General features: G+C 40.4%; 4 protein-coding genes across 30 annotated transcripts; 2 read left to right on the top strand and 2 right to left on the bottom strand.

The window, feature by feature from the left end:
- Positions 1-250: 250 nt before the first annotated feature.
- C2H3orf49 (chromosome 2 C3orf49 homolog) lies at positions 251-13,808 on the top strand. Its single transcript, XM_031008946.3, has 5 exons — positions 251-1,150; positions 4,825-5,144; positions 9,185-9,309; positions 12,688-12,801; positions 13,258-13,808. The coding sequence occupies exons 1-5, from the start codon at positions 1,026-1,028 to the stop codon at positions 13,453-13,455; spliced, it is 882 nt and encodes a 293-aa protein (XP_030864806.2). The 5' UTR covers positions 251-1,025; the 3' UTR covers positions 13,456-13,808.
- A 1,638-nt stretch (positions 13,809-15,446) lies between these two features.
- THOC7 (THO complex subunit 7) lies at positions 15,447-45,839 on the bottom strand. Of its 3 annotated transcripts, none has more exons than XM_019024670.3 (8): positions 45,675-45,839; positions 21,244-21,361; positions 19,962-20,089; positions 19,566-19,652; positions 17,880-17,937; positions 16,903-16,969; positions 16,737-16,806; positions 15,447-15,776 (listed from the first exon to the last, which is right to left on the bottom strand). In XM_019024670.3, exons 3-8 carry the CDS (start codon positions 20,068-20,070, stop codon positions 15,709-15,711), a joined length of 459 nt encoding a protein of 152 aa, XP_018880215.1. In that variant the 5' UTR covers positions 20,071-20,089; positions 21,244-21,361; positions 45,675-45,839; the 3' UTR covers positions 15,447-15,708. The 3 variants fall into 3 exon arrangements, with proteins under 3 accessions (XP_018880215.1, XP_030864807.1, XP_030864808.1); XM_031008947.3 differs by lacking the exon at positions 45,675-45,839 and adding an exon at positions 45,089-45,228; XM_031008948.3 differs by lacking the exons at positions 21,244-21,361; positions 45,675-45,839 and adding an exon at positions 45,089-45,223.
- Positions 45,328-193,136, top strand: ATXN7 (ataxin 7). 22 transcript variants are annotated; one of them, XR_010132851.1, is made up of 19 exons: positions 45,328-45,455; positions 79,291-79,389; positions 93,526-93,852; positions 94,086-94,154; positions 102,197-102,250; positions 133,289-133,393; positions 160,775-161,027; positions 163,039-163,298; positions 163,798-163,880; positions 168,943-169,208; positions 171,059-171,257; positions 171,621-171,742; positions 176,392-177,370; positions 178,502-178,568; positions 180,332-180,533; positions 185,202-185,307; positions 186,747-186,941; positions 190,504-190,560; positions 192,706-193,136. XR_010132851.1 is itself a non-coding variant. In XM_063703882.1 (15 exons), the coding sequence occupies exons 3-15, from the start codon at positions 93,537-93,539 to the stop codon at positions 180,439-180,441; spliced, it is 2,883 nt and encodes a 960-aa protein (XP_063559952.1). In that variant the 5' UTR covers positions 45,328-45,455; positions 79,291-79,389; positions 93,526-93,536; the 3' UTR covers positions 180,442-184,436. The 22 variants fall into 22 exon arrangements, 17 of the variants coding, with proteins under 17 accessions (XP_063559952.1, XP_063559951.1, XP_063559957.1 ...); XR_010132853.1 differs by having other exon boundaries at positions 186,825-186,941; XR_010132852.1 differs by lacking the exon at positions 185,202-185,307.
- PSMD6 (proteasome 26S subunit, non-ATPase 6) lies at positions 191,466-204,910 on the bottom strand. 4 transcript variants are annotated; one of them, XM_019023906.4, is made up of 9 exons: positions 204,178-204,404; positions 203,546-203,704; positions 203,221-203,426; positions 200,189-200,334; positions 199,711-199,930; positions 199,491-199,599; positions 194,313-194,481; positions 191,789-191,866; positions 191,466-191,675 (listed from the first exon to the last, which is right to left on the bottom strand). In XM_019023906.4, the coding sequence occupies exons 1-9, from the start codon at positions 204,320-204,322 to the stop codon at positions 191,579-191,581; spliced, it is 1,329 nt and encodes a 442-aa protein (XP_018879451.1). In that variant the 5' UTR covers positions 204,323-204,404; the 3' UTR covers positions 191,466-191,578. The 4 variants fall into 4 exon arrangements, with proteins under 4 accessions (XP_018879451.1, XP_018879450.1, XP_004035897.1 ...); XM_019023905.3 differs by lacking the exons at positions 203,546-203,704; positions 204,178-204,404 and adding an exon at positions 204,708-204,910; XM_004035849.5 differs by lacking the exon at positions 203,546-203,704 and having other exon boundaries at positions 204,178-204,503.
- Positions 204,911-247,515: the final 42,605 nt, after the last annotated feature.

The following is a 247,515-nucleotide window of genomic DNA, read 5'->3' on the forward strand; positions in this document are numbered from 1 at the left end:
CGTCACCTGTGGGTTTGTTAGGAGTGCAAATTCTTGGATCCCACCCCAGATGTACTGTATCGAAATCTGCATCTTAAAAAAGACCTCCAGGAAGTTTGTGTGCACTTGAAAGCTTGAGAAGTATGCTCCAGATTATTGATTAATGCAAACACAGAAAGCAGAGTAATTCTTGTAACTCCCAGAACCTTTCTAGAGGAGTTTTTCTTGTTAAGCATCTAGTTATTTGACTGAACAACTCAAAGCGCGAGAGGATAACAGGAATAAATCCTAGTGTCTGCTGCCACCTTGTGGTGAGAAGTTCCATCACAGGCAGAATTCGCTCTTCACCACGAAATAAATGGGGCAATGTTGAAAGGGAGGGGTGGATCAGGTCCTGAATTTAGCAATGTACTTTGAGAGACCACTGCAAAATTCCAAGATGTAATGAAAACCACCCTTGGGGTACATTTTGAGATGTCCAAACAACAACTGGCCTTGTCATATGTGTCCCACAGGACATAGAGAACATTCACTAGCTGTAACTGAGAGATCTAACAGAAGCTCAACTTGTGTTAATCAACATATCGTTGGTATTCCTATAGGTCCCTACCACTTCAGAGTTCAAATACGCACTTCTGAATGTGGTGGTCAGTTAGTGCGTGGGTGTTATTTTTTTGTTGTTGTTGTTGTTTGATTTTTTTTTTCTATCCAAATGCCAGCGTTGAGGCAATCAGATCATCATTTCTGTATTTGCCTTGTTCAAGAATCTGTGAAGTGTTCCACAAAGGTCCGTGGAATTTCACACAGCTCTGTCAAATACATCACTGGTGACCTCTGTGAAGCTGTAAACAGGGCCAGTCCCACAAATAATGTCTCTTACACCTGGAAGGGAATAAGGGAAAGACTCTAAAAATTTCCTACATATTTTATTCCAAATAGCCCACACCTTGACAGTACATTCAGTCACTGGATGATTTTGTATTGAAGTCTGTAAGTTCAAGAACTAAAACAATCCAAAACGGCTACTACAGGTGAAGTTGAGAGCAATGGCCCGACCTCAGCTGTATCTACCAGAACCCTTTAAGATTGCCTACAGAAAAGTTGGACAGTGCCGAAGATTCCAGCAACTCAAGAAGAAAAATGGCTCATTCAAAAGGAAGGGGATAGAAAGGTAACAGAGATTCATTTCCTTTTCTGTCAAATGAGAGTCTTTGGGTTTGGCATAGTGGCATGTCCTTTTAAGCATTGCATTTAGGAATGAGGACTCTGGATGGATTGGCGGGGAGGGTACTGCGTTGGATCAAGAAATCTAGTGTGACAATGTAAGCTTCATTTTATGATCAGAAACATCTTAATTGTAACAGGGAAAACCTTTCCTTTCCACTCGAAATTAAGTTTCACTCGAAATTAAGTTTCAATGTGGCATAGGAGACTAAAATAAGTTCTGATCCTATGTTGATATTTCAGCATCAGAATTTTGGACATCTCACATCCGGTGAAAATACTATTATTTTGAAAAGTCATTAGTGCATTCTTCGAAATAGGTCCACGATCAGTGCTTTCTTTCTCCTATCCCAGCAATTTGGGCTGCTGAAATATGTACTAATCACATTTCACTATGGACACATTGTTTAATGTAACGTTAAAACTGCCTTAGACCTGCTATTTTTTGCCAATGACAAAACCATATAGACATGTATGAAACATCCAAAATATAATATATTTTAATTTGGAAAGTCAGTGTGGTGATTTATTTTCCAATTTCTTTGGGCTTCTCTCTTACCAGGTCCATGGGCTATATAGTTCAGACATGTAGAAGTGAGGTGTTTTAATGAGTCCTGGAAGCATCAAAGACCAAGCTTGTGAACTTCCATGGACAAAATAAAATACTGCAGAGATTTCCACTTTCAATGAAAAGTAGGCACTCCGGGGGAAGCAATACAACCAAATAAATTCAGTACCAACACAAAAATATTTAAAAACTTAAGAAGGGGAGGGTTCTGCTCATATCAGAAATTGCAGCAGTGTGTTCTTAGGCTCTGGAGCTAAATCACCTTTGTTAATTACGTTTTAGATAGATTGGGGATGAGAGTGGGGGGGATGGGAATGGGAAACACCTTCTAGAGATTCTGAGTCCACTTAGAACTGGGCTTTTAACATGGGTGGTCTTCAAAATTCCTGAATCTCCTGAAACTGTATTTGCGTTGTTCTGTGTCAGAGTATGTGTATGTGTGTACATGTTTATAGTAGTAGAATCACTTAAAAATTAAATTATTATTAAAGGAGTCTCAGAGGGGTCTACGGGAGATTAATCCTACTCATAAGTTATCTCTGGGCGAATTAGGAAATGGTGCTCCCTCCTCAGGACATTTTACTGCCATCTGCCAGAAAATCATTATAATAACTATACACAAGTCTAAGGATGAAATTGAATAGCACCCCCTAGAAGTCGTATATGTACAATTTGCAGAACCCTGCCCTTGGTCCCAGAAGGGAGGCTGCTAGCTTCTCCCTTATTTTGCCCTCTAGTGTGGGCTCCCTGCTTGCCTTTTAAGTTAATGGATTTTCCCTATAAATTAATGGCTTTTCCCCACTGTTCTGATCCACATGGTAATAAAAAGTATCATTTATTGAATGCTTTTTAAGGTTCCAAACACATGAATTATTTCCTTTTATTTTCATAATTCTGAAAAGATTATGCCCATTTTCAAATGAGAAGACCAAAGCTTATAGAGGTTACGTGACATGCCCAAGGTCACAGAGTTAGGAATTGTCCTGAGTTAAACCAATACCATTCAACTCCAGTGTCTAGGCTGTCACTGAACCACTTCCCATATATAATTACAGAAAAAGGCTGAATGATTTGGGTTCTGTTTAGAACAGTGTTTTCCTGGAGAGTAGTACATATGCTACTGATGGTACATGAGATATTTTAGGTAATATATGAAGAACATTGTTAATGGTTATAAATTTGTTTTAATCCATATTAGAAATATATGTTATATATTTAATACAACGTAATAGCATAATATAAAACCTGGGATTTCACCCAGAGAAATGAAAACTTATGTTCATACAAAACCTATACATAAATGTTTATAGCAGCTTTATTCATAATAGCCCCAAACTGGAAACAACCCAAATGTCCTTCAATCAGTGAATAGTTAAACAAAGTGTGGTACATTCACATCATGGACTATTACTCAGCAATAAAAAGATATGAACAATTAATACACAAAATCTGGATGAATGCCCAAAGAATTATGCTGAGTGAAAAAAAGCATATCTCAAAAAATTACATGATGTATATTTCCATTTACATAACATTCTTGAAAGGATGAGAATTATGCAAACAGAAGACAGATTCGTAGATGCCGGTTTAAGAAAGGGGGGACCAGTGGATAGTGGATGTGGCTATAAAACATGAAGGAGCCTGGTGTTACTGGAAATGTTCTGTATTCTGACTGTTTCAGTGTCAATATGCTGGTTGTGAAAATATAGTTTTGCAAGATGTCACCATTTGGGGAAACTAGGTAAAGAGCACACAGAATCTCCCTGTATTTCTTTCTCTTTTTTTTTCTGTTTTTTTGAGACAGAGTCTCGCTCTGTCGCCCAGGCTGGATTGCAGTGGCGCGATCTCGGCTCACTGCAAGCTCTGCCTCCCGGGTTCACAACATTCTCCTGCCTCAGCCTCCCAAGTAGCTGGGACTACAGGCGCCCGCCACCACGCCCGACTAATGTTTTGTGTTTTTAGTAGAGACAGGGTTTCACCGTGTTAGCCAGGATGGTCTCAATCTCCTGACCTCATGATCCGCCTGCTTCGGCCTCCCAAAGTGCTGGGATTACAGGCGTAAGCCACTGCGCCTGGCCCCCTCCCTGTATTTCTTACAATTGCATGTGAAACTATAATGATCTCAACATTAAAATTTTAATTTAAAAAACACCGAAATTTCATGGATATTATTACTTTGGGTGAAGCTAACAAAAAACAGTTAATTGAGGAAGAATATTAGGTAATAATTGTATCACCGTACAGGTGATACTCTAGCACAGTGGTGAACAACACAGACCTCAGGATCAGATAATCTGGACATAAATTATTTAATCTCTCCAAGCTTTAATTTCTTCATGTGTGAAGTAGAGATGAGAATATAAAGATTAAATTATGTTATACACATGAAAGCACTTGGAAGAGTGTTTAGCACACAGAAAGCTATCAGGAAATGTTGTCTATTGTTTAGTCTATTGTGTATAATAAAATATGCCAAAATTATGAAGATGGTACACGTAGTCGCTATATATGAGTTTACAGTATGTTATCTAAATGAGTGTTTTATGTAAATGCAGTATTTATGGGGCCTTGGAGGTTACTCCTTATCGACTACCCTAGCAGACTCTCTCATCTTTTATTACTTTCACTTTGAAACTGCCAAATCTAGCAAAAACTATGTCAAACTATCATTGAAATAAGATTGCCAATTTGCCAATATAAGTTAATGGATTCCAACAGTCAGACCTGGATTAAAGTCTGCATTCAGCCCTTGGTCAATTAATTTAAACTATGTCTCAGTTTACTCATAAGTAAAATGAAGATAATAATATAACCTACCTCTAACAGTACTGTGTTTAAATTAAATAGCAGCCAGATTACTATAATTTGGTAACAAAACACCAAGTAGTTGCTTTGGCTTTATTTTTCTGTGATTTGATTCTTGGTCTTCAATTTCATTTTTTTTTTCTGAATTGTATAATTGGTTCACATTTGAAGTTTGTGTTTTAATGATTTAAATTTTTCACTTTTAACTTTTCAGTTTCCCTAATATGAACCATTTTCATTTTGTTTAGATGGCATAGAGCTGTGTCTGCCAACTTACTAAAACAAAATGTATTGGTCCCTAAAGAGGAATCATCCAGTGATAGTGACACGGGATTTCATGAAAGCCAGCAAAATCAGAAAAGTAATTTGAAGACGAAAGTGAAGACTGTTTTTGGGAGGATGCTGTCCTACAAGTATAGAAGCAAGCCAGCATGTGCCAGCCAACAGGGCTCCACTGACCATAAGGAAGCCCTCCTGTCAAACACACAGAGCCTTCTCCCTAGGATTGTCAAGGAGTTTTCATCTCCCAAGTTATTTACAGCAAAAATGAGAAAGCTCTCAGAGAATGGTAATCAAATTTGGGCAATTTGTCTTTGGGTTGAGGCCAAGAGGAAGAGTGAAATTAGGATGGATTATCTTGCTACACCAGTATGGCATCCCTGAGGAGCTTGTCTGAAATGCAGAATCTCAGGCCCTACCTGGGACCTTCTGAGTGAGAAGCCACACTTTAGCAAGATCCTCAGTTGGCTTGTATGTTCATACCGTTTTATGTGTGTGTGTGTGTGTGTGTGTGTGTGTGTGTGTGTGTGTGTGTTTAGATGGAATCTCGCTCTATCACCCAGGCTGTAGTGCAGAGGCATGATCTCGGCTCACTGCAACCTCTGCCTTCCGGGTTCAAGCAATTTTCCTCCCTCAGCCTCCTGAGTAGCTGGAACTACAGGAGCGTGCCACCACACCCAGCTAAATTTTCTATTTTTACTAGAGATGGGGTTTTACCATATTGGCCAGGCTGGTCTTGAACTCCTGACTTCAGGTGATCCGTTGGCCTCGGCCTCCCAAAGTGCTGGGATTACAGGTGTGAGCCTTGCTCATACCTTTTGAGAAGCACTGAATTGGATTGCCTTGGAGGTTCCTCCCAGTTCAATTAAACAGTGTTCTAATCAGTTTAAAGTCACTTTTTATTTAAATATATATGTGTGTGTATATTCATATATACATCTGTATATTTATTGGAAAATCAAACTCAAGGGGGATTTTTGGTTTTGTTTCTGGAAAAAGTAGTGATGCAGACTTTCACATGGCTACTTCTAACAGTGGAGGGGGTAGTGAGAATTGAATAAAATGCACAACTGGTAAGTCATAAAGAATGTTCACTTTTATTGCATTTACTTTCTATGTACTGTGTGAAAGAATTAATATTTGAACTGTTAACTTTAAGTCATTTTTGCAACTAGTAATAATGCCATTTGGCATCCTATGAGTCATGACTAACAATACTACCAATGTTTGCATTCTCATCTGTAGCTTTTAAAAAAATAAATGGAGTCTAGGCCGGGAGCAGTGGCTCACGTATGTAATCCCAGCTCTTTGGAAGGCCAAAGCGGTTGGATCACTTGAGCCCAGGAGTTTGAGACAAGCCTGGGCAATATGGTGAAACCATCTCTACCAAAAATACAAAAAAGATTAGTCAGGCATGGTGGCATGTGCCTGTAGTCCCTACTAGGGAAGCTGAGGTGGGCGAATCGCTTGAATCTGGGAGTCAGAGATTGCAGTGAGCCAAGATTATGCCACTGCACTCCAGCCTGGGTGACAGAAAGAGACCCTGTCTCAAAAAAAAAAAGAAAAGAAAAGAAAAAAGAAAAAGAAAAAGTCTATTTTTATAGCACTTTTATATTTACAGAAAAATTGAACAGAAAATGTAGAGTTCCCATATATGCCCTCCCTTCCCTGATCCCCACAGCTCCTATTATTAACATCTTGCTTTAGAGCGGTACATTTACAATCGATGAACCAATATTGATATATTACTATTATTAACTGAAGTTATAGTTTACATTAGGGTTCCCCCTTTATATTGTGCAGTTCTGTGGGATTTGACAAATACCTACTTTTATGTCATACCCTGTCATAACATACATCCACCATTACAGTATCACACAGAATAATTTCACTGCTCTATATATCCTCTGTAGCTTTTTAATGTCCTTCACAGCACAGAATCAGGAAACACACAGCCCTTCTAGTATATGTAAATATACATACAACCTCACATTTTACACACCATGATCAGGCAACAAAACTGATGTGTGCTTTTTCCAGGAAAAAAAAAACAAAAAAAAAAAACTGATGGTTTCCAGCCGACTACTTTCAAACAAACTCTGTGTTCTGGAAAAAGCAGTCATTAATACAAGCATCCAAGCATCTAGCAATTACCTGCTATGGATTGAGCTGTATATTTCTATTGAAAATAGCAAAGAGGACATGCTTCTATATTGCTGGGGCTGGAATTAAAGAATCCAGCAGAAAACAGAGGATCAAATTTCTACTCTTAATCTGTGCACTGGTTTATTTTTATCTTAGTTGGAATAACAAGTATCAACTAAGATTTCTCCAGAAAACATGCTCATCCTTTAGGATGTAGCTCAAACATTAATACCCTTTGTTGTGGCCCAAGATCAGTTGCTCTTCCCTGCTGACCTTCAAAACATATTTTTATCTATTTAACAAATATCTGCTAAGTACTTATTATATGACAGCCACAGTATTTGGGATAGAGTAGCACATAGAACAGACATAGTCCCTCCCTCATGGAGAGGCTTTCAAACATGCAGAAAATTACATTTGTTCCAAAGGAGCACAGGATGCTATTGAAAGAAATCATAGGTGCCCTAACTTTAGGGGAGGGGTCTCAGGAAAGGCTTCCCCAAGGAAGGGACAACTAAATTGAGATCTGAAGGATGTCTAAGACATAAAGATGGCTTACACAAGGTGGAGGGGGGAGAACAGTTTCCCAGGAATAAGGGAGAGCATGTTCAAGTCACAATATCAAGAGATCACCAGGCACAATTAGGAAATGAAAGCAATCCAGTGGAGGTTGGAACACAGAGAGCTAAGGAGAGGCTGGTTGAATTAGGTAGTAAGGGTGTCTGTCATAGGACACATTGAGAATTTTTAACTTTCTTCTAAGGGTGATAAGAAACCATTGGATACTTTCAAGCTGGGGATTTATATAATCTGATTTGCATTCTTAAAAGATAGCTTTGGTTATCTTTTAGTGTAGACTGGATTGGATGAGGGTAAGCGCAAATGCAGGAAGAACAATAAGCACCCGTACATTCTTTCAGGCAAGGAATGACATTAGCTTGGATTAGTCATGGCAGTGGGAATGGAGAGATAAAGGGAGAAATAAGCATAGGTAGAAGTTACAAGAGTTGGGGAAGAGTTGGACAGTGAAGGGTTGGGGAGAGGGAAAAATTTCTGGATTGAGCACTTGCTTTGAAGGTGGAAGCATCATTCACTAAGATAAGGAGCAATGGACCTGGATTGAAAAATAAGTCATGAGTTCCGGCTAGACTTGCTGACATGAGGTCCTGCCAAATAGCCAAGTGGAAGTGTCAAGTAGGCTAATGTATTCATTGAGGTCTGAGGCTCCCAGAGAAGTCCTTATCAATGGACTTTAAGCAACAAGATGATTTTAGGTGTGCACACTGCATGAAGAACAGTGTAACACACAGCAAATTGCAAACACCCTTTCCCCAATGCTGTCATCCTTTTGAATACATCAAGGAAAATGTCTCATTTAGTGACCCCATTTTTTAAGAAAAAGAGAGTACCTGTAGTCCCAGCTGCTCGGGAGGCTGAGGCAGGAGAATGGCCTGAACCCGGGAGGTGGAGCTTGCAGTGAGCCTAGATCATGCCACTGCACTACAGCCTGGGCGACAGAGCGAGACTCCATCTCAGAAAAAAAAAGAAAAAGAGAGTAACCTCAGGTTTAGTGCCTTCTGCAAAAAATAACTAGTTTTGTTTTTAGCATAGTAATTTTAATGCCTGTTTACTATACCAGTCTTAAATTTATGGTAGTGTTTTACAGTTTCCTTTATAAATACATTTATGGAGTTAAGCACTGAGTTGATATGTTTTAAAATGTTAAGGAATCCAAAGTTCACCTGGCTCCTGGATATAGGAAAGACAAATCAATGGTATGTAAATGACTGAGCCTTGAGCCACATTTCTCGAAAATAGATAGAAAATTTGCTTTAATCCGCAATGAATACCGAAGGGAGGGCCTTGCATGTTAGAGGGTTACTTTTCTAATTCCACAGTGGTTCAGGGGAAAAACTTAAATCTCGAAGAGAGAGAGAGGTGGCTACCTTGTCAAAGACTGGGTTGATGTCCACTGAGGTCATGACCATAACAAAAGGCAAATGCGTGCAGGAGAAAGTGTAAGATTGGGAAGAGCAAATCAATTTTTTATTCTTAACTCTAAAGAAAAAAAAAAGCCACTGAAGCAGCAAGTGATGCTGTCTTCTAAGAATACTGTATTTTTAATAGGAAGAATCTGTTCCTCATTGTGATCCTTACAGATTCCTTTTTCCCCCTTTCTTGAAGCGACTATACAACTTGATGTTGTAGAGGCAGAGACAGAGGAGATAACCCAGGGAAACACACTCCTTCGGGCCAGGAGAACCACCAAGCGGCTATCTGTGACATCTCTTCCTTCAGGATTGCAAAAGGTAAAACGCTAAATGAATTTGCCTCTGAAGACTTACACATAACTCAATGTCTAGAGATTTTGCAAAAACCAAGTTCTGTCCTACCATGAGTCCTCCACAATAAGCCCTTTAAATCTGCTGCTTCTGTCTCCTCTCCAAGAATTTAGGGTACTCTCTGGGTCAGATTCTTCTACTTCTAAGCTCAAACTGTTCAGCTTTTACTACATCTGGGCAACAGTAGAGTTTGGATTTTTATAACTGACTTTCTCACTCTTCAAATGTTAGTATATTGGCATTCTGGCCTATCTGTGCATACTATGTGGAGTGGAACTCATTAGACCAGCACTGTCCAGTGGAACTTTCTGTGAAGATGTAAGTATACATTGTCCAATACAGTAGCCGTTAGCCACATGTGGCTTTGAGACTTTGAAATGTGGTCAGTGCAACTGAGGAACTGAATTTTTAATCTTAATTTTCATTGAAACTAAAATGTAAATAGCCATATGTACAACACAGAGAGTGCAGCGTAGATTATCTAGGACTCTCCAAACCAATGCTTTTACTTATCCATAGGTATGCATGGGTTTTGTTTGTGTGTTTGTTTGTTTTGAGACAGAGTCTCACTCTGTTGCCCAGGCTGGAGTGCAGTGGCACAATTTCAGCTCACTGCAACCTCCGTCTCCTGGGTTTAAGTGATTCTCTTACCTCAGCCTCCCATCTAGCTGGGACTACAGGCATGCACAACCATGCCTGGTTATTTTTTGTACTTTTAGTAGAGACAGCGTTTCGCCATGTTGGTCAGGCTGGTCTCGAACTCCTGGCCTCAAGTAATCCACCTGCCTTGGTCTCCCAAAGTGCTGGAATTACAGATGTAAGCCACTGTTACTGGCCATGTATGTATGTTTGATCCTAAATTGCCCAGACTATTTTTCAAAAATAGAACCATGAACTATTATTATTATTATTTTAGATACAAGACTTACCTTAAAGCTATGTTCCAAACTCTAAGTGCTTTAAAAATATCAACTCAGATAATCCTTACAATAGCCCTATAACGTAGGTAGCAATATTATTCTTATTTTAGGGATGGTACTGAGAGTTTAAGTAATTTGCCCACGTAAGTGACAGAGCCAAGTTTCAAACCCAGGAACACCTGGCTCTAGAGTCCTTAGTAGTAATTGCCATGCTATAGACTAACTGTACTGTCCAATATGCTAGTCAATAGCTACATGTCACCACCTATGTTAATTAAAATTAAATAAAATTAGAAGTGCAGTTCCCCAGTTGCACTAGCTACGTTTCAAATGGCCAACAATCGTACCTAGTTAGTGGCTGTACTATACAGCACAGATAGAGAACATTTCCATCTTCACAGAAAGTTCCACTGAACAGTGCTGTTCTTGAACACCACTGCCAGAGTGCACTGATACTAGTTTTGAAGTTTTGCCTTTTGTGTGCTAGGTTCATATTCATTTTGCCCCTATTATGTTTTAGGCAGTCTGTAGGTTTGGGGGGTATAGGGTGATCCAATGGACATGGTCTTGCTTCTGTGGAACTTACAGTCAAATAGAGGAGACAGACATTAAATCATAGCACCATACAGCAGTGGGGTAAGGATAATCTTTTGAACAAATGTTGCTGGAACAAGTGGGCATTCATACAGAAAAAAATGAAAATTGATCCCTATCTCACACCATATACAAAGATTAATTTCTGTTCAGTTATAGATTTAAGTGGAAAAGGCAAAAATCTTAAAACTCCTGGAGGACAATAAGAATATCTTCATGACTTCAGGATAGAGAAACACTTCTTGGGACACACATAACAATAATCATAAAGATAAAGATGGAGCAATTTGGCTATGATTAAGAAATTCTGTCCATCAAATGGTGTTAGATCAGAGGTTGTCAACTAGCGACAAAAATGTTTTGTTTAGCCCTCAGAATGTTCTCAAAAATATATTTGAATTGGCTGGGTGTGGTGGCTCATGTCTGTAATCCTGGCACTTTGGGAGTCTGGTGAGGGAGGATCACTTGAGCTCAGGAGGTTGATACCAGCCTGGGCAACATGGCAAAACCCCATCTCTACAAAAAAAATATAAAAATTAGCTGGGCATGGTGATGCACACTTTTAGTCCCAACTCCTCAGAAGGCTGAGGTGGGAGGATCACCGGAGCCCACAGAGGTCAAGGCTTTAGTGAGCCATGATCATGCCACTGCTCTCCAGCCTGGACAACAGAGTGAGACCTCATCTTAAAATATATATATGTATTTGAATTAATTGTCTACATTTAGAAATTAGGATATTTCTAATACAATTCTGGGTTTTCTACTTTCTCTTGAAAAATAAAAAGATTTGAAAATACTAGGCCAATTCCTTATGGCAACAAGCAGGAGCTGCGCCAGGGTACTGCAGGAGGTGTGGTCTCTTCAGTCCATACCAGCCCCAACTAGTCCTGCTTTACAAAACTTGCCTAGGCACTAGATTTTACCATAGTTGTATTCAATAAACACAGACATAACATAGTAACTGCCAAGTATGCTAGTATGCTAGTTGCTTAACAGGAAAAAGTACTGGGTTTTATGAAAGAGAAAAAAGAGGGGTCTTACTTTAGATAGATCAGGGAAGATTCTGCAAGTGACATTTGAGCTGGGCAAGCTGGCAGGGTAGCAGTGGTTCAGCAGACTCCATTTGTAAAGGCAAAGGGTAGGACCCAGATGTGGTCCCATATCCTACTTTGTGTAGGTCTCACAATAGTCCTAATGCTAATTATTAAGCACAAGGGGAAGGAAGAGTAAACTCAGTAAGACTAAAAAGGGCATATTAGCTTGGAGCCATGACCTGGGAATGATTTCCAATTGCATCACTGTTAGGACAGGTACTTGTAACCAGTAAGCCAGGGACAATGGGAAAAGTATCAGGCATGGGGTGAAAAGAACCCAGAGCTTTCTTTTTATGTTTGAAGACGTGACTGCCGTGAAAATAAGGAAACCTGCAGAAACGAGACCAAATTAACAACTAGATCCACTGATAATGAGCTTTCTGGGGCACTGGTCCACAACAGCCCCACACTCTTACTGTGCTCAGCAGCCGCAGAGGCAAATTCTTCTTCTTCCCCTTACGAATGACCTGCTTTTTTCCTGATGCTGTATATTCTTTCAGAGCCAGACAATCTCATTTCTCTGCACCCTATAGATCTCTTCAAAGAGAGCTCTGGTCACAAAGAAGATACTTGGGGTGTGGAGAATAATATGAATACAGTCTGCAATCCAATATTGTTATGTGGCAAATGTTCAGTTTATAAGATAATGTCCTAAGGGTGAGAACTCTTGTTTAAGCACCATCACATAAATAATGTTGGTAGCTCCTAATCTGATGTGTTTTGCATTTTTACCATAGGGGCCATATTCACCAAAAAAGAGATCACACTTTCCAGCACTTAAAAAAAAGAAGCGTGGCATGGAAAACATCCTTCGAAAATCAGATTTGACAGTAGGAAAGCTTCAAATGCAGGTAGTGGACAAAGGCTTTTAACTTTTGAGTCTCAGAAGCATCAGAGAGCCAGGCTTAAGTAAACGCACAGCCCTGCTAGAGAGCATGGGTGTGGGATGAAATTAATGATTAGCATTAAGAAATAATGTTAGCAGGGGGGCATTCTGAAAGTGGCTAAAGGATTGCTAAGGACACCTAGGATGATGCTGTGTACCTGATAAATATTAAATGAATTCAATTAAAATGAAGGCAAATACATAGGTTTCTTTTCAGAAGAACTGAGATTGTCTTTATCACTGTGTGGTAAATGTATGCTTTCAAGCTCCATTTGCTATGACTTGAATTAGAATAATATTTTAAGACTTGCAAAATGTCTGCCAGTTCCAGAACTCTTCTCTCAGGAAAAGCAACTATCCCTTTGATTTTGACAAGGCTTTCCAACACATGGCTTCATTTCTTTGTATTTATCTGTCATAGGTGGATGACCTCATAGAAACAGTGACTGATAAATCCATGAAGCTACTGGCCCAAAGACATGCTGAGCTTCAACAGTGTGAGTTTCTGGGGGATGAAATTCTTCAGTCTTCTAAACAGTTCCAGAGGATATCCAAGAGAACCATGAGGAAGTATAAATTTAAAAATGTGTGTTTCCCATGTACCTGCTGCTGCTTCTGACTTTGTTCCTGATTCTTTAAAAGTTATCTTCCCTAGGCTGGGCGTGGTGGCTCACGCCTGTAATCTCAGCACTTTGGGAGGCCGAGCAGGTGGATCCCTTGATGTCTGGAGTTCAAAACCAGCCTGGCCAACATGGTGAAACCCTGTCTCTACTAAAAATACAAAAATTATCCAGGAGTGGTGGCAGGCGCCTCTAATCCCAGCTACTCGGGAGGCTGAGGCAGGAGAATTGCTTGAACCTGGGAGGCAGAGGCTGCAGTGAGCCGAGATCGCACCACTGCACTCCAGCCTGGGCGACAGCACAAGACTCCATCTCGAAAACAAAAAAATAAATAAAAGTTGTCTTCCAAGAGATTCTTATCTTTTGTTACTTAATCCTGAATAAATCTCTCTAGTGAATTAATCAATGGGGGTGGGGATACGGAGGCAGCATTTTAAAAAAATTCTACCCAATAGTCCTTTAAAAATAAATACCTTTTTTGAAAAACTGGTATTTGTCTGGGGCACAGTGGCTCACATCTATACTCCCAGCACTTTGGGAGGCTAAGGTGGGTGGATCACGTGAACCCAGGAGTTTGAGACCAGCTTGGGCAATATAGTGAGAATCTGTCACTACGAAAAATTTTTAAAAATTAGCTGGGTATGGCGATGTGTTGCCTGTAGTCCCAGCTACTCGAGAGGCTGACATAGAAGAATTGCTTAAGCCTAGGAGGTCAAGGCTACAGTGAGCTGTGATCAAGCCACTGCACTCCAGCCTGGATGACAGGGCAAGACCCTGTCTCAGAAAAGAAAAAAAAAGAAAAATGGATTTTTAATTCTGAGTCAATATAGGCAATTTTTTGCTTCATAATTCTTACTAATAATGGAAAATAAAAACGATTGTCACAGCATAGCAATTCTGCAAAGAAATTTCTCCCATGACTTGCCAGATGAAATTAGAGGAAGCATTTATAGGTATTATGACACTTTTAATATGACTACAACTGAGCTAATTTTAAACTTTCATTTTTAAAGATAAAAATTATTATTAAAATTACAAAAATGTAACATCATTAAGGTATGATTCATGCAAAGTGTCATGTTTCTGAACTAAAATAAATGGATAAGGATGGAGCTGAACAAGTATTACACATATAATGAAATACTTAAGAAAATTACAAGTGATTCCGCCTTAGCTTAATTTTTAAAAAGATTATAAATTCTTTATGCAAGACAATCTTTTTTTTTTTTTTTTTTAGACAGAGTTTCACTCTTGTTGCCCAGGCTGGAGTGCAATGGTGCAATCTTGGCTCACCACAACCTTCACCTCCTGGGTTCAAGTGATTCTCCTGCCTCAGCCTCCTGAGTAGCTGGGATTATAGGCATGTGCCACCACACCTGGCTAATTTTGTATTTTTTTTAGTAGAGACGGGGTTTCTCCATGTTGGTCAGGCTGGTCTCGAACTCCTGACCTCAGATGATCTGCCCGCCGCGGCCTTCCAAAGTTCTGGGATTAAACGTGTGAGCCACCACGCCCGGCCTACGCAAAACAATCTTAACAAACTATTTACTTCAAACAACTCAACACTTTATCAATACATCTTTTTCTATTGAAAATGATTCCTAAAGAACAAAACAGTAGAGAAAACAGATCAACAAAACATTTGAGAACCATATTCCTCTCATATTAAGGAGAGATATATAAAGTAATGTGCACTATTTTACTTTGCATCTTATAATTACGTCCCATACCAGCAAATTTTAACAGCCTGGAACCTCTCTCCACAATAAGCATACACCACTAACATTTTGCATGTAATTTCACAGGTTCATGGTCCTCCTAAAGCCTCTTCATAGACTCCGTTTTCAGAAGTGTAACCATTTCCAGAAATTGGCTCAGTTTCCCATGTACATCCTAGAAATGCCAACTTCTAACAATTTTCAACTTATTTTGTAAGCCAATCAATGTTACCAGTTAAAAACTACCTAGAATATTAATGAGCACAAACATATGCAGCTTAAAAGCATTTTATTAAGCATTTTTGGATGTTGCTTCCTACCACTTAAGAATAAAAAATGCATTTTAATAAAAACAAATCTATACTGAAGTCATTTTCCTTTGTGTGAGGAAACATGAATGAAATACATTCATACTTAAAAACAGAGTATTTTACTGCCAAAACTTTAAATATCTCAAGAGCATACCACATTTTAAACACATTATGGTCATGTAGCTATTTCAATATTCCTGGGAGTGGTGGGCAATTAGCCTGTCTATGGCTTAGGATCTGTTTCCATGCTTGCTTCCTGAGCTTCTTCTACCTCTGAGAGTTTTTCATCATCTGTAATTGAGAAGGAAACATAAAACCTTAGTCAAGTTTGCCTATATTTTATATTCTATGAACACATGAAAACATGTTTATCCTTTATTAGCCAATACAATTAAAGCAAAGATGGCTACCAGTTGAATCAAACTTTAAAATTTATGTGATAGACTTCACTTAAAAAAAAAAAAAAAAAAATCCAGGCAGGGTCTGGTGGCTCATGCCTATAATCCCAGCACTTTGGGAGGCCGAGGCAGGTGGATCACCTGAGGTCAGGAATTCAAGACCAGCCTGGCCTACATGGTAAAACCCCGTCTCTACTAAAAATTCTAAAATTAGCTGGGTGTGGTGGCATGCACCTGTAATTCCAGCTACTCGGGAGTCTGAGGCAGGAGAATCACTTGAGCCTGCAAGGTGAGGATTGCAGTGAGCCAAGATTGTGCCACTGCACTCCAGCCTGGGTGACAGAGCAAGACTGTCTTAAAAAAAAGAAAGAAAAAAGAAAAAATGGGTCTTAGGCTATTCTTTAAAACAATCAGAAGATCAGGTAACACAAAAATTTCCACTTGTCTACAGTGAATATAAAGAACAAGTCTCCAGTTCCCCAAAGCACCCACTACTCAGTAGGTATGCAAATGTTCTTATGTACTGATTCCTTATTATTGCCTGCCTGGGTCCTGAGTTGTTATATTATAGTAGTCAACTACAGTGAACCAAGAAAGATTCCAAATCTATCATCCTTGAATTTTTCTTAATTTAAACCACTATGTATATGTTTAAATCCTATATTACTACAAATTCAGACTTTTCTACATATATTCAAGAAAGTTGAACATGAGTACCTTCTAACGTCATCCAGCTATACTGTTCAGAAATTGAAGGTATACTCTCTCTCCAAGATGTATATTTCAAAAGGTACATCCCTGGGTCATTTAAAAAATCTTCATAAACATTTATTTTGAGACTATTTCTACTTACTTTCCAATGTTTGCTGAAGTTCATGGATGGTACTAAGAAGAACGTGAAACTGTTTCCGTCTCAATTCCAGCTGTGTTAACAAGAAAAAAATTTATACAAATGACCTGTATATATAGATATATAGACAGACAGACAGATCATGAAGGCTAAATATATATGCAAATACCTTATCTTCAACACTTTCTTTAATGTGTGAAAGATGCTCTAATTCTTTTCCCAGAGCCTCTAGTTCCCTGGAAATAATAAAACAGTGTTACATTTTGCTGAATGGGGGAAAAGAGTTTACAATTAATACCTAACTTTTAAGTTACTAGATAGGATTTTTAAAATAAAAAAAGGGCTTATAAGGAGTTATAACACTCCATTATGGTGAAACTTTTAAAGCTGAGGATGATTTCTTCTTAACTTCTAAATATGGACTTACTTTCATTAAAATTACATTTTTGGATCCATTTTTAAAGTACAGAAAAATACAGATAATAGAATAACAAGACCCAAGAAATGATACATATTGTGAAGTTTAACTTCAAGGGTTTTTTTTTTGGTAAAAGAAAGAAACCATTGCCAATTAACTCGAAATACCCTTTGAATCTTACCCCTAGTCCTCTATCCTGGGCCTTTTTAATCTCCTCTACCTCCCACTCAGGCAACTACTATATCATTCTTATTCTTTTTTATGCATATACTTGTATCCCTGAATAATACACAGTATTGGTATATAATATTTGAAAGGGGGTTCTAACTTTTATAAATGGTTATTATTCTGTATGTGTTTCAGGAATTTAAATATAATTTAAAATTTATTATGTGTCTTTTCACTGATTATGTTTTGAGAGCTGTGTTTTAAAAGGGCATAACTAGTTTATTCTTTTTAACTGAAATTCAATATTTTAATATATGAAGACCATATTCTATTTATCCATTGTGCTATTGATGCATATTATATGCATTTATTTTAGACATATAGCTGGTAAGGTTAGAGGAAAATAAAATCTAACAGAGAAGTATGGGAAAATATAATATTGAATATCTGACCCCTCCTTTTGAAACATGTTTATTTCTGCAAAAATGAAATGCCTAGAGTAGTTTTTGAGCATTTATGTATAAAGGTTAGTTCCTTTCAAAGTAAAGCTCTACACTTACTTTAATGTCTCATGCCTGTCTGGATGGTGCTGAATCACTTTTGCCAAAGCATCATATTCTGTAAGACATAAAAATATTTATCAAACTAAGGATTTTTTGAATGTGAATTATCAAAACAAAATGTGTAATATCACAAACCTCTCCTAATCATTTTCCTAGTACATCAAGAAATGAAATCACTGAAAGATGAGTATTGCCAGTTTTAGTTAACTGAGTTATAATTATAATGATACATAACATCAAAAGTGTTCCAAACAGGGGTTTTAGCTCCCACTTTTTTTCCATTTATATGTCCTGGACAGAACGTAAGAGGTCAGCATAGCATAAGCAAATTTAAGTTATTATTGATTATCAAATAGACTGATTCTGAGAAGGATCTTACTCACTAGTTGTCCAAAAAGTAAAATAAAATAAAATAAAATCAGTGAATATATCCTACCATTAATCTGAGTTGTTAGTCAACAGCAAATTACACTTCTCACTCATTCCAAAAGTTAAGATTTCAGAAACTTGCAAATAACTTAAAATTCAGGTTCTATTTTCTGCTCCACTGAGACCTCCAAGGTAAGTCATGTAACTCCTGTTAAGCTTTCTTATGAAGTGATGAGTGGCAGGATTTACTTAAAAGCCTCATTAACCAACGAAAACACTGCAAAATATTTTTAGATGACTTTAGAACTGATACTAAGTTGGTATATGTTACTGTAAATAGGGCACCAAAACTTCACCATACACATTTTAAACTGAAAAAAAAACTTGTAAAAAGAGGAAATTAAGCTTCATCTTAATTAGTTCATTAAAAAGTGAAAATTCATTGTTTTAGAACTGAGCGTATTAATTCAAAGTATGATTCTTTTGAATACAAATTTTTTGAATTACAAAATAATACATGCCCTATGTAAAACAAAACAAAACAAAACAAAAAAAAACAAAAACAGAGAAAAGAACCTAAGCCATAAAAACCCACAACTTCAAAATAACCATTAACATTTTCTATTTTCTTCTAGTTTTTCATACCAATGTAACAGCTGTGATTACACATTATATTTTTTATTTTTACTTTTCTTCAATTTACATTATAAGAAGAGCAGTGCCTCTAACATTAAAAATTATCTTGAAATAGTACTTAGGAACTACATAAGGACATACTCTAACTTAAAAACAAGAGATTATAACAAAACTCAACTTTAACCTTCTTATTAGATATTCTAGGCAGTCTAGAAATGTTTGCTTGCTTTGTACTTAATGAAAACTCAGAGTTTAAATTCTTTTCCATTTCATTTTTTGGAAAGTAGCTCTATTAAACAAACAAACAAAAAACCCAAACCATAAATCTAGTATATTTATGTAAATTGCCTCTGCTGATTAACCATAACATTATTTAGGCAAAAGGGTCCAAGATGGTAAAAATTTAATACTTAAGAAATACTGGGATAAGAAAAAAAAAGAGAAAAACAGAAAAGAAATACTTGGATAATCAATGTAATCCAGCAAAAACATTCTTTTCAACACAGACTTCCTTCTCTATTTTAAAGAATAATATAGTTTTAAGGAATTAAAATTTAGATCTTTTTTTTTAATGCAGGTTGATTCGGCCTGCAGATTTTACCTCACAACATTAAAAATTGCATGAAAACTGTAGTCAGTAATAATGTATTTGCACATTAAATCCCTCAAAACCCTTACCTTGGCGATTTTTTCGTATTCGTTTTGCTTGAAGAATTTGCTTTTTGCACTCAGCAATTTTTTCATGTGCTCCAGCTATGCTACATTCTATATGAGAAGGTTTTTTAAAAGATAGTTGTAACAAAATCAATAATCCTTTTTTAATTTTAAAACGCATTTATAAACTAACCTCTATTGGTAACAAAATAGACACCAGTATTTTAAAAAAATAGCTGTAACCCAAAGTACTGTATCATCTTAGAATACACATTTTTTATAGCTAACATTTACTGTATTCTTTCCATTAATACAGTAATTGTTATTATTCTTTTACCACCAAAGAAAATTGTTAGCAGGTATTGTTTCCTTTAGACCATAAAAAATAAAATTACAGATAGAAACATTAAGATTCTTTACCTATTTCCTTGTAAATTTTTTCATAATTTTCCATTTCTCTGAGATTCATATCATATACAAGTAAAGTTTTGCCCATTGAAAATTCACATTGAGACAGCGTGCTCAGCATACGTTGGTACTGGCTATATCTAATGAAAAAGAAAGAAAACCAAAATAAAGATATTTGTGGATTGGCAAAAGTGAACCTGTTATAATGCAGACAAATATTTGCTAATTAAATTATAACAAGTTCTGAGAGAATCATTTGCTTATTTAAAATTTAGAATATCTGTCCCTTAAGTTTTCCTTTTATCAAATGTGGTATACTTGAATTTAACTACTTTAGTTACAAATGCAAAGGTGGGATTGTTGTTCTTATCAATGAACATTTTATTCAAACAATTATTTGAATTTTGTTTAAAAGACTTTAGAAATACTTTAAGGTTTTTTTTAACTTCACAATTCTGTTCCCACAATTTTTTCACTCTATAAAATTATTTATATGGAAAGCAAATTCAAATGAGAAAAAGTTTACTATGTTAAAAAATAAATAAATATAGTTAGACGTGGTAGCTCATGCCTGTAATTCTGGAATTTTGGGAAGCCAAGGTGGGCAGATCACTTAAGGCTAGAAGTTTGACACCAGCCTGGCCAACATGGTGAAACCCCATCTCTACTAAAATACAAAAATTAGTCAGTCATGGTGTTGCATGCCTATAATCCCAGCTACTCAGGAGGTTGAGGCACGAGTACTGCTTGAACCTGGGGGGCGGAGGTTGCAGTGAGCCAAGATTGTGCCATTGCACTCCAGCCTGAACAACAGAATGAGACTCTGTCTCACAAAAAAAAAGATTAGATATACGTGTGTGTGTGTGTATCAGGTTGGTACAAAAGTAATCGTGGTTTCTGCCATTTCTGCCATTAAAGTTAATGGCAGAAATCACGATTAATTTTGCACCAACTTAATATATACACACATAGCAGCAGGCTTTTATTAGCAAAGGAGAAAATTCCATTTAGATATTTTATCTTATTAAACACTTATGTCCTAAAAGTAACCAAACTAATGAGTCTGAATTTAATCTTCATTTCTCCTTACCAATCTGCCTTCTCCATGTTTTAATAAACATATGAGAGGCCTTTGAAGAGAAGAAAAGGCCAAGAAAATCTACTCTTGGTTAATTAAGAGTTGACTCCACTGTACATTTAAGGTGAGTGAAAATTTGATCTACTCACAGGACCTTAATATAGGGCCTAAAATCCATTAGGACACTGGTATGGAAACAACAGTGAAATGAAATACCCCTCTTCCTGGGACCCAGAGTTGCACCATTTAATGAAACTCTTCACTAGCAGATTAATTCTCCGATCATCTCCAGCACCATCTCCATCAATGAGGAGACGCTTCCGTATAACTTCGTCTGCAGGAAAGAAGGGCAATGTTACCATCTGGCTCTTGGTAACTTTCAAGTACAAATAACCAGTATCACTGTTCATTTGTTTATTCAAAAGAAAATTATTGAAATGTAAATGTATTTAATGCCACTGAACTGTACACTTAAAAATGGCTAGCTAAAATCGTAAATTTTATGTTATGCATAGTTTATGTTATTGTATATAATAAAAAATATTTATATACTAAAGAAAAAAGAAAGTTATTGCATGACTATTGTGTGTCAGGTACTATTCTAGGGGCTGGAGTAATAGCAGTGAAAAGACATCCTTACAGAGTTGGCAGTCTACTGGGTTGCTGAGTGGAAATAATTTTCAGGTACAATCAAGGAAATAAGCCAATAATTCATGAGAACCTTTTGTGAAATAACCTGCCCAGACAGACAGAACTCCAAATGTTCATGTCTCTGGCTGTTGAGAAGCACTGATAAAAGGAATAGACGGGAAATATTTAAAAGATGTAGTGGCAAACTAGGAAAAAAAATTGAGATGGGTAAGGGAAAAAGGAATGGATTTGTTAGATAAACATATAATTTAAGGCTGGGTGGGGTGGCTAAGGGAGTATCGCTTGAGCCCAGGAGTTTGAGACCAGCCTGACCAACACAGTGAGACTCTGACTCTACAAAAAATAAAAATTAGCTGGGTGTGGTGGCATGTGCCTGTTAGTCCCAGTAACTTGGGAGGCTGAGGTAGGAGGATCACTTGAGCCTCGGAGATCAAGGCTGCATTGAGCCATGATCTCACCACTGGACTCCAGCACCTATTGGCAACAAAGCGAGATGCTGCCTCCAAAGAAAAAAATAAAAAATAAAAAAATATAGATGACAATGATGGCCAACAAGTGGGGTCCAAATCTGTCTGCCTGGCAGTCCTGAGCTAGTGTTCTTTCCTGGACAAAATGATGCTGGATCATAACAAGAGCAAGGCAAATTAAAACCACAGTAAAACGTCATTTTCCATCTATCAGATTGGCAAAAGATCTGATAAAACTGTTGGCAAGGGTGTTAGAAAACTGCACTTTTATACACTAATAAAATGCAAACTGGTAATTCTTTGGAGGGCCACTGAACAATAACAAATAAAATTAAAAACACACTACCATTCTGACCCCATAATTCCAATTCTACAAGTTTGTCCTATAGACGTGCACTCATGCACAAAGACAGACATAAAGGGATGTTCTTAGTGGTACTGTTTATAGTAGAAAGATTGCAAACCTATTCATCAGTAAGAAACTGGTTAAATGATGAAACATTCACGTAATGTAATAGTATGAGCCAAAAGAATACTGCAGATATACTGATACCAAAAAACTCTCCTTAGATACATTAAGTAAAATGAAAACAAAACAGGTGTAGAAAAGCATATACAATATGTTGCCATATGTGCGGAAAAAGGAGGCTTTGCGTGTGTGCATGTGTATCACACATGCATGTGTGTATTCAGAGACTATCCTTGGACAGATCCACAAGAAACTTGTAATAGCGGTTATTTCTGGTAAGAGGGACTACAGATAGAGGTGGGAAAAGATAATTTTCCTGCATGTCTTTGTAGAATTTGGGGGGTTTTCTGTTTTGTTTTTTATAGTACGCAGTAATTATTTTTTAAAATAAATTTTAAAGTGTGAATAATTCCTGGAGAGCCTCCATGCTGAATCAACAGCAAAATCTTTAAACAATAGTTCCTGTGTGTAGGCAGAAGTATTTTTGAGCGCAGGTGCAGCGGAGATAAACTTTGGAAGGCAGATGGCTCCAGTTTTAAAATATATTCTGTGATAATATCAGATAAACATTTTTAGAATTGGGTTTGGTTCTCAGAGTCAAGGCTTTGACAGACTGCTCAAGCTACATATTCATCAAGTGTTTTAATTTTATATTTTAAAAATACAAACTAATGCTTTCAGTTTTTTAACCACCAACAATATTATCTGAAGAGACTGAGACAAATAAAACATAGTCCTTGAAGAGATTAAAATGCAGGAAATAAATACTAATAGAATTTTCTTACTACAAATGTTTTAAGTTTATTAAAAAGAAGCATCTAGTGGGTGCATCTGGTGGCACTGATGGTATTCAACAGTTCCTTTGCTAATCTTATCTGTGTTCTTCTCAAGTCTCCAAGAAATACCATTTTTTTTCCTACATGCCTGGATCTCCAAATGTATTGAGGACTGGGGATTTCAAATGTAAATACATTTAAGTAACAGGAAAACAACATCTAAGGCAACCTGGGGAGTGAGTGCCCTGATTGAGAGGAAAAAATATTAACAGATCTAAGAGAGATTAAAGTTTGATGCTGTGGTTTGAATGTCCCCTCCAAAACTCATGTTGAAATTTAACAGCCATTGAAATGACCTGAATAGACACTTCTCAAAAGAAGACATACAAATGGCCAACAGGTATATGAAAAAATTCTCAACATCACTAATCAGGGAAATGCAAATCAAAACCACAGTGAGATACTGGCTCACCCCACTGAGAGAGGCTATTACCAAAAAGACAAACAATAACAAGTGTTGGTGAGGATGTGGAGAAAGCAGAACCCTTATACACTATTGGTGGAATGTAAATTAGTACAGGTATTATGGAAAACAAAATGAAGAGTCCTCAAAAAACTGAAAATATGAGCTGGAGAATTCACAACCTAAGCGTCCATTGATCAATGAGTGAATAAAGAAAATGTGGTATCTATACACCATGGAATACTACTCAGCCATAAAAAGGAATGAAATAGTGTCTTCTGCAGCAACCTGGATGGAGCTGGAGGCCATTATTCTAAGTGAAGTAACTCAGGAATGGAAAATCAAATACCATATGTTCTCACTTATAAGTGGGAGCTAAGCTAAGAGGACACAAAAACATACAGAGTGACATAATGGACTCTGGAGATTAAGAAGATGGAGGCTGGGAGAGGGGTGAGGGAAAAAAATACTACACTGGGTACATAGGGTATAAGTACACACTTGTGTAGTATACTACCCGGGTGACAGGTGCACTAAAATATCAGAATTCACCACTGATCTGGCTGGAATGCAGTGGCATGATCTCGGCTCACTGCAACCTCCACCTACTGGGTTCAAGCCAGCCTCCTACCTCAGCCTCCCAAGTAGCTGTGACTACACATGCAGGCCATCATGCCTAGCTAATTTTTGTTTTTTTTTTTTTATAGAGACAGAGTTTCACCATGCTGCCCAGGCTGGTCTCAAACTACTGAACTCAAGTGATCCACATGCCTCAACCTCCCAAGTGCTGGAATTACAGGCATGAGCCTCTGTGCCTGCCCCAACCCCTCCAAAAACCGTATGTATATTTGTTTGTTTGTTTGGAGACAGAGTCTCACTCTTTCATCCAGGCTAGAGTACAGTGGCATGATCTCAGCTTACTGCAACCTCTATCTCCTGGGTTCATGCGATTCTCTTGCCTCAGCCTTCCGAGCAGCTGGGATTACAGGCATGTGCCACCATGCCCAGCTAATTTTGTATTTCCAGTAGAGATGGGGTTTAACCATCTTGGCCAGGCTGGTCTCAAACTTCTGACCTCAAATGATCCGCCTACCTCGGCCTCTCAAAGTGCTGGGATTACAGGCATGAGCCACTGTGCCAGACCTCAATAATTCTTTTAAAATTAAAAATGGAACTACCATACGATCCAGCAATCCCACTACTGGTTATGTGTCCAAAGGAAATAAAATCAGCAAGTCAAAGAGGTATCTGCACTCCAACGTTTATAGCAGCCTTATTCACAATAGCCAAGGTATGGAATCAATTTGGGTGTTTACCAACAGATGAATGAATTAAAAAAAATGTGGGCTGGGCGTGGTGGCTCACACCTGTAATCCCAGCACTTTGGGAGGCCAAGGTGGGCGCATCACGAGGTCAGGAGATCGAGACCATCCTGGCTAACACAGTGAAACTCTGTCTCTACTAAAAATACAAAAATATTAGCCAGGCATGGTGGCTGGTGCCTGTAGTCCCAGCTACTCAGGAGGCTGAGGCAGGAGAATGGCGTGAACCCGGGAGGCGGAGCTTGCAGTGAGCCGAGATCACGCCACTGCACTCCAGCCTGGGCGACAGAGTGAGACTCTGTCTCAGAAAAAAAAACAAAACAAAACTGTGGATGTGTGTGTATATATATATGTGTGTATGTGTTACACACACAAATATACACATACACATACATACATAAACAATCAAATACTATTCAACCATAAAAAGGAGGACATCCTGTCATTTGAACAACATGGATGAACCTGGAGAACATTATGCTAGGTGAAATAAGGCAGGCACAGAGAGATAAATAATGCATGATCACACTTACATATGGAATCTAAAAAAGGTGGTCTCACAGAAATAGAGAGTATAATGGTGGTTACCAAAGGCTGGGGTGGCTAGGGAGAAGGAGGTTGGGGAAATGTTAGTCAAAAGATACATACTTACAGTTAGGCAAGAGCAATAAATTTCAAGAGACCTAATTGTACAGCAAGGTGACTATAGTTAATGATGATATAGTATATTCTTGAAAAATGTAAAAAGAGTGAATGTGATATGCTCTCACCACAAAAATGATAACTCTGTGAGGTAATGCATTTGTTAATTAGCTAGTTAACCATTCCACAATGTATATATACTTCAACACATCATGCTGTACATGACAAAAACACACAATGTTATCTGTCATTTTAAAATAAATACATAAAAAAGAAGGAAGTTTAATTGCCATCGTGCCAGTATTAAGAGGGGGAACCTTGAAGAGGTGACTGAAGAAGTGATCAGGTCATTAGGACTCTGCCCTGATGAACAGGCTTATGCAGCTATTGTGGAAATAGGTTAGTAATCTCGGAGTGAGCTCCTGATAAAAGGGTGAGTTCAGCTCCATTTCTTTTCTCCATCTCACACTCTCCTTTGCCATGTGATACCTTTTGCCATGTTATGACACAGCAAGAAGACCCTCACCAGATTTGGCCCTTTGATCTTGAATTTCCCACCCTCTAGAACCATAAGTCAAATAAACTTTCATTGCTTATAAATTACCCATTCTCTGGTATTGTATTACAGCCTTGGAAAACAGAGTAAGACGGAAAATTGTACTGGCAGTGTGGCTGTTGCTACAATACCTGAAAATGTGGAAGCGGCAAGTGTTGCCCAAGTCTAGAATCATAAATAAAGACAACTGAGATCTTTAAATTTGTTGTAATTTTGTCTTTTGACAGATGACCACAAAAGGACCTGGAGACAGCTGACCTGAGACTCCTTGAGGAACACAGGAAAAGGTGATGCTAACCTTCTTTTCTGGGGGTGGGGGGTACTATCTCCTTCACGTAGCCCTGAGGGTTAAGTCCCTCTCAGATCTGAGCTCTGCTCTCTTTAAGTATTTAAGCTCGCTGATATCTTTGGCTTTGGGGGTATCAAGATTAGTTTGTGCTGTGAGAGGACATTTGACTTTGGGGTACCTAGGGTTTGTTTGTACTGTGGCAGGGCACATGACTTCTGGGTTCATAGTGGCTGACTAGTCACTGGCAATGACTACATTGTTTCGGCTCCCACTCTGGTGATATCTCATGCATGATGCCATAAAAGGCTTGGGTCAAGCCCTGAAGAATGTGGCTGGACAGAAATACGGGTTGCATCCCATTGGTGACCAGCATATGACCAGAGGGAAATGTGGGTTACACTCTCTCTGGCTATCATAAAGGGCTGCAGTAGTAAAGGTAACCAACGGCAGTCACAGTAAGTGGTTATTACCATGAGGTGGAGGGGGACATGAACTCTGGCTTTTGGAATTCATAGGTATGTGTGTTCTTTTTTTCTTACATGTTTAGATGAGGGAGGCCTCAGGCATCTGACTGGGTCAGACAAAAAAGAAACTGAAATGTCATTAGCTAAGTTGGTCAAGGCGATCTCAAAGCCAAAGCCATTTTGGCTTTGGAAGACCCAATATCCAACATAAAATGGTTTCTTTAATTTCTAAAGATCTGAGTACCCTCCCTTCTGGCCAGTCTGCCTTTTTTGTGCATAAGGTTTCTGGTTCTGGAAGCTACAAATATTTAAAAAGGGCAAAATCTTACAAAAGATAATTCAGAATTATGATGCCATTACACAGAATGTTCCACATGAAAAAGACTATTCATCTAAGAAGTGCACTCGAACCCCGAGCCTCCCAAATTATGCAGAGAGAACAAAATTCTTATTGGCATTCAGAAGCCTCAAAGAGACAGTCCTCTAAAATCACCTTTTAAAAAGACTCACTGTAAACAGCTAACGAAAAGCTGGAAATGGAAGATATTCCCTTACCAAGCATGGTAAAACTGATGTAACTCCTACTGCCTCTCTCTCTCTTTGCCTGAATATTTACAATCTACTACTAAATATTCAGTCTGCTTTGTCTGAATTGCCTTTCTTCCCTGAAAAAAGCAGTTAAACTGTTTCCTTATAAGAGAATCATCTGAAAAATCAGGAGATAATCCCCAAGCGACTTGCACTCCCTGGACAAAAATGGACTTCAGGGCCACAGTTCAAGATTTTCCTAAACCTAGAGAAAAATTTCACAAGTTTTCTGAAGAATTCAGGGTCTTACTAGTAACTTATTGTTTAAAAATTTTTATTTTTTTTAGACGGAGTTTCGCTCTTGTTGCCCAGGCTGGAGTGCAAGGGCACAATCTTGGCTCACCACAACCTTCGCCTCATGGGTTCAAGCTATTCTCCTGCCTCAGCTTCCCAAGTAGCTGGGATTACAGGCACCCACCACCACGCCCGGCTAATTTTTTTGTAGTTTTAGTAGAGACGCGGTTTCAGCATGTTGGCCAGGCTGGTTCTCAAACTCCTGACCTCAGGTGATCCACCCACCTCGGCCTCCTAAAGTGTGGGGATTATAGGCATGAGCCACCATGCCTGGCCTTACTGGTAATTTATAACCCCAGTATACTTGATCTGTACCAACTAGTATATGTGTTGGTGTACTCTAGGGAGCCCCACATGGATGAAAGAGGCAGAATGGTAGTCTCCTGAGAATTCTATCAAGTACCCAACAAGTCCCGTCCGATCTACTTATGGGTCAGGCAAAACCCAAAAGACTGCAAATTACCTTTTGAAAAGCCATTCCCCAAGTATTTCAGCTCCATGACAACCAGCAACCTAGAATGACATTTGGGCCTGTCCTAGGGTGCTTCCCCAAATAGGCAATCCCTAAAACAGCAGTTTCCAAAAATTCACTAGTAGGAGGGCTAGAACGCCTCCTAGTTTGTTGGGAATGGATCGAAGAATTGCGTAGGCGAATAGGAAGTACCACCATTTGTGCAAATAACCAGGACATTGGAAAAAGGACTGCTAAAAAAAATTTCTAGGAAAGCCCCTAAAATCAGGCTTCCCACCCACCCTGTGATAAAAAAAGTTCCTATAACTCTGGTATGTATTGGTATAAATGCTATCAGTCATAATTTTGGTTGAAAAATAACCAAATTTCCTTGTCAATTTCATCATTATTATAATGAACTCTCATCAGGTTTTAACCATGGCCATTTTAAGTCATGTTGTCCACAGTTAATTGTTTTGGTTCTAATGCCTTTTATGAAAGCTTTCTGCAAGCAATTATAATCCTGAAGTGCTGTGTCTCCAAAAAGCTATATCAGAAGAATGAAAAGAAGGCCGGGTGCAGTGGCTCACGCCTGTAATCCCAGCACTTTGGGAGGCAGAGGCGAGCGGATCACTTGAGGTTAGGAGTCAAGACCAGGCTGGCCAACAAGGCGAAACCCTGTTTCTACCAAAGATACAAAAATTAGCCGCGTGTGGGGTTGCATGCCTGGAACCCCAGCTACTCAGGAGGCTGAGGAAGGAGAATTGCTTGAACCCAGGAGTCAGAGGTTGCAGTGAGCCAAGATCGTGCAACTGCACTCCAGTCTGGGCAACAGAGTGAGACTCTGTCTCAAAAAACAGACAAAAAAAAAAAAACCAAACTCTGACATAACTTTTAGTTTATACCATTGGACAAAATTTCCAAAAGTTTAATGAAGAAACTGTAAACCAAAAATAAAATTCTAAGCCCTCCAGCGAATTGAATGGACACCCATTCAATAGGCCAAGGGCTTTCCAAAGTAAACCTGAAAAACTAGTTTAGGCCATGATGGGAATGGGGGTGGGGTCAGAATGCCTCATTACACCCTCCTTCTAGAATTCAGGCACAACTGATCAGCATGAACATTAAAACAGAGATCTTAAGACTGACCAAACAGACTCTTTGTACCAATAAGATACATCACATGACAGCAGACCTTGAAATAAATTGAAGTATTTTACTCTGAAATATATTTCTTTGATGTATTTAAAAATGGCCCTGCAAAGTTGTCTCATAAATCTACATTCTGTGGAGAATCCCCTTCCCTTTCCAGGTCTTTTCCTGATCCAGGAGAGATTAAGAGTCTGGCACCTTTTTAAGTCTGATAAGAAATATTTACCATCTATTATTCTCTGTGAAGCCTGCTAGCTGGAGGTTTCATCTGTGTCAGAACCTTGGCCTCCACAACCCCTTATTTCAACCCAGAAATTCCTTTCTATTGATTCCAGGTCTTCAGACAATAATAACCAATTACCAATCAGAAAATCGACTCCACCTATGAGCTGGAAGTCCTTCCCACCCCCCACCTTCAAGCTGTCCTGCCTTTCTGTACTGAACCAATATACATCTTACGTGTATTCATTGATGTCTGCCTGTAACTTCTGTCCCCCTAAAATGTATAAAATCAGCTGTAATTCAACCACCTTTGGCACATCTCAGGACCTCCCGATGCTGTGGCATGTCTTTAACCTTGGCAAAATAAACTCCTAAATTGATTAAGACTTGTCTCAGATACTTTTTGGTCGACAAATTTGATGGGTTTGTAAAACTGCTAACCAAGATCAAACAGAGCACGAATTAATTACATAAGACTGATTGAACTGATAAATAAAAACTATGGGTTTTCATGGCTTCTTTATTTGAAACATTGCTTTTTTTTTAATATTTTGTTTTACAGATTTAAGGAAACTTCTTTTTTTAAAAGCTATCTATAGCTTACAGCAATTTGGTAAAGCATACTTTTATGAATAAAAACAGAAACATTTGCTTTTTCTTTCTACCTGATGATACCTCCAGAATTTGGAAACTATTTGTTAGTACTGTTATTTTTACGGCAATTTGGTTGTCTGCGTAAGTTCAACAAAGAATCTGTGCTCTTTAACAGGATACAATTGGAAACACTGGTTATATTATCAAGGCTCTGACAGGAATACCATATTTGAAAATGTTCTTAGAATGCCTAGCTTCACCTGGGCATGGTGGCTCACGCCTGTAATCCCAGCACTTTGGAGGCCAAGGCGGGTGGATCATCTGAGGTCAGGAGTTCAAGACCAGCCTGGCCAACATGGTGAAACCCTGTCTCTACTAAAAATACAAAAAATTGGCCGGGTGTGGTGGCATGAGCCTGTAATCCCAACCACTCAGGAGGCTGAGGCAGGACAATTGCTTGAACCCAGGAGGCGGAGGTTGCAGTGGGCCAAGACTGCGTCACTGCCCTCTAGTCTGGGTGACAAGAGTAAGACACCATCTCAAAAAAACAAGAATGCCTAGCTTCAAGGATTCTCAGCTTTATAGTGAATGAGTAAAGGTTGTCACTTCCTGGCAGGCCCATGAACCTCAAGGTACTAGATACAGCAGGCAAAGTCTGATGTGTGCCTTCATTTGGCTTCCTAACATTGAGAGGTTTCTAAAATTCTAATCTGAGATTCCTTGTCAAAGTTTGCAGCAAAGCAAATTTGAAAGACGGCTATGTAGTTATTCTTGCTGCACTTTTATAAATAATCAGGCAAATTGGTCTGTGATTATCTTTTGTAGAAATGAGGGTGAATGTAGAGAAAAAAATTACGTTAAAAAAAAGTTACAGTGGCCTTGTTATTAGATTGTAGCCTGGCTCATTGTTTTTGCTTTTCTTTTTTCTTTTTCTCCTTTTTTCACTAGTACACTAGACTGGATTCTGAATTCTTCTAGTTTTCTCTAATATCTGGCTAAGACTCTCAAATAACAAAAACAGCTGTTTCTCAAGCCCTATAAGCGAAAGCTGGACAACTCGATGTAAATTTCAAGGGAGATATCTCATACCTGATACATGTGCCACATAGAGAATTCACCAGAATGCCTGATGTCACACCAGAGACAATCAAACTGCAAATCAGGATGAGAAGTTGTCGACTTCATGCTGGGGACAACTTTTCCCAAGACCATTGGAATAAGACTCCCCATCATAAGAAGACTCTTACTCCTCTTAATTATTCCTTATTTATGCCTACTTCTTTCCCTTGACCAGATAATGCTATACAGTTTCACAATCAGTAGTTCCTAGAAGTAATTTGGGACTGCCGGCTTTTATTTATTTATTTACTTAGAGATGGAGTTTCACTCCCATTGCCCAGGCTAGAGTGCGGTGGTGTGATCTCGGCTCACTGCAACCTCTGCCTCCCGGGTTCAAGCAATAACCCTGTCTCAGCCTCACAAGTAGCTGGGATTACAGGCACGTACCACCACACCCAGCTAATTTTTCTATTTTTAGGAGAGTCAGGGTTTCACCATTTTGGCCAGGTTGGTCTCAAACTCCTGACCTCAAATGATCCACCCACCTTGGCCTCCCAAAGTGCTGGGATTACAAGGGTGAGTCACCATGCCTGGCCTCTGCTTTAATTTAAGATAGTCATGGGATACTAGATTACCAACTAAACAAGGAGCAATCTGTGCAATTTATATTTCTTTTTTTTTTTTTTTTTTTTTTTTTGAGACGAGTCTCGCTCTGTCGCCCAGCCTGGAGTACAGTGGCACAATCTTGGCTCACTGCAGCCTCTGCCTCCTGGGTTCAAGGAATTCTCCTGCCTCAGCCTCTCTAGTAGCTGGGATTACAGGTGCCTACCACCACGCCCAGCTAAATTTTGTATTTTAATAGAGATGGAGTTTCACCATGTTGGTTAGGCTGGTCTCAAACTCGTGACCTCAGCAATTCACCTCCCTCAGACTCCCAAAGTGTTGGGATTACAGGCGTGAGCCACTGCACCTGACCTCTGCTTTAATTTAAGATAGTCATGGGAGGCTAGATATCAATTAATTAAACAGGGATCAATCTGTGCAACGGATATTTCTTGTTGCACATAAATACATTGGGTATTGTAGAGCAGATTACTTTGTTAAAACATGTAGACTCCTCATCTAGTTATTTGATTTTAGTTGGTTTGGCTCATGGGAATCCTGGCTAAGGAGAAAGCTCCAAACTCTTCATGTTTTCCACCTGCTAATCACAACAGTAGTCTCCCTGGTGTACTGTATCTTCTCAAAAAGTTTTAACTGTTTCCAGAGAGCCATCTGTCAAGCATCAAATGGTATGTCTCTAGCTGGAACAACAAAAACTCAAACAAACTTATAATAATGGGGAGGACACAATAAGCTATAAACACATGCTGAGACTAGAAACTCAGAATGATGGCAACTGATAGTACTGATGACCTAAGTTTTGGTTACACTCTCACCTACATAACAACCTGACCAAAAGGGGAAACTGTCAAATAAAAATTACAGGAGGCCATTGTTTTGGACTAAGTTCTTGTACTATGTCCCAATGGACCAGACTAAAAATCAAAATGGAGTCACCCATGCTAAAGTTCCATGTCACCAAACCTAGACTAAGTCGTTACCCAACCTTGTAAGAGATCAGAAGAGAATAACAGCTAATTTCCCAAAGAGGCCAGTTTAAATCTTCAGTGGGCATAATAATGAAGTTCCTTCTACTTTAGTCCTTGCTTCTCTACAAAAAAGGTAGGCTGAAATAACCTCATGTTAACTAATTAGTTATTTTTCTATTGTTGGCCTCTCTGTCCCCACCTTACAAGAAGAGTAGCTTTGAAATGACTAATATGCTGTCTGTTCTGTGCTTCTACTTTCTTTAGCCCTTCTCTGTATATAAAGCCAGCCTCTGCTCCTCGGCTCATTGGAACACTTATTCTATTTTATGGAATGATGTGTGGCCCAATTCTAGAATCGAGAATAAAGCCAATTGAGATCTTTAAACTAAAAAATAACCTTCAAGTCTGTCCCTCCCACCACAGACCCAGGCCCAGAACTCTAGGCGGGTAGAATGGTTTTGGAGGACTGACCTAGGGTGCCCTCCATAGGTTTGCTGCCCAGAGCTACCTTGGGTCTCTGCTCCCTGCATTCCAGCACAGTGCTCCTCGGCCACCCCAGTTGTGGTTCAAGAAGGCCCAAGTGCAGCTTGACTTACTACTTGGGAAGATATAGCCATAAAACTTGGTAGCATCTACATGACGCTAATTCTGCAGGCATGCAGAATGCAAGTTGTTCTCTGACCTTCCAAGAGATCCGCCTAGATTTCAAAGGATGTTGTGGACAGCCTAGAAGCCCAGACAGAGACCCGTCAAAGGGGCACAAGGAGTCCCTACTAGTGCAGTGCTGAGCAGTATAGATACCCTGGAAGGATATACAAAAAAACTAATAAAAGGGTTTACACCAAGAGAGAAGGCAGTATAAGTGGGGTGGATGGGGAACAGACTGGAAGATTGGAGATTATCTTTTTATAGTATTTGATTTTTGAACCATATGAGTACTCAAAACCTGTTAGCTGTTGTTAAAAAAGAAAGCTGAAGTCCTTTCCTTCTTCTCACCCCAGGCAGGGAGAAAGCTGTGCTCTAGCAGAGGCTGGGTGGGGAATGAAAGGCTGAATCTGGGGCCTGAGTGTATAGAACACTAGGGAGGCTGGATGAGTGAAGACAAATAGCAGGACCCAAAGATATACAAGCAGTTGGGGGTCAGATTTTGGGAGTCATGCCAGTAAATACTATAGTTGTACATCTTGCTGGTAGGAAACTGGGAGTTGCTAAAGATTCATGGGCCAGAATTTTTAGGAGGATGTACAAACTGGATTGTAACTGGGAAAAGCCCAGAGGCAGGGAGGCTAGTTAGGAGGCTACCAAAGCATACACAGTTAGGAGCTAACATGGCCTGAACTAAAAAGGAGAGATTAGAATCACAGGTCCTGGCTGGGCATGGTGGCTCATGCCTATAATCCCAGCATTTTGAGAGGCCAAGGTGGGCAGATCACTTGAGGTCAGGAGTTTTGAGACCAGGCTGGCCAAAATGTTGAAGGCCTGTCTCTCCTAAAAATACAAAAATTAGCTGGGCGTGGTGGCATGCACCTGTAATCCCAGCTACTCGGGAGGCTGAGACAGGAGAATTGCTTGAATCCAGGAGGTGGAGTTTGCAGTGAGCCTAGATCTCGCCACTGCACTCTAGCCCGGATGGCAGAATGAGACTCCGTCTCAAAACAGAAAAAAAAAAAAAAAAGAATCACAGGTCCTAGAAGGCAGGTTAGGACTGAGCAGATGACTTGGTTAGGAAAAAACAGGGGCCAATGCCAACATTGGGGTGGCACAAGTAGGAGTGTAGCACCCCTAGTTCTGGCAGCACAGGGAATTCCCTGTCCAGGCATTCACAGGCCCTCCTCCCACTCAGCCCTCTCCCTCTTTAGTCTAAGCACACCTCACAGCCAACTGCCTAGACCAGAAAAACAAAAGAAAACAAAAACTGGAGCCAATGTTTTGGTTGGTCCACCCAATGTTTACTGTGTGTGCATGTGTGTATATTCACGTAAGACCAACATCTGATTTCATCTGTAAAATAGGAATAAAACTATCTACTTTATAGAAATATTGGGAAACTTAAGGGAAATAAAAGTATACAAAGGAGCACAATGTCTGTCTATAGTACGAAAACAAAAAATATGTTATCCTTATGTTTATGTTAAATTTAATTCACGGCCGGGCACTATGGCTCATGCCTGTAATCCCAGCACTTTGGGAGGCCGAGGCGGGAGGATCACGAGGTCAGGAGATCGAGACCATCCTGGCTAACGCGGTGAAACCCTGTCTGTACTGAAAATACAAAAAATTAGCCGGGCATAGTGGCGGGCGCCTGTAGTCCCAGCTATTCGGGAAGCTGAGGCAGGAGAATGGCGTGAACCCGGGAGGTGGAGCTTGCAGTGAGCCAAGATTACGCCACTGCACTCCAGCCTAGGTGACAGAGCGAGACTCCGTCTCAAAAAAAAAAAAAAAAAAAAAAAAATTTAATCCACAACTTGTATCATCCTATAAAAGTTAGAGTAAATGTTGAAGATTTATCTATAGATATATCTATGTAGATACATATTAGGCATTTATGCATATCAAGTTTTGCCCAGTTAGGATTCCTTACAAATTTGCTTCTGTCTCAAATTTACTGGGAAGGTCATGGCGTTTCTAGCTTAAATTGTGCATAGAGAGTTGCTGCCTAGAAAACTCTGTGGACAAGAATTATTGAAATAACATGTATAAAGTACAGAGCACAGCTCCAACAGAAACAGAATAAAACAAAAAGGTAAGCTCTCAGTTTGAGAATAGCCTCTGTTCTTTTTAAATTTAAAGATGGACTGCTGCTGATAGTTCCCAACACAAATGCCATGAGCATTATTATTTTTAATGACATCTTATCAATTAGCTCCATAATGAACACACTTAAAACATGTTTTGTTTACTATACACATTGACTTCACAAATTATCATGCTTGAAACCCTCTGTAAGCAGTTTGAATGCTTATATTAGTAATTCTGCTGGGCTTTGGTCTATCCTGTAAAAACAGTAAAGATGGCTTAGCAGATTTTTTGTTATTTTTTTAATGTTATCAACATCACTCCTTGTCATAATTACTTTCTTTACTATGAGGATCAACATCATCTGGAAAGAGTTTCTAAACCAAAATACTTGACACCTGCTGTGAGGATGGTGGTTTTCCACCTGGCTTTTGGCTTGTAGGACGATGGCTGGATAATACCATCCATCTAGCTCCTGGAAAGACTGTGGAGTGTGAATCTGAGTCAAGAAAAGGAGGCAGCAATTAACTTCACGTATTAATTAGTGAGTAATATGACCACACATTGTCTAGAGTAAACTGTCTATGAGGCAGGGGCATGAGATACATATTTGCTCATCAAAATGCCTCATATCCAATATGCCTAAATGTTAACCACTGAAGACATAAAAAAACAGGATTGGTTTAACAGTAGACTATTATCACAATTCTAGAAGTTACGACTTCCTACTGGATTTCGTTATACCATAATTGCACATACAAAATATCTGTCTTTCAAAATCAGTTTAAAATCAATAATGACACATTTATGCTGAAATGTAAATATTTACTTGCAAAATGGGATACATATATGCCAACATATAGCCAGAAGAAATATAAAATTATTCAAGACACCAAAGAAGCCACAAAAAGTCCTTAGATCTTAAAACTCTATTTTTCATAAACATAGAGGCAGGAAGAAATGACTCTGTTACAGTTACTAGAGCAACTCTAGATTTCCAGGCCTCTGGTCAGATGACACAGCCATTTCAGCTGTGCTCTCATTTCAGCATAAAAGGGAGTTTCTCATAAATCCAGACTAACGTTTTCAAAATTCATAATTGTTCTTTCCCTATATTTGCCATTAAAACCTTGATTACAAAACAACTTCAGAGACAGGTCAAGGCTTGACAACCAGAGGCAATAGCATCATTGTTATGTAACTCCCTGCTAAGGCTAAATTGCAGGTCAAATGTGGCTCCCTTTGAGGGAAGGCTGCAATCTCACCTGCCTTTGTGAACTAGTAATCCTGTGATCTACCAGTGAGGATTAGCATTTCCTTTCTAAATGCAGTTTGGCAAAAAATTTGGTAGGTGCCAAACTGAAAGCCACAGGAAGGGATAACAATTTCAGACAGGATTATAGTGGGGAAAACAGCTAGCTACTAAGGCATTACAGCAAGATATACCAAAATTAAAGACACATATACCTTTTGACTTATCTTTTAGAAATTATTCCCACAAGTACGCGAATATATCTATGCAAACATCTCCATTGTAACACTGTTTGGAAGAGTAAAAAACTGAAAACAAACTAAATGCCAATAGAGGATCTGTCTAAAAAATTAATAGACTATACACACTGACATAAAAGAATAAGGTAGATTTATATTCAAAAGAGCTCCATGATAAGCTAAAAATTGAAACAACTGAACTCATGGAGGTAGAAAGTAGAGATGGTTACGAGAGGCTGGGAAGAGCTGTGGGGTGTGTGGCGGCAGGGGAGGGGCGGGGATGCTTAATTGGTACGAAAACAGTGAATAGGATCTAGTATTTGATAGCACAATAGGATGATTACAGTCAACAATAATTTATTGCACATTTTATACCAACTAAAAGAGCATAACTAGAATGTTTATAACAAATGATAAATGCTTGAAGACAATGGATATCCTATCTACCCTGCTGTGATTATTTTGCATTGTATGCATGTATCAAAATATCTCATGTATCCCATAAATATACACACCTACTATATCACTTAAAAAAATTTTTATGGGTACACAGAAGTTGAATACAGACCAGTGTGTAAATGACTGTATAAAATTTTCAAGCATATATACCCACTGGTATAATAGCCAACAGATACATAACACTTAAATATGCTAAGGACTGCTTTAGATGCTTTTCACATATAAACACACTTAATCTACACAACAGCATTACAGATTTTTTTTTTTTTTTTTGAGACAGAGTCTTGCACTGTTGCCCAGGCTGGAGTGCGTGGCACTATCTCGGCTCACTGCAAGCTCCGCCTCCCAGGTTCACGCCACTCTACTGCCTCAGCCTCCCAAGTAGCTGGGACTACAGGCGCCCGCTACCATGCCCAGCTAATTCTTTTGTATTTTTAGTAGAGACGGGGTTTCACCGTGTTAGCCAGGATGGTCTCGAACTCCTGACCTCGTGATCTACCCACCTCGGCCTCCCAAAGTGCTGGGATTACAGGCATGAGCCACCATGCCCGGCCTCATTATAGATATTCTTATCCCTATTTTACCAATGAAAAAGCATCTTGCCAAAAATTAAATGTCACAGGAAGTAAGGAATAGAAATGGAACTCAAACTCAGGAGTCAGGGTCCAGAGAAGATACTTTTACCTTTTAGAGGCATTAAAAATCATTCTGGGAGAGGAATTATTACGGAAGGTAAAGATGGGAAGGTTTTCATTTTTCATATTGTGCATTTCTTCTTGAATTTACTGACATGTAGTACTTTTTTTCTGAAGTAGTAACAGTGGTTAACTGGGTGGTAAACTTATTTATCATTCTCAGGTACTTCATTTTCTCTGTATTAAAAATTCTACTCTGTTACTGAATAAAGCTATGATGTGTTAACAACAACAAAGAAAACTGGCTTGATTTGACCTACTTTAAATGAACAAGAAGAGAGACTAAGGCCATGTAAAAACAATGTTCATGCAGATTCCTGTAAGATTTATCGTTAGACCACCACAGCTCATGTTATTAAGATGAATCACACATATTAGCCCATTGTGTTACATTCCTTACGGTAAAATAACACCTGGTCCCTCCCTTCAAAAAGCTCAAAACCATTAAAACAATTTTTAAGGTCAACAATATTAAGAAGACACTTAAAAGGTGGGTGGAAGGAACAATAAGATGGTTTGATTCCTCCATGTAGATATTAACCTCTCCTAAGATACTTCTGACTGGTCTACATAAATTGCTGATGCCAAGGTAAATTACGTGCACCAAAATTAAATTTAAAATTTTAAAAGGAAAAGAAATGCAAAACATCATGTTGAGGTCCTTTGTCTTTTCTCTCTGTTTAAATGTTTAGAGTAGTATAGTGCTAATAAAGTCAAGGTGAAATGTCCATCTTGCTTTGAAAAACCAATTATCTTGGCTAAAGAAACATCATTTCATAGTTGAACTGCAGCAGTTATCCCTGTGTTGGGGCCACAGAAGATGGAAGAAAGTGGGCAAATGCAATGGCACTAATGAAAAAAAACCCAAAAACAAATGAACCCTGTGCCCACAAATGTCTAATTAACATTGGATCAGCAATTGAAATAGGAATAACAGCAGCAGCCAACACTTGCACAGCATTTATACCATCCTAGTTGGTGACCACACATCCTATTTGTTTCTTTTCACTCTGAAAAGTGTCCTGGTTTACACAATAAATTAAATGGTCACTCAACTTCAAAGTGCTTTACATATATTATCATGTTTCATCCTTGAAACAACTCTACAAAGTGTGTACCATTATCTTCCTTTCACAGATGAGTTACTACTCACCTCTGCATTCACAGAAAAATATATACAATTACATTATTAGAAAGTCATAATGCAGCTCCATTATTCTGTCATATTATTCGTAGGCATATTAAAAGCCATTATTTCAAACTGCAACAAGTACATACTCATGCATTACATTTTTCTAAGTTAAAAAAAAAAGCTACCGTCAAAACCAGCAAGCTTTATTAAATAGAATGTAGAGCCACATTCCACCCCAACCCCTTTCTCCATCTCCTATCTGTTGCTCTGGCATATCAATATATCACCTAATGTTCTCTGTAGTGCAAAAAGTGCTTCTGAAATGATTTCTATCAGGGTACTAACAATATTTAGCATCCTTTAAATTAACACATACAAAATACAGTTAACATAGTTTAAATTAACAGTGACAACATCCACACTGTTTTTCAGTTAGCCAAACTGCTAGAGTTGGCAACAAGGGAAGGAGAGAAAATGGCTTTGTCACAAACTAGCTGTGTGACTGCAAGTCACTAACTTCCAAAGACCTCTACTTTTTCACTTATAACATGACAGTAGTGGTGAAAATATCCAGTCTAGTAGCTATAGCTACTCTAAAGCAGGGCAGTTCCTCAAACTGAGTGCTGGAAATAAAGGGCTGCTTCTTCAAGAGCTCCCAGTCCAACTGGATACGCAGACCCAGAGGAATGGACTACATGAAGGGACAGGGATACAGGCACCTCAAATTTGTAAAAGACATTGGCTCTCATGTAAGCTCCATGGACAGGTACTGGTACTCCTCCAAGAGCTTTCCAGGAGGATGAATGAGATATCAAGAGCATCCACTTCTATCTTCCACACTAACATCGCTCTAATCCAAGCCCATATTTCTCTCATCTGGAATACTTTGCATTGGACTCCCTGTTTCCATTCTTGCCTTCCTAGAATCCATTTTTTATGCAACTCAGAATGATCTAAAAGATGAATTGGATCACTAACTCTCCTGCTTACAATCCTCCAATCATTTCTAAATGCCCACAAAGGACAATTCAGTCTCCTTTCCAAAGCCTGCAAGGCTCCTCCTGAGCTCCCTTTTACCTCCTTTTGCATTGTAGTCCTCTTGGCCCACCTGGATGCAGTCCTGTCCCTAGATCCAGCCCAATGGCTTTCCTTATTTCCTCCAAAGGGTGCAGAGCTTGTTTTCACCTCGGGCCTTTGCACTAGTTTTGTCTCTATCTGGAATACTTTCCTGGGCTCTTCATGTGGTTGAACCTGTCAGGTATTACTGCCCTCCCCCATTACTCTCTGTCCTCATTTCATCAAGTTCATTCTCAGAACTTAATTACATTCCTTTTCAGAAATTATTTTATTTACTTATTTGATTGCACACTATGGCTTCTTTCCCCAAAGCAGGGGCCAGGGCCCTCCTCTGTCTAGTTCACTGCAAAGTAGCCAGGACCTTGCATTGTGCCTAGAAGGTATGCAATAAATACTTGTTGACGGATCACACATACCACTCATTTCAGCTTGATTTTTTCAAAAGCTCAGCTGACAAAAACCATGTTTATAGAGGATTGTCTGAAGAAGTTGTAGTTTGTCTTTCCTCTATGGTCTAGATATTCAATCAAAAAACCCTGATTTGAATCAAGCCAGATCAGCACAGCTACCCACTACCCACCTAAGCCACATTGTCCATTGGTTTTATTTATTTATTTTTAGACAGTGTCTAGCACTGTTGACAGGCTGGAGTGCAGTGGTGCAATCATGGCTCGTTGCAACCTCAAACTCCTGGGCTCAAGTGATCCTCCTGCCTCAGCCACCTGAGTAGCTGGGACTATCTACAGGTGTGTTCCACTCCACCTGGCTAATTTTAGAAAATTTTTAGTAGAGACGAGTAGCTGAGACTACAGGTGCACACCACCACACACGCCTGGCTAATTTGAAAAATTCTGTAGTATAGATCATGTCTCGCTGTGTTGCTTAGGCTGGTCGCAAACTCCTGGGCTCACGTGATCCCCCTGCCTTAGCCTCCCAAAGTGCTAAGATTGATTACAGGTGTGAGCTACCACACCCAGCCTCTACTGGCTTTAGAATGTCTTTCTAAATTGTGATTTAGCCTTCTTTTACCTAGCAATGGATGTGCTACAAAACAGCTCTATGATCTTCAGTGCTGAAAAGAGGTTAAGGATATGATACTGGCTTTCATTTATAAACACCTCAATGATAAACTTTTCCTCTAGTTCAAATTAGAAAAAAAAAGTGCTTTTCCTGGGCATCTAAGATTGCATTCTCTCATGAACACTAGATCACAGAGTAGACGAGGTCCTGCCTCTCAGAACGGCCTACTGGAGAAACAAGTCACTTACAGCTTGGTTAATTAATGTACTAGACTTTATCCTCCTGCATTTTGAGGATCACCTCACTTCTGACTTCCCTTTATTTTTCCTAATCTCAATGTTCTTTTTGTCTTGTTTTCTAATCAGTTTAATTTTTCTATTTTCTCATTACAGTGAACTGCCTTAAATGTTTTCTAGCATAAGGCATATAAATAACGTATTAAGGGTGACAGCAGCAATATGCATAAAATAATATGGCTAGTAGGCAGAAGGTCAACTACTTCTAGGAAAGAAAACAGGGGATTTTTGAGGTGGGTCTTGAGGAATAAGTGGAGTGCCACCTGATAGAAAAGGCAGGAAAACGCAACCTGTGCAGATTAAGAGAGAAGGCAAAGTCCACATCAAAGGAAAGTGGAAGACAGATTAGTAAAACAACTCTGATATTAATATTTACTGAATATTAATTATTATGTGTTGGACTCAATGCAAAGCCCTTTACAACTTTTTGTGTTTAATCCTCAAAACAATCCGCTGATGTGGATTTTATTATTATCTCCGTTCAGAGACTGAAGCTGAGACAGTCTGTAAGTGGCAGGGTAGAGATTCCTGTGGCTTTTAAGGATGTGGGGGGGCACTTGACTGCAGTCATTACTTTAGAACTCATCTTCTGTCCCTATCTCCCATCTGACAAAACCTGTTGCTCCTTTGGACATCTCTATCTCAATAAATAGAAAAGTAGCACTAACAGGCACACAGTGAAGTCAAAAACCTGGGATCATCCTAAATCCCTTCTCCCACCATCCATTCAATACCTGAAGTCCTGACATTCTACCTCACAAATTTCCCTATTTCCCTCCCACCTGTCCTCTTCTCTGCATTCCCTCTTGGTCACAGTCCTCATTGTCTCTCACCAGGGCCACTGCAGAAGTAGCAGACACAGGATGCATAATAGTGAAGAGCAGGAACTCTGCAGGTGGTCTCCCTGCCTTTGACCCTCTATAACTTACTATCTGTGCGACCTTAGGCAAGCTAACCTGTGTCTGTTTCATCTGTAAAATGGGGTAACAATTAGAATAATACCTAACAGCACTATGCAAACGTTAGTAAGTGGCGAGGAAACTTAGCTTCTCATTTTCTCTTCCTCTAATCATTCTGCACATAAAAGAGACAGTGTGTATGTGTGTGTGTGTGTGTGTGTTTTTTTTTTTAATGAGACAGGGTCTCACTCTGTCACCCAGACTGGAGTGCACTGGCGCGATCTTGGCTCACTGCAGCCTCAACCTCCCAGGCTCAAGTGATCCTTTCTCCTCAGACTCCCAAGTCCTGGGACTACAGGTGTGTGCCACTGTCCCAGACCAATTTTTTTGTATTTGTAGACATGGGGTCTCACTATGTTTTCCAGGCTGGTCTTGAACTTCTGAGCTCAAGAGGTCCGCCTGCCTTGGCCTCCCAAAGTGTTGCGATTACAGGCGTGAGCCACTGTGCCCGGCCATGTGTGTGTGTTTTAATGCCAATCTGATTAACACCACACCAGTGTTAAAACTTTTAATGGATTCCTATTGCCCTTAGAGATCTCTGGCTCATAACTTTCTAAATTCTAGCAATACCTGTCAGCTTTGAGTTCTTCCAACATCTTGGGGTCTTTATACAAGTGGCTACCAACCCAGAACACCAGTCCAATATCTATTTATTCTTCAAAAATGGGATTAACTTCTTTGGGAAGGCTTTCTCATTTCCATTGATTGGATAAATAATCTTTGTTACATGTTCCTACAGTTCCCAACCTTGTACTTCCTTGTGGTAATATTTGTCACTCTTAAAACTCATTAGTCAACGTTTCTTTCCCTTCAGACCAAAATTTTGGAGAGGGAAAAGTTCTTGCTTGTTAGTTCTGGGTTGTAATCCCAAAGCCTAGTCCAGGAAGGATAAATATCCACTAAATAAATGAAACTGGAATGAAGCAAAGCTGAAATTCCACATGAAGTTACTGGGTCTTTAGTAGCCTCCCACCTCCACTACTCTTTATCAGTCTGGAAATTTGGGCCTATCACTGTTCTTCCCATGGCCAGGCCCTTTAATGTGGAGACCCTGGTGGTCTTCAACTCTTAAGAAGTGGCCTCTCCACAGGCATTTACAGTTACTGGTCACCATCTCCTGAAAAACACCCAAGAGCCCTAGATATCCCCTTCCCAGATATCAAAGGACCTCCTTCCTCCCTAACCAGATACCTTGTAGGTTCTCCCTCCAGTTGCCAATCATGCCCCTTCCCCTTTCCCCAAAGTGTCACCTTATTTCTGCTCTCAGTCCATAGACCATCTCCCTTAGACTGTCCACAAACCCAGCCTTTGCCCCTCTAAATCCATCCCAGCTGACAATCACCCTTCCTAACACACACACATACATCTTTTATCGTCCTGATCTACCCTAGACGGTCTCATCACTATACTGGCTCCTCCTTACCCCCGTAAATCTCCCAGGTACACTTCCTGATCACCCTCCGGATACCTCATCCCTATCTATTCCTTTTATAAATAATTCCCTGCTCCTTCTTCTCACCCACAATCCACGCGCAGTTCAAGGCCTCATTGCCATCGACTCCATTGTCTGTGAGTCCTTCCCAATATGCCCCAGGACCCCTCCAGGTGTCACGCTGTGTATCCTGACACCCCTCGTAGACGAGTCCCGAAACTCCCGCCCCGTCCCTGGAGCTCCCACTCCCTCCCAGACCTCCACAAACCTTCCAGGCCCCCAGCCCTAAGCCCGGCACCACTGCCCACCCTTCGCGGCTCCTGGGTCCTCACCGCGCCCCTGGACAAACCCGGACTCCCTCTGGTCCCACCTGCCCTTGCACCGCTTCTAGACGTCTCGGCCACCCACGTGTGTTCCCAGCCCACCGACCACGCTCCCGGCACACCCTATAGCCCCGCGCTGCCTCCGGGAGAGCGGGCGGGGAAAGCCGAGGGTCTCCGAGGGGCGCTCGGGCTCTGGCGAGAGGAGGAAGGACTCAGGGAAGCAGCCGGGGAGGCCCGGGGCTCCGGGGAGAGGTCGGGAAGGCCGAAGCGCTCTGGCGAAGCGGCCGGGGAGGCCGAGGGGTTCCCGGAAGCGGGCTGGGAGGCCAGGGGTCTCGGGAGAGGCCCAGCGGGCCGTGCAGCGGGCGCGTGTGGCGGCGAGCGGGGCCTCACCGTCAGTCACGGCTCCCATGGCGTGCGCGGCGGCGGCGGCGGCGCAAGCTGAGGCGGCGGTTGGCGGCGGCGGAGGTCAAACTCCCACAATGCAGCCGGGTAAACAGCCATGGAGGAGGAGGCGGCGGCGCCCGCGGCCGCCTGCTCCGACGCCTGAGCCGCGCCGCGCCGCCGCCGCCGCCGCCGCGGGACCCACGCTCCCCGCGCTCCCGGTACTCCCCGGGGGCGGCCGCGGCCGGCGCGAGTTGGGGCGAGGCTTGGCGGCCGGCGGCGGCCCCGGCTGCAGCCCGGGCTCCCGCCGCCCCCCTTGCAGCCCCCGCCCGGCCCACGCCCAGAGGCCGCCCCGGAGGCCGCAGCCAGCCGCCAGGTGAGCTCGCCCGGACGCCGCCAGGGCTGTGGGGGTGCGGCGGGAGCTGCGGGCCGCCCGCAGTCGGGGCCCCGGTTTCTTCCCCGGGAAGGTGACTGCGGCCCCGCCGCCCCATCCAGGGTGACGCTGCTAGGGGTGGGCTCGTTTCCCTGGGGGGTGGGGAGGGTGACGGGGACGCCCGGACCCGGCGGAGCCCAGGAGAGGCGGGACTAGGGGTACCGAGGGGGGCGCGTCGCTGGGGGTCCCCGCGAAGTTGGCGCCCACGCGCGCTGGGGCGGGTCTCGAACGCCGGCACTTGCGCGGGGCGCGGCCGGCAATCAAAAAAGGCCCCGGGTTCCAGGTCGCGCGGTTCCGGCCCCTGCGGCCGCCCCCTTCCTTCCTGGGCTCGGCGGGTGCGGGAAAAAGGGTGAAAGAGAAACTTGGCGATCTCCCGGAGGAGTTCGCGAAGCGACCAGGAGCGTGTGCCCATCGTCCTCACCCGGCACCCAATTCCACCACAGAGTCGGGATCTCGTCGGTGATCGTGATGGGGTGCTTTTATTTATTTTTCTCTTTGATTTTCAAAAAATGTCTATGTGACTGTCCCTATCTTAAGGGGAAGTTGAAAGTGGGGGCGGGGGTGCTCAATGAGAAACGTTGCCTTGTGTGTAGTTGTTTGGAGCACACTGCAAATTATATTGGCATCTCTTTCCAAAAGTCACTTTGATTCAACTTCGATAGCTTTCTCGTAAATGGCACGTTTAGGTGGTGAGAGGTGGATGAGGAAACAGGCACCAGTGCAGCTGATTTGACCTCCAGTGGGATAGATACGATTAGCACCAGGATCATGTCTCAGTTTGAACCCAGGTTTGTTATTTTATTCAGCCATATCGTTGTTTTCCAATTTTCCTGTACCCCAAGTAGATCTTGCATCTTCATATCCGGGATGAAGAAGTTGTGTAGGATAAACTTGGTTGTTTCACTTTCCTTACTAAATTTAGGTACATTCTCCCTGTTTTCCCCCAGTTCTTTCAAAGAGGAGAAGTCGCAGATGCAAATGTATTAAAGTGAAGTGTGTTTAACCTCTAGCAAGAAATATGTACAATTTTAGTCATATTATGTGAGACCAGTGACTTCAATAATACCATTACAGTGCTCTCAAGAATTAGCGCTCAAGAACTTGACTTTTGTCACAAAGACAAAAATTACTTTACATGAAGATTCTGAGATGTGACTTGCTCTCCCCTAAGGTATGAAGTTTCCCTGACTTTGAAAAAATACTGACCTAAACGCTGGCTGTAGGTGGGCATCATCAGACCCTGTTCATTTCCTTGGTTTTAGGAGACAGGGCACTCTAAGAGAAGAGTTGTTTTAAATCTTAAGTACTACAGATTGTAAACTGAAATTGTCAATTGATTGGGGTTCACAATACCAAGTTGCATTTTGGTGGGGATAGTTATTGTTTAGAAAGTAATTGTCATGTGGTGAAAAGTTTAAGTGTTTCTTAATCTTATCATAATACTGATTTTGAAACAGTATCTAGTGATTTAAAATAATCTGTAATATTTTCATGGGAAAGTATCACTGCCCCCTGTAACTTAAATTTTCGTGAGGTACTCTCTCAGTTATTCATAAATGGAGTGCTATTCAAACATTTCTATAAGTTGGTTTGGTAACTTACAATTTTGTTGGATGATGCTAGAAATTTTCTAGAGTAATAAGACCAAGAGGAATTTGAAAGACTTTAAAGTTTGAGCTGTACCTGAAAATAAACATTCCTAAAAGTTATTTTATTTTTTTTTTTGAGACAGGACCTTCCTCTGTTGCCTAGGCTGGAGTGCAGTGGCACGATCATCAGGGCTCACTGCAGCCTGGAACTCCTGGGCTCAAGTGATTCTCCTATCTCAGCCTACCAACTAGTTGGGACTACAGGCATGTTCCATGATGCCTGGCTAAGTTTTTTATTTTTATTTTTGTAGAGACATGATCTTACTATGTTGCCCAGGCTGGTCTCAAACTGCTGGGCTCAAGCGATCCTCCCGCCTCAGCCTCCCAAAGTGCTGGGATTATGGGTTTGAGCCACTGTGTCCAGCCTGAAAGTTCTTGACTCAAGTGGTGGGAAACACATAATTTGAGCCTTTATGAACTCTAAAATCTATTTTGTCAGCTACATGATTTTACTTGCAATTGCATTGACACGGATCTATTCATTGAACATTTAAGAATTGTCTTTTCATCATATCGTATATCTCATATATATGAGAGAACATCTTTTAGTAAACTTTACAGGTGGTCTTGTTTTTACATATTAACCTGTTGATGAATGTTAAAGTAGCAAAGACTCAAGCCCTTACCATACTAATGTTTCTTCTTTTCAAGAGAGATCTTTATGGGCAGAAACACAGAAATGGAAGTAGCAGATTTTAAGAAAACTGATTCAGACTTTGAACTTGTATGACCTTATATTTATTGATTTATTTGAGTCATAAGATTTCTGGGTTTTTTTTTTTTTTGAGAATATGAAAGACTAGTTAAGAAAATTTGTGTGTTTATTTGATATTTGCTTTCTGAAAATATAAAAAATTATGAGAGAGCTAGCTATATATGGTCTTTATTCTGGGTCTGTGAAATAATGTAAGGAATTTTGTAATATGCTTTTAGAGCAAGAGTTATCCTGGGGGTCTGTGACCGTCCAAGGGTTGGTTTCAAGGGATTCCTGAACTCCCTGTAGTTGTGACCAAAACTTTTTGTGTATGTGTATTTTTCTGGAAGAGGGTCTGTAGTTGTTTTAGAAAAGAGATCCAGGACTTAAAAAAATTAGAGACACATCTTCTTATTGAATAAAATGGGAGTTAGAATTCTTTTCTTTTCTTTCTTCTTTTTTCCTTTTTCTTTTGAAACAGGGTCTCAGTTTGTTGCCCAGTCTGGGATGCAATTGCATGAAACTGGCTCACTCCGTCCTTGACCTCCTGGGCTCAAGTGATCCTCCTGCCACAGCCTCCCAAAGTGCTGGGATTACAGTCATGAGCCATCACAGAATGACCATTCTAAAGAGAAAAAAACATTTTTGAAAAGTAGATCTATGTGCTCGTTACTTGCCTTTTAAAGTTATCTTCAGGCTGGGCATAGTGGCTTATGCCTGTAATCCCAGCACTTTGAGAGGCCAAGGCGGGTGGATCATTTGAGGTAGGCCGAGGTGGGTGGATCATTTGAGGTCAGAAATTCAAGAGCAGCCTGGCCAACATGGTGAAACCCCATCTCTACCAAAAATACAAAAAAAATTATCCAGGCGTGGTGGTGTGTGCCTGTAATCCCAGCTACTCAGGAGGCTGAGGCAGGAGAATCACTTGAACCCAGGAGGCTGAGGTTGCAGTGAGCCGAGATCACTACACTCTAGCCTGGGCAACAGAGTAAGACACTGAAATAAATAAATAAACAAACAAACAAACAAATAAATAAATAAAGTTGTCTTCAGACTTAGAGGTGTAAAAGCACTTCCATTTTATTCCCACAACAAAGCATTGCCTATCAGTTGATAAGCCAAGCTGGTCTGATGTGCTAGTCCTGCATGCACTGTGGCTGTGTTTTTAAAAAATTATATCTAAAAATTCAGACCAGATAGTTTGATGGTAGATAAGCAAAGATTTGATCTTGACACCAGCCATTGGAGTAAATGGGTCTTTCAGCTCCACTCTCTTCTCTCCAGAAAATTTGAAATTTGACTCAAAGGGAATCATTGTAAGAAAATGTGTTTGTGCCTTGGCAGGACAGTAGAACATGATGGGAAAAACACAGTTTGAGTCAAAATAGACTTAAAATTCAAATTTGGTTTCCTTTATTCACTGTAGCTACTTACCCTGCTTGACTCTTCAGTTACTCATCTGGATATGGCTAACTAGTAGAGTTGTTGGGAGGCTGGCTAGAAGTTTCCCGTATAAAAGTCTTAGCTCCTCTGTGGCCCGCAAGAAGGACTTACAAGCCAGGTTTGGGGAACCATTAATAAACACCTGAGGAAACATGTATATTCATGGTATAGGATAATAAGTACATTATTTCTAAATTGGTGTGATGAAGATATTAACGCTTAAAACATTGTTTTTTAAGAAAAAGATTTTCAAAAATGAGTTAGGATTGAGTGGTCCCCAAATATAGATATTTAGAGGAAAGTGGAAAATGATGGTTTATTTGGCAGAGGGGAGGACATGGATGCTGCTGGGCAGGAAGAGACGATAGCCACCCACCAGCATTATATTTCTCTCTGTGGGCAAGATTCCATTTAACATTTTCTCTTCACTTATAATCTGAATTAAAAAATTAAAATACTGCACATGTACTTTATAGTCCATCACCCCTAAAAGTGCTTCACCACTCCTTTCGTTTTGAGACCTTCACAGGTAACCCAGGGACTTCATGGGTGGAAGTTACACTTATAACTTTAGTTGTCTAATTCTGCTGTCTTTAAAATGCCTTCACAGTTGGGTACCTGTGTTGATTTTTGTCAATAGGAAAGGGTCTGGCAGGACTGAATCATATTTTACTTTAAATGCTGAAGTAAGAGAGGGCATTATGAGTCAAAAGAAAGTGTGAGATATGTAAATAAAATACTGTATAATGCTTATGGCCATAAAAATAAACTTGCTTCTACTATTTCTATAGTCTTAACCTTTCCTGTCATTTATTCGTGGTGATCATTTATGCTTTCTGCCCTTGGGTTGGGAAATGGTTATGAACACAGGCTTTAGACTTTGAATATGGCCTTGATTCTCATTTCCTGAGCTCTCTGGTTGTGTTCAACTTGGTCCAGTCTCCTTCTTTGAGTCTAGAGGAGATGACCATTAAATGGGATTATAAATGCAAAAAAAATTTGCTTACTCCTAGGCTCCTAGTAAGTACTCAGAAAGTGGTAGCCATTTTGAAGACAGTTACGTTCTCATCTTTAGAAGGAGATATCATATATCTTTTTCTTTCTTTTCTTTTCTTTTTGTTTTTTTTGAGACAGAGGCTCATTGTTGCCAAGGCTGGAGTGCAGTGGCATGGTCTTGGCTCACTGCAACTCCTGCCTCCCAGGGTTCAAGCTATTCTCGTGCCTCAGCCTCCCTAGTAGCTGGGATTACAGGCATATGTCACTACGCCCAGCTCATTTTTATATTTTTAGTAGAGATGGGGTTTCGCCATGCTGGCCAGGCTGATCCCGAGCTCCTGACCTCAGGTGATCCACCTGCCTCGGCCTCCCAAAGTGCTGGGATTACAGCTGTGAGTGACCGCACCCTGCTAGAGATACTATACATCCTTTTAAAGAGAATACCTTTATTCATCCTTATTCCCACTTAGACCTTCTGGAACCATCTTACTTTCAACTCAGAAAAGCCTTTTACATTTTCTTGTTATCATAGGCAGGTATCCCAACATCTTGATGACCTATTGGACTTTTCCATTGTTCTTAGCCAATGGGGTTGCCTTCTCTATTTGCCTGGCAGGTTATATCAAAATCTTGGATATGTCAGGGGCCAAACCAACAAGCCTGCACAGGTTTGGAGCTGTGATCCGTCAAACAACTGTGTGATTTTATAGCCTGGAACAGAGGTCAGCAAATTTTCTGTAAAGGACCATATAGTAAATATTGTTTACTTTGCCAGCCATCCAGGTCTCTACACCTACTCAGCTCTGCCATGATAGCAGGAAAACAGTCATAGATATAAATGAATGGGTATGACTGTGTTCCAAGAAATGTTTATGAACACTGACATTTGAATTTCATGCAATTTTTATGTGTCACGTCATATTTTATTTTTTCAACCATTTAAAAATGTGAAAGTCATTCTTAGCTCCTGTTATATACAAATCTTAGCTAGATTTGGTCCATGGGCCATAATTTGCAGAATCCTTGCCTAGAATATTAGATGCATAGATTTGTGGCATTGCCAAGCGACCACCCCCAACATATGCACACACACGTACGTGTGTGTGTGCTCACACACTGCTGTTTTATTTAGCATACTCTGCTTTTGGTATGGCAGTTTGATCTAATGCCTCATCTCTTTGGATAGGATGAAACTTCAGTCAATAAGTTGTTATTAGTCATATTGTGTGGCCGCCTTAGCACATGCATGATTCTGTCACCAATTAATTTTATTTATTGTTAAGTGTTCTCACCTTGCCCATTTTTTTATAGAGCTTGATGATTGGACCCTCTCAGATGTGATGGTTTTTGAAGGGAATCAGTGCTTTTGGAGCTGTCTTTTGCTTAATGTTCCTATTAATCCTTCTTTGCCGTGAAAGGGAAGTAATTAATACTGGCCTCTCAAGCTGCTAACTAGACATTCTTTCCTAAAGGAAATCTGTATCCTGGCCTTCCCCATTCCCTTTCTGCATGATATGTTTGGCTCTATGAAGCACACAAAGATTCCTCTTGTGTTCTAACCCCTGGAGATTAGCTCTAGGATTGGTGTGTACAGAGCATGTAGATATATATGTCTGTGTGTAATTTCATCCGGCCATCACTGAAGCTCTGAGGGCTGCTTCTTTTAGTTTCACCTTTTCACTCCCTCTACCTTTCTCTCCTGGCCATTGTGTAAGGATGCAGATTTGGTGACCTGATAACTGCTCTAACTGATTGGTTTATTTTTTGCTTCCTTTCCTGCTTTTCAACATTCTCTCTGATTTGCTTATTTTGCAGCAAGTACACTGTTTTTGGAGTTTACCTTTTCAAAACAACATTGTGCTGAAAATAAAACCACTAGAAATTATTTGGGTATTGTAGGATTTTTCCCCCTCCAAATGTACAGTAAATACAGTGTAAGAGGCATGACTCAGTATTTTAGATATAGAATGCAATTTAAAAAATTGTTTGCCATTTTATATATAGATATTAGAGGTGTAAAATGTGTTCTTACTTTTAGCATTTAAGGGTTTCCTTCTTGTTAAAAAAAGTAAATTTGCTACATATCTTTTGGATGACAGTTTGGGCAATATGAACCCAAAGTCATTACAAAAAAAGAAAAAAGTAAATTCACATCTAGGAATTTAAAGAAACAGTTGGTGAAGTATGCACAGATGTATGTACCAGACTGCTCACCTCTCCTTTTTTTATAACAAAACATAGAAAGTGATCTAAATACCTATTGATAGGGGATTAAGTGAATTAGGGCCTATCCATGTAGCGGAATATGCTGCAATCTTTAAAAAGAATGATGCAGTCAATATTTATTCGTAGGAAAAAAAGGTATATAATGAGACTATGTATAAGATGGAACTTTTAGAATAGGGTTTTAGTCATCTTTGAAGTATGTGGAAGAAAATGCCAGGAGCAAGAATTGTTACAGGGGAGAATCTGTTTTAATTATTAAATTATAATCTAAAACTATAATTTTGATTATTAAACATTATTATAATCTGGTTTGATTTTTAATTTTTTAAAAAACAAAACAGATTATAATTTAATGCTTTAATTATCAATTAAATTGTTCCTTTTTTTTCCTTAGCCAGTTACCTTCAAATTCAACTCACCTTCATTTGCACCTGCATCTTTGTGGTTTAACTATGATAATTTTAGCAAATTTTCGCTTCAGTTATTTTGGCTTTGGAGTATGTTCTATCTCCTATGCCCCACATTCTGGTGGAGATACAGTTCATTGTTTATATGAAATTAGCAACATTGATCTATCCTTGACGAATGAGAAACGTAACCACATCTGGCTGTGACATAGTGACTCTTTGTGGACTTTGGGCCTTAGAGTTTGTTATAGGAAACTTTAGGACGTGAATACACTATAAAATATAGAAATATTATGATAATTCATGAAGCATGTCTGTCAGTTATCTGTTGTTAACAACCCATTCCAAAAGTTTGTGGCTTAAAACACATACCATTTTATTTGCTCATAATTAGGGCAGAGCAGTTCTCCATTGGTAGTGCCTGGCCTGAGGTCACTAATGTGGCTGCAGTCCTCTTAAGTCTTGAGTCAGAACTAGTTAGTCAAGCCGGGCTATCTCTCTGAGCTCCACATAATCTCATCTTCTAGCAGCCTAGATCAAATTTCCTCAGGTGGAGGCACTTTGTTCCAGGCGGGTGAGAACTGCAAGGTTTCTGGAGGCTTAAGCTTTAAGAGTCACACAGTACCACTCTGCCACATTCTGCTAGTCAAAGCAAGTCACAAGGCCAACTCAAATTTTAGGGGTTGGACAAAGATACCCCCTCTTGATGGCAAATGCTGCCAAGTCATATTGCACAGGATAGCCTACAGGGAATTGTTGCAGCCATCAACATATGTGCCAACCTGCTTTTGTTATAGTAACTAAACTCTGTTTGCCATGATTGATAAAACTCTGTTCTGAGGAACAGTGCTAAATGGTTTCCTGTGTTACCTCTTGGGATAACAGCTCTACATGTAGGTAGTATTATCCCATTTTAAAGGTATGAAAAGTGAGCCTTAGAAAGGTTAAGTAACCTGCCCTAGAGCTTTTATCTAGTTAGGGACAGATCTTAAAAGTTAAGGAAAATTGATCTCTATACCAGTGTTTCTTAATCCCATCACTAAAGAACTTGCATGGGGGAGGGAGAGAGGAAGGGTGGGAAGTGGGAGGAAGTGTATTTTTTAAAATCTCAAAATCCATTATCTTAAAATTTTACATGAATTTTGTATTCTACTCTATAATATATCCCTTTTCAATGTGAAATTAATGGTTTAATTACTTGCCAATCAAATTAAATTTTATCCCCCCAATTTTTAAGAAAATGCAATTCTTCTAGACACAGTATAACAGCTAATCAGCCAGAGATCTTTGGTTGTAAGCAGTAAGAACTAAATCTGACTACTTTGAACATAAAGAGATTACTGGAGGGATGTGGTGACAACAATGGCAAAGAATCAGGCTTCAGAGTGAACCAGATCTAGAGCAGCTTCAGGGATCCAGGTAGCAGGACTCAGTAGACAGTCTTCTCAGGATACAGGAGGGCCAACCTCTCCAGCAGTTTTTAATCCCACTTTCTACTGAGAGTATATCTTTCATGCCCATACTGGGTCCCAGCAGGTGCCTTGGTTATTGCCTCACTCAGACAGTACCCTTTAGGGGAGTTGTCATTCCCCAGAAGTGGGAATTGATGGAGGGCAGGTAAAACCAACAGATATTTACTATCTGAACATTTGTGGGCCACTATGAGTGGACTTGGTTTAGACACTGTATCACATATAAGCGACACCATAATGATCCCTGGTTCACCCGTCTCCTTCCCAACCCTACATCTAAGGGTTTTGTTTTGTTTTGTGTTTGAAACAAGCTGTCCTTCTGTCACCTAGGCTGGAGCGCAGTGGCACAATCGTGGCTTACTGCAGCGTTGACCTCCTGGCCTCAAGCAGTCCTCCCACTGCAGCTTCTCAAGAAGCCGGGGATACAGGTGTGTGCCACCAAACCTGGCTAATACATTTTTTTTTTTCTTTTTTGTAGAGACTGTGTTATCTAGACTGGTCTCCAATTTCTGGGCTCAAGCCATCCTCCCACCTTGGCCTCCCAAAGTGCTAGGATTATAGGCATCAGCCACCACACCTGGCCCCAAGGATTCTTAAACTCCCGTCTTTAAAAGCATTCTTGTGGCTCTACACTGTCTATTTCCATTTAACCTTACTGGTACTTACCACTCTAAATGCAATACTACATGTGTTTTTTACATGATAATCTTTCCTAAAATATGCATTTTCCTCATTTTTGAAGAAAAGCGTATAGACTCTAACCATTTGTTGGTAACAGAGTCACTATAAACATTTTTATCCAGTGCATAGTGATCCCCTTAGAACCCAGTGAGATAAAGTTTATGGTCTCTGCACTAAATTTTCTCAAATTTCTCTGCATTTATTTTTCGGTCTTCTTGTGTCTAAGTGCTTTCACTGTAACTTTGCTAATACTTTAAAATACGCATGTGAGACTTTGTAAAAGCTTATAGGCTGAAGGGGAAACCTACATTTATTTGGCCTTTGTACATATGAGTTAAACTACACTTCAAATTATAAAATGCTGTGCGTATACAGTGTGATTTTATACAGAGCATTTTCACGTATGTTCTCCTGTTTCATTGTATATTCCAATCCTTTGAAGTCAGGGAAGAGGAGATATTTTCTCTATTTTTCAGCTGAGGATAAGGTTTAGAAAGGGTGATTTCCCCTCCAACCTAAGACTACTGCAGAATTCAGGTGTTCTGATTGCCCATGCCTTATTGAGGGTGGTTCTAGAACAGTGGTTTACTAACTGCAGAAGCTCCTTTTCTGGATTCTGAAGTTTCCAGGCTGAACTGGAGATGGGTAAACTAATGTTTGGCCTCATTTGAGTAATGTTGCCTAATTGTAGTGACATTGGTGTGTGTCTTAGTCTGTTTAGGCTACTCTAACAAGATACCATAAACTGGGTAGTTTGTAAACAACATACCTTTGTTTGTTACAGTTCTGAAGGCCGAGAAGTCCATGATCAGGGTGCCAGCAGATTGTGTGTCTGATGAGGGCTTGTTTCCTGTTTCATAGAAGGTGTCACATGTTGGAAGGGGCAAACAAGCTCCTGGACCTCTTTCGTAATGGCACTAATCCTATTCATGAAGGTTCTGCCCTCATGACCTAATCACCCTGCAAAAGGTCCCACATCCTATTACCATCACTTGGAGGGTTAGGATTTTATTTTATTTATTTTATTTTTATTTTTTGTAGAGATAGGGTTTTGCCATGTTGTCCAGGCCGGTCTTGAACTCCTGAGTGGCAAGTGATTCTCCCACCTCAGCCTCCTGAGTAGCTGGGACTGCAGGTGCATGCCATTACACTTAGCTAATTTTTTGTGTTTTTTGAATAGACAGGGTCTTGCTATGTTGCCCTTGCTGGTCTTGAACTCCTGAGCTCAAGTAATCCTCCTGCCTCAGCCTCCCAAAGTGCTGGGATTACAGGTGTGAGCCACTATGCCCAGCGTAGGATTTCAACATGTGAATTTGGGAGGACATAAACATTCCGACCATGACAATATGTAATGGTGGTGTCTAGTAGTCACCTTGGTAATTAGTAGCTGCTGCTGTTTATTCTTGCCTTGGAGGCCCAGCATCTTTTTATTTCCCCACAGATAGCCAGGTGAGGAGCTGATTTACCCCATCTCTTCTTGCCACAATTAGCTGGGTTTGAAGTACCTCTTGGAGCCCTTCGATCTGGCCTTTTTTATTTCTTTTCCCTGTAATTACCACCTTGTGATGTAGTCACTCGTCCTCTCAGCCCCTGGACTCTTCTTTTATATGGTCCTGGCTGTTTTTTGCTGACAGGTCTATCACTACAAGAGGTTTTGAGAGGAGCACTTGACACTTTTGTTTAATTAAGGTCTCCAGACAGTTTTCTGTTAATAGCAGGGTTGTATGTTAGGCTCTTTCCCCCCATTACTTTTAAAGTTTCATTGTAGTCTGGATCATAAACTTGTCTGTGGTGGTAATATGGTGGTTCTTGTTTGGCCAGACCTTTTTGTAAATACACACATCCCAAGACTTCTGTAGCTTTTGGAACCTTGTTCTGACATTTAACACTAGTTTTAAAGTTGTCTTTTTCTAATTTGTTTCAGGCAGTGATTTCTACAGCTTCTAACCATGTTTTGATAAGCACTAGTCAAAAAACTATTTTTTCCTCTTGCATTTTTAGTTTGTTTGTTTGTTTTTTGTCTTATGGTTTTTGTAGATACTGTGAGCCTTTGGAATCCTTCAACTTAATTCTGAAAAGAATGCGAGTAAAGTTCTACATTGAAAAATAAATATTTTTCATTTCCTTATACTTTTTTCACTGGCATTTTTAAGTTTTAGCATACTGAACAGAAAGGCATTTTTAGTGTTCTGGCTCATAGCTCCTCTTAGCTGCTCTAAGAGGAGATATTTAAGGCTCAATTCTCTGTGTCCTCCACTCCGTACCTTGTTGATTATTATTATTGTGGTAGTTATAACTATAAATTATTTGCAGATCGAAGTTAGAAAAGAGACCATTTGTCATTACATTAAGACAGTTTAAAGGAATCGCTTGTTCAAATTTACTAGCTTCCTGAAGCTAGTAAAGATGTTTATGGTTTCCAAGATTCCCTGTTAATATATTTCAACACTACAAGACAGTGAATAACACATGTTCAGCTATTATAGATTATGAGGAAAGCTAGCTCCTAGAAAAGATTTTTCAGTACTATAAATGGCACTAAACTGAAAAATCAGTTGTCATAATAAACAGCGGTCCTGATCTGAGAGTAGGCAGGTTTCTTGGTGTGTCTGTGCTTTTAGCTAATGGCCAGCGATGAGTAGCTCTCTTTTCCATAAATCTGGTATCAAGTATTAATCAGCTGTAGACTGGAAAGTTTTTATTGGCTAGCATTTGTAGTGGAGGAAACACCAGTCTGTTTTATCTGTCTCTTAGCCATATAACTGCGTATGATATCATCTGCATGGCGTTCTTACAGAGAGAAATAGTTGTATTCTTTTTCATTTGTAGTCGGAGTACTTCAGAATATTAAAATAGTGAACTTTGACCTTGAAGCATCTAAATTGTCTCAGTTAAGATTGTGATGTATACCAGAAAAAATTTACACCTTAAATTCAATTTAGCATTCTTGTTTTGCACATTTTGAATGTTTTTTTTAATTTAAGAACAAAGTCCATAGAATGATTGTACTATTGAAAAATCTTAAATCTCAAAAGCTAAGAAAGGTAATTTAGATTTTAAGTTTCAAGAATTACATAAATTTGGGTCTTAAGGAAAAACTGAAATTCCTGAATGCTTACAGAGGTTTTTGTTTAATTTTTTTTTCGTGATTACAGAAATCATAAGTGTTTGTAGAAAACTCAGAAAATTCCACGGATAGAAGGAAATAAAAGTTACTCATACTTCTATCCAGAGATATCACTATTAACATTTTATGTATATCCCCCCAGCTGCTTACAGAGTTCTCCAATAAAATATACTTTGAAATGCATGCTTAGAAGTAAGGGTAGAAGAGTGGTAGAAATGGGTACATAGTGTGAACCAAATTCTGTTGAATCCTACTGCTTGTCAGACTGCCCGCCAGGTGTTGCCTTCAGGCTGATGAGAGCTGCCTGGCCCTTTGGCCAGCTTTGGCTGATTTGCAGCAGAGCATCTTTTCTTAGACAACTGTCTATATCTGTCTGTGTCTTTATCTTAGCAACTGTTTCTTGTCAGCTCCAAATGCCTGCTGGTTGCAGAGAGAGACATTTGGGGTCCTTGTTGGAGTGGCTTATTGATATGAGCCATAAGTTCTTATCAACCCCGTGGAAAAATTCTTTAAATCAGCTCTTATTCAAAAGAATGCCCGAATATTCACAAATATAGTATCCTTCAGATTACTTGCACCAAGTAACAGCAAGGTATTTAGAGACTCCCAGGTGATTTCAATTAACATCTAACCTCAAATCCGGTCTCCTTGGTAAGAGAAAAATCCAGAGAAGGAGCTCAAAGCAGATTATGGTATAAGCATATGCCAGTCCTCTCCTGTGGAAAAAGAAAAGTGCTAATCTGGTCAGAACTGTTAAAGAGACAGGCAAGGCTGAGCCCAGCAGAATTCTCTCATCCTGTTCATCTTTTGCATTAGTGCAGAAAAAAGATTTATCTCAGGATGAAAGAAAGAAGGAAGGATGGCAGGCAGGTGGCTAGTAATGGGAGATGGTTGGTTCTCTTCCTCTCTTCCTGGGCTAGTGGTAAGCAGGTCCTCAGGTCTGAAAAACTAGTAAAGTGAAGTGACACACAGGGCAGCTTCCCCAGGCAGTGATACAACTTGTTGGTATTCAGTGTGAAAATACAAAGCTGACTTTGATTCCTTGCCATCAGCCAGAGGAAACCCTGGAGAAGTAGGAGGCAGTGGCATCTCTTTGTAAACATTTTATTCTTGACAAGTAACAGACTCCTACCTAGAGAATTGTAAGCGTTGGCCCCTCCATTCTGCCAGCTGTCTTTCAAGAGCACTCTCAGTATTCTCCTGCACTGACCAGTTTAAAAGGTGTCGTTTCTGCTCCCATGCAGTGCTTGGTGTGAAGGAATTAATTTGCAAGATGAATAACCATTGTGATAACTGCTCACATGCAAAGGAGAGAGATTGCTGATTTTACAAGTGTGTGGTTTGCTTTCTTAGATCTGGCAGGAAACAGAGTCCAACTCAGATGGTTTAAGAGACTTTAAATGAAAGAATTATTTTCAGAAGGACGGGCAGAGTTCAGGGTGACATGGGTTTCTGTCACCTAGAAACTAATAGGAATGGCAAGCTGTTATCACTGCTAGATCTGAGGGAGCAAAGAGAAGAAATAGTGTTACTGGAGTCTAGTGAGAGCTGGTGCCATAGTGGTTGGGCTGTTAGACAGGAGCTATAGTACTAGAGGGATTCAGCCACTGCCAGAAAAGGGAGCCCAGAGCAGGGAGGGAACAAGGAGGGAATATTCTCCTCTCTGACTTTTTTCTTTGCTCTTTGATCTTTTTCCAGTGCTTTCGATTGGCCAGACTCACCTGGAAGCTGGCCAGCAGGTGAATCTATGATGCTGCCCATAGAGGTCAGCGTCTTGGGACTCAGCAGGGCCCAGAATGGTGGAAAGTTGGTCTGGGGGTGGAAAGTGGATCAGACAAAATTATACCATACCCTATAGCATATTCTTAATTTCACTTTCATTATTTTATCTCATCATCCTCATCTCCTGAAATCCCAAAATAAACCTTAAAGCATGTGAACTATTGATTATGACTCAGTTCTGTCTTCTAATATAAATAGCCCAAAGAGTTACTCTACTCTTATCAGAGAAATTAAATATTCAAAGAGAGAATCTGAACAGTTCTCAGAAGAATTGGAAAATCACTGAAAGACCTTCTGTTGGGGCATTTTGTTCTTGGTTAAAATTAAACTAACATTTAAAAAATATGCATATGAACTGTACAAGTGATTTATCTTGTACTTTTAATGACACATTGCTGAAATGTGTTTTTTATTATTAAGGTTAAGGTGCAAAAGGAAAGTACAACTTAAGTCCTTATGGATTATCTCTTCAGTTTTTTTTTTTTTTTTTTTTTTTTTTAGCTAGAGTCTTGCTCTGTCACCCAGGCTAAATGAAGTACAGTGGCGCGATCTCGGCTCAATGCAACCTCTGCCTCCTGGGTTCAAGCGATTCTCCTGCCTCAGCCTCCCGAGTAGCTGGGATTACAGGCGTGTACCACCATACCTAGCTAATTTTTGTATTTTTAGTAGAGACGGGGTTTCACTATGTTGGCCAAGCTAGTCTCGAACTCCGGACCTCAGGTGATCTTTATAAGGCAGAGTGAATTAGCAAAAAGATTCTTATTCCACCGATCTAGAAATACAAGAACAGATGTGGCCGGTCGCGGTGGCTCATGCCTGTAATCCTAGCACTTTGGGAGGCCAAGGCGGGTGGATCACGAGGTCAGGAGATCAAGACCATCCTGGATAACATGGTGAAACCCCATCTCTACTAAAAAAAATACAAAAAATTAGCCGGGTGTGGTGGCACATGCCTGTAATCCCTGCTACTCGGGAGGCTGAGGCAAGAGAATTGCTTGAACCCGGGAAGCAAAGGTTGCAGTGAGCCGAGATCGCGCCACTGCACTCTAGCCTGGGCGACAGAGCAAGACTCCGTCTCAAAAAAGAAAAAAAGAACAGATTTTTAGCTTATCAAAAGAGAGTCTGTTTTAGTCCATAACTTTATTGAGCTTTGAGGTTTGAGAAATGGGAAGATGAATATTTACTCTGTAAATATGAATGGTGAAAAGAGGTCCACACCTACCTATAATAATTGGTGCTTTAATAAAAGCATCAGCTGTGGGATTAAAAAAGAGGGAAAAGTGATGTAGTCTGTCTTTATCAGAGATTCTTTTAGACAGGTCACAAATATTTATCAAAAGTCTACAGTTGCCGTGTCCTAGAAGTACAGATGAAAAAAGTGCCAAATAGCCCTGACTTAAGGAGTTGGTGTCAGAGTCAGCCTTTCATTGCTGTTTCCTTAAGGGCAGCCAGTCTTTTGGTGCCTTTCCGTTGCCTAGAGGAAGGATGATATCCAAAACTTTGAACAGATCTTTCAGTGGTCCTCTAATCTGGCCCTGCGTGCATCTTCTGTCTCACCAAGTGCTCTGGCTTTTTAATTCCTTGAACTTGCCGTTCTTCCTCAATGTCTTTTCTACTGAGATTTCATTTGTCTGGGGTGCTTGCTGCCACCCTCATCTCCCTAATACCTTTTTGCCTCCTTTAAATGCCACCTCTTCACAGAAGCCTTCCCTGACCTTCTAGACAAAATTCACTGACTTTGTTACTTGCTTTAAAACCCTGTGTATTCAGACACGCCGCCCTTCTCATTCAAAGCACTCTTTCAATTTATTTGTGTAAAGGTTTTATGGCTTTCTTTCCTACTAGAAGTAAACACCATGAGAACAGCATTCATTGCTGTCTGTTTCACAGCTGTCTCCTCAGTGCTGAGCATGGCGCTCAATAGAGACTTGCAAAAAAGGGAAAAAGAACTGCTTTCAACCCAACCCCTACTACTCACCAGTTGTGTGACCTTTAGTGGTTCGCTTCTTGGAGTCGCAATTTGTTATCTGTAGAATGGGAATAATGATGATAATGGCTATCATTTATTGAGCAGTTAGTATGTGCCAGACTGTGCTTTACTTCCATTATGTTTTCAGTTAAACCCCATCAGAGAAGTGAAAAGATTTGCTTGAGGTCACATAGTTTGAAAATAGAAAACAGGATTTAAACTCTGGTCTGTTTAATTCAAAAAAATGGATTGCTCTTAGCCATGCCTTTTTGTGATTGAGTAGTACCAATGCTGAGAATGCTGAGGTTGAGGAGTGAGTAGGTTTGGAATCTCCAAAACCATTTTAGGGAATCGGTATGGAATTAACTCTGCCTATTTGAAGAGATAAGTGACCTCTAAACTGATTTCTGAAGAAGTTACTTGGGTCTAGAAGCAGCCAGAAGTGCAAATACTCTAAGAGAACTTTTCAGTGTGCTGGAAACTGGCCTTGTTCATTGTGGTTGGAGCATTTTTTTTTTTTTTTTTTTTTTGAGACAGAGTCTCGCTCTGTCGCCTGGGCTGGTGTGCAGTGGTGCAATCTCAGCTCACTGCGACCTCTGCCTCCTGGGTTCAAATGATTCTCCTGCCTCAGCCTCCTGAGAAGCTGGGATTATAGGTGCCCGCCACTATGCCCAGCTAATTTTTTGTATTTTTAGTAGAGACAGGGTTTCACCATGTTGGTCAGGCTGGTCTTGAACTCCTGACTTCGTGATTTGCCCACCTTGGCCTCCCAGAGTGTTGGGATTACAGGCGTGAGCCACTGCACCCAGCCGCTTGATTGGAGCATTCTACAGGGCTAAGAACTGTAAGGTTGGGCCAGAGAGTAAAGTAAAGGGACTTACTGGCTGCTGGGCCAGGCTAGGCCAGGGAGTTACTTTCTGCTAAACACTGTGGAGAGTCCTTGATGGATTTTATTTGTTGAAAATACTTTGGAAGCAGGAAGTCCCAATTTGGAGTCCATCGTGGGGGCAGAAGTATCCAAAGCCCTTCTCTCAGTTTGCATCTCTAGCAAAGAACACATTTTAACTAATAATTTCATTCTACTGCTGCACCCAGTGTGACAGTGTTTGAAAAGGAACAAGCATTGTGAGGTGAGGAATGGATTTTTATGTTTAGTTGCAGCAGTATAATTTTGCTGCTGCTGTTACGGTTTTCCTTTGGGGCAGATTCCCTAACCCAGATGGATGGCAACCTTACACAAGTTACTTCACCTCTCTAGCCTGTTTCTCATCTGGAAATTAGAAATAGTTAAAATATCTATCTTGTCAGCTTGTCGTGCAACATTTACACAGTGCATGGTATAAAATGAACTTTTAGGCAACATTAACGGTTATTGTTTTTAATATGACCTATCCATTCTGGCCTTTGACTCTTTTTTTTTTTTTTTTTTGGGTCGGAGTCTTCTCTGTCACCCAGGCTGGAGTGCAGTGGCACAATGTTGGCTCACTGCAACCTCCGCCTCACAGGTTCAAGCAATTCTCGTGCCTCAGTCTCGCAAGTAGTTGGGAATGTAGACATGTGCCACCATGCCCAGCTAATTTTTTTTTATTTTTAGTAGAGACGGATTTCACCATGTTGGCCGGGCTGATCTTGAACGGCTGTCTTAAGGTAATTCGCCTGCCTTGGCCTCCCAAAGTGCTGGGATTACAGGTGTGAGCCACCAAACTTGACCTCTGGCCTCTTAAATGAATATGTGTTGTTTATTTATCAGACTGGTTGATTGGGACATAGGTGCTGACATTTTTAAAGATCATGATTTTAGGATCTTAGAAAGTAAAACTGGGAATTAAAAAAGGCAACGAACACCTTAGTGAGGCGGTTTTGGTGTTTCCTAGATGTGTTTAGGATGAACACATAGATGAAATGCATAATATGAACATGAGCCAGTACTTAAAGAGCTCGTGGTGTGTGCCAGGACTGTGTTTTCCATGCTTCTTCCTGAGAAGTAGGTTTGATTATACAGTATCTATTTTACAGATAAAGGTTGAGGTCTCTTCTAAGGTGTTATTAGACAGCTATAGACATGGACACCAAAACTTGTTGAGCCTTCAGCATTGTAAAGGCTTGGCTTACCTTCCATCAACTTCAGCAGTTCTGCTGGAAGGGAAAAATGGAAACAGGGCCCTTAATTTTTTCTCATTATTGGATTAATTGGAAGCACTAGGCATGGTGTGCTGCCTGGTGCATAGTAGAGGCTCAGTAAATGTTTATTGAATATAAATCTGAATCAGACCAAGTGAAAAAAAGATAGAGAAAAGCAGTATTAGATCCTGGCCCCAGACTTTAAAAAAGTCTGAGGTCACCAGAGATTTTATTAGCATAGTCCATTTGTTAATATTGCAGGTTAATGGTTGGTTGAAGGCTGAGGTGAAGAATTGTCCAGTGTGTGTTGCATGGGATTAACTCCAGTCTGGGCAATTTAGTTATCTCTAGAAATCTGTTCACTTCCCACTAGGTACCCCTGCTGCTCAAGAAGCTCCAGGCTCTGTGTTTGTGTTCAGCTGATTCGTTTATTCCCAATTAAAAAAAAAACAAACTAGTTGTAACATTAAAATATGCAAATAAGATAGGTGTGACTATCCTAAATAATCTTATGTAACTATTTTATTTAAACATAAATAGGAAGGTATAACTGCCATAAGTCATCACGAGTGTATTTCAAAGCCAGATCTGATTGATATTTCTGTTTTCCCTTAGCTCAGGTAATTAAGAGTTGACACCAAAGAAGTATCATTTGGTATTAAGGGGAGAAAAGAGGGTACCTTATTGCATAGAATAGCAAACAAGTAGCATTTTATTCTAGATTTCTTCTTGTTTCCCCCAACAACAGAAAAAAAAGTATTTTTTTCTCCTGGGGGAACTTGATTAGGATATTTATTTACCCTGTCAAACCTGAAAGTCAGATGGTAGCCTGATTACCAAGCTTGATTGATTACCAAGCATCCTTTTTGTGATTTATTATTTTATGCCACAAAAAGAAGATACTTGAAGAGATAATTTTGTTCATTTACTATAGAAGTAGTTCATGTAGAAATTTTAAAGTGTCAAACATTAAGACCCAGTGTCCAGATCTTGGTTTCTAATACCATTCTCCATTAAAAGGAGATTCTGTGCCTGAGACAGGGAATAAACAATATGAGCCTGTAGTATCTTCTAGTTCCAGAAAGTAAGAAAATAACACGCACACACACACACACATTCTCACACACACACATTCACTCTCTCTCTCCCCACACACAATGATGGGGTGTGTCAAAGGGACCAAAGAGACAACTGAAAGAGCTCCCAAAGGTCAAACCTAGAACAATTTGAGCAGCTAAAAAACATAGTATTAGATTGTAACCCAATATATAAAATAAATGTAAATAAAATATACAGTATATATATTTTTAAAGGCTCATATAAACATATAAACAAATAATATGTGATATAAAATCATAAATATCCATGAGGCCATACTGGTATAAATAAATGATTGGATAAATAAGCAAATGGGAAAGAATAGATAAATCTTTAATATAAAAGAACTCCAAATGATTTATGCAGATAATCTTCTCTCAAGGAGATGGAACATCACTGCCAATCTTTTTTTTTTCTTTCTTATTTTTTTGGGGGGGATCAGGGTCTCCATCTGTCACCCAGGCTGGAGTGCAGTGGCACAGTCTTAGCTCACTGCAACCTCTGTCTCTTGGGCTCAAGGTGTCTTCCCACCTCAGCCTCCGAGTAGCTGGAACTACAGGTGTGTGCCACCATGCCCAGCTAATTTTTTTTTTTTTTTGTATTTTTTATAGAGATGGGATTTTGCCATGTTGCCCAGGCTGGTCTTGAACTCCTGGGCTCAAGCGATTCACCTGCCTCAGCCTCCCAAAATGCTGGGATTACAGTTGTAAGCTACCACGCCCAGCCCACTGCCCATCTTTTAAGTCTGAGCTGTGCCTAGTGACTTCCTTCCAAAGAGTGCAGTATGAAAAGGGAGGAAAGAGACAGCTTCCTGACATTGGCCTGGGCAGTGATTTTTTGGATATCACCCCAAAAGCACAGGTAACCAAAAAATAGAAAAATGGGGTTGCATCAAACTAAAACAGCTTCTGTATAACAAAGGAAATAGTCAGCAGAGTGAAAAGACAATCAACAGTATGGGAGAAAATATTTGCAAACCATATATCTGATAAGGGGTTGATATCTAAAATATATAAGGAACTCAACTTAATAACAAAACAGATAACCCAATTAAAAAAGGAGAAAGAACCTGAATTGACAAAGAAGACGTACAGATGGCCAACAGGTATATGAAAAGATGCTCAATATCCCTAATCATCAGGGACATGCAAGTTAAAACCACAGTGAGATATCACCTCACTCCTGTTAGAATGGCTATTCAAAAAGACAGGATAACAAGTATTGGTTAGTATGTGGAGAAAAGGGAATCTTTGTACATTGGTAGTGGGGATGTAAATTATAGTACAGCCATTATGAAAAACAGTATGGAGGTTTCTCAAAAAATTAAAAATAGAAAAGAACTATATGACCCATCAGTCCTACTTCTGCATATATATCCAAAGGAAATCAGTATGTCACAGAGGTATCTGCACTCCCATGTTCATTGCAGCATTATTCACAATAGCCAAGATATGGAGTCAATCTTGGTATCCATCAATGGATGAATGGATACAGAAAATGTGATATTTAGGCCAGGCACAGTGGCTCATGCCTGTAATCCCAGCACTTTGGGAGGCCAAGGTAGGTGAATCATTTGAGACCAGGAGTTCAACCTAGCCGGGCCAACATGGTGAAACCCCATTTCTACTAAAAATACAAAAAATTAGCAGGGCATGGTAGCATGCACCTGTAGTCCCAGCTACTTGAGAGGCTGAGCCAGGAGAATCGCTTCAACCTGGGAGGTGAAGTTTGCAGTGAGCTGGGATCGCGCCACTATACTCCAGAGCGAGACTGGGTCTCAAACAAAAAAAAAAGAAAAGAAAATGTGATATCCAGTGTATATATTCAAATAATGTAAGACTGTTCAGCTTTAAAAAAGAAGGAAATCCTCTCGTTTTCGACAACATGGGTGAACCTGGACGATATTAAGTGAAATAAGCCAGACACAGAAAGACAAATACTGCAGGAATCTCACTTACATGTGGAATCTAAAAACATTGAACCACAGAAGCAGAGAGTAGAATAATGGTTGCCAGAGGCTGGGAGTTGGGGGAGTGGTGAGGGAAATGGGGAGATGTTGATCAAAGAGTACAAGTTTCAGTTAGGATGAATGAGTTCTAGGAATCTGTTACGCAGTAATGGTGACTATAGTTAATAATACTAATACTGTATACTTGAAAATTGCTGAAAGTAGATCTTAAATGTTCTCACCCCCCCAAAAGATGAGGTGACAGATATGCTCATTAGCTTGATTTAATTATTTTATAATATATACATAAAAGATCATATTTACACTGTACAATTTTGTCACTCATGCCTTAAAGCTGGAGGAAAATAAATAATCACATGTTGGTATTGGTTCATTAGCTGTGACAAAGATACTATACTTACATAAGAGGTTAACAATAGGGAAAACCAGGTGTCGGGTTTACAGGAACTCTCTGTATAATCTTTGCAACTTTTCTGTAAATTTAAAGTCATCCCAAAATTGAAAGTTTATTTTTAAAAAAGACTATGGCAAGGACAATAGTCTGTAGTTCAAGTTTAATTTTCATCCCGTAGGGAGCCTGAGGTAAATAAAATAGTCCTTAGTGTTCTGGTCTTATTATGGTGTAAAGTGGGGCAGTTCTTCCTTGCTGTTGTCTTATAAAGCCATGACAGTTTGTTTGCAGAATCAGAGAATGCAGTATTTCTAAATGTCCTCCTGTGGAATTTCCTACTGGCATGACTTTTTTCCCCTTTGCTTCTGCCCAGTAGCAGTCCCTTGAGTGGCATTTGCTGTCCTAGTTAATCAGAGGGTAGGAGAAATGAAAAACTCTCCTCTTCCCCCTCCCATGAAGTTTCAATGGGCACTGGAAATGTAGGTCAAATTGCATCACCATAGAAAGGAGCGAACAGGAAGGTATTTATGAAGTGCTGCCAATGTCTCTTTAGATTCAGAGTCATGACGAACTGGTATTGAGCCCGTTAGGTGTGAGATACAGGGAATCGGGGCATGTTTGTGATGTAGTGCCAGAATGTTATATTTCAACCAGTGATAAAAGATCTCTGTCTGAAACCTAGTGGAAATGACTTACACTGGCTTTGTTTAATTTGCATCTCCCAGCTTCCGGAATTCTTTTTGTCTCTTATTTATTATTGGCACATTGCAAACATTTGTATTAATTTAGCCAGAGAGATGTTTGAATTGTAGAAACTATTGCCATGTGTACATTTTAAAAAGTCTTGTTTCATAGTCACATAAGTCTAATAATATATTTTGGAAATTAAGTATAAACATATGCACAGTGACATCTTGATTAGCACATAGAAACCTCAAAATATTTTTTCATTTTTAAATTATGTTTAAAGTATCTGTTAGATGGATCTCTGTTTTATTATTTATTTTATTTTATTATTTTTTCTAGACAGGGTCTCACTCTGCCACCCAGGCTGGAGTATGGTAGCACTATCTCAGCTCACTGCAGCCTCAACCTCCCAGGCTCAAGTGATCCTCCCACCTCAGTCTCCCAAGTAGCAGGGACTACAGGCATGTGTCACCACACCCAGCTAATTTTTGTATTTTTTTGTAGAGACAGAGTTTCACCATGTTGCCCAGGCAGGTCTCAAACGATCCACCTGCCTCAGCTTCCCAAAGTGCTGGGATTACAGATGTGTATCGCTGTCCTCAGCCTCTGTCTTCTTTTTTTTTTTTTTAATGGAAAAATCTTACAGATTTTAGGATATAAGGAAACTTTAAATACGTGTTTTTATTTTTTACGTATTGTGTGCTACCTACTCCTTGTAAGATACCCAGATATTGACTGCCAGAATATTCTGTTACTGACAGTGTTATGAACAGTAAGCATCCTGATAGCAAAACCAACTCTAAAACCTCTATTTTCACTCCCTTTTTCTCCCATCAAGATAATCAGTAGTTGCTTTATGTACAAAATGGAAAGTCAGGTGATAAGAGATTTTTACAGAGGCTTGGATATTATTTAATAATATGAATTGAATAGATTATTCTGTGTAATATGTTTATAATTCAACATGGTTTTGGCTATTTTTTAACTTTTTATTTTGAGATAATTATAAATTTATAGGAACTTGCAAAGATGGTCCAGAGAGGTCCCGGTTATTCTTCACCCAGTTTCTCCCATTTATTATGTCTTAACTATAGTGCAGTATTAAAACCAGGACGTTGACATTGGCTTAAAGTACATATATGGTTCTGTGTCATCTTATCATGTGTATTTTCATGTAATCACTACCACAATCAAGATATAGAACTATTCTGTCACTAAAAAGATCTTGGTCGGGCGTAGTGGCTCACGCCTATAATCCCAACACTTTGGAAGGCTGAGGCAGGTGGATCTTGAGGTCAAGAGATCGAGACCATCCTGGCCAACATGGTGAAACCCTGTCTCTACTAAAAATACAAAAATAGCTGGGGGTGGTGTCAAGTGCCTGTAATCCGAGTTACTCGGGAGGCTGAGGCAGGAGAATCGCTTGAACCTGGGAGGCAGAGGTTGCAGTGAGTCGAGATCGTGCCAGTGCGCTCCAGCCTGGCGACAGAGCGAGACTCCATATCAAAAATAAAAATAAAAAAAAAACAGATCTCCCCTGTGCTACCCCTTTATAGCCACATTCATTCCTATTATCCTCACAGTCCCTAACTCCTGGCAGCTGCTAATCAGTTCTCCAACTCTAAATTTGTCATTTTGGGAATGTTACATAAATATGATCTTTTAAAATTGGCTTTTTTCACTTAGCATTTTAAAAAGAATTTTATTTTTGAAAGAATATGATAAAATTTTTAAACGAATATTTATTTTTTTCAAGTTGTTACCCAGAGTTTGATTCACTAATTTTTAAGACCATATATTTCTAGCTTGGGTGTTCCATACTCTGTGTTGCTATATTTGAACAGCAGCTAAAGTCGAATATGCCGACGTAATAGCTGATTATAGCATTAACCTTATTGCCTGCTGTTAAGGATGATACCCTGATGTTAAAGGGAAAATTACCCTGGGAAAAGTCCATCCTATCAACAAAGTAGATACTACAATTGATGAAGAGCAGGAATAAGAAGTCCCAATGTTTATACCAAATAAAGTAACTGACCATATTTGTACTCCATTTCATCTTGAAATCTTCAAAGGAGAGAGACTTTTTGGAACATGATATTTAAATGAACAGCAGTTGAAATATTTACATTAATTAACTAATGTAAAGCTTATGTCACAGAATTGTGGAATGTCACCATACGAAATCAAGTGTCTGCATCATGTTAAGCTTCTTTGAATGTCTTAAGTAGGAAATGGAGTTCTATGGATAGGCAAGGGCTGGAAATAGCCTCAGAAAAATCAAATCTTCAGATGCTGGTATACTATTTTCTGACAAAATACGGAGAATATTCTAGGATCTATAGGAGGGCATGTTAGTGTTTGGCTGCAAATAATGATACCATGGCTCTAGAGAATGCCACATGGTCAAACCTATAGCACTGAGCAAATAGAAGGTGAATCCCAGGATACCATTCTGCAGCTCATGGCAGTGAATAAGCACTGGCTCCTCAGCTTCTCCAGAATTCATGTTCCTGAGGTTGTGTCAGGACAGATTTTTATGAATAGGGTAATCTTGCAACTAGCAAATGATTTTTGTTTGGCCCTAGCTCCTAACATTTTAGATAGTCTTCCTCCCAGTTGGGAAAATATTCCTGGTAATTAAAATCATCCTCTACTTACCAGCTTAACATTTTTCCCTTGATCACATTTGTTTTCTTTAAGCAGCATATGATTGTACTTAAAGTAGCTATTGGGATAGAGGAGAAGGGAAACAATCATTTATTGACCATCAGCTATATGCCAGCCACTTTGCTAAGTGTTTATGTTCATTCATGCATGTAACTGCAGTATTGAAAAATTTCATTAATGATACTCATTAAGTTATGGATCTGAAATAAACAGCATCCTAAGCAACTCTTTGTAGCAAGCCAATTTTCTTGGTCAGATTTACTCAACGGGTTTGTTGACCAAAACACAGTAGAGAAAGAGTGAGACATAGTGCATATATGCCTGTGAGAAATGGTTTAAAGAATATAATTATATCTATTAATTTGTATATTCATGAGACAGTGTGTAAAATGATACAGAATTTAGACATGTAAGACCCAGCCCCTCTCCTCTTAGCTGTTTATCCAAATGAGGGAAACAAGTTTTGAGTTAAAGGAAAATATCGACTAACTACAGGACTTAAACTGCTTAACCCATCAATGTAACATGTATAACAAGGCATTACATAATTATTTTTGAAATCTTTCAGATTGTAAATGCTTTAATATTCAGAAGAGGAAATGATTACTGATCTCTGACCCTTGATTTTGTTATCTGTATGATTTTGCTACCTCGTAGAAGTAAATAAAATAATGTATATAAAAGACTTAATATAATGCCTACTACTTAGTATACCTTCAATAAATTGTAGCGGTTGCTGTTGGTAATGAAAATTATGACGATAGTAAGAATACTTTATAAGAGTAGGTTATGCTATAATGACCCAAAACCCCAGTGCCTTAACACAATATAATGTTTATTTCTTGTTTAAGCTCAGAGTGTGTTGGCAAGGAGGCTCAGAGTGTGTTGATTCCCCCAGTCATTCAGGAGTGAAATTGTGTGGCTCTGCCCTCCTGTAAGTACTTGGAGCCCTTTCCATTTGACCAACAGAGGGTAGGAGAGACTGAAGCTCAAGCCAGAGAGGTTTGTATGGGCCTAGCCCAGAAGTGTGGCACCAACATTTCTTTTTTTATTTTATTTTATTTTATTTATTTATTTATTTTGAGACGGAGTCTTGCTCTGTCACCCAGGCTGGAGTGCAGTGGCACCATCTCGGCTCACTGCAACCTCCACCTCCCGGGTTCAAGTGATTCTTGTGCCTCAGCCTCCTGAGAAGCTGGGACTACAGGCACGCAGCACCACGCCTGGCTAATTTTTGTATTTTGAGTAGAGATGGGGTTTCACTTTGTTGGCCAGGCTGGTCTGGAACTCCTGATCTCAGTGATCTGCCCACTTCAGCCTCCCAAAGTGCTGGGATTACAGGCGTGAGCGACGAGCGACTGCGCCTGGCCCCAGCATTTTTTTTTTTTTTTAAGAGATGGGGTCTTGCTCTTTTGCACTAGCTGAAGTACAGTGGCACAGTCATAGCTCACTGCAGCCTTGAACTCCTGGGCTCAAGTGATCCTCCTGCCTCAGCCTCCCAAGTAGCTGGGACTACAGGTGTGAGACACCACACCTGGCTAATTATTTATTTTAATTTTCATAGAGATGGAGTCTCGCTGTGTTGCCTAGGCTGATCTCGAACTCCTGGCCTCAAGGGATCCTCCCTCAGCCTCCCAAGGTGCTGGGATTAAAGGCGTGAGCCATCACACCTGGCTTACGCAACATTTTTGTTCACATTTTGGATTCAGTCACATGTCTCTACCTTACTGCAATGAATATTGGGAAATTTAGGCAAACTATGTGCTCAGGCAGAGAATGTAAATATAGGTGACTATTGGCAATCTCTATCACAAATAATATTTACAAAGGCTTAGTAGAAGTGGAAGCATTTTCCCTGGATCTTTTAGAGAAGAGTGAAATTTGTTGTGTGCTGCTCAGCCTGTATTTAGGAGGTGATATTTAAAGAGGTGGGTAGAATAATTAAAAACTGTACGAGCATTATTAATGAAAACGACATTTATCCCACTAGCCACTGCCCTTACTGTCAGTCATTTGGTAAGTGACCTTTCGGAAGCCATTTATCTGTTAAAGACCTGCATTTCCTCACTTACAAGTATTCTTTGTAGGGCTGTGGTGAAGATTAAACAAGACAGTGCATGTACAGAGTTAAGCAGAGGGTCTGATCCAAGTTAAGCACTCAGCGAAAATTGTTCTTATTGGTAGTGTTGATAAGTATGGCCTCAGAGTAAAACGCGTGCTAGCTGTTCATTTATTTAACATCTATCCTAAGGGACCATGCTAGACTAGCAAAGAATGACTTGACTGAGGCCCCATATATGAATTTTAGAATTTTGGAACCCCAGGCCAGTCATAGGAGATTAACGTTCCCCTGGTAGACTATTGGGGAACAAACTCTCTCTGTTCCCCAGGCTTTCCTCCTCCCAGTCAACTTTAAAGACACCTCTACCACACACACACACACACACACACCCGCCAACTCCTGTCAACAGGAGTACTGGACTTTAATTTGCCTCTTATCGCTCCTTCACACACACACACCAACTCCTGTCAACAGGAGTACTGGACTTTAATTTGCCTCTTATCCCTCCTTCTCCCTTCCTTAGCATTGATGTCTATAGGTGAGTTTGCCTGGTGAGAGTGAAGGTAAATGCCAGAGCAGCTCTTTATTCCACTGGCCTAATTGCAAGTTCTTAGCAAGGCAATAGCATCCCACTCCAGGCACATATTAACCTGAGTGGCTGGGTAGCCGTCAGGACCTGTGGTTCCATTTTATCCAATTCAATTCATCAGGCATTTATTAACACTTAACAACATTGGGCCCTAGGGATACAAGAATGAAATGTTGCAGACCCAGCCTCCAGGAAGCCCACCTAGGGCAGTAGGCATGATGACCTGATGAGGTTTCATCTGAGCTGGGTTTTGAAGTCTAGATGTGAGTTACTTGGAAAGTAAGAAAGGAGTTCAAGGAGGCATGAACAGCAGGTGTGGAGAAACAGGTGGGAATTGTGGTGTATTGCAGTGGAGGGAATGGTTTTAAGCTCAACTCTAACATGCACTACCTCAGCTTTTATTGGCCTCATCTCACAAGCCTCGATTTTCTGATAAAGGAGCACAGAAAGAGTTCCTGTGTTATAGATGGGAGGACTAAGTGAAATGATGCATGTAAAAGGCTTACTTTTTATTACTGGGCGCATGGTAAGTGTTCAGTAAATGTCAGCTACTACTACTGTTATTATTGTCATGTGCTTTTATAAATTGACTTTCAAATCTACTGACTTGATCAGGGTTTTGCACAATGACAAATTGGAGAATTACTGGGAATTTTATATTTTACTTTTCTTTTAGCTAATGGTGAAATGGTGCCCTGTAGTCACAAATAATGGATAGAAAAATGCCTTGCTGACCTTTCTTTGCTAAAAGAAGAGGGAACCTAATTAACCTCAGTGAAGCCTGGGAGAGATAGGCTCAAGATGGGAGAACTGTGTGTCCTGAAATGGCAAAAGAGTGAAGGATGGCTATATTGAACATATTTGGAGAGAGCAGAGGGACTGAACATTGTGTAGGTATATACTAATAGAAGCTGTTAGAAAATGGAGGCTCCTTTAAAAATAAGACTCCACGTGAGGCGTTCTACGAAGTGTTGAGAAAGCCCTAGGACTGACTGCAGTGGCTGAAATGTACTCAAGAAACCCAGGCCAGAGTTACTGGAGCCCTTCCTCACAATTGGCCTTGGCTCCCTCTCCACTTGTGTGTTTTCACATTGACTTGATCTTCAGTGGAGTAACTCTGAGCAGTGGCTGTAGCTCAGTAGGTAGAAAAACTCTCTAACCCTTGAAGAGGGGAATACAGTAGCACCATTGAAAAAAGAGGTTGTGTATAGAGTTTCATTCTTAAATTTGCTTTGCCAAGGAGAAAGCCTGTGAGAGTGAAAGCAAGGTGGAACTGGGGTCCAAAGAGAGGGAGTAAACTAGATGCCATATTAATTTGTATTTCTGGAGGATATGTCTGCAGTTGATATATAACTTGGTTTAAACATTTTTGTAACCTGCTTAAAAAATTTGGGTTTGGGTGGTCGATTTTCATTTGGAAGAAAAGATTAGGAAGACAGTATAGTTTTGGGGACACAAGCATGGCTACCTACAGGAGACAGGTCTGAAAGGAAAATAAGTGATGCAGCCAGCTGAGTACTTTGGAAATTACATGCCAAATGACAAAGGGCAGCTCCCAACACAGCTTCATTCAGTTATCCCCCTCCAGGAAAGTTGGCCCCTGTGGCCAGATTTTTAGATTTTTCCCAGAGAAACCAGGAGTTTGGAATTTTATATGAATCTTCCAGCCTTTTAAATATTAACAACAAAGTCATATTGTTTTCCCCAAGATCACCATGGAAAACAAAAAAGTGGGCTATTTTAGGCCTGTGGACTTTTCCATTTGCAGTGAGTATCAAGATGGAGAGAAAAATGCACAGCCTAGGAGTTAGGTGGCTCAGCTGAATAACACTGCCAATTCTAGTGCCAGACACAGTACTTGGCATGGAGCACATTCTCAATGTGTTTTGTTTTGTTTTGTTTTTGAGGTAGAGTCTCGTTCTTTTGCCCCAGGCTGGAGTACAGTTGCATGATCATGGTTCACTGCAGCCTCAGCTTCCCAGGCTCAAGTGATCCTCCTGCCTAAGCCCCCTGAGGAACTGGGACTACAGGCATGCACCACCATGCCTGGCTAGTTTTTAAAAATTTTCTGTAGAGACGGCGTCTCACCCTTCCTCAAGCAGTCTTGAACTCCTGGACTTAAGCAGTCCTCCTGCTTTGGCCTCCCAAAGTGCTAGGATTACAAGCATGAGCCACTGTGCCCCAGCTTCAACATATTTTTATTGAATAAATAAACCAGCTGAGCTAAATCTCTCTTGGTTTTCAGTCTTTACATATCTAGAATGGAGAGATTGGAGTCAGCCTTCAAGGTTTCAGGTTGTTTTTTTTTTGTTGTTGTTGTTTTCTCTCCCTCCTCCTCCTCCCCCAACAAGCTCTGAATTTATAAGATCACAACTCTTTGTGCTTTCCTTGTAGGACTAATTTCTCTGGCTCCTTTTCTTCCCTCTTATGCCCTCTCCAAGAACCTAGGGTGGCAGTCTCACGTTAAAGCTTGGCGATTTTGCCTAGAAGTTAAGAATTTAAGTTTATACTGTTAAAAAGAAGACTGACTTGGTTTAGCCTTTTTTCTTTCCTTTATTGTGATTAGTAGGTTTGTGCTTAATTTTGACAGACTGGATGACATAACAAGAGGTGATTCAGATTATGCCTTAAATTGCAACAAAGTTCTGAATCTTAACAGAACACAGAAATGTTACTCGTAGAAAATAAGCCATTTTCCCTGTAAAAGCCAATATAACACTGCCCATGTAGCATTGTAGGCTTTTCTCTGTTTAAAATGAATGATGGGGTGTTTCTGAACCCTTCGGCCTTCTGCAGTATATTCTTTTATAACACATTCTGGTGATAGCTCTACTTTTAAAATACGTTTTTTTACTATCTTGGACAAGATCATTTTTTGTTGCAGTTATCACAAATCGGTTCAAAAAAATAAGCTCATTAAAAGGTGGGGGCGGGGGCACTTACCCTAGATGCCAGGGAATTCTTAGAACCCAGGGAACCTAGGGAAGGAAGTGCTTTGGGCCACTCGGGCTGTGGCGGTAACAGGAAAGCCCAAGAACACTCCCAGGCAGAGATTCTCTCTCTCTTTCTTTCTTTCTTCCTTCCTTTCTTCCTTTCTCCCTTTCTCTCTCTCTCTTTCTCTCTTTTCTGTCTCTCTCTTGTTTCTCTGTCTCTCTCTCTCTTTCTTGTTTTTTCTCCTGGGGGAAACGGGAGATAAGTGGCCTCTTGGGTCAGATTCACTCTGAGCAGCACATTCATTCTTTCATTCTCTCTTTGCTGACTGTCTTTTTCCTATAGACTGAGAGAGCACTTAGAGGTAGCTTGCAGCCTCCACCAAACTAGACCCTCTTCATCTCAATTTCTCGTTCTAAGAAGAACACATTGACTGTCTCAGTTTGTGTCGTGTGTCCAGCTTTGACAAAAATGGGAGTAAGTAGTTTGTAGCCCCATAGTACAAGTATGACTTGGCTGGCATGGAGTTGAGAATTACTTAGTGCTTAGGAAAAAGGGTCAACATAGGCTAGGGAGCTCCTGTAGGATAAAGATATCTTCTATAATCTCCCTCCCCCTTAAAAAAAAAAAGTAAATAAATTTATGCTTCAAGTTAGGTCTTCTTTCTTTCTCTCCCACTGCTACCTGGCCATCATTTAAATAAATCTTTTTTAAAATTATATTTATTGAATGCTTATTACAAAGTAGTTGTTGAATGAATAAAAGGTATCAAGTTTATTGATTCTAAGAAAATTTTCCAAGTCTATTTAAAATGATTTCTTTTTAACTATTTCTCTTTGCAAAACAAAATTAAGTTGCCATTGAGGCAGTTTGGTGTACTGGAAAGGGAACTAAATATCACCAAAGGCCCAGATTCTAGTTACAGTTTCACACCACTTGTTGGCTAGGTAATCTTGAGCAAATTATGACCTTCCTCAATCTGTTTCTTCAGTAGTAAAATGGAGATCATAGTAACAGCTCTTTTGAACACAGGGTTATTGGAAGATCAAATGAGAGAAAACATACAAGCATGTAATAGGTTTTTTCCCATACTAAAGAAAGGCTCTTGACCCCTATTCTAAGTAGAGAAGTTTCTGTTTTTAAATGTTTATTTTTAGTAACTGCAACTATCATTTTTCTCTAAGAATTGGATTTCCTATAAAGCATTTTTACAGTATGCGACTAGTAAGTGATGAATTCTTTTAAAACCAAAACTATCCTGAAGGAGATTTCATAGTATTCTGAATCTGATGACTTCCTTGGATACTTTGGAGAAATAGCAGCAGTGTCCAGATGGAAAATTGAAAAATGGCTTGACCTAGTGAAATAAGATCAAGTGCAGAGTCTAATCTGATGCTGGCGTTGTTCTGCCTTCACCTTCTGTCTACTCTGAAGGAATCACCATCAGGGTGGTGAATACTTATCATGAACATAACATCTTTATTGACTGTCTCTATCATGACAATTTGTAATTAGCTTTGAATGATTTTTGCATAGCTATAAAGTATTTAGGATTCAAAGAAATGCATTTTGGCTCAGGACAGACATGTTAAACAAGAAAACAGCTTTTATTGGAAGTAAGGCAGAAAAGGAGCACTAAAATGGAAATCAGAGAAATTTTTTAAAAGAAAGGAGACTGGGAAGGAATTAGAAATCTGAAGAGAAACATCTGGTTTATAAAGATTGTGGGAATGATTTTAAGCATTACTGAATAGCATTTTGAGTGAATAAAATTGACACTTTTAAAAAGGGAGAGGGAAGCAGTATGACCTGGGAATAACTTAAAACCTAATAAAGATAATTATGAGTAAATGTTCAAAACATGGCATATAATTTCAGCCACTGATTTTCAGAGATGCTTTATTTGTATCTTAGGATCTCAGGCCATAGGAATATTTGGTTACCATCTTAGAGTACATGAAAATAAATAAAAGTTGAGCAAAGCACTATTACCTCCTCCACATCTTGCTTTATAGTCAGTGAGAATTATAGGGAGAGAAGTATATGAGTAGTGAATTTTTCGTGTGAGCTCAGCCTGTCTTGTGCTTTATACCTTGACAACATCTGCCCGATAGCTGTGTCATTGCCCATATTTGTCGCTTTTTCTCTTCTGCTGCATGTGAGATTTGAAGACCAGCTTATTTTCTAACTTTGGTTTGTTAATCTGTAATTTATTGACTCCTTAACTCATTGCTCCTCCACAAATTAATTAAAAAGTTACCACATTTTACCTGAAATATATGCACACAACTATGAAGATAATGGAGCACATAGTTTCCTTGTGCTTTTTAATAAGATGGTTTAATTGAATTGTTACCTGTTGAAGTATTAAAAATTGCTTTTATAAACTGCTGAAATGATAAAGAACGACAGCGTAAGCTCTCCAAATAATAATCTCATTCAATCTGTGTTTTTAAAATCTGTGATTTGACAAGTTTCATAGGAGCAGGCTTTCTGAATCGCCATTTTAAAAATTAAGTGGAAACTCATTAGTGCAAATTATATACAATGATTTTAAGCCCCAGGAGGCTAACTCTGTGTACATATTGAATAGTCATTTGTTCTTGGTTTATTGTAACTATAGCCAATTAAGTTCATTGTTAAAAAAAAAAAATCACATTTGTAGTAAAATTGGTAAATGTCTTGAAATTTAACAGTTTGACATCTCAAAGCACATATAATTTTGGAATATCTGGCAACCAATGAGATTGTATGTTTCTGATTAGCTTTGTCCATCCACTGTTTCATCCATTTGCCTTTTTTCTGTTTTTGCAGATCTGAACAGAATTAAGACGAACGAGCTTTCACAATTGCAGCAGATGAAGATCCATTGGTAAATTGATCAGGATTTTTGGCCTACCCTCCAAAGAAAAGGTAACTGGCTGTTCTGATATCGCAAACACAGTTGAATAAATATAATGCTTCCAGTTATAAAAGAGTTTGAGTTTTACCAAAGGATGATAGTTTATTTTAAGGCGTCTGTGTAAGATCTCAAATGTTAAATGTAATCCTGAATATGATCTTAGAAAAATAAAATGACAATGAGTTTAGGAGTATGATATTATTAGGTGTTTGTTTCTCAACACAAAAACTGCTAAATAGCATCCCCTCCAAATTTGTTAAAATTGCAGGAAGACTTTAGTTATAGAATCCTCCTCCTTTCCCAGTCTATACCCACTTTTTTCTGGAAGTTATCCAAAAGTGTGCTCTTGTTTCTTTCCAGCACCATTCCCCCAGCTCCTGTTTTCTTGTCTTTCCATGTAATGTAGACCCAGCTGCTTAGGGCAGGGAAGATCCTCAGCAAGATTGTAAAACAGGCAAGCGTTCTTCAGGAACACTTTCTGGGCCCATTGCCTTTGCCCAGGCTGACAGACAGCTCTGTGGTAATGAGTAGTCTCTGATCATTACAAAAATAGCAGCCATCATTAATGGAGTGTCTTTTTTTTTTTTTTTCTTTTTTTTGAGACAGAGTCTCACTCTGTTACCCAGGCTGGAGTGTAGTGGCGTGATCGTGGCTCACTGCAACCTCCACCTCCTAGGTTCAAGTGATTCTTGTGCCTCAGCCTCCTGAGTAGTTGGGACTACAGGTGTGCACCACTACACCTGGCTAATTTTTGTATTTTAGTAGAGACGGAGTTTTGCTATGTTGGCCAGACTGGTCTCGAACTCCTGACCTCAAGTGATCCACCCGCCTTGACCTCCCAAAGTGGTGGGATTTCAGGCATGAGCTACCAACGCCTGGCACATTAATGTTGTTTCTCACTGCATGTCCACCATTGTACATTTACTGTTTTGGGAGGATAGTGGTGAAGTTTCACGTAATATGAAGCAGGAAATTCCTGGAGGAATTTTGATTTAAAAAAACAAAAAGGGCTGAGTACAGTGGCTCACACCTGTAATCCCAGTACTTTGGGAGGCTGAGGTGGAAGGATTGCTTGAGCTCTGGAGTTTGAGACCAGTCTGGCCAACATAGCTACACCCCCAACTCTACAAATTTTTTTTTCTTTTTTTTGAGACCTAGTCTTGCTCTGTCGCCCAGCCTGGAGTGCAGTGGCGTCATCTCGGCTCACTGCAAGCTCCGCCTCCTGGGTTCACGCCATTCTGCCGCCTCAGCCTCCCGACTAGCCGGGACTGCAGGCGCCTGCCGCCATGCCCGGCTAATTTTGTTTTTGTATTTTTAGTAGACACGGGGTTTCGCCGTGTTAGCCAAGATGGTCTCGATCTCCTGACCTCGCGATCTGCCCTCTTCGGCCTCCCATAGTGCTGGGATTACACGCGTGAGCCACTGCGCCCGGCCTAAAAAAATTTTTAAAAATTAGCCAAGCACAGTGCTGCATGTGTATAGTCCCAGCTACTCAGGAGGCTGCAGCAGGAGGATGGTTTGAGCTCAAGAGCTTGAGGCGGCAGTTAGCCATGATGATGCTGCTGCACACCAGCCCCAGCGACAGCAAGACCCTGTGTTAAAAAAGAAGCAACAACAACAACAACAAAATTATTCTCCTATTTCTGAAAGGAATGAGATAACCTTTAAGTTAAGGTGCAATTTAAGATGAGTCATTAAAGACTGAAACAACAGAATCGGAACAAGGAAGACGAAAGGAGTTTCAGCCTCTGGAATCAATTATTTTACATACTTAGGCAACAAATGTGATGCCAAAATCAGGTTTTAGGCAACTGTAGCAAAAATGGTAGCATTTCAGACAACACGTAAAAGATAATATTTTTACCATTACCAATCTGAAACAGCTTCACAAAAAGTGTTTTAGTACTGTTGAGATGTTTGAAAGAACAAGAGTTTGGGGAGCTCTGAAGTCTCCACCTTAAAAACAGTCTCTTAAAATGTTCTGGACTAAAGCTGAAGGGCCATAATGCAGAGATGTCGTTCAGTGATCGTTGAAGTCATCACGTTGAATGTTGTTCATTGTATCATGTCTGCAAGGTGCCAGAGAAGAGAGAAACAGGCTTTCCTGTATGGTGTCCAATCACTGACAATGGTGGGGTATGGGGAGAAGTTAAGAGGAAACATGTTTGGCAGAATGCCAGAGGAGCTCTTTAGTGCCTGTTTATGGAGTTTCTACTGTGTGCATGGGGATTGTCCCTGGGAGGAAAAGAAGAATAGGAGGTGATTTACATGGACTGCAGTGATGACTTAATGCTTTTTTGAATATTATACCAATGAAAAGATTAATATGATGCCAGGAAGTAAGTGACCAAGAAGCAGAGAAAGAAGAGGAGGCACAAGTTCAAAAGTCTGTAGAGGCCAGAGAGACCAGAAAGGGGAATAAAGTGAGCCAGGTGGAACTGTGAGAAACCATCCGGTCCATGATCCATCTAATGTGGCAATCCCTTCTCAGCAACAGATTGTAGGCCCAATATCTGTTCATTCAACAAACATTTATTGGGTGCCAACCTATGTGCTATGTTATCTTATGGTCACTGGGGATAAATTAGTAAATCGAAAGGACAAATATCCCTGCCATTGAATTGGCACTTACCTTTTTTTCTTAATTAACAAGTAAAAATTGGATATGTTTATCATGTACAATGTATTCTTTTAAAATATGTATTCATTGTGGAATGGCTTAAATTAACTAATTTAATAGCTAATTAACATAGGCATTACTTCTCATACTTATGTTTTGGTTGTGAGAACCTTTATCTAGTCTCTTTGCAATTTGCAAGAATACAATACATTGTTATTAACTATAGTAAGCATGTTTTGCAGCTGAGTTCTTGAACTCATTCTTCCTAACTGAAATTTCGTACCTTTTGACTAACTTTCCCTAAACCCCTCAACTCTATCCTCTGGTAACCACCATTCTATTCTCTACTTCTATGAATTCAACTTTTTAAGATTCCACATATAAGTGAGATTGTGTGCTGTTTGTCTTTCTGGGCCTGGCTGATTTCACTTAACGTAATATCCTCCAGGTTCATCTATGTTGCTGCAAATGACAGGAGTTCTCTTTAAAAAAAACAAAAATCGAGATGGGGGCCTCGCTGTGTGTCCTAGGCTAGTCTGGAACTCCTGAACCCTGGCCTCAAGTGTTTCTCCCACCTTGGCCTTCCCTCCAGAGTGCTTGGATTACAGTTGTGAGCTACCATATCTGGCTGGATTGCCTTCTTTTTAAAGATTGAATAGTATTCCATTGTGTGTGTGTATAACACAGTGGAATATTATTTAGCCATAAAAAAGAAGGAAGTATTGATAACATGTTCCAACATGGATAAACCTTGAAAACGTTTTATTAAATGAAGGAAACCAAACACAAAGACCACATATTATGTGGTTTCATTTAATATTCAGAATAGGCAAATCCATAGAGACAGAAAGCAGATGTGGTTTTCGGGGGTTGGGGAGGGAATGTGGGCAGTGATTGCTTGATGAATACAGGGTTTCCTTTTGGAGTGATAAAAATGTTCTGGAACTAGATAGTAATGTTGGTTGTACTACAGTGTGAATGTACTAAATGTCATCAAATTGTACACTTAAAATGGTTAAAGGCCAGTTGCAGTAGCTCATACCTGTAAATCCAGCACTTAGGGAGGGCGAAGCAGGAAGACTACATGAGTCCAGGAGTTTGAGACCAGCCTGGGCAACATTTGAAACCCCGTCTCTATAAAAAAAAAGTACAAAAATTAGCTAGCCGTGGTGGCATGCGCTTGTAGTCTCAGCTACTTGGGAGCTGAGGTGAGAGGATCACTGGAGTCTTGGAGGTTGAGGCTGCAGTGAGCCGTGATTGCACCAGCTGGATTGCACTTGAGCCTGGGCAACAGAGCGAGACCCTGTCTCAAAGTAAATAAATAATAAAATGGTGAAAATGGTGAATTTCAGTTATGTGAGTTGTATTTAAAAAATAATGGCATTTAGAAAGACTTTCAGAAATGTGTACTTTATGTCTTGGACATGAGAAGGTGGTTTAGCTAGAGTGGAGTCTTTGTAAGGGAGAGCGGTGGATGCTAAGGGTGGGAAAAGGTTTGGCTAGATATTGAAAGATATTGACTGGCTAAGGAGTTTAGCAGCTATAAATATAGCACCATATACTCCATGAGGAAGAAGGAAACTCAAGAGAGGTTGGTGCTCTGGGAATCCCAGCTAAAGATGAAGTTTCAAGCCAAGGAAGTGACTTGTAGTTTTATCAGTCTGTGCCGTTGCTACTCACCTAACAGAGTTTTGTGACAATCTCACAAAAGTTTCAATATTAGTTTAGAGTTTCTTCTTCAAAAAAAAATCTTTATAAAAGGATAATCATCTTTTAAAATAATCATCCTGAATATAAAACTATGTTGATAAAAAATCTAAACATTATATAAATATATATGCTAATAAAAAGTTCCTTTAAGTTTAAAGAATTAAAGCATCTTTAATTCTTTAACTCCTTGCTTCTCATATGGTAAATCTAGACTTATCTAGATTGTTTTTTGCATAGACTTATCATCATCATCATCATCATCATCATCACCACTTTTTCACAAAAATAGGCACATGTGGGCCGGGCACGGTGGCTCACGCCTATAATCCCGGCACTTTGGGAGGCCGAGGCGGGAGGATCACAAGGTCAGGAGATTGAGACCATCCTGGCTAACATGGTGAAACCCCGTCTCTATTAAAAATACAAAAAAATTAGCCGAGCTTGCACCTCTAGTCCCACCTACCCCGGAGGCTGAGGCAGGAGAATGGCGTGAACTCAGGAGGTGGAGCTTGCAGTGAGCCAAGATTGCACCACTGCACTCCAGCCTGGGCAACAGAGCAAGACTCCATCTCAAAAAAAAAAAAAAAAAAGGCACATATGATTCATAGTATTTTTTGCATGTTTCTTTAGAAAATGTTTATCTTGGCTGTCTTTGCACTTCTTTCTTTTGGACCATTACATTATATGCTATTTTATTTGTAAAAACAAACAAAAAGTTGAAAAGTAATGGCCACATACCTCTATTAGAGGATGAATTGTTATAAAATGTGAAAGTAGCTAACACACTGAGCACTTAATATGTGCCAGGCACTATTCTGAACATATTAATTTATTGACTCTTCATAAGCTGATGAGGTAGATATTATTGTTATCTTCCTTTTGCAGAGGAGCTAACTGAGGTACAGATGAAAAAATTATCCTGCCAACGTCCAGAGTTAGGTGGTGGCAGAGATGGGTTCCAGGACCAGCTTCATCTCCAACTCATGTTCCTATGAGGAATGCTGTGGCTGGTGGTGTCAGATTTTTCTTAGGATTTTTTCAAGATAAGTCAATCTGGAATTTTTTGTGAAATTTTCCAAGTTTTAATGTTGGCTTAAAAAATAGCTTTATTGTGATGTAATTCAAATGCCATAAATTTACCCCTTTAAACTGTACATTTAATGGTTTTTAGTGTATTCACAGTATTGATTGTATAACTGTTTCTTCTATCTAGGTCAAAAACATTTTTAGCACCCACATTGGAGACCCCATCGCATTCCTAAGCAGTCACTCTCCATCTTCTCTTCCTTCAGCCTCTGGAAACCACTAATCTGCTCTCTGTCTGTATGGATTTGCCTATTCTGGATAATTCATCTAAATGAAATCAAATAATATGTGACCTATTTGTCTTCTTTCATTTAGCATAATGTTTTCAAGATTTATTCATGTTGGAGCATGTATCAGTGCTTCATTTTATGGCTGAATAATTTTTTTTTTTTTGAGATGGAGTCTCGCTCTGTTGCCCAGGCTGGAGTGCAGTGGCACGATCTTGGCTCACCACACGCCCCCGCGCCCCCCCCCCCCCCCCCCCCCGCCGCCAGGTTCAAGCGATTCTCCTGCCTCAGCCTCCCAAGTAGCTGGGACTATAGGCGTGCACCACCATGCCCGGCTAATTTTTTTGTGTTTTCAGGAGAGATGGGTTTCACTATCTTGGCCAGGCTGGTCTTGAACTCCTGACCTCGTGATCTGCCTGGCTTGGCCTCCCAAAGTGCTGGGATTATAGGCGTGAGCCACTGCACCTGGCAATAATATTCTTTGTAGAGATATATCACAATTTGTTTATTCATTTGTTGATGTACATATGGGTTGTTTCCACCTTTTGGCTTTTAGGAATTATACTGCTAATGAATATTAGTGCACAGGTATCTGAGTCTCTGATTTCAGTTCTTTTGAGTGTATAACTAGAAGTGGAATTGCTGGATCATATGCTAATTCTGTGTTTAACCTTTTGAGTAACTACCACTGTTTTCCACAATGGCTGCACTGTTTTACATTCCTGCCAGCGATGTATGAGGATTCCAGTTTTTTCATATCCTTGCTAACACTCTTCATTTTCTGTCTTTTGTTGTTGTTGTTTATTACAGCCATCCTAGTGGGTGAGAGGTGATATCTCTGATTTAGATTTGCATTTCCCTAATGACTAATGATATTGACCTTCTTTTTTTGTTGTTGTTGTTAATTGACTGGGCTGCGTTCTTTCTTTTCTACATTCTAGTTCAAGTCCCTTATCAGATATATGATTTGCAAAAATGTGTAGGTTCTGTGGGTTTTCATTTTCTTGATGGCATCCTTTGAAGCACAGAAGTTTAATTTTGATGAAGTTCAATTTACCCATTTGGCTCTGTTTTCATTCTTTTTCAATTTAATTTAATTTTTTTTTTTTTTTGAGACGGAGTCTTATTCTGTCGCCAGACTGGAGTGCAGTGGCACAATCTGGGCTCACTGCAACCTCTGACTCCCTAGTTCAAGAGATTCTCCTGCCTCAGCCTCCTGAGTAGCTGGGATTACAGGCACGTGCCACCATGCCCAGCTAATTATTGTATTTACAGTAAAGATGGGGTTTCACCATGTTGGCCAGGATGGTCTCGATCTCCTGACCTTGTGATCTGCCTGCCTCGGCCTCCCAAAGTGCTGGGATTACGAGTGTGAGCCACCGCACCCGGCCTTGGCTCTGTTTTTAAAAAGAAATACCTGATAAGTCAGATTCCAACCCACTAATTGCCCGCTTGTGATTGCTGCTTTGCTGCCACTGCCCCAGAAACCATTTGGAAAAATCCTCATGCTTTTTGAAAATACTGGTTTTCCGAAGAGATGGAGCAAGCTCTGGAAGGCAGGAAAGGCAGATTTCTCACCAGGAGCAATTTTGTTTTGGTTCCCCTTTTCTACTCCTGAAGTTCCTTCACTTAGAACACCTTGATGTAGATGTGGGGGCATAGTAGGAAGTGGACAGAGGATCAAGGTCTCCAGGTCTTGAAAATTTTATGTTGATCAAAAGAGAATATTGGTTAAAATAAAAGATTAAATTGGTGAAAATAAATATTTGCCTTGAGCCATAGATGATGTCATTTAAAATTAGAATGGCCATAAGAGTGTAGTTAGTAATTGTGTGTTTCTAGGAAGAAAGGTTTATGAACCAGTACACCTAGAAGTCATCTGGGGTAAGGTCTTACCCTTTATATTTCTTTGAATGTGTACTTGGGAGGAGAGGAGGACAGATAACTGTATTCATTCATAGTCATTCATACACATTAGTGAAAAATAGTTAAATCTGCAGGACTTTACCTCTACCAAGAAAAGGAGAGCTTTACTTTGGAGGTGGAAAGGGAGTGCAAGTTTTTGTGGAACAGTCTGTCTTTTGAGAAGCAGTACAAACCCAGGTAGGCTCCTGGATCACGGTGCAAAGACAGAATGTGGGAAAGTCAAGGGTGTCATGTTTGCTGGATCTATAGCTTTGCTTAGAGCTGGACCTTGGCTGAGGAAAGGAGGAAGAAGCATTTGTGTTGTTCCTTCCCTCTTATACTAACACACCTGCATTGTTAGTCCTAGGTTTCACCCCAAAGGCATTTTGCTGACCAATTTGGAGACATGGTTACAACTCGTCTTATGGTTTGTGGGAAAGTGGGTTCCAGGTTCTAAATAACACCCTTATGTTGGGAATGCAAACTGTTGATCTCTGGGAGACTAAATGTATGTCTCATTGTCACCTTGATTTCAGAGCATATACTCTTAACTCTGAATCCATGAAGTCCTGTGATATAGAGGTGGGGGTGAGTTCCCATGTGCTTAGTGAGAGGGTTCAGGAAAGAGTTTGTTAAAGAAATGGAATTTGTGGAAGAACTTTGATTGAACAGCAGGATTTCTGCCAAGGGAGGGAAACTGTTAAAGATGGAGTGGCCTATATGAGCAAAGGTTTGGGAGCTGGGAGTTGGATGGGGTTGGGGTGGGGGCATGTTTGAAGTTCTGAATTTGTCATTTGGGCTGGACCATAGACTACCTGCAGGAGGCAACTGAACAGTGTAGAAGTGGTGGAGCTGAGGCAAGGGCAGACTGTAGAGGACCTTGAATGCTAGGAGAGAAGTTTTTATTTATTTTATCAGTCAGTGGGGAGCCCCTAAAAATGTTAGAGCAATCGCTAACATGGCTAAAGCCATAATTCAGCAAGATTGGTCTGATAGTATAGCGTACATAGATTACAATTAGGGCTTACTATGTGACAAGCATGGTGCTAATAGTAATAGCTGACACAGTGTGCTTTTTTGCACTGTAAATTTCTTAATGTTCTTCATAAAGTAGTTACTCTTGTTTTACTCATTTTATAGATGTGGAAATATGCACAGAGAGGCTTAGTGATTTCCCCAGAGTTACACAGCTCGTAGTGGTAGAAGTGGGATTCAGCCTGGGCAGATAGGCCCTAGAACCCATGCTATTAATGGCTGAGCCCCCAAAAATGGTGATATTTACAGCATTGTCAGTACAAAGGTACATGGGAAATTATGTTTAACAATGTGTTTAACCTGCATTTTATGGTAGCTGACGCAGTACACTAGAACTCTATACAGTCGACTTCCTTTTATAGCTGAATATTGGTCCAACTTTTCCATTCCTTGTCTTTTTTTTTTTTTTTTTTTTTTTTTTTTTTGTAGCAGGGTCTTGTTCTGTCATCCAGGCTGGAGTACAGTGGCACAATCTCAGTTCACTGCAGCCTCAATCTCCCAAACTTAAGCAGTCCTCCCCCTCAGCCTCCCAAGTAGCTGGGGCTATAGACACATGCCTGCATGCCTGGCTGTATTTTTTTTTTTTTTTTTTTTTTTTCAGTAGAGACTATGCCTCACTGTGTTGCCCAGACTGGTCTCCAACACCTGAGCCTTGGTCCCCCAAAGTGCTGGGATTACAGGCATCAGACCATCACGCCTGGCCTCCATTCCTTTTCTATAACTTGAAACTTTCTATTTGTAAAAAATTCCTCAGCCTAAAGACTTTAAATCAACATTTCAAATCAAGTTCGTCATAAAATTACAAGCCAGTTTTAAATCCCTAGAAACACTGGGCATTACTAATTACCTTTTATGTTATAATTTATTATTACCTTTTATATGTGTATTTTCAAATTTTCTTCTCTTTTCAAGCAATTTGCTATTACTGGTGAATGTTTCTTTGGGAGAGTTCATATGTACATGCAAACATATGGTTAAGAAAACAATCCAAAAATTCAAGGGTTTGAGATGTTTAGCAAATGATACATTTTACTATAGAATGAGTATGTGTACAGGTTGAGTTTTTAAAAAGCTATTTATGTCTTATCTTTAAGTCCTCACTCTTGCAACTGTCCTTATTATTCTTAATTTTGCACTTGATTGCTATCAATTCCAGCCACTAAGCTGATGAATTCAATTTACTCTTTCCACTGTTCTCCCTCTACTGGAATACTGATATTCATGACAAGCTGTAAGGTACTTCACTAGAGGGAGCATAGTTAAGGAAAGGCATGCCCCTTGTGCAGAATACAGCCCTGGCTCTCTCTGGAGAAGAAAGAGGAAAGGGGAAAGATGTAGTCAGAGGAGTGAGAGAGGTTTGAACAAAGGCTCAGCCAATTTTAGGAAGATATAAAGAAACCAAAGCCAACACATTCTTAATTTAGTGGATCTGAGTTTCTTGTTACTCAGATGACTTCAGTCCTTTGGGGTTGATGATGGAGAATCTCTGTTACCAACCCTGTAATTTACACAGATAAGTATACTGTAGTTAACTGCTTTTCAAGTTTATTAAAATGTTGTACTGGGACTGGTGGTTTTTTCCAAATGAAAACGGTTGTGTGGGATCTTGTACCTTAGAAATGTTTTGGGTAGTTTTAGCCTTTTTACATTAAACTGGATTTAATGTAGGAAAGGTCAACTTTTTGTTTGGTTTTGTTTTTTTTGTTTTTGTACATTGTGATACCTTTGGCCTTTGAACAAAACATTTTATGAGTGCAAAGAATCCTTTTTGTAAAGAGAGACTTGTTAGCCTTGGCATCTACTGAGAACATCCCTAAATTTGGGTGATGAGATAAGACCACATTTTAAATATGTCCTTGGAAGGGATGAAATGCACAGAGTTTGCAGTACTTCACCTCTGACAGCCCAGTTCTTAAGCCATAGACAATCTAGTTGGTGGTGACAGTTTTGATGAATTGTTTCCCCTACTTCCTACTTTTCTCACATACTCAGTGAAACTACTATCTTGTGTTCACCCTGGTGCCTAGTAGAGTGCCTAGTCTGTAGCAGGCAATCAGGAATTGTTGGATAAATTGAATACTCATTATTCAAGCCATATAAAATGAATTATTACTTCAGTTTTCAGACAGTGAAGTTCCTCCGAGTTACAAGGCATCATCAGAAATGCACTGGCAGAAGCACTGATTGATATTATACGGGCATAATACTATATTAAAATAACATATTAAGTGAATATAAATTGTATTGGCCTGGTGTGGTGGCTCATGCCTATAATCCCAACACTTTTGGAGGCCAAGGCAGGAGGACTGCTTGAGCTCAGGAGTTTGAGACCAGCCTGGGCAACATAGTGAGACCTTGTCATCTCCACACACACATACACGCACAAAAAATTTATACACAGTTATATTCTTTTTATAATTTGGTGGTATGGAAAGGAGATTATCTAGGTAAGAGGTCATCAAGTTCTTTACTGTGGGACTGTAGGTAATACAGCTAAGTATTGGGTTTCTGTTGTACTCTTGTTTATAAACAGTATGCTTTGCATAAGGAATGCTTTTAAAAGTTGCCCAAATTCAAATATCAGATGCACTGTGTCAGCTTGCTGTTTTGACTTTTTTTGGTGACTCATTCCAACTTTAAGGAAACTTCTAACAACTATGGATATCAGAACATTTCTAGGAGTCAGGACTTTTTTATGGGTGAAGAAAGAGTGGGTAAAATGCATTGGCTGCAGCAAAAGAGAACTGGTTGAAGAAATACCAGGAAATGCCCGTCAATCTCTTGTCTGCACATCCTCTTCAGTTTGATAGTAAGTTTCCTAAAGGATTGAGCTGAATTGCTCAGTTTAATATAAGACACTTATTTATAGTGCTTATTTATGAGATTCCTCAATAATTGATAGCTTGCTATTAGTTTTGAGTATTGAGGTACTCAATAATTGGTAACTGCTATTTGTAATAATTTCCCTTAATAACGATCATAATGCCAAGAGGATACTTAATATTTTTCATTTTAAGCCCGGTTGTGTTTGATTAAACCAATCAAAAACTTTGAAGAAAAAAAGAGGTATCAAGCAGGAATTGGGAAAGAAGTTGAAGTACTCTAAATTGCTGCATTGATCCCCATTGGCTAGAAGTCATATTAGTGAATCTTGAAGTAGTTTCACATCCAAAAGAGGAAAGTCAAGCAATGTCTTGAGGAAGTAGAACCATACTTCATGTTTGCCATTCTCCTTATTTTCTCACTGTGTAGTTTCAGGGATCTGAAGAGCTGTACTCAACAAGCAAGCTCTTTTTGTTATCTATATGGCTTGGTGGCCGCAAGCTTTTCTTTTCAATGGTAGCTTCAGATGCCGTTAAAATCCAAATTTTCGTTTTTCTTAAGTGTAGAATTTCAAAATTCCAAGTAATAAATTGTGTACTTTAGGAAAACAGAGGTTGGGTGTTTTCATGTAATTATTCAGATTTTGCAGTGATTTGGAATGAATGAAAAATTGAAAATCTGCATAGGGGTCATCTAAGCTATGTTAAAAGTTAGGAGGGAACTCTATTCCTGTCAAGGGAATTATATGTTTTACTCCTGTGCATTTTTCTCATTGATAGTCTTATGGAGGAAGTTAAAGCTGTAGAAATGATTTTTAAAATTAAATCTTTCCAATCATTTCTACTATTTTGGTTATTTTGATAAGGACAGGAAGTAACCATGGTTTCACTTTTTGGACTTGTTTGCATGCAATCCAGGAAAAAAATTTACAGACTTATTTCTAAATCTAAAATAAAAATGTGTGTGTGTGTGTATGTGTAAGTATGTGTGTGTGTGTGTGTGTGCTTTTAAATTTTGAACCCCAAACCCTCTCTAGCAGTCCCACCTTATGTTTGGGTTGCAGTAACATTTCTTTATTAATTTTTATGCTTATGTAAACTTTCTGTGTTTCTGCAAGTTGGACCAATAAAGAAGTTGGCTACCTCTGTCACATCAGATGTTTGAGGTACAAAAAAAAAAAAAGAAGAATTCCACTTCCTCCCCATCTAGTCAGAGAAAGCACTTGTGAGCAAGCATCTCTGACACACATTACAGGAGTTGATACTACTGCAGTGTGAAACATGCGTGAAACATGCTGATAAGAATCACTGTTTTTGTCTCAGGCTTCAAATTTTCACATCAATTTGAGAAAATAGTAATAATATCAACACTTATTGAAAGTGGTGTGGTCTGCTACTGTTTCAAGTATTTTTAATGCTTTAGGTCATTAAGTAGCCTTTTATTTTGCCATCTGTAGCCTATCGCTAAGCAAATGTTGTGTATGTTGGGGAGGGGTGCTAAGTTTTGCGGGCCAATGCTTAATTTAGTGAACAAAATTTGACCAAAAACAGTATTTTCTAAACATGTTTTGTAGGAATTCCTTATATTCTCCTAATCCCTAGGGTCTCGTCCTGCCCAAGAAAAGACAACCATAAAGAGGGAAGGACTAACAACTCAAGTTAAAAATGAATCAGATTTTTATTTTTGGGGTGAATGAATCACTTCCAGAAACTTGGGGTGGTGCCTCTAAAATATGTACACGGGTTAAAGCTCCTCTCGGTTTGTTTCACTCTCCTCCATTCCCTCGCACACTGATCTCATGTTCTCTCTTTGCTGGACGAATTCAAGTTCCCCGGGCGCACAGTGTGACTTCCAATTGCGGGTCGGGGGCACACATGTGGGCGGCGTGGCGTGCACACGGTACTTCGTCCTGACACCTGGGCAGACACCTGGGCAGACACCTGGGAGGCACTTCCCCGCTAGCCCAAGGTTCCCTGCATGCCCGGAGTCCGCTCTGCGGCGGCTTCCCATTCATGCTTTTGACAACTCTGCGGCCGCCCGCAAGCCGAGGGCAAAGTGCCCCCTGCACCAGCCTCTCCCGCGCTGCCCTGGGGCCGGCCGGCCGGCTCCTCCATAGGTGGCTGCATTTCCGACTTCGCCCTGGCTCCAGTCCGGGGGCTTGACGTGCAAACTTCGCCGGAGCGAGCTGAGAGGGAGGGACCGGCAAGTGGGAGGAGGCGGCGGGAGGCGCCTCCGCTTAAGGGAGCCGGCCGGGTGCCGCCGCTCGGACGGACGCGCGGACGGAAGGAAGGAGCGGGGCAGCCGGGCCGGGCCCGGGGATGCGAGCGGCCGAAGGGTGGGCAGCTGGAGGTCCTGGGGTGCGGCTCGGGCTTCCCCGCGCGGGCTGCCATGGTGGGGCGCGGGGTTGGAGCCGGGCCGCTCCGGCGCTGGCCTCCGCGCCAGGTCCTCTGAGCAGAAGCAGGCAGGGGACCCAGCGCCGCGGTGGCGGGCCGCCTGCTGCCCGTCCCCTCCCTCGGGCGGCCGCGGGAGTCGAAAGCGAAAGCTAGCCCGCGCCGCGGACTTTGAGCCCGGGGCGGGGGGTGGCCTCGAGGAGGCGGGCTCGGGGGGCTGGGCGGCCATGGGGGCGCTGTCAGCGTGCCCCACCCGGTCCGCGGGCCGCGCACGCCGCCGGAACTCCCTGGCGCCTCCTTAAAAAACGGCCCCCGCGCGACTCTTTCCCCCTTTTTTTTGTTACATTGTAGGAGCGGAAAGAATGTCGGAGCGGGCCGCGGATGACGTCAGGGGGGAGCCGCGCCGCGCGGCGGCGGCGGCAGGCGGAGCAGCGGCCGCGGCCGCCCGGCAGCAGCCGCAGCCGCAGCAGCAGCAGCAGCAGCCTCCGCAGCCCCAGCGGCAGCAGCAGCAGCCGCCGCGGCGCACACGGCCGGAGGACGGCGGGCCCGGCGCCGCCTCCACCTCGGCCGCCGCAATGGCGACGGTCGGGGAGCGCAGGCCTCTGCCCAGTCCTGAAGTGATGCTGGGACAGTCGTGGAATCTGTGGGTTGAGGCTTCCAAACTTCCTGGGAAGGACGGTGAGTGTCCACGCCCTCCTCTCCCCTTCACCCCCTCGCGACCCCCTCCTCTCTCCTCCCCTCCCCCCTGCCCCCCTCCTGTGACCCGCCCCCTCGAGGGGCAGAGATGCTATCGTTTGCTGGGTTGCGGAACGCGGAGGTGCCCACACCTACCCCGTGCGTGCGTGAGTGTGCGTCACACTCCTGGCCACTGACCTGCCTCTCCCCTCCTCCTGTGTGTGTATATCTCCTAGGGACAGAATTGGACGAAAGTTTCAAGGAGTTTGGGAAAAACCGCGAAGTCATGGGGCTCTGTCGGGAAGGTGAGTCCAGCCCCCCTGATGGAGTTTGTACAAACCCCTGGGAAGTTTCCTTGACAGTTCACTGGGACCGGGAACGTCAGCCCACCATACCGACTCCCCGACTCCCCGACTCCCCGTGCCTGCGAAGATGCTGCCTGAGGAGGGAGGGAGGGGGCAGAGCGCTTGGAAAGTTTGGTTTGGGGGCCTCCTGTAATAAGAGCGTCCGGAATCCTTCTGTGACCAGGCAGGAGCAGCATTATTGGTGATGAGCGCTGGGAACCGGCGGGAAGTTTAACCTAGATCTCTGCATTTCTGACCTCCTTACGCAGAAACAGGAGTAGAGGAAGGAATTCTCAGCTTTGAAACCTTTCCACGAATGCTTAGGGGACATTTTCTGTTGGCAATCGAAACGAATTTTGAACTTAAAGAAGATGCTTTACCTATGCAGTCTTATTTCTGTAGGATTTAAGGTACAAGTTGGGGATGTTACAAAAAGGTCATCATAACCCGGAGTGCATTTTGGTCAGATTTTTTGCGAGCTGCCAAGATCACGGGGGAAAGAAAGCCAGAATTTTATTTGGTCAAATAAGCCTTTACTGCCCGTGGCTGGTGAAATCAGGGTCTAATTATTTGTTAGTTTTAAGCTGTTTGGTAAAAAGATACACTAGGGAAATAGGGTATGCCTCCAAATGAAAGTCAGGCCAGGTATCTGGAAAGTGTCAGACTTTTTCTTGAGATTTTCTTTTTCTTTGAATAGTAAGCTTTTGTTGTCTAATACCTGCACTAGGCCTGGGCACACCGTGGTCAGAAAGGACTTCTGAAGTCCAGTGAACTTCGGGTTCAGTTTCAAGTTATTCTTTCAGTGAGTTAGGACAAGGCTTTGAGTGAGGTTTGGACCCGGAATACTGAGTTTATAGTCCCCGAATGTAATTTTATTTCTCACTCGTAGCCATTTATTTTGCAGAATTTTTGTCTATGGCCCAAGGATAGGTAGAACTTTGGCAACTGCAACATTTTTAAGTCCAAAGTTTGCCCATTGTTACTGTCTTCACATTTCCTTCTCGCTTTTCACACCTGCTTTTTCTTCACTTAACTCTTTCGGTTTTTTTGAATTGGGCGCTTTTTGGCCTCTTGGCACTCGGAGGAAGAGTAATACCAGTGACAGCCCGATGAGAGCTTCCAATTGGAACAGATTATAGAACAAATTAGTTGATTTTTAAAATGAGAATTGCTATTTGAGGGTAAAGGAAAGCAAGGGAAAGCACAGGACTTGTTGATGATGTTGCAATATGAAAAATCAGTTGCTAGTCCGGTTTTAGTGCTGAATTGGCAGCCTGCCTGGGCTTAAAAAATTAAAATCACTAGGTGGCAACTCTCACAGTAAGCAGTTAGAGTAGAACTTTAGAGGACCTGACCTACTCTTGTTCTTAGTTTTCATTCTCTGGGTGTGGATACATATCCTATAAAAGGTTTCTAAATCTGTGTGAAAACAAGATTGTAATTATCAATAATTTTGCTGTAAAGGATGAGTTAAGTGTATTAATGTTTCAGTGGGTACCTTGAGCTGGACAGGGACCCAACCAAATTAAGGGGACTGTACCTAATTTTTGCTAGATATATTATTTTCTGTTGGGATACTTTTATCAGCATGTTTTCCATGAAGAACTAAGACGTTAAACTACCTACTTGAGGCACAAAAGGGACATGGATCTTGTTAGTGTTTTGTTTTGTTTTGTTTTTTGAGACGGAGTCTCACTCTGTGGCCAGGCTGGAGTGCAGTGGTGCGATCTTGGCTCAGTGCAACCTCCACCTCCTCAGTGCAACCTCCACCTCCCAGGTTCAAGCGATTCTCCTGCCTCAGCCTCCCGAGTAGCTGGGACTACAGGCGGCAGGCCACCACACCCAGCTAATTTTTTGTGTTTTAGTAGAGACGAGGTTTCACCACGTTGGCCACGATGGTCTCAATCTCCTAACCTCGTGACCCACCTGCCTCGGCCTTCCAAAGTGCTGGGATTACAGGTGTGAGCCACCGCCTGGCCCTTGTTAGTGTTTTTTAAGGGTTCCCCTCCTCCCCCTTTTAAAGTTGTTCTAACCATTTAGAGGATGCTGTAGCTACCAGGCCACTTGGAACGTACACCTGTCTGAGTTGAGACCGAAGTTTTAAATTCAGTCAGTTCTTCATTTGTTTGTGACTTTGCGGATTTTCTGGGAATATTTTAAAATCCAAGTTTGAGGATGTCCAGCACTCACTCAGTGGACCTTTATGTTCTCCTAACAGACCATTGTAGGCTGCTTCAGAAATGAAAATACATTTAATATTATCAAAACTTATTAGACTATTATTCATTCATTGTCTGGTTAAAATTATCAGCTACCAAGAAAAGATGTTTTGAAGTTGAATCCATACTGATTCCTCTTGTTAAATTGAAGAAATATGTAGATAAATTGATCATGTGAATGAATCACTGGAAGTCAGAAATGACCCTTTTTTTTTTTTTTTTTTTTTTGAGACGGTGTCTGACTGTTGCCCAGGCTGGAGTGCAGTGGCAAGTTCTAGGCTCACTGCAACCTCTGCTTCCTGGGTTCAAGCGATTCTCTGGACTCATCCTCCCTAGTAGCTGGGATTACAGGCACGCACCACCACACCTGGCTAATTTTTGTATTTTTTATAGAGATGGAGTTTCATTCACCATGTTAGTCTGGTCTCAAGCTCCTGACCTCAGGTGATCCACCCGCCTCGACCTCCACAAAGTGCTGGGATTACAGGCATGAGCCACCACCCCCGCCAGAAACTCCTCATCTTGAAATATCTCTAGGAATATGCGCTTGACTTGAATTCTCCAATGTGCAATTTTGGACCTAGGGGTTAGAAAGCCTGGATGTGAGAGAAAGCTGCTTAACCTTGCATTAGTTATTTCATCTTTCTGAATATACTTTCTCTCTTTGGAAGATAATACTACCTACTTCCCAAGGTTATTGTAGGAGTTGAAATTAAATTAGATAACATGTGAATGACTCAGTACACACTAATTCCTTTTAACTCTTTCAACTGCTGATAACCTGACTTCTTAATTCTATATTTCTAGGTACAGGGTTTTTTAATCTGTGACCTTTGAAAAGGCTTCAGGGGATTGTAGTTCCCCTGAAATTGTATGCAAAATAATACGTCAGTTTTCTAGGGTAGGTGTTCACAGCTTCCCTTGGATTCTCAAAAGGGTCATTTACATGTCCCCACCCCTAAAATTCAAAACTGCTAAGCTAGGCTCTCTGCCTGTTTTTTCTTTTCACTTTTTCCTCTTGTAACACATTACTTAGACCAACTCCTATCAGGCAAGACTACCCAAGGGTTAATGCTGTGGCAGAAGGTTGGAACTCTTGATTTAGATGGAGGGAAATTATTTGTGGTTTAGGTAGTAAACCTACCCAAGGCAAGAATACCCAAGGGTTAATGTTGTGGCAGAAGGTTAGAACTCTTGATTTAGATGGAGGGAAATTATTTGTGGTTTAGGTAGTATATCATCCCTCTTCTGCCATTTAGCACAAGTAGGCAAATGTTAAGACAAAATTTGGTTATTTTTCAGAGGTCAACCTAGTTTTGTTTGCATTCTTGTATTTGTATTGCCTTATTCTTGTTCTGTAATTTGTAATATTAGTTGTTAGCATGATTAATTTTGGTGGGAAGAAATTGGTAATACCTTTTGACTTTTTGTTGTTGTTGTTGTTGTTGTTGTTGTTGTTGAGATGGAGTCTCGCTGTGTCGCCCAGGCTGGAGTGCAATGGTACAGGCGCGATCTGTGCTCACTGCAACTTCCGCCTCCTGGGTTCAAGCGATTCTCCTACCTCAGCCTCCCAAGTAGCTGGGATTACAGGCGCCTGCCACCACGCCTGGCTACTTTTTGTATTTTTAGTAGAGACGGGGTTTCACCATGTTGGCCAGCCTGATCTCGAACTCCTGACCAGAAGTGATCCACCCACCTCGACCTGCCAAAGTGTTGGGATGACAGGTATGAGCCACTGCACCCGGTTGACGTTTTTGAAATGATTAAACGTTTTTGAAATGATTAAACGTTTTTGAAATGATTAAGACAAATTACTGTTTTTTCCCCCAAGGTGATTTGTGAAATTCCGGACTTCCACAGATTTTGGATTTGTGAAAGTTAACAAAATTATGTTTAGATTGAATTAATTGGTACTAATAACTGATTAGGGTTTCTATATTAGTGCCTGAACATTTAGAGACCCTTAAAAAATAAAAACTTTAAATGCCTTAGTTGCACAGCAGATTTTAAAACCTATATAGTGTCATTGTAGGAGTCAACAATGGTATTGGGAAAAATGACATCTTTGGGTAGCTGTCCATAACTTCTCTAAGTCTAACCGTTGTATGGTATCAAAGTACTCTGTACTTTTTCTTTCTGCCCTCTACGTGTCAGCATTTGAAACTCTGCATTATGTGATGGCTCCTTGTTTAGAGAGTAAGTTCCCTGAGGGCAGGAGTGTTGTTGATGAAGGCATATTCAGCTCTTGCACACCATTGTGCTCAGTAAATATTTGCCCCAAAAGTGGATGAGTAGAGCTACTAGGAAGATTGAATTGAGTGACTCTAGTGTGTGATTCAAATGACCAATTTTTCATTGTATTGTGACTCCAAAAGAAGACAGTATTCTGTGTGTTTGTGGGTTTAGGGGGTGTTGCTGTATGGCCCCAGGGGAGGCCAGAAGGTTTCGGCACTTTTCGTTGCTCTGTCCTTAATATAGTGCTCCATTTACACTTTCCAGAAAGGGTACAGACAGGACATCACCTCTCTTATCTTTGATATTTAGGCAAAGAAGTAGAATAGCAACCCAGTGTGATGTCCACACTTGATGACGGGTTATTTCCTTCTCATAATTAACCTGAACGTGATTGAGCCTGGGGCAAGATGGAAAAGTGTGTGGTTAGCACCTGTAGGCAACTAGAGTTCAAAAAAAAAACAAAAAAAAAAAAAAACCAAGCTTGCTAGGGAGTTGGATAGCCTCAGTAAACACAGACTGAGTCAACAGAGTACCACCTTTTTTCTTTCCTAGGGGAAAAAAATGGTTCATGGTTAATTAATGGAAAACAAATAGGTGTTTGTGAAGTATTTTACTGTTAAAGGTACTACATTGTGGGTATAATATCCTCTCCCTTAAATAGAGAGCATTTCTGTTTTTCTCTAGGGTTTCTTTTGTCTGCTTTTCTCTTCAACTGTTTCTTATGAACAATTTGAAATATACAAAGTAGAGAAAATATTTTAATGATCCTCCTTGTATCCATCACACAGTTTCAACAAATAATGAGTCATGGCCCAGTCTTGTTTCACCTCTGCCCTACTCCCCACAGTGAATTATTTTGAAGCATATCATTTCTTTTGGTTTTTATTTTCTGCTCACATGGACTTCAACTTATTTCCTGCAAAATGGAGGCTTTTTGTGTTCTGCACCTTTCTTTTGAGGCAAGTCAGGCTACCATCCCTGATCCTCTCTGTGGGTGTGTAAAGGTTCTGCAGATGGCAGTACTTGCAGTCTGCTTATATCTTATGTGCAGATATAAACCAAGCCTCAGACAGGAATCGGTAAAATCCAAGTTCCCTGCCTCAGCATCACCTCGTGCTTGTTGAACATTAATGCACATGTAAGGAGCAGTCAGGTGATTTAGTTACAGATCGCCCACACTTAAGAAACACCTCCATAGATGAGAATCAGCGTGGCCATGACAGTGGGCATTGTCCTTGCTGACAGCTCCTGTGCGTGACTCCTTCCTTGTAAGCTCTTCACTAACCCGTAGGTGCAGGAACCCCCAGAAACCCAGAAAGACCCTCCTGTAGCAGGGACTTTTCCCCAGTTGCGGCGTGTGGGCCAAATCTTGCCTGCATGGTTTTTGCATTGCATTGGTTGGAATAAAAACTCAAAAGATTTCATGACATGTGAGAATTATATGAGACTTCAATGTCAGTGTCCATAACTAAATTTTATTGAAACGTAGTGACGGGCATTCATTTACTTGTCTGTGGCTGCTTGCTGCATACAGTGAACAGCAGAGTTGACTACACACAACAGAGACCATATGACCCACCAATCACAAAACACTTACTATTGGTTCTTTACAGGAAAAGTTTGCTGACCACTGTACTGATGAGTTCCTTGGTTGATAAAAGGAAACCCAATCTGCAGAATTGCAGAATACGGTCTTATTATTCTTGAACTGTCTATTTTGAAGGGGAGAATCTTCAAAATAATAAAATCCGTTAGTCTTAAACCAAGAGTTCATTCAATATTAAACATGTTGAGTTAGAAGGAAATAATGGAGAGTAGAAATGGTTTCACATAAGAAGGTTGCTGTCTTTGTCCACTTTTATCATTCACTATCTTTTTTTTTTAATTATACTTTAAGTTTTAGGGTACATGTGCACAATGTGCAGGTTTGTTACATATGTATACATGTGCCATGTTGGTGTGCTGCACCCATTAACTCGTCATTTAGCATTAGGTATATCTCCTAATGCTATCCCTCCCCCCTCCCCCCACCCCACAACAGTCCCAGGTGTGTGACTTTTTTATGGCATACACCTGGTTGGGAGCAGTTCACATACAGAGCACGAATAGCGCTGTTATTGCCCCAGCTTCCAAGAGCCATGGACCATGAGAATGGTGCTTGAGTTCTGTTAAGCCCCTCATGGTATGTAAATATGCAAGAGAAAGAGTCCAGAACTTTCATGGAATTTCCATTCAGATTCTCCAGAATCGCTGCCCCTGAGCTGGTTTAGAGAAGCTGAAGCCTTGTTACAGGTCTTAGGAGTTATAGGAAGAATTGACGGGGAAACAAATCTGCATTTTGATTGGAGAAGAAGGCAGACGGTGTTCTTTAGGCCCCATATCTTTATCATTTTGTGCTTACTGGAAAGTAACACCTGGCACAATCCATGCTGAATTTCTGAACCCTCATGTTTCACAATTCATGGAGACCATGCACATGTTTCCATGTGCACAGTAGGATGGGGTTCCCAAGCTGTGTCCAATTTACAGTTTTGATTGGTTCTTGTAAACTCTAGTCTCAGGAGGGAAGTATGAGGTATTTATAAATCACAGTCATGTGATCTAGGTATCACCATTATCTCCATTTTACAGATGAGGAAACTACGACTCAGAAAAGTGAGGTAGCCCGCTAAGATCACAAGGCATGTAAGAGGCCCTGTAACCCAGATCTGTCTAATTACTCCACAGCTCACATGCTTAACCATTCTGCTGTTCCGAGCCCTTTCCAGAATGTACATGGCTTTTCATGAGCTTGAGCAGGTCACCCTAACCTTTGTTTTTCTTATCCTTGCCTAGAAATACTGACCTTTACCAAAAGCCATTTTTTTTTAAGTAAAAATATCAGAGCCTTTTCCTTGCTGTGCCTTACAACAGTCGGTGTGTTGTATTTAGTTGTTCTTTTATAACATTTTTTCTTTGAGGGGGAGGGGAAGTATCTGCAGTTTGCATTAGAAGTAATTGGCTTTTTAAAAAAAGATTAAATGAAAGTTAAGGTTGCAGCAGATAGCAAACACAATCATCTGGGATTTGTGCCATTAAAAAAAATTCCTTTAAAAAGGGAGAAGTGAAATTTCACTATTTAAATAGCATTTCAGTGCCAGATTGCTTTTAATCACATTGATGTTGAAAGTTTTTATGGCAGTATTTCTAATAAATGTGCCCCTCTGATTATTAAAGTATTTTTTGATTGAAGTTCTAAGAAAAAGAAGCCTGTTAGTAGACTTAGCAGTTGGAGTTACTGTACTTTTGAGAAAAAGGCAGAGGGTTACATTTATATTCATCTTGTACAGCGGGGATTATAATAAATGAGCAGAAGAAGGAGAACGATTTTTGCATTTCACCCACTCATAACGTAAAACTAGATTAAGTATTCTTGTTCTTCTTTGTAATAAAGACCCTGCTAGCATGAAATGTTTTTTTCTCTTATATGTAAGCATATGGCAAGGAAAAAGCACTAGTTCATTATCAATTAGATTCACAATCTTAAAACAGAAACTATTTCCCTCCCAGGTTATACAGATGTTTTCCATAATCCTGAACTCCAGTCATGCAACAGAAAAAAAGGTAATGCTTTTAACCAGTTATCCCCAGGCTTTATATTTCAAACAAGAAAGTTTCAGAAATAATTTGGGGACTCCAGACATACGGTTGTTGGCAATTTATATGTACTTACCCTCAAAAAAGTATGAGAACATTGTTTTGGAATAAAGGACAGTCCTTTAATTGTGAAAAAGTTTCACTTTAGGAAACACATATTACACTGTCATTATTTTTTTCATTTCACTGTGGTCTTCGCAGAGAAGAGTATCTATTTTGGTGTTTGACTACCATAGCTTTAAATCATTATTTCCAAAAGTGTGTTCCAGGGAACCCTGTTTCTGTGTGCTCTTGGTTGGTGTTATGCAGAAAAGAAGTTCCATATGGCAAGTTTGCAGAAGTTAGCTTTACACAGAGACAGTTCTGGGAACCCCAGTTCTAGAATTAAGCCTGGGCTCAAATCTAAGATCTAGTAGGTGAGCAATTTGAAGGAAACTGCATAGCTTTACTGAGCCTCACTTGACTCAGGTATAAAATGAGAATAATGCTAGTAACTAATAGGGGTTGGGAGAATTAAATGATATAATGCAGGTTATCAGTAATGAAAGCACAGTGTCACAAGCACGCCTTTAATCAAGTCGTCAGCCAGGACTGTCAGAGGAGCAGCAGAAAGTGAAATGCCAGTTTTGCTTTAGCACGCAAGGTGTAGGCAGTGAGAGGAAACTCTGGCATGACAGAGTGTAGCAAATGAACCGCAGTTTTTTTCTTTTTCTTTTCCTTTTCCTTTTTTTTTTTTTTCTTTTTTATTCTTTTGAAACAGGGTCTTGCTGTATTGCCCAGGCTATAGTGCAGTGGCATGATCCACGGCTCACTGCGGGCTTGACTTCACTTCCTGGTCTCAAGCAATCCTCCCATCTCAGCCTCCTGAGTAGCTGGGGCCACAGGTGCACACTACCATGCCCGGCTAATTTTTGTATTTTGTTTGTAGAGACGGGGTTTCACCATGTTGCCCAGGCTGGTCTCAAACTCTGGAGCTCAAGAAATCCTCCCACCTCAGCCTCCCGGAGTGTTGGAATTATAGGCATGAGCAATCATGCCCAAACCTCAGTTTCATGCCTTCTTGGACTCTAGTAAAAATGGGAAGTGAGAGGTGACATTTCTTAGTTCCTCCTTTAGCCACCTCTTTGACTTGCAGAGAGAAGCATGATGTGGGTATTTACTTTTTCCTGCTTATGCAGAGTTGTACTTGCTCATCTTCTGGAAGCCTGTAGTTTGTGCTTCTTTATGCTGCTGCTTGTAATGTTTTTCAAACCCCCTTTTTTCTGGGCAAAAAAGGTAAATTATAGGCAATGTAATAAAGTCATCATGAAGGTGGGGAGTGGATCAGAAAGATAAATGAGGATCCTATTTACATGATTTTTTTAATGTGTGGTGATAGTCATGGGGGTTTTCTGCCTGTAGAGGGAATTTAGAAAATTGCCTTTTCAGTTCTTGGAAATTTCCAATTTAACTTAGCAGTTCTTCACTTAAATTACCTTGTTCTTTTTGGAAACTATATAGAAAGATTGGTTTTAATGGAAAAAATTATTACAGAAGTTAATACATGCTCACTGTAAAGATTTTACTAATAATAGAAGCATGGAACACAGAAGCCATCATTCTGTGTAATCCCACTCTGGGCCAATTTTGTATTTTCAGTTACAGGATTTGGACTTAGGGCAAATCACACTCGATCAAGGACACCTATGTAACTACTTTGGGCAGTTACTGGTAAGCAAAACTGAAACTTGCCAACCTGGTCATTTCACTTTCTGACCAGTTTCAGACCGTGTATTTTGTTTATTTTGTGATTACTGCCTTGAGAATCTTCTGACTGTTTTGCCTTAACTTCACTCATTTAGCTTTTATCCCATGTTCTCTGGGCCTCATGCTAGGCTAGATAAAGTCTGAGGATACAACTCCACACAAGGTGAGAAAGCACAGTCCTAACTCCCAAGTCAGGCAGTTGGTCAGCAGATATTTAAGTGCCAGGTTTTCTGATGGGTGTTAGGGATAGAGTGACACAAATCAGATGGAGCCCCAGCCCTCTAGGGAAGTGAGACACAGTAAATACACAAATATTTCCAAGGACTGTTGAATGCTGTGAAGTCAAAGTAGGGTAATGAGTTGGGGTTAGGGGGATTCTAACTAACATGATCAAGGAAGACTTTTCTAAGCATTTAACATTTGAGCTGAGACCAGAATGCTGAGAAAGAAGTAGCCACAGGCTGGGCGTGGTGGCTCACACCTGTAATCCTAGCACTTTGGGAGGCTGAGGCGGGAGGATCACTTGAGTTTAGGAGTTCTAGACCAGCTTGGCAACATAGTGAGACCCCATCTCTACAAAAAAAATTAGCTGGTCATGGTGACCTGTAATCCCAGCTACTCAGGACGCTGAGGTGAGAGGATCACTTGTGCCCAGCAGGTCAAGGCTGCAGTGAGCTGTGATTGCGCATACTGGACTCCAGCCTGGGCAACAGAGCAAGACCCTGTCTCAAAAAGTAAAAAAGAAAGAAGCAGCCATCAGATCATCTGGAAGGGGCACTCTGAGAAGGGAAGGGGGAGGAATGTAGGGAAATAATGCTGACAAGGTTAGACTGTAGAGGCCAAGGAAAGGAATTTGGATTTAAGTGTAATGAAAGTTGGGGGGATAGTTGGTGGTTAGGGGTAGCTTCAGCAAGGGAATGATCTAATTCATGTTAAGATCACTGGCTAATATGTGGAGGGACTGGCTGACCAGGTTAGAGGTAATAGTGGCTTAGACTTTGCTAATGGCAGTGGTAATGCAGAGAGATTATCCTGTTCAGGATATGTTTGGAGGTGGAGTTTACATGATTTTATGAAAAATTGGATGTGGATGAGGGAGAAATATAAGAATTGGGATTTGGGGCTTGAGCAACTGAATGGTACCACTTAATGAACTGAGGAATGCTGGAGAATGTGGGAGACTCAGGGTCAGCAGCTCTGATTTTGGCCACACTGCTTTTGACGTACTTAGTGGGCGTTCATGTGCGGCTGTGGTGTCAGCAATTGAATACACAATCTGGAGCATGGTGGAGCAGTCTGGGGTGGAGACTGGGTCAGTCTGTATCCTCAACATACAGAGGACATGGAAAGTCGTGGGACCTAGGTTTGTTTCCTAAGATAGGAGTGTCAATAAAGAATCCATTAGGGCCAAGGGCTGAGCCTTGGGTCCCTCCACAGTGAGGTGGTGAGTGGGCGAGGAGGACTCTCCAGTGAGGCAGTAAGGAAACCAGATGAGTGTGGTGCTGGTGAATCTGGGAAGAGAGAAGAACATGCTTTAAGTGAGGAGTGATGGTCTCTGTTACATGCTGCTGTGAGGTAAAGTCAGGCCAGAGAATCGATCTCTGGCTTTGACAGTATGAAGGTCATTAATGACCTTAATCTGGAGACTTGGGGAGGCAGATCCCTCATTGTATGGGGAAGTGATAGCCCGAACTGAAGAAGTGGAGAGGGCAAGTATGGACAGCTTTTTAAAGGGTTTCACTTTGAAAGGGGATTGGAGAAATGAGGCAGTAGCAGGATGAAGACATGGGGTAAAGGACCTAAGGGAATGATGAGGAGGTTTGTTTTATTTTATTTGGATAGTATTAGGGAATGTTTGTCTGCCACTGGGAATGATCCAAGAGTAAGGGATAATTGGTCACATGTGAAAAGAATTGATAATCACAAGTATAGTACCTTGAGTTGGAAAAAGGAGATGCAACTCAGAGTCCACATGGACAGGCTGGTTTTGGATGGAATCAGAGACTTTATCACATTCTCACGAGAGGAAAAGCATGTGGATTCAGTTGCAGGTAGGGATGTAGAATTGTGGAATAAGATGGTTAGTTCGTTCTCGTCATTTCTGTGAAGGAAGAGGGAAGTTGGGAGATGATCTGTTCACAGAGGAAGAGTTTTGTCTTCCTTTTTAAGTATCCAGGCAAGGATACAGGGATACAGCCAAGTAACAACAGACATTTATGCATCCTTTGTAGTAGGGATCCCCAACTTCTCCGCTGTGGATCAGTACCCGCCTATGGCCTGTTAGGAAACAGGCGACACAGCAGGAGGTAAGTGGGGGTGAGGGACTGAGCATTACTGCCTGAGCTCCACCTCCTGTCAGATCAGTGGCATTAGATTCTCATAGGAGCACAAACTCTGTTGTGAACTGTCCATGCCTGGGATCTAGGTTGCGTGCTCATTATGAGAATCTAATGCCTGATCTGAGGTTCCCCTGACCCCCCCAACCCTGGTCAGTGGAAAAATTGTCTTCCACGAAACTGGTCTCTGGTGTGATAAAGATTGGGGACTGCTGCTTCAGAGGCTTCCCAGCACCCTTAGAAGAAAATGTAAACTCCCTAGCAAGGCCTGGATAGTGAGAGTGTGTACCCAGAAAATCAGAAATCTCAGCAACTTGAGGTGGAATCCTGTCAGAGCACTGGGGTGAAGAAGTAGAGATCAGGAAAGGAAGGCTTCCTGGAAGAGGCGAACGGGGAGAGTTGGAGAGTTAGCCAGTCTGGTGTGGAAGCAGCTTGTGAGGCTGGGGCATCAGTGTGTGGGACCCTGGAACTTGTTGCAGCCTTGGCAGGTATGTAGTGGAGGACAGGAGATGGGAGTAGATATGTTTGAAAGATCACTATGGTAGCATTGTAGAAATGAATTGGTGGTAGCTAAAGTTAAGGGCCAGTTGGGCATGTAGCCACCTCCCTAATGTGAAATCCCGAAGTTTCTAGGTAATGATAAATGGAGGAAGTGGAATTTTAAAATGTACTTGTACAATCAAATGAATCAAAATGAATTGTTTCTCCCCGGTAAAACCCTTTAATGGTTTCTATTTGCTTGCCTTTGTTCATTCATACAACACATATTTATTGAGCATCTACTTTGTGCTAGGTATTGTTCTCATTTTCAGAAAAACAACAGCAAAGAACTGCCCTCTAAAGGTTTATTTTAGTGGAGGAGACAGGCAACAACAACGAGTTAAAGAAAAGTATATGGCAGGTGGTAAGGGGTGTTTTGGAAAAAGATAAAGTATGGGAAATACAATTTTAAGTGGGGTGAGAAGGGATTTTCTGAATCGTGACTTGTAGGATGTGAGAGCTTCAGTCGTGCATATTGTGGACAAGCTTTCACACAGAAGGAACAGCAAATCTGAAGTCTCTGGTTGGAGAAGACCTGGTGTTTTGAAGAACAGCAGGGGGCGGAGTGGTTGGAGAGGCCGGCGTGGAGAGAGTGCTGTGGAAAAGGTCAGGTGCTGAAGGGTTATGAGTGAGTTGGGCAGGCAGATCACACAGGGCCTTGTAGCCAACTGAAAATCCAAATCCTTTACTGTTGCCCACAGGCTCCACTTGGGCTTTTTCCCACTTCTCAGTTCTTGCATATGCTCTTCCCACTGACGGGCTACTGCTTCTCCTGCTGCCCCACACCTCTTCCCTGATGGTTTCTTCTAAACCTGCTAGACTTAGGTTAAGTGTCACCGTTTTTTTTAATTTGTCCTAATGTTCTCCCTCCCCTTGCCCCCCAATGCCCAACAGGCTCCAGTGTGTCATGTTCCCCTCCCTGTGTCCATGTGTTCTCATTGTTCAACTGCTACTTATGGGTGAGAACATGCGGTGTTTGGTTTTCTGTTCCTGTGTTAGTTTGCTAAGAATGATGGCTTCCACCTTCATCCATGTCCCTGCAAAGGACGTGAACTCATTCTTTTTATGGCTGCATAGTATTCCATGGGGTGTATGTGCCGCATTTTCTTTATGCAGTCTATCATTCATGGGCATTTGGGTTGGTTCCAAGTCTTTGCTGTTGTAAATAGTGTTACAGTAAACATACATGTACATGTACATGTGCCTTTATAGTAGAATGATTTATAATACTTTGGGTATATACCTAGTAATGGGACTGCTGGGTCAAATGTATTTCTGGTAGGAGTCACCTTCTTGAGTTTTCCACATCACTCTCTATATTGCTTTATAGCCATTATCAAAAGATATCCATTGCTGTCTGGTGTCAACATAAACCAAGCCATCACTCTTTCTGAAAGGTGCTGTTATTGTTAGATTTGGGGTATAAATGCCAGGTAGAAGGAATTATCATGAGAAGTGTTTACATAGGTCTTGGCTAATTTGCACAATTGGCCCGGAGGGGGAAAACAGTATAGACCACCCACTAATAATAATTCTTGTTGAAGGAGGGAGATAACATTCGCGGCATAACACTCCCCTGTTGGTGATAGAGCGTGGTTCGTCTTTGGTTTCAAAGTCCTGGTATTCTTTTTTTGTTGAGTAACAATAAGCCATGAAGAGAGAAATGGTTTTGGAATAGCTGGTATATACAAATAAATGACAGTGTGCTTGAATCCGTCTGTTACATCACCAGGGTTTTCTTTCCCAAGATAAACTCTGTGCTTTTTTTCAGCCTCTGAATAGGATATTTATTTTCTCCCTTCCCTTTATTTCTGTTTCTAGGCCTTTTTCTTTCCACTCTGATGAACTACTGTACTGGAGACAGACTCGGTGTCTGCTGTAGATTTTAAATGCTACACTTTCTGTTCCTCTTATCTTAGCCCCATGTCTGGTGAGCTTTTCATTGTTAACTGGCAGCTGCGATGGCTATTTCTTCAAAAGATGTTGTTGTTTGGTAGATGTTTTCTTAAAAGCTGGTGGCTGTTGCTGAAAATAATCTGTGTTATGTGAGTTTATAATCTATTCATGAATCATATTCTCATTGTGGTTGTAGTTACGCTAGGGTAACAAATACAACAATTAATTTTTTTATTCATCAGTGCTGGGTAGTCTTTGTAGAAATTTCACAAAGATCCTCTTTTTTTCTTCACTAGTAATTCTGAAGTAAAAATAGCTACTGAAGGCTGAGCGCAGTGGCTCACGCCTGTAATCCTAGCATTTTGGGAGGCTGATGTGGGAGAATCACTTGAGCCCAGGAGGCTGAGGCTGCATTGAGCTGTCTTCATGCCACTGCATTCCAGCCTGGGTGACAGAGCGAGACCCTTTGTCAAAAACAAACAAAAAAGCAGCTACTTATATATAGGATTTAGATAGATGGCAATCAAGAATTATGAACATATGACAAATCCTTGTAGCTGTATGGTTGCATACCCATTTTATTTGAGTGCCAAGGTATTTTTGAAAAGTAATTGATAACTTAAAAAATTAAGCATCTTAGACAATACCTGGTAGAAAGTAGTGGTAGTAATAATAGTAGCTCTCATTCTTTGAGCACTTACTGTGTGTGTCAGGCACTGAGTAAAGAGCTTTACATGAACTGCCTCAATCCTTACAACAGTAGTCTGAAACAGGTATTTATATTATCCCCATTTTAAAGAGGAAACTGAGGCTCAGGAAAGTTACACTGTCCCAAATCTCACTGCTTATGAGTGGCAAAGCTGCGATTCCTGGTCTGGCTCACCCCATAGCCAGATGGTTCCCTGATTTATCAATTCAGCAGTGGCTTATTTCTGCATGTTGAGCTGACATTTGTGGGGACAACAGGAATAGGCTTTTATTTATTGGTAAATGAGTAAAGCATCAGGCGCACTCCAGAGAGCAGTTTAAAATCAGGGAATTTGCTTGGTTAATGTTTTAGATAATAGCAGCAGTAGTGAAGTTCTGGTGGAGAGGGGGAAATGGATTATCTCAGGACCTTGGGCCTAAAACCTTTGGGAGGCTTGAGTGTGCATATTAGTCCACATAAGGGTTCATCTAAACTCTATAGGGTATATAGTTTGTAGAATGCATGGTGGAGAAATGGTTAACTCTGAGAAAGCAAATCCTAATGGTTAGTTGAGACAGGTGAAAACAATTCAGAAATTAAACATAAAAGGGAAATGGCGTATTTATTACCCACTTAGGACAATGTCTACATCTGAGAAGATAAACACAACTATTACAACATTTTAGAATAATGCATGGAAATCAATGTAATCCAAAGATTATCCAGGAAGCTTTCTCTCTCTCTTTTTTTTTTTTTTGTTTGAGATGGAGTCTCGCTCTGTTGCCAGGCTGGAGTGCAGTGGCGCCATCTCGGCTCACTGCAACCTCCGACTCCCTGTTTCAAGCTATTCTCCTGTCTCAGCCTCCCAGGTAGCTGGGATTACAGGCACGCACCACCATGCCCAGCTAATTTTTGTATTTTTAGTAGAGACCGGGTTTCACCATGTTGGCCAGGATGGTCTCGATCTCCTGACCTCGTGATGCGCCTGCCTCTGCTTCCCAAAGTGTTGGGATTACAGGCGTGAGCCACTGCGCCCGGCATGCCTTTCTTTTGAAAATTAGAATTGTTAATTTTTACTCGTACCCATTAAGCAAGACTCTGGTTGATATTAAGTAACTAAGTAGATTGATCTGACCTCTCATTCTTTTTTCCCCATCTCTGCTTGCCCGGGTGGTAATGCTACCCAGAAAGGAAATAAGTTCAAACAACAACAAAGGACAGAACTTTTCATCAGATATTTTCTTTAGACTTGGTCGTGTTACATTACTGTGGCCTTACCTGTGTGTGTCAGGGCAGGCATAAGGCCGATGGGAGTTTGCTCAAAGACCAGGCCAGCTTGCTCTCTCTGACCGCAGAGCCTGTCCCAGAACCCTGTCCTTGGCTCATCACACAGTGGTTCACACTGTGTATTGCCAGTGAGCTGACTGACAAGTAGTGGAGAGATGACTGAGAGGCTCCCCGATCCATCCACAGGAACTGGGAATTACCTGCCCAGTAGTCTTTGGCAGGAATCTAGGGTTTTGAAATGGTTATGACTAAATAGGACATAATTTTTTTAACATGAAAAATGGGTCTTAATATATATTTTAATGGTTCTGAAATAGTGCCGAGGACTTTGAGAGGTCAGGCTTTAATGCTTGATTTGGTAAAATTTACCAGCCCCTGTTCAGAGACAGATTTTCCTTGCATTTTAAAAGATAAGTTTTTATTTTTATTCCCAAATCCCCAGGAAATTTTAAGTGCTGTCAGTTTTGTGAAAAGGTAACTAGAGAGTGAGTAGGGAATATACCTTGCAAGCTATTGGTTTGGCATCATTACTCCAATTCTTATTTGCCTGATGAAAATATCCTGTAATAGGATCTCTTTGTGTGTAGCCCTTCCACAGCTTTCCCTGGAAGGCCTTGGCCATAATTCTGTCTATATCTGGGCCCTGTCAAATGAAGAGAGAAGTCCAGAGTGGAAGAATAGCCACTTGATCTTTTTCAAATCCCAGAGTTTACAATTTTTTTTTTTTTTTTTTTTTTTTTTTGAGATGGAGTCTCGCTCTGTTGCCCAGGCTGGAGTGCAGTGGTGCAATCTTGGCTCACTGTAAGCTCCGCCTCCCGGGTTCACCCCATTCTGCCTTAGCCCCCTGAGTAGCTGGGACTACAGGCGCCCACCACCACGCCCGGCTAATTTTTTTGTATTTTTATTAGAGACGGGGTTTCTCCATGTTAGCCAGGATGGTCTCGATCTCCTGACCTCATGATCCGCCCGCCTTGGCCTCTCGAAGTGCTGGGGTTACAGGCATGAGCCACCGCACCCGGCAAGTTTACAAAATTTTTAATGGATTCGAATGTATCTGTACTGCTTAAGAATTTTTGCACCAAGTTTTAGGACACTAGACAGGTGGCTACTTCTGTGAAGATACAATAAGAACTTGTGCATTGATTTCGTTAAATATGGCTGTTGATTGCCGTATGTGGCTTGGGAGAGTAGAATGATGCTGTTTCAAAGAACTGCTAAGAAACTGAAGGTGAGACACAAGGATCTAGAAGAGGTGGACCCTTAACGCTGGAGTTAATGGCATATACAGTAGAAGTTTTGTTTGTTTGTTTGTTTGAGAGAGGGTCTCACTGTGTTGCCCAGGCTGATCTTGAACTCCTGGGCTCGAGCATTCCTCCTGCCTCGGTGTCCCAAAGTGCTGGGATTAGAGGCGTGAGCCACCACATCCAGCCTACAGCAGAAGTTTGTTGATTTATTGTTTCTAGTGCTGATCTTCTTGCTGTTACTAACTTGTAAGCACCCGCCTCCCCAAAAAAAAGTAGAGGAGAAAGCATGAAGCTTAATTACCCCAAGTTGTATTATAACTCTGATAAAGGTTTTGTAGGCAATAGCTGTGAATACCCATGTGTGGAATCTATGCTTATAGTGTGTCTGGCCTTGACTAGGTTGTCAGGGGCTCAGGGAGAGCCCCTGGAGGCCATAGAGGACACTTCGGGACTTTCTCTTGCTACAGAGAGCAAACTGAAGGCCCCTGGCTAATGAGGCCGCTACAGGTCTGATCCAGTGTTCTCTTTTCCTTATGGCCTTTTTGTCTTCTCTTCAGATAAAAGGAACATTATTGCCATCTATTTTTTTATTTTTTCAAATAGCCTTGACTGTGATCTCCTTTGTCTCCACCCATACCCTCTTTAAATTGCCCTACTGCCCCTGAAACTTTTACTTTAGGAAAAGAGTTTACATTAAATGCTGCTCTCTTTTAGTGTCTCCCTTGTCATTTAGGTGACATGGGTGGCAGATATAAGTTTTAACGATAATAAAACTGTGTCAAAGGAAAGAGAAGCCTGAGTTTGGAAGTAGACACAGGAAGGACAAGGGTGTGGGCTTTGAAATCAGGGATTCTCAAACTGGGGTTATTTGAGCAATGGGAGGTCCTTGCGTCACTTCATCTATATGTGCGAAATATTGGCCATATTTACCTGAGTACAGTTTTCTAGGTAGAGAAAATATACCTTCCAACAGATTTTCAAAAGCCCTCATGACTCAGTGTTTAGCACCACCAATGAATATCCAAAGTGTTTTTTTATAAGATCATCACAAATTTCCATTATTATTTTACTTGTACTTAAAGCAGGTGTTTGTGCAGGTTCCCATATTCAAGGTAATTAAAAAATTTTTTAATTTGGTTTCTAAATGTTTTGTTTTGCTTAGTGCATTCACTGCTGTGTTTTCTGCAGTATTAATTACAGAAACATACAGTATTTTGGCTGCATTAAAAGTTAAGAGTCAGAAGTAGGCCAGGCTGAGAAGATGAACATTTTTTTGTCATAGTAATACCACATAGGCATGCATCATTTCAGATAGACAAAAAAATTTCAGTCCTACCTGAGGTTTTGGAACTGAAGTTATTTGTAAATTAAGGGCAAATGGGAGACAGACTTTAGGACTTGAGGTGGCAGCCAGGGTGATCTTTCTAATACTCTCATATAATAGGGTCTTGTTCTTGCTTAAATGACTTCATTGATTGCCATTGCCCTTAGGGTAAAGGTAAAACTACTTAATGTGGCTGGTGGACAGTGTTCTATTTGCCTAAGGCCACCACAGCCTCTAAACTCCTTGGCTTTTTCACAGGTTATGTGCTGTCCCTGTGTAGGTACACTTTCCTTTTTCCCAGACAATTTCCCTCTGCTCCTTTCCCGTGACCCCTTTCCCCAACAAAAAGAAAATTACTTCTCATCTCTTAGATCGGGGCTTAGGCAGTAGTTCTTCCAGGCAGCTTCCCCAGGCCTCTGGTCCAGTTTTATGTCTGCTCCTTGCTTTTTGTATTCAGCCGTAGGGAGATTGTTACATGTCATCACAGATAGATCTGTCTAATTTTATTCAACTACTACCTAGTTTTTGGTATTATGGGTGTGCTATTCTTGTTTAAACTTGACCTTTATGGATGGACATACAGACTCTTGGCAGTGTTGCTGCTTTTACCAACAGTCCTACAGTTATTTTTACAAGTTTATTTGCAGTAGTGATGCTTTTGTTTGCTTGTTTTGTAAGTAAACTCAGACAACTTAAGAGTGTATCTAAAGAGGTAATGTCAAAGTGCCCTCCAAAAAGGCTCTACAAGTTTCAGGTGTCAGAGGTCTATCTAGATGACAGAGAAGTATGTTTTATGGCTAGGGACATGTTTCCTTTCTCTCTGAGTCTCTCTCTAAGGAACTGGCAGGCTCTACCTTTTTTTCCTGTGTCTCCCTTTCTTCAAGTCTTGGGCTGTTGAAATTATAGTTTTCTGTCCTGTAGAAACTTAGAGCCCTGTGATTTTAAAATGCAGTCTGACCTTCAAAGTAGTCAATGTTGTTGTTAAAGGAAGAATTAATTGTAGGCTTCCTGGTTATAATAATGTTCTTCATCCAGCATCTGAAAGTACCTAGGACATTAGCTTTTTTAATCCACACAAAATCTGAGGTACAGTTTTTGCCACCTTGTTGTTGACTTTCTTCATGTACTCTGCAAGCCCTGGCCTCCACAGTCTCAAAGGCAAAAACCGTTTTTGCCTCCCTCAAGAAAGTCTGTGATGAGTGAACTATATATCTTGTAACAAGATTTTGGGGTTGAACAGGAAACAGAATGTTAAGTGACTATAGTTTCAGCTACTTTTCTTTTGCAAAAAAGGGAAGTAAAATTTCCCTGTGACTGTGTTAATGTCCCTTGTATCCCTCTCAATTAAGTGGTATTCTCTACTGGGTGTTGAAATGAACCTGTGCAAAGTAGTTTGTTATATAACATTTAATGGGCAATAAAGGGGTGCGCAGTGGTTCCTGCTGAATGGGTAGTCAAGTTGATGCTTCATAACTGTCATTACCTATTGGAGGGAGTGGCTAGTTGATTTTCTCTTTTCTGTTGTTTTTTTTTTTTTCTAAATTAGCTAGTGTGGTTATTTATTTTAAGATATGACCCTGGGTTTTCCAAAACAGTGGTGATTGGAAATTGTGTAGTTGGTTGAATCACAAATGTTGTACTTAAAAAGCTACGTATGTTCATCATTGTTTTTAGAATCATCAATTGGCCTAACTCCTTTGCAGCTAATTGCTGACACTGTATTCGTATTGAGAAGCCAAAGACTAATTCCTCCAGGAGCTGGGGAAGTCTGAAACCACCCCCTTGTGTCCTGTCCTTTCATACTTCTTGCCAGCTGGCAGCCTCTTCCACCTCCCACAGCCTACTCATTCCTGCCTACTCGGAGGCTATGATAGAGTCTGGCCTCTTTGGCGCACAGTGCCCTGATGATTTGCTGCTTCTGGGAAGAAGATTCACAGAGGGAAAGAACTGCTGGTTTTCTGGGTTCTTGGGGGCAGGGGGTGTTTTTGTTTATGCTTATGGGAACCACTCTGAGCCATGGGTGGAGAAATCATACAGTCATCCTACTTCTTTCCAGAGATCAAAATTGAATAGGGGTGGGGCACTAGGAAAGAGGTGTTCTTGGTGAGAGGCAGAAAGAGAATATTTCTAGATGGGAACTGAAGGAATAGAGAGTGAATTGAGGAGTATTATGTCGTGGTGACTCAGTTTTTAAAGTACTTCCTCTCTGAGTTCCTGTAATCACCAAGAATTTTGTAGGAACTTAATGTTTGTTGCACAGCAGCATCAGATTTCTGGGTTAGAGTCCCTACCGCACTTACCACAGACCTTGGGCAAGTTATTTAACACCTTTTTGTTTCAGTTTCCTCAGAGTGGGCATGGATTTGAATTGCGTCTCCCCCATAGGGCTCTTACGAGAATGCTTTAATTAATGTAGAGTTTCTCAGTCTCAACACTGTTGACATTTGGGCTCAGATAATTCTTTATTGTGAGAGAATGTTCTGTGCATTGTAGGATTACAGTAGTTAATCTTGCTGTGTGTTAGCAGCCTCTCTGGCCTCTACCACTGGATTCTAGTTGTGACAACCAAAAATGTCTGCAAACGTTGCCAGTGTTTCCTGGGGGCAAAATTGTCTGTGCTTGAAAACCACAACTTTAATATATAGAAAGCCCTGAGCACAGTGCCTGGTATGTAGAAATGTTCTTCAGTGTTTACTGCATAGTAGGTAGCTTAGTAAAGGTAATGAATGAGTGAATGTTGATGCTGCTGCTCTTCCACTATTGAAAGAGTGCTAGTTCCTTTCTCAACAGTCACATTATAGAGGAGATGACTTATGGCGATTCTTGTGGCCCTGCAGTAACTAAATTATTTGGGATGGCTACCAAGGGGAGCACTGTCTCCCTATCTTGAGTTTCACTGGTGTTGCACAGTGGCACCTATGAAGTTCCAGAGTAGCCCTTGCTCTGTATAGTCTTATTTCCAAGATGCCTACTTTTCTCTTGTTTTAGTATTTCTGAAATCAGAATGGATTATAACATCTAAGGGTACATTAAAAAAAAATTATTCCCCCAAAGCTATTCACACACACTCGATGGCAGCTTTGACATTAAGGAATGTGGTATTTCTGTGAATATCTGGGCTTTGCAACTGAATTGGAAGCTCCTTATGGGCAAAGGCTATAATACTGTGCCTTTTTTTCCCCAATAGTGAGCTCAGTGACTGGAACATGCTGCTTCAAACTTTTGAACAGTCTGCACTTTCCTGTGTTCTGTGATGATGCCCTTAAACTGCCTTTCGTATGGTTTTGGACCTTTATACAGCTCAGGACAACAAACAGTACAGTCTTTCACATGATGATATTAGTACCAACAGTGTTTTTTTCAATAGTCACTGTTTTGCCCTTTCAGCAATGAGTTTGAGTGGTTATTTGATCGTTTTACTGCATTTTGCTCATTATAAAAGTGAGTATACAGCACAAACTAATGTCCAGATGCTGGGGATAAACAGATATGTCGAACCTTATGTAGCAGGGTTGCATCTTAAGTGTTGTTAGCTTAGGCAAATTGTACTATATGCTGTAAAGAAAGAAAAATAGTGTGGCTAATTTTACCAGTCATTCAATGCATGTTGTTTTGAAATATGCTTGGAGTAGGAGGTATGAATCAACTAAGATGTTAAGATGTAAGTCCCATGAGGGCAAGGTTTTGCTCACTACCGTATTTTCATGTAGAAAGTACCTTAAACATAGTAAACACACAAATAATTGTGGAATGTTAGTCGCTTTTCCCTTATTCAGTCTCAATTCCTGCAAGTCTCTCAAACCATAAGCATCACATTGTCCTGTGATTTCGGTATTTAATTATATGGATTTTTTTTTCATACAATAAGGCCTCTAAATGCAAGCCAGCTATCTCGTCTGGTTGAAACAGCCATCTGTGCTAACATCAGTGACACAACTTACTGTGTAGGACTTAACTGGTTGGCCTCCATGTGGTGTCTGTGAAATTTTCAAGGATTATATTAGCTGACTTGAAAATAGCCAACTGAATCCTCCCTTGAAATGGAAACCTGCTATAAAATCAAGACAGAGGAAAATCATTAGATATACAGTAAGTTATGACCTCAATTATATGTTAGGTGGTCTTACGCTAGTCAAGAGACTGTCGTGTTTACCTCTGAAGTGCTGGAAATATATCCCTTCAGACTGAGTCCCGAAGGTGAGGTCTAAGTAGAAATTTTGTGATTTGAGGTGGGGCATGCAGGATCCTAATAACCTCCTGTTTGACTTTCTCACATATGGTTTTGTGTAGGAAAGTAGGGAGAACTGCCTGTGATAGGTTCTAGGTAAATATTTGTTGATAGATTTAACCTCAGATTATAACATAATGAAAGAGATAATGATCTCTCCTTGAATACAGCTTGATTTTTCTTTATCCGTGATTCTACTCAGCCCATATTTTGTACCTTTGACTGGTTGGTCCATTTTCTAGTCTGCCCCTTTCAGTCCCAGTGGAATATTCAAGCTATAGTAAAGAATGAAAACATTATCATTTTCAAATGACCACAATCTAATTTGTAAGTGTTCTACAACTGAAACTCATTTAAAGAAAGGCAACAAGCTCAATGATAAGACGTCTAAAAAATAAGAGTGAAAATGTTCCTGCCTAGCCTAGTGTAATTATTTTTGCTGTTCAGTTGCATAGGCAGGCTGCCAGAAGATGGGGGTACGAATTAATTAACCAACTGTTTGCAGAGATATGGCCATGTCATTACTGATAAGCATGGACGTAAATAAGGCAGTGTGTCGACTGTTTTTCAGAAATGAGGGAGGACAGAAATATGTTAACAAAAATAAAATAGACCAAAGGCTTAGTAGGGGAAAAGAATAGTTTCTGTTGGTTTCCATTTATTAGCCCATAAAGTTCTTTTTTCTTCTTGTCTTTAAGTGCTGAATGTGGGGAGGAAATGTGGATTGTCACATTAGTTTTTTCAAAAATACTTGAATGGTTTATGCCTCAATTGAACATATTTGGAACTCAACCCCTACTCAAATCATTTTCAATATAATTTTTTTGTACACCATAGTTTGGGGTAATAGAGGTTTATTAGGCCAGTGGTGAATTTTAAGTAGTATTATGTGTAAAAGTAACTTATGTGAATAGTTTTACATACACAAGTGTCTTAAAGTAAACAGTATTTGTAATGTAGGAAGCTGGGTCACTTCTGTAAGAGATGAATTTTTAAGTTACTTGTTTACTCTTCCCTAGAGATGAAACATAGTAGGACCCTTAGTAAATATGTGTTGGAGGAAGGAATGAAGCTTTGTAACCAGTGACGTATCATTGCATGCTGGTTAGGGACTGGGATCAGGAGTCAACTAGTTTTAACCTTTATCACTAGCCCCACCTCTTGTCAGCTGTGTGATCTTGGGCAAGTTACTTAATCTTTCGGTGCCTGCCTGTTTCCTCATTTGTAAACTGGGGTTAAGAATGGTACCTATACTACAGGGTTGCAAGGATTACATAACATAAAGCATGTAAAGTACTTAGCACACTGTTTGGCCCATTAAGTTCTCAATAAATGTTTGACATGGTAGCTGTTGTTAGGTTGTATTTTAAACATTTGCCTGACCTTTTACTTCAGAAGCACTCGAAACAAATCTGGGAAGAAATAGGTGTTTTAGGTTGAGACATCAGTCTGAATTGTAGCTGGTCAGGGTGTTAGCTGCCAGCCACATTTGTTTGCATATGGTTGTGGTAAAGTGAGCTTTGAGTACCTTGTTCAGGTATGTTGACCAGGTTCCCCGGGAAGGACAAATAGTGAAACTGCAAAGTCTGAAGAAGTAAAACTGAGATAAGAGAATGCATGATACTTTCTTGTGGAAGTATTGCCATTAGGTCTTCTAGTTTTTGAAACAGAAATAAGCAAATGAACTAACGATCAAAACAAACTTGCATTTAAGTATTTCCCAGTGGTAATAAACTGCACCTAATCTGTTTAAACAGAAAAAGCCTTTGTAATATTAAGAAGGATTAGAAGTAGAAGTAATTAACCAGCAGTTAACACTCCCCTTTCCCCTCTTCAGTGTTGCCTTACAAATCTCTCCCCTCCCCTTTCCAAACCAGAGAAAGCAGCTGTATACATGGGTTTTATGCATAAAGTGAGACCTAAGGAAAATGCATTCAAAGCTAAAAAGGTACAATGTTGAGAGAAGTTGGCATTAAAACCAAAAGAACAGTTCACACTTACGGGACCTGGTCTGACCAAGTGCTGTCAGCTGTGAGGCACCATGAGTATTTATGGAATGAGTGGAAAAGTGAAGGAGTCTGATTGATTTGAATTGTTTTCACAAGCATCAATGAAAGCATTAAATTGATGTGTATGAGTGCAACAGAATCTTTTAGACACAGGAGATTTATCTTTATTTTTATTGTAACTTCTCTTTAAATAAAGCTACCTTTGGGGGAAAACTTTAGTTCACTTCAATGTAAGCAATTAGTAGTTTCAGATATTAATGCATAGTTCTCATCATTCTTGGAACCATATTTTAAATTCCTGGGTGACTTTGAATTATTGATACTTAGTATGTGTGCCTTGCCTTTTAAAATTTTTTAAATTTTTTTTTTGCATGTGGAAGAAATAAAGTTTTAGGACTTGATTTATAAGACATTTGCCTGAAACTAGGGGAGAATCTTCAAGATGATGGCTTCTTTGGTATCTTGGCTGTCTCAGAGGCCCTTAGAACTTAGATGTCCCACATATATGGGCTTCATTCTCAGACCTGGCATTCTTCCAGGATTCTTTCTAGAGATTGATACCTCTTATCCATCCATCCTGTTCTGTAGGATGGGGAGCATGGCATCCTTCTCTTCACCACCTTTGTATCCAGGCTATTACAAAGTCATGTCAACAGTTCCTTCTAAATGTCTTGGAATCCTTTCTTTGTCATCTCACTGTCATCCCCACGTCTTTCACCCTGTACTGCTGCAGACAGCTCTTGATTGACCTCCTCACTTCCACTTTCAAACCAAGCACCTCCCTTCTCCATACTATAGTCGAAGCAATGTTGAACATAATAATAAACTGATGATATTATCCTCCATTAAAATGCTTCTATTAAGCACTAACGAATGTCAGAATAAGGACCTCCAAAAATCTGCTCTGCCATAAAAGCAATAAAAGCACTGGCAAGAATTGTCAAAATCAACTTGTTTAGAATTCTGCAAATTAACCCCAAAGGCTTGCAAATTCAGATGAGCATATATTCAAGAAAAATGGCTGAATCTGTAAGTACAGAGAATTCTATAGTGTTTTAACTTGCCCTATTTCAACCTCTCCTGCCCAACTCCACAGTAACTTTGAAAACCAGCAGCTTCACAACTAGGGTAGCCGTGAAAGCCAGCAGTCTAGCAGCCACTGGAGGGGACGGAATGGGTTTGGAACTCCCCCAAAGCCTTATTTTCAGAGAATTGTCACTGATTTATCTGGTAGCTCCCTGAAAAGTCCCATTCTCAGGACTTGTCTTTATTTGGGCTAGCTCAGAGCTCATTCTGTGACCTATTCCTAGGGTGTTAAAAAAAAAAATCAGCAGTGATTCTTCAATGTCACAGTTGCTTGAGGTGGTAATGCCAACTGGGGCTAACAAGAGGCTGACCAAAAAAGTAAATAGGGAACACTGGGGAATGAGATGTCAGTTGGGGGCTTTAAAGAGTTCCACCATACTCCTGGGAATCCAGAAAACCACATGGATGTGTAGAGTTGTGCACATGCCCAGAAAGGACCTGAGAAGGCCCTAATCTCACCTCTTGCTAACCTGGAGGCTGTATACAAGCAGGAAGTGAAGGCTAAAGCAGAGTCATAAACTCCCTGCTGGAGCATTGAGGCCATGCCCCATCACAAACACACACACACACAGCCCCTCAGCCAAGGCTGGGAGCCTTATGGCAGACATAAATGCTACGTTAACCATTTAAAAACGTAAAGACAGGTCAGTAGCCAATGCCATTTCATAATTAATTCTGTTCTAAGTTGAATGAGAGCCATGGAATTTACACAATATACCTGACAGATGTGGTGTTGCAATGAACAAAAGAAGGAATGGTATTCTTAACTGAGTCATGAGGTTATACTCATAACCACAATAATAATAATAGTAACAAAATAAACACTGTTCTTTATCGAGCCCTTATGTGTACACTCTGCTTACTGTGTTTAGACAGATATAGACTGCAACTTTTTACATGAATTATCTCATTCAGTCCAACAGTCCATTAAAGTTGATACTATCATTTTCAAATGTAGAAACTGTATGCCTAGATATGCCTAGAGGTTAAGTACATTGCTGGAGATGACAAAACCAAGCTAAGTGGTAGACTCTTAGAGCCCGTATCCTACTCTAGACTACATGCTTGTCCAAATGGTAGGGATGCAGACAAGATTTATAAGGTTTTTGGTAGGCACTTCCAGATTTGGGACACATGGCATTGAAAGCTTGTTTTCTGACTTGAGAGGTCAGGATTTGCTGACAGTATTTTGAGGAGTAGCTTAAGGAACCCCTGAGACAAACCTGTCATGTATACTGCCATGTTGGTCACTGTTGTAGCCCCACCTGCCATTCCTAACACAGGTTCCTCAGGATTTTGATATTTGCCTACTCTATTCTATCCCAAGCATTTTATCTCAATTTCAGTACAAGCAATGACAATGTAAACACTGTAACTCTTACCTGTTAAGGGTCACTATGATAATATTGGCCATTTGTAATTAGTTATTAATATTAGGAATATTTTCATCTTTCTAGCTCCTTGGTCCTCTGGTGCAGGGGTCCCCAGTCTCTGGGCAGTGGACCAGCACCAGTCTGTCAGTGGTCTGTTAGCAGCCAGGCTATGGGGTGGGTGGGTTGGGAGAGAGAGAGGAATGAGTATTACCGCCTGAACTCTGCCTCTTGTCAGATCAGCGGTGGCATTAGATTCTCACAGCAGTGTGAACCCTATCGTGAACTGCACGTGCAAGGTATCTAGGTTGTGTGCTCCTAGAATCTAATTAATGTCTGATTATATGCAGTGGAACAGTTTCATCCTGAAACCATTCTCTCCTTGCCCCAGTCCCATGGAAAAATTGTCTTCCACGAAACTGTTCCCTGGTGCCAAAAAGGTTGGGGACTGCTGCTGTGGTTTTTGTTGCTTGCTTTTTACTTGAAACATCTCACTTTTTTTTCTTCAAATCTAGTATTTATTGACTGCTTTGGTTTACGCAGGGCCAGACCTCATACATTTAGTAGCTTGCTGATTGGTCTCTGGTTGGTTCCATCATTTGACATCTTTTGGTCAAAGGGAAATCCAGTTATCTTTAATTATTGGAATAGACAATATGAATCTGGGAGTTGTGCTTATGGAAGGTGGAAATAAAATTCTACCTTTTTCCTACTTGAGACTAAAGCTCACTTAACAGCAATTTAAAACTTTAAAAAATCATTGATGCTACTTTTGATTACCGACTATTGAGAGTCACCTGTTGAAATAAATTTGGGACTGACTGTAGTAAAACCTGTTACGTGGAGACCAGCCTTCCTCTTCTCTCTGGTTTCTTAGAAATATATCCAACAATGGAGCCGAGAGTCCTAGCATCTCAGGAAACCTTTGAGCAGCGGTGAGAGCAGACCGTACAGAGGTACCCGCAGGAGTCTGCTGGCAGATAGGAACAGCTTGATTGACTTTTCATGAAATGAGACAGAAGAGCAGGGATTTCCTGGGAGAGGTGGAGAGTAATTCAGGAAGGGCACTGAGCAGTGGAGGAGCTCATCTAATAAGATGGTAAAGAGCATGTACTTTGGAGTAGCCTACCTTCACATCCCAGGTCCTCTGCTTACTGACTTTGTGACATAAGGCACACAGCCTCTCTCTGCTGCCTCACTTGCTTTCTATAAAGTAGGATATTGACCCTGAGAAGTCAAATGAGTTAATACTTAGCATTGTACGTGGAACACAGGAGGCACTCCATAATTGTAAACTGTTTTATTTTTGTTATACGTATCAACACTTCGCAGGGTTTTTTTTCTTTTGTGTAGGGTTGTGATTTTTGTTCACCGATATATTTACCCAATACCTTGAATAGTGCCTAGCCAGAGTAGCCATTCATGTATTTATTCAGTGCATAAATGAATGAATGATGTATTTAGAATACCTGCCACAATAACTGACACCCATTAAGTACTTAATACATAGTGTTACAAGAGGTAGTGGCTACAGACCAGTAGAGATTGAAGCAGTGGCTAGTGTATCCCACTGATAGTAAAAATAGAAATGATTGTAATAGTATTACATACATAGCACATGCTCCATGCCAAACACAGTTACAAAGGTTTTATGTGTGGTAATTCTCTTTATCCTCATAACTACCCTTAAGGTTGCTGCTATAATCTCTATTTTACAAATGAGTATACTGAGCAGAGTAACTTGCCGAAGGGTCATGCTCCTAATGAGTGATAGGATTGGGATTTGAACTCAGTTTTATTCCAGAGGCCATTCTCAAATTTTTTTGTTGAAAGCCTGTGTGTCAGGTACTGTGCTATGTACATGTGACCCGTGACCTCATGGAGTTTAAATCTTAATGAAGGAGATAGCCAAAACACAAATAAGAAATAACTGAGTGACAAGAGAGAATTGTGTGAAGCCACAGGGGCCTGCCTTAAATTGGGTGTTCAGGGAAAGTCTTTCCAATGAAATGTGAGCTCAAGCCTAGAGCCAGGCAGGCAAAGCATTCCATACAGAGGGAACAGAACTAGCAAAGGGCCCGAAGTGGGGTTGGTATAATTGTCAAGGATTTCAGAATGCCAAAGCGGAGAGTTCGAAGAGAGCAGTGTGTCTTGAGGTTGCCGATGTTAGGCAGGACCCTCCAGTATTTGTTATTATTCTGACTACATTGTAGAACCACTGAGGAGATTAACTGGGCCTGATGACATTTATGATTTAAAAGTATCACTGTGGTTACTAGGGAGCAGGGGGAGTGTAGAGTGGGCCCTGGTAAGCACGGCCAGCTCAGAGACCAAAGGACGACAGTGGAGAAGATGATAAAAATGGCTTGAATTTCCAAAGTACTTACTGTGTAGGAGGCACTATTTGAAGCATTTACATATATTCGTGTAGTCCTCCTAGTAGCCTGTGAGGTAGGTACTTTGACTTTACCCATTTAGAAATGAGAATATTGAGGTATAGGCTAGTAAGTGGCAGGGCTGGGATTTGAACACAACTTAAGTTCTTCTATTCTGTGCCTAACCCTTCATGTGTTTATATTAGCTGCAGTAAAGAAGGAAGAAACTACAGACTCATCTTTGGATTCCTTCCTTTGCCTCAGCCTCACATCCGTGGTCTCCTGAGCTCTTTGCAGGGTACTCTAGACCATGTCTTCAGTCTGGTTTCACTCATTTTCATTGTATAGTCTCTTCCTGTCTCACTCTATTGCATAAGCCTTTGGGAGCTGCCTTCCTTACCTAGGTCAATACACATTCATGGCAGAGTTACCTTCTGGATCTTGTGGTTTCCTTGCTAAAAGTTGTAGGTTGCCCTTGGCTTGCAGTATTGGCCCTCTACTGCTGGAGCCCCAGCATGCTTCCCCTACCTCTCCCTTGCATGGCCTGCAGGGAGGAGTGTGTGGCCAGCAGTAGGAGCACAAGACCACTTGAGAGTTAAGCTCACATTGTGAAATAGTCAGTTGCTAATTGGTGTATATAGTTGTTCCCCCGTATCTGCGGGGGATACTTTCCAAGATCCCCAGTAGATGCCTGAAACTGAGGGTAGTACTGAATCCTATATACACTGTTTTTTCCTGTACATACATAACTATGATAAAGCTTAACTTATAAGTCAGACACAGAAGAGATTAACCACAATAATTAATAATAAAATAAGAATAATTATAACAATATGCCAGCATTTTTATTCTTGTGCTTTGGGGCCATTATTAAGTAATAAGTATTACTTGAACACAAGTACTACAATAGCAGGAGTTGATCTGATAACTACTAAGTGACTAATGGACAGGTAGTGTAGACAGTGTAGATATACTGGACAAAGGGATGATTCATGTCCTGGGCAGGATGGAGTGGGATGGTGCGAGATTTCATCCTGCTGTTCGGAATGGCTTGCAGTTTAAAACTTAGAAGTTATTTCTGGAATTTTCATTTTAATATTTTCAGACCACAGGTAACTCACACCTCAGAAAGCAAAACCATGAATAAGCGGGGATTACTGTAGACCAGACTTCTGTGAATTAGTAAGAGCCGGGGACCTTGAGACAAACATTTCTAATGTGGATCAATTTTGTGAGTTATGTTTTTTTTTTGTTTTTTGTTTGTTTTTGGTTTTGTTTTTTGTTTGTTTGTTTGAGACAGAATCTTGCTCTGTCACCCAGGCTGAAGTGCAGTGGCGCAGTCTCAGCTCACTGCAACCTTTGCCTCCCAGGTTCAAGCAATCGTCCTGCCTCAGCTTCCCAGGTAGCTGCAATTACAAGTGTATACCACCACACCCAACTAATTTTTGTAATTTTAGTAGAGATGGAGTTTCACCATGTTGGCCAGGGTGGTCTCAAACTCCTGACCTTAAGTGATCCACCCACCTCGGCCTCCCGAAGTGCTGGGATTACAGGCATGAGCCACCGCACCCAACCTGTGTTTTTGTTTTCTTGAGCTAACTTTATTGAGTGATTACTATCAGTAGTACTAAGCGCTCTCCGTGGATCATTCAGTCTTCACAATAGTATTGTGAAACACAGGTCCTGTTAACTGTATTATAGACACAGGGCAACTGAGATTCAGAGAGGTTAAATAATTTAACCATGCTCACATAGCTAGTAAGAGGAAGAGTAGACGTTTGAATACAAGTAGTCTCACTGCAGAACTGCTTTTAGCTACTGTGCTGGATTCACTAGCACAAAAGAATTTGTCAACATGCAGATTTGAGAATCAGACATTGAAATACAGAAGTTTTACTAGAAACTGCCTCTAGGTATAAAATGTTTTCAGGGAAGACTATTGAACTTGAACTTCTCTGTCACTGAATGGCATACCCAATTCCAGCAGATGATGACCATGTGTCACTAAATGACATAAAAGCACAATTATAACCTTCTGACTTACGGTGGCATCACAAGGACTTAATCTTTCAATTATTATTCATCAAGTAATATTTAGCACATATTCATTGCTGCTTTCTGTCAGCCAGGTTAGGCACCATTAGGCACTGCCACCAGAGCAGTCAACAAGATAGATATGGAATGTAGTCTAGTGGGAGGAAGTTAAGGTTTGCACAGCTGGATGAATGATTACAAATGGGAGATAGTGCTTGGCTAGGAGCCCTGCCTAGCCAAGTCTCTGGGGAAGCGACATTGAAGCTAAGACCGAATGAAGTAGAGCAACAAGCCAGGTACAGGTCTGGGGGAACTGAGTTCCAGGCAAAAGGAGCAGCAAGTACCACACAGGGTTCTGTGACGAGAGTGTGGTGTGGTTCAGGAACAAAACCAAGGCCAGAGTAACCAGATGCAGAGAGGCAGGGCCAAGCTGTTCAAGGCTGGTGGGCTAGGTCAGGGATCATTGTTTTTATCCTAAGAGCAACTGAATGCTACAGAAAAGTTCCAAATGCCAGTCATTTACTTCATAAACACACAGTGATAGGGAACTTCTCAGGTATTGTGCTAGGCAAGGCAAAGAGTCTGCTGTCCAGACAGGACTACTGAGGTTTCCATTTGTAAATTTTTATTCATAAATCATAAATCAGTGAGTGAAGGGCTGAAATGGCAGGCATAAAGGGTATGAGTAGGAGCCTAGCAGAGAGGGCATTGGGGCTAGTTCTTGTCGAACGGTGGGAATTGTAGAAAGAGCAGAGAGAAGAGCTTTCTATGCTGTAGGAGCTGTTCTGTACAAAAGAAGGAATTGTGGGCCAGGCGCGGTGGCTCACGCCTATAATCCCAGCACTTTGGGAGGCCGAGGCAGAAGGATCACGAGGTCAGGAGATTAAGACCATCCTGGCTAACACAGTGAAACCCGTTCTCTACTAAAAATACAAAAAGAAAATTAGCCGGGCATGGTAGTGGGCGCCTGTAGTCCCAGCTACTCCAGAGGCTGAGGCGGGACAATGGCGTGAACCCGGGAGGCGGAGCTTGCAGTGAGGCGAGATTGTGCCACTGCACTCCAGCCTGGGCAACAGAGCGAGACTCTGTCTCAAAAAAAAAAAAAAAAAAAAGGAATTTTGGGAGAACAAGACAGGTTCTGAGAATGACAGGAGACTTGAGGCAGAAGCACATTGACTGAGGCTGGAGAGATGGGAGGGACCAGAATGCTAGGTAGGCGCCTTGTTGCAGAGCAGTAGGTCCAGAGTCCAACCCCCACTTTGAAGCCAGCAGGGGTCTTCAAGTAGAGAAGTGGTACTATTGCTTTACAAGTTTGTGGGCTCAGGCAGCTGGGAGGAGGAGGCTGTGTAAGAGGAACAAACTCTGGCCTTGTTAGGAGACCTGTTCAGGTGAGTAGAGGCCCCATACCTTGACCTTGGGCACTGGCAGTGGGAGTGGCACTGGCATAGAGGAGGTGATTCTGGTAGAATACTGGAAATTGCCAGGGGTTATGAGTCTAGCAGACCTGGGTTTAAACCTTGGGTGTGCTATATACTAGTTTGTGAGATTTCAATCCTGTGTGCCTTAGTTTCCTGACAAATAACAATCATGACTTTTATCTCATAGACTGTGGGCAAACATTGAGTGAGCACTTGCTAGGGCCAGGTGCATTTCTAAGACTGGCATGTAGTAGCTCTCTTAGTCTTTCTGTCCTTTGAAGTACCCAGTGAAGTAGGTACTATGGTCATCACGGTTAAATATGTGAAGAAAATGCTGGCCAGGCACAGTAGCTCACACTTGTAATCTCAGCACTTTGGGAGGCCAAGGTGGGAGGATCACTTGAGCCCAGGAGTTTGAGACCAGTCTGGGCAACATAGTGAGACCCCTGTCTCTACAAAAAATAAAACAAAATTAGCTGGGCGTGGTGGTGCACACCTGTGATTACTCCTAGCTACTCAGGAGGCTGAGGTGGAAGGATCGTTTGAGCCTGGGAGATTGAGGCTGCAGTGAGCTGTGATTGTGCCACTGCACTCCAGCCTGGGCGACAGAAACCTTGTGTCTGGAAAAAAAAAGTGATAATTTGAAGAGATTGTATAACTTGCCCAAGGTCACGTTTCTTTTGATTGATGGAACCAGGATTCAGAGTGATACTGACCCACACTCTTAGCCACTCTGCTTAAAATGCCAGTGATAGTAACTAACTGGGGAGGGGGAAGGAACAGCCCTTTGAAGAGGTGACAGCTGAGCTGAGACCTGATGTGTGAGAATACACCAGGCATCTTGTGAAGTGCAAGCACAGAGTCTGGCTGGGAAAAAGATTTCTGGGTTTGAGGAGAGAAGGGAGGTCAGTGTGCCTGGAGCAGAGTGAGCCAAGGAGAGAGAAGTGGGGAATGAGGGAACAGAGGATGAGAGGGAAGTGCAGGTATATCTGGCAGGACCTTGGGAGCCAGGGTAAGGGCTGGAGTTCTATTCCAAGAGGAGTAGAAAGCCACTGGAGAATTTTAAACAGGGGAGTGATGTGATCTGGTGGGGAATTTTAAAGAATCACTCTGGCAGCCTTGTGGAAAGGTTTGTAGACTACTTAGGGGACTTCTTCCAGAGTTCATTGAAAGGGTGCTGGTGGCAGGCCCAATAGTGGTGGCCATGGCAGTGGAGAGAAGTGGATGAAGATTTTAGGACAGAACTTAACTGGGTGTGCTAGTGGCCTGAATGTGATGAGGGACAAGAGAGTTGGAGATGACACCTGGGCTTTTAGTTTGAGCTGTTGGGGGATGAATAGTATCGTTTACCCAAAATGGGGAAGGTTGTTGGGTGAGGAGCAGAGAAGGGTCAAGAGTGAAGTTTTGGACATGCTTGTTCTGTTTGAAATGTATATAAGACATCTAGATGGTAATGTCTAGTAGGCAGCCTGGTACGTGAAACTAGACAGAGCTTGGGAGCAGTCAGGGCTGGAGATAGAAACTTGTGAGTGGCATGTAGAAGTTTGGGATGCGTGGGAAAAGGGAGACACGCAGGGTACTGGGCAGGTTAAATGCTTTGCAGTGCCATTCAGGTTTTCTTGTTACTGAACAAAGTCCTCAAAATGGAGATAGCAACACCAAAGTAAATACATTCACCACAGTTTGGGGTATGGTTTCTAGCAGAGGGACTTCATTCTGCATGTGACTGAAGTTTCCATATACATGTGCTCAAGTGTCCTTGTGCTTAAACCTAATCCTCCCTAGTATGCTGGCCTGGGGTCTCCAAAGTACCTGATGGCCTAGATGTGGGTGCTGGCCCACTCACTAATTGGAACATAGGGGTGACCTAAATCCTGAGAAAGATTTAGGGCTTACACAACAATAAAATCCATTCTTTCAAATTCGTTTAGAATCCATTAATTCAAGTACAATTTTTAAACTTTATGCTCAAGTACATAATTAATGGCCTAAGTTGTATATTACAAGTATATTTTGTAAACTTTTTCATTGAATAATGAATTCATTTTTATTAATTTTATATTTTTCTGTTGTAAATCAAGCTTTTCACTGCATTTGAGCAAGGTCCCTATTTTAATTTGCAGACGGGTTGATTGTGAATTTATGCTTTAAAATATTTAGGAACATACATACTGTCTCTCACACACACATTATTTCATTTCTTTCTGTTGCCACAACATTCCACACTCTGTTCCTGTTGCTAAGGCCCCTGGAATGTCCCAGTGCAGAAAAAGAATATAGAATTCCTTTTTTTTTTTTTTTTTTCTGAAGAAGACATTTTATTTAAATTATTTCGTATCCTCTAGTTTACTTCCAAATATGGATATCTGAAAGTAAAGAATTTAGAAAGCTAAAATTAAAGTTGCTTTACGTTTTCATAAAAGGAACTCAATTTCTTTTTATTTTTCTTTTTGTGAGACAGAGTCTCACTCTTTCACCCAGGCTGGAGTGCAGTGGCGTGATCTTGGCTCATGGCAACCTCCACCTCCCAGGTTCAAGTGATTCTCCTGCCTCAGCCTCCTGAGTAGCTGTGGTTACAGGCACCTGCCACCACACCCAGCTAATTTTTGTATTTTTAGTAGAGACAGGGTTTACTATGTTGGCCATGCTGGTCTCGAACTCCTGACCTCGGGTAATCTGCCTTCCTCGGCCTCCCAAAGTGCTGGAATTACAGGCATGAGCCACCGCGCCTGGCCCAGGGAGCTCAGTTTCATAGGGTAGAATGAACTGGGTTTAAGTATACCATGTTTCTTTCCACAGAGGGGGTGTGTGTGTGCATGCTTTTTAGAGAGATTCAGTGTGCTCATGAGAAATTAAGAACCGAGTTTTCCGGTCACACAAACCAGAGTCCTGGTTATGCTGCTTTCTTGCTGAGTGATATTAAATAAGTTTGTTTCTCCATAAGTAAAATGGGGATTATTATGTAGGGTTATTGTTAGAAATAAATGGGAAAAACCATGTAAGAACTGCTTGGCATAGGACCTGGCACATAGTAGTCTCTCAGTAAATGTCAGCTGGTTATCATTATAGTCATCATCAGTTGCAATTGATCTGAAGTTATTGAGGGAATAGAAATTTTTACAGAAGTATAGATTCTTGGTTCCTTACAGAATAACCCCTATCTTTTTAGTTTTACTAGTCGTAAGTCTCAGAAAAGGATCAAAGGAGCCAGGGTAAAAAAGAATAATTTTGTACATGATAAACATCATGTGACAAATTGAATCCTTATTATTTGAAAGGATCAGTTTAGGTTTTTATTTCTCTTAAGTGCTTTATTTTTAAAGGGGTAGAGGGTTAGTCCACAGAAGAATCTGGTATCTGGCAAAGTGATCTATTTTAAGCAACATTGCTTTACATTCAGGACTGAGGGAAATCACAGAGACCACCAGCAGCACATTGCAGAGACCTAAAACTAAACTAACACTGTTTATTTAATACTGTTTTAACTGCTATCTAATAATAAAACTAATTGAGTTGATTTCACTAATGAAATTGTTCATTTGATATCTATCTCACACTCTTCAGTTGTAAATTATGAATGTTATACCAGTTCTGTAATTTAGATGTATCAGAGGCATTTAGCACAGAAGCATATGGAACTTATGGTAAATGAATTTAAATTTTATTTTTCAGAATGAAATGTCATGTCAAGAAACTGTAATCTTGGAAAATGACTTATTGCATGTATATCATTGCATAGATATAACCTTTCCCCTTCTCCCACATGTGCTATATTTAACTCAATGTGGGCAGGCTTTCAGGGAAAATAGCATATTGTTTGGCTCTTATTTTTTATTAAATAAGCATAGTCACAGAAGTCTGTAGTCTACTGGAAGCTTCTTATCTAATCAGTTTATACCGTCAAAGATGGTCAGCCCTGACATTCCAATTTATTGACGTTGGAATCTGGAAGGACTCTCTAGATATCATTATTCCTCTGGTCTTCAAGAGGTAAGAAATCCAAGCCACATTATAAGTCAGAATTGAATTCCAGCTATTGACCTTAGACAAAGTACTTTACCTCTCTGTGAGTCAGTTTTCTCATCTTTAGAGGGGGGATATAATGATGTCTACCTAGGTAGTTGTGAGGATAAAAATGAAATAATAGCATGTAGAAACTACTCGGTGCTGCAAGTACATCCCCACATCGTGCTGGACTCTAGTATATTTCGGATTATAGCTAGCTATCTGTGCAATTCAGTGTAATAGAAACTGTTTAAGAAAATTCAAGCCATAGCCATGTGTAGATACTAGATCAGTAATTTGATATTTTAGAGATTATCATCACTTGACATCTCCTTAAGGAATTTTCTTCTCCCTTTAAAACCACCAGGATCTCCCTGGCTGGAGAAAGTGTGAAATTAAATCTTCATAGGAAAGAAAGTAGATGCTAATCAGCTTTTTGGATCTTCCCCCTTGTCCTTTAAACTTGGTATTTGATCTACTAAAACATTTGCTTAAATTGAAGTGTGCTAATTTTCCATTCATTGCAGATATTCTAAATAGTGAATATAGTGTAAAATGCTGTTTAAAATCCACTGATTTTGAAATACTTAAAAAGTTAGATTCTGGATCTGAACTTTTAGCTCTGTTCCCCAAATTGTTGTTCATAATTAATTGAATGGTTGAGATGTTTTAGTTAACCATATTTACCAGGTATCAAGTTACTTTCAGTTTTCATGTATATGCAGATAGTTTAGTTTTACTTTTGCATTTAATTAAGTTGCTGTCTTACTGTTAAAACAAACAAACAGCTCGTATCCTACCCTATTTTGGTAACCAAACTGATTGATATATGAAATGCTGTTTGTACTAAAGTTCATTCTGCCTTTCTGGTGGCATTAGTATGTAAGCAAAAGGACTAGAGGTTGCTATGACTTGGAAAAAATATATTAAAATAATTTTCTTTATATGACATGCTGGCAAACCAGCAATTTTACTCCTCTGTCTCTGCTCCCTTTCTTAATTGTTCCATAGAACTCAGGAACCAGAGAGCTGGAATAGAATGCACAGTTAAACAAATAAAAGCATTAGATGGGACAGCTTTGTGAACTAAGCAGTTTACATGGTTGCAGATTCTTTCCCTTAACTCTTGGTAGAGTTCATCTAATGTTGCTTTATTGTGCAAATATATTCATTGTTTGCATTTTAAAAGATTGTCTGTTTCACCACATCATAATTATTTTTGGTGCACTTTAACCCTTTTTAAAGTGTGTCTGTAAGCCTGATTTGATTTCTCTGTTTAATAGTGGTGGTGTACCACATCAGTTCATTTGTCCTGGTATACTTTACAATAAGGCAACTCCTTTAGAAAGTAGTTTCCCGAAATGGTTTCATATCAGTCAGAACCAGATGAGTGAGTGATGCTCTGTTTCTGTGTTGCAGACATGCCAATATTTGGTTTCTGTCCAGCCCATGATGATTTCTACTTGGTGGTGTGTAACGACTGTAATCAGGTTGTCAAACCGCAGGCATTTCAATCACATTATGGTAAGTGCTTAACCGTTTAAAAAATTGTTAATAGAAGGTAAAAGGTAAAGCAAGATTAAACTAAGGAACAGTGATGGCATGCATGGGGCATAATGTCCCTCCCCCACCAGGAAGTAGGCTTTTTAATTCACTCAGTGGGTTAATAACTATCAGATGTTGGGTATTTTTAAATTTTTATTAAAAGTGATAGGAATTTTTTGACTTTTATTGAAATTAGAGAAAGTATAGTTTATAAAATGTCTCTTAAAATGTTGCATCAGTATAATTACAAGTTTGTTTCCTTCTGGAGCCCCTGGTTGTGAATTCAGTGGATTTTAAAATTATATACACTCACAATATGGATGCATGGGCCTTTTTTTTTTTTTTTTTTTTTTAAGGAAATGTGATTTTGAAACTTCTTTGTTCAATAGTTCTAAATATTGGGTGTTAATTGTTGAAGAGTCCAAATACAGTTAGTTGGCATTGTCATAATGCCTTTAAAGTGTTTAAGATTCTGATTCTAAAACTTGGTTTTCTGCCCAGTTTGGCTCAATAGCAAATCATAGGTATTTGAATACCTACCTTGTTTCAGGCATTGAGTATGTAGTATGATTCTTACCGCCACAGAGTTTACAGTCGAATTGGAGAGGCAGGCAAAACTAACTAGATACACTTTAAAAATAACTAAGTTTTTTCCTCATTGCTCTTACTACTACAAATGCAAGCTTGCAATAGAGTAACATTGGGGTTCTTCTATAGATAGAGTGTTTAAAGAAAGCATCTTAGGAGATGACACTGGAGCTGAGTCCTAAGTGATGAGAAGGAGCAACTCGGGCAGCAATCTAGAATAAGAGCGTTTGATGCAGAGGGAACAGCCAGCACACAGAAGGCCCGTGTGGCTGAAGGGTATTTAGTATTTAGAGAAGGGAGGTAGAAACTGGAGGAATCCAGCATTATAAGCAGGAACCTGATATTCATAGGCCAGGCTAAGAAGCAGCTTGGGAGCACTGGAGGATTTATGTAAGAGACTGACACAGTCCTATTTCAGTAGTTGATTTGCTGAGAATAAATTCTGGGAGAAGGGCAGAAGTAGGGGGAATAGTTCAGAGGCAAGAGATGACACCGGACTGAGAGTAAGATCTGGCAGTAGAGCTAGGAAGACTGCATAGCTTTGAGATACTTCTTTTTTTTTTTTTTTTTGAGACGGCCTCTCTGTCATCCACGTTGGAGTGCAGTGGTGCGATCTCAGCTCACTGCAACCTCCGCCTCCCAGATTCAAGCAATTCCCTTGCTTCAGTCTCCTGAGTAGCTGGGACTACAGGCACCTGCCACCAAGCCCAGCTAATTTTTGTATTTTTAGTAGAGACAGGGTTTCACCATGTTGGCCAGGCTGGTCTCGAACTCCTGACCTCAAGTGATCCACCCACCTCTGCCTCCCAAAGTGCTAGGATTACAGGCGTGAGCCACTGCGCTCAGCCAAGAAACATTTTAAAGTTAGAATTTACAGATCTTGCTGTCGAGACTGCTGTTGTTGGGTTAAGAGTCACACCATCATAAGCAACATTCCACCATTTTTTCAAGGAATAAATCCTTTATTTAACCATAAAAAGATTCTTTGAGTTTCTGCTTCTAGGAGAAGCCCTAGGGTAGGCACTAGAGTGGGTACAGAGGTGGATAAGATGTCATTTCCCTGCTTCTGAGTTGTGGACAATACAGACAATATTTTGGAAAAATCACTTGTAATGCACTAAAGATGGGAGGTGTTTTACTGGGGATAGACAGAGCTGCCACATATGGCTGCACAGTTTGTGCACTGAACAACCATATTTGGTGGCCCCAGATTGGCAACAAGGTTGACGTGAGCAAGCACAGGAGCAGGAAATTCCAGGCTCTCTGGGATGTGCTGCACGAGTCACCATTGGCCAGAACTGATGTAGCCACCTGTGGATGAGTGGAGTGCAAAGGCAGGCTGGGACTAGCTCACAGGGCCTCAGTGCCAATCGGAGTTCCCTGCTCTGGACTTGTCGGTGAGGACCTGTTGCAGATTTTTTAGAACCAGAGTGATGTGACTTAGTGGTGCCCCAGAGAATTGATGGGTAGGGTGGATTCCTTAGGCAGAAAGAAGACCTATTCTAGGAGCATTTACTCACTGGTTACAGCATACTTATTTTTTTTTTAATCTTCTCATTTCCGTCTTAGAATATCAGTGTACGGGTAGGAAAAAGTGTCTTTTTTTTTTTTTTTTTTTTTGAGACGGAGTCTCGCTCTGTCACCCAAGCTGGAGTGCAGTGGCGCCATCTCGGCTCACTGCAACCTCTGCCTCCTGGGTTCAAGCAATTCTCCTGCCTCAGCCTCCTGAGTAGCTGGGATTACAGGTACATGCCACTATGCCCGGCTAATTTTTGTATTTTTATTAGAAATGGGGTTTCACCATGTTGGCCAGGCTGGTCTGGAACTCCTGACCTCAAGTAATTTGCCTGCCTCGCCTTCCCAAAGTACAGGGAATATAGGCATGAGCCACCAAGCCCGGCCGGGAAAATATCTTTAAATCACATTTTTCTGTCTTTCTCCTTTCCTGCCTTTCAGTCCCTAGCACGGTATCTCCTAATAAGATACTTGTTGAATGACAAAGCGTTGGTGATAACTTCAAACATGTAAATGGGAAAGTGTGAATTCAAGATTCGTTTACTCCAAGGTCTCCTGTGGCTTGGCAGGAAATGTGACTGACAAAGCCACTAGGTAGGAGGGCTGAGGTCCCTCTAGTGACAAGGGAAATATTAAAGATATGAGAGAGAGGAGAGTTCCTGGCAGAAAGATGAGGGCCAAGTGCTCTGAGAGAGGGATTCTGCTGGGAAATGTGTAAGGAATGCCCTCTTTGAATCAGCAGTGGAGGAGATGGCTGCTGGTGGAATTGACAAGAGGTTTAGAGGTGGATGGGGGTTTGGGAGAGTAACTGCATGAAGTAGAGGGAGGCACCATGTGGTGGCCCTGGAGTGACACCCCACTTACTTGGAGGTAAGGAGAGGTGGGCAGGGTTCCCAGGACCAACAACCTTTCCCAGTGCTGCCACAGTGTCTTCTATCTTTTGGGGACAGGGGTTGTGACAGGAAAGATTATTTTTGGTACATTTTCTTTTTTGTTGAAATTTTTAGAAAGCCAGTTGTTGCATTATTGTTTTCCACAGTTAACAAAAAACAGTTTTCAAATTCAGAATCTTTCACAGTGACTGTTGTAGTCTATTGACCTGCCAAAAGAGGGATGGTACTTTCTTTCAGTGATGTTGGTGAAAATGTGTCTGCAGTCTTCTGTGAATTCATGTATTGCTGATATCCATCTGTTACTTTTATGAACAAATGAATAGTTCCTACAAACTCCAGCAGGCAGTTCCGTTAAAACCACTGCTACCAGGACAAGAAAACATGCTACAGTGGCAGCAAGTCTTGTAAAATCAGTGTTGGTGGTAAAATTATTCTGAATTGGTGAGCAGCTTATTATTCAGAGTAGTTAAGAAGCCCTGTACTTTTTTGCTAGCCAAGCTGCAGTTTTAGGAGTTAACAATTAACCAGGATTTCCATTTGAGCAATGATGGTGAATGATTGTGCTGCCATTTTGGCATTTCCAGTTTTTTCAGTCTGATTGCTCTCACAGCATAGTTTGCTTTCTTGGAAACTACATAGTAATACCATGATTTCTTGATGTTGTTTTAATGTTTTAAAATACTCCAGTGTGCCTCATATTTCTCTTCAGTTACTTAGTATTTTTAAGAATAAGGTGTGAAACCCCGTCTCTACTAAAAATACAAAAAATAAGCCAGGCGTGGTGGTGTGCGCTCCCACTTGGGAGGCTGAGGCAGGAGAATGGCGTGAACGCTGGAGGTGGAGCTTGCAGTGAGCCGAGATAGCGCCACTGCACTGGAGCCTGGGTGACAGAGCGAGACTGCATCTCAAAAAAAAAAAAAGGAGTAAGGTGTTTCTTACTGCTAATTTCAGATTTAAAAATATAATTCGAATCAGTGGATCCCAAACCTGCTGTGCATCTGAATCAAAGAGGAGCTTTCTAAGTGAGCAGCTTCCCGAGGCCCACTCCAGATGCTCTGAGTGGGAATTTCCAGAGATAGAACCTAGGAATCTGCATTCTAAACAGCTCCCTGGGCTGATTCTGACACACTGGCTGGCTGGAATGCATTGCTTTCACAGAAGCAGATACAGTCCACTTTGGTGGAGCTGCTGCTTGGTACATACAGTGGGAGACATACAATGACTGACAAGAGATTGGTGCTCAGAGATTCGTTGAGCCAACCAGAATGGCAGGAAGGGAGGCCCCTACTTTTTAAAATATGTGTATTATGTGCTGCAGATGTCACATTAATTGCCAGAAAACTTTTGAGTAGGAAGCAGCGTTGAGATAGTGACGTTCCTAAAGTCAGAAGCCCCATTCTTTTGAGGTGGGAATCTTAAGTTCTTCAGTTAGTTTAGTGATAAGTGTGTTGGTCCTATACTGGCTACTGAATAGCATAAACTGTGTAGTACTACTTACATGCATTTACTCTGGATCTGAATGGTGGGATTAGCACAGGGTTAGCAGATGACTTGTGGGGTGTTTTTGAGGCTGTATACTGAGAGTTTCCCAGGAATTCCTATTTTGTGCTCTGCAGCTTCTCTGAGTTTGCTTATGAAGAATACGTTAATGTTTCTCTTTTATGCAGACACAGGGGTGATATTACCTAGGAGAAATAGATGAATGATGTTTATTCAGCTTGGACAAGTACCACATTTAGAATCTCTGTGATTAATTGAAACCCTACTCAGATGTTGGCTGTTTAAGTATTTGCTTCAGATTAGTTAGGCTGATCCATTTGTTCACCTTTGGGCTCAGCTTGAGTCTGTAAGCAGGTTGGAGTAGCCACTTTTTCCCAACCTTAATCAAGTGCTGGCTTTATCATCTGCTGACTTAATTCCACTTAGTATTTTTCTTTAAATCAGACCAGTTTTATTTAAATAAATCAATTTACAAGGAAAATCTTAGTAGAACAATAAAGGGGGAAACTAGTGTTGTCTGCTGTAAGAAGTAGTAAATGTGAAAATGAATGCTGTGAAAAGAAAATTATTTAATTTTATGTTGATGCTTTTGCCAGTGCTGGCTCTGAGCCTGAGGCTTGCTCTCTGTTAAAATGGAGACTAGCACATTTTAGGCAAGTGTTGTCCCCACAGTAGTGTGATATCATCAGGAAAATGGAAAGAGATTGGAAAGGGAGTAAGTTTTCACTTGTCATTTGATGTTATTAATATTAGAGAGTGATACCTACTCCATATTGTTGGGAAATACCAGCTCAAGTTCTTGAATTTTGTTAAATCAGATGTTTAAAGAGCTATCTACTGAGGCCAGCCTTAGCCCTAGGAAATAACAGACCTTGAAAACAAAATTTTAGAATCTCATGTTGATCTGTAAAAAGACCACGTAAGACAAATACCCTTTGTCATCTATCGATATGTTATATATTGAGCCACTACTGATCACTGTGAATGGTATGTGAGTCTGTTGGTGAGGCTTCAGTGTAAAACATCTGCCTTTCTCTCAGACTGTTCACAAACCGAAGTGTCAAAATTTGGCTTTTTCATGACTTTATGAACGTAGTTTTAGTAGAAACACTCCTGTGATCTTACAGCTTTCTCTCCTTGCACGTATTACAAATCCTGTAAAATTAACAGCCACACACATTGCTTGGACTTAATGTTCCTTGATATGCATTGAGGTGGTTTGGATTCTTTTAGATGCTATCATAAATTATATTTTCTGAAACGTCATTTTCATCAGGATGAGCAAATTACTCATATATTCATATGAGAAATTACTCATACTTTTTTGAGCTAAGTAATTGGTTTCAAAGAATGTTAGTACTATAAGAGAAAAATGAATTTTTACTCTGAGATCTGATGGACTGGTTCTGGCAAAAATGCTGGTTCTCATTGTTGACAACATTTCTCATAGTTCTGACCAGCAATTGCCATCGTATAATTATCTTGCATCACAAAGCAGAGGTTTTACCATTTAATACAGAACACTTCCCTCCCGTTTTGCTCTCTGATTAACTTAGACCTGGAAAGTAACAGGTTCAGATAGTTTTTAACATGTCATTTTATTTAGCTCATAACTGTTTTTGATAAAGAAAGAAAATGTTTTTTTCTCTTAAGTATGCTAAATTTAAGTCCACTGACTAATGATAACTTTTAATAGTACCTGGTGATTTACGGAGAATTTTTGCATGTATTATTTTATTTCCTGTTCTTAACAATCCACTGAATGGATTTTATGCTTAGTTTACAGATCAAACTCGTAAATGAAATTTCATTCACACAGATAAAATATACCAACCAGACCATCTTTTCTACCTACTAACATTGATTTATTTTGCATGATAAGGATGTATAGAGTAAAAAGAATTCGGAGACAATATGAATTGCATGTGTCACAAAACTATCATTAGTGACAGATGTTCTAGCTGAAGTAGAATTTTAAGTTTGCTTCGAGAAGCTGGATCAGTATTGTAAACGTGTTACCTCAGAACATTTAGTAATTCAAAGATATAATGATGGTAGGTAGATAATTGATTTAGCATAGTCATTGGATTTCTCTTCTGCCTGTTCTACTTTATTTAATTCTAAATCATAGTCGCTATCTAAAGCCAAACTCCTCCTCTTTTTGTATGAGACTCGTAACATTTTGTAGCTTCTTTAGAGAATTGGCTGACATGTTTATTTCTGCAGTCAGTATAAAGACTGAAACTTGTTGCAGAGCAAAAAAAAATTACCTCACTCTTTTGCTTGGAAGACTTGTACCAGGTCTTTCTCCAGCAGTCGGGGGATGAGCCAGGGATGGGAGCTAACCAAAACAGGCACATGAAAACATGAATGATGTCAAGGTGGACATTAGTTTAACTCTGGAAGGAAATTCCAGGTTGGCCTTTTGCCCTAAACTTCTTGTCATTAAGTAACCATTTTTGGATAAAGAAAGAAAATGTTTTTTATTTCACTTGTCATTTATTGTTATTAATATTAGAGAGTGATAGCGTGACATACAGTGTATTCATTTTTTTCTCTGCTACAAGTGAAAGAATGCTAATTAAATTTTTCAGATAACTTAAGTAGTATTAGATAAAGGTTTATTCTCTCTCAGCTAATATAAATTTATCTTTTTTCCTTAGTTGTATTATAAGCAAATATCTTTAAAATGAAGTTATGTCATTTGTAGGAGCAGCATTTTAATTTCTAGTTATAAAATGTACTTATTTTTCCTCTTACTGATATCTGTGCTTTTATGAATGTCTGTGCCTTTGGGGCCGCTTTAGAAAGGAATTAAACTAGCAATGGTATTATTCATGCATTTAACAAAATTTACTGGGTGCCTAATATATGCTAGGCATTGCCCTCCACTGAGGTAGGAAAACAGTGTCTATGATTTCATGCACCTTATATTCTGACTTAATACAATACATTGTATTAAGGAGGAGAGAGAAAAATGAAATTGTGTGAAATCAGATTGTTTCAGGTAGTGATAAATGCTAGGAATAATGTGAGAGAAAATGACTGGGGCAGACCACTTTAGGTAAGTCTAGTTAAAGAAAGCCTGTCTCTGGAGTTGATGTTTAAACTCAGTGATGAAAGAGAGCCAGCCCATTTGAAGATGTAGAGGACAAGTGCTTCACATAGAGGAAATAGCAAGTGCAGAGGTCCTTAGATGGAAGTGGTCTTGGCAGAAAGGCCAGTGAGGAGGCCTAAGGACAGTGTGCAAGGAGGAAAGGGGTCCAAGTTGAAACTGGAGAGGTGGGTCCAGGACCAGATGACACTGGGCCCTGCAAGCCATGAGAAGAATCAGGATTGGACGGCGCAGGCAATGGGAAGTCGCTGGAGGATTTTGGCCAGGAAGTGTTATGATCACATGGTTGCTGTATGGAACACAGGGGGCAAATGTGGAACCAGGGAGACCAGTTAGTGAGCTGTTTTATACTAGTTAAGGTGAGAGCTGGATCAGGAGAGAAAGCTTAGGTTAGGATTGTAGCAGCAGGGGCAGAGAAGTGTGAACAGAATTAAAATCTGCTTCGGAAGTATAAAGCCAGCAGGGCTTGCTGATGGACTGGGAAAGGAAGGGAGGAGGAATGACTCATGGGGTTTTTGGCTCAAGCAGCTGGATGAATTTACTTGAGCTTATGGATCAGGAGGTTGTTCTTTCAGTTTGTATATGGGCATTTATTTTTAATGAGGTGCACTGACCTGAATAAGAAGTGTTGATGTATTATATTAAGTCTTTAGGCATTTTCTAAAGATTATAGAAGAAAATAATTATTGCAGTGATGCCAAGTTGGGGGTGGGGGGTCATTTTTTCTTTTCAGTTTTTTAATGTTTCTGTAATCTAGTCATATAAGCCAGGAAACAAAAGATATTGTGTGCACTTTCCTGGGACTTCTCATGTATTCATTGGGTAATTGGGAAAATTTATTGACTAACAAAAACCACTGCCTTTCAATTTGTTTTTAATTATTAAAATAAAATACATTGTAAAAGAAATTAAACAACCAGAGGATAAGTATGCAATCAGAATGAACAAAGCTCCTTCATCTTACTTTTCAGGGGTACAGTTTGACATGTACTCTTGGGGGGTTCCTAGAACCTGGACAAAGTAATATTTACCAGTGTATTTTTTCCCCTCACATAAAAAAAAGTAGATTCAGTGTGAATTTACATTTTTAACTTAATAATCTATCTAAAATATTTTTTCATGTTAATACATATTGTTCTGCTATAGTCTTTTTAAGGACTGCCTGTTATTCCACTTTATTAATGTATTTTCACTTAACCTGACTCCTGTTGATGGACACTTAGATCTTCAGTGTTGCATTACTGTATACAGTGCTCTAAGGACCGTCCTTCTTTGGGAATGTCTGTCAGTATTTTAGCATATTGATTCTCCACATGGAACCTGGTCACAGTGCTCTCCAGGTTTGTACTACTGTGATTTGATGAACTACTTCAGCAGTTCTGATTTGGGTTGCCACAATAATAAGGCAGTGAAAATGTGAGTTTCTGGCAATATCTATCTTTATATATATATATAAATTGTTTATAATGTATATATGGATCAAAACATTACACTGTACTGTAAATATATAGAACTTTTATTTGTCATTTATACCTTAATAAAGTAGAGGAAAAAACAGTTGGGAATTTTTTTAAAAAAAGCTTAATAAAAATTAAGTAAGAAATTATTATTTAATATATATATGAATTGTTGATATTCACCAGTGTCACTCTTGACTTGCCTGCTACATGTAGAAATCATTAGCTATTATAGGATCGCCATGCTTCAGCTTTAATGGAGATATTTCGGGATATAAATCCATATTTTATTTATATTTTCTAAAAAGTACTTTTCCTGACAGTCATTTCACAAGAGTAATTTGTACGATGACTAAGATAAACACACCTGCGATTTCAACCCCACTAAGCTGTGATCTTACATATGACCAGAAGAGGGAGTTTTTATCACTTCTTAATATTGTGGTACCTACTACCTGACTGGAATAATTCCTCTGATGTATGTACTAGTCCAAGTCCATAAAACAGACTGGTTTGGGAGGGGCCCAATAGCTAACTTTAGCTATTTCCCTCATCCCACATTTTGTGTGTAGAAATCCCACTCTTGAGGTTTACTTCAAAGTAATTTTATACCTTTTCATCTTGTGCATTTGAATGTTAAAAAAGAAGAACAGATGATTATTTCCATTTAAAATAAAATACAAATAGCCCCTGATCACACAATATAGAGTTCTTGGTTTGTATTCTCTTCAGGTCACAAATAAACTTTGGAATGAAATTTGTTTCGTTGCCTCTTATGCTTGATATATTTATTAAAAAGGTTGTTAGAACTTCTGTTTTGTGTTTTTGAGACAGAGTCCCACTCTCTCGCTCAGGATGGAGTACAGTGGTGCAATCTCAGCTCACTGCAGCCTCCACCTCCCAGGTTCAAGTGATTCTCGTGCCTCAGCCTCCCGAGTAACTGGGACTACAGGCATGCGCCACCACACCCAGCTAATTTGTGCATTTTTAGTAGAGACAGAATTTCGCCATGTTGGCCAGGCTGGTCTTGAACTCCTGACCTCAAGTCATCTGCCTGCCTCAGCCTCCCAAAGTGCTGGGATTATAGGCGTGAACCACCATGCCTGGCCTACCACTTCTAATACTGAAGATTTGTAGTGAGCTTTAGAGAGTTAAGATGTTATTTTGCCAAAGTGGCTAATAGGCCTTTTTCTGGGTGATTCAACTGTGGTCTGTTGTGCTACTTGAGTCTCAGTCTGCTTAGCCAAACAAATTAAGAGAGTGACAATAATCAAGATACACTTGTTTGGTGTAATACCAGAATTTTGTATTTCTTTTTTTTCTTCTTCTTCTTCAAGACAGATTCTCACTCTCTTGCCCAGGCTAGAGTGCAGTGGCGTGATCTTGGCTCACTGTAACCCCCACCTCCCGGGCTCAAGCAATCCTTCCACCTCAGCCCTTCCAGTACCTGGGACTACAGGCACACGCTACCACACCTAGCTAATTTTTGTGTTTTTTGTAGAGGCAGGGTTTCACCATGTTGCCCAGGCTGGTCTCAAACTCCTGGGCTGAAGCAATCCACCTGCCTCTGCCTCCTGAAGTGCTGGGATTACAGGTGTGAACCACCACACTCGGCCAGAATTTTGTATTTAATTTTTCTTAGCTACTTTCACAGTGCATTTTTATAACACAAATTTTTTAGACCTGTTTCTTTATAGATTTTTTGATTGGCATATGAATATATGAAATATATACACCTATAACGTATTTTTATATAAATACACAAATGTAATCATCTCAACTATTTTCAGTGCAGCCTTTTTCTTATTTCATTGGCTCTTTCAACTTACCTGCCTTCTCTAACTGTAGCAGTCCATGCTACGCTATAAATCATACATGCTGCATTCTTAGTATGTAACTTAATATGCATCCTTGTATATTTTTCTCATGCTTCTAACTCTATCCAGGCACATAGAATCACGTATTTTATTAGTAGGGGCTTTTGGTGATAGTTTTACAAAAAAATGGATCCTATTATGCACACTTCTGCTCCTTTTCTACTCAACAATACCTCATGTAAATCCATTCACAGCCCTGGATAACACTAATCCCCTCTTTTTAATGGTTGCATACTGCTCTAAAGTGTGGCTGTGCTGTAGCTTCCTCTGCCAGGCCCTCTATGGACATTCATTTTGTTTCTTGCTTTTTGTCTGTGTGAACCAAACAGCAGTACCCACTCTGGTACATACATACTTAATTACTGGTGGTTTAGTTTCTGTGGGATAGAGTCTCAGGAAGGGATTCCTGGGTCACAAAAGATAGTTATTTGCAGTGTTAATAGCTGCTGCTGGATTGCTTTCCAAAAAGGCTGTAATGCTTTATATCTCTACCAGCCACTATGAGAGTATCTCCAAAGGAGTAGGTGTTGTATTTATTTTTCTGAGCTTCCATTTAATTTTCTAAAGCCTCTTACAGTGTTCCTTAGACACACACACACGTATGATTAATTTTAATTTGAAATAAATTTCTCAAACAGCCACGAGTCTAGTAATACTTAATAATATGACACAAAGAGATCTTTCAAAACGAGTGATTATTTTAAAAAATATTTAAACAATTATAGGCAGTTTCCCGGGCATCTATGGGAAGTTTCTATTCATTCTGTATGGAATTTAAGGAAGAAATCTCATTCTCTTATGCTAGGATTCCCCTGTGCAAAATATGAGGCCTCCTAGAGGATCATAATTTTGAGTGTAATTAATTGCAAGGCCAAGGAAAAACTATGGCCAGTTTTGTTTCTGATCTCCCTATCCTCTTTGCAGTTGGTATGACTGGTTACCTTATAATGGTGTTCATTGTGTGTTTCAAATGACTGGGCTGAGGTCACGCTGTGGTTAACTCAAAGCCTGTGTAAATCAGGCCATGAAGATATATTTTATTTGCCTGCCTTACACACATGAAGTGTGGCTGAGCCCTGGAGAGCCATCGACCAAAAGATCAGCTAGAGGAAGGCTGCTACATGGTTTTAGCCCCCAAGGTGAATTATCCCCATTTAAATTTCATCTCCCACCTCTCCTAATCCAGTGTGAGTACCTAATGAGCTCTGGATAATAACATAGCAACATTTCTAGGTGAAGCTAATCTGATTCTGGATAGCAGGCTTCCAGGCCCACAGCCGAATGAATTGCTTGGTATTTCCAAGTTTGAAAATACTTTTTTCCCCTTTCAAGTGCTCCTTGGCAGCAGGTAAGGAATGTTAAAGCTCCTGTAAGTGCCAATTAAGGCCAATTATAACTCACCCGGCCTGCTGAGACAGTGAAGTGGAGTTAGTGGAGACTTGTATTCCTGTAAAATGGAGAACTGGCTTTCACCAATGATAGGAACACAGTATTTCATAACTGCCAACAGCTTGTTTGTTGCCCTCCAGAGCACTGAATGACACCTCTGCTGGCTTCTCAAGGATTCAGTTTAGGAAATCCCAAGATTTGTAGGGGACTTGACTAATTTCTATAATAGAAACCTCAGTTTTTCTGTTTCTGTTTAACTCCTCTATCATCCATCCAGTTTCTCCTTGGTTGTAATCATAATAGCTAACATTTGCTGAACGTTTAACAAGTGCTGGGCGTTGCATTACCTGCATTATCTCAAATTTACTCCTCACGCCAGGCTTGTGGGAGGAGGCAGTATCAGTCCTTAGCTCTCCTGAGTCTCTTGCCCACGGCTGCACAACTAGAAGTGCTCAGACTGCAGGCTGGCTGCCTCCTGAACCCAAACCTTGAATGTTCCTCCTAGCCTCCTGCAAGTTTGCTTGTTTGCTGCGAATAGGCTAATGCACAGTTCAGAACTCCCTTTGTGCACTAGAGTAAAATTGACATGTGTACACCATACAAACCACAGCTGATACATATAATTTTCGGTCAGTGAGGCACGGATGTTATTCTATTAAGATGTTATTTTAGTCTGTAGTATTTTTTTAGTCTGTAGTCTTAATTTTTTTCTTAGGGAAAAAGAAATATGACCATGTCCCCAGACCTAGACACTTACGTCTGAGCCATCATTGGGATATTTAATATCAAAATAAACTTTATTTGGATAGGATATCGAGAAACGGTTTGAAGAAAATTGTGATAATGCTTTACAAGCAGAACAAAGCAGTATTTGCTTAAACATTTTATTCAGGGCATTAAGAGGGGCACATGTGAGTGTTTAAAATTTTAATCTGAGCTTTGTTCTCAATTTCTGTGTATGTGTACAAAATTAATATTTTCCTGGCGTACACGACCATTCATCCCTTTTCTGACGTAGGTCTTAAAAATAAGTTAAAATTCGTTTTTCTCTTGTTTATTTGTGAACTTAAATATAGACGTTTGTTTGTAGCATTTAAGAACATTTGCTAAAATTCACCCTGGTTTTCTACAGGGTTGCAGAACGACTTGATTCTTAGAACTGTCTTGGATTGGCTGACTCTCATAATGATATTTTTCCCCACTGTATTTCGTACAATCACTGTGTACGAAAGGGAATATTAGAAAGGCAAGCATTTGTGCTAGGAAGGCCAGCAAGGACTCTGGTGTTCTGTCGTACAAGTACAGTGATAGGGAAGTGAGGTTTAGCTCGAGAAAGATCCTCCTACCCTGTTCTTTTCTGCTATTGATGGCATTAAGGAGATTCCTTGGCTACCCCTGCAGGGAGGCAGGTGAAGTAGGGTGAACAATACTAAGACCTGTGGCAATCAGGTTTTACAGCCATGGAATTTTTTTTTTTTTCTAGCTGAAGAAAAGCTTCAGTGAATTAACTTAAAATTCTTATTTTCGCTTATGAGCTTTTGAAAAGATTTGGGAGATGTATTCTCATCCTGTGCTTCTAAGGCTTGCTGGTGGCTCTTCCCTTGTGTTCTTCTAGTGTCTTCTAAGGGCTTCCATAGTTTTGGATTGTATGAACGTTACTGTAAGGAATCTGGGGGGAAAAAAGTGGGTTTCAGAAAACCCCCTGGGTCTTAGTATTGTTGACATGGGTTGGGATCTGAATCCTTGTGAAAATAGGGCAGTGCAGCTACTGTTCTTTTGTTTTAGAGTCAATTTAAAATTTGGTCTAATAGAAGCCGTTTTCATGCCTCTCTCAGAACTCTTCCCCGCACCTTTCAGGCTAAATCATTTCCACATATGTAATTCATGACTTTTGCCAAATATTCTGTATGGGGTGATAGGATTCTGTAGAAGAATCTTTTGCTGCTTCTTTTGACATTTAAAAGAGTTCATTTTGAACTATCAGGTATCTAAGTCATTATTATCATAAAACTCAGATCACTTGGCAGTTTTTTCCATGTCACTTGTGGGGATTTTTTGTTGTTGTTTTGTTTTTATTAGAACTCTGTCACCTGGGCTGGAGTGTGGTGGCACAGTCATAGCTTACTGCAGCCTCAAACTCCTGGACTCTTGCCTCACCCTCCCAGGTAGTTGGGATTACAGGTGTGAGCCATTACACCCCATTCTGTGTCATTTGACAGTAGATTTGTTGATTGGCCAGAGAGAGGGAGTGTGATAGGGATGATAGGGAAACAGGCCAGGAAGACACTGTTTTCAAGGGGGCACTCAGTGAGAGAAATTCTTGGATTTAAAAGTATGAAAGCTTTAGTCAGTCCTCCAGTGATTGAACAACAAACTGGACAAACGTGGATATGAAATTATACATATTTTACAAATATGCACAGAAAGTGGGTTCAGATATTTTTTTACTAGATTTAGGAAGGAAAAGTATGCTTAGGAATAATAAACTTTTTTTGAAAAGCTTAGCAACTATAGATAGTATAGGGGAAATAAAACCTGGAAAAATGCTGCAGGTATTTTATAGAAATGTTTAACTTTAAGACCTTTAGGTCTACCGAGACTTAAAATGTAGGTTTTTAAATAAATCATGTAAGTTTTGTAATATACCTGGTAGTAGCTTTGTCAGTTTAAAGGTATTCAGAAAAAAAATTCACAAAATATAAGTAATTTGCTTTTTAGCAGGTTAAACTTATAAATTCCATCTTCCCCAGTTTTGACAAGTTGCCTTTCAAATAGAAAGATTAATTTACACCAGCCAGGACGCCTTGTATGACCATATTAGATGAAATTAGACTCCACCCCCTGTTTTCTGTTGATCTGCCAGGACCTTTGTAATTCAAGTGCTTTTTACAGTAGTAGCAAATGTTACATAAGCCCAAACATGGAGCATATTTGGAGTTGGTGGGCAGACCCAAATCATGATGCAAGCCTGCAGTAGCAAGTGTGCAATGAAGCACAACCAAATTCTGTGAATGGAAGGTAGCAAGACGCCTCTCCAAAGCAGCCCTTCTGCGCAGGAGCTGAAAGCTCCACTGGGTAAGTTTTCTGAGGCAGTTTTCAGAGGCTGGGCTTGGCTCAGGGCCCAGCTCTGGATGAGCCTGTGGACGGTGGGGTAGGTCTTTGCTAACCTTACATAGAACCAAGCAGATTTGGGAAGAGTTTATGCAGGCCTCTTTCCTCCTGGCATTTGTCTTGCCCTGCCAGCAGGCCCGGAGGGTTCCGCTGCTCAAGTAGTGGAGGGAGGGAGCCTGCAGAGCTAGGGGATCAGCGTGGGTAATCGCAGCCACAGGGATTAGCTGCTGCAAGCTGTCCACAGAAGCCATTCTGAAATGTCATTTGAGTGATCTGGCCAAAGTTCAGATGCAGACAGGAGCCGAGTTTGTTATTAACTCCAACAAAATGGTGAGGTTTGCACCAAACAGTTCCCATATCTCAAAACAGAGAGAGTATTGGTTACGTCTCTCTCTAAAAATGGAGGAACGTTGTAACACGCTTTAACTGTTTGTTTTTTATCTTACTTGTGGTAAGTGAGGTTTCATGACAGGCAGTTTGCAGTGTTTCCTGTAGAATGTGTTTGAAAGCTGTTTTGTCAGATACTTCAATTCCACAGCAAAGTTTCAAACAGAACACTGCGTCAAGAGGAAGAACAACTTCAAAATACAAACAGTAACCCTGGGAAGTCATTCAGTAACTTAAATTGAGTGTATAAAAATTTAATTATGGACTGACTGCCAGAAAAGATGATTTTTTTCAGTTGTGTTATTAAGGTAGCCAGCAGAGCTAAGCTGATTCTTGGGTGGATGTGTGGAGGCTGGTCTCAATATTACCTTACCTGTCTCAGACCTTCTGTCTTCATGCGGGAAGTGAGGTGTCAGTTGAGTTCTTTAGTTTTCAGGGGATTCAGATTTCATGCCTTGTGTAATAATGAGCTTGACCGGAAGGTTTTAATTGAGGTTGAAATTGAGCTCCCCAGTTGTAGGACTTTAAATACGAAAAGATCTTAAACCTTTAATCAAATTGCTGTTGATACTCTATAATTGATTTTTCTGAAAACTCTTGTCAGACAGTTTTAGGTTCACTGTTTCTGCTTTCGTTTTTGCATGTCACTTCTGATGTTTTATTAGTTGACAGCCCTGGCGTGCAGGTGGAGCAGATACTGTTTCTCTCTTCAGAAAAAATAAATGTGTGTTGCAGACTCATTGAAAACATTGGCATTCCTGGGTAATTAATCACTCATTCCTTATTAAAAGAATGTATAATGAAGGAATCTGTAAGGCTGTGTTCAAAATGTGAGGTTTTTCTTATTTCCATGTTCTGGTCTTCAGGTATTCTGCCCTCCCCCACCCAGAATAAGGTGATATAAAAAGGATATAAAACTAGTGGAAAATAGCAATAAGGATTGTGACTGGCTCAGCGTAGCACTTTTCAGCAGATAGTTTTGTCATTTCGTTGTACCTTGCAGAGTTGCTCTTGTTTGTTGGACTGGGAAGATGATGCTCCCTGTTGGGATTCCTACACAGAAATTTCTATTTTAAAAGACAAAACAGAAACAACCAAACAAAAACAAGGCAGCTCCTCTAAATTGAGTTTTACCAGGTTCCTTTTATTCTCTCTCTTTTTGTGTTTTTGTAAAAATTGGATTGGAGTGGTTAACGGCATAGTTCTGTTTTGTTTTTTTAATTGTCTTTTAGCATTTTGGTAATAGCCCATATGTTTCATTTGGGAAAACAGTGACCTAGACCAAATTGAGACTATAGAGATGCTTGTGTAAAGACTGAGTATGTTTGATGCTTGAACTACAGATAGTATAACAAATTGGAAGGCTATCCTTATAAAGATAAATTGCTAAAATTCTAAGGTGTTCTTTTCCCTAACACATAGAGGATTGAATCAAAAGTAGCTAGAGACTGGTGGATTTTCGTTTTGGCTCTCTCTTTTCTTCTCACCTGTATACCTGAGGTATAGAAACAGTTCAAGTGAATGATGGTGTAAGAGGGAGAAAGGGGAGTGAAATTTTACAAAATGATGTGCATCACTCAGATAGTGAGGTCAAATAAATCGGCCAGGGTGATTTATTGCTGTACTCTGTCAGCATCATTTGGGTAACACCGTGCTCTCTGAGGATAACAGAGAGAAGTCCTTATGGCTGTTAGCAAAGTAGAAGTGTCAGCCAGCATGTCATTCATTGTGTGGTATCTGTAGTCAGAAACAGTGACATAAAGATCACAGAGGTGGCGTAAACAGTTGGATGGTTGTGTTAACACTCAAAAGCAACAGCATCCTTTTCCCAAAATGTACTTTCCCTAAGTGTTGTGTGTATGCATGTGTTAGAGAGGATGATAATCCTCTGGTCAAAAGTCTGCACCTTGAACAGGGTTGCAGGAGCATAAAAAGGGCGTCCTTCAGGAACTGAACTGATCACTCAGACCACTCAGTTTTACGTAAGACAAGCTGTTTTATGAAAGACAAAAAAAAAAAGGGTGTTATACTCATAGCTGAGGTGATCAACTGTTGTTAACATTCTGTACCTCCTCTTTTTCCCTATCCCGTATTTTTCAATAAAATATTTGGATTTTTTTAAAGCCCTTTTACAAATGTTTGCAAAAAGCAACAAGTTAGGCAGGGAAGGAGTATCCCCCAGATATTCAATAAGTTTTTCATATTTCTCACATACTTGAAAGCAGAGTTCAGAAAGAACAGTCCTCTTTGGAAGAATTCCTGGCAAGAGGATTATTTGAGATTGCCATATTTCTGCTTCTTTCTTAGCAACATTATTTACAATCCATTCACGCCTGTCCCTTCCCCCACTGGAGTGGAGTCGTTCTCCCTTGTAATCTGCCCTTTGTGATCTGTTCTCTTTCATGCAGCCAGTGTGAATGGGTATGCTGCAGTGCGCGCTCTGCCCAGAGACGTGGAAATGCCAGGAGACCCGAATACTTTAGTGGGGCCTTTATTTATGTCATGAAGCGCTGACTTCAAGAGCTTGATAATTTGATTAGGACCTTTGGTGAAAAGTTGTTTCAAGTGGCCCAAGTGCTATAAATGACTCTCTTTTCTGCACTTTCCCCTTATGTTTTAATTTAAAAGCACCTCCGCATTAGGGGGAGGAGAGATGCATTTGGCAGAGGTAGCAGTTGGAGACTAATTTGTTAGGGCAGCCAGTGTTGAAATCATCCTTTTCAGTTAAATCTCTCTAGTGGAAATGATGCCGAGTGCTTTGTGGCAAGGACTTTTTCTTTCTCAGTGTTTTCCAGTGCCATTTGTAACCCACCTAAGCATGCTCTGGAGTTGCCTCCCAGCCCCAATTTTGGCTAATTGTCCTTTGAGGCACTGCATGTCAGAGGTCAGTTCTGAATTCCCCAACTTGAGATTTGAATGTTCCAGGGACAGTCCCACCGACTTGCTTCCTTTTAAGCAATTAGACTACACTCAGCTCTCTCTGGAATAGTTTCATCAAGTGCCTGGGGAACATAAAGAAATTGGATCAAAGATAAAGCAGATTTAGGAATAAAAAGGACCTGGGACTACAAAGAGTGGATGGAGTAGGACCATGTTTGCTTGTCAGGCCACATGTGAGTGCTTTTAAGAAGAATAAGAAAATTTAGAGGGAAAAGTTGACAACAGTGAAAGTAGTGAGGAAATATTAAATGCTTGATGTTCATGTGTAGTCTATGGTGTGATTTTCAATGGTATGCCAAATATTTTTTAATATTCGTGAGAAAAAATATATACATGTATATATAAAAAACTCCTACATCAAATACAAAGTCATTCTTTCAGAGATATTATTGCTTAGGATAATGCTAAATTAGTCCTTAGTCAGCCACTGAATTTTAAAAAATATATTAAGTAAATAATGGTCTAGATATTGTGCAGATTTGGAAAAGGATCCAAAATATGGTTTAGTTGTGAATAACAAAAGTTTAGGGAAAACACTAGTCTGGAGCAAAGTAGATGTGTAAGAAAAAAGTGCTGAGTTTTTTTTGTTTTTGTTTTTGGTTTTTTTTTTTTTAAATGCAGTCTTTATTTCTAGTTTGCCTCAGGTCCTGCTCTTGGATGTTTTCTTAAGGAGTTATAATCCTTGTGAAAGACAGATGATGCCAATTGACACCTCACGAGTTGTGTTTGGTGGCCTGGAAATGGAGTATGACAGTTTGGATTAATTGGGAGCTGTATAATGGCAAGCTGCAGTTATTTTTCAACCTGGACATAAAAATAAACAATAAATAATTTTGTGAAGGGACAGCTTAATGAATGACCTGAAGTTTTTAAACTGAGCTTTTGATACATGCGTTGTTACTTACTGTGACTGGCCAAAGACTGTGTGCATGTTTACCTATGTTTTACATTTTATAGCCATGTATAACCTTCATTATTGAAAGTCCTTGCTTTAAATGGGCGTCATTATGGGATGTTTGTGGAATGGAGCTGTCAGAAGGCATGAAGTCATGCATTCCTTGAAGCATGCATTGGTATTTCTCATAAGGCCCATCCATGCAGAGTGCACACTCTGTTTAACCTTAACTGAGTCTATCTGAAAGTGTGAGTGAGTTTCATTTAAAGAAAAATATGTGGGTTTTACTTAGAAAATCTGCCCAAAATTTCCACCTTTGGATCTGTAAACTGAATTTGAGACTTGATCTTCATTTTATTCTACTTGCAGTTCTTCCTGCGTGTCTTCTGAGTTCTGTGAGGAAAATGAGCCAACCTTTTGTTTGTAAAATAACTTTAGCTTGAATGAATGTTCTTTTTGTTTGGTGTGGATTTGCTGATTTTTAAATGAATTCTTAAAGTTGCTCCCCTGAGCTCCTATCTTAGAAGAGGTTGATATCTTCCTGAAATGGCATGTAAAAATATGTATACTAAATCCTTATCACACTGGAGAAGATAACTTACAGTAAAGAGGGTTTGGTTTGTTCTTAAGTGATTTCTACCTCCTTTAGAAGTCAGGAGGTGTTATTTGTGAGTACTTTTCTGTCTAAATAAACAAGCTTGTAGCTGGCATCAGCCAAGCTAACAGGGGGCCTCTGTCTTATGTGCTGATGTGTTCCCAGTACTTGGTCCATAGTAGGCTCTGTGCTGCAGGCTTTGCAACTCTTTATCATTTAATCCACAGCAGCCCTGCAAAGTAGGCTTGGCAATTGAAGACACTGCCAACGAGGATGGAGTGAGCTGGTTGCCCAGGGTCACCCAATTAGTAACTGGCAGAGCAAGGATATGAACCCACATATCCCTGACTCTAAAGTTCTTGCCCTTTTCAGGTAATCTTTTAAAAAGTGTTTTTATTTGATTTGGATTCTATTCAGGCTGATTACTCAACCCATACATATCAAGACGGTGCCCAACTGTCCTGAGCCTCTGCTGGGAAGGTGACCATAAACAACCTGAGAGTGACTGGAAGCATGCATATTGTGTTGTGTATTGGTTGGTGGGTCCAGCCTTACCCTATTGAGCAGGTGTTTGCTGATGGTCTTTTGTAGAGCATCCTCACCTGGAAACTGTGTAAGTTGATTCTTTTTAGCCAAGCTATAAAGACAGCCCCAGTTGGCACATTCTGTCACAGTTCACTCTTCAAACTGATGCAGGATTTTTCTTCTTGGTCACTCTTCAAACCAGGGATGCCCGGCCAGTGATATGCCCTGCTTGGGCCTCCCTCGGCCACGCTGGGTGTGCCGCAGCTTGCCTGTGTTAAGGTTGTACCTGCGTTTGGCAGTTCCTGAGCTCTTGAATTGCACCCAAGAAGAATGAGGATACGTGGAACATTGGAGGGTGAGAAGAGTGGAGAAGAATTTTATTGAGCAATGAAAACGGCTTTAAAGCAGAGAGAGGATTCAGGGAGAGGGGAATAATTCCCCCATGTGGCTGGTTCTGGGGCCCTTTATGGACTCAGAATGGGGAGTGCCTGCTGATTGGTTTGTGAGTATGCAAAAAAGTTTAAAGGGAAGGCACAACTCAAAAGGTGGGCATGACAGTGTAGAAAAACCAATTTGGAAAGGGTAGGTATATATAAAAATAGGTGAAGGGTGGGGACCAATTAGAGGAAAGCATCCCAAACGGGAAGACGAATTCTTAATCCAGTCCTAGGATTTAACTTGTAGCTTGGTTTTCAGGCTTTAAACTGTCTTCGACTTGGAGGTGGGGTTTCGTCGGAGACCCTCCCCTGTCTTTCTAGGCATTTGTCTGCCTCTATCAAAACCATCTTGGATGCTTTAAGACCCTCCAAGCAGGGAATTGCTACACTGGCTGACACACCCATAGCTGATTTTTAGCTTAGCAGCTTCCAAAATGGAAAGATGAAATCGAAAACAATCTGGATTTCCTTTAAACATATTCTGGATCCCACCCTGAAATATACCAAAAAACTGTCATCGATGACAAATGTTCAGCCTATGCAGACTTGTACACTAACAACCTGATTTTGCCCAGCACTTAGGGAAGATGGGCTTCTTACTGATTTATGCCCCAGCCCTCACCTTTATCCCTGCCCCTCCATCATGTATTATGACTTGCTAATAATGCCATTTCAGAGCAGGCAAGTTGCCTTGTGCTTTCACCTAGGTGCTGGAGTCAGCCTGCCTGGGATTGCACCCATCTTTGCCTCTTAAGTAACCATGTGATGTTGGACAACTGACTTGAGTCCTTTAAAAGCCTTGGCTTCCTCATCTGGAAAGTGAGGTTAATAATAGTATCTACTTTGTTAGAAAGATGGTCAGGATTGAATGAGATAATCCATGTAAATCCCGTAGCATGGTGCCTGGCATGTGGTTTCTACACAGTACACAGTAGCAGCTGTTGTTGATGTTGTTGTTCTTGAAGGTGAGATTTCTCATCAGCCAGTTGTTTGGATTATAAAAGATTAGTAAAATGTTTAATAAGATATAAGAAAAGAGCCCTGAATAAAGGGTATGGGAAGGGTTGCAGCTTGTGAGTTACCATGAGATGGTGGAAGGAGGTTATCTGAAATTGAATGAAAAATTGTAGCATCAGATGTGTTTGGGTGTGGTTAATAACACACGTGGTGGTGAACTGAGGTAGATGGTAGAAGTTTGAGGGTGTACATTTTGAATCTTCCCACATGGCTCATTTCAGCCAGTTACAGTTTTCTGTGTTCACCTAGTATTTCTTACAGACAAAAATCATGAAAAAGTGAATGCAAAATTTCAACATGTTCGAATTGTTTCTTAGTATATCGGTGGCTTTGGAATGCATTTGCATTCTCAAAACAAGCTTTATAGCAGAACTGAAGATATTTAATTCAGGTTCTGTGGGGGTTTCTTAGTAGTTAGCCACTTGCATGATACCCGTTGAGAATGGGACAAATTGATACTATGCTCAGGAATGATAGTATGCCTTGCTTTATTTTGGCATGTGTAAAATTGAAACCAGAACACCAAATTTTTCTTCTTTAGAAGTATGTATTTGATAACCGAGTAAACTATATTCATTATAGAAAAACAATACACAAATGTTTTAAAAAATAGAGCCATAATCCCGGGAATAACCACTTTTTAAAAAGCTTGACATATATCCTTCTAGATTATTTTTGAGTATGAATGTTAGCATTTGGAGTTACATTTTGTTTTGACTGCTTTTTAGATTTGTGCCCTAATTTTGACAGTTGCTCATTGTAAATTATTTTTAGTTGTTTTTCAAAGCAATATTTATGATATAAAAAGATCTAATTATTTGCTTTGAACTCCTTTTTGGTGTGTACCTGGGTGTTAATACTTATAATTTAAAAAAAATCTCAGCGTGAATTCAGAATTATAAGCTTAGTATTGGTTGCATTCTATTTTGGAAGACCTATAGAGAGCTGTCCACCCTCCTACACCACTACTAATATCCTGTCCTTGCCATGTGACGTACTGAAGCCACAAGGGGAAAGAGCCCCATGAAGCTCTGTCTCCCTCTCTTCTCCCCAGCACAACACACACATACACACTTAGGCATGTTTGTCTTTCTTTGTCTCTGCTCTTTTCTTGTGTCTGTACTTGTCTGTCAGTCGGCCTGTCTCTCCCTTGCTGGAGCCATTCATCATGCCCTCCTCATTCAGGGACAGAGTGTGCTTTCTCTGGGCTGGTGCCAGGTCCTGGAGAGAGGAGCGCTTTGAAAACTCAACTTGGACTCCTCAGCAGACCACATTGCAGTTGTGCTCAGCATCTGGCCACCACTTTGTCCACTTAATATAGGGTCCCTAACCCCACCTATAATTTGCCCACTTCTCTTCTGATCTGGGAGCAAACACTTTTTTAGAGCTAGATGCCCAGTTTAAAATCCTATGAAAAATAAGAACTCACAGTGAAAGGATAAGGGGAGTCCAACTCAACTACAATTAAATTTGGTTTTTCCTTCTTGCTTTCTTGTGGGGGGAAAGCCAGATGCTGTCCTTTTCACAGAGTAAGTTACCAGTCCATGATAATTCAGTAGCATGACAAGAATTTGAGCTGGCACTTTTCAGCCAGAATCTCAGTTACTTACACATACTACACACACACAATCTGTTTCAAGTTTTAGTGAATGAAAAATTCACATGATAGATTGTCATTCTTAGTTTTTAAATAGTTTTTATTGTTATTGAAGTAGAAAATAGACTTTTTTGGAAATATTATCGATACATCAGCAGACTTTTAACTTAAGAAGCTTTGAACCTTGATTTTTCTAGTGGAATTCCATATTAAGAGTTAATAGGCAAGAAAAGAAGATTTTAACCAAAGAAAACAGGGGGAGGATGGACAATGATGGGAATAGAAAATTGAAAGGACAAGCTTAAAGTTACAGTCAGTTCTGCTATAACACAACATGCATTCCTAAAAAATTACTGCACAATGCAAAATTACGCAACAAAAACCACATGAGGCTTATTGGGAAAACAGGGTTATGGCACAACACTCAAAGACCTCATCAGTGACACACACAGAAAAACATAGGAACCTAATGAAAGGGGTAGCACAGTCTTACAAATGTTAAATGGTAAAAAAAATACATAAATACTAGAATAAACATGGCAGTTACCTTGAAAAGACCTGGCATTTGCTTGTGGAAGGCGTGGGAAGGGTTGCAGCTTGACTGTGAAGTGATGGAAGGAGGTTATCTGAAATTGGATGAAAAATTGTAGCATCAGCTGTGTTTGGGTGTGGTTAATAACACCCATGGTGGTGAACTGAGGTAGATGGTGGAAGTTTGAGGGGGTGTGCATTTTGTGTTTTCCTACGTGGCTCATTTCAGCCAGGTATAGTTTTCTGTGTTCACCTGGTATTTCTTACGGACAAAAATCATGAAAAAGCGAATGCAAAATTTCAGTATGTTCAAATTGTTTCTTAGTATATCGGTGGCTTTGGAATGCATTTGCATTCTCAAAACAAGCTTCATAGCAGAACTGAGGGTATTTAATTCGACTGAGAATTTTATGTAATCATTTGATCTTCAAAGAAAATACATCACACATTTGCTCTGAGACACCTGCTTGAGAATTCTGATACCTAGAGTGTACTTCTTAAAAGTCAAAGTTCTAGTTGAGGGTTTTCTCTGTCTTCTTCATATCACAGACATGCTATTCCTTTAGTGCACTGTTTCAGGGGGTACACAAGGTGATTTTTGTAGATAAACATGGATGAATATTTTAATGTTCAGTTTATATAATAAGCTTATTGAACTTACTGTTTCACAGATACTGTTGTTTTGGAAAAAAAATCTGTCTCATCTGAGGGTAGAGGTGCCCTGCTTCACTCTGGGGCCCATCTGGAAATGGATTAGGGGGTGGTTTCAGGTTGTCTTTGGCAGACGGGCACTACTGGTGAAGAAGCAGTAGGAGAGTAGGAATGCTAACCATCCTGAAATCCTGTATGAAGAATTGTCCTGTCCGAAATACCAATGATGTCCCCATGAGAGACTGGCTAGTATTAGAGTAAGGAGGAAGAGATGATAGAATAGATAATGTAAATTAAAATGTTGAGTTTAAAAAAATAGTATTTTATGTAGCTTTGGTAAGAACGATGAAAATAGTTTGCAGTTGATGAAAATTTGGAAAACACTAATTCAAGACAAGTAGTAGTGGTGAGCTTCATTTGACAAACCCTTTAGTGCCTTGTAGCAGGCAGTATTCTCAGTGCCATGCACATGATAACTTACTCAGCTGTGGTTAATGGTTCTTGAGGCATTAGCCTGGTCTACTGTAGTGTCTCAACCGTGGCTGCACAGTAGAATCAGACAGGGAAACTTGTCAAAAATCTGGATGCCTAGTCCACACCCCAAACGAATTAACTCAGTCTCTGAGGGGGGGACCTATGCATCAGTGTTTTTAAAGCTCCTTATGTTATTCCAGTGGGTAGCCAAGGTTGACAGCCACTGGTCTAGGGCCTTCCAAAATCACTCCTTTTCACAAGAAAAGCTTTACTAGTCATGCAGAAGTTAATTGAAGACCTCTGTCCCATGCCTTACAGAGAAAGACAATGGAGACATGGCCCACAGAAGCTGTATCGTCTAAGGCAGGTGACAAAACTGCAAACACGTGTTTACAATCCTGGCTGACAAGTGCTGATGCTTAAAAGTATGTTCAGAGTGTTTGGGATCATAAAAGAGAGAAAAACTAAATTTAAAAACATCTTCAGATGCCAAATTTGGAAAACTGCCGAACTGAATTTATTTTAGTTTTTTCTTCCTTATACACAGCTTTCATTTTGGGGTGAACAAAAAGCAAAAGGCACTTATAAATCACTATCAATTTAACCTTCCTAACTTGATTGTAGCCTTTGTGTAGTTGAGTTGGAGAATAGAAGTTTGAATTTTGTCTGTAGATAGCTAGGATAATAATTTTGTCCTGATGTGGAACACACAGTTAAGTACTTTATAAGCCATCATTGAAGTAATGCCCTTCCAGGAATAAGTCACCACAGTTTACCAAGAAGCTCAGGACTGCTATAAGAAGATCTTTGGAAATAAACCATTGAAGTCTTACTTGTGGTCATTGATCATCATGTGCTTAATGTTTTAAATACTTATATAGCTCCTGTGTTGTGATAAGCCAATGTTGGATCACATACATTTTAAAACTTAGAGTTAAGCAAATGTGTAATTTTAAATTAATTAATTAAAGGCAGCCACTAAGGTACTCAAGCGGATAAAGTTACCAAATAATTTACTTGTTTCTGATGGTAACATTCTTCAACAGCTCTTGATTTATATTAGTATGGATTACCTTACTCTAAGAAAACCTGATTCTCCAGTGGATAGATTTATTTTCAGCTAAACCTTTGTAGTCTATACTTAACCATGAATTACTTCCTGGTTTAAAAAACAGGCGTAGCTATTTGTGGTATTTTTGTCTTGCGCCTTTGGCATCTTAGCGGTGTGAACCGGAGCTATGCCATCTGTAGTCAAGTGAGATTATTAAAAAAGGAGGGGTGGGAAGTGAAATGATTCACTGGAAAATTTCAGCACAGATTCTTAGGGAACGATAAGATAACCCTAGAAACATTCTTATTTGGTGTCATATGCTGGTGGGTAGTGACAGGGAAAAAAAAGAAGGTACAACTTGTTTCTTAAGATTTTGCTATTTTGAAAATCAGAGAGGTGCTGTGTTAGAAAGGAAGAAAGAATTGCTTGCAGTGTCATTTAGCAGAGCTCTGCAGATGAATGAATAATTTTCCTCTCTCTTAATGCAAGTTGGAGCCAATGAGGTTCATTTTTAGCACACAAAACCCAAAAGGCAATATTCTCATGTTTACGATGGTTGTCTAATTTCCTGATGGGTGTATGTGATAAAACTCTTTATGCTGAGATACTTCAGAAACAGAAGGACCTGTTCCTAGAATGCTAAGTAAGTCTGTGGGGCCTAGATGAGCCATTTCTGAAGGCTGCTGAGTTTAACATACCTTCACTTAACGATACGTGTTTTAACCTGAATATATTGATTTCAGGGAATTCTTCCAGAATTACATTTGAGATTTCCCTAAAACATGATGTCTTTTTTTCTTTGTTTTCGTTTTCAGAAAGAAGACATAGCTCATCCAGCAAGCCGCCTTTGGCCGTTCCTCCCACTTCAGTATTTTCCTTCTTCCCTTCTCTGTCCAAAAGCAAAGGAGGCAGTGCAAGTGGAAGCAATCGTTCTTCCAGTGGAGGTGTTCTTAGCGCATCCTCATCAAGTTCCAAGTTGTTGAAATCACCCAAAGAGAAACTGCAGCTCAGGGGGAACACCAGGCCAATGCATACCATTCAGCAAAGTAGAGTTCCCCATGGTAGAATGTGAGTATGGCCAAGAGGGCTTTTAAAGCTTACCTGCTGGAAATGGAACTGTGTACACTAGTGGCATGTGAGAGTGCCTGTGAGTAATATAAAAGAGAGTCTACTTGGGGAAGAATTCAAATGTATGTTGTATTGTTTCTTGATGTTTCCCTATCATGTCATAAGAAACTTTTCAGAGTAGTAATAGCAGTGATAATAAGGTTACTAATATTTATTGATCCATTCTTGTGTGCTAGCTACTGAAACCTAACTCTATGTGTGTACTATGTCACTTATCACAACAACCCTATGGAATAGGTACTGTTACTATCCTCGTTTTCCAGATGAGGAGAAGGAAGCTTTGTGAGGTGGGGGAGTTTTGTCCAAGAAGGCCTCAAGTCACATAGGCCAGGATTTGTGTACCATTTCTGTCACTTCTTAGCTGTAGGGGTTTGGGCAAGGCACTGTTTCGCTCTAAGAATAACAGCCACTATGCTGGGTTATTGAGAATATTTTAGTTAATATATGTCTAGCACCTGGCATAGTGTCTGGCCATAGGGGACGGTTAACAAATGGATACTGGCAGTCCTGCTACTGCTGCTGTGGATAATAGTAGTGATAAAAAGATGCAGAGGTTGCCAGATGCTGCTGTAGAATTTTTGGGGGTCTACGGAGCAAATAGGGAAGCAGTGCTTCCTCCCTTCAGCCTTAGGTTCACATCACAGCAGTGGTGAGGGAAGACTGAAGGAAGTTCACACCTGCCAGGCATGGCTTTGGCAAGTTTCCGTGGTCACTCAGTAGATTGACAGGTTTCTTGAGGTCACGTGAGGGAGCAGCCATGCACTCCAATAGGAACATACTTCGCCTTGTCATGGCATCCCTCAGCCTGGTGACGGATGGCTTTTCTTGGGCCAGCCTGCTTTTGGAGGGTATAGCACACATCGTAGGTCCAAGATCTGGTAACCTGGTTAATCTCAGGGTAGGGTCCAGCACCTGCTGCTGCATAAGGACCTTGCCAGCTGGGAGAGGATGTGACATCTTGCAGTCTCTCTACTGCTGTCAGGCTATTCCAGGTACAATTGTTTGGGGCTGTTTGTCCTGGTTGCTAAGCCCCCAGCCCCTGTTCTTCTGTCAGAAGTACAGTACAGCAAGCTTGGTTTTTGTTCCGGGAGCAGTCTGAAAGCCAAAAACGGTGCCAGTGTAGTGTGTAAGTCACTGGCCAGCTTAACAGCTGTTAGAGCACTGACTCCACTGAACAAAGTTTATACAACCTCATTGATTCAAATCTTCTTTACCTAGAGCTAGGCCTTTAGATAGGAACCAGGCCAGTTGTTAGCTTCCTACCAGTATTTTCAGTTTTACCAAGCAAAATGATAGTAAGATTCCAAGATTCATATCTTTGTTAATGGCACAGGTATTCCCTAAGCTCCTGTCATAGAAACATTTTTCAAGGACTGGAGAATTACCACTTTAGTGACACAACATATATTTATTAAACACTAGTCTCCCTTATTGACAGAAGCAAAGAACCTCTTCTTGGAGATATGTTATTAAGCATGTTTGAGTTCTCATAAGTCTTTAGTGACATTTATTGGAAATATTTGCTCACTCAGAAGTTTACTTTGTTTTGATGAATCCTTTCTTACAAATGGCAGTCCTCAAAAGATATTCTCCAAGGATTCTGCAAATAGTCTTTGTTTCTTTAGACCTTCTCATGTTTTGCTTCTTATAGAAATTGCATTGCATTGGGTATCAGGTCTAAGTTTCCCATTGCCTCATGTGTAAAATTTTTTGAAATGATGAAAGACCAGGCAAATTTGATGGTCCACTGAGGGTTTTGCCTCACCAGAAGGGCTTATAGACTTAATTAGTATGAACCTTACTAACAAAATTCATAAGGAGCCTTCCAAGAGGCTGGCCCTGTGCAGCGCTTGGGTAGGCCCAGGCTCTACCCTCATCCCTCTGGCTCACCATTCACCTGGGGGCTGCTGAGGCACTCAGGCACTGGTTTTCTGACTTCCTTCTATGACAGCATGACACCCTCTGTGAAAGTGGAAAAGATTCATCCGAAAGTGGATGGCACACTACTGAAATCTGCGGTGGGGCCAACCTGTCCTGCTACTGTGAGTTCCTTAGTCAAGCCTGGCCTTAACTGCCCCTCAATACCAAAGCCAACCTTGCCTTCACCTGGACAGATTCTGAATGGCAAAGGGCTTCCTGCACCGCCCACTCTGGAAAAGAAACCTGAAGACAATTCCAATAATAGGAAATTTTTAAATAAGAGATTATCAGGTAACTTCAAATTTTCTTTCTTCATAATGCTTCTCTATATATTAAATGGGCATTCGTGGGGAGCAAATCAACTGCAATCTAGAATTCCTATTTTTAAAACTGGTCAACTTCAGCTTTAGGAGGAAGTTCCTTAGTTAATATGTTTGTTCTCTTCACTCTTGGGTTTTAAAGAGCATGAGTGTGTGTGTGTGTGTGTGTGTGTGTGTGTGTGTGTGTGTGTCATGTAAAAGTAGCTTTCTAGTGGTGTATTTCTGAAGGAAGTAATACAGGCTTAAACAATATCTTTTCTGTCATCTGATGGCAGTAGTCACCCCCTGTCTTAGTGACGTTGCTGCTTTGTTGCAGCACTCACACGTTGTATATTTTTTATTTTATTGATAATGTGGCTTTTATTCCAGCTATAATTTATCTAACTGTTGATTTCTTCTATTTTCTTGCTTAAAAAATACATGAAGGAGAGTTTGTCAGGCCACATGTAATGCCTGTGTTCTTTTGACAGAAAGAGAGTTTGATCCTGACATCCACTGTGGGGTTATTGATCTCGACACCAAGAAGCCCTGCACCCGGTCTTTGACATGCAAGGTAGGTGGACTCCTGAAAGTCAAGCCGACTATCCTGATAAACATGGGTGACTGGGATGTACCACACTGCTCCCACAGTCTCTCTAACCCAGAGAAGATGCTCTGTGGATTGTTGTGAATTGTGTAGGTGAAGGAATAACTTGATTCTGTTGAAGAAAGCCTCAGATTGACAAAATGTGAAGTGCGTTGTTGTAAATTATAATCTTGACAGAGGTTTTGTTTCTAATGAGCAGTGTTGTATCCACAGGAATAGTGTTCTCTCCCAGTCAGTCTGTTATTTTTAAAAACTTTTAATATTTCCATATAGGCTACCCTTGACTGTGATTTAAATTATACTGGCTTAAAGCAAGTCTGGAAATTTCCTTTGCGTGTGTATGAACATTTAAAAAATGTGTCACCCATGGTCTTAAATTTTAAAGAACCACTTTTTAAAAAATCTGTGATTTTGAAATAGCCCTGTTTTCTAGTTTAAAAAAAAAAATACTGCAAGCCAGGCATGCCTGCAAGTCCCAGCTAGTGGGGAGGCTGAGGCAGAAGGATTGCTTGAGCCTAGGAGTTTGAGTCCAGCCTGGACAACATTACGAGACCCATCTCTTTTAAGAGAAAAAAAAAAACTAGATAAAATATATTAATAATTTATATACAAGCTAAGAAAATGTAATGGTCTTCCTTTTTGCTCTGGGGTCTTCCTTCTTTTAAAATGCCAGTATGCTAATAAGGTATATTTGCTGAAAAGTATGGGTTATTGATGTGGGGTGGCTTCAGGTCATCAGTGAACACCTCTACATAAATGAGCTTGTGTGTTGATGTGCATTTCTCTGGAGGGTGTCCCCAGCTACCCCCCAGATAGGTTCAAGAAGCATTCAGAGTCACTGCTTTGAAGTATGTAATTTTAAAACCTTAGAGGGAGGGAGTAAAAATGATAAAAGTTAGCATTTTCTTCTAAAAATTAATAAAATTGTTAGTGTTTTACTTTAAATTTTATTAAAGTGTATTTGAATAAAGGACTTCAGGCCCTGCCCCATGCCCCAGCCAGTGGAGGCATGTTACAATCTTCTGGAGTGGGAAATTTTTAAGTGGTTCTTACTTTAAGCTTCTAATTTAATTTTAGTATATAGATTTTGTCTTACAACAGTGGTTCAGAACCTTTTTGGGGAAAAGGGTTGGTCAAGAGTACCTTTAAATATCTCATTTTAAAAAAAAAAAAAAACCATGGTCCATCTTCCGAGAATAAAATAGTGCATACACATACACATTCTGAATTTTTCTATCTTGGATTAATGGACACCCCCACCCCAAGCCCATCCTTGGATTTCTAGGTTAAAAACTCTCATAAAACAAACTGCTTCTTTTTTGTATAGGGTACTAATTGGACACACAGTGGTGTATTGGTGGTGGTGTATGAAGATAGCCACCTGAGTTCTGTAGAATTATGTCAGTTTCAGCTGTCCCTAAGAGAATGTGTGAAAGCATGCCTCAGCCCTGTCCACATCATGATCACAACTTGCCATTCTCCTTCTGTGCTCTTCCTGCCTACCTGACTCTCAGTAACATGGATTTCTCAGTAATACAGTACCTGTGGGCAATGAGGTTTGATTTTTTCAAACCCAAGATGTTCTTTTTCAGTCGTTTACAAAGCGTGGCAGGGAACCACACCTTTAAGTGTGCAAGACAGTATTGTTGACTGTGAAAGAATATTATACAGCAGATGTCTAGAACTTGTTCATCTTGCTATAACTGAAACTTTATGCTCATTGATTAGTAACTCCTTATTTCGCTCTCCCTTCAGCCGCTGACAGCCACCACTCTAGTCGTTGATTCTGTGAGTTTGATTATAGATCTCATATAAGTGGAATCATGCGGCGTTTAGTCGTTATGTGACTGGGTTATTTATCTTAGTATAATGTCCTCAAGCTTACCTCATACTTGCTGTAGCATATTGCAGAATTTCCTTCTTTTTAAGGGCTGAATAGTATTCCAGTGTATGTATATACTATGTTGTCTCATACTATGTTGTCTTCATCCAGTCACCTGTTGACAGACATTTATATTGTTTCTACATCTTGTCTATTGTAAATAATACTTCAGTGAACATAGGAGTTCTAATAGCTCTTTGAGATTCTGATTTCAGTTATTTTGGATAACTACCCAGAAGTGAGGTTGCCAAAAGTTTTTTTTCAACTCAAAATCTTCAAGGAGCTTGACTAGCATTCTTCCTGTGCCTTTATTGCTAGGTGGAGTGACTTTGAATGGGTCTGCATTTTTCTCACATCTTCCTTTTCAAATGATATATGCTCCCCTTGTCCTTCTTTAAGGGTGTCATTACTCTCCGTGGCATTGGGCTAAGCCTGTCATTGCATTAATAAGTCTTGAGACCCAGCTTGTCATGAGATCAGCATAGAACTGGCAGAAAATGCAGCATCCACCAGGCCTGCCCTTTTACAGGATGACTTGACTTTTTTTCATTGTTTTGTCAGTTCTTTTCCTTTTCCTTGCCTTCACTTTGGTCTGAATCTGTTAAGCTCGGTAGGGCGAAACATGCGTGCATGTCCCTACCCTGAGTGTTTCCCAAGTTGCTGCCAGGTCTCTTCTGTCTTAGACTTAGAACGTTATCTGTTCTCTTCACCATCAGGGGATTTGCTGCTGTTCATTCCCATTACTCATTCTCTGTTGTCTGTCTCCCATCCTCACTGCCCCTCCTCACTTCTTCATCTATCTAATATCCCGTCGAAAGTCCTCTGTGCCTTCCACGCAGAGAGATTTGTGACTCGTGTAGCCTTTGTCCATTCACTCATTGTAGAACTTTTTATTACATACATCTGTGAGCACAGGCCTCACTCGTTCTAGGTCGCAGGGAATAAAGGGTTTAGCACAATAACCACGTGTTCCCTATGCTTGTGGCGCTTACAGTCTAATGAAAGAGATGGAGAGTATTAATCACCAAAATAACTGTAAAATTACCACTGATGAGATAAAAAGATGAGAGGACTACATTATGAAAGCCTGCAAAAATGAAGTTTTTCCAGGGAAGGCTTTCTTGCCATAGGAACATTGGGCTGAAATCAATATGATGATTTATCTGGGCTTGAGGGGGATGGGAGAGGTAGGAGAGGTGGAGGAAACAATATGTGTGAAGGCTCTGTGACAGGGGCAGAGCAAATTCCTTAGAACCTTAAAGCCAGCCAGGTGGCTGAACAGAAAGAGGGAAGAAGAGGTACGCGGGACCAAAGGAGCAGGGAGCAGTAAGCAAGGGTCTTAGAGTGTGCAGGGTTCCAGAGCCTAGTTATGCAGTCAGTCTTTATCCTGTGAGCCTTGGGCAACCCCTGTCGGATTTCTGTTTGGAATGTTCTTCACAGCTCAGTGGAAACCCTACTTAGGCTTCAAACTGAGCTGGGAAAATGTATTTGCCTGCTTTCTTCATTTGGCTGTACTGTGCTAGGCACCGGGAACATTCAAGCTGAGGAGAGGTTTATACATCTGCTTGGAGAGACAGGCAGGTGGACCAGTAATATTATATGTTCATTTGTTCTTTCAACACACGTTGGAGGGCCATTATTTTTATAAACTTTTTGTTCGAAGCATTTGAGTGTCAGGTGCTCTTCTAGATGCTGCTACAACACAAACAAAACAAAGTTCCTGGACTTTAGGTTACTTTCTTACGGATATTTTCCATATTAAAGAAAATCAAGTAAAAATGTAAAAAGCTAAACACATTTGTCTGTGCCAGGTTAGATTATTTAGGTAGACATAGTTTGCACTGTGTCTCGTAAGGAGGTGGGTTGTGTTATTCAACCGAAAATGGTAGTTAGAAGCATAATTCCCTTTTTAAGTCCCTAAAGTTGTACCAACTATGCCAGTACATTTGTATTATGTGTAGGGGCATGCACACACACATTTACAGTATTTTGTAATATAAAAGAAGGAAACGTGGGTGAATTCATGTATGTTTATGGATATGTGATTAGGGGCCACTGTAGCTCATGTAAACTCATCCACTCCTCAGGATTAGCATCTCCTTGCATTTTTACAGACTGAGATCTCAGCAGTATGGAATGGTCAGGTTTAACTTGAGTGATTGGACTCAGCTGCCAATAAGATTTGCCCAACTCTGACCAGTTCACACTTGTACATTCAACTTTATCTTCTGTTAGCAATAGTATTAGGCTTATTTGTTTTGTTTTGTTTTAATGCCAGTAACTATGAAATGCGTTTGGACTACAGACACATTTTCTTATAAGATTTGCTTCAACCACAGGTGTGTGTATTGGTTGCCTTAAGACAAACACTGCCATAATTTGACTTTTCTTTTTCCTCTGTGTATCCATTTCTTGATTCTGAAATTAGACATTGTCTGAAGACCCAGGGGTGTTGTCCATCCCATTTCCTTAATTTCCATAGCCAGTGTCTATCTATAGGGATTACTTTGTCTCCCTTCCTGTTCATAGCATTTCTTCTCAGCCTCATCTTCTGTCCAGTGCTCCTTGACTGTGGCAGTCTGTCTGCAGAATGCTTTGGGCCACTTTCTATTTTTGCATGGCATTTTCATTGGAATAGAGAGACGCAATTGTGTTTAATTTTTATTCTGTGGAAGTTACTAAAAGAACACTTTCTGATACATGTTTTATGGAATGATTGTTTCTTCCCTTTACATTAACATTCAAAATTTTAAATGGTCCAAAGAGGGTTTTTCTGATGGAGTCGATAAGAGCCCCCAAAACCAAATTGCTGTTGTGTCACAAAACATGAGTATTTGTTACATAGCACTAATGGTTGCACTTAGTTACATACCAGGTGCCACCGCTGACATATCTTTTTTCTTCTGATGGAAATAACATTTCCAGATTCTTCTGCATTTAGAGCCTAGAATGTATGCTTCTAGTCTAGCTAGGGAGAAAATAATGGGCTCTAATGGGCTCTTAAGGTTTTTAGCTTATCAAATGCTGAGTAGCCTTTCACTATGCTTATGGTCTAGATTGCTTATTTATTGGGAGTGGTGTTTTGGGATATAAGGCAGACCAAAAATTATTGAGATTCCTCAGTTTCTGTATTTTTTTGGTCCACAGACACATTCCTTAACCCAGCGCAGGGCTGTCCAGGGTAGAAGAAAACGATTTGATGTGTTATTAGCCGAGCACAAAAACAAAACCAGGGAAAAGGAATTGATTCGCCATCCGGACTCTCAGCAACCACCGCAGCCTCTCAGGGACCCGCATCCCGCCCCTCCTAGAACGTCACAGGAGCCGCACCAAAACCCTCACGGAGTGATTCCTTCCGAATCAAAGCCTTTTGTAGCTAGTAAACCTAAACCTCACACCCCCAGTCTTCCAAGGTAAGCCAAGCCCTCCAACTCTTCCTCCCACCTTCAGAGATGAGACTTGCAGATACTGTAAAATTTCAGTATGGTCATGATGTTAAGAAACATATCTCAGGCTCACTGTGGAGATAGTTTTTTAAGGAGTTTTACTATGAAAAAAAAAAGAAAAGGTTGAGTTCAGTAACTTTCAACCAGGGCTCCTCTTGGTTGTAAATGCAAGCAGCAAAGTAAAGCTAGAGTTATCTGCTCTATACTTGCTGAACATCAAGTGTCTCAACTCTGTTGAGCAGGCAGAAATTGGGTCCTTCCTGCGGGTTAGTGACAGGAACTCTTCACATGGCTTTGGCAGCAGTTTCCCTTTCATTTGTCTTTATATAGCAGTGGGAATTCTTGCTAGGGACAAGCCGTTTAGCCTGAGTTTTTACAGCATCCGTTTATCAATGTGTTTTCATTCATTCATTTGGGGCTTTGGCCCAAGCATGTATTAGCATTTTAGTAGCAGAGTAAACAGTGGATCAGAGTGTTTTAATGAGAACTTATACACATACCTCAGAGACAGTGATGGTGGAATATGTGTGTGTTTGTGCTTACATACTGAACCAAGTTGAAGTAAAGACTGTACCTAGTTTCCAGAGGGAAGGGAAAGAGAAAGGCATAGAGAAAGAGGGGCTTCAGTGTTGGCCGTTCATTTACTGGGAGCAAGAGCTTCTGCTGAGGAATGTGCCAGTCCTCGGCTGCTGTTGCTTACCATTTCACCCTCACATGTCTGATCTTTAAAATGGTTGCATAAAGGTGGAAGCGTCTCCCTCATGGAAACCCAGGTGTCTGTTAGAGCCTGTCCCAACGTGAGCTTTGTGGTTTCTGTGCAGTATGCTGGAGGAGCCATCAGAGGAGGCTCCTCAGAGTGTGGTCAGGACCTGGCCAGAGATTCCTCCCCAAGTCCTTTCTTTGGTCATCTTCTCATTGAAGTTTTTGCATCTAGAAAAATGTAAGCTTAATTCCAGAGGCCATTATAGGTGTAGGAAAAATACATTACTGCCCTTGAGTAAGAGGCTGTAGGCTATCCACATAAAGTGGTAATACCTACCTTATTCTTGTATCACCTCCTGTCTCTCCTAGGTTATCTTAGAGCATTTTGTGAATTACAGTCAGCCCTCTGTATCCATGGGTTTCACATCCGTGGTTTAAACCAATTGCAGATTGAAACTATTTGGGGAAAGAAAAGTTGTGTCGTACTGAACATGTATAGGCTTTTTTTTTTTCTTGTCTCAGTATTCCCTAAACAATACATTACATAGCATTTACATTGTATTAGGTACTAAAATAATCTAGAGATTATTTAAAGTATACGGGAGGATGCACATAGGTTATATGCAAATACTACACCATTTTATATCAGGCCACTTTGTACATTTGTGGATTTGCAGATTTTGCTATCCCCAGGAGGTCCTGGCCTCAATTCCCCATGGATGCCGAGGGACGACTATGTTTCATTTATTGTGTTAGTAAACCAAATCCAGTTGAAATTTGAAGAGGAATCAAAGAATTCTGTTAAATTCCACATGTATTTCCCCTTCTTTGGGGGAGAATAGAAGAGGGATCTGAACCACCCAAATGACAATAGAAAGGATTCGTTCTAAGTTACCTTGATTGTGTCTGGCAAACAGCTGAACTTAACATCCTGCAGTTCAGGAGAGAGGTTCCTTTACTCCCAAGCCACCTGGATCAGCATCTGTTTTCCCCCAGTGCTAGAGGTGGAACCCAGGCCTCTGCTAGGTTGTTTTGGACACACTGTTGTATCTCAGTTAAGGTGGCTGATTCCCAGGTGTGTGATCTGATCCGTGCTGCACTTTCTACTCACCAAGGCCTCCAGGCTGCCCTGCTCAGCAAGGTGGGAGTGCCCCCATTGACCCTCCTCCAGTCCATGAATCTCCACACCCTCCCCTGCCTGCCACTGAGCCAGCTTCTCGGTTATCCAGTGAGGAGGGCGAAGGCGATGACAAAGAAGAGTCTGTTGAAAAACTGGACTGTCATTATTCAGGTCATCATCCTCAGCCAGCATCTGTAAGTTCCACGTCCACCCCCGCGTTGACCCTCCCCACACAGCATGGACAGGGCACTGCAGGGGGGCGCGCCAGGGATCTTGGCATGCCTGTATATGTGGGACGCGGTCAAGGTGTGAGAGAAGTTCAAAACAGGGTGCCCCAGAGGCAGCACACACTCTGTACGGGGGACATCTCGTACTTTTTTCCCTTTCTCTTTCGTGACACTCAGGGCTAGGCATTGTCACTCTCATGCTTCACAGCCTCCGGTACTCAGAGGCAGTTCTGTCTTTCCTGATTAGCTCCTTTCCTGAAGGAGCTAGAACCCTGACTGGGCATGCCAGTGTGGGAGTCAGCAAGCATGCGGCTATGTTTTCTCTTGCAGTTTTGCACATTTGGGAGCCGGCAGATTGGAAGAGGCTATTACGTGTTTGACTCCAGGTGGAATCGACTTCGCTGCGCCCTCAACCTCATGGTGGAGAAGCATCTGAATGCACAGCTATGGAAGTGAGTGCCTGTTGTTCTTGGGAGAGGAGCTGACTTTACACAGTGCTGCATTGTCTTTTATTTCCTGTGAGACTGATGTTATGAAGATATGCTTATCTAAACAAAACTGGCCTTTGGCCCTGAGAAGGTGCCTTGTCATTCATTCATTAATTTACCCCACAACTACATATTGTTCTGGGTGCTGGCGTTCAAAGCAGAAGGACTCCCACATGTATGGAGCTCACAGTCTAGTTGGGATTGGGTAAGGGGAGAAAAAAACTAGTCTACAGAAGAATAAGGAGATGATAGCTTGTCCTAAGTGACAGAATGGAAACAATAACAATCACCAAGACTTAGTGAGAGCCAACTATACACCAAACAACTTAAATATACTTAACATTCACAATTCTCTGTCAGGTGACCATGATTATACCCTCCCCCCACCCCTGTTTTTTTGTTTTGTTTTGTTTTTTTAATAGATGACAAAACTGAGATACAGTGTCGTGCAGCAAGTTAGTGGTAGGGCCAGGAATTGAACCTAGAGGTAACATGTTTTCAAGTAAAGAGCTGAAAATATAGAGGCCAGAGGGATTCAGGGAAAGCCTCTCTGAAGAAAGAGGCAGTCCTTGAACTGAGAAGGATGGATGAGAAACAGCAGTCACTGGGACAGTAGGGAGGAGTGGGTTCTGGGCAGAAGGAAGCAGCTGTGTCAAGGTCTTGAGTCAGAAAAGACAGCTTGTTGAAGAGATAGCAACAAATTGAGCACAGTACAAGATGAGGTCCAAGAAACCAGCAGGGGCCAGGTAACACTGAAATTGTTTCAGTGTTGAAGGTTTTAGGTAGAGGAGCCATGTGCTCCAGTTTGCAATTTAAGACACCTTGTGTGACATTATGTACCTAATGCTTCCCAAACAGGATTTTAAGTGGAAGAAGAGTTCCATGGCCAGAAAGGTTTAACTCAGCCTTTACTGTAAAAAAAAAAAAAAAAAAAAAAAAAGATTCTGTTATTTACTGCAGAACTTGTCAGAGCCTTAATGGGCACTGTGCTTTGTAACTCTTGAAGCAGGGAATGTCATGTCATGTATAATGTGGAACATGTCCCAAGCTCTTTTCACCTCGGAACCTTTTTTAGGGGAACATCTTGGAGAACTAGTATTTGGTGGGAGTGACTTTGGTGAATAGTAAGCTTTGCTAAAGTGACTGTCCAGTAATCCCCAGGCCATCCCAGATCCTCTGTTTGGGCATTATTTACTAGTGCCTCCTTAAATGGACTCTGCCAGTACATTCATTTGACTCCCTGCCTTGGTTTCCTAATAAAGTCAGACGCTGTTTGGAGGCCTTGGATTTTCTGCAACCCAAAGAACCATCTCCATGATCATTAGCAGGACTTACATCCGTTTCCTTAGAACACCAGATCCAGAGCACTGTTACTCTGCTTTTCTTTTTCATATTTCTTTCTGGTTCTTGCTGGATAAGAGGTTCTTCTTTATGAAGGAACATTGTCCCTGGCTAAACACAGAATCAGGGGACTGGTTTTGGGGGTTCTGCAGGGGTTTTTCCACACCAGAACTCCCTAAGATACATGAAATCTCAACTTCATATTTCTTCAGACTACCCATTGGGACTTGGAAAGCACACTGAGCTTGTGAAACTATGGGTTTAATGTACTCCTAAGAGTTTAGAATGGATTTCTGAATGTTTTATCCACATTATGTTGGTATGTGGCTCATGACCAACAGTTTGGGCAAAGATAGTTTCAGTTCCTAGTGGCTTGTATAGTGAGACTTTTCTCTTGATGTGAACTTTTTAAAAAGCAGGATCATAAGGTCGACTCTGCTGTCTACTCTGTTCTGTCTGAAGGCTGCCTACTTGCTTCCGGGGAGAAGGAAACCAACCCTTTCCATTAGCATGACCATTGGTTTTTAAAAAGTCTACAGCAACAAGGGACGTGTTACTCAGTAATGAGCTGGCACACAGGCTTGGGGCAGATGGGAACTTGGTGCATGTTGCCTCCCAACATAAGAGTGCTGGCGGCCTTTTCAGGCAGCCCCTGAGATTTTCTCTGGGGAGCTCAGCACTTCTCATCCAGAGAACTATTCTCACCTGGCATCTTTGAAGCCCTCAAGGAAACTTTCAAAGTGATCCAGGTCCCACCCTACTGGCTCAGCCCAAAATCCTTCCTTACAGGGTTATTGTGGTAAAATTGAAGGTAAGTGAGGTGGGAATTGAGTATGAAATGAGTAAACTTCAGTTTGTGGAGTCTCAGGCCAGTGGTGAAATTAGACCAGCACTTTCTCTGCAGCATGGCCATAACCTGAAAGGCCACTGCCCGCCTTCTATGATTTCTGTGAACTGCTTGTCCTCTGTTGATTTGGGACCAGTATCCCATATTCCCTAAGAAGGGGCTGGGATGGTTTTCAAAGATTTTTGTTGGTGTATTTTTTTTTTTTTTTTTTTTTTTTTACTTTTTGAAATGGTAATACAATCACTGGGCTTAAAAAAGGAAAAACAAGGTTGAGGCAGGAGAATGGCGTGAACCCGGGAGGCAGAGCTTGCAGTGAGCCGAGATCGCGCCACTGCACTCCAGCCTGGGTGACAGAGCGAGACTCCGTCTCAAAAAAAAAAAAAAAAAAAGGAAAAACGAGTATAAAGAGGCATACATTGAAAACCCTGAGTCCTCCTCTGTCTCCTACATGCTTGTTTTCCACCCAGCCCCCCCAGACATTTTTATTATTTTTTATGTATCTCTACATAGTTTATTTGTGCAAACACAAGTCAGTATGAGTACATATTGTTACTTTGCCTCTTTATACACAAAAGAGTAATTAACTACTTAAAAGAGCTTTTCTAAGAGGAACTTGTAATTGCCTCCCGGAGAGATCCACATCCTTCCCTGCTCTAGAAGGCTTTTCCTTTCCTCGAGATTTGGTTCCAGGCAGCCTGGTCTTTAGGCCCTGGCTTCCTGAGCCACCTGGTGGTCATGAGAAGCCACTGCTCCCAGTGAGCAGTAGGGCCTGGACTTCATTTAGAGCAGGGCTTCTGAATGCTCCAGAATCACCCAGGGGCCTTGTTGCCATGCAGCTTCTGATGCATCATTCTAGGGTGGGGCCCAGGAACTCAGTTTTCCTAACCAACCTCTCAGGTAATTAATGACACTGCCTGCCACCCTCCTCTATGAGTAGTGCGGGGAGAGAGAGCCTAGCCTCTCCATCTTGGCTCCACATTAGAATCCCCTGGAGAGATTTAGAAATGACTGATGTCTGTCCCCACTCCCCGCAGAGACTCTGGTGTAATTGTTATGGATGTGGCTTAAGCTCCACAGGTGACTGTAATGTGCAACAGCTGGAGTTGAGAAGCACTAACATCAGGCCAGAGCTGTACCCTTGAATGGGGTTTTGGGTTTTTTTGTTTGTTTGTTTTGTTTTTGAAACAGGGCCTCACTCAGTCACCAAGGCTGGAGTGCAGTAGTGTGATTTCAGCTCACTGTGACCTCCACCTCCCCGGTTCAAGCAATTCTCCTGCCTCAGCCTTCTAGGTAGCTGGGATTACAGGTGCACACCACCATGCCCAGCTAATTTTTGTATTTTTAGTAGAGATGGGGTTTCACCATGTTGGCCAGGCTGGTCTCAAACTCCTGACCTCAAGTGATCCACCAGCCTCAGCCTCCCAAAGTGCTGGGATTACAATTGTGAGCCACTGCGCCTGGCCGAATGGATTTTTAAAGCATTTGCAAATACTTGCAGTCATTCATTTTATTAATAACAGTAGTCTTTAAAAGCATCTGGAAATCACCTGGGCAGCAGTCTAGGCCAGCTCTCTCACTGGGGTAGTGGCCAGGTCAGCCAGGGCTACCCCTTAAGTCAGGATCAAGGCAATCCTGGCACTTGCCTTCCAGTCAGGCCTTTTTCTCTTCTACCACCTCGGTTTAAATTCTGCCAAAGAAGTTTTTGAAATTTTGTTACTGTCACATTTAAGATTCAGAGCTAAAATAAAAGGAGACCCTCCCTGGTTTGAATTTAGATGGTTTCCGCATCCCCTAATAAATACCTTGCCCACACATTCTTAACAGAATCCATTGTTACAACACCATGCTGAATATCCCTTGATACTGTGGGGCTTTATTCCCTTGTTCAGGCCAATAGTTATGACCTAGCAGTTGCTGTTAATTAGCTGCACCCTTCCTTTTCTCTCATTCATTCCTGACTTCTCTCGACATTTATTCAATGCCTTCTGTGTTTCCTGCACTGTGCTGAACACTAGGACTACAACGGTAATTAAGCTGGGGATGACTCTCTCTGCAGAGGATTTGGTGATTAGCAATCCGACACTTAAAGGATGAGCAGAAGTTGGGGTATTGGGTCATGGCATTTTCTCAGAATATAAGGAAGTACAGTGGCTGGAAGCAGGGAACGGGAGCGTTGGGGGTGGGAGGTGGAGCTAGAGGCTGGGGCAATAGCAGCGGGGGGTTGCACACATACAGTTCTATAAGAGCCCCAGGAAGGCATTAAAGAATTTGAAGGAGAGAGGTGACAGGATTGGCTTTGTAGTTCAGAGTGATTGCTTTGATGTGGATGGTTTCTCTTTGTCACAAGCAAAGAGGGTGGTGCCATCTGAAAGTCTCTGTGAATGGCTGTGGTCAGTGTCATTCACTGTCCTCTCATTTTTTTCAGGAAAATACCACCAGTGCCCAGTACCAACTCACCCATCTCCACACGTATTCCTCACCGGACAAACTCTGTGCCGACATCACAATGTGGAGTCAGCTATCTGGCAGCAGCCACCGTCTCTACATCCCCAGTCCTGCTCTCATCTACCTGCATCTCCCCAAATAGCAAATCGGTACCAGCTCATGGAACCACACTAAATGCACAGCCTGCTGCTTCAGGGGCGATGGATCCTGTGTGCAGTATGCAATCCAGACAAGTGTCCTCTTCATCCTCATCCCCTTCCACGCCCTCTGGCCTTTCCTCGGTTCCTTCCTCCCCTATGTCCAGGAAACCTCAGAAATTGAAATCCAGCAAATCTTTGAGGCCCAAGGAGTCTTCTGGTAACAGCACTAACTGTCAAAATGCCAGTAGCAGTACCAGTGGCGGCTCAGGAAAGAAACGCAAAAACAGTTCCCCACTGTTGGTTCACTCTTCCTCCTCCTCTTCCTCCTCCTCCTCTTCTTCTCATTCCATGGAGTCTTTTAGGAAAAACTGTGTGGCTCACTCTGGGCCTCCCTACCCCTCAACGGTAACATCTTCCCATAGCATCGGCCTCAACTGTGTGATGAATAAAGCAAATGCGGTGAACGTCCGGCATGACCAGTCAGGGAGGGGCCCCCCCACCGGGAGCCCTGCTGAATCCATCAAGAGGATGAGTGTGATGGTGAACAGCAGTGATTCTACTCTTTCTCTTGGGCCATTCATTCACCAGTCCACTGAACTTCCTGTCAACTCCCACGGCAGTTTTTCCCACTCACACACTCCTCTAGATAAACTCATAGGAAAGAAAAGAAAGTGCTCACCCAGCTCGAGCAGCATCAACAACAGCAGCAGCAAACCCACAAAGGTTGCCAAAGTGCCAGCCATGAACAACGTCCACATGAAACACACAGGCACCATCCCAGGGGCACAAGGACTGATGAACAATTCCCTCCTTCATCAGGTAGGAAATGGACTGTGAGCCCCATGGGAATGCCCATTTCTTCTCCCTTAAGATCTTTTGCCAGCTCAGAAATGTGTTTGGTTGGGTTGGTTGGTTGGTTTGTAAACAGATATTCAGCTTCATGGTGTCTTCTTAAAAAAAAAAAAAAAAAGGTTCACGGCCGTATGAAGGTAAAACAGGCTCTTCTGCCAGAATTTCTGGTGCCTTTGGAAGATGTTCTTCAGTAAAGAAACTACAGTAATGCGTTTTTAGTAGAGCTGCAGAAAGCATCGGGTGTGACAGCAAAATCATAATTGGAGGGGAGTCCCTTTATGAAATAGCCAGTAATGTGTTATCCCAATGCTGTGAAGTGTGTGCCATTCGAGGCTTTAAGGAAGGAAGCAGGCATTGTTTCCTGGATAGTGGTTCTTTAGTATGTTCCGCTGAGGAAAGCTGCTCTAAAATCAAACTGATCTAGAAAGGGGTGATTTAAGATTTAAAATGAGGCTGGGTGCAGCAGCTCACGCCTATAATCCCAGCACTTTGGGAAGCTGAAGCAGGTGGATCACTTGAGGTCAGGAGTTCAAGACCAGCCTGGCCAACATGGTAAAACCCCCATCTCTACTAAAAATACAAAAATTAGCTGGGTGTGGTGGTGCACACCTGTAATCCCAGCTACTCAGGAGGCGGAGGCAGGAGAATTGCTTGAACACGGGAGGCGGAAGTTGCAGTGAGCCAAGATCACGCCACTGCACTCCATCCGGCCTATGAGACTATGTCTCAAAAAAAAAAAGAGCATTTATTATTTTTCCCTCTCAAAAGAATTTCAGATATTCTGGTTAAATCTCACCCCATATTTTCTCTTCCCATTTTTGAGGGAGGCAGGAAAACAGGATTTAGTATGGGCATAGCAGAAGACTGAAATCTCATTCCAAGCTCATAGTTAAAAAGAAGTCTGCATATGAACCCATCAGTAGAGAAGTGGCTAAGTGGTTGTAGGATTCATAATTAACCATGACTTTCTCTCTTAGGCTGTATTTTTGTCTCGTCCCAGCTCTTCTGCCTGTTACTGACCTCACCTGTAGCTGTTTCTTCCAGCTTCCTTTGCTCTAACTTCCAGCTCATCTCTCATCTTGTTATTTTATTCATCAGGATATCTCCTCACCTTGCTTACGAACAGGAATTTCAGCAACATCACCCCAGAGCCCTGACTTAAAATGTGAGGCTCTTTTTCATGATTTTTTTTCCCCTTCCTCGTCTTCAGAACTTAACTCAAATGCCAGCCAGGTTAGGACTTTTTCAGAAAATACCAAGAAGTTTCTTAGTATTTTCTTAGTGTGATATAATTTTCCTCTAATATTTGGGTGAATTAACACCCATTGCCAAAGGTATGGGGAAAATATTTGTGAATTTAACTAGCTGCGTACATTATGGGTTATTATATGTTGTTTGGCATTCTGATCATGGGATTCCTGGACAAATGAGAAGTGTGCTTTTCCTTCTTGGTTTGTAGTTACTCATTACAGTTTATAAGCATAACAGTCCAATATGAACACAGAAGACATGGTGTGCCGATTCTTCAACGCACCGTCGTTGAGAGAGACGTGATCCCCACGGAAGGGGCATTCCATTGTGCTGTAATGTCCATCTCACATCTGTATTAGTGAGCACACTGTCTTCATTTAGACAGGAGTGTAGATCTTAATGCCCACAAGTAACAAAAAGGACAGAAAGGGGGGGGCCAGGTGGGGCACAGCAGAGATTGACAGTGCCTACTAGAAATTGGGGGGACATGGAGCAGCTGCTTCCAGACATTTGTTACCAGTTTTAAAGAGAGGCTGCAGATCTGGACTTGCATGTGAAATTTAGTTGAGATATATGTGTGTGTGTGTGTGTGTGTATGTATACACACACATATACACACACACTTTTTTTTCTCTTCTTAAATCTGGTATAGCCTATGTATCTGTGGGCCATCTTTGGCTCATGACCTGCCATTTTGCCACCTTTGATTTTTACCATGTAGTGGCACTATGTCTTACTAGAACAACGCAGACAGCCTAACTTTGGGCTTTTTCCTTAAAATCAGTTAAAATCAGTTTCCACTTAAGTTTGTGTTTGAGAGAGATTTTCTCTGTGCAGAGGAATACTTTTTATTATGCTACACAAATCCTGGGGCAAGAGCAGGGGTGCTTGCTTAGAGATCAAAGGATCATTGAACCCCAAGAAGTATTGCACATTTTTATGTCTTTGTTCATTTATCGTATAGCTTTCATAAGAATCTCAAAGGGACTCGTGACCCCAAAATGCTTTAAAGAATGCTGCTGTTACAAAAGTAGGGACCTCTACTTGCTGTTCCTTGTGGAGCTGCCTTTAAAACAAAAATAACTGGGCTAGTTGAAGTTTTCTAAACAAGGGAATGAAGAGTGGGACATGCTGGGAAGCCTAGGAGATGATGGGGTTGGGTAGGCACCCCCAAGAGTCTGTTCATGGCCTGTACCACCAAAGATGTAAAAGCCCACTGTGAATGCCAGAGTTTCCTCCTCCCCAGTATGGGCACTGCCTTGAGTGCGAACTGTCACACCTGTGTGTGCTAGCCCTTGACCTTGTTCCCTTCTCAGTTAACAACCTGGAATACCTTCAAGGACACAAAATCACTGGAATACCTTCAAGGACACAAAATCAGTAAATAAAACCAAAAGGCAAACATAAGAGCCTTTTCTCTAAGTTAGAAACCCAGGCCTGCAACTCTTCTAGCCAGTTGGCTAGAAGTGAATCTTTGCAATGATTGTGCCCAGTAGTAGTGAAGGCATTTGAAAGCTAAGAACAAAATCTATAGCTGACTGTTCCTGGTGTCACTCAGTCAGTGGAGGCTTTAGTAGCGTGCAGCCTTTGGAATATTCTTGTTTAGAATCAATAGAGTGCAGTGTACAAACGCTTACTTACCATTTCATTATTTCCCCACCCCCTCTTTTTTGAAAGCCAAAGGCACGTCCCTGACAGCTGAAAATAGCACGGGGAGGAATAATGCGGACACTTTTGAGGACAAGTTACACCTCCACTCAGCACTCTGGACTCCACGATGCCTTTGAGTCTGTTTTCCCAACCTCCTGTGGGCCTCAAGGGTAGAAACCTGTCGGGCTGTTGTTTTAACGAGGATTTCCCTGAAGCTATGTCTCTAGCAGTGAGTACTCATAAAGGACACTGGATCAAGTTCAGCCACCGAATTGCTTTTATCAGTGTTAAAGTGGTCTGAACTGCTTGCTACCAATCTGTGAGAAGTTTTTTTGTTTTTTAACTTGCAGTATATCACAGAGCCACTCTTCAAGTAGATTGGCTGGGCAAAAGAATGTTTTGGCAAGAGCGTTACTGTAGACCTTTCTCCCTCCTTCCTTTTACTACCATTTTTTTTTAACACTGTCATCTGTAGGTCACTCTCCAGCAGTTAGGCACCTTAACTGGAGACCAGAAACCTTCCAGAGAACAGAGGGCTGCATCCCGAGCAACCGTCTGAAGAAGGGAATTAGGCTTTAGATTTTGATAGCAATGTTCCAGGAATGAAATATAGATGTTAGCCCAAGGCACCATGACAAAATAGCCCAGCCTTTTGAGAGTAATTTGGGAAAAGAAGCTGTCAGAAGTTTCTGACTTACAAACTGGTTTGAAATTTTTGATGCCTAGACAGCAAGTATAAATCATTTTGGAGGCTTACTTTTCATGATACAAAAGCAATTCTGTGTGATTTTTTTTTAAGAAGAAAGAAAATGCAAGCTAGTTTTGAGAAAGGAACGCCAAATTGGGTCGGGGGAGGGTGGGAGTGAGGAAGTTAAAATCACTATAGGGAGAAAAAACTTTTTTCAAGATTTCCAAAGAGATGAAATTTTCTTAATCGTTTAAGTTTTCATAGTAAACAGTATGGCAGATTGGGTTGGTTGTCCTACCTGGTCTATTTTTAAAAGTCACCTTTTAAAGTGACATTATTAGATACACTTAAATGTTTCCAAGGCACTCTCTGCATTACCCTTGTTTTTCTCTTTGGATACTATCCTGGGACTAAGTGTAGATTTCTGCTTCAAGCACTTCTGGCATTGTGTGTTTTTGTATGCACTCCCCTTCATGCCACTTCAGATGTTTATTTGGATGTGGCTGGGGACGAGAGCAGACACCAAGGAAAGGGAGTTGGAGAGAATGTAAGTCCTGACCTGAAGGTCTTTTGTGATGCGTGTATAGGATTGCCCTGACACAGACCCTCCTTTCTTGGGATTATACCAGCCATCTTCCTGAGAGTTTTGGAGCCCTCTGGGATATTTTTTCTAGTACCCCACCCCCCACCCCTAAAGAAAGACCTTAATATGTTAAAACAGCATTGCTTGGAGAAGGTGTCATTGAATTCGGGGACGAGCCGGAGCCTTTAAATGGGTGCTTCCACCACTACAGGCTCCTGACACGAGAAACAGGCACTGTTGCTTAGAAGAACACACGAAGTTGCCGAACACAGGGTAAAATTTCCAAGGCACTGATCGTTGCCCTGGCCAGGGCCTGATGAGAGCCAGTCAGTACATTCTTTTTTTCCTACAGTTCTTGGGTTTCAAACTTCAGTTTCAGGGAATTTCAAGTCAACAACAGGTAGAATGAATAAACTTGGTTACCAGCCTAATAATGTGAATTGCTACAGAATTATTCTTATTATGTAAGAAAACAAAAACTTTATGCAGATACTTTAGCTATAAATTGATGTAAAATACTGATTTTTTTAAAGGAAGGAGAGAACAGTATCTTGTTCAATTATTATGCAATCAATCAGTAAATGTTTTTAAAATGATACTACAGGAGAGCTTAGTAAGGAGAGGGCATGGATGGGCCAGTTTGGCATAGTTGGGAGAGATCAGTCTGGTTTCCATCCCAGTCGGGGAAGAGAGAGTTGAGAGGGAATCAGAACGTACCTAGTTGATTCCTTGGTGACAAGTGCAATGGGGTATGGGTAGAATTTATTTTCAGAGCCAAGAGGACTTGATGGTTATAAATAAAGTTGCCTTTAGCAATGGAATTTACAGATCGATCATGTTGTTCCGAAAGATGTGAATAGGATCCACAATAACAAGTTGATTCAGACTAATGTAGATATTTAGATTAGCAAGTATTGAACATTTGATTTCTTAGACTGAGGTTTTAATTGAATTTCATTATTTCTCCCGGTAATACACAGAGCATCGGGATTAGGAAATTAGCCATTTTGGATTCTGCCTGCCACAAACAGACCTATTCTAAACAGTGCTATTAAATTTTAGACTGTTGTTCAAATATTTTATTTTCTCCTACAACTACTTTTTATGATGATGAATAATTAAGACCATTTAAAACACGGGAGTACAAGTATTTTTTTGAATTAAATTAACTTGCAAAAACCAAATTTGCAGTGGTTGGGTTGTTTCTAGACAGACTTTGGTATCAATTTAAAACCAAGATAATTTTTATATTCTTTCCAATAGAATTTCATGACAACTCCTGCAGTTTTCTTAACCTACAAAAAAAAAAAAAAAGTGCTGCAATGATGAACAAAGAATTATACAAAACCTACTTTTGTATCTTTATTTTGGAATTTCTTGTTCTATTATAAATATGGAAGTATCCCTATTTCAGAAGACATATTTTGTTAAAAATGAATTGTACATATTTAAATATGTATTTTTGCACAGGTCTTTTTTTCTGATATCCTGTTTTGGTACAATTGAGATCATCTAGTATTTATTTATTAATTAATAAAAGTAAATACCTTTTTATAATTTGAAGTGGTTCACTGCCAAGCCAATAGTTCTAGAACCTGCCTCCTTTACAGTTTTAAGGGATGCCTCTGTTCTGTGAAAAGTCTTTGTCCCTTTTAGTGTCTCGGGAGTGGATTCATACAGATGAAGTGGGCATTGCTTCTTCCTGGTTGCCTGGTTTCCCGATAGACTACATGTAACTAAGTGACACACTGCTTTTCTTTTGTTAGTATTTTATGTGTGAGAGTATGTGATTGCGTGTGTGTGTGCCTGTGCGTGTGTGTATACTCTGAGCACATGTATGTTAGTATGTGATGTGGTTTAAAACTAATGGAAAAAACTGAAAGTGCCTGAAACTAGTTTTAAGCTTAGACAGAATCTCTTTAAAAAGACTTGAATGTTCAGTTGAACTTTTGGAGTTTGCTTTTTCCACCTAAATATTGTTTCTAAAATTTTAGGGGAGGAGTTGAAAACCACCAATGCTGGTAATTTTATAAGGTATTTTAAAATTAAGACCTCTTGGTTCATAGTAATTCAATTGGTGATGGATTGCCTGGTGGCACCAAGGGTTACAGATCTTTTTGTCAGCCAGCAACTTACACGATGTGTCCGTTTTGTTATTCACTCATGAAATACAATTTAAAATATTTAAAATATTTTGTATTCCAAAATTATAATACAAAGAAGTACCTCTGAGAACATTGAAAAAAATGTATAATTTGAAAAGTGTAACTTATAAAGGCAGCTGTCTTCCTGCAAGAGTTCTGTTGCCAAGGAATTTCTTAATGTCGCTCATTCTGTCCAGGGGGTTTGGGGCGATTGGGCTTTGAAAAAATATTGTTAAAAGTTTGTTTAGCAGAAAATAATCACTTTTACATTTTGTGCAAAACATTTTACATTTTCAGATAATTTAAATGAGCACTACATACTGTCAGTGTGAATGTAGGGCCTTGAAAGCATTTTGCTTTTTTTTTTTTTTTTTTTTTTTTTGAGCTTGGTTATAAAAGCAATCTCCTGTGTTAAAAACGTGTGAATAGTTTGATAATTTGTACACATAATCAAGAGCATCTCAGCTGGACTTTGTGTTGGCTGCTGTATAGAACATGAACAAATGTCAAGGGATAGAAAATTACTTTGGATATTTAAAAGAGAAGAAATATATAGTCTATTTGTTTTGTAACAAGTTTCTGTAAATAAAATAATTTATACTATTTATAAGAAAAGGTTGTGCTTTGCTTTATAAGAAATTAGCTTGTGGAACAAACATGTTACTAAACGGGCAATAAAATTAGGACTTCTCAATAAATAAGGTTGGCTGCATGAAATATTGTACATGTTTCTGCCTCGTTGTGATACTAAACCCTTTCAGTCTACTCTGACTTTTCATCACTTTTGGCATTGAACACCCTTGTGAAGCCCCTTCAATTTAGACTTCCTCTTATATAAGCTAAATACTTCTAAGGCCTGGGGATGTTTCCATCTGGGGGCACAAAGCTTTGCTTTGGATAAATTAGTAACTGTGTAAACAGTGAACATTACTGTATTCTGGCCTTGCATGTTTGTGAAAGAAACAAGAGGGAGTTGATGGATTGAGAAACACATTCTGTTTGTACTTAGGTGCAAATTTGATGACATGTAGTTTTGGTTTAAGATAAGCTTTTTATCCAGACCTGGTCTAATCTCTTCCTTTCTTTTACATACCTCCCTTACTGGCAATACAAGTGCATTTTAGTATTATTTGGAATACAGCATAATCATTTACCTCTAGAAATCCAGACATTTTTACTGTTTGCAAATAAACCATTCTGATAAATTATTTTTGTTGCTTAAAATAAGAGGAGGAACCGCTGTGTGTTAGCAAGAATGTCCATACCTGATATGAGAGAGTCATGTTGGCTTCAGTTCCTACTGCCCTGTGGACTTCCCATTCCCTCCTTACTTGAGTCAACCACCCACTCAGTACTTTCCACAAATCTAATAATGAGGTGCTCTCTGTAGGTAAATCCTTTCACTATGGCTTGTCCTCACACCTCCCAAGAAAAGGTTCAACTGCTCAATCTCTTAACCTTTTTAATTCCATTCCTTTGCAGGTATCCCGGCCCTGCATAACAAGATGATCCCAACTCAAGGAAAGGGGTTTAGCAGTGTTGGATCTTGGCGTATGTGGGATTTAACCAGGCAGAAAGGCAGACAAGAGTAAGATTCTAGGCAGAGAGAGCAAATGCGTCGAGCATGGGTATGAACATGTGAGGGATAGAGAATAATTCTGCAGGAAGTTTGCTGGATGGAAGGGCCTTATAGGGTTAGAAAAGCTGGTGTCAGATTGTCAAGGACTTTGAATGTCATGGGGCTTCTCTTCCAGGAACACATAGGATCAGGCTTAGATTAACCCAAATGTAATTGTCAGAGCCCAGAGATATTTCATGGTCCAGTCCTAGCACTGTGCAGCTGCCAAAAGTCAAAGCCATTCAAATCTGTACTGAAAACTGTGGAAAAGCAAAGGAGCACTTAAGTCTCTTTCCCCATCTCTTGCATTCTCACTCGCTTTTGCCTCAAAGATCTGTCTTTACCTGCCCCTGTCCCCAGTCCTAACAAAAAGCACGCCCCTAAATCAACTCTAAGTTCCTCTCCCTTCTCACTCCTTTCTTAGTCTCCTCTTTCTGTAAGAAGTTCTTGCTCCTGTTGTTAATGGAAGTTAATTAAAGTAGTCTTTCACCGTGTAAGGCTGTAATTCTTGGCACTTGTTATCCTCATTTTCTACATCCAAAGACCATGGACCAGAATATCTCTTAGGAGGTAAGGGAGAGTGAGGCTATCAGCCAAAGAAAAAGTCTCCAGGGGGAAGGGGAGAATCACTTATAATTTAATACTTTGTGAAAAAAACATCTCTGCCATCTATGGCCCTCCAATAACAATGGAAGACAGAATCAACAGGTGAGAACCTTGGGACAAAAATAAGTTACAAAGCTGTTGTAATCCAGGTAAGAGCTATTAAGTTTCCAAATGAAGGCTGACTGTGAGGATAAGTGATACTGATTTCAGAAATCTTTAAAAAGTAGAACCAACAAGCCTTGAGGTCTAATTCTGTTCAACATTAAAGGGAAGAGTGAGTCTAAGAAGACTTCAGGTTTCTAGCTTGGCCAAACCAATTGAGCTTTAAGTGAAATGTGCGATATGGCAACAGAGAAGGAAAAAGACATAACGATAGATTTGAGCTGCTGGTGGGAAATTCTGGTTTAGTGCCCAGCTGGCTGTACAGGCTGGTTGGACTTTAGGAGGGAGGTTTGAGCTGGAAAATAAAGATGGAGAGTTGTCTTTCAGTTTTAGATGATCAATGAGGTCATAAGGGTAGATGAGTTTACCTGGGAAAATTAAGTAGCTATTCGATTTGGCTTATTATTATGTTAAAATAATACTTCTCTAGTTAAGTACTTAATATGCCAGATACTGTACCAAGCATTTTATATACATCCTCTCTTTTACTAAGCCCTCATAGGGCAGGTATTTTGATTCCAATCATACTGATTGGAACGCCTAAGAAGGTATCTTGCTTAAGGTCCCACAACGAATAGGTGGCAGATCCAGGGTAATTCAGGTCTGTCAGAACAGTGATTCTTAATTTTTTCCCTCCTCAGACTCCAGGAGTCACATGAAGTTATGCATCCTGTCTGACCGAGGCACAGGCACACCACATTTTTATATTCCGCTTCCAGGATATCACAAACCTGAAGCCCATCCTCCATGGCCCAGAGAGAAAACCCAGGACAAAACCTTGGAGAAGACTATTTTCATGAAGACAAATGGAGAAGAGCACTAGAGTAAAAAGAGAGGTAAGGGAAGGCATTGAGATGGTTTACAGGGTTAGATGTTTTGAGTCAATTCCATTATAATTACCAGTGCCATCTACCTATTTAGTTAATGTTTTATTATCCTGCAGTCTTCTCCAGGATAATTGGAACAGCATGTATTGGTTGGGTGGAAAAGATAGAACTTGAGCAGGGAGATTGCCAAAGAGTGAAGATGTGGCTGAGTGATTGATGATGGTCTGAACTGGGTATTCGGGGAAGAGAACTAGAAGCCAACCATGTAGAATCTATGCAGGTGCTCTTAAGACATTGGTTTGATTGGAATTACCTTCTTGTTAGGTCTTAGGAGTCTCCTTCCAGGTAACTTTTTCTATGATTAGACAATTGATTTGTTCAGGGTCACAGAGCAAAGTCCACATTTAATTCCATATGGCCAATAAAAGTGAGGGGCTACAAGGTGAGATCCAGGGGCCAGAGTTATCAAAGTGATACAGCACTTTTAGGAATAGGACAGGGAATGGAGGAATTGGAATTCCAGTATTATTTTCAAAAGCAGAACTGGCCAGAGGAATTGGAATTCCAGTATTATTTTCAAAAGCAGAACTGGCCAGAGGTGCTTGTGATTCCTGGGTGGAAACCATGGCAGTGGACAGAAGCAGCATGGAGGAAAAGAGCACTGGAATTCAGGCTGAGGAACTGTGAAGCCAAGGGTGTTGTATAGGTTGTCCATTTCAAATTAGGGTTGCTTGGTTCTGGGATGATTTGCATGGAAGAGGGGAGAGTGACTTGGAGATGTGTGATTGAGGACACTGAGCACAGTGAGTTGATGGTGTTGCTGGGTTATAAGCAGCTTCAAAGAGAAGGCATTTTGAATGAAGGTGGAAACATAATGGCCAGGAGAACAAGCAAAGGACTAGGAAACAGTGAACTTCATCTTGGCCTCAAGTTCCTGAGGTGCATATGAATAAACAGTCTCTAACCCAGAGGGTTTCAAGAAAAGCAGAGTCCTCAAAATCCAAAGGTAGAGTTTCCCCACATTGATATTATACTAATTACACATATAACAGTACTTTGGAAAAGCACAGGTCTCTGGTCACCTCTAAAAGGCAAGGTTGGTAAGGAGGTCAGGGTGTCACCTGTTGGTAGTCTTAACTAAATGGTCTCTTCAAGGGATCTAAGGATGGAAAGGGGATATATAATGGTTGAATTAAAGGCTCTTCATTGATTAGCAAATTGTCCCTTTTGTTTCTTAAACTCAATTTGTACAGGGAAAGTTATGCCACTGTAAGATATTTTTAAATTAAAAAAAAAAAAAAGGTTATACCCTTTGACCATGTATGTCAAGGTTAAAATGGATCAGATTGCTACAAATTCCTGATAGCCTTTGTATTCCTTCAGAAACACAAGCATAATGCAAATCTGTGGCTCTATAGCTTTGAAACCAAAACTAGTGATTATCAGAGCTTTTCATGTTATCCAGATGGGGATTTTACCCCACTTCCCCATTGCCATTGTGGAGGCACAGGTTTGTTACCAGCAACTACAAGTTTATGTAGCATTGGGAAGGTCAGGGATTATCATAGTTCCCTCCACCCTTTTTCCCCATAATCATGGGGGCAGATATTTCAACTGTCAGCTGTTCATCTTAAAAACATTAGGTTAACAGCAGCACCAAGGACTAATTCAGAATATGAAATTACAGAAATGATTTGCTAATGATTTAGTAGCCTTTTATCAGTTAATGTTTGGTCAGGTTATAAAAGACCAAATGTGTTCAGTCACAAAATCCTAAGTGTATTGAGTATTGCATGCTTAGTGATCAAGTTGTAGGCATCCTTCTAGCCATCCGCGGCAGGTAAAAGTTGGGTGCTTAACAAAAGTGGTTTTTACACTGTTTCTGTCCTAAGAGACACTGTTTTTTAATAGCTTAAAAATTGACCTAAAGCTGTTATTTCTAATACAGGAAATAGATTACCATAATTTGACATAGCTTTAAAATATTTATCTCTTACTCGATAGATTTGGTATAAAATCAAATTTTACTGAGGTAAGAGAAACTGGCATTTCTGCTTTAAAAATAATCACAAAAGATAGTTTATCCTGGTGATATCATTTCACACTAGGATAATTAATTTTGACTGAAACCGGGGTTAAAAATAAGATTGTTTCCAACTTCAAAAGAAAACGTTTACCAACATGAAAAAGGAACTATGTATAACTGTTTTAGCATCATTTCATAATCTTATTTTCATATTGTGAAGTAACCTTCTTGAATAAAAGCAGAAAATTAAGACTTTCAGAAAACAAACTGTACCAGTTAAAGCTACTAGAGACAGGATAAAGGTTAAGAATTCTTTGGATAGTTTCTCCTAGCTCAAGCTTGTCCAACCAACAGCTTTGAATGTGGCCCAACACACATTTGTAAGTTTTCTTAAAACATTATGAGGTGTTTTGTTTGTTTTGTTTTGAGGTCATCAACTATCCTTAGCGTATTTTGTGTCACCCAAGACAATTCTTCCAGTGTGGCCCAGGGAAACCAAAAGATTGGACACCCCTGTCTTAGTTGATTAACACAGGAGGCTGTTAACCATCAACCTCACATGCACAATATTGGGGGTAGTGCAGGGATAACAAATTCAAATGCCAGCAGGGGCCAGGCAGACAGGCAGTGTATATGAACAGACTGGGTGGACTGGGGCACACTGGAAAACACGCTATGCTTGTCGCTCAGCTTATTGGAGCGTGAGTCCAGATTTAGCTTCACCTATCCTTTTTCCAGAAAAGCTAGATATGTGGTTTTTAAACTGTCAACTTTTACTTGGTAACTATAAATTTTTTTCTTGGAAAAGTATTTAGGGTGTGTCAGTTGCCACCTGTGGGTGACCAACTGCAACTTTGTAGCATTCAGAAGCCACCTTTGCATTCCTGACTAGCTTTGGTTTTCTGTAGAAAACCAAAAAGCTGAGGTTTTTTCCTTTAAGAAATATGTTTTCCAGATAAGCATTTTTAGAAATTCATAGGTGGATATTCTCAAATACATTAGGCATAGTCAGCATTTTAAAAGCCTCCCCTCCACCATACAGTGCCTACAGGAAACTCCTTTCAAAACAGAGATCTAGCCACATTGCTTTCCTTGGCATATAACCAATGGCTCTTCTTCCAGCGATGAGAGCTGCTGTCTTCACTTTTAAGATAATGCTTCTAATATTTTGCCATTAACTACCTTGTGATAGGGCTTTGATATCCCAACCTATTATTCATAGTCTACTGAAGAGTTTATCATGAAGAAATGTTGAATTGTATCAAATTATTTTCAATCAAATGAGATCATGTGTTTTTCCTACTAATATGTTAACAGGAATCATTCCCATCAGTAAATGTTATTTAAAGCAAAAAAACTCAAAACTCTTCTTTCCTTCCCTTGCCTTTTACAGTAAAATGCCATTTCCCATTCTCTTATGAACTCACCTCTACCAAAACTGCTCATTAAGGTCACTAGCTGTCTTTCACTTAAGCCAAAAAGCCTAGGATCTCCTCTGACAAATTTTCTCCCCCTCATCCTCCTCACCCCATTCTTATCTTTTAGCAAATCCAGCTGCCTGTACAATCCATGCCACCGAATGCCATAAGTGAGACTTAAAAGGTAAGCCAAATCCGCACTTAAAATTGCCAGTGACTTTCCTCGTCTTTCTTCCCTCCATATGTTCATGGGCTCTCCCTCCTTTTCACTTAAATGTCACCTTACCATAGAAGCCTTCCACAACACCTCAGAAGACAGCCTATACCCTGTATCTCTCTCTATCTATCTATCTAATCTATCTGGTTTTATACTTCTTATAGCACTTATTCCTATGTGACACACTGAATAAAACTGATAAAACTGATAAAGTAATAAACTGTTTCAAACAAACAAACAGAGAGGAACAACTTTGTTTTCCTCACTGCTATTATTACTATGGTCCTACTTTTGGAAAAAAGATTCAGTTTGCTAATACTTACATATAAGGTTTTAGAAAATACTTACATATAAGGTTTTAGAAAACTGAGATCGGCCTTGGTAGATTCTGTAATCCAGGTTATGTCAGCTTCCTAAAAAAGGGTAACTTCCTGCCTTATATGGTTACTTGTTTCTGAGGGAAAGCTTATTACACATTTTATTTATCTTCTATCTTTTTGTATACTAAAAGTGGGAGACATTGTTTAATTGTAGGCCACTATATAGTATGTACTCTTCTTTCTAAAAGTGGGAGACACTGTTTAATTAAAAGTGGGAGACACTGTTTAATTGTAGGCCACTACATAGTATGTACTCTTCTTTCTAAAATCGGGAAGCTTACAGGTAAGAGCTTTCAAGGTAAGCGATAATGGGCTGTGTCACCAGCCGTATTTTACTGATGAGGCAGTCAGGATCTGAACCTAGCTGAACCCAGCTGCAACCTTACCCTATAAACCAGATTTTCATTAATGAATAATTCAAGTGACATTATTTTAACATAAGTGGACCTGATTCTAGAAGGCCTGTGTGTTTAAGAAAAAAATAAATGGAAGGAAACAACAATGCAGTATTTATTTTATACAGTTGACCTGGGCACATTGTGAAGTAAGCTATAAAAATTCCAAATAATTATCTCTAAAGCAAATCCTTTGTTAGTTACATGGCTTTACATATTAATTACTCTGGAAAGTTTTTGAACTCTGTTTAGTAGCAGATCTCCTTTCTTGATAGTTTCTTGGTACTGCCAGTTCTTGCTATCAGGTCTATAAATAAATTCAAGAAAAAATGAATTATTTACCAGTCACATTATTCTATGACAATAGTTGACCTACTTTTAAAATTTAGGCATGCCCCTTATTCTGAGAAATGAGAGTACCTGTTGGTTTCTACTATTTCATTCACTTTATCTATTTTGCAGTGTAGTCTCCCGGCAGCAATAAACCTGGACAGTTCCCTAATTTAGAGAAAAAAAAAAAAAAAACAGAATTAGCTTTATAGAAAATTCTTAGAAAAATGCAAACTGCATTAAAATACTGTCTTAAATTTGTAACATTTAGCTTCCCTTCAAGCTTGTTATTGCATATGCAGTAGTTGACGTTGTCCCTGGTGTACTGCAGGCTTTAAGTCATCATCTACTAGAATAAACATGATCCTAGAAATTCATATTCAGATAGATAGAAAGTAGATCAAACAATGAAACCATATGTACTCAGAGAAAAACTGTAGATTTAGGAAAAATTAGGGACGTAAACTGTTCAAACAAAAGACCTAAAACAAAATTGTGGAACAGAGCCCATCAGTAAACATGTCAACAGCAATAGTATTTACTAAAACAACGACCCTTTCCCTCTCTAACATATCTTAGTCTAAACAAGTGGAAGGGAAGGGGAGAAATGATGTAGAATTATTGCTTTGCCCATTTTAAAAAAGGAGATTTCATCTAAAATGTAACTTTGTAACTTTTTAAGGGAGAAAAAAAGAATAAAGAATCCATGACAACCCAGATTTGAAATTCTTAGGTATCACAGAAATTTAAAACAAGGCCTTTTTAGTTTAAAACATTAAAACAAGGCCTTTTTAGGTGACAACAACTAGAGCTCAGTGGTACAACCTTTGCCTCTCAAGCTGGTCTTAGAACAAGAAGGAAAAAAAAACTGAACAAATACTACCTGAAAGTGAAAGAATACTACCCGAAAGGTACCAGCTGCCTTGCATTCACTTGTCATCAAGATGACTTAAGGAATACTGCGGTGTGTGCCCCTAACTAATGAAGGCTTTATCTCCACATTACAGTTAAGATACTGAAGAGACATAACCTGACCAAGGCCACAGAGCTGGAAAAAGAAGCAAAGCCAAGCCTTTTTCTCATGCACTGCTCACAACAAGCCACTCCTTCCACTGACTCATGAAAAACACACTCATAATGCCCAGCCCGCACCCTAATGAACAGCCCTCTTAGAGTGGTCATCAGACTTCAATTTCACAGACTAGAATTCAGAAATTGAACAAAACCTTGGGATACCAGCCTTCCATTTTGGTAGGGATCATTTAAAAAATGTGTTGGTGTCTGAAACTTACTTTGAAGTGGTTAAAAAACATAAAATGTATAGATTGTAACAAGCAAATATGTTAAAATGTACTGTACAATTCTTTACAATTTACAATTTTATGGATGTTCGAAATTTAAAAAATACTAAAAAGAAAATGGTCTTATTTAAAAGAAATGCATCTTCATTTAAAGTTTCCACTGCAGACCATTGAAAACACCATCATCAACATTTAAAAACACCTACATGTGGGAGCCACTGATCTAGATGCCATCTGGACATCCCATATTGAGTATGTCTCTTACCCAACTCTACTCTCACCACCCTCGTCCACGCCACAGTAACAGCTCCTCCAAGAGCTACTAAACAGCACAACTGGTCTCTCTGCCACCTTACTCTATTTCTTATATAAAGACACTGCATAGGACCATGTAACGGGCTCAAAATCTTCCAATGGCTCCCTATCAAACTTAAAACTCAAGCTCCATTCCATGACCTACAAGGCCCTACACAAATCATCACCTACCTAACTCTCCATATATTATCCTCACAATCTCCTACCACTCCAACTATGCTGGAGCCACACTGACATCTTCTGTTCCTACAACATCCAAGCTTATTCCTGGCTCAAAGCCTTAGCCTTTTCTATTCCCTTTTCTGCGTGCAGAAGGACTCCATATGGCTGACTCCTCTCAATTCAACTCTCAGAGCAAACCTCACCTCCTAAAGCATGCCATATGTAAGGATAGCATTTTCTCATCTCCATAGGTTCATTTCTGTGTGAAATTACGTTTTATACTTATTTGCTTCCTTGCCATCTCTTCCCTACTACTACAATGAAAGTCTGTGAAAAGGGAGCTGTAAAACAATACCAAACATACAGTAATGAATGGCTCATTTAAGTGTTTGTTTAATCACTGATGCAAGTACTAAAAGTCCCACATTTAACAACCAATCTGACCAGAATTGCAGCAGCAACCTAAAAACTGGAAGGAATTATCAGAGGGAATATGACCAACTGTAAATATCAGATCTAAGAGTCATTACCGTAGCTGCAGTGTGGTCTACAAAGAAGTAACAGAAGACAACTTTTGATAACAACTGGTCTAATGACCTTTAACAAATCACTTAGCCTCACTACAACTCATTTTCCCATCTGTTAATGCAAGGGGCAGACATGAGGAAGGCAGAGGCAACAGGATATGAATGTTTTGATAATACTGAGGGAAAAAACCTCTCCCCTCCCCGTTAAGATTGAGGGAACCAATGTAAACAAGTAAAAAATTGTACAAGTTCACATATTTTAAAAGGCAACTTTAAAACTTCAATTAACATGGCATTATTCAAACTTACTGATCAATGAATTCCACACCAACACCAAACGCTTCTGCCATATAGCCAAGGGTTAATGACCTATATGATTCCAGCAGCTGACTGTATGCATGAATTCTCATTTCTCTTACATAGTATCGATAATGAGGGGCAAAAAGCCAGTCCTTTTTCATTTCCTGTTCCACAACCGCTGCAATGAATAAAATGACAAATTATAATAGACTCTCCTTTTCAGATAAAAAGATTAAAAACTAAAGCAACACTAGGTGAGTCCAACAGATAGATAAACAAGTATCAAATTTCTCACTGCCCTTCCACATCATGTCATCAACAATGGCAGCAACAGCAGTGATAAAGGAGGGGCCAGGTATGCAAACATCGTCTTCAAGTAACAACAGGTGGCTATTTGACATCACTATCAGAGCTCAGCTTCTAAAGGAACTTGTTCATAGATGACAAAGTTCACGTACTAATATTTTAACCACAGAGAACTTCTTATGCCTTAAGTAAAATAAAGTAAAAATCATTTTTTAAACAATTCTAACAGAGAAACAGCAGGTACAGTGAAAAACGATTTATACAGACCAGAAAAAGGGTATATATCAGACATTTTCAAAAAGCAACAAAACTCAGAAGAAAGCAAAGACTGATGACTCCTATTTCCTGTTTATTTGTTCACGTAAATAGTCTACGTAAGAAAACACTATGAACAAGGTTTGAAGACAAATGATAAACTAGAAAATTTATAACGATGAGTTAATGGCCTTAATCCAGAAGAGATCCTTAGAAGACAGACAGTAAAATGTACATAGAGTATTAATGAGCAATCCACACAAATATAAATTATTTTACTGAATAACTCCTGTATATCACTATTCTAGATAGTTATATGGCAGTGAACCAAAAGACAAGACCCCTGCTGCCACAAAAACTAAATTTTCAAAGGGCAGAGACAGATGAACAAATGTACAAGATAAATCCTGTGAAGAAAATAAAAGTAACATGATAGAGTGACTAGGAAGCCCTCCACTGGATTGGGGTGGACAGGGAATACCTCTCTGAGGGGCTGGCTAATAAGCACAGAGCAATGTAAATGATACAAGTCTGAAGGCAGGAAAAGCATGGTTAAGCCCAGGAACAGAAAGGATGCCAGACTCAGAATGCAAGCAGGAAGACAGCAACAGGTATATAGAAGGTGAGCAAGAAAAGAGACTCTACAGTATACTTATGTTTGTGGTTTCAACAAGATGGAAATCCCTGGAGAAGGAGAATGTTTGTTTTTAGTGTTGGGGGTGAGGGTGGGATTCAAGCATACTTTGGCAGTGTTCAAGTGGATATGCCTATTAAACAGCCAAGTGAGGACACTAAGGAGGCATTAAGGCATGAGTCTGGTGCTCCAGTTTGGGGCTGGCAACATGATTTTGTCAATCACTGCCATCCAAATTTATCTGATGGCACAAAATGAAGATAAGAAACAAGGGCAATAACCCAGTCTAAGGCAGTCAGACACTGAGAGGTCTAACAGTGGATGAGGAGGTAGGTCCAGAGAAAACAAGAGCACATTACTACAGAACCAAGAGAAAGCTGTGGTGAGAAGCAAAGGATGGTCAACATCAAGGCAGATAAAGATAAGCAAGGGAACACATGATTTAGCAACATGGAGATCAATGGCCACTAACCATGAGATGGTGCGTATTCTCACTAATAAGAGAAATGCATAAAACATCAATAAAATTATTTCTGTCCTCTCAGACTGGCAAAGAGTATGGAGAGGGTGGGACAGGTTCTCTCAAATGCTATAGATTGAGAGAAGTATAAATTGTGTAAATGTAAACTGACATATCTCTGGAGGGCAACAGTGGTCAAGACACAATATATTTAACCTTTGGAAAGTTCAATTTCTTAGACTTTTTCCCCAAGGAAATAACAAGTGGGAAAGATAAATTGTTGAAGTGTTCAAAACAGGGTTGCTTATAATAGGGCAAAACTGGAAACGACCTAGTTTTCTATCAGTAGAGGATAAATTATGGCATAGCCAATACATTGAAATACTAGGAAGTCCTTAAGAAAGGATAACCTGAAGCTCCTAGGAACACTACCTGTTCAATTTGCTGCTATTCTCAATGTTAGTACATGATAGCCACTCAAAAACACTTACTGACTAAATGACCAACTATATGTATAGTGACATGAAAAGATATACACGTTACTTGTGAAGAGAAAAAAAGCTACTTACAAAACAGCATATAAAATACATCCACAGTACACAAAAGTGTTACATGCTTTTATCTCTGGATAACAGTGCCCCTGAAGGACACACTGGAAAACCTGATTAACAGCAGTTGCCTCTAGAGAAAGGACACTGGTGATCAGATATTAAAGAAAGCCTTTTTCTTCTTTATATGATACTGTTTACAACTGTTCCATGTGTACATATAACTTTGGTTTTTAAATGTTTTTTCTTTTTTAAAGTGCATATAATAAACGAGTAAAAGGCCGGGCGCGGTGGCTCACGTCTATAATCCCGCACTTTTGAGAGGCTGAGGCGGGCGGATCATGAGGTCAGGAGATCGAGACGATCCTGGCTAACACAGTGAAACCCTGTCTCTACTAAAAATACAAAAAATTAGTCGGGCATGGTGGCAGGCGCCTGTAGTCCCAGCTGCTCAGGAGGCTGAGGCAGGAGAACGGCATGAACCCGGGAGGCGGAGCTTGCAATGAGCCAAAATCATGTCACTGCACTCCAGCCTGGGCGACAGAATGAGACTCTGTCTCAAATAAATTAATAAATAAATAAATGAAAGGTCTACAAGGATATAAAACAAAATATTAAAATCACTGTCTCAGGAAAAATTTTATATGTGAGTGAATGTGTGTATGGATTTGGGGGTGAGGTGAGATACAAAACCTTTCACTTTCTTAATTTATTTTTGATTTCTAAATATAGTCAGGTACTACCTAGAAAAGGATACTACTTCCTTTTCCAATTGAATTATTTTAGAGCACATTAGTACCAAGTGCTGTCCTGCTGTCGGGGTCATGAAGATTAAAAAAAAAAGCATAAGTTCTGCTCCCAGAAATTCTAGTTAGCAAAGGAGGCAAACTAGGAAATTATCACAAAACAGTGTGCTAAGTTTTAGCAATTGGGGCACATGGCCAGTAAGTATATGAAAAGATGCTCAATGAAACTAGTCATTAGAAACAAATCAAAATTACAATGAGATATGATTTCACACCCACAAAGATACCTATAATCAAAAAGACAGAAAATAATAAGTACTGGATGTGGGAACACTGGAACCCTCACACACTGCTGATGGGAATGTCAAATGGTGCAATGGTGCGGGCGCCTGCTTTGGAAAACTGGCAGTTCCTCAAAAAGTTTATCAGAGGGTTGCCATTAAGACGCAGCCATTCCACTCCATATGTCCACAGAAAAAGCTGTACACAAATCTTCATTATAGCATTATTGATAGTAGCCAAAAAGTGCAATCAACACAAAAATCCATGAACTAATGAATGGATAAATAAAATGTAGTATATACATATAACAGACTATCATTTGGCTATAAAACAAAATGAAATACTGATACATGCTACAACATGGATGAATGTGGGAACATTATAAAGTGAAAGAAGCCAGGCACAAAAAGCCACATATTTTATGACTGCATTTAGATGATATGTCCAGAATAGGCAAATTCGTACAGACATAAAGTAGATCAGTGGTTGCCAGGGGCTGGGGGAAAGGAGTAATAGGGAGTGACTGCTAATGGGTGTCGGTTTCCTTTTGGGGTGATCAAGATGTTCTGGAATTATTAATATTTGCAAAACCTTGCCAATATATGAAAAAGCACTGAATTGTACACTTGAGGTAATTTTATGGTATGTGATTTATACCTCAATTTTTTTAAAGGAGGGGGCATATAATAACCCCAGGAATGCAGAGAAGTAAGAGATTTGTTCTGACTGAGGGAAGCAAGGAAGGGCTCCCTCAATTTTTTTAAAGGAGGGAGCATACAATAAGAATCCCAGGAATGCAGAGAAGTTAAGAGATTTGCTCTGACTGAGGGAAGCAGGGAAGGGCTCCATATTTGAGTTGAGTGATGACCAGGAGACCTCAAGCATAAAAAAGGGAAAAGAGCAATTCTACAATATAACCTTATGTGCAAAAGCAACATAACTGTGTGTGTATGTATGAGAAGATAAGGCCAAGTGAGTTACTCCTCATGCTCGGGAAACCTGTTCCTACATTACCTGAGGTAAGTACTATGAATTCTCATAAAGCAGCCCAACTTATATGCATGGAGAAAGCATCCAAAAACACTGGGCCAAAACCCACTGCAAAAACATTAACAATCGTCATTTGGAACCGTCCATTCCCACTTTTCCCCAAAGCTATCTATTTAACCAAACACCTTCTGAAATTTGCAGCATAAACAAAATATATCAATGTCAAATTTTAAGTTTTGGGAAAGACCCCTGGGTCAACTTGATGCAAGCTGATTCTTCTATCATCTTAATAGTTTGTGGTCATTATTAGGAAACCAAATAGCCAGGAAAGAATGGGGACAAGAGGGAAAAACAAGCAAATGTGTGTAGGCAGGATCACTACAAACTAGCTTTGAAGGAATACAATTACGTTCAAGAGATTATTTTCTTAACCCATAGCCCTTGAAAATGATTTGCAAATCAGCACAGAGATTTAGCTATTTAGCTATTGATACAGAATAGCCCATTGCTGAATTCAAGGTTCAATTAATCTCTACCCCAAATCACATTCAGAATTCCCTCACTTCTGTCCCCATGAAGCTCAATACTTAATAACCATTTGCTCACTTTTGCCTTATACCCCATTAAGACTCTTAACCAGGGGTCTGGCAAATACCCTCAGCAAAGGGCCAGAGAGTAAGTATTTTTAGGCTTTGCAAGCTACATAGCTCTCCGTCACATCCTCCTTTTTTAAACAACACTTTAAAAATGTAAAAATCATTCTTACCTCCTGGGCCATACAGCAGGCCACAATCTGATGGCCCTTCTTCTAAACAAAACTGGGCACATTAGGAATACTGATCAAAGACATGCAGCTACCTACACACTACATTTCTCAGATAGGTGAAAAATCGTCTTAGGTTATTTGCACATAGGATCAGGAGTAAGATGAAGACAGATAATCAGAAATATCAACCCTATCCTTACCTAATGATTGGAAGAAAACAGAGTAACGGCATTCATAGAGTGAAAACAGATACTGCCGAACTGCTGGAAGACTGTGCAACACTTCAAGAATCTCTGCTCCTTTAATGACCTAGGTATTTTAAAAAAACATATATACAAAAAAAATGTACATTTTAATGATTTGTGTATTTAAACAAAAAAAACAAGTCTTTAAATTTGAGTATTAAAGTTTGGTCATTACCTTTTCCCTGAGATCTGGTCTTTCTAAGGCAATCATACTGACATAGACAGTATAAGTCACAAATGTTTTATAATCCATGAGTTCATAGGATGTAAATGTTGAAACAGTGTCAAGGAAGAGTTCAGCTGCCTGTTTGAAATCACGAATAGCCACACAATAAAGACCCTGATACACTTTTAGGCGGTTTCTCCTGTCCCAGTCTCCTCCTTCTTCTATTAAGCTATGAAATAAAAACAGTAAGATCATAGTCTGGAAACAGACAAGGCCACATTTTAAAAACTTTTCTGTTATTTGAAATGAGAAAACAACTTTTAACAACTTGAACCAAAAGGAGATATTTAAATTATTTTACTAAATAAGTACATCAATTATTTGACCAAACTTACTAGCTGTAAACAAAACAGGCAGTTTCTTATATCAGCTTCTCATTTGTAGCATCATAATTTAGAGAGAATATAATCCCACCCTTAGAAAGTACCTTTTGGCCTTTTCTGTGTTTCGTGTGATGAGATCATTATCCATATAAAATAAGCCAATCCTAAGGAGATAGAATACAATATCCAATCGGTGACCCAGGGCCACAGTTTTGTCATATGTCTTGCGAAAGGCTGTCAGAGCTCCCTCCTGTCAAGAAAGCCAAGGCAATAGGTGAGAAAAGACTACACATTTCCAAAAAAAAGCTATCAGCTGTCTGGGATTTTCTTCAAAGGTTGAGGGAAGAGGTAGGAGTAGAGGTACAACAAGATGGCCATTAACTGTTAATTGTTGAAGCTGGGTGATAAGTACACAAGGGTTTATTATTCTACTTTCTCTACCTGTATAACGTTTAAAAAATACATAAGAAATGCCCAAGCATATACTTAGATTCAGGAAAACAATTTAAGAAAAATATATTCACAATTGTTAAGTATTTTTCTTTGTTCTATATATTCAATGTTTTCTCTCTTTAATAATCACAATACACTATATCAAAATAACATCATCTGAAGGGTTTTGGAAATTGTATCTTAGTCGCTATTAGAATATGACTAAATTTGTAAATATATAATTTTCTCTCAAAGCACTGTGGAATGTTTCCTTTGCTTTGAATATGAATAAAATAATTTATTCACACTTGGTAGTTTTCAGTATGTGTCTGCCTGGTTTGTTTTATGTAATTATTAGTTATATTTCACAAATTTTTAAGGGACTGGGAATACAGCAATGGATACACCTAGCACTAAGATCTTGGTTTTTAAATACTATCCCCCACTAAAAGGAACCAGGGATCCTAGGAGAAATAGATAATTCTACGTTTATTAGAGTGAAAATAACAGGTGAACCTGTGACATTTTGTTTTATCAGAAAATGAGACTAATGAGATATGTCAAAAGGACAAAGTGTCTTGACGGAGCCTCTGCTAACAAATTTGCAACAAACTTAGCACCATAAAGAATAAAGACTCTCATCAGTGGTAACAGTGAATAATAAAAGCCCACTAAGTCCATTAAGTATTTAGTAATACTAAATAAAATAAAATATAAAAAACGAGAGTAAATAGGAGGGGAAAAGTTGTTCGTTTTGGAAGAGTATTTAATACATACAGAGGAAATATAATATTAAAACATTTTACAACTTCCTGATACTGATTCAAGCATGTCCTTGTTGAAATTCTTCAAAACCTGAATCAAAAGTTTCAAGTTTCTCATTCATATGTAATATATTAGTCTTTAAAACCACGCCACAAACATACAGCTTAAAAGTAAATGGAAACCACTAGCTAATTCTAAACTTTTCTGTATTTTCCAAATTTTTACAATGACCACATCTTAAGTTTACAACCAGAAAAGAGAAAAAAACCTCGTTTTAGATATACATTGCAAAACAACATTTAGGCACTTACTACGTGCTAGGTACCAGTCTAAGCTTTTTCCTATCCTTAATCCGCATTAAGTAAAAACTATCAGTACTCCTGTTTTACACATGAGGAAACCGAGGGTTTCATAAATCATAATTACCGAGGTTGAAAATAGAACCCAGGCAATCTGATTCAAGAGCTCATGCTATTTTTATTTTTTATATTGGCACCATGTCATTCTATACCTAAATACTTCCAGGCAAATAATTTAAAATTAAAAACATTCAAAGCCCATTTTCTTAACCACTATTACACAGTTACTCAATTAAATTTCAAAGATCCAGTAATGGTGAGTACCCCTCCGGTGCCCTGATGGTGGAGTAAGCTGGCTGTTATGCAGAACAACTGGCCACACATATTTAAAAAAAAGAAGAAAAAAAAAACTGTTCATTGTCCCAGCGATTTTGTTTCATATACTATACCCTAGAGAAACACTAGCATATATACACAGAGACATACATAAGCATATTTTTACAGCAGCAGTTTGCTAAAGCAAAAACAGATGAAAACAACACATATGTCCAACAACAGCTGAACAGGCAAACTATGCCAGAGCTAGCTCTACAGTGGAACATTAGGCAGCAGTTAACCAGGATGAGCCAGATTTATGTATGTTGGCATGGAAAAGACCTCTTAAATATAATGCTGAATGAAAAGGGCAAACAGGACTACACTAATACACTATGATCCTATGTACTTAAAAAAAAATTCTGTAGAATTAAAAATTTCTGCAAGTATTAACTTTTTAAAAAATTGGTTCTTTTGTTGAGCATTTATATTCTTTTACATATAAAATTTTACATAAAAAAGATTTTATGACCGGGTGCAGTGGCTCACGCCTATAATCCCAGCACTTTCGGAGGCCAAGACAGGTGGATCACCTGAGGTCAGGAGTTCGAGACTAGCCTGGCCAACATGCTGAAATCCAGTCTCTACTAATAATACAAAAAAATTAGCTGGGTGTGGTGGCGCACGCCTGTAATCTCAACTACTCGGGAGGCTGAGGGAGGAGAATCGATTGAACCCAGGAGGTGGAGGTTGCAGTGAGCCAAGATCACTCCATTGTACTCCAGCCTGGGTGGCAAGAGTGAAACTCCGTCTCAAAAAAAAAAAAAAAAAAAATTACCAAAAAGTTTGTATAAATGCACAATAAAAGAACTGAAAAGCCTATCCCTGGGCAGGTACAGAGTAAAGAAAGATCAACAAAACTTCAGCATTTACTATACTGCTTCTTAGTTTCTGCTAAGTATTACTCGTGTAAAGTACTAAAGACACCAGAACCAGTGCTTCCCAACCAAGTGAGAAAACTGCTGAAAATGATCCCAATTTTGTAAAAGCAGTAAACAAAATTCTCTAGATGTACACTTACGTTTTTATCGGCATGGGGTGAAATGGGGAAGAATACAGCCCTAGCTGCTGTTTGGGGAAATGACAAGGCATTTCACGGAGACGACTTTTTCATCTTTACATTGATTCACTAGTACAAGCAAGCATGATTACCTTTATACTTTTTCTAAAACGAAGTTAATTTTTTTAATGAGAAACGATTATCTGGAATAGTCTCCAATTTTAGCCTATACTAACTACAGAGAGGGAAAACCATCTCTACTCACTTTGTCACCTATCCGGCAGAGGTACTCGGCCTTTGCCATCATTGCATCGCGAATTTCGCTCTCTCCTAGATTCTTCTCTGCATCTTCCAGCTCCTCATCCAAACGCTTCAACTCGTCTTCATTTGCCTTCTTCATTTTATTGAGTAGGTCCACGTCTATCTGCCAGTCGAGGGATTTGCACAAGGCTTCATAGTAAGGAGCCATGTCTAACATGCAAAAAGAGGGATGTGTGAGTGGGGACACTTGTGCCCTCAAGTCAAAGTCTGCCCACGTATTTCACCCCCCGCCCCGCCACAAGTCATCCACCAGTCTCTTCCCCACTAACAGGAAGGCATGCGATGGCGCTTAATAATCGGCTTGGCAAAACATAAACGTATGCTGGTGGGAGGTTTGCGTGACGGCCAATCCTGGCAATGCCAACCTCTACTAGGGCTAGAGGGAGGGCAATCCTCGGTTTGCTCTTGCCGGATTCTGTTCCAAAAGTCTTCAAACAGGGAAAGATTTTTTATACACACATACTCACATACATATGTTCAAACATTCACATTCACTACAGAAGGACCAGAAAGAACCGAACCCAAAATTCCCTTCCACAGGCAAGCTGAACTCTCCTACAGGAATACCCCGCGCCCGGGAACAGTCCCCAATGACAGTAAGTCACAGGGCCTTTACTCTGTGCCTAGCACAGGGGTAAATATTAATGCCTCACGATTCTCCTCCAAGCTGCCCTTACAGGGGAAGGCGGCACAGAGAGATGCAGACCCCGCTGAGACAAGTCGAGGTCCCCCAGGGTATCCCCAAACCAAAGCAAAACCCTAAGGGCCGGAGAAGCCAGGCCTGGTCTCTGAGACCCCGTCAGAAGGGTCTGGAGCTCCATCAGAAAAAGTCCCCGCAGGCTCCGGAACGCGGGGACGGCCCAGGCCTAGGCCGCTGACTCGGCGCTCGTGCGGGCCTCACTGTTATCGCGGACGGCCGCCATCAGCTCGTCGCGCACGGCAGCGTCTCCGCGGTGCTCGGGCAGGCTGAGCAGGAAGCGCAGCTGCGCGATGCGCAAGTCGGGGTTCTTGGGCAGACCCTCCTCCTCCAGGTTCTCCAGCGGCATCGCGGCGAAGAGGACAGCAGCTGACAGGAGACAACTTGGTTCCGACCGGCTGCGGCAGCGGAAGCGGGAGGAGTCGGCGAATACGCCCGGCCGCCTGCGGCCCGGCTTCCGGTCCCGTCTCCGCCGGCAGCGTCCTCTGCTGGACACCTCCGGGAACGCCTTACCCGGCCTGGGCGCCTGCGCCCCTGTGTGGTCACGGGGGCTTTTCCACCCTCAAGGCCCCCCGCGGAGTCCCAGAGTGGGTGCAGCCCAACTCAAAAGCCCAATTTCTTGAATCTCTTTCTCACCTCCTTTTTAGCTATTTTATTTTCCGTTTGTAACGGATGGGAGCTTAAAATTTTTTGAAAACTGAAAATGTAATAACAGCATTAATAAAAACAATCACCATAGTTTGTCGAGTCGTTACTCTTATTCATCTTATTAAAATCATCTTCATGCTGCGAGGTAGTACTATTAGCCTATTTAGTAGGTAAGACAAATGAGGCACAAAGAGGTTAGGGACACAGACCAACCAAGGTCATGTAACAGCCATGTCGCAAGGCCTAAATGAAAACCCCTATCTAGAACTCTAAAATCCACATTCTTTCTGCGGTTTTAAGAAGAAAAAAAAACTGCACCCAGGATTCTACGTCATAGTACAACAGCATCGTCGTTTTGTTTACACACAAATTAAATCATTACATGCCTGCATTTTCAGCTTCCTTTTGTTCACATTGCTACAGATCTTCAGAGGTGGTAATGTTTACATTAAATTCCTTTTTTTTTTTTTTTGAAACGGAGTCTTGCTCTGTCACCTAGGCTGGAGTGCAGTGGCACAATCTTGGCTCACTGCAACCTCTGCCTCCCAGCTTCAATCGATTCTCCTGCCTCAGCCTCCCAAGTAGCTGGGATTACAGGCCTGCACCACCATGCCGGGCTAATTTTTGTATTTTTAGTAGAGACGGGGTTTCACCATGTTGGCCAGGCTGGTCTTGACCTTCTGACCTCAAGTGATTCCCCCACCTCAGTGGCCCAAAGTGCTGGGATTACAGGTGTGGGCCACCATGCCTGGCCTAAATTCCATCTAATGGAATCACCATAATTTACTTTCACTCTTCCCTCTGTTAGAGGTGTCTTTAGGTTGACCAGAGTTTTTACTTACCTAATATAAAAACTTGGATGAAGACTTTGGATGTCTAGATCACTTCATGTTTTGCATCTTTTTCCTTAGCATAAATTCCCATGAAGGAATAACGGACAAAGGGAAGAAGGATTTTGTGACTTGGGGATATTTAATGTTAAATGGTTTTCCAAAAGAGCTGAACCAGTTTACACAGCTGCTGAAACAGGTGAGACTGCCACATCTCACAGGCAGTAGGCATCATCACATAATTTAAATCTATTATTTGTTTCCATAAAAATGAAACAAGCATTTTGAAGACAACTCAAATGATAGAGAAAATATGAAGAGTAAAAAAAAAAAACTATTAAATAGCTCTCCACCACTGCTAAACTTTTGGTGAAAAACTTTCTAAAAATCTTTCATTTAGTCATTCAACAAACATGATTGCATGGTTACAAAGTACCAGGCACTGTCTTAGGCCTCAAGGACTCAGCAGTGAAGAGCACAAAGCCCTGTCTTTGGAACTTACATTCCAAAAAAGCATAGCTTCTTTAAAACTCACCTGGGTATATTAACATGATCATTCTATACTCGCACATTTTAAACTGTGTTTTATTCATTCTACCATGTATTGTGGATATCTTGGATGACAATGGATTGACCACATAGGATTCCATTATATTTATTTCTGTTTGTTTGTTATTTTTGAGACGGATCTCACTCTGTTTGAGACGGATCTCAGGCTGGAGTACAGTGGGGTGATCTTGGCTCACTGCAACCTCCATCTCCCGGGTTCAAGCGATTCTCCTGCCTTGGCCTCCTGAGTAGCTAGGATTACAGGCATGTGCCACCAAGCCTGGCTAATTTTTGTATTTTTAGTAGAGACGGGGTTTCACCATATTGGCCAGGCTGGTCTCGAATTCCTGACCTCAGGAGATCCGCCCACCTCAGCCTCCCAAAATGCTGGGAATACAGGTGTGAGCCACCACACCCGGCCCATTATATTTCTATACCAGCTTTTTCTTCATCAATCCTTAAGTGCTGGTTGATTTGGGTTATTTTTGTTTTTTTCAATCTTATTAATATTACAGTGTCACTTATCCGTGTACATATATATTTTCATACTTAAATAGTTATTTCTCAATCTAAATCTCTAGACGTGCAATTGCTGAATAAGAGGGCATTGATATTTTATATTTTGATGTATTCTGTAAGTATTTTATGAATTATTTTCCACAAATGATATATATATCAATTTACATTGCCACTAATATTGAACAGAGAACCTGCAGGGGAGAAAAAGTAGTATCTTTTCTTCACCCATTGCGAGGTTCATAGCTGAGGCACCTATAATAAAAGATAGAATAGCAGGGCCAGGAGAGGTGGCTCACACCTGTAATCCCAGCATTTTAAGAGGCTGAGGCAGGCAGATCAGGAGGTCAGGAATTTGAGACCAGCCTGGCCAGCATGGTGAAACCTCATTAGCAGGGCATGGTGGCGCACACCTGTAGTCCCAGTTATTCGGGAGGCTGAGGCAGGAGAATTGCTTGAACCCAGCAGGCAGAGGTTGCAGTGAGCTGAGATTGTGCCACTGCACTCCAACCTGGGTGACAGAGTGACACTTTGTCTCAAAAAAAAAAATAAAATAAATAAAATAACAGGAGAAAAGCATACAAATATATTTAATATAAATTTTAGGTGACATGAGAGCCTTTGGAAATGAAGACCCAAAGAAATGAAGAAATCTGTATATTTGTAAGGTAAATTTGATGAAGAATGGACAGTTATGTAGAAGTATGATTGGTCAAAGGGGGTGTGATGTGATGGTAATCAACCGGGGGGACTTAGCAAGGTCTGTGTGTTCAGATTCTTCTCTGTGTCCCTGTATCCTCATATATTAGGGATTTCTTTTCTTTGAGCATAGGGGATAATACGTTTGGAATGAGGGTCTTATGACCTACCTTATAGGAAGTTCAGGGAATTCTTTTATAACTGGCTTCAAGCGAGAAGGGCACAGAGAAGATGAGAGTGACCTTCCTGCTTCTACCACTTCCTCAAAGCACAAGGTGTGATATTTTGAGATTGCGTGTCCTGAACCCCATCAGACCTGTCTCCCAATGTACTTTCATCAGCTATTTTAAGTTTTGCTAACAATTGCTTTTCCTTTGCATTCCTTTTATGATTGGTGAGGTTAATTTTTTTTTCACACTTTACTGACCAGATATATTTTCTGTTTTATGAAATTCTTGTTTGGCTTTGTCAATTCTCTACGGACTCTTTCCTCACTGACTAGTAAGCAATCTTCATATTTTAAGGAAATTAACTTTGTTAATTTCCAAGTATCACAGCTTCCCCCCTCATTTATTTTTCTAAATTTTTAGGGGTTTTTCTTCAACATAAAAGCTTACAATGTTTACATAGTTAAATGTATCAGCCTGTTTACATTTGTGACAAGAATTGGATATATGATCCAAAACTCATGTTGAAGTATAGGGGGAAACCTGTATAAATAGTCTTGTAGTTTAAATTGTATGTGACTGGTTCATTCTGGTTTCCAGTTCGTCCTAGTATAGATGCATAATCAAATTAAGGTTGCAATTGCCAGAAAATCTCAATTGCAGGGGATTCTATGACTCTTCATTATTCCAGGTGCAAATGAGCTTCAAGGTGCACAATGCCCTGCTGTCAGCCTCTCCACTCAGCACAGAGGAGACCAATTTCCAGTCAGATCTGTCTTCTTCTCTTTTTACTATCATAACCATTAATTGCTGAGGAATCAATCGAGCCCTGAACTGTGGCTGTGATTTGACTGCCCAGCTGATCAAAGCAGCTCTTTGCCCCATATTGACAACTCATTATTGAACAGTAAATTGCCCATTCCATCAATCTCTTTGTAGCCATTAACTCAATTTGACTGGATTAACTAGTTTTACAAAGCCCCTTCTTTAAGCTTGAAGCCTGAGGTTTTTGTAATCTCAGGGAGGAAAAATAAATGTGTATCTTCTTGGTAGATATATATCCTGCCCCATGGAAATTAAAATGTTTGATGGAAAGAGGCTATGGTGAGCTAAGGGCATACATACCTTTTCTTATTTGCTCTGGTTCTAGGGTTTATTTTAAAAAGCACTCTTTCTTCCTTTTTTTATCTGTGTTACAAGCCCTTTGCTATTAGAACCTGGTTTTATTTCGAGATCGCACCAAGCAGGGCCCTCCTCCTTTTCAGCCTTTGTACTTTTCCTTTATGTGAGATTATATGGCTCTGAAAAGGCTGCTCTGATTTAGGGCACTGGATTCCTTCATTCTGAGCAGAGCGTCGTCAGCTCTCTGTACAGGCTCCACGGGCTGTTGATTTTGATGACTACCATGCCCACTGCATAAAACAATGTTCCTCTAAGTGTATAATTGACTTTATCTGCTTTGCTCACTTTTAATTACATGCACTTTCAGCTTTTTCATTGAATTTCAAATACTTTATGTGCGTGGCCCTGATTATAGCTTTCCTGCATATGTCCAAGATGGGTTTGTGCAGGCGGAGTTATCTCTGCTCCTGCCAGCATCCTTCCTGTTAGGCAGTTATTGATTACACCACATAGGATGGAAACTTTACATAGAGTATCCACTTGGAATGCACAAAAATTTCAGGGTTATTGCAGCATCATGATCAATTGATGTAGCATGCTCATTTCTTCCTCACTAAATTACTCCTTTCCAAAAGAGTATTTTGAAGGAAAAAGAGTGCTTAGGAAACACTGTTGTTTCTGGAGCAGGTTGGGTAATTGCTGAGAGCAATATCAGTTTTCTTTTTCCATGACGAGAAGACACTTGCACAAGGCAGGGAGAGTGAAATGTGTCCCCCAGGATGACACACTTCATGCAACCCCACTGTTAGCATAGACCTCTTACTATGTGCTGGGGTACCAGACAGAGCAGTGGTCAGAAAATTCATGTGGTTCACATTCTGGTGGGGAAAGGGTAGAAAGAGACAGAGAAGCAATACATGATTAAATAAATTATTCAATTAGTGGCAAAATTAGAGAAGGCATGAATGCACGAATGGAATAGAAAAGGTTTTTTTTTTTTCTGATGAAGTGATATTTGAGATTAGATTAAAATGATGGGCTTGGGTTAGGGTCATCTTTAAAAACAGTTACTTTGTGCCAATTTCCTTAGTTCCTTTAATAATTACCCCCCTTTGTGTATAAAATAAGTGGTGATGAAGAGGTTTTTCTAGTTTGTTTTCCTCTTTGTGGTTTGAAAATCAGCACACAGTCATCTGCAGGGCGCTAAGTATACGATCCTGGGAACATGATGTGAAAAATCAGGAACTTGCAGCTGAACCAGCGTAGCCATTGAGAAGTGGCCATCCTCCCACTTCTGGTAAATTGCCTAAAATTTACATATCAATCATGTTAACCTGTCATACCTCTAGTTCCACCCACAGTCCTTCTGTAGGGATCATCCTGGGTAGACACATGACACCCAGGGAAGCAGTCTGAACTGCAAGTGATCATCTACCTGAAGCCTACAAAGTGTTGTTCCAAAGGGAAGATCTGGGACACTCAGACTTTTACTTTTCAGAATCTGAATTAGAAACTGTGGCTGGAATCACCAGCTAGTAGTGGGTGTAGACAACATAGGGTCATGAAATAGAAGGGAGGATGTTGGAGGAGAGCAGCCGGGATCTGTCAGAGATTGAATAGCAGGCTGAAATCATGAGCAAGGAGGGGCAGGAGAAACAGAGGTACACCTTACTGAGCAAAGGAGCCCAGAGGGAATCTGAGCAGAAGCAGACGGACAGAAAAGAACCTAGCCACAGAAAATGATGGCACACAGGGGTGGATCATCATCAGCCTATGTGGCAAAAAGACTTAGGTCAACCTTACATGCAAATCCAGCAGCAAAACCATCTTTACAACACCAATTCATGCTACTATTCCTGCTCTTCCCAACTCTTTGAGTTTACGCCTCTTGCCTTCGCTGACGTCACACCCTATTTTCTTGAGTACTAATATTCCAGTGTTTTTAATCACTTGTTAAATTATCCTCACAATAAATACTAGTCACTTGCAGTCTCATAGGGAGTCTCTGACCCTAAGAAGAACAATTTCCTGCAATTTAACAACAATACCCATGCATTCACCCTTTGACCCAGCAATCCTGCTTCTGGGAACTTATCCTGAAGCTACACCTCCAAAAATTCAAAAATACCCATGCACAAGGTTATTCATTGCAGTATTGTTTAAAATTGTAAAATACTGGAAACAACTTAAATGCCCAAATATAGGAAAATGGTTGTATACACGATGGTACATAACACATGATGGGGTATTATGCAGCTGTAAAAAATAATAAAGAAATAAATAAAGAAAATGTTTATGAGCTGATATGGAGCAATTTCCAGAAATCAAATGCAATTATTTAACAACAAAAATGATAAAGAGGACTAGAGGAGAGACACTATAAAAGCATAAATTCAAAGGAACCACTAGAATATGGAATATCGAAAGAAAAAAAAAAGAAGGGTGAGTCTCTGATTTGTGTAAGCAAACAAGTGAAACTAAGACACAGCCACAGAGCACTATGGTAACACATGCAGCAAGTACATTGCAATTTCTTAAGATAAACTTGAAGAAACTACCCTGCACATATTGAAGCAGCACTGTCTCAACCACCCGCTGATGCAGCAAAGCATAGAGACAAGAAAGTGAACATTGGGAAAGAATTAACCAGTAAACATTTAAACAAGAGGTGTGGTCTAATCATGGGACGAATCAGAACCGTATTGGACTTCCCATCACTCATCTGTACTACTTAGTACTGTTTTTATTTTAACTAATTAATTAATACTTTTTTGGAGATAGCGTTTTGCTCTGTCGCCCAGGCTGGAGTGCAGTGGAGCGATCTCAGCTCACTGCAGCCTCGACCTCCTGGGATCAAGTGATTCTTCCACCTCAGCTCCCTAGTAACTGGGATTACGGGGGTTGCCACCACACCCGGCTTTTTTGGGTAGTTTTTGTAAAGACGATGTCTCGCTATGTTGCCTAGGCCGGTCTGGAACTCCCAGGCTCAAGCAATCCACCTGCCTCTACCCCCTAAAGTTCTGGGATTACAGGTGTGAGTGAGTGCGCCTGGCCTGTTTTTATTTTGAAAAAAAAAAATTTTTTTTTTGTTTTTTGCAAGGTGCACAGGAGGTTGGTGGGTGGGTGAGCTCGACGGTTTCGGGTTACAGAGGTTTCGAACCCATCCCTCTTCTTGTGCTGCGATTTTTGCTTATTCACAGCCCCTTTCCTCGGAAAAGCCCAGGAGAAGTGTTTCAAGTGGTGACCAGCAGAGGGCAGCAGTATCCACCGCTTCCCGCAGAGCACGGCGTGCGGATGTAGACTGTCTTCCGGTCCCACCGGGAAATGGTGAATTCTAGGCCAGGTGGGTGTGACGACGTGCAGCCCTAGCAAAGGACAGGGGTGCACGACAGAGGCACTGGATGGTAAGCACAGCATTTTCTAAATCTGACAGGAGAAAAATCACTGAAAAAAACCACTGGTGTAAAAGCTGAGTCTGTCCTTTGAACCGCTGCCCTGATTTTAGTTACAAATGAAGTAAAAAATCCTTAAAGATCCATATTCCTAAATTTAGACCTTGACCTCAAAGATCGCCTCGGAAAATATACAAATCATTATTTCCTTCGTTTAGTCAACTATCTATTGATTTGACCCCTACTTCCTGTTCAACTCAGCATCCCTTGTCATGGGCAAAAAAAGTGAATGGACCCAGACCATTGAAACAAATAAACTTAAAGTTGGTTAGAAAAATTCCAAGTCAATGAATTTTAAAAAGTGAGTTAGTATCATACCAATTTAAGTGTTTTTTAAATAATGTTTAATAAGCACGTGAATAATTAGCATTGGCCTAAGAAGGCAGCATTCTTAAATCACAGAAAAGAGGTATTTCAGCTGTGGCTGTATGTCGGACTTTGTGATTCCTTTATTTCTGATTTCCTTAGTAAGTTATTCAACCTTACAGGGAAACTTTTTAAATTTTACGTTGCTCTTTTAAATTAGCCTAAGAATAATAATGGTGCCAAAATCTTGTATAGCAGTTGCTATGTGCTAGGTACTTAAGCATTACATATATATTAAGTCATTTAATCAATTAAACAACTGTATCAGATAGATATTATATTAACCCATATTACAGAGGTTCAGAGAGGTTAAGCAGTTTGACCAAGGTCACACAGCTAGTTCATGACAGAGTAGGATTTGAACTCAAATAGTCTGGATTCAGACTCCATGCTTCTACCCATAATATCGTACTTCTTATTATTAAATATTAGCCACAACATGCTCTCCACGAATAATGGCCTTCCGTATAGAGTCAGTTCCTTCTCCCTCCCTTGAATTCCTACCTTCGAGCATCCTAGATTGATTGATTACCCTGGTCCTCCCTACGTCCCTCCTTTCCTATGAAATGCCATGTCATGTCACATGAACCTTGACATTTAGAAGATAGAATTCTTTTGTTTGATTCAGGTTTTTTTCCTAAAAGAACATCACACTCGATTCTGATCTTTTTTTGGAACGCTTTGTTGATAATTTAAATGACTGTTTTGTGACTTTTTATAGAAGCCTAATTAAAAATGCATAGTTTAAAAATTAATCACCCGAGTCACCCAGACTCAAAACATCTGTCATCCTCCCTCCCTTTTTTCCCCGATGTAATTTTGCCAGGTCCTGTGGCTGCTTCCTCCTGTATATTCCCTAAAATATCTCCTAAATCTTCTTTCTCATTTCAGTAGTGGCTCCAAGTGCTCCTTACCCCAAGCCTGGGCTTTTGTAACAACCTCTCAACTGGTCTCCAGACCCCAATCCATCCCACAAACCACTGCCAGATGAAGCTTCTGAAAGCAATGCTCTAGCCGGCTTGTATTTTTTGCTCGGAAACCTTGCGTGGCTTCGCTTGTCTACGGAATTCAGTACTGAATCAATTAAGAAGTAGTCTTTTCACTGACTTAGTTTTACTGCTTCCTGGTACACAAAAATACTTCCTTCTATAGGTAAATTCATAAAGAAACACACACACAAAAGTAGAACAGAGGATACCAGGGGCTGGGGAAAGGAGAATAAGGAGTTAGTGCTTAATGCGTACAGAGTATCTGTGGGGAGTGATGAGAATGTTTTGGAAAAAGACGGCACTGATAGTTGCAATTAATCCCTGTGAATTATGCACTTGAAAATGGTAAAAATAAAATTAGCCAGGCGTGGTGGCTTGCACCTTTAGTCCTAGCTACACTGGAGGCCAAGGGAGGAGAATGGCTTGAACCCAGAAAGTTGAGACTGCAGTGAGCCATGATTGCACCACTGCCCTCCAGCCTGGGTGACAGAGCAAGACCCTGTCTATAAAAAATAAGAAATAAGAAAATGGTTAAAATGCCAAATTTTATGCATTTTTATCATAATAAAAAATTTTTAAAGTATACTTTCTTCTAGTCCAATTAGATCAATTGCTCTTTTCTCTCTGAACCCCATTCCCCTGCTTTTTAAGCTTTATACGAGGCAGAAAAATGTGGTCTCTCCTTATTGCTAACAACTATTTCTTGAACCTTGCAAGGCTTCCTGCTTCTTCCTTCTGGTCAGTGAAATATTAGAATAAAAATTTCAGAACGTCTCTGGTGGCTTTTATTGCTTTTCCATCACAAGTTTATAGGAACATTCTTTTCTTTCTTCTCAGTGAGCATAGGCTTCCTAAAAGCACACAGAAATAGCAAGACAAGTCTATTTCATGGACTCTGCTTTCTAATCGGATGGTCTCATGTGGAATAGTGTCTCTGGAGAGGTCATAAATGGTTGTCACGCCATGTGCTGTGGAGCCTTATCTTCTCCTTTTCAAAAGCAGGCTGCCTGGTAGGTTTCCTAGACCATGAACAAGCCAAATTTTTGTTTGAAATTTTTAATATTCCTCTTTTTTTATTAATAGAGAACAATGATTCCCACACATTCAGCTTTATTTTAGGAAGAAATAATTTAGCGCCTAATCCATTATTTTTATTTATTTATTTAGAGACAGAGTCTTGCTCTGTGGCCCAGGCTGGAGTGCAGTGGTGCAATCTTGGCTCACTGCAATCTCTGCCTCCTGGGTTCAAGCGATTCTCCTGCCTCAGCCTCCTGAGTAGCAGGGATTACAGGCGCCCGCCACCATGCCTGGCTAATTTTTGTATTTTTAGTAGAGACAGAGTTTCACCTTGTTGGTCTAGAACACCTGACCTCAAGCGATCCACCCACCTCAGCCTCCCAAAATGCTGGGGTTACAGGTGTGAGCTATGGCGCCCAGACTAATTTAGTGCCTAATCTGTTTAAAATGATGTTATAGTTATTGTACAGCCACTTTGTTGTCACTGAGAGATCTCTCAATTTGAAGAGCTCACATCTCTAGAGGAAAAATTATAAGCAAGCCTTGCTTAAAGAATTCCGCTATAAGGGATGAGGGGCATTCTGGGCCCATGGCTACCCCAAAGCAACCCTCTTTATCTCCATGCTCAGTTCTGCCTCTGCATCTCGTGAAGTCTTCCTACTGAGGCCTAAGGGAAGTGAGGTTCAGGGGAGACCTTTAGCTCTCTGGAAGCCCAGGTGGAGAAAACTGGTGGAAGTATTTTTTCCCTATAGGCTGGGGAAGTACCTGGAGATGAGGCTTCAGGTAGCCTAGGATGAGGACAAGACAGTGGCAGATGCTGGAAAGAATTTGACCTGCAGTCATCCATGACTCTTACGATGAAAGTTGATGTGAATGGTGCCTCCTGGAATTGTGCATGGTGACACCTGGTTGACATTGTTTTCCCATCCTTCAAACCACTCCTCTCATCCACAACAGACATATACATACAGTGAAAAACTCATCAGAGTGGCCTAAGACTTCTCAGTTGCAACACTGACAGCTAAACACAATGGAGTCACATCAAAGAGAGAAGGACAGCAACCTAGGAATCCTATACCCAGCTAAGATATCTTCCGTCTGTCAGGCTGAAAGACATTTGAAGATAAGCAAATAGAAACTATAGCACCACAAAACCCCTTTCCGAGGAAATAATTAAGACTGAAAACCAACCACAGGTGAACCAGAAGAGGCATCTGAAGATGGAAGAAGATGAACAGAAGAGGTAAAATCACTCAACAGGATGTAGAGGGCCATTATGGAACCACTATACTGACATTTATTAAAACAATGCAGCTGACAAAACATTTGCACACCAAACTGTAGAAGCCCAGTGCCTCAAGCAAAACTGTTACAAATCCAAGGATAACTTGATAAAATTACTATTGTAATCAGGGGCTGCTATATAGTTCCCTTAGCATATGCAGCAGAAAAAAAAGTAAGTAAGAACATAGAGGATTTAAAAATACAATCAGTAAACTAAATGTAACTTGTACTATAGAATGTTACATCCATTGAATAGGAGTATACTTCTCCATTGTTTCAAATGTCCAGGAATATCTATAAAAAGTGATCTTAAGAAGTGACATAAATCCACAATTAAAACCTTAAAAATTCAAAAGCATTGAGATGTTATGAGACATGATTTTCCAATACACAATCCAACAAAATAAGACATAAGCAATTTTAAAATGGCCAAACATTTTACCCATTTGGAAACTAAAAGGCAGCTGTTGATAACCTTTGGATTAAAGAGAAAATCAAAAGAAACATCACCAGCTTTCTAGAAAGCAATGAAAAGGTGTGCACAACATACAAAGTCCATCAGACACAATGACACCAAGCCTGGAGAAGAGTTTACAGCCTTGAATGCCTTCACTGCCAGAGAACCACCAAAAAGGTGCTAAAGACTCACTTCTATAGTTTTCTAAAAAGAACAACATAGTAAACCCAAAGACACTAAGAAGAGGGATGAAATAAAAATAAAATACAAAGGTAATAAAATAGCATATCTACAGAGAGGAAAAATAAACTCAAATACTGCTTCTTGGCAAAGACCAGTGACATCTACAGATAAGCCCCTTCAAATCCTGATTAAGGAAAGAGTGAGCAAGAGAGATAAAGACGGTGAGTGTGAAAAAAAATAGGTTACATTAGAAATGTGAAAGGAGAAATAACCATAGATATAGGAGTGATTAAAATCGTTTAAGAGAATATAATAAGCAACTCTATATAATAGTTTTCAAAACTTGGAAGGATGAATTCCTAGTAATATTATAAATTATGAAAATTGACCCAAGGAAAAAAGTTTAAAATTCTAAATCATCGAAGACAAAGCTAGAGATACTAATAAAAGATCTATCATACATTTTTAAGAAAAACAGCCATAGATGTTTTGGAGACATTAGAGATATTTGAATATGGACTGTATATTAAATGATATTTGGGGATTATTACTAATTTTCTTTGCTGTGACAAGTATGACAAAGCCCTTATTTTTAAAACTTGCATATTAAGTATTTAAGGAAGAAATGTCCTGATGACTGCAACTTTCTTCTCCCCCACACCCACATATCCACACACACACCCCCAAATATGACAATATCATTATAAAACTATAGTAATCAAAACAGCATAATATTGGTGTAAAGACAAAGTGTTCAATAAAACAGGCTAGGGAGTCCAGAAAGAAACGAAACAGATATAGACAACTGATTTTTGACAAGGGTGCAAAGGCAACGCATGAAGGATGAGTCACTTTTCAATAAATGGTACTGGAACAAATGGATATCAAAATGGGTGGCTCAAAATCTCAACACACAACAAGCACACATACCTTTCCAAAAGAGTGGGAACCAATGTACCACATTTACTACTTCCACCTTAGTTTTCAGAGTCTGATTCCACAGGCTCTTTTGTGGTTGAGAGCCACAGAAATAGACTCTGGCAACTAAAGACAAAAGGAAATTTATTCAAGGGAGATATGGATGCCTACAGGATGCAAGTCAAGCCTGGGGAACCAGTTTTATTATGATATCTCCAAGGAACTCCAGCAATTTGGCCACTTACTTTAGGGAGCCAAAGCTGAGATGAATTAATTTTAGCATTTGTTCTTCCTTCTCCCACCCACTTCAAGATTCAGAGTGGGGAGACAGAAGCCAATTGGTCCAGTTGGGTCCCATGCTTGTGCTTGGCAAGGCAAGCCCCCTGAGTGACAATCCTCCAGAAGCATGCACTTTAGGAAGGAAAGTCATTGCTCCAAAAGGTATCAGGGTGTGTTGCCAGAAGAAGAAGGGGTGATGCTGGGCAGGGAAGAGCAACTGTGATCACCACTGTCAGTGTTCCGCTTGGAGTCTTGGCACAACTGGGTGATTAATTCTTCCATAGAGGGTGTGATCCTACTTGAGTTCCATTTAACAAGCTTGGGTGTGAAACTAGTATTAAAGTAGTACTAATTCACATTATTTTTTTAATTAATAGTCAAATTATAAAATATCTTTCCTGACTCTCCATCTTATTGATCTGGCAGAAACTCAACTGAGTCATTATTGCACCCAGGGGTCAGTAGGTGACAAGGCTGGAGCCCCGTGTCCTGGAACTATGTCTGGAACAGCACTCTCTCTTCCAGAGCACTGAGAGGATGCCATGAGAGGCCTGCACTCACTGAGCCCCATGAGCCCTTCTGGTCTTGAGGAATCTTCTCCACTCCTCTGCGTTCTTCATTTCGGCCTCCTCCCATCTTCTAAGAAACCAAACTTCTTTCCCTCTCCCTGAACTAATCCCTTCAATGAACTTGAGATTTGGGAGAAAAGTCAAGGAGGGAAGTTGTTTTCAGGGGGCTTCTACGTAAAGCTCTTAATACCAACCTCTTTGGTCAGTGTATATGAGTCTGCTCAGGCTGCCGTAACAAAATACCACAGGCTAAGTGGCTTAGACAACAGAAATGCATTTCTTCCCAGTTCCGAAGACTGGAAGTGCAAGATCAAGGTATCAGCAGGGTTTTCTTCTAAGGCCTCTCTCCTTGGCTTGCAGATGGCCACCTTTTCCCTCTGGTTTTAGAGGGTCCTCTTCTATGTTTGTCTGTGTCATAATCTCTTCTTATAAGGACACCAGTCATACTGGAACAGTGCCAGCCCATATGACTGCATTTCACCCTAATTGCCCATTTATTTATTTTGAGACAGAGTTATTTTTTTTTTTTTTAATACTCTGTCACCCAGGCTGGAGTGCATGATCTCGGCTCACTGCAACCTCTGCCTCCCAGATTCAAGCAGTTCTCCTGCCTCAGCCTCTCAAGTAGCTGGGACTACAGGTGTGCACCACCATGCCCAGCTAATTTTTGTGTTTTTAGTTGAGACAGGGTTTCACCATGTTGGCCAGGCTGGTCTTGAACTCCTGACCAGAAATGATCCGCCCTCCTTAGCCTCCCAAAGTGCTGGGATTCCAGGCATGAGCCACCGCGCCTGGCCATGCTTTTAAATCTGGCTCTGCTGCTTATGGCCACTCAGTGGTCTTGGAAAAATTAACCTTTCTGTGCCTCAGATTTTCTATCTATAAAATGGGTAATTATAATACTGCACAATCCTTAGGACTCCTGGCTGGTTACAAGTGATATTACGTGAAATGTTCTTAGAACAGGGTCTGACAACTACTAAGTGCCCAGTAAGTGCTAGCTATGATTTATTATGTAGCAGCCAATTTAAAATCTTACCTTAAAAATTAAGAATTATTGGATGACTTGAAGAACAATTTTATTCTCAAAGTTGCTACACAAATAGAAATCAATACCTCCCTAGCTGAGTGCCAGATCTCTGAAGACCTAATCCATTTAAATTGAGCAGTTGAAACAGTAATCATGAAGCCCTGTACTTTATAATAGTCAATGGTCCTTGGACCATTACTTAGCCTCCATAGACTCTTGCTTTACATATATTTCTAGCAGCCTTGCCTCTCAGGCTTTCCAGAAGCAGCAAATTAGGAAGTAAAAAACGAAGGGCTTAGAACTGACAGTAGCAAGAAGTGACAGCTGACAGCTTGACAGCTAAGGAAGAAGAGAGAAAATTAAAAAGCAGAGTAAACAGTCCCACGTGGTCCAGTTCCCCCCGAGGGCCTCCCTGCCAGGAACATGATTGATGTTCTTCAGGATGACCTGCAGACCTGCGTCCCCAGCCAATAATGGTCCCTCCATCCACTTGGCCATCCGACCTAGAGAAATCAGCCTCCTCTTCAGCTACTTCTCTTTCCTCCTGAAATGTAGTTGGTCACCAAACGCTATTAATTCACTTTGAAATGTATCTGGTCAACACACATTTCCCAGCACTCTACTGTGAACCCTTTATTACTCCCTGCTGGACAATTGTACAAGGGACTTCTACCTGGTCTTCCTACCTCAAGTCTCAGTGTCTACGGAAAGTATAATCATGGCAAGGATGGAAGTTGGAGACACACAGTAAGGGTTGCTGAGTATCTACTGTGTGTGAAGTAATAATGCCCACTGTTCTGTTCAAATTAAAAAGAAAAAAAGCTCCTCTTGACATGTGCTATTAAGAGTATTAAAAGCTGCTATTTTAAGGTATTTTAGAAAATAAGACTAAGTATATGTATTCAGAATGAATTACAGAAAGTGAAGTGATAGCTCAATAATTCAGATCCCAAATACCAGCCTCACTTCTTCCTTACCTCCTCTTCTTCATCCAACTGTATGGATAATTGAAGGAAACTAAGGGGCGAGGAGTGTCCCTTAATTCTTGTGTCTTGGAGTGTCCCTCAATTCTTCACTTTGAATAGCACAACATTTGGTTTTCCTTTTCTATTTCAGTATCTCACATTATTCTTCTGTTCAGACACCATATGAGCTTGATGAAACATTCATCTTGTTTTTGTTTTCCTACAGATATAAAATCTCTACACTGGCTCTCTTTTAATCCTGCCCATCCTGATTTGCAAACCCTTCACAGTGGCACTGTGGCTAGAACAGTTGGCTGTGCTGCTGTGCTGGGTGTTCGCATGTGTGTGGGTTTGCTGGTGAGAGAAGTTTTGCGTGTGATGGTCTGCTGCTGCTGCCAGAATCATTTGGTTCTCTGTGCAGTAGGATGCAGTGGCCAGCACACATCTGGGGTTATTATTTTCCACTCACTTTATGTGAGGCTGGACTCCAGGAGAGGCATTAACACAAATGAAGTAAAGAACTTAAGATCTGTGTCTTAAGAGAATTCTTATTATTTTCCCTCTACCCGCACTCTGAGCTGAATGCAAATGTGCTGCCCTGTCTTTAATACAGGCATTTCTAATAATCAGCATCCTTCTGATCATTAGGTAGATAAAGTGCCTTCCAATTATGAATCTTAAATGGAGCATTTTGCCTGCTCTGAAGCAATTTGCCATTTAGCTCGAAAACCTTTTAGTAAGCATATTAGTTGACTCCATTTAGGCAGGTACTTGTTCTGGTTGCTCCAAGAAGCACCCTTTATTAACAACTCCCAGATATTAACAAAATATTGCCATCAACACATTGTCATCACCTCCGTTGCCTGCACATATAGACTGCTGTCCTAGATTTTCCTTTGTCATTTGAGTATGCCCTGTAATTCCCCATTCTTGCTCAGAATCTCACTGATCTCTGCCATGCCTTGTCCTCAAATCAATAGTGTTCAGTGTCTGTATTCTGATGAATCACTCGACCACCAAGCAGTGCCTCAGATGGCCATGTTGCATTGCCCTGAGACAGACTGCCCTTACACAGTGACATTTTCCCCGCTATGTCTCACAGCTTTGAGGCGTATGTCATGGAATGTCGCAGAGCCAAGTCAGAACTCTGCTTCCCCGCCAAAGCAAAGCAAAGCAAAGGGTGGGCATAGTTCCACACAGAAGTCATGCAAACAAGAAGAGGAGATTTTATTCTTAATATCTATTCACCGACCACCCACTCTCAGCCTTCCCTTGATTTCTCAGGATAATACCTATTGAAACTCCAACCTTATTCTGTGTTATTTTAATCTCTGATGTGTTCACATTGTGAGGAAGAGTCTGAGAGAATGAGAACAGTTCTGTTTTTTTCTTTTTTTTCTAACCCTTTGGGCTAATGTTACATTTATAGGAAGTAGAAACTGATACAAATAAAATACTTTTGCTTTGAATTGACAGGTATTGCTTTTATTTTCAAGTGTGGCTTTTGACCTGAATTGTTCAAATAATTGCATAAACCCAGCTTAAGATGTTCTCAATATTTTCAGACCTACTTATATATTCAGTTTTTGTATGTCTCCATACACAATTTTATTTTGTTCTATTTTTTTGAAATGGAGTCTCGCTCTGTCACCCAGGCTGGAGTGCAGTGACGCAATCTCAGCTCACTGCAAACTCTGCCTCCTGGATTCAAGCGATTCTCTTGCCTCAGCCTCCTGAGTAGCTAGGATTACAGGTGTGTGTCACCACACTCAGCTAATTTTTGTATTTCTAGTAGAGACAGGGTTTCACCATGTTGACCATGCTGGTCTCGAACTCCTAACCTCAAGTGATCTGCCCACCTCAGTCTCCCAAATTGCTGGGATTACAGATGTGAGCCACTACACCCAGCCTCCATACAGAATTTCTTTTCATCCTCATTCTTTTCCCTTTTTGTTGAATTTTCTTTTCTAATCCTTTAATAAACAATCTAGAACATGTGTAATTGATGCCAGAGAAATATGCACTCCACCTCCTCTGAAAGCTTAGGAATACTAAGAAAATGGTTTATTTTTATTCTTTATTAAAGAAATATTAACATTTAACTTTTTTCTTATTAGACTTCTTGCTATTGTACAAGATGAGACAATTAAAATGGTCTGTAATTCTACTTCTCTGGTATAATTATTGTTAACATCATATATAGCCACCTAGTCTCTTATAAACAGAGAAAACATGGTAAATGCTTTCTGCACATTTTAAAAGTCACATTTAATGGTAAAGTGAAGTGAAGATTTGGTAGCAAATTGAAATAGCCTCGATGTCCAATAAAAAATTAACTCAAAATGAATTTTTTCCTGAAAAGCTGAGGCCAGTCTAATGTAGCTGTCTGAGATTACCCCAAATATACAACTCCAAACTTCTAATTATGGTATGTGTGGTAAGTGTCTTTTAACAAAAGTGAAAAGCTTAGCCACAAAAGAGCAGCAAGCTCAGAAAACTGCAAGAACACTGGATTTGTATATCAGAAGCAGGAATTTGTGTCCTCTAAAAAATGGCCCACTAAAGAATTATTTTTTATTATTTTTTTATTTTTTTTATTTTTTTATTTTTGAGACGGAGTCTCACTCTGTCACCCAGGCTGGAGTGCAGTGGCATGATCTTGGCTCATTGCAAGCTCCACCTCCCGGGTTCATGCCATTCTCCTGCCTCAGCCTGCCGAGTAGCAGGCATTACAGGCGCCCGCCACCACGCCCGGCTAATTTTTTTTTGTATTTTTAGTAAAGACAGGGTTTCACCATGTTAGCCAGGGTGATCTCGATCTCCTGACCTCCTGATCTGCCTGCCTTGGCCTCCTAAAGTGCTGGGATTACAGGTGTGAGCCACCGTGCCCGGCCAGGAATTATTTTTAAAGATCCTTCTTCCTTGTGTTACCATAAAGCAATTTCTTCCGTATATTTGGCTGATATGTTTTTAAAAGTGGTTATGATCTCCTATTAGTAAGTATGTATACGTCACCTTTCCTTTGAAAAACTAGAGAATGTCAAGTTTTCTTACTTGCTACAATTAAAACAAGTTGAAAATATGAACACGTGGTCACAATTTGATAGGAATGGCTGATTTTTTTTTACATTTGGAGGAGCCGGAGCACGATATATATTTCTTTACAACTTGGGGACTTTTCCAAGGATAGGCAAAGGTTTCAGCAGAGGTTCTCTGACAACATACTTTACCCAAATATCTTTTTAAAAATAATTTGAATTTCAATAATTTGGGGGGTACAGGTGGTTTCTAGTTACATGGATAAGTTCTTTAGTGGTGATTTCTGAGATTTTGGTGCACCTGTCACCTGGGCAGTGTACCCAATATGTAGTATTTTATCCCTCACCCTCCTCCCATACCTAATTATGGTATGTGTGGTAAGTGTTTTTTAACAAAAGTGAAAAAGCATACCACAAAAGAGCAACAAGCTCAGAAACCTGCAAGAAGACTGGATTTGTACATCAGAAGCAGGAATTTGTGTCCTCTAAAAAATAGCCCACTAGGGAATTATTTTTTTATTTTTTATTTTTTTATAGTCTGCAAAGTCCATTATATTATTCTTATGGCTTTACATCCTCATAGCTGAGAACATTTGATATTCGGTTTTCCATTCCTGAGTTACTTTACTTAGAATAATGGCCTCTAGCTCCATCCAGGTTGCTGCAGAAGTCATTATTTCATTCTGTTTTATGGCTGAGTAGTATTCCATGGTGTATGTATAACACATTTTCTTCATCCACTGGTTGGTTGATAGACATTTAGATTGGTAATATTTTTGCAATTGCAAATTGTGCTGCTATGAAGATGTGTGTGCAAGTGTCTTCTTCAAAAAATGACTTATTTTCCTCTGGGTAGATAATCAGTAGTGGGATTGCTGGATTGAATGGTAGTTCTATTTTTAGTTTTTTAAGGCATCTCCACACCATTTTTCCTAGTCATTGTACTAGTTTACATTCCCACCAGCAGTGTAAAAGTGTTCCCTTTACGCCACATCCACACCAACATCTATTATTTTTTGACTTTTTAATTATGACCATTCTTGGAGGAGTAAGGTGGTATCTCATTGTGGTTTTAACTTGCATTTCCCTGATAATCACTGAGGTTGATCATTTTTTCATATGTTTGTTAGCTATTTGTACATCATCTTTTGAGAATTGTCTATGCATGTCCTTTGCCCACTTTTGATGGGGTTATTTGTTTTTTTCTTACTGCTTTGTTTGAGTTACTTGTAGATTCTGGATATTAGTCCTTTGTTGAATGCATAGTTTGCAAATCAAATATCTTTTTAATGGGAATCATTAAACCAGTCTGGAAAAGAACGCTGGTATTTTATATATATTTTATATCCAGGGTAACATTTCTACAATTGGTCTATAGAAAAAAAATAAAGGCAAGGAATACTGTTCCTTTGGTTTTACCCTATAATAATTTGCTCTTTGGATCAGTATCTAGGTAGAGATTGTGACTAAGCATTGGTTAAGTTTGGGAAGCTGGAGAAAATCGTCTGTGTTTATCCAAAGAGGAAGTTTTAAGAGACCTATGGGCTTCTCTGACTTGCACCCATGCTTATTTCACATATTTATAGACATTGCAGCCTCTATGTAATGTCTATGCTCTTACTTAGGGCTATGTGGGTATGGCAATACCTCACTCACCATCCTGCAGAACAAGAGCATCCGTGGATTTTATCACCCAATCCACTAGCTGAAGCAGAATATGACCCATATACAACTGGGGTCCCACATGGCTGGAGCTCGGGGCTATGCCACGTTCAAAGAAATAGCAGTCTGATAGAAAATGAACATCAAAAGCCATTTAAATCTTTACTCGGTCTCACAAGAAAACCCTATAAAGAAGAGATCATTTTTAGTGCAAAGTAAATTTCCTTTACAAAGCCTCCCAAGGTGACTCTCCACTTTCAAACCCTTTCACACTCCTAAGAGTGACTTCTACCAAAACACTACCTTCTCTCTCTACTCTTCAAAGACCTTCTGCCCGCATCCAGACCCAGAGGGCCCTTCCACCTCTGTCCCCATCTTCGCTCCCTTCCTTTTTCTTTATTCTATGAATGGATTCACACTTGCCTGCTTCTTTGTCTTTTGCTTTTCATTTCTTCTATTAACAGGATTCTGAGCAACAAAGCAAAGATGAAGAGCTGACCAAGCAATCAAAAAGTAAGAACCCAAGAAACTTTCCTTTTTTGATGGCATTAACAGGGACAAATATGATCAGCTAATGGGATTACAGGTTTACCTGTTTCCTACAAGCATGCCTATAATTTTTGATTCTTTGCTTTTGTGTGTGTGTGTGAAAAAGCCAACTTTCTTCCCACCCACCTGCTTGTTCCAAAGACCCTATTCTCCAAGGGAAATGTTACATGCCTTTCAAGAAGGCCTTTGCTTTATGCCCACTCATCTTCTCCTGTATTCCACCTAATTCATTCAACACATATTTTCGAAACACAGTGCTATGCTGGACCTCATATGAAGCTGGGTTTACAAGACGTGTAAGTAATATGCCAAAATGGTGACACATACACAAATGGCCTTGAGAACAGATACTATATCCTTTATTTTATAATTATACTCAGGGAATATGGGTGATGTGGTGTGGATCACTAATTTCATGTTCAACTGTAATTCCCATTGTTGGATGTGTGGCTGCGTGGGTGAGAGTTTTTGGATCACAGGGGCAGAACCCTCATGAATGGCTTAGTGCCATGCCCTTGGGGGCGAGTGAGTTCATATGATATCTGTTTGTATAAAAGTGTGTGGCACTTCCCACACACTCTCTCCCCCTCTCTGGCCATGCGAGTGCCTGCCCCCTCTTTGCCTTCTGCCATGAGTAAAAGCTCCCTGAGGCCTCCCCAGAAGCCAAGCAGATGGTGGTGCCATAGTTCTATACAGCCTCCAGAATGGTGAGCCAGTTGAACTTCTTTTCTTTGTAAGTTACCCAATGTCAGATATTTCTTTATAGCAATGCAAGAACCGCCTAACACAATAGGCAAGTAATGTGTTAAGTACTCAGATAGAGGTGTATTGAAGGACATGGAGTCCAAGTTAGAACATGAAGAACATGGGAAGGAAAGGTGTCGCAAGCAGAAGAAACAGCATTTGCAAGAACTCATCTCTAGAATATAAGGGAGAAAAGCAAAGAGGGTCACAATGATCAGCTTCAAATACTTAGGACACACATGGAAGGCAGTTAAGGCTTGATCTGAGTTACTTCAGGGCTGAGGAATGGGATAAACAGGCAGGAATAAGAGAGGCCAAATTTACTCAATCTGAAAAAGAACTTTCTTATCCATGGAACAACCTGAATGATAGTGATGATAATACTAGCAAGTACATATATGCCACTTATTATATGCCAAGTACTAAGTGATATGTGCACTTTATGAATAAATATATAAATATTTACTTTATATAATTTTATATATGTCTATGTGTGTGTATATAAATATACAATTAATACTCATAACGGCACTCTGCTACTACTATTCCCAATTCATGGGTACAGAAACCAAGGTATCAGGTAACATGTCCAAGGTGCAATCCGTAGCTGGTGGCCCCTGGATTTGAACCTTGGCAGTCTGGCTCTAGCATTCGTGTTTGAAACCACCCTTCTATACTGCCAATGGACTAGCACATGTCCTATTACTGAAGGCATCCAAGTAAAGGTTGGGTGGCCCTTTGATAGGAATGCCTTAAAAGGGCTTCCTGCATTGAATGGGAGGCTGAGCCATATCACTTCTGAGGCCCCTTTCTCCTCTGACCCTGTGAGGCTGGTAACTTAATTCAAATTGTCTTTATATTTTCAAGGTTCATAACTCACAACTCGTAACCACACTTCTTCCAGTCTCCTTTCTTCCTTCTTCCACTCAAACCATGAAACTCTATCCATCCTAGCTGCACAATTTTCCCTCCACATACTCTTGATGCTCTCTCCCAATTCTTCGTTATATAGGTTGGACCAAGCCTTTCTGGAAATGCCTTTCCATCCTCCTCTCCTGCCTCTCAGGCTCCTTCATATGTCTTCTCTCCCTGTTCCCCTCTCTGTAACTACATCACCCAGGTTGAGAAATTCATCCAGCAAAGACAGCATTTACCTCTGAGAGTGGGTAGAGGAGATGCCCAGGGTGGGAGCAGGCAGGGAGATGGCTGGTCAGGCATTGCCTTTCCCATGGCAGTTTGGCTTTGTGGCCACTTTACTCTTGTGACTAAGAACTCCTCAGGTTTAAGGAGCAGAAGAAGAGGACAGAGGAAAAGGAAAAAGTGAGCTTCTGTGTGCCAAGCCTGGCCACTCAGGCTGGAGGGCTTTTAGTTGAAGGGTCTCTCAGACTTGGCACGAAAAGAGGGAGCCATTTCCCTTGTCTTTATAGAACCAGGGAGACCTCAGACATTTCTGTTTGTCTTGTGAACAGCTGGTGACTCCTATGTGAATCTAATTAAGCATCTTCCTGGCTGCAAACACTACAAGTTCTATTTTTAAGATTAAGAACATTTTCCTAAAATGTATCTCATAAAAGATTGGCTTCAGACATTTTATCCCCAACACACCATTTTCTGGTGCAGGCTAAATCTCATTATAGAAATTACTCCAACCTGAAGCTTGGCCAAGTCAATAATATTGATTGATGAGCCCAGGATGTCAACCATCTCAGTAAGATGCTTCAGACCCGACCCGCTGTTCTTTAACCTTGTCATATTTGTGGTTAATGCCCCTTCCCCTGGCAGCCCCTCCCTAAAAGAATAAATGTCAAATACAAACCAATTGCATTTGCTTCAGTCAAATGAAGCAAGATGCAGCAGCGTTTCAGTCTGGAATCTGTGCTGCCATTGGAACTTGGAGGGGTTTGGTTGGTTGATTCTGAGCTCTCCTTCAAGTGCACTTGTGGCGTGCTCTGTTCTGTCCCAGGCTCTAAGACCTGCAGCGTGACATTCCAAGCAAAAGAGACATGCAGATACCAGGATGCTCAATTTGGGAAAGTAAAAGCCAGAGTCAAAGAAAGACAATTACTGTGGAGTAAATTCCAGGGCTCCTGTGGAATCTGCCTGTATTCCCATAAATACATACTTAAATCAAACAGTTCCTCTTAGAACTCTGAGTCTCCTCCTGTTTGTTGCCACCATCATTAAAGGGTATAATCAGGTGACAGCCTCTGTAAATAGGAGCAGAAATCAAAACCAGACAGATTGCTACCTACCCATAATATATTTCACCTTAAAAAATAATAGTAAAAAATACAATAGTAAAGCAAGGGCTGTAGAGTGAAATATATATATTTTTTCTGCCTAAAGAAAAAGAGACAGGAAACAAGTTCAGCTAATTCAGAGTGGAAGGTTGTGTATTAGGGACCTCACATTTATCCAAATAGAGGATGGTGTGGTGAGGGGTTGCCAGGGGAGGAAAGCATCACAGAAATAGTACGGAGAAAAGAAAGCGACAGGATGACGGCACAGAGCCAGACTGTAACAAGGGGGAAATGGTAAAAGAGCCTGAAATTCTTCTTCAAGAATTCTTTCTTTTCAGCTGAGTGGAGCCATGGTTTCCTGTAATTATCCAGTCATGTGGCTGGCATGGATATAAGTGGGGCTTCTCTTTAGAAAAAGAAGAAAAAGAGAAGGGTGTTGGGCCGTAGCTGGGTCCTGTCTTGACAGTCGAATAATTTCAGCAGACCTCAGTCGGCAGCTCACCCAAGCCACAGCACAGACTGGTCTCAGAATTCAAAGTGCAGGTATCTTCAGTAATTGCCAAAAGGTTTTTGGATGGGGAAAACAGTTTTCCAGGACCCTCCCGGTCCATAAAGCAGAAAGGTGAGCATGTAATGCTGAAAGGTTGGCTCTGCCTTGGTCCTTGGTTGACCTAACAACACAGCCTCAGCTTCCTTCTGTTTTCCAAGTTTCTCTGCTTGTCTGTGAAAAAGGAGCAACCGTTGTACACAGAAGAAAGAGTGCAAAATGGAGGAAATCCTTCTTCAGGCGTAATCGAAGCTAAGTCAAAGAGGAGGAGAGAGACCAACCAAAATGAGCCAAACAATAGGAGACTTAAATAAAACCCAGGCCCAGCGAGGCCACTTCAAGAAGGCAGCAAAAATTACAGACATCACTGGAAAGGATGGTGGCCACTGAAAACTGCAGGCAACAGCAGTTGTGGTGAGGAATTGGCTTGGACTAATGTAATAATCGTTCTGGATATTATGTAATGGATGATTTGGCATCTTGAAATCATGGGCCAAATTAATGACCAAAGTTGTTTGCATTCATATTTCCCTGTGTTTTTTGCAAGCACTTGGAAACGGTATTACAAATCCTCTGGCCACAAACTCCAACATCTGTGTTTTGCATCCTGCCCTGTAAAGGGCATCCTCACCCAACAACTTCCTGCCACTATATAATAAAGGCCATTGCCCACGCTTTCTCATTGTTCCTTCTGACTCTTGACTAACTCTGGCTGTTCTCCTTGTGACCCCTGCAGGGCACTGTGTGCCCCCTCCTCTTGGAACTGCGCATAATAAACTCTTCTTTCAAATGCAATTGTCTCCGTGCCTGTCATCTTGCCCCACCTGATTCAAACAAGTCCCAGGCACATCGTAAAACAGCTACAAAACATCATTTTGGATTCTCAATGATGTACACATTTCTAAACTGTGTTTGTGTGAGCAGTGGTCTGTGAGACAGACTTTTTCCTCACGGCCTATGTGATTCTGAAGGTGGAATTCACGAACCAGCTAACGATGATAACAGCTAACCTGGTTTGACAACTTGCAAACAATGAGTACTTCACATGACTCAACTCATTTCATCCTCATCTCAGCTCTATGTGGTAGGTCCCATCATTATTCCCATTTTACGCATGAGGAAAGGCTCAGAGAGGGTGAGTAAGAAGCAGGAGATGACTCAGCCTGTGGGCAACAGAGCTTAGAGGCAGTCTGGCTCCAGAGGCAGGGTTTCTAACACCGTACTTACTCTTACCTCAAATTCACTTGCTGCATCTTTAGTTCTTTCTCACTGTGATGGCCACATAGTCATGAGCAACAACAAACATTTACTGAGGCCAAGTGAATGCATGTCATTATCGTAGGCACCAGGAGTACCTAACTATGAGAAAATGAGTCCTACTCTTGGCAGATACGATGAAAATATAACAGACCAGCATAGCTTCCACCGAGAATCAGTTATAGAGACAACACATGCTTGCAAAAATAAGAGAGAAAAAAATCATAAGCTTTAGGGGAGCTGGAAAATTTGAGGGTGGGGGTGATTAACTTGTACTTTAAAGGAAAGAGAGGGCTAGAAAATGGACAGCTGAGGGGAGGGCATTTCTAGGAGATGAAAAGGAGAGAAAAAAGGCAACATAGGAAGACTGACATGTTTACAGTTTGGCTCTATTGATCCTTTTTTTATTTGAGTGAAGGATTAGGTTGACACTAAAAAGGTTGATGCCGATGACAAAGGCTCTCCCATTGTGATGCTCAGGGAGCTAGTGCATCGGCTGAGCTTTGTGGAAGACTTGTAAGTAGAGGGGAGGAAGTGAGCAAACTCAAGAGATTAGGACAAGAGGGAGGGAGCAGCCCGGGAGGTGGGATGCCAGAAAAGAGGATGGTCGGGGCTCACTGAGATTGGGAAGGGCTGAGCTGAGGCCCACTGCAGGCAACAGAGAAGATAGGGATGAGACTGGAACAACATATCCTTTGGGTTCAGAGGGTTCTTGGAGTCCAGTTCCATCATGGATAAACAAGTACCTGTAATTAGGATTACTGGTTTTATAGGAAACAGTATTAAAAACAACCACTAAAGTTCTTGCCTTTCTTCCCTATTTCAAGTCCTACTAGAGGCATTTAAAAAGCTGGCATATAGTGGATTTCTAACAACTTGGATTACTAACACAACATGCTAGTGTTATATTTGTCAGTAAATCTTTTGCTTTAGGTTATTTTCTTTTAATTTTTGTTTCATTAGATAAGTAGAAAGTTATTAAAGAAAACAGAAATTTTAGATATTAAAAAGGAATATGCTAAATTACATGTAATCCTACCAGCTGGTCATAATAAAAGTATTTTTTGGTATTAACTAACCTGTCAGACATTATAAATGTTGTATATACACACACATGTGTGTGTTTATATAATACACTTGTTTTATAATGAAACAATCATAACCAGGCATATGGCTATATAACCTGCTTTAATTCATTCATAGCATACCGTTACTGTATTTCCATGCCAGTAATTTTATATAGAGAGAGCTGGGCGCAGTAGCATGAACCTGTAGTCTCAGTTTCTTGGGAGGCTGAGGCTGGAGGATTGCTTAAGCTCAGGAGTTTGAGTCCAGCCTGGGCAACACAGCAAGACCCCATCTCTTAAAAATAATTACACATACATACATACATACACACACATGTATGTATGATGTATATATACATTTTTGACCTAACAGTTACATGAATGTCCCATGATTTGTGTGAATATTTTACTTTCTTTCTTTTTTTAAGTATTTTACATAATGTAATGTAGCACTAAATATTTTTGGACATTAGTTCTGAGTACTTGTCTGACTATACAGGTAATTCTCAAAAATAGATGAGAAATGTTACTTCTCAGACTGTCTCCTTTGTTGTTTTCAAGATTTTCTCTTCATCCCTACACATTTGTTGACCATAATTTTCTCTTTGGTCAATTTCCTTTTATATAGTCTCGCTTGAAAAATGACTACATGAGTCTCCCGTGGCAATTCCAAAATTCCAAATAATTTATGTAGATACTCCGTCTTCAAGGAGGGGGAGCATACATTCCTACTCCTTAAATGTGGGCTATGCATAGTGACTTCCTTCCAAGGAGTATGGCATAAAAGGAGGAACAAAAAATAAAAGTAACTTTACAGTGGAGCAACATGACAACACCACCTCATCCAGGTGATCAAGGTCAACATCAACAGCTATAAATCATGTTGATGTTACATACTCCTGATAAGATGTGATGAAAATGACAGTTTACCTCTGTGGCCTTCCCCCTGCCCCTCCCCCCAGTAACCCAAAACACCAGTCTTATAATGACAAAACACCAGACAGCATTTTAATAGTAGGGCATCCTACAAAACATCTAACCAATACTCTTCTAAACTGTCCAAGTCATTAGAAACAAGGAAAGTCTGAGAAACTATCACAGCCAAAAGGAGCAAAGGAGACATGACCAACTGTAACCTGGTAGCCTGGATAGAATCCTGGAACAGAAAAGGGACAGCAGGTAAAAACTAAGGGAATCAGAATAAAGTACGGACTCTAGTGAACAAGAATTTATCAATATTGGTTCATTGATGATAACACATGTACCATACTAATGTAGGATATTAATATCAGGGAAACTTGGCATTGGGTATATTAGAACCCTCTGTACTATCTGTTTGATTTTTCTGTGAATCTACAACTATTCTAAAAATAAAGTCTATTAAAAATGAGCTTAAGAGCATCCCAAACGTGGTTCTTTTCTTGGTGCTGCCTGAATGCACAAATGTAGACATGTGAACTGGACTTCAGGCTACTGAAGTCAGGCCTAGTCTGGGCCTGTCCTCACTGGTGAGGGTGGGTGTGGGGATGGTCCACAGAGCAGAGGGCAGTCCCTGGCCAGACGGAGAGCTCAATGTGGAGGAGCCACCCTTATTATTTCCTCCTGCTTGAATATGTGTACTCATCCTAGAAGCTGCACATTCTTTCACTCCAGCAATACTAACAACAGTAAGAAGAAAAATTCTTAAAATTGAGTGAAACACCACCACCACCAACCATATCAAGAAACAACACACCTGCAACAGCTTTCTCTGCATTGATTTAATTTGCTCTCCAACAAGCTGAGGCCTTCATAGGATGGACAGTCCACCTGCATGACTAACTCTGCTGGAGAAAGCCTTGGACCTGGAACTTGCCCAGAGAGTTAGAAAAGCTGAGAGTGTGGCAGCAGGGTGCCACCAAGAATTCACTGTCTTCAAGAAGAGCAAACAGGAGCAATAATGCTATTACCATTGCTAACTGTGTAAAACACATATAAAACACACCAATAACTTAGAAGTTTCTTGTTCACAGGTAACTCAGTTTTTTCAAATATGGGTTACTTGGACTGTTTCTAACAAAATAGCTAATATTTGCTAAGCTGACCACTTGCTACCTGCCAAGCTCTGTTTCAAGCACCTAATATGTATTAATTCATTTAGTCATCACAACTCTATGAAGTGGTTACCATTATTGCTCCCATTTTATAGATGAAGCTGAAAGAGAGGTTAAGTAGCTTACAAAAGGTCTTACAGAAGGGAGAATTCACATCATAATAATTTGACTCCAGAACCCAAACTCCCAATCTCTATACCATATAATATGTAGCCTTACACACATATATGTGCACATATATACACATTCATATAGGTATATATGCATATATGTTTGTGTGAATGCACATATCTTTACTATAAAACATTCTAAAACTGGTAAATTCTTTATGATGTAAAGTTCTATTTCAACTGAAACGCAGAATAGAAAAATTATTGACTGTTTAAATGTTCAGAACATTTATAGATGATACTGTACACAAAACAGAAAAGTAATGATTTGATACTTAGAGATGAATTGGTAAATAAAATGCCATTTTCATATCAGTTTTAGCAGATAAAAGCCTTTGAAGATTGCTTGAATATTACACAGAAGAAAAGAGCTCTCTCTTAGGACAACTGTTGCCAGAGATATAATACTTAAGTACAATTGGAAAATTCTAAATCCCCTTGGAGTTGGAGGGAAGTGGATTTCTCTAATGAGTGCTACTTCCAATTCTGTTAAGAAAAATAATAAAGGCCAGATTGATTTTCCTTTGGAGAGACTGATTAGGCATTTCTTAAACCTCACTCACAGGTAGCTGACCTCTGCCTTGGTATTTTGAATCTGTAGGTCACAGATGTGTCATTTTCATGCATGCTTACATAAGTAACCTGGGAAATAGATGATGCTGGCATTTTGAAGCCTGGTTTTTATTATTATTTTTAAAATAATATATAATTTCAAATAACTTTAAGGTAGGGCAGAATTGTTTATTTCTGCACTAGAGGGAAAGCTCCCTCTCACAATAGCCAAAGGAAGCTTGCGGGGAAGCATTTTTCAGCAGCAAGGACAGGGATGAGAACTGGAGCTCTGTGATCCTGAGGGAAGGCTGATTGAAACAGCAGATAGGAGGAAGATTAGAAGCAGCCGAAGATAAACAGAACCCATGAGATTATTCTGAGCATCCTGTGCTGCTGTGGTACACATGGTGGCTGAAATTCTCCCCAGGGGTGTGTATCACAAAGCTGCAGGTTTTCCCTCCATGATTAGGAGTACTGCTTCTGTTCACGTTACCATGGTGATACCAAGACCGATTCAAGGGAGTTCTCTGAGGCAGTGTGTTCCATGAACGTGTATTCCTGTATGTGTGCATGCTAGGGGTAACACACACACACACACACACACACACAAATGCATGCATGCACAAGTCAAATCTAATTCTGATTCTTTTGTTGGGTGGGAATTTGATGCCAGTATTTACTTATTTGGAATCTTAGTCCTCGTAAGTAGGTCATCAGTTAGAGGTAGGAGAGCATCCTGTTATACAGAAATGTTGACAGTTGTAACTGTGGGGCTTCCAGAGGCAATGTTTTCCCTTCTCAAGACCAAAGGTGAAATATAGGTTGGAGAGAGGTGCCAGGGGAAAGGTAAATATGAGGACTGCCTTAAGAATTTTTTTCTTCTTTTTTTTGTAAAGTCCATTGGAACCTTCTTGGGCAAATCAGGAGCAGCCTTTATTGTGTGTCTAGGTGTCATGAATTCCTAAAAGGCGATATTGTGATGTGGTAAGACAATTTCAACCCCTCTTATTTTGCATTTGGTTAACGGTATCTCCTGGGGCCCAAGTTGACATCCTCATTTACCCATGTTTTTGTCTTTTCACTTGCTCCCAGTAGTCTCTAAATCCAATGCAGTGCCTTCTTGTAGCCTCTTAAATCTAAGCTCTTTCCTCCATCCTCACAGTCTCAGCATTAATTCAAGCCCTCACCATCTTTACTAGGACTACTTCAGTAGCCTCTCAGTGACACTCTCCAGTCCCACTGTTCCCTACGCCACCAGCCACATGACCACCAGAAAGATCTTTCTAAAACAGTTGTAGTTTTGTCACTGTTTTAGTCAACACCCACGCCCCCAACCCCGCCCCACCCCGGCAGAGCATTCAAGGCCATAATCACATTCCCAGGAATTTCTCCAATTAAAATCCTGAGGCCAGCCGAAGTCAGTATGCCCTTTGAGACTTAACCAAAATTTAGCTCACTCTTGAATTCTGAGGAAGGTCTAAGAATCTCCCAACAATTTTTCTTAATTCCTAGGGTTTATATTCTCTTGGTCTAGCTTACTTAAGTTGATCTGTGACTCTGATATAGTCTATACATTCTATAGAGATGTAACGTATTCTATGCTTATTTTATGGGCAGTATTATGGTAAATGTATTACATGTATTATTTCATTTAACCCTCACAACAGCCCAAGAAGGCTGACACTATTATTAATTCTATTTGCTGGATAAGGAAACTGAGGCTTAGGGAGACACATGTCTGAAGACACCAGACCATAAGTGTAAAGTGAGTAGACAGTCATGAGGGTCTGAACTCTACCACCGCTCTACACTGCCTCCCTTTCTTGCCTCTCATTTCCTGATCATTCATTTATTCATTTACTAATTCATCTTTGAATGAATGCCCTTTGTATGCTAGGTACTGTTCTAAGAATGAAGGCGGATATCAGGAAGAATAGGAAATGATCCGTGCTCTTAAAAGGAAACAGAAGTGTGCAGTATGTGGTGACAGCATTTCAGGAGCAGGGGCAGACCTAATGCAGAGGGCTCTGCAACAACCATAGCCTGGCTCAAGAGTTTAAATCTCCTCATTGCTCTTCAACTAACATCCAGAATTCTCCGTAACTTGCACTCTTCTACCCACATTCATCAATCCTATTCTTCCTCCCTCTTCCTCCCTATTCATCCTGTTCTTCTCTGCAAACATACCAGATCATTCCTATCCTCTGGTCATCATCACCCCCAATATTTACCTGATTAGAATGTTTTCTGTCTCCCTCAGTCCTATCTATTCTTCAGCATGCGTCTCAAGTCCCACGTACTCAAGGAAGGCTTCCCAGATGCCCCCCACTGACAATGATTTCTTCTGCTCATGCATTTACATCACACCTTGCCTATTTGGATTATTTTTTCCCCTTGTAATTTTGTTAGACTCCCAACCCACTGCTTTATTATCACGACCCTTTTTCTCCCCTTGGGTTCCTTTGCACCATTTCCTGCCTTTTTGGTAGGAATATGGCATGGCACAATGCTTAACAATTTTGGCTGTTCAGCTGAACAAGCCCAGTTTGAATCCTGACACCCCTGTTTATTAGTTACATAAATGTCTCAAGACACACAGCTAAGTCTTGGTTTCTTCCTCTGTAAAATAATGGTAGTAGTAGTAGTATGTTATGACTGCATGTTTGTGTCCCTCCAAAATTCATATGTTGAAATCTCCAATGTGATGGTACTTGGAGATGGGGCCTTTGGGATGTAATTAGGCTATGAGTGTGGAGCACTCATGCTGAGCTTAGTGCCATTTTTAGAAGAGACATGAGACAGTTTGCTTCCTCTCTCTGCTCTCCACTAAGTGAGGAGATGGCTATCTGTAAACCAGGAATGGGGTTTTCACCAAGAACCTGGCCATGCTGGCACACTGATCTCACACTTCCAGCCTCCAGAACTGTGAGAAATAAATGTTGTTTAAGCCACTCAGTCTATGGTATTCTGATATAGCAGCTGGAACTAACTAAAACATACTGTCTATCTCATTGAGTTGTTATACATACTAAAGGTTGTAACACTTTAGAAAAAGCCAAGAAACACACACCGACACAAACACACACACACACACAAACATGCCACACAACCAGGAAGTCATCTATGATGAGATGTATTTACTAGGTATATGTTTCAGATGAAGTCTAGGTAACATCACAGTCTGGAGAAATAGAACAAAGATAAAGTCTAGGTAACATCATAATTTGGAGAGATAGAACTCTGAACATACAAAGGAGCAATTCACATAATTCAGATGTCAGCTGGGTCACCTTGCTTGACCCAGACCTGCTGTTCATAGATTCTGAGAAGCCTAATGTTTTCCCCAAGACGTCTTTAAATTCCTTGGGGGCTTTAGGTGTTTGTGAATCACCCATGGCCCTGAGCTCCCTGTTCTGCCAAATAACTCCTCTGTGGTCTCAGTCCCCATACCTTGCCAGCCCTTTCTTCTAAATTTCCATTAAATGAATGACTCACACAAGCAGAGCATTTTCCTGAAAGTCTTGGGAGTTCTGTTGCAGAAATGCAAACTGCTCAAAATTTAATGCTGAAAATTTCTGTTCCTTAAACACCCCCAGCCATTTCCCTCTTCGTCACCTGGTCCTTCTCTCACTTCTTCCCACCACCACTTCCACTGTTGTAATGGAATTATTTCCAATACACGAGCCTCTGCCAAATCTATGCTCTTACAACCTCATCTTGTTCCTTGGAATCTCATTGACGTGTTTTTCCAGACACAGTTGTGTCTTCCTAAGAGGAATTCTGGTCTCTGCTTCTAATACATTTTAAAACTCTGCCACATTTAAATTATTAAAAGTATCCATCCTCATTGGAACACTGGCATCTCTGCCACTAACTATGGGCACACCTAGGCCACTTTAGATCTAAAGAATGAGGACATGAACAAGATGATTTCAACTGCCAAACTGTATATGGCAACTGCATAGCTGAAAGATGTAAAACTCATTAAATCTGTCTGAAAGCAGTTAGGGAATATATTGCTAGCGCAGAACACAAGTTCAAGGTTTAAATGTTAGTTATCAAGGTGCTCAAGAGGAAAGGCGAATATATTGTCTATCACTGTGTATAACACATTACCTAAAGATTTAACAGTTAGATCAATGAACATTTATTAGGTCACAAAGTTTTGTATAGTTGGGAAGATGGGAGTGGCTAAGCTGAGTGGCTTCAGCTCAGAGTCTTGAAGGACGCAGCCAAACTGTTGATTGGGCTTGATGTCAGGAGTAACTGAGGATTTCAACTTGGGTCCCCAGGAGACCCCATTAACCACATAGAAAATAAGAGGGGTTGAATTTGTCTTACCCTATCACAATATTTCCTTTTAGGAATTCATGACACCTAGACACACCATAAAGGCTGCCCCCAATTTGCCCAAGAAGGTTCCAACCATAATATTTAAAACAGTCCTCATATTACCTTTCCCCTGGCACCTCTCTCCAACCTATATTTCACCTTTGAGGATAAGAGGTGAAAATGTTGCCTCAGGAAGGCCCATAGTTACAATGAACATTTCTGTATAGCACGATGTTCTCCTACCGCCAACTGATGACCTACTGTGAGGACTGAGATTGACTGGGGCTAGAGGGTATGCTCCCAAGACAGCTCACTTGTGTGGCTGTTGGCAGGAGGCCTCAGTTCCTGGCTGGCTATTGGCAGTTGCTAGCCACACAGGCTTGTCCACAAAACTGCTTGAGAGTCCTCACAACATGGCAGGTGGCTTTCCTAAGATTGAGCGATCCAAGAAAGAGCAAGGAGGAAACCATGATGCCTTTTATGGCTTAGTTTCAGAAGTTTCACACGGCCATTTCTGCCATATTTTATTAGTTGGAAGTGAGTCCATACATCCAGCTCACAGTTAAGGCAATGGGAATTAGGCTCCAGGTTTGAAAGGGAATGTCAAGGAGTACGGGCCTGTTTAAACCATCACTGTGAGAACACCTTTAATCTCTTCAGACCACCTCAGGTGGAATGGTTTTGAACTTCAGGTGAAAACTGAATCAAGTATTGGAAAGTTTAGGGAGGACTCCTACTCTTTTCCTCTCTCTCCACAAGTCCTTGGGGAGAGTTCTATTCCTGTTCTGCAGAGAAAATCTGACAGGGATGGATAGGAGGCAACATGGAGCAGAAGAATATAAATGTGGAGCATGCCAATTTTTAATATTCGATGCCATCCAGAATTATGTCAGAAGCAGAGTGAGATTAATTGGGGAATTAAGTTTCCTCTTTTCTTATTCTATGCTTTTCCCTCTCAAACTCTTCTCCTTAGCCAGGGAGGTTATCCAATGACACGCAGAGTTTTTTTCTCCATTATTCTTAGCACTAAGGACCCATTAGGCAGCACTGATGTTTCCTGGGATCAAACAATCAATCATTTCTTTCTCGGAAACAGGAACAGGGTGATTACACATTTTGTTCTGCTTTTTAAAAGCTATGGCTGGGGAGCTAGCATACACATGATAAAAATACTTTCCAATTGATACACAGCTATTATTAGAGCTGGTATTTACTTAAATGGTTTGTGTCACCATATTGCACTTACTGTATTGTGTCAACGGAGGAATTTTTAACTCCACAAACAGATTTCTTTTTTTGATGCTGCTTAACTGCTCTGATTTACATCTGCAATTTCTAGACATGGTTTTCACCTCCTAGAAAAGATAGCCCTCTCCCTTTTTTAAATTAAAGTTTTCATTTAAGGCAAAAAATTCCAGTTTTAAACCAAGTCCTAAATTCAGAACTCTTTATATATCTAAAAAACTGATCTGGCATAATTGATTAATTCATAGTTTTGCCAAAGACCTTTACTGTATTTAGTGTAACAATATCTCAAATTAGATGCAGCTGGCCGAGGAATATTCTTTTTAAGCAATGGCTACTGTATAAGATTGAGTCATAATTTTGATGATGAACAGAACAGATGACTAACAGAATCAGAAAGCTAATTCCTGTATCCCAATTCCTTTATTAGGTCTCCTCTTTCATTTCCAACTACTGCATTTAATGCCATCTTACAATGGAGTTCGATGGTTACTTGCCAAGTCAAAAGATCATCATGTTGTCTCAGATGTGAAATCTCGTTTATGATAATAGGGACTAACCCAGTAAAAATAACTCTACCTCTGGATCATAGTGAAATAAAGGAAAAAAAAACATTAAAGGAAAGAGCACAAAGGACTTGTGGTGTCTGTCTGGATCCCTTTAGTGAACTGCCCCTGAGACAAGCATCCTCAGGGGAAGTGAGAGTTCCTGGGGGAAGTAAGAGTACCTGGGGGACTCCAGGAAAAAGAGATGACCTGAAGATGATACCATGCTTCAAGCAGCCCCGAGCAGGATACCTGACACGGTGTAGACACTCATGAGATATCTTGTGAGGCTCATTAGATAATTAGAGGCTCATTTGATATTTTGAAATAACTTAAGTCAATTTAGGAGAAATTAGAGTATTTGGGGCCCAGATCCTAAAAGATGGATATATTATTCTCCAAGTATAAATTAGGCATTTTGGAGAAATCTCAGCTATTCCAGGAATTAAGGGCATATGTCATTACTACGGGAATAGTAACAACATTGTGGAATTTCATAGAATCTCCCCTTCTCACACTCCTCCTCAAATTTCAAGCCTTTAAAAATATGTTCATTATTTAAGGTTATAAATCCTCTGTAGGCTCTTTAGAGAGAATTTGAAACACACATAAAAATATAAAGAAAAAAATCAACCATAATGCCTTTACTTAGGAACAGACATTGTAAACATTTTGGCTTATTTCTCCCCAGTAATTTTGTAAGCACATGGTTACAGAACTAGGACAATACTGCATGTAAAGCTTCTCACGTCATGCTTTTCCGAATTAAAAAAATATATAACATTTTATTGTGATTAAAAAGTGAATACATGTTTGTTGTAGAAAATCTGGAAAAAAACAGAAAAGTGTAAAGCAAGAACTAAAAAAAGCACTTCAATCTTGTCACTTCACAGAAGCACTGTTAATATTTCGGTGACCTTCCCTTCTGGGATTTTTAATTTTTTCTGGTCCTTAACAAACCTTTAGACTTACTTGAGAGAGTTGAGGCTATTTCTTCAGTGTCCAGTTACCGTTTAACCAAGATGGAAGTTAAAGACCCCTGGAAAAGTCAAGTAGCTTAATAAAAACTAAGTGGATTTCTTTTCCCAGTTGACGTCTGTTACTGTGACCCTTGAGGGTGGAGGGAAAGTACAGTACTATCTGGGAACAAAGATGCTTCATGAGTTGCAACCTATCTGATGCTCCCAAGATGGGAGCCTTCATGTCCCTGCATTGAGAGGTGGGCTGGACAAAGGGAAGGGACCATGGGAGTCAATAATGTATGAATGGACATTTTGGGGTTAAGAGGTAGCTTGAGATGCTGTCAAAGCCTCAATCATCAACTCTAATTCAAAATGTCTCTGCTATCAAAAATTATATTTAGCTCATAAAATTATATTTAGCTCATAAAATTGATGATTTATATTGAACAAAATCACACTAACCAATGGCCCCTCTTTTCCTCCCATGGGGTTTCTTTATTGTGATAAGCTAAGGTCATATAGATTATTGCCGAGAGGAATGAAACTCAATGGTCTCATAAAAACAGAAATAAAAACCCAAAAAATCATTATCCTGAATCTTATGTTTCACTGAAAAATGATTTTACCAAGCTGACTTCCAGGAGGCATCGTGGTGTGGAACAGGCACTAGTGCAGCTCTGCCATGTATTTGAGTGTGAACATGGGCATGTTATTGTTACTCTGAGTTCTGGATTTATCATCTATAGAACCAGAGCAAACTATTCCTCCTCTGCATAGGTAGTGAGTGGCTCAAATTGGCTAACATGGGAAAGTGTCTGGCACCTACAAAGGAGACAGTGTTTGTTAGTTCCTTGTTTTAAGTTCATGGACTGCCTCTCATGACAGCAAGTGTGGTTGGTATATTATGGGGCACTGGTTATGTGCATCAGTGTTTATTGTCATGGATTAATTTGAATATGGAGAATAACAATATTCTTTTTGCTTATCACAGGTCTGCAGAATTGGAGAGAGCAAAAAGATTTGAGATAGGAAGGATGTTTCGGTTATATATCTTGAGTAAAGGGAAAGTTTATGACAAACATAGCATACCCTTGTCATTAAAAAGTTAAATAATACATGAGTATATGAAGTAAATAATGAAGGCAGTCCACCCCCATCATACACACCACCATGGAAGTAAACGCTGTCACCAACTGTGTGTGTGCACAGTTCCAGAACTCTTTCTATTCATCACATGTACATGAACACACATACTTGTGGTTTCACAATATTTGCTCAGTATTGTGGCAGTTTCCTTGCATTAGTGCACCATGGAGGCATCTCGTTTTTAAAAAACAGCTGCAACAGTTTCCCAAAATTTGGATGAACCATAATGTAACTGACCAGTCTGAGAAAAGGAAGAGGTGCAAATGCCAGTTCTTCCAATGCTGTTGGAGCAACTGTGAGCAAATACTTTAAGACTCTTTTTGGCTCACTAACTTCACCTGCATATGGGCAAAAGAATACCATTGCCACCCATGGCGTTATTATGGCATTATCACATACTTCAAAGCATTTGACAAACTCTAAAGCAAAACCTGATGCTGCCTTTTATTTATTCCTGATTGGAGGAGGAAAGAGGAGGACTAGAGCCCATGCTAAAAGTGGGCACATTTCAGCTGTTTGTGTATTAATGTTTAATGCCAGAGCTTTGGGAAATTCAGTGATGAAACATTTATGACAACTTGTTTGATAGCAAAACTGTTTGCCTTGGAATTTTAATTTTTGTCAGTTCTATTTTGATATAACTCCAAAGACCTTCGTTTCCCTCCTTTTTAGGGTGGTCCATTGTTCACTTAGGCAGAAACCCTTGGATTCAGAGGGCTCTTTTTACTAATCTAAAGGAAATGGCAAGAGGGTATCTCCCTGTCTGCCTTATGAAGATAATACAGAAATGAAGCTGGGATCTTTTTCAGTGCCCTTCAAAAAGGTGGGCTGGCCAGGCGTCTGGATTACTTAATTAAAGTGGTTGATGCCAGTAAGCAGTGGGAAGATAAGAGGCTAAAGGAACAATCACTATGGGTCAGATGAATAAAAGCCCTTTCTGTACTCTCTCTCTCTCTCATATAATACTGTGGCATCTCACTTCTTACTAAGACAAGGCTATTCCATCCTCTTGACAACAAGATAGGCTTTACTTCGCCTCTAGAATGGCCTCCAGCCCTATCTCCAGGTCACCAGCTCTTTCGCAAATGACACCAGCCTATGCCATGCTGATGTTTTCTTCAACTTTTTTCTTGGATGTGGCATTAAAAAAAAAAAACGATCAAGGCACAAAATCAAGGCTTTTGATTTTTAGGAGAGAGGAAAGGAAGTGGGGTGGCTCTAGTCCCCCAAGTTACTAAGGAAACACATCCCACCAGGATGTTGAAGTTCCAGGATGATAAGAAAGGATACTTACTGAGACTAGCTGAGACTGATGCATTAATGACACTCAGTATCAGTCTCCACAACGACCCTCCCTGAACTAAAGGTCAGAGTCAAGTGCACTTTGAGCTAAGCAGAAGGAATTTGTTCTCAGACAGATTGCTCACTAAATCAGTTGTCCTCGCAGTTCATACAGGAATTTTTCAACTTCTTGATTCTACCTTGGATAATAAACCTATTGCATAATTCATTGGCTCTTAATCAAAACACTATGGATCTTCAAAATTGACCAAGTGAGTGCCCTGACTTGAAGCCCCTTTTCTCCTCTAGTCTGTTGACTAATGAGTGTTTTCTACTTAATAGTTGCTGACACTTGGGAAATACTTTGAAAATATATTTAGGTTTCTTTTGGAAAAATGTTTCCATGATCAAAAAACAGACCTTCTCATTTTGTCAGGAACAGAAATCCAGTTACCAGAGCGTTCTGCTAACAGTGATGATATGCTCCTGCTGCTGCCTGTGGACCTGACTCTACTCCATGTTGCATATTTTTTAAAACTAGGAAAGTTTTCCTTAACTGGAGGACTACACTCTTATCACAAATTTCAAGATGCTTTTCTGCTTTAATTCTCAGGTGTGGTGTTGTTTGTTCTGCCTCCTGGGAAGCAGCTTTCAAACTCATTGTTCAAGTGTCCTTGGAATGAAAAAGACAAACCATCCCGTCAAGGGAACAACAGTTTCTACTTAGGGGGAAAGTACATCTTGCCAATTTCAGTTTGCATTGTCCCAAACATGCTTGTAAAACTCTACCCTGAATTATCTGTGATGAATACAGTATAAAGTTAAACCCCCACACGGAATGACTAACAAAAGCAGATGCGAAACAGCTAACAAAGAAAGCAAACACAAAGATAAAACAGCATGCGTCAAATCCTATGGCAATCATAAGAAAATGTTTTTCACATCTAATCATCGAAGATTAAAGGCTGGATATTTAAGGAATGAGAAAGAAGATGTCCTTCAACAAACAATTTAAATAAGGTGAGAAGGCCATGTGGTGGGTGGAATGGGAAAAAAGAAATTTGAAAGGCAGACTTGGGGTTCGAGGTTCTATCTCTTCCATGAAATAGTTGGGTCAAAAGAGGTCATCTAACTAGTTTCCAAGACTCATTGTCACCACCTGTAGACAGAGACAATAGCAACAACACCTCTCTATCTACCTTGTCAGGAACGAGGGAGGATCCAATGAGATAAGATACATGAAGTCACTATACAGTGCCATATAAATGTCTGCATTTCTAAAACAAAATTTGGCAGTTGAAAGAGCAATGGCAAGTGAGTGGATATGACTGTGGAGTTGTGGGAGCAGTGAATGGCCTGCACCTCCAGTCTGACCACCCCTGTTTCCCTGTCCCTCAGGAAGGCCAGATCATCAGACCTTTTCAGGGGTGTAGGGGGGACTCAGGGGCAGGCCACTCAGCTATGGGGCTAAGCAAGGCTCTGGGACTTCTCTCCTGTTCACACTGATGGCCCTCCTTCACTAATTGTTTCCAGGGAAAAATCAAGTGTGTCCTAGCCTGAAAGAATAATTATTGAATTAGCAGTTCCCAAACTCAGTGATGCATCAAGAATTACTCTGGGGGCCTTTATTTAAAAAGTACTAATTCTCACACTCCCAGACCCCTGCTCACCTTACAAAATCTGAATTGTTGGGGCTCATACCCAGGAATACATATATTTTAATTATTATAATATTGAAGTATCAGATATCCAAGAAAAAGAGTGTCCCCAAATCCCAATCCCAAAACATATCAATTTAAAATTTTTTTCCATTTTTAACTTCTAATCCCCCCCATAGGTATATTTAGTACTTTCTTACTTTTAATAATACCGGAGGATTTAATATTCTACAATTTTCACCAGCATTATCTGATTAATATTTTTGTATTTCAATTGTTTCTTTTTACCTCCCTACGCCCCTTCCAGATAACCACTGTTAAAACTTGTCATGTTTTCTTTCCTATCTTTCTCTATGCCAAAAGAAACAAGCACATTTTTGGCCACTGCTTCTCTTACGACATATATCTCCACATCTTGCTTTTTCCACTTAATAATGCATCATATAAATCCCTCCAGGTTCCTAGGTATAGAGCCAACTCATAGGTGCATAATAATCCATGGGGTATTAGTCCGGATTCTCCACAGAAACAGAACCAACAGGAAGTACAGATAAATAGATAGATAGAGAGACGGATTGATCAAGGAATTGACTCATGCAATTGTGAAGGCTTGATTAAGTTTAAAATCTACAGGATTGGCCACAGGCTAGAGACCCAGGGAAGAGTTGCAGTCAGAGTCCAAAGACAGTTGGCTGGTAGAATTTCTTCTCACTCAGGAGAGATCAGTCTTTGTTCTATTAAGGCCTTCCTGTGATTGAATGAGGCCCACAGACATTATGGAGGGTAATCTGCTGTTCTCAGAGTCTATGAGTTTAAATATTAATCTCATCTAAAAACGCCTTTACAGAAACAGCCAGAATAATATTTGACCAAATATCTAGACATGTGGTCCTGTCAAATTGACATATAACATTAACTGTCATATATAGTAGGGACATACCCCAATTCATTCATTTCCCAATTCATTTCTCTATTAATGAACTTTTAGGGTTTTTTTCCTGTATTTTTTTCTTCTATAAACAATGCTCAGTTATCAAAAACTTTTTATTTCCACTGCATAGAATCTAAGAAAAAGAGATACAGGGGTTCAGCAGAATGGTTATTTGCAATTTTAATGATGCTGTGGGATCACTTCTGAAAGAAGTTTTTATTGTTCTTAGGGTGACCCTGAGACAGATGGGTCAGCTCTAATTATTGAGAGTACAAATATACAACTTTTTATTCTTTTTTTCTTTCTGAGATGGAGTTTTGCTCTTGTCACCCAGGCTGGAATGCAATGGTGCAATTTCGGCTCACTGCAACCTCCGCCTCCTAGGTTCAAGCGATTCTCCTGCCTCAGCTTCGTGAGTAGCTGGGATTACAGGTGCCTGCCACCATGCCTGGCTAATTTTTGTATTTTCAGTAGAGATGGGGTTTCACCATGTTGGCCAGGCTGGTCTCGAACTCCTGACCTCAGGTGATTCACCCCTCCTTGGCCTCCCAAAGTGCTGGGATTACAGGCATGAGCCACCACGCCTGGCTGAAACTTTGTATTTCTATGCCAATGTGAAAATGTTGACATAAAACCTTCTCCAGGGCTGAGACCTTAAAATCTTTCTCATTCGAGTGTGATGATGACTTAGGTTAACATATCTGATAACCGATGTTAATAACTTCCCACCACCCACAGGCATGAAAGGCAGAGCTGTGGGAAGAAGGCTTGGGGACTCCTGAATGGCCCAGGGCAAGGATGACACAAGCTCCTTAACCTGACTTCACTGGTGCCTTTGTAACTGCTGGATAATATTTTGAATATTAATTTATGTGTTGTTTTTTTTTTTCTCCCCACTCTGTCCTATTTTCCCCCTTCTTTAGTCAAGCAAGGCTCTCAGGGGAGGTTTATGCCAAAGATGAAGGTAGAAGTGGCCTGAGAAATTTCTTTTCTCAGGAGATTTCGTAAGTACTGAGAATAAGAAGAGGGCGAGAAGAGGTAGAGTGGCAGAAAGAGCAGGGAAAAGAGACTAGATAAAAGGATTTGCCCATGCTAGGGGCAGAAGAGGAGAAAGTGCTATGGAACTCTGGACGCCACTGAACTGCCGAATGGAGAAGGAAGGACAAAGGGTCTCAGGCAGATGGGGCCTTGACAACCTCCCAGAAGATTCCATGTTTTCTTTTTCTTTCTTTCTTTCTTTTTTTTTTTTTTTTTGAGACAGAGTCTCACTCCATCACCCAGGCTGGAGTGCAGTGGCACGATCTCAGCTCACTGCAACCTCTGCTTCCTGGGTTCAAGTGATTCTCCTGCCTCACCCCCCTGAGTAGCTAGAATTACAGGCATGCACCACCATGCCTAGCTAATTTTTGTATTTTTAGTAGATATGGAGTTTCACCATGTTGGCCAGGGTGGTCTTGAACTCCTGACCTCAAGTGATCTGCCC

This window comes from Gorilla gorilla, chromosome 2, assembly GCF_029281585.2.
Source record: "Gorilla gorilla gorilla isolate KB3781 chromosome 2, NHGRI_mGorGor1-v2.1_pri, whole genome shotgun sequence".
In the NCBI taxonomy this organism is placed as follows: Eukaryota; Metazoa; Chordata; class Mammalia; order Primates; family Hominidae; genus Gorilla; species Gorilla gorilla.

Bases quoted from the DNA above. Each gene is read 5' to 3' on its own strand.
- C2H3orf49 (XM_031008946.3), top strand. From the start codon at position 1,026: ATGGCCCGACCTCAGCTGTATCTACCAGAACCCTTTAAGATTGCCTAC. The intron at 9,310-12,687 runs GTAAAACGCTAA...TTTTTACCATAG, and splicing joins TTCCTTCAGGATTGCAAAAG to GGGCCATATTCACCAAAAAA. The intron at 12,802-13,257 runs GTAGTGGACAAA...TATCTGTCATAG, and splicing joins TAGGAAAGCTTCAAATGCAG to GTGGATGACCTCATAGAAAC.
- THOC7 (XM_031008947.3), bottom strand. The intron at 17,938-19,565 runs GTAAGGGTTTTG...TATGTCTTACAG, and splicing joins AATACGAAAAAATCGCCAAG to AATATGATGCTTTGGCAAAA. The intron at 16,807-16,902 runs GTATTTGCATAT...TTGTTAACACAG, and splicing joins AAGAAAGTGTTGAAGATAAG to CTGGAATTGAGACGGAAACA.
- ATXN7 (XM_063703881.1), top strand. From the start codon at position 93,537: ATGTCGGAGCGGGCCGCGGATGACGTCAGGGGGGAGCCGCGCCGCGCG. The intron at 169,209-171,058 runs GTAAGCCAAGCC...CTACTCACCAAG, and splicing joins CACACCCCCAGTCTTCCAAG to GCCTCCAGGCTGCCCTGCTC. The intron at 177,371-178,501 runs GTAGGAAATGGA...TTTATTCATCAG, and splicing joins ACAATTCCCTCCTTCATCAG to GATATCTCCTCACCTTGCTT.
- PSMD6 (XM_019023906.4), bottom strand. From the start codon at position 204,322: ATGCCGCTGGAGAACCTGGAGGAGGAGGGTCTGCCCAAGAACCCCGAC. The intron at 199,931-200,188 runs GTACTTTCTAAG...TTTATTTCATAG, and splicing joins AACACAGAAAAGGCCAAAAG to CTTAATAGAAGAAGGAGGAG. The intron at 191,867-194,312 runs GTAAGTTTGAAT...TCTCTAAATTAG, and splicing joins GGTGTGGAATTCATTGATCA to GGAACTGTCCAGGTTTATTG.